The sequence below is a fragment of the Epinephelus lanceolatus genome, chromosome 12 (assembly GCF_041903045.1).
Source record: "Epinephelus lanceolatus isolate andai-2023 chromosome 12, ASM4190304v1, whole genome shotgun sequence".
NCBI lineage: Eukaryota > Metazoa > Chordata > Actinopteri > Perciformes > Serranidae > Epinephelus > Epinephelus lanceolatus.
This window is the reverse complement of record NC_135745.1, coordinates 42,131,318-42,360,776: the sequence shown is the minus strand read 5'-3', so window position 1 is coordinate 42,360,776 and position 229,459 is coordinate 42,131,318. Positions and strand designations below refer to the sequence as shown.

The following is a 229,459-nucleotide window of genomic DNA, read 5'->3' as shown; positions in this document are numbered from 1 at the left end:
GAGAAGTCGCTCTCTGCAGCGGGAAGTAAAAGGACAATAAACAGGCTCATGTCCAAATATGGAAATCCAGGTCCCGTCCTACTGTCAGGCTGATGAGTCAAATGAATGAGGAGTGCAATGACGTCTGCTAATGGCATAATTTCTTCATTAGCTCAGAAGACCAGGTGATCCAAACCTGTTGCAACATTTATCACAACTCTCTGTTTATTTGGTGTCTTTCTGTGAGATTCATTTCACTTCATGGAAAAGTTAAAGCTGCTTGAACTAAATGTTTTGATACGTGGAATTCGAATAAATAAATGTGTAACAGAATAAAAACACTGAATATTAAATGATGTGTCAGGGTCAGTGTTATGTGTCTGATGGTTTCAGGCTGAAGCAAGTATAGAACAAAAGCAGACCATTAGTTAGCCGGTTGCTGTGTGTTTTATAGCTTGCTTTATGGCCGGGGACAGTTAATGTTTGATCATCATGAGAGTCCAAAGTCTTCACACTCTGTCTGTCCTCTCTTTCTCGAGTGAAGCAGTCAGGCGGAGACACAGAAACATTATCAGAATCAGAGACCAGAAAAGGTTGAATTAAATATAACATCCCTACAGATCCACATCTGCTTTTTCATAACAACCTATGACAGCGCACGCTTTGGCAATTAAAGGAAAAATCCACCTTTAAAAGTTCTGTAACTGTCCAGTATGAAAGCTTTGACTCAGCTCTCACACTGCTGGAGAAAAGTTTAGATAATCGAAAGGGGAAATTAAGATTTTTTAAAGTGGGGTTGTGTAAGGGGATTATCAGTCAGAGTATTACCTACAGCAGATGGTGGTCGACTCGCCCCTACTTAGCAGGAGAACTAACACAGTAGCTGAGCAATCGACCTGTTCTCACACCGGAGTTGTTGAAAACTGCTTCTTGGTCAGTGACTTGTGGCGTCAGGCATGATACACAGCTGGTAGCTGTTATGTTTAACAGCACCCAGCGACGTCAGGAGGAAATGTGGTGGGACAACAACAAAAGTACAGGTGTTAGAAGACAGACTAGGGTGGGTACGAGGGGTGGTGGATGCATCCAACATCCACCAGAAGGCCAGTGTTTGCTTCTTGTCAGATTGTAAAGCCAAACTCTGTCCTTTGTTTCCCAAACCCAACCATGTGTGTGTTGTTGAAGGAAAAAAAACATCAATCATGGTGCTGTACCAACATAGTGCTTTTATTTTGAAAGAAACTGTATGCAAACTACATTTCCTGTGAAAACAGAAGTGTATTTTGAAAACAGACAATGCATGTAACAGGCTGAAGTTGACACGGCGTCCCAGAACGTCAACAACCAACACACCCAGGGTACCTTGGACGTCACATGTGGACGTGGAAAGTCCATGACCAAACGTGGACATGTGACAAGGTCGGAGAATATTGTTGACATTCTGGGATGCCGTGTCAAGTTCTGTCTGTTAAATGCAATATTTGGCTTACGTTCATACAGGAAGTGGACACTGGGTGAAAGTCGGTGGTTGCTGGACCCATCCGTCACCCCTCCCACACGCCCTACTTGAACTTTTGCCCCCTTAACTTCCATTGTTGTCTGGCTGCGTTTCCTCCTCACCTATTACAGAATAACAGCGACCAGCCAGGTATCATATTGACACGAATGGACGGCTTTTTCGTTGGCGTCTGATGCCGGAAGTCACCGACCAAGTGCTGATATTTGACAACTTCAGAATTAGACAGTGGTTTGCTTGTACACAAACCAACTCTTCGCAGATTATAGGGCTGGTGTAGAGATGCATGGCCAAAAGAAAAGCTCACATTTCTGGTCGTAAAGTCAAACACACTGACTTTTAAAGATTATGAAAAACTTGGATATCAACAGGTTTTTGGATAAGCACCAACACTGCAACGCCGAGCTTTACAAGGAGGTGGTTGAAGCCACCGGTGGAAAAGCAGAGTTTATCAGAGTGTGTAAACAGGAATATTAGTGGAATATTATTTTTTGCTAGCCATGTAAACAGCTTAGCAGGAATATTGTCTGTTGTCATTCAGCAGTGCAATCAATGAGGTGTCATCTGCAAATTTAACAATGCTGCTACTGTGATATTTGGCAACATACCAGTGAATGTCACTTTGGGGTGTGACTGCTTCATAATTCTGCCTTTTTGATAATATTCTTCAAAGAGTTGGCCCCCAGAAGAGACCAGGATTATGACTGGAATCAAAAGGAGTCAAACAGAAACCATTTCCTGGCTTGTGCACAACAAAAAAGGGTGTCTGTGCTATTGAGTCAACAAGAGGTTAAACAAAGACATCACTGCAGAGCTCTAATTGAAGATTCAGCTGCACATACCAGCAGCTCTATCGGCCCTAAAGAGCTCATCAGGTGTTATGAGTTAAACCCATAAATTGCAGCTGACAGCTGATGCCCCGAGGCCGCTGACAACAAGTCGAACCGGCTCTGCGGCTCAGAATCCAGCCTCAGCATCCCGACACACCAGTTTTTCTGTACAGATCCGGGGCAGATCACAGGGACGCTCACACAGCTTCTGCTTTTTGGACATCTTGAACACTGCGAGGTGAAGTAAACACTGACAGAAACCAGACTCTGAATCATGTGGATCTAAAACGGAAAGACAAACTGGAATATTATCGTCCTCTGCACAGTGGATTTAAGGCTTTATTCACCTCTCAGATGAGCTGAAGGACGGATCCAGAAACATACACTGCATGAAAGACAAAAGGAGTACTCAGTTTTTTTTGAGGGATATTTCTGGACAGTAATCTGGATTATATGTTGTACTCTGCATTAGTTTATATGCAGGTCACTGGTTGGATTTGGACATGTTGGACTTGACGTGACCAGAGTCTTTCCCTCCTTTTGGTTCTGGAGACAAACTCTCCGGTCATGAGATGCACCGTGAGCCTGCTGATGATGACGATGGTCCTGCTGGACTTTACAAACTGTGAGTTCACTTTCACACTCAGCTGATAGAGATTTTCAGAAAAGATTCAGATCAGGTGAAGACATGAGTTAACCCCACAAAATAATAAAAAATAAAATGTATACTTGTATGGATTTTTGGTTGGGTGTGTTGCATCAGTCAGCTAACACCTTGGCCTGAGTTCACCTGCAGAGACATTCACATGTGTCTTTCCTAAAGTTCAGAGTTGTAAAGAAAAAGTTTGACATTTTATTTTTCTCTGAGAGTTGCAGTGATACCACCCTCATGTCTCCACACAGGATAAATGCCGGGATAAATGTTGGCATGTGTTTCCCTGTAAACTACGGATACAATTGTACATTTCATTTGAGGTGGATCTGTTTAAATGTTGTTAAATGTTTCTTTACGTTTCAATTTTCATTTTAATATTGTGACAACACTGTGGCCAATGTGTAGTTTGGTTTTGGTACAGTTTGGAAAATAATACTGGGTTACTGTCACCACGACCTCAGCTGGAATCTGTCACGACATGTCTCGACTCTCACCTAGGTCTCACACCATCCACCGTCCCCTCCACCTCCTGATGGGAAGTTAAAGCTCATATACTCCAGTCAGCCAAATTATTAGAACCTCTAGCAGGTGGAGTGAACAATGATCATCTTGTTACAGTGCAGTGTTCTGCTGGAAAACATTTGGTCCTGGGACTTGTTGGTACCCCAGAGGAACTCTGATAAACAGCGGGGCCTGCTTGGATCAGACTTGGCTCTGACCTGTTGAACAGGGGTGTAAATATAGACAGTGAAGGCAGTGCGGTTGCACCAAGGCCAGTGGGGGTGGGTCATTTGGCGAATGATTCAGTTTGCCACCTTGGAACTGGAACTGTCTCTCTATAAAAAAAAAACGATAACATTAAATTAAAAATGGTGGCAATATACCCTCAAAAATTCATCTCCGTCATGATTTTCTTTTTTTCTTTTCTGGGGTAAAATAGTCAGCAGCAATCTATCACCACATTAAATGCTCATTCTATATAATAAGATATAATGTTTTTCATATACAGATATGCAGTGATGATTGTTGGATAACATGTACTTGGATGACGTTGCTGTTCCCTAATGTCAGGTCTCTATTTTATCGTGTGACGAGATGATACAATACAGCAGCTAGTGTAGATGCAAAATCTGAGCACATGTACAAGTCCAGCGAGCAGTCGTGCCTTTTAAACAGAAAAGTGGCGGTAAGAAAGAACAAGAGAGAAACAAACAGGAGGAGAAAGTAGCAAAGCTCGCTAAGTCAGATTGCTTTGACTTTTTTACAAACAGTTGCCAGCAGTGTGTGTGTGTGTGTGTGTGTGTGTGTGTGCGCCACTGCTGTTGAGACATGGAAACGGGGGGGTGTCCTGTGACAGCACGTCCCACGGATGCTCGATCAGATTAGGATCTTGGGAATTTGGAGGCCAGGTTTACGTCATGTTCCTCCAGCCGTTCCTGAGCAGTGGTTGCAATGTGGCATGGCGCGTTGCTCTGCTGGGGGGTGGCGCTGCCATCAGGGAGTGATGTTGGGTGGGTGGAGAACACATGAACGCCAGGACCCAAGGTTTACACGGCAGCATAACAAGATGATCAAAGTTATTCACTTCACCCACCAGTGGTTTGAACGTTTTGGCTGATCAAGTTACATTTAATCTGAACACATCACTTCAGTAACGTTGATTTACCAGTAATATTATAAAACGTACAATGCCAACATTTTCTCCTGGCGGCTGGGCTGCTGCACGCTAAACACAAACAGCTACAGCCAGTTAGCTTAGCATCAAGACTGGAAATAGAGGAAAACAGCACTGCACAAACGTTAAAAACAACCCACCTACCAGCACCTCTAAGCCTCACTGATTAGCATCTTATTTGTGTCATTAAATGCATCCCACAGCTACGTCATGCTGCCCTCTGACAATAATACCCAGCTCCTCAGAGCAGGACCTCCCCTCTCTGTATCTCAGATAAGACTTAAACCATGAACTCATTCTGTCAGCAGATGTCTGGATGCTGCCGGCTCCCAGCAGAGTTTCCATGGAGTCTGTTGACATGAAACACGTACTGAGGTGGGGCCCTCTGGAGGCTCCCTGTGACACCGCAGTCCTCTACTCTGTTCAGTTCCAGGGGTGAGTCTCACACACGCGCACACACACATCACACATTGTCCTCCTCCTGTCACATACTCACCAGAACACACTATGTGGATTAATCCGCCACTGAAAATAGTTCCAAACAAAGTCAAATTCCTCCTGTCTGATAAAAACCACAGTGAGCAGCTGTTTGAAGAAATTACTGACGAAACTATTTATATTTGTGGTGTGAAAGATTTACAGACAGGAAGTCAGACAGCGTTTAGAGACGAACTAACATGTTCGTTGTTGTTTTGTTTTGTTTTTTTTAATGGAACTTACTGATAAACAACTTACATCAGCTTTATAACTGTCAGCGGAGCGCACCACTGAGAGGATTTTAGAAGTATATCATCACCTGACAAGTAGTAATTTTAAAAAGAAAAAGAAAAATTAGTCTACAGCATATTTTATTCTTAAAAATCATGTGTCTTGCAGAAAATATTGTTGTGTGGTTTCCACTTTGGGGGACACACCCCAGTTGAAAAAATAAATACATTTTGCTTTATGAAATTTAGGAAAACGCTCAGATCACACTTTCCTAAGTTTAAGATGAAAAAGACAAAATGAGATATCTAGTTTTATTTTATTCATTAATAGTCCAAAACCCAAAGATATTCAGTTTAATATCACAGAAGACTTAGAAAACAAATTAACTGTCACATTTCAGGAGCAGGAATCTGATTTTTGACATTTGTGCTAAAAAAAAATAGTTGCAGTACGGTGAGTGAATTAAGATGACGAGGCCCAGTGAAACATGAAAGCTGCAGCTCATACCTGCAGCCTAATGTAAGACACAACATCCAGCAGGTAATCATTACATTCATTAAGTAATTTAAATAATGACGCACCTGTCCTAATAAACAGAATCAACAGGTGTGTCTTTTCTCTGATGAGCCAGCTGTGACACATTAACACACAAAGCTGTGTTAGTTTCTACATTCAGACTGCATCACGTCAGCTGTAAATCACATTATAATTATCTGTCCGGAACATTCCTGCGGTTGGTTTGAAGTCTTCAGTGCGCTCCTCTGTTTAAGGAGAAGAGGATATACTTGATTAATCCCTGAAGGGAAATTAAATTTTCTCACTCTGTTGTCAAATACACACACAGGCCTGAAATACACACACATGCACAAACATGAGTGAGGGGGCTGGTTGGGTGCCTTACTCAAGGGCATCTCAGCAGTGCCCAGGAGGTAAACTGGCACCTCTCCAGCTACCAGTCCACACTCCGTCTTTGGTCTGGACAGGCTGACCCTCCCGTTCCCAAGCAAAGTCCCTGTGAGAGTTCATGCCTTCAACCGTAGCCTGAGGACCAATTTTAAATGGCTCGTCTTCACAGATATACTATATGTGGTACTCCACATATGACGTCCAAGGTACCCTGGGTGTGTTGGTTGTTGACGCCGTGTCAACTTCAGCCTGTTACATGCATTGTCTGTTTTCAAAATACACTTCTGTTTTCACAGGAAATGTACAGTTTGCATGCAGTCTCTTTCAAAATAAAAGCACTATGTCGGTAACACCAGGAATTGATGTTTTTCAACAGCAAATCATTCAGCCAACACACGTGTGGTTGGGTTTAGGACAAAGGGACAGGATTGGCTTCATAATCTCCCGGGTGAAAGTCACAGGCTGCTTGACCAGTCTACCACCCCTCCTACCTTTACTTACCTTGTTGTCCCAGCATTTCCTGCTGACACAACCGGTCACCACTACACAATAACAGCAACTGGCTGCGTATCATGCTGTGTTGAAAGGACATCTTTATTCGTCTGTGTCTGACGCCAGAAGTCACTGACAAAGCGTTGTATTCAACGTCTTCAGAGTGAGACCGGGTTGTCTGTGGTATGCAGCCCACTGAATATGCGTGTTTCTCCCGCTGGCTCCACCCACAAGTTCCTGCTCGTCTCATAAACTTTACATTGTGATGCTGTCATAGATTTTTAAATCGCTTTCTCGGCTCTAGCCTAAAATTGAAGCAATATTTAACCCCCTCACTGAGAAGCTAGCATGACTGATGATTGGTACCACTGGGTTCCTCCGGTCTCCTCGTTTCAGAGGGCTGAAAATGAAATATTATTGTGCATTTTTTCAAACACTTTTATGTAAAATTCAGTTTGGCATATTTGGAAAGTTTGGGACAGGAGAACTTAGATTTAAGTTTCATGTGAGTGAAAAAAAACCTGTCGTGTAGGTTTGATAACAGAGACAGTGGACGTGTCTTCATTAGTGCTGTGATAAATGTCACCCAACAGGTCGGCTCCACCTGTCAGCAGGCCGACACACTGACTCATCTTCACTCTTAATTTTATTTTCACTGCGCTGCAACAAACAGAAGCCTGAGTCAAGGAGGAAAAACACTGAGAACAAGCCGTACTCAGCTCCTGTGAATCAGTGGCATGCACAGCAGCAGCAGCACAGCGGTGGAGGTATGCAGGGTGTGGCGCCTGAGTTTAGCTAATTATTACTGAGGTGTCAGTGGGTGAATATGACAAAACCCACATTATCTGCTCAGAGACGCTGACGTGCACGAATGGTTAGAGTTAGTTTCAGCTCACACAACCAGTTCTGTTCTCATGCTGCAACCAGAAGCACAAAAACCCTTCAAAATAAAGAAGCATGAAGCGGTACATTTAAAGCTCTCTGTGTGTCTCTTTCTCCTGCAGTGAGTTTGAGCTGATGTTGCTGAACGGCAGCTGGGTGGACGCTCATGAGTGTCAGCTGATTCCTCACACTCACTGCGACCTGACCTTAGACCTGGGCTCCGACTCCGACTACAACCTCCGTGTCAGAGCGCAGTGCGGCTCCCAGCTGTCGCTTTGGACCAAGCTCAGCCTGCCCTTCAACCGCAGAGACAGTAAGACGTTTCTCACATGTGAAATTAAGTTTATACCTTTATTTACAAATACATTGTGTTAGCCAGGCCTGTAACATATTGTAATTTTCAGAATATGTCAGGCTGCTCAGAAACTCCATCATTTGATTTGTCAGAGTTTGGTTTTAATTAGTTATGTAACATTATAGAAAGGGGGTGTGGCGTCATGAATGACAGCTGTGTGCTTGTAATCAGTGGTGCTGGATGTATGGGCGGGATTTGTTACCAGCGAAAGATAACATCGTCGTTATTACTTTGGCTTCATGTTGTACAGTGGAAGGAGGTGGAGGTGCGTCATTCGTCTTTATATACAGTCTCTGGCGTGGACGTTCATCGTCTACACTGGGCGTAGCTGTGCCTCGTCGTAGTGTTAGGTGGTGCAACAGGTGTAAAAATTAATCACAAGGCTGGATTCTTTTACGTCCAGCTGTTGCAGCCGGATTTTGATGTGTTATTTACATTTGAAATAGTTTTGACGCCAAAGAAGAAGAATGAAATGATGTAAAGTTCCATTTAGTGCAGGCGTCAGTTAACTATCAGAGGAGCCATTTATGACCAAAAATAATTATGTCCAGAGCTGCAAAACATATTAAAGCCTTATGGTAACACTGCATATTAAATTTTTATTTATTTATTTATGATTATTTGATACTTTAACATTGCATCATTGGCAGTGAAAGCAAACAAATCTGTCCATGCACTATTAAATTCTGTATTTTATTCTGACACACTGTTAGCCGAGTGAGGGAGGCTCAAGACGAGCCACCACTTTTGAGGTCTGGCAAAATTTAGAGGAAAAGGCGCCAGGCCGTAGATGTATGATGCACATTTTAGTTGACGAAATGTTAAAACTTTTTTTTTTTTTATCAGTGCAGAGGCTACACATTTTTACAGTTAGGGGTGTAAGAATTTTGTTAAACCTACAACAGTGATAAATAGAAATGAAAATGTTAGAAACAAATAAGTTATTCACTTTCATGATATATTTGGTCAAAGCTACAGATGAGGCACTGATTTAGTTGATGTCCAAACAGTGCATGAAACTTGGATTTTGAATTTGTTTTTGGTCCAAACTGACATACTGTTGTGCATTTCCTGGATTTTTTTTTTTTACTGTGTGACATGTTCTTTTTTCATTTTCCTGAGGTTCTTGTATCAAAGTCTGCTCCTTCATCTTTCAATGCCTTCCTGGGTTTCACATTATCGCACTTCAGAATATGGTTAGGCATATGACCGTTTCACATGTGTGACAGGGCCGCAACAAAGTCCCCTCATTACGCCGCCTTTGCTTTTATATACAGAACAATGGCAGCATCATGTCGCTCCAGTGTGCGATTCACAGCATGCCAGCGTTCCAGGAGCAAAAAAGTCATGACGGTGTGACGTGTACCACAGCAGCATCGACCTCTAGTGTGACATATAACATACTTGTCGGCAGCACTTTATACACAATAACAATGGTATTAAGGTGTCAATAACAATTATTTATTGTGAGGAGCTCCTGGACCTCATTTTTTCCCAATTGGCTGACATTTTCAGTTGCTGTTCATCTTACATGAGTTAGCTGCTAACTGCTGCTAGCTACTTTTTGCATCAGTGGTTCCCAACTGGTCCAGGTATCTCATTGTTCATTAGTTCAAGGTCCACACAGTGTAATATATTCAGTGTCATACTTGTATTTGAACATTTCGTCGAGCTAGTTTTCTGTCTCTGTTAAGTAGCTGTCTGTTAGTCACTCACTCTACAGCAAGAAAGAACACTTGAAAATAAAAGCTCTGTGTTAGAAATTAACTGCATTTCAAAATAAAGTGTGATTTTTATAAACTTGACATGTTTGCGGGTCTATTTAGGGAGGACCCGCCACCCACTTTTTGACCGCGACCCACCAGTTAGGAACCACTGCATTACATCTCCTGGGGGTTGAACACATACTAGATCGTCAGAATATCACACCCGTCTCGTCCTGCCAGCTCACGCTTTTCACACATACATTACTACCTCCACTGCCGGCTTAAAGGTGAGACAACTCTGTCCCCCTATTTCGTTACTGTCCCTGTTATACAAAGCGGCGAGGTGGGATAACGGCGCAACATTCCCGCCTTCAAGATGCAGTCTATAAAGAGGGTCTATGAAGAGATAATGGGTTGGTTATAAGGTCAGGTCCAGGTTAAGGTAAGTAGAAACAGACTTTGACACAACACAGCTTAAGTCCCACGATTTCATGAACGCTGCAATAATGGAGACGTGTCAAATTATCCAGAGGATGCACAGCACAATCTTTTCACCAGAACATTTTGACTTATAAAAAATTCTGATTCTAATGTGTTTGAACTCAGGATTTTATGTATTGTGTCAACACCAGGAGGAGGTTACACACTTAGAGTGAAGGGGCCCCTCTTTGGCCCTTTAAAATGTCTGTCCACGTCGCTGTCTAGCACAGCACTCATAGTTTTTTAAAAAAAATGCATAAATCAGTGAATGTTAATCTCTTGTTGACAGCGGTCTTGACGGCGCCGGAGATGGCGGTGACGGTGGCAGGTGATGCCCTTCAGGTGTCGTTCAACAAGCTTCCTCTCATTGCTGTTGTCAGTGTGACGGTGTGGAAGAGAGGCGACGAGCTGCAGGTCAGAGTTTACTTCTCGTCTTTATTCCCTTCTTTTCCTTCCTCCCATCGTTATGTGTCCTGTCTTTTATTTTTCCCTCTTTCCCGCCTTCTCCTCTTCTTTGTTTCCTTTCTCCTTGATGTCTTTTCTTCTTTTTCCTCCTTTTGTCTCATACCTTTGTCTCCTCCCCACTCAGTTTGTTTTTCCAGCTCACCTCTCTTTTATTCCTTCCCCCTTTCCTCTTCCTTATTTATTGCCCTTTTTTTTAATTTCCTTTATTTCCCTCCTTTTCTTTCTTACATCCTTTGATGAACCTTTCCTTCTTCCATTGATTGATATTCCTTGTCATCTCCTCTGCTTTCATTGAAGCAAGTGAATTTGTAGCTCAGAGTAGTTGCTGAGGTGCAGATATTTTGCACTATTCAGTTAATTTCTTGTCTATTTTTTTTTTTTTAAAAACAACAACAAAAAACACTTGTATTATACATCTTCCCCTCCATTTCTCTCTGTCTGACTCTGATTCAGGCCACTGTGCACACAATGCCAGCTGAGCAGACGGTGCTGCTTGTCCCCGCCCTGCAGGAGGGAGCGGTGTACTGCGTCACAGCTCACACCATCCTGGACAATCGGCTCCGCAGCAACAGCACCGACCCCCAGTGTGTCTCCATCACTGGTGGGTTACAGTTACAGGGTGTTATGGCACGCACACACACACACACACACACACACACACACACACACACATTTTGTTTTATTGACATAATACCTAGGCTATATGTTCTCACTTTCCTAAATAGATTAACTTTCAAAAAATTTCTTGCTCGATACTCTTTCCAAAATATTACCAATTTACAGAAAAGTCCTCATTTTCCAAAAAGTTACTTACCTAAAGGATGTCACGTCATTTTTTTCCATTTCTCAAAATTCATTTTTACTTTCCAAAAATGTCCTCTTTCCAAAATGTTCCAAATTTCAAAAACCCCACTGTGGAAAATGTCCTAACATCGTGCTCTCACTTTCCTAAAACGTTCCCCTTGTTTCATGTTCTCTACAAAATATTTCAGATTTCAAAATATTTCCTTACTTTCCCAAAAAGTTACTTACCTTATTGATTTCATGTTTCAGTTTTTTTTCCACTTCACAAAAATATTTCCACAATCCATGTTTTTACTTTCCAACAATGTCCTCTCTTTCCTTCCAGTTTTTAAAAACTGTTCCCAGTTGGCTAAAAAATGTCATTCCAAATGTCCCATTGCTCATTAGTCTTTTCAAAATATTTCCATTTTAATTTTCCAAAAATATTGACAATTTTTAAAATGTTGTAAGAACCTCACATTTATATATTTTTTAATATTCTCGTGATCCATGTTTTTACTTTCCAAAGTGTTTCCACTTTGCAAAAAGTCCTCACATTCCATGTTCTTAATTAATTGTAATTTCCTAAAACAAAGTCCCCACTTTCTGATATTTCTTTACAAAAATGTCACAATTTTTAATAAATGTCACTTGAAAAAAAAAAGAATAAGAAAAAATATTTTTAAAAAAAATAGCAAGATTTTATCACCCTGACCGAATGTTTCAGGGTTCTTTTTTTTATACTTAACAAAAAATATTTTTCAAAATCCATTTTTACTTTACAAAAATGTCCTCTTTCCACAAATGTTCCTATTTTCAAAAATCTGTCCTCACTTTGCAAAATTGTCCTCATGCGCCATGTTCTCGCTGTTCTTAAAATGCACAAGCCTAAAAAAATGTCCTCTTACTCCATATTCTTTGCAAATTATTCCCAGTGTCAAGAGATGTCTTCATATTCCATAAAATCTTGTTACTTTCTGAAAGAACCTTGCATTTCTTTCCCACCAAAATATTCTAACAATGTTTTTACTTTCAAAAATGTTCCACTTTGCAAAAATGTGTTCAGGTTCCATGTTCTCTATTTCCTAAAACAAAGTCCCCACTTTGTGAATTTTCTTTACTTTACTAAAACCAACCAAACAAAAAAAACAAAAAACAAAAAAAAACCAAAACTATATACCAAGAATTTTCTTCCTTAGCCAGTCAAAAATAAAAATAAATGCTGATAAATCAGAAACTTTTCTTCATGATCCACCCGCAGGTCCAGACACTGCCTGGAAGAAGCCGACCACTGTGACTGTGACCATCATCATCATGGCCGGTCTGCTGTTCGCTGTCTTCTGGTCCGTCGTTCACTGTCGTCCAGACGTCTGTCAAACGTACATCCGTAAAGAGCCACTGCCCCGCTCGCTGGTCAGTCTCACCCCGTATAAACACAGAAATGCATATAAAACTAGTGCATTAAAGTCACGTTAGAATAGACCTGGTTTTAAAAATAACTTAATATTTAACTGAGCTCCAGAAAATTGATTTTAGATTTTATAAATATGCAAAACATATAACAAATATACCATAAATATGTTACTTACTTAAACCTGGTCGCTGTAATGTGTCTATATTTATTTTTAAAAATATTTTTTTCATTTTTTAACCCAGCTGTTTTGGGTGTCCTGTACTACTGGATGTTATTTCTATCTTTAAATATTGTGATTTACTGTTTTTATAATTGTAATGTGACACAATTCTTATGAGGAAATAAGGCTTTTCACATTTTTTTATTACATGAAAGATTCTTAAAATTTGATCTATACTCCATCAAGATCTGAGATCTTAAATCATACATACTGTATATGCTCCAGTAAGTATATTTTAAATACATGTGCATATATATTTCACTCAAAGGGATGAAAATCAATTTAAGTCTCAACTATGTGATTTTGAATTGTTGAAATATCGCAGTATATCAGTGTGTGTTTTAATGTGCTAATCTTTAATAGAGGAAATCCGCCCTCTGTTGCAGGAACCTGACTGGGACATTAAAATCGCGATGAGCCCTGAGGAGGCGGAGCTTCATGAGGAGGTCCATTTGTGCGTCGACCCACCGAAGTTAACAATCTGAAACCCTGAAGAGTCACGACCAAGCGTCAGCGTCCGGGCCTGAAAAAAGAAGCCAATGCGCAAGTGCCAAAAACTGCAGTTCTTTGAACGGCCACTTGAGGCTGACTCCAAGAGCGAGTCGATCCCCACAGACCGCCATCTTAAAACTTTACAGCAGAAGCAAACATGTTTACAGACAGGTACAAGGTTTAGTCTCCATGACAACCATATGAAGGGGTGACAGGCTGTCTGTGAGGCGTCACTACAGTCTGAGTCAGAGCCACCCCTCGCTCCTCCACAGCTCCACCCTCTCATCCAAATATGGTCACTTATGGCTCCAAAAAAACAAGATGGTGACAGCTGAAATCCCGAACTCGGGGCTTTAAAACAGGAGTCCACAAACATATGGATGACGTCATGGAGTCACACTCTGTGGTCACAACACATCTGGAAGACCAAGTGCTGAACATGGTGGACTGATGTTGTATGTTAATGTTTTGAGAAGATGCTGTTGAGCTGTTCAGGTCTCCTGGAAGTTTTGGGGGGTTTGTGATGTGTTCAAATCTTGTGGGAAAACTGAAACAAGCAAAGGAAACAAAGGGAAACAAAGGAGATGCTTTGTAATCCAAGCCATGAGACGTTTCACCACTCCAAAACCAAACAGCTCGTTACATCGTCACTTTTGTTATCACATCAATACTGACTTGAAATACAACAGTCAAGTCAGTGGACTCATTTTAGTAATCGTCGTGCTGCTGTCTAGTGTTAGGTACACTTAACGGCAATGACCCTGACATTTACACAGACACACATCTGAATTTTGGGGAGATATGCAATTACCAATTTTACAGGGTGTAACAGAAAAGCAATATAACAAGTAGCGTAAAGAATTCACCCTTTGTCAAGACCCGCCCATGGTCCCGCCCCCCTTAGTTACTGTTGCTGGATTCGACAAAACAAGCCTCGCGGGGGTTCATTCCCATAGGAAACAATGGAAAATACCAGGAGATTTAACTTTCTCGTAATTCGAATTGAATCCATCATTCTGTCCAAAACGTGGCGTCAGTGATAGAGAACAAACGTGACTACAGTTGAGTGAACGGGCAATACGTGACCCGATGTCCCGATGTCTGACGGTAGCCATGGCTGCTAACCTGAGTTGTTACCCCTGACGTCTGACGTTAGCTATGGGGAGAAGCACTCTGGTTGGTGGGTCAGCAGACCAATCAGAAGGCCAACAAAGGGTCAATTACTGTCGGCAGGGAGTAATTAGTAAAGTGATATTATTACTTTTGAGAAGAGTGATGAGTATTTACAACATTCTGTTTTTGTTTGTAAAGAGAGTATAAATGAGGAGTGGACGGTGTGTCAGAGTCTCTGGTTTGTCACAAGGCAATCCATTGCAGCTGGGGAGAATATCTGTACATCTGGAATAATAATACAGATAATTTGTTTATTATAGTATTTATTTTCTGTGACATCATCAGTAACTGTAATGAGTTGTAGATGTTTACTTTATGGCATCTTTTTTTGTTGCCGTCACGTTTAAGTGTTACATGTTGTCACTGTGTTATTGGTGTTTTATTAGATTCATACTGTATTTTTTTTACTTTTTTTACATGAATCCTGATCTTGTGTGTGTGTGTGTGTGTGTGTGTGTGTGTGTGTGTGTGTTAAGGTTCAGTTCAGGTGATATTTTGTGTTAATATTTTTTGTCAATAAATTCAACATGTTTAAAAGTTCTGTTTTCACTGAGCTCAGTCACTCTTAATAATCTCAAGATGAACAAGTTCAGTATTGAATCTTAAATACAGTATAAACCTTCATCAACATTTGAACTGCAGTAAAAACAACTGTTTTTGCACTTTTTATTCTCAATTTGCAAGAAAAAAACAGCAGCTTCTCAAGTTCAGAGTGTTCTAACACATTTTCTGTATGTTCGTCTCCCAAAAGCAATGCGCTCAAATTCGTACATATTTCCCACGTGTTTTGAAAGCTGCGATCCCGTGGCCAGTCTGCTGATGGCAGTAAACAAGAAGGCAATCTCGAACACTTGTAAGGAGGCAAGTTGGGATTCGTGGATGGGCCTTTGTATTCCTTTCTGAACATAGGCCGTTGATGAATTGTTTCCACCCTTGTCTGTCTTTGGCCTTCCTCTCCAGATGTTTCCACGTCAATCCCTTCTTGATTTCTTGCTCTGTGCTCCTTCTCCAGGTGTTTTTGGGTCTTCCTCTGCCTCATTTGCGTCATGTAGATGGGACACACACACACACACACACACACACACACACACACACGCACACACACACACACACACACACACACACACACACAACAAAAAGGACTTTCCCTTGGAGTAACGTGTTCACATCTGTGTGACCTTTGAGTCATTCTAAGGAACATCCTCACCATGTTTCTTTCCCTAAACCTAACCTCCGTAACTTCTGTTCCATGGGGTGCAAAGATATCATAGGAACCATTCTATGAAAATATGTGGTCAAGTTACATGGGACACAGTTTTTATTTTGTTTTGTCACAATCATGATGCAGAAGTTTTAGATAAGAGAACATGGGTCCTTCATTCAATAATGACTTTGTGACAGAAAGAAAACCAGCAACATTTTTACAGCAGCTACATTTGTTGTTTTCAGCCTTCTTCCCCATCTATGAGAAGTTTTGGTTTTGTTCCAAAATAAACATCTACTTCGTACCTCCTTAACCCCATGCCCACTTTTCTGAGTCAATCATGTTTGCATGTAGCCTGGAAATCCAGACTCAAATCTAGAAATAGTTTGAGTCTGCCCCTCACCGATACACCCTTCCTACCCAAGGGGCGGCACTAACTGAGGCATATTAAATGCCACCACACGCAATTGGATAGCACGATGGCCAATCAGAGCAAAAATCAAGGTGAAATATTCATCGCACTGAGCCCCATTTGTTTGTCGACCAGTGGGGCTAACTGATATATTATGCTTCTGTCGTATCCCGTCGGCAAAACAGCAAAAATGTCCTTCCTGGAAACGAAGGCTTCTAGGGCAGTCTAAAGATAAGTGTAGTTGGCTTAACGTTTCTTACAAAGCTAAATTGAATGGATGCGGTCCTTTGGCAGCTGCCATCTTGGCTGTTTACGCTGTCGTCATCACGTTACGCCCACCCAGAGCCCACCTCTATCAGATAGACTGATCTGATTGGTCCGATTGGTCAGCGGGCTCTGCTCGTCGGGGCCAGGTCCCTGTGCAGAGCAAATTTGAATTTGCTAGGGGCGGGGCATCTGGATTTCCAGGTTAGTTTGCATGTGCTCTGCTGACACATTTCTTTAATACGTCTCTCCTGTCTGACTCTGTGACCTACAGTTTAACGTGGCAGCTGTTACCCTGGTAATATAAAAACCTGGATCTAACCTGGAGACCTATAGGAACTACAAATCAGTCTCCAGTCTCACAGTCCTTGCCAAACTCCTTGAATAAACAGTTGCCAGCCGGGCTTTAGGGCTGCAACAGTTCACAAAATTCACGGTTTGGTTTGATACGATACAGTGATACATTTCCGATGCAGGAAAAAAGGAAGAAAAATGTCCTTGATTTTTTAAATCTAGTCCATAGCCATTGGTAGCTTTGTCACCTTCTACTTATGCCAGTCCTCAATGCCTATGTGCAGTTTCACATAGATTGACCACGTCAGTGAGTAGAAAAACGTGGGACAGACAGAATGACTGACTGACAGAATGACACACTGACAGTTTCCGTGATTATGTACAGCATACCATACCATGACTTAGTCATACCAAAAAGTAGAAAAAAACCCCCAACACTGGTCCACAGGGGGAGCCACAGCGATCGGTCGCATTTTAGCCATTTTGAAGCATTTTTCTGTTGTTATAGCGCCACCCAGTTGCCAATTAGAGTTAAATTTCTCCAGTCACCTTGAGGCGTCGTGTTCTACATATCTACCAAGTTTAGTAAAAATCCATATGGCGGTTCGGCCTAGATAAGAAATGAGCTCTCTAGCGCCCCCATTTTCTTTGATGGGGTCAATAATGGAGGGGTCCCCTCAGATTATGTGTGGTCATATGCCTACAAAGTTGCGTGGTGATGGGTGAAACCCTTGAGATGTTATACACCTTTATGTGATGAGCCACGCCCTCCGCAATATTCATTGCCTTATAGAAGCTCAGTTTTAGTAAGTTTTCCAACTTTTGCCAAGAGGGAACTTTAGATATTGGTCCCTAGATTATGTTCACCCAGTTTCATGCAGATCGCTCAAACTTCCTAGGAAGAGATCCATTTGAAGTGTTTTTCAAAAAATTCAAAATGGCGGAAAATCTATATAAGCGGAAGTTAAGGGTTCTTGAGGCAAATGTGTTCCTCATGAGGAGAGGCATCTCTGTGCAAAGTTTCATGTCTCTACGACATACGGGGCATGAGATATGCCCATTCAAAGTTTGACATTTCAATGGGTTGCTATAGCGCCCCCCTTTGGCCAATTGATGTAATATTGCTTCATTGGCATCCTCCCATGACCCTCTACCACTGTGCCAAATTTCACATGGATTGACCAAGTCAGTGAGGAGAAAAACGTGGAACACACACACAGAGTTTTCATCATTATATAGTAAGATAAGATGTTTAGATGTCCATCTACATCCCAACCCTCACCTGGGGCCTCATTTATAAAACTGCACAGGTAAGGTGACTAAAGGTGACATACGAACAAAGCGCAGACGGTGCGCACACATGTCCCGTGCTTGTTTCCGGTATTAGAGGCCTTTGTAACGTGTTGTTAGCCAGGTCACTGTAATCGACTGAAGGCCCAAACTCACTGAAAGCATCTGAATTGTCCGTTTTGGAGTGCTGTTCTATGCTCGCTGAATATTACTCACATAGAAAATTAATGGAGGTGTCTGTGATATAATAATTTTGCCAACAATAGCAACCTTTCCTAAAATACTGCTGTGCTGTGAGATAACTTTCATAACGCATCTCTCTCTTGTCTTTGATCTGCTGTCTCTGTGACAGATCAAATAAGTGATTTTTTTTATACATTATACTATCGCCTAATTTCTATACAAGTGATATACATACTGTTTTACATAAACAATTTGATAGTGTTTTCCATATTTGCTGATAAATGGTTTTCTGTAAAAGGAATTGAGAGCAAGTACCACAGAGACGCCTGTCCCAAATGTACATGGCTGAGTTCAGTGAGTGAAGCAAATAAAAGCACAGGCTACTGTGTATATAAGATAAACTTCACCACTCTGGGCTGTGATTTTTGTTTTGTCTTGCCCTGCCACTGTTTTGTATTTTTTTGTATTTACTCCTTTGTTATACAGTATAGGCTATATTATATTCGCTGTCAATTTTAATGTGTGTTTCAAATTATTTTTGATGTTTTTGGGTGGATTGTGACCCCTCTTGAATTACAAAAAAAAAGACCTACTTAATACTGTAATCTGTAGTGACGTGATCTTTTGACTGTGCAACAAATCCTTTAAAAAAAGAAAAAAAAAACATTTATTTTGGCCTTTTTCACACTTCACTTCCTGTCATTCCACCATGTCTGTTCCACATGAGAAATGGCAAAAAGGAATTAGTTAATACCAAAATTATTTTTTTGTTTTTTATTTGGCAACAAAAAAAACAAATTAACCACAGGATTTTTTTTTTCATCTTAAAATGAACTTCCAATCATATGTTCAACTTATCATTTGGTTTATAATGCATACCAAACTGAAAGCCTTGTACCAAATGGTTCAGTACAAAGAGGTGGACACTATATTCCAGTGGGAGCCTCAGGAGCCAGAGGATAATAAAATATAGTTCAATGTAACATCAATAGCTTTTGTGTCGGGGTCATTTACATCAATTTAAGGATGTATAAAGAGATATAATTAGATATGAATGTGACTAGTAAAAGCAGTGGGTCAAAGAGAATGATTACATTAAAGGATTTTATTTCAGATAAACAACAACATATTTGTGTACAGTCTATAAGAGTGGAAACAATAGCAAAAAAATTCACACGTAACAGGTAAAACAAAGGTATTTCTTCAAAAATGATGCTCAAGTGTCTCTTTAGCATAAAGCAACATTTACTTTAGCTAACCAAAGTCAACATGTCATTTTAGGTAGACACATTTTCTACGTGAACACATCTGAAGAAATTATATAATACACATAACAGAGGTTTCAGACAATTACAAGACACAGGAGATTACATATACACACAGCTGTCTACACTATTTAACTGATTAATGACAACAAATCTAAAATGATCATGCAGTTTCAATTTGTTCAAAAATAATAGACATGAATTTTTAGCTTTTAGTATAAACCCTAGATTGTAAAGCTTGTTCAGTCCCCAGAACCGAGGCGGGTCCTCATCATGTCGGTGGACTGAGGTTTGGCTCTCAGCGTGATATCAACAGACATGTTTAGCCTTGTTTAGCACAAAGACAGGAAGCAGGGGAAACTCCTCGCTGAGGCCCATCAAAAGAAAAATCCCAGCTGTGTGTCGTCAGCTAAAAAGGTCGTCACCAGTCCATCCTGTTGTCTGTTGAGTTCAGTTGACAGTAGAGTTTGGGCAGACCTCAAACCAACAAACCCACTATGAGTTCAGGATTTAAGAGATGCAGCGAACACCACAGTTTACATTTCTTTTTCTACACATGTTCAATAAACAAGATACAACATGTGAATCAAACTTTGAGTTTTTGAAAGGCTAAAAGAAAAATTGTGGATTGTAACAGCGATCATTGATGTTGACCTACATATTATGTTTATGCACTTCTGATTTCCAACAGCAAATACAGCAAAGTGGGTCTCATTCATGAAACATGAGCAGAACGAATTTGTGTGTAAACTGTTCGCAGAGGAAAATTTAAGTGTGTTTCGGCATTCATCAATATGTCAGTAGCTCTGATCTTTTTGCAGGTACTAATAAAATGATAGCACATAAATATTGCTTGTTATTATTAGGTATCGTGCTCTGTTATGTTCACAACACAAAGACGCCTTTGAAACGCGTCAGTTAAACATGACAGGAGATTGGAAATATAACACATTTAGCTAAATGAGTTGGCATTTAGCAGATTTAACCTTCAGATTCAACACATTCTCACAATGACCTCGTCACCTATTGACATTTTGGTCATGAAATTTCCGCATCCACAAACAACGTGCAAGGTACCCTGGGTACGCTGGTTGCTGATGTCCTGGGCCTGTTACATGCATTGTCTTCTTTCAGGATCCATCCATTCATTTTCATCCACTTATCTGAGGCCGGGTCACGGGGGCAGCAGGCTGAGCAAAGCACCCCAGACGTCCCTCTCCCCAGCAACACGTTCAAGCTCCCCTGGAGGACTCCGACATGTTCCCAGGCCAGATGAGATCTATAATCCCTCCAGTGTGTTCTGGGTCTGCCCCGGGGCCTCCTACCAGTGGGACTTACCTGAAACACCTCCAGTGGGAGGCACCCAGGAGGATCCTGATCAGATGCCCGAGCCACCTCAACTGACCCCTTTAGATGCGAAGGAGCAGCGGCTCTACTCCGAGCTCCCTCCAGATGTCTGACTCCTCCCCCTATCTCTAAGGCTGAGCCCAGATTTTGGTTTGCCCTACAGCATCTACTCCTAACAGCTAAGGTAAATATGTTAATGGTTTAACTCTATTTGTTTCATGACATATTTGTCAAATAATGATCAGGATGTATAGAATTGTTGTGTATTTCAGTAAAACTCATGAAAAGTGTGTTCTTGCCAAGATGTTGTATCCAGTTGTCTTTACATTAAAAACCCTTACTCAGGCGAGACTGGTGGTCTTTATGCTGACTTCATTGGCTGGTCCAACACCTGCTGAGGTCACTGCTCTGCACCTGAACATGTACTCTGTGTTAGGACTCAGATCACTCACTGTGACTTCTTCAGCTTCTGATGCCGTCTTCTGTTTCCATCCATCACCTCCACTGACACAGTACTCAACAGAGTAGGAGGTGATGTTCTCTGCTCCAAACTTTGGTGGAGAAATCTTCAGTGTCACACTCTTGTGGTTTGTTTCAGTGACTGTCACTGTTTCAGACTTTGAAGGCGGCTCAAAGTTATCATTGACACAATGGCCGTCTTCATAAAGGTAGATGCTTGAACCTTTCTGTGTCTCATTTGTTGAACCAAATGTCAAGAACTTAATGTTCTTGTTCTCCTTGTTGGCCTCTGCAAAGTCACTGAAGAGCTTTGCTTTCTGCCTCATTTCATCTGATAGTTCTTTTGAGGCATACCATTGTTCCTCGTCTTTATCATCAGTATGTGGATCTTTAGTATCTTCTGGTTTGGGTGTTTGTCTCAAGTGCTTTGATAAAGCTGAGAGGAAGGGTTCGGCATAGTCCAGTGAGGTGAAAACAAAACACACTGCATGCTCTGCACTGAGACTTTCTTTGTAGAGGTGATTTTGAGATGGGACGATCTTGGTGTTTTTCATCATGTTGGTGAAAGACATTAATGTGTAGATTTCTCTCTCTTTACAGTCCATCCACTTGTTCAGGTCTTTGTTGTTGAAAGGAGAAGAATGTCTCTCCTTCAGGATCTCTGTGAGCTCAGCCTCTTCTTCTCCTCCTCCTCGGATTGCTGGAAGTATCTTGGCCAGCTTTCGCTGAAATTCAACCTTGTACCCAGAGCACACTTCTTTAAAGGTTTTAATCTTTTTGCCAATCTGTGAGAACTGCTGTGCTGTGGTTGTCAGTATATCATTGCACCTCATTTCCAGCTCACTGAACTCCTCCAGGACAGCCTGGACTTCTTCTACAGACATAGCACTTATCTCACGCACGAGTTTAGCAGCAGAAGAATCTAAACTGGTCAGTGGCAACAGCCAGACCTTCATTGGTACAGCATTTTCTCCATTGGGTCCCAGTAATTTTGGCAGACTTTGGTAGACTTGTATGGCATCCTGAAAGGTTGAAGGAGTTTTTTCAAGTAAAAAGTCTCCATGGAATTTGCAGGAGAATTCCTCAACTTTTTTGAAATCTTTGTCTTCCATTTTCACGCAACCTTCGGCATCTATCTGAACACTGGGAATCTTCTTGACCATCACCTTCAGGTGGCCTTGAATGTCTCCCAGATTTTCATCACTGGACACCTCTCGGTCAAAGACAAAAAAGGCTTGTGCCCCATAAAGAATAGCTGTGACCACATGTGTTGCTTCTCCTTGATCAAAAACATCTGGATACTTCAAATTGCCTTTTCCAAGATGATCCATTGATAGTTGCTGGAACCTTGTGGTTACTTCATATTTGAGTGTCACTCTGGCTTGATTTTTGGATGTCTTATTATCACGCAGGTATTTGGCCGATCCTGCAACCTCTACCAGTCCACTATAGACACCTACCTTCAGGGATGCTTCAACATTTAGAGCTAAAGATTTGCCCTCAATTGATTCTGATGCCACAATGTCAAAAGTATTGTAATGTTGAGGTCTTTCTCGTATGTCTTTTACCAGATTGTCATGGTCCCACAATGTCAGGCCTGCAAAGAAAGGAAGGAAATAATTGTGAATTAAGGAATGGAAATTGTTTTTTAAAAACCACAGAATAGAAAAATCTCTGCCCAGACTACATTTAAATTGAAAGCATCACACTGTTCTTGAATATCCAGTCCTCTTTCAGTTACCTGTTATGTGTTCCAGGGTTGCTGAGCCTGTCCCCACTAAACTATATTGATAAAACATAAATATGCATGACTTCATGCATATTTGGAAAACTGTGAACTGGACCGATCTCTTTGATCTGAAGTATTTCCAGTGAAAACTTTTCAAAGGTTTATAGATTATCCAGAAAAACAAGTACATGGATACAAACAGCAGGCTCCTGAGTGAAAGTCCACGTTCGACCCATTCACCACCTTTCCCACCCACGCACCATGGAGTTTATCGCTCTTTATTCCATCAGATGGGTTTCATAGACTGTTAAAATAATGGATGTAGATACTGTGACGTCATTCATTGGTTTGTGGACTCCAATTTTGAAGTCTCAAGTTCGGCACTTTGACTATCACTGTGTTGGTTTTTGGAGCCAGAAGTGACCAGATTTGGTCACAGTTATGTTACCTACATTATTTTTACTTTATTGAAATGATATCGGCACAGTATCTAATATGTTGAAATTTGTTAGTTGCAGATAATACAAGTTTATTGATTTCAGGAAGGGACATGAAAGAGTTATTAGAAACAGTAGAGAGTTGTGAAAATTGTTCGCTGTTTAGTTATCACTAAATGAAAACAAAACAAGTTCTCAGATGAGATTTAAAGAGGTGAACAGAGTCAGCTGATCTGATGCTCAGTGTGAGGCTGTTCCAAAGCCGAGGAGCAAGAACTGAAAAGGCTCGATCACCCTTTGTCTTTAACCCGCACTCTGGAACAGTGGACTGCCAGATTATTGAGAGCCTTGTATGTGATAAAAAGAGCTTTAAAATGGATTCTGGAAGAGACAGGAAACCAATGCAGGCAGGCCAAAATAAGTGTGATGTGTATGGATCATTTTGTTTTGGTCTGCTGAATTTTGAATGATTTGAAGCTGATGTATACACCGATCAGCCAAAACATTAAAACCACTGGCAGGTGAAGTGAATAACATTGATCATCTTGTTACAATGCAATGTTCTGCTGGGAAACCTTGGGTCCTGGCATTCAAGTGGATGCTACCTAATGCGCTCCACCCACCCAAACACTGTTGCAGACCAAGTAAACCCCCTCATGGCAATGGCACTGCTCGATGGCAGTGTCCCCAATGCACCATGCCACACCACAAAAACTGCTCAGGAATGACCCCAGGAATAGGACAAAGAGCTCAAGGCATTAACTTGGCCTTCAAATACCCCAGATCTCAATCTGATCAAACATCTGAGGAATGTGCTGGTACCCCAGAGGTACCCCCAATCCATGGTGGGTCCTCCTTGGCTCTGACCGGTCAAGGCATGGACACAGGACCTCTGGAGGGTGTCCTTTGGTGTCTGGCATCAGGGCATTACTTTCAGATCTACTGAGTCCTGTGGGTTGTGAGGTGGGGTACCAACACATCTTACAGATGTTTGATCAGATCAGGATCCAAGGAATTTGCAGGCCAGGTCGATGCCTTGAGCTCTTTGTCAAGTTCTTCGGACCATGCGGGGAGGTACCTGGACTGCACTGGTGTTTAGTTGTGTGGAGCGTGCAAGTGTATGTCAGAGCCCAAGGTTTCCCAACAGAACATTGCATTGTAACAAGATGATCAACATCACCTGTCAGTGGTTTTAATGTCTTGGCTGATCGGTGTAGATCGATTGTTTAAGCGGGTGGACAAGGCGTTACAGTAATCAAGGCGGGATGATATAAGAGCATGAATGATTTTCTCTGTGTTACTGAAGGACAGAAATGACTTACATTTGGAGATGTTCCTCAGCTGGTAAAAACAAGACTGGACTATGTTTTTTACTTGTTGCTCCAGGGACCAAATTACTGTCCAGAATAACCTCAAGATTTTAAGATGTTGGGAGTATGGGGGCTGACAGGTGGCTGAATTTGTTTTGAGATATGTTCAGGGCCAATGTTGAGAACTTCTGTCTCAGAGATGAAATTTAAAAAGTTTGGGACATCCAGGTTTTTGAATCATATAGGCAATTATGACGAGATGCTAATTTACGGGTGTCAGAGGGTTTAAAAGAGCTGTGTAGCTATGGAAAGAGATGTTGTGATGACGTATTATCTTGCCCAGGGGTTGCAAGTACAGTAAAGGGTAAACAGACCAGGTCCCAAGACTGATCCTTGTGGTATACCATGTTTTAACTGAGTAGTTCTTGAGGAATATTCCCCAAACTAAAAGAGCATATGAAGCAAAATGTTGGGGAGTGATTATAGATCAAAAACTCTGTTGGAAACCACAAGTAGAGCATATTAAACATACTTTTTGCTACATTTATTGCTGTTCCTTATAAAAACAAGGGAGCTGTTGAATAAAAAATGTCTTTCTAAACTGTACTGTTCACATGTATTGCCATATATGTCTTACTGTGCTAAAATTTGAGGTGATACATATAAAAGACATCTCTGCCCTGTATTTTAACTTGAGATAAGAGCTCTTAGAGTAATATAAAGCCAGTTATCAACTGTTTATAGGCTCCTACACCTTAAAGGTCCTTGATATTGTGTATTTAAAAACATTAAAAATACTTTTTTTGAGTTGTAAATAAAAGCCCTCCTGTCTGTATTCATTGTTTTATGAAGAGAAGGAAATTGTCATCAAAGAGGTCTGTTTATTCATGAAATATAAAATGAGAATTAATGTAAAATACAGATGTGTTTCAGGTTTGAGAGTCAAAGTGTGGAATAGACTCAGAGCTAAGTTGAAACTGTGTCGCTCTCTGTTGAGTTTCAAAAAAGCATTAAAATGTAAAATGATTAAAGTGTACAGTAATGAAGGATTATAATTCAGATTATGTATTTATTAATGTATTTCCTTTCTTTAGTGTTGCTGATATTCAGGGTTATCCTTTGGTTGATATGCAAAAATAAGCCATGGGCTTCAGCCTTTTCCTTATTCGGTTATTGACTGTGAGAAAATCTGTGTGAAATATTCTTTGTTCCTAAAGATGTAACGAAAATAAAATTGATTCATTCATTCAACTGGTGTTTTAGTAAATACGGAGCTAAACAAATTCAGACTGCAGCTGCAAAGTCAGTGATAATCACTTTGTCAGTATATTAAGCCCTGAAGTTTTGGTTAATCTCCAGTTGTGACACATTCATTTCAACAGGTGCGTCCTTACCAGGGATGAATTTTTCATGGCGGCAGTCATACAGCATCCCAAGGCTGAAAGGACGGCCGAGGGCCGCCATCTCCATCGTCTTGTCCATCACTCAGCACAAACTAATAAAACAGATGACAGCATCACTGTTTACCTCTGTCCAACCTGTTACAACCCTTTCTTACCTCAACACGTCAAATACCGCTGATGCGTTGGCTGACATAAACGTCAGAACATGACGCAGTAGGAACCCTCTTGCATCAGTTTTTGATGTTCAGGGACAGCATCTCAATTGGTGCTTGTTATGTGCATTGTTTCTTTTCAGAACACACTTGTGTTTTCACAGGAAATGTACAGTTTCTGCTCGTTACATGCATACAGTCTGTTTCAAAATAAACTCACAACATGGGTAAAACAATTCGTGTTTAGATTTCCTTGAGCTGAGGTTACAAAAGTCTGTAATAAGGTTTGGAGAAAAATATCATGGTTTGGATTAGAAGGAGAACAGTTTTTACTGGTGTAACATCACATCACGTGACATATGTCATGTGACATACATTACTAGTGTAGCATGCTACACATACTAGCACACCACATTATAATTAAAATAACTCCACTCACCTTTTGTTTCACACAGTAAACAAACAGCAGGTGAAACAGAACAGAGTGAAAGTCTGGTGTTTGTTTGACTCATCCACCTCCACTCCTGCCCGCCAAATAGGAACTTTCTTGCTCTTTATACTACAGTAGTTGCCCACAGTCTTAGAAAAAGTCACTGTCTGGTGTGTTTCATACCGCTGCAAAATGTGTTTCTGTGTGTCGGCATCCAAAGCAGGGATCACTAACGAAGCAGCGGTATTTGACGAGTTTGGAGAAAGAATGGACTGGTTAATTTCATCTTGTAAAGTTGTGCAAGCATTTACAATTATTAAATATTAAAAGGGTTTCTAAATCTAAACACCTGGGCATTAGTCTCAAAGTTAAAAGTCAAAATCCAAAGTATGGTTGAGGTGTTTTTCACACTTAATTACATTTTTTTCTTACTAAACAACATGGAACCATTGGAAGTAGTGCCTCTGATGTACTAAAAATATTAATTGGATTGTAAATAAAATCAAAAGAAATAAACACAACTATTATCACTGTTTTGTTCTTTTCATGTTTAGTAGTCCTAATGTATGATTTTATGCTAGGATGTACTGCGCTCATCATTGTACCGCCCATTCTCATTCTGAATTCATCAAATACTGTAGCTTTGTCACTGATTTGGCATCAGACAGTGAAGTCAGAAGCCACCTTTCGTGGTGGTATGGTACACCGAGATGGAACCTTCTGCAGTGTTATGATATGCTCCGCCAACAGTACCTGTCGGTGCAGAATAATACACAGACAGGTGGTGTCAGTTCATGACATGGAAAGATGAAACCTCTCATAGCAATATTGTACGCCGCCAGATTGTGTCACTTTGAAAGGTTGCCAGTGATGTTGTTATATAAGGAGTTGGAAAGTCCCTATAGGGAGGGTGGGAGAGGTGTTGGATGAGTCCAACAAACCTGGACTTTCACCCAGGAGCCCGCTGTTTATTTCCCGTGTGAATGAAGTGCCAAACCATGATGTTATTTTCAGTGGTTGCCATATGCTTGCCTAAACCTAACCATGTACTTTGTTCACATCTGCCGTTGGTTGCCACATACTTTTGTTGCCTAACCATAACTACGACATTTTTTTTTTTATATTGCTGCATTGGTTATCACATACGTTTGTTGCATAAACCTAACCATGTACTTTTGTTGACATTGCTGCATTGGTTGCCACGTATTTTTGTTGCCTTACCTTAACTACAAACCTTTTTTTGTCGTTGTTGCGTTGGTTACAACATACTTTTGTTGCCTAAACCTAACCATGTAGTTTTGTTGACATTGCTGCATTGGTTGCCACATAGGCTACTTTTGTTGCCTAAATTGAACCATGCACTTTTGTTGACACTGCTGCGTCGGTAACCACATATTTTTGTTGCCTTACCCTAACTATGAACTTTTTTTTTTTTTTTGTCTTTGCTGCGTTGGTTACAACATAATTTCGTTGCCTAAACCTAACCATGTACTTTTGTTGACATTACTGCATTGGTTGCCACGTATTTTTTGTTGCCCTACCTTAACTACAAACTTTTTTTTGTCGTTGCTGTGTTGGTTACAACATACTTTCGTTGCCTAAACCTAACCATGTACTTTTGTTGACATTGCTGCATTGGTTGGCACATATTTTTGTTGCCTTACTCGAACTACAAATGTTTTTTTGCCATAGCTGCATTGGTTGCCACATACTTTTGTTTCCTAAACCTAACCAAGTACTTTTGTTGACATTGCTGCGTTGTTACCACATATTTTTGTTGCCTTACCCTAACTACAAACTTTTTTTTTTGCCGTTGCTGCGTTGGTTGCAGCATCCTGGAGCATCAACAGCAGACACAGGAGGATACCTTGTCTGTGATAGGTAGACGTGAAAGTCCACTGACGAAGCGGTGCCATGTGAGGACCTGAGATATGAACATGTTGCATAATCATGCTCCTCCATCCTTGAACTAGCCTGTATCATTTCACACTAATGTGAATATTGCACACTTTTCCCACCTAAATCAAGTAAAACAATATTATCAGTTGAATTGCTTCACGCCCTTTCAGAGTTATAGATTTTCTTTATGTGCAGCTCATTTGCCTCATCGATACATAGAAGTGCATGTGCTCAGCCAGAAACATCAGAAGTGGTGAGGAGAGCAAAATTGTGGTCTGTTTCTTTTTTACCTGTGTTTAACCACTTCATGTAAAACAAGAAAACCCAAGATTTTATCCTGCTTTGTTAACATCAAAAATGTGATACGAGCCGAACGATTCATCCACACCTGAACTTCTTTGCCTTTGTTGCTTTCTTGAAAAATCCTTAAGCTTGTCTGAGATAGTCTACAAAAATATGAATCATTGTAAAACTAAAATAAAATCATGCAGTCATGTTCAGGCACCGATACCCTTCAGCATCACATAAACAGAGTAACAGCTCAGTGTGTTCAGCAACTTACCGTTTAGTTTGTCTCTGATCAGGAGGGGAGGAGGAGTGCTGCTTCAACTGACTCTGTAGCTCCTTTTATATGCACTGTGCACACACACACACAGACACACACCCACACACACACATGCACTGTGGTGTGGCTTCATTTTGTGCTGAGTCATACCTCAATAAATGAATAAATCATATTAATCAATTCGGAGGTGGATGGATGGATGAAGTGAATCTTGTTCTCCATACACAGGGACTGAAAGTATTAATGGCTTCACACAAGTCAGCCCATTTCCCCGAAATGCCAACCTGCAAAACTGAAAGTAAAAGCAAATTGCTGCATTTTACACACTCATGTTTATACTGATGATGTTTCTACACCCTCTGAGTATCTCATTAGGGCGTGGGGTCTGTGAGTGTTTGGCACTGATCCATGCAGATGTAGCTTTTGTCTGATTGGATTTATGTTTTGTGTCTTGTACTTTACTTTGTGTTGTGGGATATCTCCTGATGCATTGTTTGTGGGAAGTTTATGGGCTTTTTTTGCCTGATAATGTTTGTGTTTATGTCTGGATGATATTTATGTATTATGCTGTTAGATGATGGTTGATGACATACCGGAGCAACACATCCTAACGGCAACCTCGTCACATATCAGCGTTTGGTCATGGACTTTGCGCGTCCAGATACGACGTGAAAAGTAGCTCGGGTGCGTTGTTTGCGTTGCCTGGTTCTTTCAAGATAAACATACGTCATAACAACAATGTGACTTGACATGTTGACATGTTTTTTTCCTCCAAAAACTAACAAACATCGTTGGGTTTAGGAAAAAAAGAACAGGGTTTGGCTAACAGGACGTGGACACTGCTCTCCAGGGTGAAAGTTGGTGTTTGTTGGACCCATCCACCTGAATGATCCAGGGCCGGCTCTTGGCATAGGCCATATAGGCGGTCCCCTAGGGCGCCACACGCTGGCGGGGGCACAGCTGCAAGCCCTCAAAAAAATAAAATAAAATAGAATAAATAAAATAAAATTTGCAGCCCCGACTGGCGCCCTTTCCTCAAGAATACCAACAGTATCTATTATTAAAATCTGTTTTACATACTTCTATTATTATGGTAAAAGTAGCACAATAAAATATATTTGATGACAAATACAGTTTACAGAGGAAATATGGCCTAACTCAAAATATAATCAAAGTATAATGCAACTATCAATATTTATTCAACTTGTCTACACGACATATTTAAGCTAGAATAGATAATCTCCTTTCAAATAAAAAAAAGTTAAACTAGAGGTGGGGGGGACCCTAATCCCGCCTAGGGCACCAAAGTGGCTAACACATGAAAACGAATTATTAATTGATTCATTTATTTATTTATTCATTCATTGTTTTCTTGCTGTAAAGCTCAAGGTTCTTTCACATAATGTCATATACACTCACCAGCCACATTATTAGGTACACCTGTTCAACTGCTTGTTAATGCAAATAGCTAATCAGCCAATCACGTGGCAGCAGCTCATTGACATTTAGTCATGTAGATGTGACGGGGTCAGTTCTCTAATAGACTGTCAATACTTAGTTGTAGGGTCACACTGTGAGTCACTGACCCACCTGGCCACCATGTGAGTCGTTAGGGTCAGGTGGGACCAGGGGTGAATGGGTGTGAAGTCGTCTGGGGAGGGATCCCAAGACTGAAAAAGCCAGGGAGGAAAGATGGTTTGAAAGAGGAGTGAAAGAAGCCATCTACGTCAAGCTAGAACGACCATCGTTAAACAGAGGGGGTGGCTTACGACACTACTTATCACCCACCTGCAATGCAGTCTTGGGATCCCTCCCCAGACGACTTCACACCCATTCACCCCTGGTCCACCTGACCCTAATGACTCACATTGTTTGCAAGGGTTCCCACCCACACAGGGTTTATAGCCTGCAACTACGTACCAGTCACTTAGAACTGAAGAAGCTTCTTGGATGAGAGGCGAAACGTCTTCAAGAGACGCAAGCAAGTCCAGTTGCCTACGATATTAGCACTTACGATTACCATGACCTGGATGACTGAGAATCTTCACCAACCACTGTATTATAGATTGCAGCAAAGTAGTAACTGAGTAAGATTTCTGCAAGATTTTGTAGACTTTACATGTTAACTTCTTATCAGTTTCTGTGTCAAATATTAATGATTCTAAATTGCTCTCCTGTTCAGATGAATGAAAATCAATGGTTTGGAATAAATGTCTGAGTTGCAAATACTTCAAAAGAATCTTGATTAGACAGACAGTACTTTTTTTGCAGATCTGTCCAAAAGATAAATTTGTTTCCATTCATTATATCATCAACAATCACTATATCTCCGTCGCTCCATGTAGACCAGCTTAATGGTGAATTTTAAAGAGCTATCCAAGGATTTTTTCATAAATAAGTGCTTTTCGGACTGGCCACCCAGTCAGGCACGCCGGATTCATTTCAGAAGTGGGGGGGCGTAAAAGTGCTGTGTGTCTGGGGCTTGTCACCGTGTGGGCGTGGCTACCTGTGTAATGTCCAGTTAATAATAGGGACTAGTTAAAGGTGCGTAGTGATCAGGGATTGAAGTACAGCCTGAGTTGAGTGTGAGCTCCGTCTTAACGTCCTATTCACAAAGGATATTGCGCTAATGATATACCAGCGCAAACATGCCCACAAAGTTTGGCAGCTGAGTGAAGTTTGCCCCTGATTGCAATTAGCCACATGGCAAAGCATAAATGCTGGCTTTGCGCCAAGAACACCGTGGCAGAACAATGGCAGATTCTGAATACTGTATCCCCTCATGTAGTGATGTCTGCTGGTGAGTCAGTCTAACAGTGTCGGATGGGTTGAGGCTGTGGATTTGACCCAGTTTGACCACTTTATCACTATTCCCTCTCACCTGTAGCTGTTTTTTCATTATCTTTTGAATTTAATATGAATTATGGAACCGTTTTTGTTCACGTTTGTTTCCCCTGTTTCGTAAAATAAATTATTGAAAGTTGCTTTTGAAGTGCGTGACAGAAGTGCGTTTTGAGAACGACCGATGACTGTCACCTGTTCAACGCATCAGTATCTTCGGATGCCATTAAAGTAATAATGATTATAATAATAATGTTAAAGTAAAGTAAGTAAAAATATTATTTACAGACTGATTTAACAGACGATCACTGCTGCCACGATCACTGGAAAGTCTGGGCGAGAGGCTTCCACAGAGGAGCGCCCAGTTTGCACCAGCTTTCCAAAGACGTTATTTACTTCACTCAAACTGCGTGTGGCTATTAGCGCTGGTGTTAGTGAATTAGACGTAGTTTATCAATGAGGCTCATTTGCATAGAAAGGGCCAATTTTTCCGCCAAATATATGCACATTACCTCATTTAAATACGTGCAAATAACACCAGAGCACCAAGACGCAATCTGCTTGGCAGCGCAGTTAGTGGAGCATTTCACCCTCTGCACGTGCTTTGTGAATTAGACGGTATCTGTTTGCTCCGTTTTAAAAAAGCCACGCAATCCTTTTGTGAATTCGGCCCAGTGTGTTTTAGTGAAAGCAGCAGTATCTTGCAGCAAGTTACAGCTCGTACTCTCTCTTTAAAAAGACGGTGAAGAAAGACAAACAGTCAGATAATGTATTTAATCATGAACTTTATCTTGGGAGGAAAAAAGCAAACAGTTTATTTCTTAACAGTGTTTGCATGAAACCTGAACACTTTGAACCCTTTATGGATAGGGCTGTACCCAAATATTTGAATATTCGAATATTCGTTTCTATGGGTAGGTATTCATTATGAAAATTTGGTATTCGATATTCTTTTTTCTTTTTTCTTTTTACATATTTTTATATAGGCCTAGCTGTTTTTTCGTTATCTTGTGAATTTTAATATGAATTATGGAACCGTTTTTGTCAATGTTTGTTTCCCCCGTTTTGTACAATAAATTATTGTTTAAAGTTTCAACAAGTTTCTGGAGTGCGTGACACAAGTGTGACCGCGGACTGTCACCTGCTCAACGCATCAGTACCTTCGGATGCCGTGACAGTAATAGCCTAATGATTGTAATAATAATAATAATAATATCAAAATATCATTTACAGACCGATTTAACAGACGATCACTGCTGCCCGACCCGCAGCTCCATTTGTGGGTCCCGCGGGTTACGGGTCGCCCCGCGCATCACTACTCAGCTCAGTCTATAAAGGCTGTACACAACAGTAAGGCTATAGACATTATATTCTATTCAGGCCGGCAGAACCAGCAGCGCATCGGCTCTACAGTGCCAATTACTTGCAGAGGCTTCCTACAACTTGTTTCAACAGTTCCGATTTAATCAGAAGACAAATTAAACAGGATGACTAGCCAATGTGAAAATCAAAAGAAAGCATAGAATAATGTACTGAAGGAGACTGTTGTGCCATCACATCTTTTTGTGGTTTGAGAGCAAAGATCCGGTCGCCGCTGTGCAAAACTCCTCAGTACAATTCTCAAACTTGATTGAAAATCAATTTTGGAGTGGGGCTGGTTTGGAACGGCGGTGTTTCGGAATGGAGGGCTGTCTCCTGTTGGAACATTGTGCGCACACAGCCCTTCACCACCTGGATCCTAAAATAAACACCTGTTTTATTACATAATCATGCTTCCGTGTTGCGCTATTCATTAAGATCCTATTTCTGTCATTCAAATAACAAGAATTGTGGTTTAATACTCTTAATTATAACAGCCAACTTATTGAAAAATGACGGGTTTAAATCATAATTAAAATCCCGTTATAATTAAAATCCTGTCCCAGACATAAGGTGCACGGGCTCGGGCCGGGTCGGGCTGGATTTTCTGGGCCCGATCTAAGCTCTATTAGCCGCTCTCGTTTCCCCTGAGCTGCCTCAAGAAGTGCCTGCTCTCGCCCTGCAGCTACGCGGAGTCCCTCCTGATCAAAACGCCGCTCCACCTCTGAGTGCAGCAGGTCTAGGGCCTCTGTAGCCTATGTAGTCAGGCAGGCTGCATATCACATCAAAAGCATCGATCTATGCATTCATGATATGAAAGAGATAAATGTAAGTCAGACAAACTGAGTTTAAATTCAGATTCTTTATTTTTTGTTTTATGTTTGTGTACTATGGAGCCGCGGAGGGGCCATTGAGAAAAAAATATTTGATTGCAAACCAGATAGGCCTACTATTTGGCTCGCTTTTTGATTTATTTCTATTTTTTATAACTGGGGAGTTCTTACAATACGGTGCCAGGGTTAGTGGAGATTACCGCTCGGTGCTGTTGGATAGAGCCAGATGGCTGAGAGTCTACCCGGAGCCTACCGAGGATGCTCCAGGCTTTACTGGGCTGGTGAGGCAGTAACAGGTGCGCACAATTGAGTGCCTGCTGGAGGCTGTATCTTTCTCTCTATGGCCCCTCTCTGTATTTTACCTACGGTATGAGTGGAAGTGAAGAGTGAAAGTCTTTTTTACCATAAGTAATGTAATATAGGGACCCTTGATTCGGCTGAAAAATAATGTGGCAGGAGGGTAAAAGTGGGGGGGGGGCAATGGTTATTGATTGTAAAATTAACAGAGCTTATTGTTCTTCCTTTTGAAAGTGAATATGAAAAAAGGTTTGGAGGATAAATATCTGGCAGACTAAATCTTCCTTCCAGTATTGAAATATGTAAAACTTTTCTTTCTCCATATAAAGTCTGTAGTGTAAAGTCTTCATATGAAGTACTGAGTGCTTATAATGCTCTTATTGAAAAGGACTTTGGGCTGCGTTTCTTTTATGAAAGGTGCTAAATAAATAAAGTTTATATTATTATTATTATTACTATTATTATTATATTATTAGTAGTATTGGTATTATTAGTATCATTATTTTATTAGAATAATAATTTTCAGACCTGACAGGCTAACACTTAAATAACAATGCAAGAACCGGAGAACAGTTTTGGTTACCTGATGTTAACATAGGTATCTATTGGTCATTTTAAAGATTTATTTATTTAAATAATTTTTTGGGAATTATTTTGTATGAAGTTTCTATTTTCTCTTGGTAATCCTCAGACTTTGTCATGGCAGGATTATAAAATCTAAATAAGATGAGCCAGTCAGTGATTCTATTGTTTTTTGTCATTTTTCATTTAAATGACAAATTTTGTGATAACATGAAACACAAATGTGTTCTTGAAAATTATGATTTAACACTTTGACAACAGTTAGCTGCAGAGGGCCAACGTGCACAATGACACATGAGAGGACAACAGACAGCACTTGAGGCAGTATCTACACACATCCGATTTGATTTATTGTTTACAAATCATAATATTTCTCCATCATTTAGCAGGAGCCACCAGCAGGACAATAACATGTAATTTGATGCACATCAGTATAAGAAGTCATTATGAACATTAACTTCAGATCTCAAAGGAAAAAAAATAGAATTGAAATGATTGGAATAGAAAACAAAAAAACATAATTACATTTTTAAAGTTAAAAGTTTGCAGCTAAACCTTTAGTGTGGTGGTATTGATGTCATGAAGTTAATGGTTCCAGCACAAAATTTAATCACACAGCTTTGTCAAAGTCCACCCTGTTCCAACAACAGAAAATCAAAGTGACATTACTCAACAAAATAATACATGGACACATGATTACTACAACCACCAAACTGTTTTGGTGATATGACAACAAAGCAGACGTTTAGTCTGTTACAACACTAATTTAAAAAAAAATTATGAGGAAACTGTTTGTGTTCCCTGAAAGCCCTTGCTTCTTTTCATGTTTGGCAAAATTTAACCTCACAACTCTGAGCAGAGTTCTCAGGATTAACAGGTTCTGTCTAAGTTTGACCCCATTTCCAAATGCGATAGGATTTTGATACTGTACATTTTGGAATACATTTAGGTTGTCTGTTATTTTCATGTATCAAATACACTTGTTCCACTTTATCTATTTGGTATGCAAAAACTTTGAAGTTCAACGTCTCAACACTGCTCGCAGATGGAACCTTAAAATTCCAATGAGAGGCGTTGTCAACCTTTTAGTTTTCATGATGTTCAAAGCAACAAAGAATGTCTTCATGCTTTTAGCCCCCATGTCCCAAAACATCTTTTCAAAGTGTCCGTCTTCCTCTGATTCATCTCCACTCATGCTGCTTGCTGCGGATAATTTGTCTGTAAACAACGCTGAATTGTTGAACTTGAAGTGAACTGGCAGCCCGTCCTCTGTTTTAGGACATGGAACACCTGAAGCATTGATTGCCTCTAGGACTGCTGGGTGCATGCCGTCTGCAAAGGTCACGAGAACCCGGATGTTTTCTGCCACATCTTTACCAAAGATTGAGAGCAGGGATTCAAACACATATTCCTGTGATGGTGTGAGTTGTGTTAAAGCAGCCTGAGCTACAAAACAAATAGCATCAACTTCACTGACACCGAGCTCATCAGAGTAGACTTTACTTAGCTGATGAAGGATCTCTCTGTCTCTTTCTATGCCTCTTGTATCTCCAAACCCTGGAGTGTCAACAATGGTCAGTGAGTGCTCTATTTTAAACCCCTCCTGGTGGTTGAGTTTGTACACAGTGACGTCAGATGTCTGACTGTGAGCTTGTGATTTTGACTGACTCTCATCAACTAACTTAAACCGATATGAATCCTCCCATTCGACACCCAGAATGTAATTGATCATCCCATTGATGAGAGTTGACTTCCCAGCTCCGGCTGCTCCAAAAACCATAATGGTGCGATTGGGTTTACTGGACCATTTCCCGAAACTGAAACGCTTGCACCCAGTGACATTGATTTGTTCTTCTTTCAGGGGAACTTTATAAACAGGCAGAGACCCTGTCTGGGGTTTTAGCAGTTTGCTTTTTTCTTTAACAGCATCAGCAAGACGTTTAATCTCCCTTAACTTTGGTTCAACTTGAGGTTTCCCAGGAGGGCAACAGGGTAAGGTTTTAATGGAACCACTGACTTCATTGGCTGGTCCAACACCTGCTGAGGTCACTGCTCTGCACCTGAACATGTACTCTGTGTTAGGACTCAGATCACTCACTGTGACTTCTTCAGCTTCTGATGCCGTCTTCTGTTTCCATCCATCGTCTCCACTGACACAGTACTCAACAGAGTAGGAGGTGATGTTCTCTGCTCCAAACTTTGGTGGAGAAATCTTCAGTGTTACACTGTTGTGGTTTGTTTCAGTGACTGTCACTGTTTCAGGCTTTGAAGGTGGCTCAAAGTAACCTTTATAAAGGTAGATGCTTGAACCTTTCTGTGTCTCATTTGTCGAACCAAATGTCAAGAACTTAATGTTCTTGTTCTCCTTGTTGGCCTCTGCAAAGTCACTGAAGAGCTTTGCTTGATGCCTTAATGTATCTTTTACTTCATCTGAAAGGTACCATTGTTCCCTCTCTACATCATCAGTATGTGGATCTCGAGGTTCGTCTGGTTTGGGTGTCTCTGTTAAGTAGTTTGATAAAGTTGAGAGGTACGGGTCAGTACTCCCGAGTGAGGTAAAAACAAAACACACTGCATGCTCTGCACTGACAATTTCCCTTTGAAAGGCATCTTCTGAGGGGACAATATTTGTGTTTTGCATGATGTCAGTGAAAGCTCTTAGGATGTGGATTTCCCTCTCTTTACAGTCCATCCACTTGCACAGATCTGTTTCATTGAAAGGAGAGGAATTTCTCATTTTCATCATGTCCATGACCACAGCCTTCGATTCTCCTCTCAGAATTGTCAACCTCTGTGGGAAAGTCAGCTTGTATTCAGTGCACAGCTTTTTAAAAGTTTCAATTTTTTGGGCAATCTGTGGAAACTGCTTCACAGTGGTGCTGTTAATTGCATCTTTGCACCTGATTTCCAGATCAGTTAAGTCCTTCAGAACGTCCTGTAATACCTGCACATCTTGTGTTGTGCAGACAGTAACAGTGATGCTTTTTTTGCTCCTGCCAGCTTCACCACAATCACATCTGACCTTGACAACATATTCTGTCTCTTGCTGAAGACCTGAAATGATCACCCTCTCAGCTCCTGCCATCTTTTGGCTCCATTGGAGATCTTCCTCTTTCAGACTGTTGTCTTTTTTGGCGTACTCCACGATGTAGCTCAAAATGTGGACATTCTGTCCAACCTCAGCAGGTTTCTCCCAGCTGACTGATATCTCACTTGAATTTGGTTCAACTTGAGGTTTCCCAGGAGGGCTGCAGGGTAAGGTTTTAATGGAACCACTGACTTCATTGGCTGGTCCAACACCTGCTGAGGTCACTGCTCTGCACCTGAACATGTACTCTGTGTTAGGACTCAGATCACTCACTGTGACTTCTTCAGCTTCTGATGCCGTCTTCTGTTTCCATCCATTGTCTCCACTGACACAGTACTCAACAGAGTAGGAGGTGATGTTCTCTGCTCCAAACTTTGGTGGAGAAATCTTCAGTGTCACACTCTTGTGGTTTGTTTCAGTGACTGTCACTGTTTCAGGCTTTGAAGGCAGCTCAAAGTTCTCACTGACTGAAAAGCCGTCTTTATAAAGGTAGATGCTTGAACCTTTCTGTGTCTCATTTGTTGAACCAACTGTTAAGAACTTAATGTTCTTGTTCTCCTTGTTGGCCTCTGCAAAGTCACTGAAGAGCTTTGCTTTGTGACTTACTGCATCTAAAACTTCTTTTGAGGTGTACCATTGTTCCCTCTCTACATCACGAGTATGTGGATCTTTAGTGTCGTTTGTTTTTGGTGTTTGTTTCAGGTAGTTTGATAAAGCTGAGAGGAAGGGTTCGGCATAGTCCAGTGAGGTGAAAACAAAACACACTGCATGCTCTGCACTGTGAATTTCTTTATACAGATGATTTTGAGATGGGATGATCTTGGTGTTTGTCATCATGTCGGTGAAAGACTTTAAGTTAAAGATTTCTCTCTCTTTACAGTCCATCCACTTGCACAGATCTGTCTCAATGAAAGGAGAGGAATTTCTCATTTTCATCATGTCCATGACCACAGCCTTCGATTCTCCTCTCAGAATTGTCAACCTCTGTGGGAAGGTCAGCTTGTATTCAGTGCACAGCTTTTTAAAAGTTTCAATTTTTTGGGCAATCTGTGGAAACTGCTTCACAGTGGTGCTGTTAACTGCATCTTTGCACCTGATTTCCAGATCAGTTAAGTCCTTCAGAACGTCCTGTAATACCTGCACATCTTGTGTTGTGCAGACAGTAATAGTGATGCTTTCTTTGCTTCCTCCAGTTTCACCACAATCACATCTGACCCTGACAACATATTCTGTCTCTGGCTGAAGACCTGAAATGATCACCCTCTCAGCTCCTGCCATCTTTTGGCTCCATTGGAGATCTTCCTCTTTCAGACTGTTGTCTTTTTTGGCGTACTCCACGATGTAGCTCAAAATGTGGACATTCTGTCCAACCTCAGCAGGTTTCTCCCAGCTGACTGATATCTCACTTGAGTATTGTTCAACTTGAGGTTTTCCAGGAGGGCTGCAGGGTAAGGTTTTAATGGAACCACTGACTTCATTGGCTGGTCCAACACCTGCTGAGGTCACTGCTCTGCACCTGAACATGTACTCTGTGTTAGGACTCAGATCACTCACTGTGACTTCTTCAGCTTCTGATGCCGTCTTCTGTTTCCATCCATCATCTCCACTGACACAGTACTCAACAGAGTAGGAGGTGATGTTCTCTGCTCCAAACTTTGGTGGAGAAATCTTCAGTGTCACACTGTTGTGGTTTGTTTCAGTGACTGTCACTGTTTCAGACTTTGAAGGCGGCTCAAAGTTCTCACTGACACAGCGGCCGTCTTTATAAAGGTAGATGCTTGAATCTTTCTGTGTCTCATTTGTTGAACCAACTGTCAAGAACTTAATGTTCTTGTTCTCCTTGTTGGCCTCTGCGAAGTCACTGAAGAGCTTTGCTTTATGCCTCATTCCATCTAAAACTTCATTTGAGGTGTACCATTGTTCCCTCTCTACATCATCAGTATGCAGATCTTTAGTGTCGTTTGTTTTTGGTGTTTGTTTCAAGTAGTTTGATAAAGCTGAGAGGAAGGGTTCGGCATAGTCCAGTGAGGTGAAAACAAAACACACTGCATGCTCTGCACTGTGAGTTTCTTTGTAGAGGTGATTTTGAGATGGAACGATCTTGGTGTTTTTCATCATGTTGGTGAAAGACTTTAAGTTAGAGATTTCTCTCTCTTTACAGTCCATCCACTCGTTCAGGTCTTTGCTGTTGAAAGGAGAATCTCTCTTCTTCAGGATCTCTGTGAGCTCAGCCTCTTTCTCTTCTCCTCCTCCTCGAAGTTTCTTTGCCAGGTTACTTTGGAATTCAAGCTTGAACTCTGAGCACACTTCTTTAAAGGTTTCAATCTTTTTGCCAATCTGTGGGAACTGCTGTGCAGTGGCTCTCAGTATATCATTGCACCTTATTTCCAGCTCACTGAAGTCCTCCAGGACAGCCTGGACTTCTTTTACAAACCCATCACTTATCTCATATACGAACTTAGTGGCAGAAGGATCTAAACTCGTCAGTGGCAACAGCCAGACCTTCACTGGTACAGCATTTTCTCCGTTGGGTCCCAGTAATTTTGGCAGACTTTGGTAGACTTGTATAGCATCCTGAAAGGTTGAAGGAGTTTTCTCAAGTAAAAAGTCTCCATGGAATTTGCAGGAGAATTCCTCAACTTTTTTGAAGTCTTTCTCCTCCAATTTCAGGGAAAGGTCACCTTCAGTCTTTAGGAAGGGAATCTTCTTTATCATGCCTCTCAAGAAGCCCTCAGCTTCCTCACGATTTATCATGTCGGACACTTCACGGTCAAAGACAAAAAAGGCTTGTGCCCCATAAAGAATAGCTGTGACCACATGTGTTGCTATTCCTTTCGTAAAAACATCTGGATACTTGACATTTTTAATTCCAAGGTGATTCATTGACAGTTCCTGGAACTTTGTGGTGGCTTCGTATTTCAGTGTCACTCTGGCTTGATTTTTGAAAGTCCTGTTATCACGCAGGTATTTGGCCGATCCTTCAAGCTCAATGAGTCCAAAAACTAAACTTGCCTTCAGTGATCCCTCAACATTTAGAGCTGAAGATTTGTCCTCAATGGATTCAGATGCAACTATCTCAAAATCATTGTGCTGTTGTGGACTCTCTCCAATATGATTTACAAGGTCATCATAGTTCCACAATGTCATACCTGCAAAAGAAGGAAACAATTATGAATAACAGCATAGAAACTGTATTCAAAGTACCATGGAACAGAAAAATAAAAGTGCACATTGTATGATATAAGTGTACATTCATCTTGAAAGCATCAGCATTCCCTACACCATACTAGAATATCCATCCAGTCTTATCTTTTATGTATTCCAGGGTCATTATCTGACAGAGTTGATTAGCAACACTGTTCACCAATATATGAAAAGGAAAATAAGTAAAAAATAGTTTCACAATACATTTTTATACACTAACCTAACTGAATGCATACAAACAAATGGTGGTTAAAATTGTAAGCAATGAAAAGTCACGATAACAAGGGCATATAAATCGATCTTGTGATGAGTTTTACATTCTACAGTAGGAGAAGGGGTGTGAAGACTGGTTGAGACAGTTTAAGGACCAGTAGGCATCTGGATGCTGTTTCTAATATAAACCAGAAAAGGGTTCCATAGTTTTTAAAATCTGTTTGTGGAACCCCTCAAAGAACCTCTCCTAATTTAATGAAGAACAAAAGTCATGGATCCATTGCGTAATGCTGGGTGAAAAGGTTTTTTTTAAATTATTTTAAAAGAATCAGGCATTGGGCAAGAAACGTAGCAAAGGCAATACAACAGAGATGCAGGTCCAAATTAGTGAAAAGACTTTAAGCCAGAATTCCTTGATTTTGCTGCGTAACCACATCATGTGAACATGGGTGGCTGGGGTTGATTTGCAGCAGTTGCATTTTTTAATTTGTCCAGCAGTGAAGTATTTTACTTTGCATAGAATAGTGTTGGATGCTGTTAACCCCACCCGCATTCTCTGTTTGAGGAAGAACGTTGAAAAACAGACAGTAACACAGGCTGGAGTGGAGCTTTTATATGACCTCATTGAACCTGAACATTGAGCCCTGCCAACTTTCTGAAGGCCGAAACACACCGGCAGCAAACAGCACGTGTCATGTACAGTCCCACACAGCCAGTGGCTAAACACATGTTGGCGCTCCTGGACGTGCCACCCTGCAGTACTTCATGCCACTGTCCTATTTCAAGCCTCGCCACCCCCAGAATTGAATGCATTATTCCCCCACTTGCTCTCCACTCATGCACACCTGCTCCTGTAGCAGCTCTTTTCCTTTGCTCCTATGGCAGCTCGACTCCTCTCCTCACCATGGAGGTATTAAGAGAACTCTGTAGCTGTTGCTGTGTCTCATGTGTGATGAAGAATGGATGAGGAGAGACTTGTTGAGGTAGAGAAATATCCTGAAATGACCCACAGTCCTGTCATTATAGAGACCATGGCCTAAAAGATATTACCTGGTGAGTCATAGCTCTGGAGATTTCTCACTTAGGTGAGAAATCAACTTTTATTATTAAGGGTGTCCACACATGATTTTAAGCTAATGCAGAGATGGGAGAGGTACACATTTTTCAGAAACAATAACTTTGCGTCATTGTCTGCGCAAAACGTCCAGTGTGTGCTAGGGGTGGGACTTGACAAGTGTCGGAGGATGCACTGCACCACGGCAGTGTGTTTTCAGCTTTAGGACTGTATGTAAAAAAATTGAAACTCAGAATTCTGACTTTAATCTCCAGTTGTGATGCATTCAGTATTCTACAGGTCCGTTCTTACCAGGAATGAATTTTTCATGGCGGCAGTCGTACAGCATCCCAAGGCTGAAAGGCCGACTGAGTGCTGCCATCTCAATCGTACCAACTGCTTTGTGGCCCATCACTCTGCACAAACTAAGACAACAGATGACAGCATCACTCTTCTCCCTCAGTCCAACCTGTTATTTATCTTTCACCTTGTAAAGTTGTGCAAGCATTTACAATGACAGAATATTGAGAAGATTACTAAATGTAAACATTTAGGTGTTACAGTGTGTTCACACCGGGCGCGAGGCGAATTTTTTGCGCGATAAGATTACACACAAAGTCAATGTAAAGACGCGAATAGACGCAAATTTGTGCCAACGGTGCGAATGACACAAATGGTGCGACGCGAATGGAGCAAACGCGGAATTCGCGTCATTCGCCTCTTCGCGCAAGTTCAAAATATTGACCTCGAGCAAAATATTCACTTGATGCTGTGTCGGGGCAGCCTATCAGCATTGAGATTTGGATGGACCTCAGTGGTCAACAATTGCCCCGCGTTGTTCCGAAAATGGAGGACAAGCTAATAATAGCTGTTTGTGGCCACCCTGAGCTTTATGACGTTACGTCCCCAAATTATAAGCTTCAGACCAAGAAAGACCTGGCATGGAGGAAAGTGAGTGAGGAGGTCGATCTGCCTGGTAAGTTTTGAAAACTGATTCCAACTGTCGGCTGTACGTTTCTATCAACAAAGTTAGCACTAGCATTAGCCCCAGTTAGCACAACCGATGTAGCTTGCTTTCCAGCCGGCATACTTGTCTGATTTACTAGCGGTGTGAACACACTGTTACTTGCGTGAATGTTGCGAGTAAAAACAAATATTCCAGCGGTTAAACTCGCATCATTAGCCTATTTTGTTCTAGTTTTGTACTTTGGTGATCGTACATCATTGTTAGCTGTTGTCCAAAGGGCTCTAGTTAAGCTAACGTTAACTTCTGGAGCTTAGCTTCATTAACTTATCTGTAATGGCAGAGATAACAAAGGTTGGCAAACGTTATGCTGAATGATTCAGTGTAAATACTGTAGCACCAAACTAACGGAGAGACACTCTTGGTAAAGATGGTAAAAAGGCCGTTATCCTTTTCTCATATTCTGAGCCAAAAACCTTAACTTCAGTGGCACTTTAACTTGTTGTCTTTGATGGTGACGGCAACGAGATGCGGTTCACAAGCATACACTGTGACCTGTAAATTTTGGCTTGTAATTTAAGCTTTTCATCGACCTTCTTAACAATAAAATGATGAATATATCCCTCCAATGCGTAGTTTAGGCCCTTTTGGTTACTCAATGACATCTTATCGTTATGTCCCCAAAAATCATCACCTGCCTCCTGCGAAATGCCGTGTACTGTGACACTATGGGGTGCCGTTTGTAAAGTGTCTCACGCTGAAAATAACATCAACATTTTGCCACATTTAGCTTCAAACAATGTTTAAAAAAGTATTGTGAATTTTTTAACGTCACCTTTTACCACATTTACAGCAATATTTGTTAACTTAGAAATATATTAAATAGTTAAATCTAAATATTAAATGTGGCACCTAAATGTTAAATGTTAAATCTAAATATTAAATCTAAATGCTAAATCTAAATCTACATATTAAATATAAATATAAATATAAATGTTAAATCTAAATGTTAAATCTAAATGCTAAATATAAATCTAAATATAAATGTTAAATCTAAATGCTAAATATAAATATAAATGTTAAATCTAAATATTAAATCTAAATCTAAATGTTAAATATAAATGCTAAATATAAATCTAAATGTTAAATGTTAAATCTAAATGTTCTGGGTGAAACTAAATATTTAGCTAATATGCAAATTCACACTGCCGGTCACCGGAAGTACCAAAATAAAAGCTCAAGATGGTCAGACTGTGTTTATAGAATCAAATAACAAATTAAAACCAACTTATCGGGGGAAATGAACACTTGAACATACATTAGTGTGATAATAACTACCTAAAATAACAAGAAACATGTTTGGAGAAATTTTATTTGACGTGTACTTTAGATTTAACATTTAGATTTAATATTTAGATTTAACATTTAACATTTAGGTGCCACATTTAATATTTAGATTTAACTATGTAATATATTTCTAAGTTAACAAATATTGCTGTAAATGTGGTAAAAGGTGACGTTAAAAAATTCACAACACTTTTTTAAACATTGTTTGAAGCTAAATGTGGCAAAATGTTGATGTTATTTTCAGCGTGAGCCACTTTACAAACGACACCCCATATGACACCTGCCATAGAGTGTGCCAGTAAACCCGGAACTCCGTTAGCGCTTTTAGCACTTCCGGTTCTCTCGTCTAAAAGTCAATACGTTTTTTGAATGGGATTTTGGTGAAATGCCTCAAATAAGGTCTGTGGTTAACAAAAGCTTAAGGAAGTTTCAGGTTTTGTTCTACGACATAAAATACGTCAGTAAATACCCTACTTGTGAATTTTGAAGCTTTTAGGTGTCGTAAAAAAGGGGGTTGCTAACAAGCTGCTCAATACGACTACAAATCCTGTTGCGGACATTAAACGCCATCACTCCCGAACAGGCGAGAGTGCTGGCAGTCCGCCATTACAGCTTCTTATTTAGCTTAAACAGTCCGATTTCCCCATTATACAATGTTTTTAAAATAAAGCAGCCGACATCAGTTGAAAGCTTAGTGGCGGTGACGTCAAGAGTCATGCAACCGTGGAGTAGTCATGTAGTCCGTTAAAGCCTAACGTTAGCTTTTTACTTCTGGCGATCGCATTTAAGCTTCAAATGTGGTATGAAAGGTGTTCATATGTGAAGATTATCTCGCTGAACAAAACCTGTAAGTATCATAAACTTGTGTTAGCCACAGAGCTTATTTTCTGAAATAATCCAAAACGCAATGCAAAAATCACATTCACTTTCTCTTCCGGGAACCAGTGCAATACTAAACTTCCAGGTTTTGACGTCAGCCCTGGCACACTCTATAGCGCCGGTCACTGAATGTTGATAGTTTGTCCGAGTGAGTGGAGGGGGGCGTGGCTTAGCCATAGGTCAAGGTAGAGGTGTCATGGTACGATAACCGTCTCAGAAAATATTGCAGTTTCGTGGTATCACAGTATTAAAAAAATTATCTTATTAACAGTCAGAATGACCTCTACAGGAATGAAAACTGAAGGGTTATTGTTGGCTTAACAAACATTCTATCACTATAATTGTAATTTGAGACCATTTTGTTAATGGAGGCTGTGTAAAAAGTCTCCCCTTACAAAATAACTAAAATAAAGGGGAGATTTAACGTCCAATTGCATTTTTTTTTCAATATCGTAGATAAGCAAATGTACACAGTTTGATGATCGTCATCGTTTATATCACGTAAACATTGAAACCAGTATATTGCTGCAACCCTAATTACATTTTTACTTAACATAAAACTGTTGAAATCAAGTAATACAAGTAAGTCATCAAGTAAAACTGATTTATTGAAAACCTCTGCTGGCTGTTCACAGTCAAGTCTTCTGGTTTAGGATCCAAGAGCTGTTGTGACTTCTGTTGCTCAGGATTTAAATCTTCATCCCCAAAACTCCTGAAATAGAAAAAGAACAATGTCCCTGTGAAACACAGCTCTGTTTATGGTGCAGTAATTGTGTTTAAAGACCTCTTCTATCTTTATGATCATTGTTAGGATAATTGATATATTTTAAAACATTACCCCATATATCATTGACCCTACATGTCATCTGATAGTTGGCACTGCAAAGGAACACATGACTGTGAGAGTTTAAGTGTCCAAAGGCTGACGTTCCTTGATGTCTTCTCAAGTAACAAACAGCAACAGGCTGCATGGAGTTATATTTATTCAGCCTAGAGATCTCATTGTCTTGTAATTGTTGCGTTTTTGTTAAGTGTAACCTGTGATGAGGTAGCGTGACTTTGACATCAGAGCTGTTGTTAAAATCTGCCAGTGACAGTTTAAATTTCAGCTGGCAAAAACTGAGACGACAGCTTTTATGTGCCTCTGTCTGCAGTCGAAGACCAATTGTTTGACTCCAGAAACTGTGCTTGGAATTTCTGGAGTCACTTTTATGATTTCACTTGAAGGATTTTGTGGGCTCCTGAGAAGCTGATAGTTTGAAGGGTTGTACACAGTATCATTTACACACAATGGACAGAACTCCAATATATTTATCTGTGTTAAAAATATGCAACCTTTTTATAAGTACAGCTATAGTGTTAGACAGTCAAGCTGTTGATGGTGTTAGTGTGCAGGAAGAGTCTGCACTACCAACCTGTCTCTATCCCAACTTGTCACATATCACCTTTTGGTCAGTGTTGTTCACATCTACAAATTACATGCTGGGCATTCTCCTGCGTTTATTGTTGACACTGAGGGACAGCAGGTCAGTTTACTCTTGTTAAATGCATTGTGTCTTTTCGAAACACGTCTTGTTCAGATGTACAGTTTGTGTTTGTTAGATGCATACAGTCTTTTTCAAAATTATTTTCAACATTGGTAAAACAACTCGTGTTTATGTGTATTTCAGTGAGTAATAGGTTAGTTATGTGGTTGAGTTTGGGGGAAAAAAAAACCCATAATGGTTCAGCTCAGCATTCATATGTTCATATACTTCACGGACTGCATTTTTTCCATCTGCATAATATTGCGAAAATTAGGCCTATCCTGACCCGAAAAGATGCAGAAAAATTGGTCCACGCTTTTGTTACCTCAAGGCTGGATTACTGTAACTCTCTATTATCAGGTAGCTCTAGTAAGTCCTTAAAAACTCTCCAGCTAATTCAGAATGCAGCAGCACGTGTACTAACAGGAACTAAGAAACGAGATCATATTTCTCCTGTTTTAGCTTCTCTGCACTGGCTCCCTGTAAAATCCAGAATTGAATTTAAAATCCTACTGTTAACTTATAAAGCTCTAAATGGTCAAGCTCCGTCATATCTTAGAGAGCTCATAGTGCCATATTATCCCACCAGAACACTGCGCTCTGAGAACGCAGGGTTACTCGTGGTCCCTAAAGTCTCCAAAAGTAGATCAGGAGCCAGAGCCTTCAGCTATCAGGCTCCTCTCCTGTGGAATCATCTTCCTGTTACGGTCCGGGAGGCAGACACCGTCTCCACATTTAAGACTAGACTTAAGACTTTCCTCTTTGATAAAGCTTATAGTTAGGGCTGGCTCAGGCTTGCCCTGTACCAGCCCCTAGTTAGGCTGACTTAGGCCTAGTCTGCCAAAGAAATACAATAAATAGAATCAAATAATGCTCCTTTTCACACCGGCATCAACTGTGTAAGACAGGAAACATGCTTCAACAAAACTCAAACTGGGTGCCAAATACTACGTATTTCCTCAAACTTGTCTAAGCTAGACTCGTTGTAGTTCCAGTCTCCATCCATGTCAGTGAAAACATGAATGCTTCACGCACAGAAGATCTATACAATCAGCACAGTTTCAAGATTAGAGTCACCAATTCAGTATCTGACCAAATGTCTCCCCTTCTGTTTCTGAGATATGACACTGAGTAATGGACAGAAAAATTTTATGCAGAACATTATGATGTCACAGTGAAGCTGACCTTTGACCTTTGGGATATAAAATGTCATCCCTTTACAGTTTTATCCTGTCAGACATTTGTGTGAATTTTTTATTGTGGTTTGGCCAAAAACATGTTTGTGAGGTCACTGTGACCTCGACCTCACCTTCACCAAATTCTGAGCAGTTCATTGTTGAGTCCAAGTGGACGTTGGTGCCTAATTTGAAAGAAATCCTTAAAGGTGTTCTTGAGATATAATTTTCACAAGAATGAGACAGATAAGGTCAAAGTAACCTTGATTTTGAGTTTGCGCCAAATTTGAAAAAATGATCGAGGTGTCCTAGAGATATTGCGTTCATGAGAGTGGGATGGACCCGTCCGGGGCATCCAGGGTTTTTTTATAAACTGATGATAATGTCCGGTTTTCCGTGTGTGTGTGTGTGTGTGTGTGTGTTAGAGTGCGGCACGGGCCATATATTTCTGTCTGAACCCAAACCGAGCCCGACATTATTTAATGACCAAAGCACTGAGTTTGTGTCACACAGTTGTTACGGTTACAGGCTATTTAACAGGCTGGGCGTGCTCAGCGGAGAGGGAGACCTCCGTGTTTGAGACGGGAGCGGGAGGCGGGAGATCCAACGCTTCCAGCGAGGGAAGAGGGAGAAACAAACAGCCAATGTGTGTCTGTGTGTGTTATGTTCAGGTGTTGTCATGTAAATAACAGTGCCCACGCAATAAACAGGACAGACAATAGGATTTTATTTTTTTAACACTACATTTTCACTGAAAGCTGACCGAATCCGACCCGAGCCCCAATACAATTTATAGCTACATTTCTGACCAAACCCGGCCCGACCCGTCAGGTACCGTCGGGCTCGGATCGCCACACTCTAGTGTGTGTATGTGTCCCCTATTGGGGCCTATCTGAATTTCTGTCTTTGAGAGATATTATTTTGTAATATAACTGAATTTTCTATCCGTACATATAAATTTTAAATATATTTAAATGATAAGGCATCTTTGAGTAAACTGCGAGTATCATTTAAGTAGGCTATGTCGTGGCCGGCCGAGTGTCCTCTTTTTTGGAAATCAAAATATGGTCGCCCTAGTGTAACTTTAAATAAAATCATGCAGTCACGTTCAGGCACCGACAACCTTCAGCATCACATAAACAGAGTAACAGCTCAGTGTGTTCAGCAACTTACCGTTTAGTTTGTCTCTGATCAGGAGGGGAGGAGGAGTGCTGCTTCAGCTGACTCTGTAGCTCCTTTTATATGCACTGTGCACACACACACACACACACACACACACACATGCACTGTGGTGTGGCTTCATTCTGTGCTGAGTCATGCCTCAATAAATGAATAAATCATATTAATCAATTAGGAGGTGGATGGATGGATGAAGTGAATCTTGTTCTCCTCTCCCTCTTACTCTCTGAGAGATAACAGTAGGATCAGTGACCAGAGGGCTGAGATACACAGGGACTGAAAGTGTTAATGACTTCACACAAGTCAGACCATTTCCCAGAAATGCCAACCTGCAAAACTGAAAGTGAAAGCAAAGTGCTGCATTTTACACACTCATGATTATAAAAGCTACAGAAAATATTGTGAGCAGTATTTATTGGAACGACTTTGCAAAGCGTCCTGTATTATTGTCTGTTTTAAATGTATGCCCTGACATCACAGAGGCACACAGACACTGGTGGAGGTGTACCACTGAGTTACTCCCCCACCCTGCACTCTGCAACTCTTTCTGCAGTTTCTGGGAAATCAGATGGCTGCTCCTCTCTCTCTCTCTCCCAATGAAGAACACAGCTCTGTGTTTCTCTCAGAGACGATAGCACTGCCTTGGAGAGTCACACACATTTCTACTGTAAGTACACAGCTCTTTTTTTTTAATAGGATTTTGTGTGTACCAGTTCTGCTGCTGTGTCTTTGCTGTGTACTCAGTCTTATAGATTCTGATTGTTTAACCAGAGACTTTAGGTATGATTTACTTGATGTAAACAATGCAATAATGAATGCAGGGTGTAACTGAACATCACATAAATCATCCTTTGGGCAGCTATACCAAAAGGTACAGAAAATAAAAGGAGTTAAAGAAGTTCAGAAGTGCACATTTTACCTTTGAAATGATCTTTATAAAGCACTTGACTTTACTTAGAGACGTTTGCAGAAGGTAATCTCTAATTAACAGTGTCTTAGCTTGTTACTGTTGCTGAAATTTGTTAAATTGTTGCCATATCAAACTAGAAACGTTATTAATCATTAATAAGAAGAAGAACAAGTTTCAACCATTAAATCTGATCAGGTTTTGGACCTTGTCGACTTTTGTGTCAGGGTCAGCTGCAGACTGACTTGGCAGAGATGGCTGCCATCTTGTTTTACATGGATTAGTGCATCTTACTAGTGCCCACCAACGAGGACAACAGGTCTAAGTTAAGAAGAGTGACGTATAAGGTCCAGTAAACCCCAAATGTGATGTCCTCATGTGAGGACACTGGGTCTCAGGAAGATATAACCATTCTCCCACTGATTCACACATTCATTGTCTCCTCAGGAGGGAGGGTAATAACTTTGCTGATCCTCTGACTTTTCATCTAGCGCCATTATCAGGTCAACACTGGTCCAGAAGTCACAAGGTTAATGATCAAATGCCTGCAAATGTAATGATATTCAGGGATGTTCTGATCTGAGACAATCAAGGCATCTTCTCACTGATTGGGACCGACTATTTTGAGCTTCATAGAGCCTGATCTGATCCTGTGTTTTACATCAGCTGTCACACGGGTGCCTTTACTTGGGAAGCTTTTATGATCAGCAACACAACAAGAGCTGCCATCATCAGCTCTGCAACTCTACGCTGTCTGCCTCTCCTCCACTCTGCTGAGCTCCATGTCTGTGTAAGAGCGAGGACTGAGCCTCTCCTGTGGCGAAACACTATATATATTATACACATATATATATAAATATATATATATATATATATATATATATATATATATATATATATATTTATTTATTTATTATTCATGTAATTTAGCTCATTTATGTGCATTCGTTTCATTTCAGCTCAGTGTGAGAGAGTATCTTATCTTTTGCCTTTTGTCATCGGCTATATGGTGCTTCACCATCGACACTGTTTTATTTTACTATCAACAATAATGGAGCTTGTGTTTGTGACAGAACTATAAAAGGTGAGAGATGATGAACAGTTTGGATAGCAGGAGAGTCACAGGAGTGAACTGACACACTTTCTGCTTTCTCTAGTCTCCATAAGAATTGGATCCTGAAGTCAGCAGAATGATAGAGGTGGCAGCGCTCGGCCGGCCATTCAGCCTCGGGATGCTGTACGACCGTCGCAGAGATTCACTGGTCCCTGGTGAGGATGCACATGTGACGTTATTAAATGCGTGTGTGTGTGTGTGTGTGTATGTGTGTGTGTGTGTGTGTTTGCTAGCTGCTAGGTTGCTCAGCTGGCAGCTGTCACTCTGCTGTAACAAGGTTTTCCTCTTTGCTGGAATCCCACACATTTCTTTTAGCGTGTTTTCCTCCATGGCGAACTGCTATTTGTCTGTTTGTTTGGGTTTAACGCTGATCAGTGGGTCGTTTCTAGGGTTGGGAATCTCTCTGTGATAGACGATTCGATACGTATCTAGATACACGGGTTACGATACAATTCAAAAACGATATATTTTTAATACAGAACAATTCGATGCGATTCGATACGATTCGATACGATTCTATGGTTAACATTTGTTGATGTAGACATTAATCATACATTATAAAATAAAGAAGCCAATTCTATAAAAGTGACATTCTTACAGTATTTTCAAATTTGTAAAAGACCACATCCCCAAGCATTGTTGCTGTATGGCACTGGCAAAAATAAAATAAAAAGACAAACAACAACAAAATCACATGTCAAATGTATTTATTTTTAGACATGGACCAAAAAAAGACTTGCTGAATGAAAATCATTTTGTTGGATGGGATCAATATAAAAATGAGAAGAAGTTTTAAACTTTAAGTGAAGTGAACTTTAAGTAAAATTTAAGTGTTTTAAATCTACTTGTTGTGTTGTTTTTATTGTATTGTCTGTGTTTTTGTATGTATCTTATATGGACTTGAGTCTGGAATTAAGTTTATCATAACGCTGTACAATATGAACATAAAGCAGAATAAAATAATAACATGCAATGTAGGGGCAGAATCTGACATCTCCTGTTATTAATTGATATCATGGACTGTGATGACAGCTTATCACTGACAACATGTCAGACTATTTCTCTGTGTTTGCTACACTCTGTGTTTGTCATTTATAAAAAAATAAATCACTTTTCTATAATACATCAATGATATTTCAATGGAATAAATTACTTATTGACTTATTCATACTTCAAAAACAGCATCAATAAGTGATTAACATAGGGGGGGATCAAAATAAAATAAATAAATAAAATAAAAATCAACCAGCCACCCTCCTCCCCTGACAAGTAAAGAACAGTCCCTAAAATGCGGTGAGGTTTGTGGAAATGTGAACGGCTCATTTCTCCTCTGACACGCCACATACCTGTGTGCTGCTACGGCTCGGCTGTTCAGATATTTCTGGGCAGTCATGACACCGACAAAGACTTCTTGGACCGGGCTTCTCGGTCGCCGGTAAGCCATTATCTTGCGCCGCGGAGCACTTTGGCCGCCGTATTTGACAGGAATACGTATTTCTGTCTGTGTCTGTGACCCCCCGTTCAACCCACAACCGACAGGATTCGCCTGTAGTTTCTGCTGCGGCTTGGCTGCTCCCTGGTTTATCCAACCAGCATTAGCTTCTGTTCCTCATCTCCACCGGTCAAGCTGGCGCTGATGTTTACATCCATTATCGTTGTCAGTAATGCCTGCTACGGAGCATGCCGCCGGCTCTCGCGTTGTTTTAGAGATGCAAACTGTTAAAGCCAGTCAACCGATTGCTAGTCTCGCAATACCCGAATCCATGACTCCACAATCGATTCATCTAAGGATTCTTGGCTGATTCGTATCGATTGAGGAGGCTGCTACTGATGCAGCCGTATCTCTCGCTTGTCAAACCGGATATCCGGTCGTATCGGTGAATCGTTCCCAACCCTAGTCGTTTCATGCTGCATTTCTATTGGTTGGTTAGTAGATGTAGGTTGTAACAGCAGTCACACAGTGAGATGGTCATCCCAAATGTCTGTCAGAATTTTATCCCGGGCCATCTTTGATCGTAAGACCGTGACAATGGCCATCCTTGAACCTCTCACTGTGCGACGTAGGACCACCATTTTAGAGCCACGACCAAAGATATCACCACCTTTCCTTCACGTTAGTCATCTTTCGTCTGGAACAGTTTACACCGGGCTTTAGGCACTTTTTGTCACAAGTATTGTACTTTGCTACATTTGTAGTCACATTCTTTACTGAGAAAAAACAAAAGTCACATGAATCAGTCCTGATGAACTGTGTGAGAATTGAACAAAAGAAAGGAGATAAAGCAACATTGCTGACGTGACTGCCTTCATTGAGTGCGTTTACATGGACAGTTTAATTCCCTTTTCATTTGGAATGAAAGTTCATTCCTGTTAAAAGTGATCTTGTAAACACCTAATTCGGAATGAAAATGGCCAATGCGATTGAAAATTCAATCCGATGTAAGGGGCTGGAATATTCCGTTTGTAATTCCGAATGAAAGAATTTCTCGCACTCATTCCTCTTTAAGTTCATTCCAGTATTTCTGCGCATGCTCGTTTCCTTGCCCTTCTGGCGCGACGATGTATATAGCGCGCACAATGACATATATAGCGCGCATAGCAAAGGGCTGAGATAGAGCACTCGGACTCGTTGCACTCATCAGTTTCCATTCTCCACAGCACGGTCTTCTATCTCCCTTCTTCGACCTTCTACCTCCCTCCTCCTCCTCAACAGATGAAGCATTAGCAGAACAAGGTTGTTGTCGTACTGCTGCCTCAAGAATATAAGCAAAACAAGCCTGAAAAAGGCACTAAGAACGGCGTCGTGAAGCATATTGTTATCCGGAGCGAGGACTACAGTGTTTTCTTCCAGTAAACATAAACATGTAACATCTGCCCCGCCCACTATCCAATCAGAAACCTTCCCTGCCCCAACCCTTGCGCGGACCGAATACAGGCGATTAAAAGGCGAATAAACTGATCTCCGTGTAAACCCTCATTCAGAATGAATATTTCCCATATAAACTACCTGGAAAGACATTAATTCCAAATTATTTCATTCAGATGTATCTCATTCTGAATGAGAAGCCATCATGTAACCGCACCCATTGTACTCCAAGCACACTGGTAAAACTTTTAGGAGCAAAGTGGGACAGAGATGCCGAGTAGACTGGTTATAGATGGACATAGTGTAGATTATCTGCGCTGACAGAGTTTGCTGACTAATAGTTGGAGCACTTTTTATATGGACATGTCTTTGATAAAAAGTTATTCACAAGTTACAACTCTGTTGCACTGGCCACTAAGAGCAAGCACAAGTTTATGCTATGTGAAGACCTAAAAATATATTTAGCAGTGACATTTATTTCACATTTTCATTTGGATCTAGTTTTGGATTTTGGATTTCATATGTATCTTAAATAGATTTGTTCATTATTGAAGACTTTTTTTTGAAGTTTTACTGACACCATAGCTAATAGATTAGTGTTTTTCCTCTTTTAGTCTTAGCGTTTCACTGATTTTGTGTCTGACATCCAGTCACTCTATCTAGCAGTTTTACTTCTCTTCTTTTAGACAGGCATAATGCTGTGAGACTAGGGTGACCTATTAGAAGTTATAAGAGAAAAATGTGTTAAAGTGAAATGTTGAAGCCTATCTATCAGCAAGTTTCTTAAAAAAACAAAAAAACAATTTCCATTCCTTGATTCACAATTATTTCCTTCCTTTCTTTGCAGGCATGGCTTTGTGGGACCGTGACGATCTGGTAATACACACACAAGAAAGACTTCAACAGTTGAATACTTTTGAGATAGTCGTATCTGAATCAATTGAGGGCAAATCATCAGCACTAAATGTTGAAGCATCCCTGAAGGCAAGTTTCTTAAGTGGACTGGTGGAGGTTGGAGGATCGGCCAAATACCTGAACGATAGTAAGACTTCCAAATATCAGGCCAGAGTAACACTGAAGTACAAAGCTACCACAAGGTTCCAGGAACTGTCCATGAATCATCTTGGAAGAGGCAATGTGAAGCATCCATATGTCTTCGATAAAGGATTAGCAACACATGTAGTCACAGCTATTCTTTATGGGGCACAAGCCTTCTTTGTCTTTGACCGTGAAGTGTCTGAAAAGGAAGAACAACACGACATTCAGGCTAACTTGAGGGTGATGATCAAGAAGATTCCTTGCCTTGCATTGGATTGCGAAGGTTCACTGAAAATGGAAGACAAGGACAGAGAAAATGTTGAGAAATTCTCCTGCAGATTCTTTGGAGACTTTTCCCTTCAGAAGCCTCCTACATCCTTTCAGGATGCGGTAGAGGTCTACCAAAGTCTGCCAAAATTGTTGGGAGCCAACGGAGAAAATGCCGTACCAGTGAAGGTCTGGCTGTTGCCACTGACGAGTTTAGATTCTTCTGCTGCAAAACTCGTGCGTCAGATAAGTATAAGATTAGTTCATGAATCACAGAGTGTCCTGGAGGACTTCAGTGAGCTGGAAATGAGGTGCAATGATGCACTGAGAACCACCACTGCACAGCAGTTCTCACAGATCAGCAAGAAGATTAAAACTTTTAAAGAAATGTGCTCAGAGTTCAAGCTGGAATTCCAACGAACCTTGGCAAAGAAACTTCCAGCAATCCGAGGAGGAGGAGAAGAGGAAGCTGAGCTCGCAGAGATCCTGAAGAAGAGACATTCTTCTCCTTTCAACAGCAAAGACCTGAACGAGTGGATGGACTGTAAAGAGAGAGAAATCTACACATTAAAGTCTTTCACCAACATGATGAAAAACACCAAGATCGTTCCATCTCAAAATCACCTCTACAACGAAATTCACAGTGCAGAGCATGCAGTGTGTTTTGTTTTCACCTCACTGGGAAGTGCCGAACCCTTCCTCTCAGCGTTATCAAACTACTTAACAGAAACACCCAAACCAGACGAACCTCGAGATGCACATACTGCTGATGTAGAGAGGGAACAATGGTACACCTCAAAAGAAGTTTTAGATGCAATGAGTCACAAAGCAAAGCTCTTCAGTGACTTTGCAGAGGCCAACAAGGAGAACAAGAACATTAAGTTCTTAACAGTTGGTTCAACAAATGAGACACAGAAAGGTTCAAGCATCTACCTTTATAAAGACGGCTTTTCAGTCAGTGAGAACTTTGAGCCACCTTCAAAGCCTGAAACAGTGACAGTCACTGAAACAAACCACAAGAGTGTGACACTGAAGATTTCTCCACCAAAGTTTGGAGCAGAGAACATCACCTCCTACTCTGTTGAGTACTGTGTCAGTGGAGACGATGGATGGAAACAGAAGACGGCATCAGAAGCTGAAGAAGTCACAGTGAGTGATCTGAGTCCTAACACAGAGTACATGTTCAGGTGCAGAGCAGTGACCTCAGCAGGTGTTGGACCAGCCAATGAAGTCAGTGGTTCCATTAAAACCTTACCCTGCAGCCCTCCTGGAAAAATGCAATCATACTCAAGTGAGATATCAGTCAGCTGGGAGAAACCTGCTGAGGTTGGACAGAATGTCCACATTTTGAGCTACATCGTGGAGTACGCCAAAAAAGACAACAGTCTGAAAGAGGAAGATCTCCAATGGAGCCAAAAGATGGCAGGAGCTGAGAGGGTGATCATTTCAGGTCTTCAGCCAGAGACAGAATATGTTGTCAGGGTCAGATGTGATTGTGGTGAAGCTGGAGGAAGCAAAGAAAGCCTCACTGTTACTGTCTGCACAACAAAATCTACACCCCTCACAGACTTCCTCAAAAGTATAAGTGTAAAGATAAGTTCTGAATCTCCCTCAGTTTACAAACTGCCTCTGGATGAAGAAGAAATGGACATAGATGGATGCCGAAGATTCAGCTGTGGCAAAGAAAGCACGAGGAAAAATTGCACAATAATGCTTCTTGGAGAGACTGGATCAGGAAAGTCCACTCTGATCAATGCAATGATCAACTACATTGTTGGTGTAGACTGGGAGGACAATTTCAGATTCAAACTGATTGATGAGGATCAGTCACGATCACAAGCTGACAGCCAGACCTCTGAAGTCACTGTGTACAAAATCAACCACCAGGAGGGGTTTGAAATCCCCTTTTCTCTGACCATTGTGGACACACCTGGGTTTGGGGATGCGAGAGGAACAGGAAGAGACAAAGAGATCACAGAGCGAATCCGAAGACTTTTCACGTCTGTTAATGGAGTCAGTGAGATTGTTGCAGTGTGTTTTGTTACACAGGCCTCTCTTGCACGACTAAATCCAACACATCGATATGTGTTTGACTCAGTGCTCTCCATATTTGGTAACGATGTGGCAGAGAACATTCAGACACTGGTGACTTTTGCAGATGGCAAGCAGCCACCGGTTCTTGAGGCGATAAATGTCTCTGGGCTTTCATGTCCAAAGAATGACACTGAACTTCCAGTTCACTTCAAGTTCAACAACTCTGCATTGTTTGCAGACAACAGAAGCAGCAGTGACAGGGCCTGCGATGAAGACTCTGACGATGATGATGACAACTTTGATGAAATGTTTTGGAATATGGGTGCCAGAAGCATGGAGAAGTTCTTCACTGCTTTGGGTAAAATGAGGACCAAAAGCTTGTTAATGACCCAAGATGTTCTACAAGAACGAAAGCAGCTTGAAACAGCCATTGAAGGTTTTCAGCAGCAAATTAGAGCTGCATTAGCACAACTTGAAGAAAGTGAGACAACAGAGGATCAGACTGAAGAGCCCGAAACAGCCACGACTTTCAATGAAAGCTTTGAGATTGAGGTGGAGGTTCTTAAGCCAGTCAAAAAACAGCTCACAAAGGAAGGAGAGTACATTACCAACTGCCAGAAGTGTTCAATGACATGCCATTACCCGTGTATGATAGCAGATGATAATGAAAAACGTGACTGTGAATCAATAGATAGAACAGGGATGTGCACTGTCTGCCCTGGAAAATGCATTTGGAGTGTGCATGTCAACCAGACATACAGATGGGACTATGTTCAAGTAAAAGAGAAGCAGACACTGCAAGAGCTCAAAGACGAATGCAAACAAGCTACAAAAGAACAGAGGCAAAAGACAGAGATCACTTACACAGCTCACTCTTACGACATGATCGTGTCCCTCATGGATCAGTCAGCTCACTCTGTAACTCGTCTGCAAGAGGTCGCCCTGAGGCCTAAACCTGTGATCACTCCAGAGGACATCGACATGCTGATTGAAGGGGAAAAGTCAGAAGCCAAAGAAGGTTACCAGGCTCGAATTCAGTCTTTGGAGGAAGTGCAGACCTATGTAAAAATCATGTCCATGGTAAATGGATTTCCACTCTTTGACTCTGATTCGGATTCTGAGCCTATTATGGTGTCTGTTTGTGAGTCTGACTCTGAGGAAAACCAGGAGAAGTGCAAATTCATGTAGATTTTAGGAAGACAGATCGTTTGGAGGTCTGCAGTCATGTTAGCAGCACTGTGAGCTTGTCATTACAGCTAAAACCACAATAAATGGATGAATGAAAAAGCCAAAGAAATAGCTGAGCCATGGTATGGACATTGGTATGTACACATGCTTCAATTAAAGTTAGTCTGACGTGATTTTGGAAAACATGTTCATTATAATTATGTCTTAACTTGTTATTACAAACTGCTAAATTAAATAAATTCGTTCTTTGGGATCTGTGAATGCTTTAAATGTCACAGCAGTTCATTCAACTGTTTCTTATTGGTGAAGAACCACACTGACCTGGATGTCATCTCGACATAACCTGAATATTGTTTAAATATGGAAAATTGCAGATGTGACAAAATAATGAAGCACCGGTGCCACTAGTTGTTGTCACACCGATGTTCTTTCCTCTTATTTTTGTTAATAAAACTATTAAGTACTTAAAATATATATTTATTATTTTGAATCACTCTATAATCTGCTAAGGGGATATGCTTAAAAACTATTGTAATTTTTACTTCTCCACGTCAGTCGGAGGTTTTATGTTTTCATGTCGTCTGTATGTCCACACATGAAAGCGGTAGAACGCCTCAAGGGAATGTCTCCAAATTTGGCACAAACATCCACCTGGCCTAAACAATGAACTGATTCGAATTTGGCAATCAAAGGTCACCGTGACCTTGCGTCCATCTCATTCTCGTGAATGCAATATCTCAAAAACAACTTCAAATTTGGCACAAACATCCACCTGGACTTAATGTGATACTTTGCTGATTTCCAATCAGCAAAGTATCACAACAATGTGGGTAGTGTGTGTGTAAATGAACTGTGGCAAATCAATAAAAGAGGTAGTTGAACTTCGTGGCACTACATAAATGATTTGATGTCCTCCACTCAGGTTTTCACCACACCACAGCACTGAGACTGCTCTTATTGATGACTTCAGTGACTTCCACTTAAACACAGATGGTGGCAGAATCTCAGTCATAGTATTACTGTATCTCAGTGTTCTGCTTTGTGACCCCAGAGTCAAGACTAAACATTAAATCAAATATTTATTCATTTCTTAAGCTGCACTGTAGCTTTTAGTTGTTGTTGTTTTTTTAAAGACAAATAACATACACAACATATAGCAATACCCCGCACACCACATAACCCTAACCCTCCCCTTAAGGTTTAATTTAAAATTTAAATTAAAGGTTTGTAGTTTTCATTTAGATATTAATCTTTCTATCATCCAGTATGTTTTAATTTTAAAATTCTGAAATATTAAGCTGGGTGTTTATTTGCCATTTTTGTGTAAATGCTTTGCCAAATAATATTGCAATGTTACTGATCTCTGATTTGCTGTCCCCTAAAATTTTTGTTTGTAAGTTGATTGTTTATTTTCGTAAATCATTATCCACCTTTGGGCTTTATCCCAAAATGAGGCAACAACGGGACAATATCATACGGGACAATATTCCTCTTCGTCACTGCAAAACCTACACAAACAAGTTAGTTCAAGGCCACAAATAGATAGCATCTTGTTAGTGGGTAAAAAGTTATATATTATTTGTAGTTATATTATGCATATAGATGCATCTTGGGTGGTGTTGTAGATAATATTAAATACATCTCCCATGGAATTATTATATTAATTGAGTCTTCCCACTTATTTACAGTATTACTTGGATTTATAATGATGTTAACTAAGTTATATTTCTATATTATCAATTGTATTATCATTCATCCATGGTATAGCATTTTTCCAAACATTGGACATTGATACAAAAATGTTATTTTATTCTAGTGGTGTGCATACTGGGCTGTATACTCATTATCTTACTGTTGCTATCTGTTAAGTCATTTACAAATATAATATTTGTATTTAATAACTGTTTATTTACATAGGGGCGACCTTCTGTCAACAGATTACTACTGAACCATAATATTTGTTGCAACTTGCTGTCTAGTTTATCTGGTGGATGATATTGGTACTGCAGCCATTTTGCAATAGCATCGTCAATGAAAGCTGACATCAAGGAAAATAAATCATTTTTTGGCTGAATGTAAGTGGTGACTTTTAACTGTATGTATGGAAAGAGTTATCCTGATTACTGTCATGATGCCAGCTCCCCAGCTATAGCCTCCTCAAGACATGTCCAAGGCCTGGCCCGGCGCTGACCAATTTTTAACGGCCCTCTGCTTAACCTTCAAAATACACCACATGTGGCCCACCACACAACATCGATTCATCAAGCAAGATCAATCCACATTTTCTTCCTATATTCCTTTTTTTTTTTTTTTTACTGCACTGTAACTTTGATTCTTGTAATTCAGACCTGTCTTAGTATATTTTAACTTTTCATTTTCTGTTCTCTAGTTCTTTAATGAATTGTTTTTATATGTCCTTTTATAATGTGTTTCTTTTTGCACCTTGTCTTGGTGCTGTTGGTGTTTTATGTAGAGCAACTTGAATTGCCTTGTTGCTGAAATGTGCTGTATAAATAAAGTTGCCTTGCCTTATTGTGGCTGTTCTATTATCATTAGCTATGAAAGCATCACCACTAAGCATTTGAACCCACGGTGGCTCTACCAAATATGACAAATGTGTTACACCACAGGAGCTCAAGAACAGCTTTAATACAACACGCAGCCAGCACAACCCTATCACTTAACTGCACACACATAATCTCTGGATGCAGTTAGTGTTACACCCATTTTAATCTAATGTATCATAACCTTCAGTCATGACAACTAAAGTACAGCCATGGCTACAGCCACAGTTAGTGACAGTAGCACCCGACGCTATATTATCCCTTGGGTATAGCCAGGTGCAGCTATAGTCTGTCTCAGTAAGCCTCAGCAGCTGCAATGATGACTTGTACCTGAGCAGCCATAGCTGAGGATGCACCCACATATGCTGTGGCCAATAGGCAGGGTAAGCTACATACTTTGTTGCACATCTTAAAGTTGTTATAACTTACTTACTGTTCGGTCCAAAAGGTTGTCCAGATTTTGGGCTATTTAAGAAATGAAGGTCATGTTTAATGGTTTGAGGTTGATGCCAGCAGTGTGAAGGCTGAAGAGACGTTAGCTGCAGAGCCAAAGTACATAATAACACATCAGAGGGCAATAGACAACACTTGAGGCAGTATTACTTCATATTACATATTATTTATTGTCATTTAATACTTTCTCAATCATTCAGCAGAAGCCAACTTTTTACTACAGAACAATAAAATGCAACTCTATACACATCAATGGTGTTACTGGTGTTACTGGTGTCAGGAAGTTAATGGTTTCAGCACAAAATGTGGTCATGCTTAAACATTCATCACCACACATGGTAAATCTTTATTCATTTATTTTTTGCAAACAGCACATGTAAATAATTCCTGCAGGAATACAGTTGTACAAAAGAAAATGGTGAGCAGTTTCATTCTTTGTCTCAGACACATTCATGCTTAAGCTTTTCTTGGCCAAAGTATTTTAAGTCAGAGTCTCTCACTATGGAGATGCACTGTGTTTCTCTCATGACTCTCAGGGACTGAACTCATTGCTTCCAGCTTGGCATTGCCTCACATTTTTCATTCAGTCAGCATGTCATCGTACTCTGGAGTGCAGGGAGCATTTCCCTTGATTTCTGCAGTGAGCAGAAGGACAGTGATAGTGGATTACAAGTATTTAACAGAATAATAATAATAATAACAGAGTTTATAAAATGCCTGCATCGTTTCTTGTTGGTGGCAACTAAATACATTGTGTTAATATTGTGGCCTGTTAGTAGCTGCGACAGCTGGATGGCTTGTTCGTAATTAAATTCCCCAGGTAAAAAAACAAATACAGCAAGAACTATGAGTAAAGTGACAATATGTTTGTAACTTCTGCTTATTCATTCATTTAGCATTAAAAACAACCACAACAACAAAACAGAAACACAAAGAAATCACACACGCCTTTCCTCCAGTAGCTGTCTGAGCTGAATAGAGAGCCATATTCCTGACTTCACTCCCTGTCTAGTTACTGTTCCACTGCTTTCTGTAACTCAGTACATGCTCAGCATTTCTGTTAAGCTTTACTTTTTATGTTCTAAGACAAATCAGCTCCAATGCATTAGTTGCGAAAACAAATTGAAACCTTTGTGATTAAACAACAATTACTCTGTGAGTACAAAAAAACTACAGGTCCCATGAGCACAGGCACTCATCGTAACTTGGTTGTCTCAGCTATACGTCTTGATTCCCCCCTGGGCCTTGATCAAAATCACTCACAATCCCGTCTTGTTCTTTATTTATACATGTCAGAATGGTCAGAGGAGTTTCTCTCCTCTTTCTACTTTAGCCATGAGCTGTGCTTTTTCTCTCATGGCCATCAGGGACTGAACTCGTTGCTTCCAGCCTGGCTTGGCCTCAGATTTCTCTCCCTCAATAAGCATGTCAATGTACTCTGAAGTGGAGAGAGGATCTGGCTTCAGTGCTATCTCTTTAAGTCTGTTTAGACACTGAGCAGACATCTCCATAAATTTCACCACCTGTGTGTGCACATTATCATATGCAGCCCTCAGCTTTCCAATCAGTACCTCAACAGGTGCCTTTGCCTCGTTGGCCTTTAGGTACTTTTCTTTCAGCTCTGTCACTGTTTGTTTTTCTTTAACCTCCTTATACTCCCATGAGTACTTCTGATTATGGTGTACATTCCAGTAACATTTGCCTCGACACTGAGTACATTTTCCATCTGGTCCCATTGCAGCACAGCGAGCTTTATCTCTATCATTGGGTATTTTACAGGGATAGTGACAGGTGACGTGACACTGCTGACAGTTGGTGATGTAATTTCCAGTACCAGAAATGTCTTTTTGAAAAGGCTTTGTGACAGTGACTTCAAACTCAAACTTCTCATTTCTGCTGATCTCTGCCTCGTGCTCTTTCAGTTTGTCAGTTGTCTCTTTTAACTCTTCGAGCTTAGCTAACCCAACTCTAACCTGTGTCTGCAAATTTTCAACTGAAGTCTCGAGCTGCAGTCTTTCTCTGAGGACCTCTTTTGTCATGGTCAAGCTTTTGGTGTCCATGACATTTAAAGCAGCAAAGAACCTCTTCATGCTTTTTGTCCCCATGTCCCAAAACATCTTACTGAAGCTTTCATCTTCGTCATCGTCACTCATGCCACCTTCTGCAGATGATTTGTTGTCTGTAAACAACGCCGAATTATTGAATTTGAAGTGAAGTGGCTGCCCCTCTTTTGTTTGAGGACACGGGACACCTGAGGCTTTGATTGCCTCAAGAACTAGTGGTTTCTTGCCGTCTGCAAACGTCACCAGAACTCTGATGTTTTCTGCAATATCTTTGCCAAAGATTGAGAGCACAGAATCAAACACATATTTCTGTGTTGGTGTGAGTCGGGCCGAAGCAGCCTGAGCTACGAAACACACAGCATCAATGTGACTGACACCAAGCTCAGCAGTGAAGAGATTACGGAGCTGTTCTGTGATCTGTTTGTCTCTTTCTATGCCTCTTGTATCTCCAAACCCTGGAGTGTCAACAATGGTCAGTGAGTACTCTATTTTAAACCCCTCCTGGTGGTTGAGTTTGTACACAGTGACTTCAGATGTCTGACTGTGAGCTTGTGATTTTGACTGATCCTCATCAACTAACTTAAAGCGAAATGAATCCTCCCATTTAACACCCAGAATGTAATTGATCATCCCATTGATGAGAGTTGACTTTCCAGTACCAGTGGCTCCGAGAACCATAATGGTGCGATTGGGTTTAGTTATTTCTTTCCCGAAACTGAAACGCTTGCACCCTGTGACATTGATTTGTTCTTTTTTTAGGGTAATTTTATAAACAGGCAGAGACCCTGTCTGGGGTTTTAGCTGTGTGCTTTTTTCTTTAACAGCATCAGCAAGACGTTTGGGGCTTTTTGAAAAAAGTCCAGCCATAACAGCCTGCACTTCTGCACACAGTTTTGAAATACTGAATTTACAATCAGATGATACCAGGACCAACCCTCTGGGAGGTAGTAGCTAGTTCTAATCAGAAAACAATAGTTGGACTTAACGTCTGCAGTAAAAGTGTACGTTTTCTGCTCTTGAAGAAAATGAAGTATTCTCAGGTCAACATCTGCAAAAGATAAAATATACAGAAATTAAAGTTCAAGCTTCATTTCCTTCATTGTGTATTTCCTATTGCTTGTGCATGATTAAAACTAATACAGGCTCAGACCACCATAACTAATGTTAAAATGAAGTCAGGCAAAAATACAGTGTATGTCAAGAAGCAATATTAATTAATGTGGAAAAAAATATTTTCCCTTATAGCACAATATGGGACAGTGGGCCCCTTGCAGCAACATCTTCTTAAATTTCTCTTATGTTTTCTCTTAATCTTTTGGTAAAGGAAATATAAGAGAAGTCACCTCCAAATGCACCAAAAGTTCTTTACCATCAAAATCTGCTCTTACCCAGGTGTGTTCAATGATGAATCCCACTTGATCATCAGTCACCCAAAGACTCTGACATATGCTCAAGATTGGAGAGGTGCCACCAAAAAAGGCTGTAAGAAAGAAGAAATTCAGCAGTGGTGAAACTGACATACTGTTATATAAACTTCAAGTAAATGTGATTTTTACTGTCAGTAGTGGTGTTACAGGAAAATCAGAAACTGAGCAATTACAAAACATTTGCTCGTCCGCAGGAGTGAACTAAGTATTTAGATCCTTCACTTGAGTAGAAGCACTGATAACACACTGTAAAAAATACTCTGTTACTCGTAAAAACTCTGCATTCAAAATTTTACTTATGTAAGTACAATCAGGGAAATGCTTTGAAGTGTTGAAGTAAGTAAAAGTACTCATGCAGCATTTTAAATAAGTTTAATAGATTAAAGTAATTAAACTAATTAAAATGGAAAACAACAAGTCCTTACATAATTTATATACAACAAGCTGGACCATAACGTTACATTCCAACACTGGTCATCAGAGGGATGCACAATTACTGAAATAACAGTAATTGGGATCATTGGACCAAGTATCGTAGTATTTCTCTGGCCCTGAATTACTTTAAACCAGTATCTAAAAGTATATAGTATTTATGCAATTTTTTTTAAACATAAAATGTATTTTTACCTTGTGTTGGACCACAATCACAATGTTTTCCTCTTATCTTAGTCAGAGCACTCTCAACCACTTGTAAAATTTTCACTTACCTAAGAGAAAAGGGAAAATAAGGAAATATTGGTGAATCCCAGAATTGGGGAAAATTTGTGAAAACAAGAGAAAATCTGTTTGTACATCGTTTCTTGTATGAGACCTAATGTTTCTTGGTCCAACTGAGAGATTCCAATCAGCAGCTGGCAACAGAGCAACAAACAGCAGTAAAAGACCAAAGTTGACATACACTTAAGTGGTGCCCAGAAACATCATAGAATAGCAGAATGTATTGCCAGGCTTCCTGAAATAATACTGATATTTTAACTGGCAAGTCCTGTAAACTTCAAAGATTACACCCCCCTTAGAAATGGGGTCCTGACTGTCAGCATGAAGGACGATTGCACCTACACTGGATCAGGATCAGTGTTACAAAGTAGTTCCAATAAATACTGTTCACAATATTTTCTGTAGCTTTTATAAATATGAGTGTGTAAAATGCAGGAAGCAACACCACATTGCACATTGTGTGTGTGTGTGTGTGTGTGTGTGTGCAGTGCATGTAAAAGGAGCTACAGACTCAGCTGAAGCAGCACTCGTCCTCCCCTCCTGATCCCTCTTGCAGCAACATCTTCTTAAATTTCTCTTATGTTTTCTCTTAATTTTTTGGTAAAGGAAATATAAGAGAAGTCACCTCCAAATGCACCAAAAGTTCTTTACCATCAAAATCTGCTCTTACCCAGGTGTGTTCAATGATGAATCCCACTTGATCATCAGTCACCCAAAAACTCTGGCATATGCTCAAGATTGGAGAGGTGCCACCAAAAAAGGCTGTAAGAAAGAAGAAATTCAGCAGTGGTGAAACTATGGGGTCAGATCAGTCTCATAATGAATGAACTCACGCAGAATTTTTCACAAATGCACATGCTCTGGTTCGCAGTTGTATTTCGGACTCACTAATGCACACACTCTGCTTCACAAATATTATTTTGAGGCACACTTGTAATATAAATTCACAGATCATGCAAATCGCTGAATGTGCATTTACAAACTGCTTCCCATTTGTGAACCTCTCTACATTTGTGAAAGAAATCTGTGTGGTGAATTTTGAGACTCCTCTGACGTTGCAGGTCAACGAACGTCACCATTGGCTGATAAATCTGTCAGTCAAATTTATGATTCTGATTGACAGATTCATCAGTTAATCAGGTGTGTTCGCTTCCAGCCAATCGTATGGCTCCTTACATTTTCTCCACACTTTTAAACCAATCGCAGAGCTACTGTTTGCAGTGTTCAAACAAGACGTGCTAGACTGAAACGGTGGAAGAGACATGGATCAATCTCAATCTGTAAGTAACACATTTATCTTATTATCCCCTCGTTGTAAATCATGCAATGTTATTGAATTATAATGAGTTGAAGCGTTCTGCTTAGCCAAGTAACATGTTTGAATGAACATAAACTATGAATACAGCCATATGATTGGCTGAAAGCGAACACACCTGATTAACTGATTAATCTGTCAATCAGAATCATGAATTTGATTGACAGATTTATCAGCCAATGGTGACGTTCGTTGACTTGCGACGTCAGAGGAGTCTCAAAATTCACCACACAGATTTTCACAAATGTAGAGAGGTTCACAAATGAGAAGCAGTTTGTAAATGCACATTCAGCGATTCGCATGATCTGTGAATTGATATTACAAGTGTGCCTCAAAATAATATTTGTGAAGCACAGCGTGTGCATTCGTGAAAAACCCTGCGTGAGTTCATTCATTATGAGACCTGGGGATAAAAGGAACAGTGAAACACTTTTGGTCTCACAGAATTTCTATTGTATTTTTTACAGAATGAATTACTGTTCAAAAAAGGTTTTAAATTACTGCTTAACAGCGTACTGTATATAATAAATTGTGAGTAATTTTCTAGACTATAACGCATTCCAAAATGATGTGATGTGTAAAACGTGGGCAGCTATTATTCAAGCTAAGTGTCATGACTTAAAGATCCCAGCCACCTGGATAACTGCCTTTTCTCTCTGTTGAGGTCAGGAAGAAGGTAAATGTTACACCAGGCCGGCACTGACAGGCTCAGGAGCAGCTTCTACTCTCAGGACACAAGGATACTGAATGATGACCCTGCCTTCTCTTACACATGAAGCCCAGCATAAGTTCAATCAGGAAGACCTTCCTGTGCTCATTCACTCACAATTCTCCCTCTCCCTCTCCCCACTGCTTCCTCCAATCAGCTGCCTCTGGGCGTTCACTCTTCTAGCTGTCCTATCGTAATTAGCCACAACCTCCATCAGCCAATCAGGTTGTCACTACGAGATTTTAAATCTGTTCTCTCCTCTGCCGCTTTCAGCTGTCATTCTAGGCAGATTCGCCGCCCCTCCTCCACCCGTTCACCTCCAGCCGTTGTATCCAAGGTCAAAGAGTGCCTGAACAGGTGCCTCAGCCTTTGTGACTTTCAGGTACTTATCTTTCAGCTCTTGCACTGATCTTTTTTCTTTTGTTTTGCCTCTACAGCTGGTGGTTGCTGGTTGTCTGCGAATGTCACCAGAGCCTGATGATGTTTTTGGCTACATCTTTGGCAATGATCGAGAGCACAGAATCAAACACATCTGGTAAGATGGGGGGAGATGCCCCCGTTAAGAGTGAAGTCAGTTAACTGTAAAATTAAATAAAATGTTTGGATATAATTTTAGCATGTGCAGGAATGAGGATGCCAACCAACCAACCCACGAATTGGTAGAGTAGTCAATTTTGTTGTCATAGCACAAAAATTGAAATCTTCTAAAGGTGCGTCTTGTCCCACTATTGGGGCAAAATGCCAAAAACATGTTTGTGAGGTCACTGTGACCTAAAATAAAATCATGCAGTCATGTTCAGGCACCGATGACCTTCAGCATCACATAAACACAACACATAAACAGAGTAACAGCTCAGTGTGTTCAGCAACTTACCGTTTAGTTTGTCTCTGATCAGGAGGGGAGGACGAGTGCTGCTTCAGCTGACTCTGTAGCTCCTTTTATATGCACTGTACACACACACACACACACACACTGTGCAATGTGGTGTTGCTTCCTTTCACACAAGTCAGACCATTTCCCTGAAGGAGCACCTAGCCCAGGTGCTCCAGATCAGGCATTCAGGCCACACCTCGTCTCTGTGGGGGAGGCGGGGCTATGGGCTACACACACACACACACAGTGCGATCTTCGTGAGGGGAGATGAGGCGGAGAAGAAAACAGAGAGTTGAGCGTCAGAGAAAGACAGGGAACTTGTTCCTAAACCAAACACCACGGCCCTGTGTAGGAGTGTTTTGGATTAAAACCAAATGACAGAGGGCAGCCCAGTAATGTGGACGAGCCGGTGTGCCAGGTTTGTTCTAAAACCATATCAACAAAAAGAGCGAATACTACCAACTTAACTGCACACCTGAGAGTGAGAGACTGACAGTCTATTTCTTTGTATTTATTTCGATATTTTTACGTGTTATTTCGGATATTTAAATTTTCTTTTTTGCATTCCTAAATATTCTAGTTAAATAAATGTTTATTTCTCTTTAAAATGGTGTACTTAAATCATTTCGCCTTTATTATCATTTTATAAGTTTAAAAATGGTCTAAAAACAGCAACATTACAACAATAATGAAAATAATCTTAAAAGCACAATATTACTCAATATTATCGCAATAATTTCTGACGCAATTAATCGTCCAGCAAAATTTGTTATCATGACAGGCCTAATCATAATAACAATAGTCAAGTTTTTATAAAGTAGTTGAAACTAGCTCCACCTCCAGCAGCTACAACAGTAACATGCTGCTCTAACACTGATGCTTCATTATTAATAATCTAATGATGTCATATATAATCATATCAGTCAGAGGAACCAAACACTACTTTTACTGCAATACTTTAACGACATTTTTCTCTCTCAGAACTGGTTCTTATGACAGATTGTCTGACCACATCAGAAATCAAATGTGTTTATCATTCTGAACAGCTTCAAGGTGGAGTGAATGTAAAAATAATTAGGCAATAAACATCAAAACACAAACACTGTGACTGAAACACAACATCGGAGCGGGATGGGACGGGAGTCATTCTTGTGGGATTGGGACGGGACAGGATTTTTTTTTTTTCTTTTTCATGGGATTGGGATGGGATGGGATTATTTTTGTGGGAGTGGGATGGGACAGGACTGAAAATCCACTCCCGTGTCACCGTCTAATTGGTACTAATTTAGCTGTCTTCATTTTCCTAGGAAAAGTGCCCAGTCTGAATGATAAGTTGCATATGTAAGTTAGTGGATCAACAATTTCATTAATGATTTTCTTTATTAGTCATGTCAATACCCATGTCATCACATGAAGTTTTATTCTTGAAGTTTACTATCTCTATGATTTCATTTCTAGCTACATCTCACAAAAATATCTACTTCTAGAAACGTGTAATGTACCCTATGACCTTCCATAAAAAAAGTGTCTTGACTTGCATGACTACATTTGTATTTAATTTTTATTTTGGTACCATGCAGCACCTTTGGTCTCTGGCTGCAGAGCTACTGTGGCCTGGTGTCAAAACCTGTAATAAGTCTTTATGACCTTTGACCTTTCAGAAGAGAAAAGTTGCAGATTTCTTTTTTCTAACAAAGATGAAGAAATAGGTTTATACTCATGTAGAACAGTCATGTTGACCACAGTTCTGCTGCTGAACAATAAGTACGTGCTCTGACAGCGATGACTGATAAAATAATGTGTTAAAGAACCTTGAGCTTTATGGGTGTTATAAATGTGAGTGTAAAATGCAATGGCTTTCTTTCACTTTCAGGTTTACACAGTGTGTTATCAAGTCATAAACACATTTGATGTCCCTGGTTATCACCTCTAGTCCTCTGGTCATTGGATTACATATCAGATTTTATAGCTAATCAAAGTTCGTGTTAAGACAGTGTGTGTGTGTGTGTGTGTGTGTGTGTGTGTTCTACACTGCATATAGACTGAGGCAGCACTCGTCCTCCCCTCCTGATCAGAGACAAACTGAACGGTAAGTTGCTGAACACACTGAGCTGTTACTCTGTTTTTAATGCTGTTTCAGAGTTCATGTGATGCTGAAGATGACTGTGGTGAAACCTTAACTGCATTATTTTTGTTCAGTTTATGTAAGAAAATCATTATTTATATTTTTGTCGTCTATCTCAGACAAGTTTAACAATATTCTACTTGGCTGAAGTTTGTTTTTTTTACATCCTCTCCTACACAGTTGATCCTAATGTCAAAAGAAGTATTATTCAAGTGTATTCCTTTTGGCTTTGGCAAAATGTCATGTCCATTATTCCAAACTCAGCATCAATATTATTAAAGTATTATTTTCTAATATGATTTGTTTCTTTAGAGGCAGTTGACAACTGGCAGTGTGTCCATACGCTGTTGGACTTAACAGTGAAGTTAATTCATACTTCCTCCTTCTACACTTCAAGACCATCAACTGCTCGACCATCCAACACAACTAGCTGTAAGTGAAAACAAATTATTACACATTATAATCAGAGATTAACATTTGGAAGCCTGTCAACCTTGTGTAAATAATACTGTGTAAAGTCAGGTTCTCAAGATCTGAAAGACAGAGTTAAATTCTTAAAGTGAAAGCATAAAAGTGACGTTCCCTAAACCTATAGCTTATCCCACCTATAGCTGCTGTTGCTACACCTGTCAAGTTTTAATGCTAGCTCAGCACATATGCAGCTTGCAATGACAACGGTGGTGAATTTAACTATATATTGTTTTCACAATTTCAAGTGTAAAACAATTGCTTTTTGTTTTCAGACAGAAGCAGACAAAAACATTTGTCTCATTTTTGTCAATTATAACAGCAGCTCTGATGTCTAAGTCATGCTAACTTAGCACTGTTTTTTAACGAAGAATTAACTTACAAAAAAGAAACAAATAAACTGAAGAAAATCTGATGTCCTGCCCTGTTTTCTAGATGTAACTCCATGCAGCTTGAAATAATCAAGGAACATCAGACTTTGGACATTTAAACCCCACAATGATATCATTTGCACTATCAGATGACTCATAAGGTAAAGGTTAGATGTGGGTTTATCTGATCGTTTTCAGTTTGTTGACGTTCATAATGAATCATCCTTACGTACCAAAGTTTGTTTTGGAGTTCCGCAAGGTTCTGTGCTCGGACCAATCCTATTTACTCTATATATGCTTCCTTTATGTAACATTATTAGAAATCACTCTATAAATTTCCATTGTTATGCGGATGATACTCAGTTGTATTTATCGATGAAGCCAGAAGAAAGTAATCAATTAACTAAACTCCATAACTGCCTTAAAGACATAAAAACTTGGATGAGCACCAATTTCCTGATGTTAAATTCAGACAAAACTGAAGTTATTGTTCTTGGCCCCAAACAACTCAGAGACTCTTCATCTGATGACATAGTTTCTCTAGATGGCATTGCTCTGGCCTCTAGCACTACCGTAAGAAACCTCGGAGTAATATTCGATCAAGATTTGTCTTTTAATTCTCATTTAAAACAAACCTCATGGACTGCATTTTTTCATCTGCATAATATTGCGAAAATTAGGCCTATCCTGACCCGAAAAGATGCAGAAAAATTGGTCCACGCTTTTGTTACCTCTAGGCTGGATTACTGTAACTCTCTATTATCAGGTAGCTCTAGTAAGTCCTTAAAAACAGCTAATTCAGAATGCAGCAGCACGTGTACTAACAGGAACTAAGAAACGAGATCATATTTCTCCTGTTTTAGCTTCTCTGCACTGGCTCCCTGTAAAATCCAGAATTGAATTTAAAATCCTACTGTTAACTTATAAAGCTCTAAATGGTCAAGCTCCATCATATCTTAGAGAGCTCATAGTGCCATATTATCCCACCAGAACACTGCGCTCTGAGAACGCAGGGTTACTCGTGGTCCTTAAAGTCTCCAAAAGTAGATCAGGAGCTAGAGCCTTCAGCTATCAGGCTCCTCTCCTGTGGAATCATCTTCCTGTTACGGTCCGGGAGGCAAGCACCGTCTCCACATTTAAGACTAGACTTCAGACTTTCCTCTGAAATGACTGAATGGCTGATTAACAGACTAGAGTTAAAAATGGCTGCAACTCCCCCTCCTCAGCCGCTGCCTTGAGGAATGTGGGTATTATTATGACTTGGAGAAGTGGATTCATTTAGACTAACATATTCATCTTGACACAGCCAGGTTTCAGTGAGACTGAGTAAATCAATATGATTATCTGATATTAATTTGTTTACTAACACTGCTTTAGACGATAGAGACCTGATATTTAACAGTCCGCATTTAATTCTCCTGGTTTGTCTTTCTGTCACAGAAGAGGTTTTAATTTTTATGAGGTTGTTATGCACAACTCCTCTTTGTTTAATTTTAGATTTAAATAATTTAGGTGGTCGGGGGACAGACACCGTTTGTATAGAACTATGAAAATCGAAAATCGGTGCCTGGAAGTGGGCCAGATGGCACCCGACCTCGTCTCCTACTTCTCCTGCAGATCGTCCTCTGATGTTGATTTAGTACCTTAGGTTCAGTTGGCAAACACTTAGAGAAACACTGGAGTCGAGTAGAACCAGGTGCCATCGAGTTTAATGTGTTCACAAGCAACAACACATACAACTCATTGAGTCAGGCTCCGGAGCACGACTGAAGACTGGCTCTCAGTGTGCTCTCTTATATGCCGGTGGAGGTTTGACAGAATCTCCACCTCTTTTCGTTAATCCTTCCCACTTAGACCCAAATCTATTGGTGGCGAGCTTTTTCCTTTTGTCCAATCCCGAACGGGCCTGTTTCTAATGGTGTAATCACTTTCACTTTAGGCCTGGAATTTCCCAAATTCTCCACCCTTAGATTTGGGCCTGCTTTCACTTTATTTTTAAAAACATATAAAATCTGGGGACTTTGTCTATACAGTCCCCTGTACTTTCAAACAATGTGAGCTTAGAATGTGTGTCATGCAATACAAACATTAAAGAGTGTGTGTGTGCTATTATTAAACAATACATGGTGTGGTGTATGTGTGCTCTTCAATATAAATGCATAACCTTGTGTTGTGAATACATAAACTTGTGTAGCATTGTTTTTATCACACATGGATGCATAACAAGCAGTTTTATAAGAACTTGTAACATAAAATATGGTTATATGAACTTCACTCTTAATCAACTTATGCAGTTTAATACTTTTATCTGATTTAAGATTAAATCTTACACTACATTCCCCCCTTTGGGGCTACACAGTCCCATCTAATGCTTGAATCAAAGAGAGAAAAATATATATATATTCCCCCCTTTGGGACTTCATAGTCCCATACCATTAAACTAAGTTCAGTAGATATCACCATAAATCAACTTTAGTGATTTTTCCCTGCATCATTGCACCGAGTAAGCATTATGGTATAGTATTTAGAATATAAAACCCTTGTTATTTTCTGCTGCATGCATAATCATTCATAATGGCATTCTTATACATAGGTCACAATCGGCAAAATGCATCTCAGTCTTAGCCAGTATTGCTGTCCGGTTGTTGTCCATCAGGCACATATGATGTGCCCATCATCCGCAGGCGCCGGTAGGATGCCATCTGGTCCCTCAGCATTCCGACCTCCTGCTGCAGGGCATCCCTAGCCTGGGTCAGCTCCAGGACTTGGTTGCGCAGATTGCGTGTCTCTTGTTCGATGAGCTTCATATGTTCTGTCTGCAGCTTCTTGTTTTCAGCCTTCCTGATTACATAGGAGCCATAGCGAATTCTGCAGAGTCTCTTACGCAGTATCAGGGGGTAACTCAATCAATCAATCAATCAATTTTATTTATAAAGCCCAATATCACAAATCACAATTTGCCTCACAGTGCTTTACAGCGTACAACATCCCTCTGTCCTTATGACCCTCGCAGCGGATAAGGAAAAACTCCCCCAAAAAAAACCCTTTAACGGGGAAAAAAAACGGTAGAAACCTCAGGAAGAGCAACTGAGGAGGGATCCCTCTTCCAGGACGGACAGACATGCAGTAGATGTCGTACCGAACAGATCAGCATAATAAATGAACAGTAATCCGCATGACACAATGAGACAGAGAGAGAGACAGAGAGAGAGATGCAGGTAATGACAGTAGGTTACAACAACATTATTGAAAGTAATAATATAGTTATAGTTCTGGCTACTGTGGTACAATATGTTGAAAGTATGTATTAATATCTGGCAGTATACATGTGTGACAATAGTCATATGTGTATAATAACAGTAGAAGTATGACTAATGACTAATGATGGCAGCAGCAGCAGGAGGCATCTGGCAGGACCACGGCAGCAGCACAACCACACACGTCACACTGTCCAGGCACCGCTGCGATATGAGTTAATCTGAGAGACAGTGGAGCACAAAGGCTCCGGAGAAGAAGCCGAGTTAGTGACATCCAGAATGGCCGAGTTAGCAAAATGCAGTAATAGAATACGAGAGAGAAGGAGAGAAGGTGCCCGGTGTATTATAGGGGGGTCCTCCGGCAGACTAGGCCTAAGTCAGCCTAACTAGGGGCTGGTACAGGGCAAGCCTGAGCCAGCCCTAACTATAAGCTTTATCAAAGAGGAAAGTCTTAAGTCTAGTCTTAAATGTGGAGACGGTGTCTGCCTCCCGGACCGTAACAGGAAGATGATTCCACAGGAGAGGAGCCTGATAGCTGAAGGCTCCAGCTCCTGATCTACTTTTGGAGACTTTAGGGACCACGAGTAACCCTGCGTTCTCAGAGCGCAGTGTTCTGGTGGGATAATATGGCACTATGAGCTCTCTAAGATATGACGGAGCTTGACCATTTAGAGCTTTATAAGTTAACAGTAGAATTTTAAATTCAATTCTGGATTTTACAGGGAGCCAGTGCAGAGAAGCTAAAACAGGAGAAATATGATCTTGTTTCTTAGTTCCTGTTAGTACACGTGCTGCTGCATTCTGAATTAGCTGGAGAGTTTTTAAGGACTTACTAGAGCTACCTGATAATAGAGAGTTACAGTAATCCAGCCTAGAGGTAACAAAAGCGTGGACCAATTTTTCTGCATCTTTTCGGGTCAGGATAGGCCTAATTTTCGCAATATTACGCAGATGAAAAAATGCAGTCCGTGAGGTTTGTTTTAAATGAGAATTAAAAGACAAATCTTGATCAAATATTACTCCGAGGTTTCTTACGGTAGTGCTAGAGGCCAGAGCAATGCCATCTAGAGAAACTATGTCATCAGATAAAAAGTCTCTGAGTTGTTTGGGGCCAAGAACAATAACTTCAGTTTTGTCTGAATTTAACATCAGGAAATTGGTGCTCATCCAAGTTTTTATGTCTTTAAGGCAGTTATGGAGTTTAGTTAATTTGTTACTTTCTTCTGGCTTCATCGATAAATACAACTGAGTATCATCCGCATAACAATGGAAATTTATAGAGTGATTTCTAATGATGTTACCTAAAGGAAGCACATATAGAGTAAATAGGATTGGTCCGAGTACAGAACCTTGCGGAACTCCAAAACAAACTTTGGTACGTAAGGATGATTCATTATGAACGTCAACAAACTGAAAACGATCAGATAAATAAGATTTAAACCAGCTTAGTGCAGAACCTTTTAGGCCAATTAAGTGATCCAGTCTCTGCAGTAGAATTTGATGGTCAATTGTGTCAAACGCCGCACTAAGATCTAATAAAACAAGAACAGAGACAAGTCCTTTGTCTGAAGCAATCAGAAGGTCATTTGTAATTTTAACTAGTGCTGTCTCAGTGCTATGATGCACTCTAAATCCTGACTGAAATTCCTCAAATAAATTATTATCATGGAGAAAATCACACAGCTGGTCTGCGACTACTTTCTCAAGGATCTTTGACATAAAGGGAAGATTAGATATTGGTCTATAGTTGGCTAACACCTCTGGATCCAGGGTGGGCTTTTTTAGTAGAGGTTTAATTACAGCTACCTTAAAAGACTGTGGTATATAGCCTGTTAATAAGGATATATTGATCATATCTAATATATGAGTGTTAACTAAAGGAAAGACCTCCTTAAGTAGCCTAGTTGGGATGGGGTCTAAGAGACACGTTGATGATTTAGATGAAGACTGCTGTCAATTCTTGAAGAGAAATTGGGGAGAAGCAATCTAAATATATATTAGGTCTTACAGCTGTGTTTGAGGTTAGATAGGTACTATCTGAGGACAAGAGGTCATGAATTTTGCCTCTAATAGTTAGAATTTTGTCATTAAAAAAGCTCATAAAATCATTACTGCTAAGGGCTAAAGGAATACAAGGCTCAATAGAGCTTTGACTCTCAGTCAGCCTGGCTACAGTGCTGAAAAGAAACCTGGGGTTGTTCTTGTTTTCTTCTATTAATGCTGAGTAATAGTTTGCTCTGGCATTGCGGAGGCCCCTCTTATAAGTTTTGAGACTGTCTGTCCAGATTAAACGAGATTCTTCCAGTTTGGTCAATCGCCAATTCCTTTCAAATTTTCGCGATATTTGTTTTAACTTACGGGTTTGAGAGTTATACCAAGGAGCGAACTTTCTTTGCTTTTTTAACTTCTTTTTAAGAGGAGCTACAGAGCCAAGTGTTGTTCGCAGCGAGCCTATGGCGCTATCGACAAAATGATCAAAGTCGGTACAGGAAATCTCTGTTACTGAGGGACTTGGTATTGAATTTAACGACGGAGTAATCTTTTCCTTGAATTTTGCGACAGCACTATCTGATAAACATCTAGTATAGTAACTGTTGCTGAGTGGTGTGTAATCAGGTAAAAAGAAATCAAAACTAATCGGATAATGATCCGATAGCGAGGAATTCTGTGGAAAGACTTTTAGGTTATCAATTTCAATTCCATACGTAACTGCGCACAATTCGGCGGAAAGGTCCATGGGGGACAGGATGGAGCAGTGTGCGTAGGTTTTTCACCACGTCAAGATGCCTTTTCAGGGTTGGCTCCCCATCGGGCAGGCTCCAGAGGTGGCCTTCTACTATCTAAGGGCACACTCCATACTCCTGCTCCAAGATGTCCCGGGTCTCTTCTGATAGGGCCTGCACCGACAGGTGGCCCTCATAGTGGACTTCCAAGTTCGCCTCTGAGAATGGGACTGCAGGCAGTGGGCTGGTGGGCGAGTAACTGGGCGATCAGGGGAGCATAATGGCAGCATGTCAGCACGGGCATTGTGCTGAAAGTTTCCCCCTTGAGGTGGTGCCTGCACAGTGGTAGGTGTCTGGACTTTTAATGCGGCCTGCATCAGGTACTGGGAAGACTGCAGGCCTGGATTCACATTCCCCCAATTTACTTCCCGACTAGGACCCGCCTGGACCTGACCTCCCGAGTTGGAGGTACTGGCGGGTGGTTCCTGTTGGGCCCCACTGTGGCTGGGGACCTCGGGCCCTTGCAATAAGAAGCGAAGCAGGTCTTTGGAGGGAGGTTGGGCCAGGGCCGGAGCGTAGAGTTGCGCCAACGTCATCTGGTTGGAGCGTCCACGTCCTTCCATCGGGGTGCCTCCTCCGGGGGTGCAGATTGGTGCAGGACGGCTGGCCATTGGACCGGGTAGCCCTGCGTGATATGTGAAGGTGGAGGTAGAGGATACAGCTGGGGAGGCTGGCTCGGCCCTCCCGGCCCCTGCTGTTGGTACTGGAACCCAGGCTGGCCCCCCTGGCTCTGCTGGTATGGATACGGGGTTCTCCAATTCTCAGCCATTTTCTGTTCCTATCTTAAGATTGTAAAGGACATTTTTTAGTGCACTTTCCCTATTAATGTTAATGTTATGCCTCTCCCTCCAATACTTAATTTTGTACATAAGCCATGCAAGCAGGATCTACGTGTTAGTGGTTAAGCATTAGTAGGGGTCTGGTGACAGCAAGTGTGTCAGGGGCTTTACATGATCTCCTCATAATCTCCCTCAACTGGCCTGGGTTTCTGATCATATTGGACAGTTTCCAATGCCATGCCTCGTGGCATTATCTCATATTGATTTCCCTTATTTCGCCCTGTGAGCTGGCCTTGATCCTTAGGAACCTTTCCTTGGGAGCCACTCATGTCTTCATACGACTCTGTGTATGCCATAGGCCGTGGACTTTGGTCTATTATTACAAACTGTCCTGTGACACTTGCCATAGTTTTTTTCATTACAAGTCGCACCAGGGGAAGAACACAGTAGGATATCACAAGAAGGGCCAACACAACAAGTCCCAACAGCACTCCTGTCATTCGCAAAATCTTCTCTGGGGATAGTGCTGCTAACCAATCCCAAATTGAGGAAACCTTAGTGTTCCAATTGGAATGCTGCACATGTTGGTCTCTTAACCGACGATGTTCTCTAAAGCCCAAGTTAAGTTGTCCTCTTCCCCTGTATGCATGGGGATGACAGTACAACAGTCTTCTCCTATCACATCACAGACCCCTTGGTCTTGGGCAAGCATTGTCTTGATAATAAACCTGTTTTGTACCGTCATTACAGATGTGGCATGCAGTTGCTCACTTACTCCTTGTAAAGCTTCTATGGTCCAATTTACAAATCTTTGCTGATTATACCACAAATAATTCGCCCAGCGACTGTTACGTTCCACGTACAGTGCATTTGTAAAGTACCCACCAAGGGGCACGGAACCCCATCCTCTGGCCCATGATATTTCGCTCTCTGATATAGCCTGGTTTTCCCGTACAGTACCTGATTGTATGTAATGTATATGTTGGCATCTCCCTTCCAGGGGTGCGTTGAAGTGCTAGCTGATCTACGCTGTCTGTTTGTAGTATCGTTAGTGCGACTGCTGTTTAGACTTATTATTGTAACTTGTCCTGTTAACATTACTGGAGCACAGATTCCAGTCCAGTTAGCTGGCAATACAGTTTTCACTTGAAGATCGTTTTCACACACCCAAAATATATCTGCCAACAGGGCTGTACCATTTGTTAAGTTAAATATATAAATCCAAGCGGTGGTGTTATAGTTGCGCCCCAGAACTATGGAATCGTTTCCACCATTGGCCACCTGGTGGCATTGGATTTTGGCTTCTTGAGTTGTATTACATACCTTCTGCACCCCTGAGAGCCGCATCGTACCCGCTGTTGAGGACACATTCCCTATGACAGCTTCATATCTGCATTAGATCAGCCTCTCTGCCTCCTGGGAAGTGTTAGTAGTAGTAGCATTGTTTAACCAGTGTTCTATATTATTTCCGCGTGCCACACAAAATGTGAATACAAGGTCTTGTGCCAGATGCACTACCAGAGGTACGTGGAACTCCTGTTGAATTTGATCAGAGGCATTTTGAAAACTTTCTGGGCAAATCGTAGACGTATTAGTCCATTTTTTAAATCCTGCTGCCATCTACATAGTGCATGCAGCAAAATATTTATCATGCTCCCAGCACTTATCTATGTCTGGGAGAGGCCTGACCCTGGGTAGGCCCATCCTCCTATGACATGCTATACATGTATTATTGGTTACTTGTTTAGCAGAGTATTCTAGCCATTGATAGAACGTGTTAGACTTCCAAGTGGCTGTTCTTATTAACTCCACTCTCTGCATCAGCACGTCTCTTGGTTTTCTTTGGGGCACTGGATCTAACTGGAGCCATTGGCGGGCTACTTTTATTGGTATGGTGTGTTCTGTGTTTATGTCGGCACAACCTCTCTTGTCACACCAAACTCTTGCTGTCACCCTTCCCTCTGCGCTACAGCGTGGTCCTATGGACCGGCCATGCAACCTAATGCCTCCTGAACCCTCCACCAATATGTCATCGTAAGCATGCGATTTATAGTAGGTTAGTGAAACTCTCTCTCTGTATGGTATCTTGCCCTGCTTGGCGGCTATGGTCCCTAGCGCCACTGCACACTCGCCTACTTGCTCCTGGCCTTGTCCACCCTGCTCTGCTCCTTCACTTTGTTTCACTCCTGCCAGGATGAGCAATAGGGTTAGTAATACTGCGGCTATTACTCCCACTTTAATTCCTCCCCCCGTTCTGCCTAGGCCTTCTGGCCTTCCCTGGCCTGGTCTACTAAGGGGCTGGTCCTTCTTCTGCGTCTGTGTCTCCTCTGTCTGCGTTGCCTGTGTCTGTGTCTGACTCCTCTGGGTCTCTAGCCTCGCCTGTTCCTGAGCTGCTGCTTTCTGGGGTACTGCTTTCTGAGCTGCTGCCTTCTTCTCTTTCTCCTCCTTCTGCCTCTGCTCCCTCTGCTCTCTCTGCTCTTTCTGTGCTTGGGCCCTCATCACCGTCCCCGCGGCCATCAGATGACGACTCATGAGGTTCATCGCCAGCCACTGTGGACGGAGAGCCTCCCTCCGAGGTACTCTCTGATGACAACCTCTCTGGCAGCGACCCACTGCTGTCACTCCGAACTCTGCCCCGGTCCCGCCTGCGCACCAAGCGTGCTGACCTCCTGGTCCCCTGTTCCTGCGGGGAGGCATCGCCTTCCTCTTCTGGACGACCCTCTGCTTCCCTTGGGGCGGCCTCGCCGTCCCCTTGTGGATCTGGGGGAGCTGCTCTCTGTCTGGCTCTAGGCCGAGGTACAGTTGGCCCCACTGGGACTGGGACTTGTGGGTTAGCTCTGCAGCAGTGGTTAAGATGGAACCAAACGTCCTTACCTTCAACTTTCAAGGCTGTTGGTGTGGCTAATATGACCTTGTATGGACCTTCCCTTCGTGGCTGGTCCCACTTTCTTTTGAACACCATGACATATACCCGCTCTCCAGGACGTATTTTTTGGAGGTCTGCTGGGATGTCGACCCCTCTGTCCTCGGTGGCACCTTTCACCTGCTGGAACACAGCCCTGTGGATACGAGTCAGACTTTGTAAATAGTCAAACATTTCACCTTGCAACTGTTCCAGCGAGGGCCCTTCATAGGGACCTCTCAAATGTGGTATTGGCATGGGCCGGCCCATAAGCATTTCATGCAATGTTAGATGCGTGACTCTGTTGGCTTGTGAGCGCATAGACATTAGTGCAAGCGGTAAAGCATCCACCCAATTAAGCTTGTTTCCACTATCTGCCACTATCTTAGCTATTTTGGTTTTCAAAATACCATTCGCCCTCTCTACTGCTCCCTGTGATTGGGGATGGTAAACGCAGCCAAACTTTTGTTTAATTCCCAATTGTTTCAGTGTCTCTTGTATGACATTGGACACAAAATGGCTACCATTGTCTGATGATATGGTATCCGGCATCCCAAATCTTGGGAAGGCTTCTTGACACAAAAATTCTGCAACTGTTCTGTGGTCTGATTTTGCAGTGGCTTTTGCCTCCACCCACCTGCTATATCTACATATGACCACCAAGATATATCTCATTCCCCTTACTCTCGACTGTGGTCCCATGTCTATGTAGTCCAACATGAGATGTCTGAACGGACCATCTGGGGGTGGTATATGTGCCAATGGGGCTGTGAAAACTTTCCTAATGTTGTATTGGGCGCAAGTGTCGCATTCGCTTAGTACTCTATCTACTGTAGCTGCCATGAATGGTGACCACCATACTGCTTGCAATTTTCGTAGTATCTCCCCACTTGCGCAATGGTCACTACCATGCGCCCAAATTATTGCATGTCTTAACAGTAAGGTTGGTAGTACAAAATGACCATGAGCGTCTAGCCAGACTCCATGCAGTGGACCGGGTCGCATGTTTCTTATAGCTCCTCGTTTTACCCATAGGCGTTTCTCCGCCTCATCTACTCTATTTTGAGCGGCCTTAAGCGAGGGCAGGGAGGTGAGAGATTCACAGTCTTGTATGGTCAATATGGATGCCATTACTGCACCTATTGCTGCCTGTTTAGCTGCTTCATCAGCAAGATTACTCCCTTTGGTTACCAAGGAATCTGTTTTTTGATGGGCTGGACATTTGATGACTGCTAGAGCCGTGGGAAGAAGCATGGCTTCCAGTAGTTCAAGGATGGCTTCTCCATGAGTGACAGGAGTGCCGTCGGCTCTGCGAAACCCTCGTTGTTTCCATATGTTAGCATGAACATGGCACACGCCATAGGCATATGCTGAGTCTGTGTACACATTTAGTGACTTTCCTTCTGCTATTTTACATGCTGCTGTTAGGGCTTTTATTTCTGCGAGTTGGGCTGAGCAAGGCTGAGAGAGCTTACATGATTGCAATGCGACAAAATTCTGATCGTCGTTGTCAAGTTGAACAATGCCATAGCCAGCATGGGTACCGGTGGCATCACGGAAGCATGACCCATCAATAAACAATGTGAGATCAGCTGGGATTGGTTGGTTGTGTAAATCTTCTCTAGCACGCATAAATTTGTCTGTATCATGAATACAGTCATGTGGCGTACCTTCAGTTGGTAACACCAGCTTGGTGGCGGGGTTAATGGTAGTACAGCGCTGAATGTTAAGTTCAGGGGCTGATAGGATTACCTCATAGCCCGTGCGTCTGGCTTGTGTTAAAACAAATCGTGGACTTGTTAATAGCGCATGAAGTTGATGGGAAGTATACAACGTCACAGGATGTCCCATGGTAAGCGATGATGCCTTCTGAAATGCAAATACAGCTGCAGCTAGCCCCTGATAGCAGGGCGGCAGCCCAGCTTCAATGTTGTCTAGCTTGGTGCTGTAATAAGCTAAAGGTTGCTTTCCTGTGGGTGTGTCTTGCATAAGCACAGCACAAGCAAAGCCTGATCTTTCAGCTACATAAAAATGAAAAGGTTTAGCATAATTAGGAGTCCCCAATGCTGGAGCGGATTGCATGTCTATTTTTAGAGCTTGGAACGCTCCTTCTGCATCCTCTGTCCACACCAACTGTGCTGTGTTATTGGTTTGACCTGCTGCCCTTATCAGAGCCCTGAGTGGAGCAGTTTTGATGGCATAGTCACAAATCCACGGCCTGCTGTAGCCTGTCATGCCCAAAAAAGATAACATCTGGCCCACCGTTTGCGGTTGAGGGGCCTTGATCACTGCCTCTAACTGAGATGGTGCAATACATCTTTTATCCCCACTCAACTGTCTGCCCAAGTACTCTACAGACTGTTGACAGAACTGCAGCTTATCTTTGTTGACCTTGTGCCCTCCCTGTGCTAGAGCTGTGAACACGGCAATGGAGTCTTTTTCACATTGTTCTTTTGTGGGGCTACAGATCAACAGATCGTCCACGTACTGCAAGACTGTGCTTGGTACGTTCAAACTTGCTAAGTCTTGTGTCAGCACGCGGTTAAAGATCGACGGGGACTCCGAGAGCCCCTGTGGGAGCCTCGAGTACGTATATTGCTGATTTTCGTATGTAAAGGCAAACAGATATTGTGAATCTGGATGCAGTGGTACACTGAAGAAGACTGAACACAAATCAATCACTGTGTACCACTGGGTGTCTGGTGGGATGTTTGATAACAGTGTGTGTGGGTCTGGAACGAGTGGTACTTCGCCGTCTATAACGGCATTAACTGCTCTCAAATCATGAACTAAACAGTAGTCTGTTGAATTTGGTTTCCTGATGGGAAAAATGGGTGTGTTGCAGGGGCTCTTAATTTTAACAAAGACTCCTGCTTCCACCAGACCCTTAATTGTTGGTCTGATACCATCAATGGCATGCTGCTTAAGAGGATACTGTTTCTGATATGGTAGGTTAACGTGTGGCTTTAGTTTAATGTGAACAGGTTGAGCTGATTTTATTAATCCCACATCGGTCTTATGGGCTGTCCACAGCTGGGGCGGGACCTGGTTTAGCATTTCCCTATGTTCTGCAGCAACTACCGTGTGTGGGTGTGTTTCCATCTACCATTACCTTATCTGCTATTGCTTCATCACCTACTTTGACTGAGATTCTGATAAACTGTTTATCTTTTGAAATATGAATGTACTTATTCTTTGTAGGTACCCACTCTTGCACCTGCAGGGCACGCTTGACCATAGGACCAAGATGATAAGACTCATAGCCTTCTGCCACTAACAGTGTGATATATGGTGTGGAATTTGGTACCTGGAACCACCCAGACAATTCCTCTGGAAGGCGGACAGCCGCTGCCATGCCTTCTGGTCCCAAAAACATGTCTTCACTTGTGACTAGACATGGTTTTTTGTTTAATACTGCATCCCAACATTCCTGGTAATCTACATGAGTCAGATCTTTGTCATACATGAGCGTGCAGTGCAGTGGCAAAGTGGGGGTATGTGCTGTGTCATAGTGAAGTTGAATCCACACCTCCCAATCAGTCCATGCCTGTTTGAGGTGTGACTCTTCTGGTGTCAGCTGGAGCCAGTAGGCGAGTGCTTGCTGTTTTTCTGTCGTGTCCTGGGGAAGCTGTGGCATCATGTGTTGTGGGGGTTCGTCAGGGAAATCCAAGTACAGTCCATCTTGGGTGCACATGATTTTTGCTTTTAGTGGGCATAAAATGTCTCTCCCTAATAGGTTTACTGGGGTATGGGCTGAATATAGCAAGGGCACGCATATAACTTTGCCTGCAATGAGCACTGGAACGGGTTCCGTCAGTGGTATGACTTGTGATTTCCCAGAGAAGCCTGTTGTTTTTATAGATGACATGGAGAGGGGGAACCTGGAACCTTCTTTTCCAATGCACGAGTATGTGGCACCTGTGTCCACCATGAAAGGGTATTCATGATCGTGAATGACAACAGGTATGATTGGTTCATCTTGTGACCGCAGTGATATTGCTGGTGACATTAGTTCCCCCTCAGGCTTCTCTGGGCACCCCTACCAAGGGCGTGTCCGCTCCGTGTTGGGCCAGTTTTGTGCTGGACCGTCCCATGGATTACTAGGGCAGTGGGCCCGTATATGGCCTGGTTGACCACACCCCCAGCACAGGTTATCATGTGGAGCTGGATTGGCTCCTGGATAACCTGTACCCATGTCTGGCGGGCCTGGTTGCTGGTTGGGCGCGGTTTGCTGGAACACATGCTGGTTTCCTGGTATGTAGTTTCGGCCCCCCTTCCAGCCTCCCCTAAACGTTGTATCTCCTCTGGTTCCACCTCTGCCCCGCCCTCTTGGGGGCCGCTGATTGCCTCCTCCTCTTGGTGCCTGCTGCTGGTAATAATAATGATGATGCGTGGTATTAGCAGAATTGTCATTTCCTGCTGTGTTTGGGTCTGTGGGGGTTGGCTGTGGAGGCGCTTGGGGCTGGACGGCCTGGGGAGTTGCTTGGTTTGCCATTACCATGGGGGCCTGAACTTTAGTTTTTTCTTTCTCTTTTTCTTTTTTAACCAGCTTACTCAGCTCTCCCAACTGTAGCTGTGTCAGCTTGTTGGCTAGCTGTTTGCTATCCTCTTCCATTTTCTTTTTGTCTTTTCTGTAGAGCTTCACATGATGGACAATATGCTCTGAAAACAGTGGCCAGTCCATCTTCATCAATCCTACCACCCCCTCTAGACGTTGCTGCACATCTTCTGGCATGGCTTTTTTAACCATCATTTTGAACAAACTCTGAGTTGTTTTATTAGCATTCCATGCTTCCCCTGTCTCTTCCTTCCACCTTTTCTGGAAGCTGTGTAGGAACTTGGAGGGACATTCATCTTCCCCCATGGTTTCTCCCTCCAGTTTGGACGGATCTCTCTTTGCTGGGTAGTGTGCTCTCAGTTGCTGCCACACCCGGGAATGGTAGCCTCTGAAATTCACCCCGTCATTTGCATTGGTGCCAATGGCTGTACTTAAGCCAGCATCTGTAAATATCTCCTTGGTGGTTTGTTTTCCTGCCACATAGGTGAGTATAGCTTTGATATCTCCTACTGCCAACTGTATACCAGCTGTGGTTTCTTCTAAAGCCATGATCCATTTGTCGGCTCCATCTGTGAGCACTGGTAGACGCTCTGCCAGGCCTATCATGTCCATGAAGGGCCAGGGCTCGTACTGTGTTCTTCCACCAGTTTTGGTTATAATGGGGCACATGGAACTTTCTGTCTCTTCATCTGACAGGTCCAGCAGTAGGTCACCTCCTACTGATTTCCCATTTCTTAGTGTCATGCCAGCTCGGTTTTGGCTTCTTCTATTTTCTGCCCTTTGTCAGTAGCCTGTGCTTCCTCTGACCATGCTCTGTCGGTCTCCATAGTGCCTTGGAGTGTTAGAGTGATGTGCTCTGTTGTGGGGCTAACCTGGGGTTCCCTCTGTCTCTGCTGAGAAGCCTTATGCTCCTCCAGCCGCTCCTCCAATTTGTCCAACTCCTGTGTCATACGCCGTACCTTATCCTCAGCCCTCTGGGCAGCTCCCTCCAGTTCTTGAAGTAACTGTAAGTCTTGAGTGCTCTTTGGTGAAGCTCCCCCTGAGGCACCTTCCCCAGGACCCCCGCATCCATTGGATGATTCATTTCTCATTTTCTGACTTGGGTGAGGTGTGGGGTCGATGATGGCCGTTCCCTGACGCTCTTTCTCCTGGCACCTTCGGTGGCGCTCCGCCTCCCATTCAAACCATTCTCGCCACTGTCATTCCCCTATAGCACTCAGGGGTCTGGATTGTGACACTGGCCCCTCCTCCTCATTCCTTCGTGATGTTGCAGTGGGGGACTTGGATTCTCCAAAGAGGAGGCTCGAGCAGCTTGAATGGTGAGCAGACTTTTCATAGGGAGGCTCGCGTAGCTGGAATGGAAGGACTCGTATCCGTCCTCCTTCAGTCGCCTCAGCTTCTCTTTCCTTTCGTGTGCTTGCCTCTCTCTAGGGGGCGTGCCTTCCGCACTGGCGAGGCCTGCCATCTCCTGGTCGATTGATTGCTCAGCATGTCTTCCCTTCTTGCCATTACGCGTCTTGGTGTATAATTCAAAGTCAGTGGCTTCCGTATCCCCGTCGTCATCCGACGATCCGTCAGTACTGTCTGTCTCTGAGGGAGGCGCTGATTCCAGTGGTAGCTTTTTCCGTGGTTCCTGCTGTTTCTTTTTCTTGATCTCTTGCTTAGTGTTTTTAGTTAAGGACACTGTGAATTTCCCTTGTAATTGACCCTCCATCTCCATGGCTTTTGCGTTCCTTAGTGGATATTGTCCTATTATTGGCTGTGTTGGCTCTTGTGGATATGGGGGTGGTGGTGGTATAGGTAGGGGTGGTGCTGTAGGCACCACAGGAGCTGTAGGCGTCACCTTTTCCTGATCCTGATGTTCTTTTTCCTTCTCCTCCAGCTGCACCATTATTCTTGCCCCCACTTGTTTAAACCATCCCAACACTTCCCTTTCTTTGGCTCTTTTGTTTTTAACTTGTAGCTAGCTTTTGTGTCTTTGGCTTCAATGTGCCTCAGTTCTGACTCTACCTCATCACAGCATGCTTGATTGAAAGTACCCTCCATAGGCCAACGATTCTTTCCTGATATTCTTTTGTGCCAATTTGCCACACAACGTTGGATGCGTTTCACCCGACTCGGGTGTTGTCTCATTACTATCTCCACAGGGGTCAAAACCCTTTTTTCCATTTTTTCCTGATTGGCTCCCATGAAGCCCTGTTTCACTTCACTGGTTCTTGGGATCTCTGGCAGTTCGTCTGTCTCTTTCGTGCATATTAGTACTATGATTTTCCCTACTGTTATGGCAATTTTATATTTCTTTTCTCTGTATGGGTTGTACTCCAATTTGTGTGACCTGTCCCCTTGGGGCACCTGGGTTAAACACCCAAATTTACCTGTTTCCCACTCAACTTTCCTGGGCACAACAACAGTTTGCAGCCGTGGAGGGTATCTCACTCCGTCTTGGCCTCGTATACTTATCTGGTGTAGAGGAAGTGAAGCTACTGGTCCGTTTTTATAATTATCACACAAGCTCTGTAATAGAGGATTTAGTGAATAAGGGACCCACAATCTACACAAAATCTCTTCCCATTCTTTTACTTTTTTCCAAGTTGATGAATTTAGTAATTTGCCAGAGTTTCTGTTTAATGTTTTGCTCGTCCTGCCAACGCTCAGTCCCCTCCTTATCTATGTAGGTTCTTTCCAGCCAAAAGTGTGTGCGTATCCCTCTGTATTCTACTGGACCCTCTGTACTACAGTGTTCTTCTATGATCTCATCCCCACTGTCATCTCCCACTTCCATCTATTTTAGATACTCCTTTATCCCTTCTTCTTTTCTCTCTGATCTCGCCTCATTAAAGTTTATTACAGCAGTGGAGCTTATGTATTTGATTTATTGGTTAGGTCTTTTTCTTCTTTCTCTATGCCTCACCCCCTCCTTATGTCTGTTAGGTCAGTCGTCTGGTAATTTACCAGTCTTTGTACATTTACTCTTTATCCGACACTTTGCTATATTTACAACTACTATTCACATCTTTATATTACACTTTACTGTATTTACAACAATTTCATATGTTACACTTAGAATTCACAACAGTTTTATATATCACACTTAGATATGTTACAGCTTTATACACTGATCGATCTGCTTACTGTTCTCTTTTAATATTTAACTCTTTGGCATTCTGCCCGTTCAGTCCTGTCCTCCCTACCTTTCACTCCTGCTCTTTCAAACTTAAAGGAATTTTGGCAAGGTTGACAGCGGTATCCACAGAAATGCTCTCATGTATTTAACTCTTTATTTTCTCTTTTAGTTGCTTGGCATTCCGCCCATGCAGACCTGCCGTCTGACACAACGCCCCCGCCTCTACAGGCTTAAAGGGGCGCCAGTAAGATAGGCAGCGGTAACCACGGATATGCTTCGCTGATCTCTTTTCTCTTTATTTACTCTGTTTCTTTTCTCTTTTACCATTTTTTTCTCTTCCCTGTATAACTCTTACAGGTTTCTTTTACACTTGTCCACTTCTTATTTTTGCTTGTCTTCTTAATACTTTAAATACTCTAACTATCTCTTGTTACCTTGGTTACCATACATTCCACACTCACACATACACTCTTTCTGCTCCAAGATCACACTTATTGCACCAGACTCGACCGTCTCCAATGATGTTGGTTGTATCTAAATAGGCCCATTTCCACTGCAGGAACTTTGGGGTAATTTTACGGGGCCGGGGCCGTTGGTGCGTGTCTCCACCGCAGGAACCACCCCCGAAGGGCAGAGTTCCGGAACTTTTACAGGGGCTAAACAAGTCCCTGCCTCAGGGTAGGTACTCAGAACGGCCCCGAGAAACTCCTGGCTGGGGCTTGGGGATTACTTGGTGCTGATTGGATATACTCAAGGAGGGATGTGACGACAACAGAAAGCAACAAAATAGCCGGCATTTTTAAAACTCAGCAGACGAGGGTTAGCTCGTTCATATAGCTTTCGCCGCCATGTAAAAAAAACTCACTAAATGGCCCATGAAAAAAATATTCTTTCCAGCGGATATCTTAGTTACAACATGATTGAGCTAGCAAAGCAGTTTTGTGTTGCTATGTGTGGTATGTATTCAGTTTTGGGAAATCACGATGTCTAGAAAGCATCTGCTGACAGGGACAGCTAACAGCAGCAGCAAAGCTAACATCAGGATGTCATCTGTTAAAAACCTCCCGTTGTCAGATACGACATGAAACTACTCCAGTTAGCTCAATCACGTTGTAACTAAGACATCCACTGGAAAAAATATATTTTTCACGGGCCATTTAGTGAGTTATTACAGACACCGCTATTGGCTAATGGAGTCCCTACGTCACCCTGGTCAAAATGGTCACGCAACGATTACGTCACATCCAGAGCCTGTAACTTTACAGGAACCTTCCTCCTACTCCGCTCTCTCAGTGGAGACATGGCGGTTGAGAGGGCCAAACGCGAGGACGTTCCTGTAGTAGTTCCTGCCCCCCAAATAGTACCAGGAACTTCTTCAGTGGAAACGGGCCTAATTATGCCCTTAATTAGTTCCTTAATCAATCAGCACACCACAATTAGGTTCTTTAGAAAAGGGAAATTTGCCAAATACCTTTGACCTGGGCAGCCCCAGCACTGCACCCCAGACACACCCGATTTAGGCAGAAAAAAGCTCTGCTTACCTTATTTTGGTGGCCACCTGTATGTCTGGCGTGCAGCCCAGTGCTCCGGTCTCCGGCTCTGACCTTTCCTCTCTCTCCTGGCTGGCTCGCCAGTTGTAGAAGCGAAAATCGGTGCCTGGAAGTGGGCCAGATGGCACCCGACCTCGTCTCCTACTTCTCCTGCAGATCGTCCTCTGATGTTGATTTAGTACCTTAGGTTCAGTTGGCAAACACTTAGAGAAACACTGGAGTCGAGTAGAATCAGGTGCCATCGAGTTTAATGTGTTCACAAGCAACAACACATACAACTCATTGAGTCAGGCTCCGGAGCACGACTGAAGACTGGCTCTCAGTGCGCTCTCTTATATGCTGGTGGAGGTTTGACAGAATCTCCACCTCTTTTTGTTAATCCTTCCCACTTAGACCCAAATCTATTGGTGGCGAGCTTTTTCCTTTTGTCCAATCCCGAACGGGCCTGTTTCTAATGGTGTAATCACTTTCACTTTAGGCCTGGAATTTCCCAAATTCTCCACCCTTAGATTTGGGCCTGCATTCACTTTATTTTTAAAAACATATGAAATCTGGGGACTTTGTCTATACAGTCCCCTGTACTTTCAAACAATGTGAGCTTAGAATGTGTGTCATGCAATACAAACATTAAAGAGTGTGTGTGTGTGTTATTATTAAACAATACATGGTGTGGTGTATGTGTGCTCTTCAATATAAATGCATAACCTTGTGTTGTGAATACATAAACTTGTGTAGCATTGTTTTTATCACACATGGATGCATAACAAGCAGTTTTATAAGAACTTGTAACATGAAATATGGTTATATGAACTTCACTCTTAATCAACTTATGCAGTTTAATACTTTCATCTGATTTAAGATTAAATCTTACACTACAGTAACTGAACTAGAGGCTCAGAGAGGCGTGGAGGACTGCGTCTCTGAGTCCTGATCTCAACTCTGGGTTGTCAGGGATTTGAATTACTAATAAAATTTGCCAGGTTCCTAGAAATGAGAGCAGCTCCATCCAAAGTGGGATGAATGCCGTCTCTCCTAATAAGACCAGGTTTTCCCCAGAAAGTTTGCCAATGATTAACGAAACCCACATTGTTTGTTGGACACCACCTGGACAGCCAGCGGTTAAATGATGACATGCGGCTAAACATGTCATCACTGGTCAGATTTGGGAGGGGTCCAGAGAAAACTACGGAGTCCGACATCGTTTTTGCATATTCACACACCGAGGCAATATTAATTTTAGTGACCTCCGATTGGCGTAAGCAGGTGTCATTGCCGCCGACGTGAATAACAATCTTACTGAATCTACGTTTAGCTTTAGCCAGCAGTTTTAAATTTGATTCAGTGTCGCCCGCTCTGGCCCTAGGGATACCAGAGTTTTATCCTCAGCGGGTGTGTCGCTGAGTGGGGAAAAGCGGTTGGAAACGTGAACAGACTGGTGGTGAGCCATGGGCTTCGGCTTGGAGCTGTGCCTCTGGCGAACCGTAACCCAACCTCCCAGCTGAACGGGAGTTACCGGAGGACAGCTAGCAGAGGCTAAGGCTATGCTATGTGGCTCCGCACTGGCTACAGGGGGCTGGCTAACTACCGCAGCTACTGAATGGTTTTCCATGGTGCGGAGCCACGCTTCTAATTCACTAAGCCTCGCCTCCAACGCAGCAAATAAGCTACACTTATTACAATTACCACTGTCGCTAAAGGAGGCAGAGGCATAACTGAACATTTGGCACACCGAGCAAGAAAGAGCAGAGGGAGAAGCCATCGCTAACTGTATAGCTAATGTAGCTACCAAGGCTAGTAACGTGCAAACAACAGCTAAGAGATTAGCGAGAAAGTCGTAGAAAGGAGGAGAGCTATAAGTGCTTAAACAGAACCAGTGTGTGTTAAGACTTGGAGTAGACGTTAAAGCAACGTTAAAGCAACTCAAGTGAGAAAGCAGAAAGCAGGCTAGTGGAATTCACCAGAGCAGTACAGAGACACTGTCACAGAAACACCGGAAATGACACAACTCGCTTACCGCAATATGTCAGCACAAAATTTTATCTCCAGCAGTTTTTTTTTTTTAACTCTGCACCACAGCTGCTAAACAGATTCACACTCTTGCAAAATTCTACTTCTACAAAACTCAATTGTTAACTTCACTCTGCTGTTAGCTGAACATCAACAGAATCTGAGGTATGATGTTTATTAATGCAGTGTTCTCTGAGACACATAGTTGACCACTCAGGGTGCAGCAGCCCTGGTGACAAAATTTGCTACCATTCATTTAGGTGCTACTCAAAGTCAAGGAAGGATCCTTAAATGGCTGAATTTTACAGAGGCTACGTCACTGAATCTTGCTGAAGGACTATTCCAATGTCAAGGATCCTTCAAATTCTGTCCTTACTTCAGAGAACTTTTAAAGATACATGTGTGCATCCTTAGTGGGCATGAAGTACCCACAATTCTTTGCACAAAATTTGCCAATGGAGCTCGGCGGAATTTTGCTTAATATGTCAATTATACAGATTAATATCTCCTGGCATTTTTATTACACAAGAATAAAAAAAAACATATTGACAGAAACCTTATAATTTACACTTTCCACTGCGTCCACTGCCAAATCTTTATTATTTTTTTAAATGAAGTGATCTTGATAAAACGGCTTGGAAGGATCCTTCCTACCAAGGAAGGATCCTTGACTTTGTGAAGCACCAGTTGTTTATGGGAGGTGACTGATTTGCTGTCCAAAGCATACTGGGATACCTATGATATGGACCAGGCGGGCAATGAGGCCAGAAGGCGTAACAGTTTCAAAATTTCAAAGGGAATTGCTAAAGCCAACTAATGACAATTGTGCTTGATAATCTATCCATGTAAAAGATGAGATAATAACAACTTGCTATCGCAAGACAAAAATGAATTACTGCCTTGTGGTTGTGTGCCTCTGTGAAACAAGAACAAATGGCCAAGATTACATTTCATGAGGTCACAGTGACCTTGAAGACCAAAATCTAATCAGTTCATCGATGAGTCCAAGTGGACGAATTTTAAGAATTCCCTTCGAGTGTTCCTAAAATATTGTGTTCACGAGAATGAGACGGACAGCCTGAAAACATAATGCCTTCAGCCACAGCTTTCACTGGAGCAGAGGCATAAAAAGTTACTTGGCATTGCAAGAAGTAGTTAATTTTACCCTCCATCACTAGAAAAGCTGTTGTATAATCATGATACAAGCAGTAACAGCACAGAGTGGTACACTGTCACTGTAGCTGCAAGTGTGAGTTATGTGTATTTTTAATTTATTGTATTTCAATACAGGTTCAGACCAGAGAGCACTTCACAATAACAGACGCCTTCACCCTTCAGCAAGATGGAAGATCTTCTTTGACTACAAAGAGTCATTCGAGGCACTTCTTCTTAGGAGCGGTACCAAGTGATTATTACAGTAGACATAATTACTTCCCTTCACAATCATGCAGTCCAGAGTAAGGTCAGGTTTTAAGTCAGTCTGTTCCAGATCAAAATCAAATGGTGCTGAAGAAACACAGCGAACCAAGACTTACATTAGGTCACCACCTGTTATTTCACCACCAAATTATTGGAATTCAAAGACGCGAGTGTGCATTAAATGGCTTGCTGATACTGTTAAAGAAAAAAGCACACTGCTAAAACTCCAGACAGGGTCTCTGCCTGTTTATAAAGTTCCCTTGAAAGAAGAGCAAATCAGTGTTAGTGGGTGCAAGAAATTCAGTTTTGGGGAAGAGTCCACTAAACTAAATCGCACCATTATGGTTCTTGGAACAACTGGTGCTGGGACATCAACTCTCATCAATGGGATGATCAATTACATTCTGGGTGTTGAATGGGAGGATTCATTTCGTGTTAAGTTAGTTGATGAGGGTCAGTCAAAATCACAAGCTCACAGCCAGACTTCTGACGTCACTGTGCACAAACTCAACCACCAGGAGGGGTTTAAAATAGAGCACTCACTGACCGTTGTTGACATTCCAGGGTTTGGAGATACAAGAGGCATAGAAAGAGACAGAGAGATCACAGAACAGCTCCATAATCTCTTCTCTGCTGAGCTTGGGATCAGTGAAATTGATGCTGTTTGTATTGTAGCTCAGGCTGCTTTAACACAACTAACACCATCACAGAAATTTGCGTTTGAATCTGTGCTCTCAATCTTTGGCAAAGATATTGCAGAAAACATCCAGGTTCTGGTGACGTTTGCAGACGGCCAGAAACCACCAGTTCTTGAGGCAATCAGTGCTTCAGGCATCCCATGTCCTGAAAGAAAAGATGGGCTACCAATTCACTTCAAATTCAATAATTCAGCGTTGTTTACAGACAGCAAATCATCTGCAGAAGGTGGCATGAGTGAGGATGATGAAAACGGAGATGAAAGCTTTGATCAGATGTTTTGGAACATGGGGACAAATAGCATGAGGACATTCTTTGTCGTTCTGGATGTCATGGACACCAAAAGCTTGACCATGACAAAAGAGGTCCTCAGAGAAAGACAGAGGCTTGAGAAGGCAGTTGACAATTTGCAGAAACAGGTTAAGGTTGGGTTAGCCAAGCTAGATGAGATAACAGAGAAGGCTGAAACACTTAAAAAGCATGAGGAAGAGATGTGCAAATATAAGAATTTTGAGTCTGAATCCAGCTCCCTAGAGGCTATTCAAGTAGACATTACTGGTAGTGGAATTTACCTCAACACCTGTAAGCAGTGTCATTTCACCTGTCACTCTCCCTGTAGAAGATCCAATAATGCAGGAGACAAAAGACACTGCAAAGCAATAGGATCAGATGGACGCTGCACAAAGTGCCCAGGGAAATGTTGCTGGGATGAACATATTAATCAGAGGTACAAATGGGAGAGTGAGGAAGTTAAGAAAGTAACAACAGTGAAAGAACGTAAAAAGAAGTACAGAAACGCAAAAGATATTAAGAAATGTTATCAAACATTGACTGAAAAACTGATGCATGAATATCAACCCGTGCAGGCTGAGGTGGAGGCACTGATAGCGCGCTATAACAAGAGTCTGAACAGACTTAAAGAGATAGTACTGAAGCCGAATCCTCTCTACGCTCGTGAGTTCATTGACATGCTTATTGAGGCAGAGAAATCTGAGGCCAAGCCAGGCTGGAGGCAACGAGTTCAGCCCCTGATAACCATGAGGGAAAAAGCAGACATCATGGCTACAGTCGACAGAGGAGAGATACTCCTCCCAAGTCCACCTATTGACCTCCAGTGTTCCAGTCCCAGCCATGACATCACTGAGACTGATAATAAGAGACCAAGACTAAAATGATACCGACACTGACACCAGCAAAAATAAAAAGGACAACACTGACTGATACCAACCGAGACCAACATAAGATCAACACAAATACAGACCACGACAAAGTCGACACAGATACCAACCATGACTGATTCTGATAAAGGCCAGGATGAAACTGAACCAAATAACAACTGAGGCCAAGAAGAGACCAAGACCAACCCTAACATGAACAAAGACCAAGACAGTGAGCTTGACACTAACCCAAACCAAGACCAGACTGATTCTTATGAAGGCCAGGACAGGACGTTGTCAAGGGGGAACAAGGTCTTCCTGCATATCGTATCCATTTAATTATCTACTTTTGTTTTATTTGATATTGATTTGCTTTGTCCTTTAAAGCTGCAGTTTTTCTGTCAGCAACTACATGTGGGACAATGCAATTTATATGTACATGAAGTCATATAACCATGCAATCTGAATAAGCATCTAAAGCTTCTGCATTGATTCCCCTAAAAGCTATGTATGTTGCTTGCATCATTTTAGAAAATATAAAAAGTTCTGTTTTATATGGATGTTTTATTTGATTTATAATTACAAATACCCACATTTTACTCATTTGCTGGTCATTTCGGACTGTGTGATCATGTACAAAATGCTCACAAAATGTATATAGACTGGCAGACGGTTGACTTTATCTTTCTTTGACAACAATTCACTCTTTAAAACAACAAAGCAGAAATTGTGTTTGCTTTGTATACTCCCTCCTCCTTCACAAAATCTTAAATTAGTACAATACAGAATATCAAGTATTCATGATCTGAAGTCAAAAACGTTTGTCACATCACTTTCATTTGAAGGAATTGTAAATGACAAAGTTAATTTCTTGTTTCTCAGTCCTGTTTGCTATTAGATTTTAATCAAACTCCATTGAATGTAAGCTTTTAAAGTTTAACAGTGAGATACCTACCATGCAGACATATTTGGAAACATCACTTGCATCATGGTCCTGTGCTCATGTCTGGTCTCATCTTCATGACGAACTTCTGAATCTGCTGGTACCGATGAATAAATGGAAAAGCCACATTAAAGCCAGATTCCTCTACCAATATGCAGACTTCCACTGCTGTAAATATATATATATATATATATATATATATATACATATATATGTTTGTTGTTTGTTTATTTAACAAAAAAAGACAGTGGTATGATCATCTAAAAAGTCCCTAAGCTATAGAGTGAGCTGTACAATGTTTTTTAACTAGCTGGCTAACTATCCATTCAGTGAAAAGACACGCAGGCCAAAAACAGGCTACAATAAACTGTAAACTTGTGTTTTTTTTTCTTGATATTAAAGTTGTAACTAAACCATTCTCTTTCATTTGGCTCAAACCATTTCAGTGACTACAATTGACAGTGTTCTCTTTAGTTAACTTCATGTATAAATATTGTTGTTAAAATTGACAGCTACCACATACACCTACAGTAACCACCTGTTTGCTAGCTAAGGCAAGGCAAGGCGAGGCAAGTTTATTTGTATAGCACAATTCAACACAACGTAATTCAAAGTGCTTTACAGAGACATTAAAAGCAACAAGACACAATTTAAAACAATAAAAAGTCAATTAAAAAGGGAAATAGAAATTGAGAATGATAGTGATAATAATAAAATACAGTAACATAAAATAAAAACAGGCTCAATACATTGCATCTAAGAGCACTGCATACACAGAGAACATTTGTATAGCTGCCTAAGCTATACGGCCAAGGGTCCAGGCTGTGATGGCCTATATCACTCCTGCGACTCCTTGCCACCAAAAAGTGCTCTTAGACAACATTTCAGTTTCATTTCAAAAACCGGCTCTGTCAGAGATTTCAGCTAGGATCTCTTGTCCCTGGCTCTGAACCATCTTGAATTTGGTTGGTCGGGTCTGTTTTTTAATGAGTGTATAGGACGTCTCCCTTAATAATACACCCAATGCGCGCCCACTATTTGCTCTTGAGTCCTTCACTCAGAGTCTTACCGTCCCGCCGGACAAAGGTTCCACACACTGGTCTTATTCAGATCGTAATGAACTCTAAAGATCCATCACAGGACGTCTCCCTTCTAGATCTGAATTCACAGCATGCTCCCCAGTGTCGAGTCACAGCAGCTGACTCAGACTTCCCGATCACCCCCCGCAGGGATGCCGACAGCCCAACCTATGGTTGGGTCTGTTTTTAATGAGTGATTATCACAATAATACACCCAAAGCACGCCCACTATGTGCTCTTGAGTCCTTCACTCAGAGTCTTACCATCCCGCCGGACACAGGTTCCACACACTGGTCTTATTCAGATTGTAATGAACTCTAAAGATCCATCACGGGACGTCTCCCTTCTAGATCTGAATTTACAGCGTGCTCCCCAGTGTCGAGTCACAGCAGCTGACTCAGACTTCCCGGTCACCCCCCGCAGGGATGACGACAGCCCAACCTCTTAATTCATTAGACTCTGAAACCTCTCCTATTGGGGATTTCAGCCCGGACTCAGTCCTCAGCCCTGAAATCTCTGACATTTGCAGCTGATTTAACAATAAACCCAAATAGAACAGTCAGGATAAGAAAAGAAGTAGAATAATAAAAGGCATAAATCAGCAGTGTGTAGTTAAAAAGTACAGGCAGTAGAGTACAGCAGCTAAGTATTTAATCTAAGAGTACGCTTCAGTAAACAATAGTGTTTTTAGCCCTGATTTAAAGGAGCTGACAGTTTGAGCAGACCTCAGATCTACAGGAAGTTTGTTCCACAGGTGAGGAGCATAATAACTGAATGCTGCCTCACCTTGCTTGGTTCTTGTTCTTGGAACACACAACAAACCAGTTCCAGATGACCTAAGGGGTCTGGATGCTTCGTAGGGAACCAGTAGATCAAGCATGTATTTTGGTCCGAGACCATTCAGGGCTTTGTAGACCAGCAGTAAGATTTTAAAATCTATTCTTTGACTCACAGGAGGCCGGTGTAGCGATTTAATGACCGGTGTAATATGGTCTAGTTTCCTGGTGTTTGTAAGGACTCTGGTGGCAGCGTTCTGAATCAGCTGCAGCTGTCTGATTGATTTTTTATTAAGGCCTGTAAATAAGCCATTGCAATAATCCAACCTACTAAAAATGAATGCATGAATAAGTTTTTCCATGTCTTGTTTAGACAGAAACCCCTTAATTCTAGCTATGTTTTTCAGGTGGTAATAGGCAGATTTAGTAATAAACTTTAAATGGCTGTTGAAGTTCAGGTCTGAGTCAATAATAACACCAAGATTTCTGGCTTGATTTGTAGCTGTCAATGACATAGAGCCAAGGTGGGCGCTGATCTTTGCCCTTTCATTTCTAGGGCCAAAAATTAATACCTCTGTCTTTTCTGGATTTAGCTGGAGAAAATTCTGGCACATCCAGTCATTGATTTGATGAATACAGTTACTCAATGAGAGTAAGGGACTGTAGTCATGTGATGACACTGAGATATAGAGTTGTGTGTCGTCGGCATACGTATGATAGGAGATGTTGTGATGTTCCATAATCTGGGCTAGGGGTAGCATATAGATGTTGAATAGAAGTGGTCCGAGAATGGACCCTTGAGGAACCCCACATGTGATCGTAGTTCGCTCAGATTCATGGTTACCAATTGACACAAAAAAGTCCCTATCTTGTAAGTAAGATTTGAACCATTGTAGGACAGTGCCGGTGAGTCCCACCCACTTTTCCAATCTGCTAAGTAGTATATTATGATCAACTGTATCAAATGCAGCACTGAGATCTAGTAATACCAGGACAGAAGATCTGCATGCATCATTATTCTGATGAATATCATTTAAGACTTTGATAAGTACAGTCTCAGTGCTGTGATGTGGCCAAAATCCAGATTGAAAAGTGTTAAAAAGATTGTTTTGCATCATAAAAGTATGGATTTGCTGAAAGACAACCCTTTCAATGATTTTCCCCAAAAATGGCAGATTTGATATTGGCCTATAGTTACTAATTGTTGTGGCGTCCAGATTTGATTTTTTTAGGAGAGGTTTTATTACTGCAGTTTTCAAGGCCTGGGGAAACTGGCCTGCTTTAAGAGAAGTATTTATTATCTGCAGTACATCTGGAGCTATGCAGTTCAATTCAATTCAATTCAATTTTATTTATAAAGCCCAATATCACAAATCACAATTTGCCTCACAGGGCTTTACAGCATACGACATCCCTCTGTCCTTAAGACCCTCACAGCGGATAAGGAAAAACTCCCCAAAAAAACCCCAGTTAAAAATGGTTTTAAAAAAGTTTGAAGGCAGAATATCAAGGCAGCATGTTGTGGGCTTTAATTTTGAAACCGTTTCTGTTCGAGTTGTGTAATCTAGGAGGCTAAAATGTCCTAGATTAACCGGAGGACAGGAAGGCACAAGTGTTATCATTCCTGAGCTGGAGCTGCACACTGCCTGTCTTATCTGTAATATTTTGTTTGTGAAGAAGGCTGCAAAGTCATTACATGACTTGTTAGACAGTAGTTCAGGAGGGAGTGATGCTGTGGGGTTGGTCAGTCTGTCCACTACAGAAAGAAGTGTGCGGGCATTATTACTGTTTCTATTGATAATCTCTGAAAAATATGATTGCCTTGCATTCTTCAGTTCCTGGTTATAGTTGTGAAGACTCTCTTTATAAATGTCGTAATATACCTGGAGTTTGTTTTTTCGCCACCTGCGTTCAGCGTTACATACTCTTTTGTATTCTTTAACCAGTGTGGCATTTCTCCAGGGTGCCTTTTTCCTACCTGACAGAACTTTGGTCTTAATTGGGGTGATAGAATCAATAACAGTCATAACATTGGAACTAAAACTGCTTACAAGGTCATCAACTAGAGCTGAGGGCAGGGTTTATGATGGTGTAAAACCCAGGGTGAATAATGCACAGGTGTTATCATTTATATAACGCTTTCTGATCACCTCTGCTTCACTTTTCATAGGATTAGCATGGGTGGTCATTTTGAACGAAACACAGTAATGGTCAGATAAAGCGACATCGTTCACCACAACCTCAGAGATATTAAGACCTTTGGAAATAATTAGATCTAATATGTGTCCTCTGTTATGTGTTGGTTCTGTGACATGCTGAGAAAGCCCAAAGTTATCCAGAATATTTAACAGTTCCTTAGCACACCCATCTGTAAGATTATCAACATGAATGTTAAAATCTCCCACTAAAACAACACAGTCAAATTCCATGCACACAATAGACAGCAATTTGGCAAACTCATCAAAAAACCTTGCATCATATTTGGGGGGTCTGTAGATGGTCACTAAAATTGCTCGACAGGGGGATTTTAACTGAGTGGCAACATATTCAAAGGAGTCAAATTGACCATAAAACATTTGCTTACACTGGAAGCTGTCCTTGAACAGAGTGGCAACTCCGCCTCCTCTCTTATGTATTCTTGCTTCACTAAAGAAACTAAAATTTGGAGGGGCTGCCTCAATTAAAACTGCTGTACTATTTTCCTGACCTAGCCAAGTTTCAGTTAAAAACATAAAATCAAGTTTGTGCTTGTTAATAAATTCATTGATTAAGAAGGATTTGCCAGCCAGAGACCTGATATTTAGAAGTGCTAGTTGTGAAACGTTATCTGGCATAAGTTTAGAGACAGACTGTGTTTGACATGAGATACATATCAGACTTGATGGGTTGACCGTCCTTGATTTTCTGCAGTTGTTTTTATTTTCGCCATGCCGCCGGCTGAGTGAAATTGCCAGCATAAGGGGGAAAGCGGCATGGTGACTGTCCTATCTCTTCTTTTCTTGACATTCTTGCTGGGACAGAGACAATCTCTGCAGGTTTCTTGTAATGTGGAGGACAGAGTCACAGACCGTGACGTCATCATCATGGGAGGCGGTTGTTGTTTTGGGAGCAGTAACTGTCTGTCTGTCTGCTCCCTGTGTGCTGACCTTCCTGCTTATCAGTGCATATATGTTCTGATAAGATGACTCGATGGTGTGACGTATGTTGCAGCCAAGGTTGTTTGGGTGAATCCCGTCTGACATGAAGCGGCTTTTTATGTTCCAAAAAATATTAAAATTGTCAATAAATCCAACCTGTTGCTTGAGGCAGGCTGATGACAGCCAGGTGCTTAAGCCAAGGAGTCTGCTGAAGGACTCACAACCTCTGCCGAGTGTTGGGATAGGTCCAGAGATGAAAGACACTCCTGAGTGAAGTTTTTTAGCTTTTCCAATAAAAACAAAAAGTCTTTCTTTAGGGTCTCAGACCCAGATTTATTCGTGAGGATGTCAAATGAGCCAGCATGAATAACAATCTTCTTAATATGTGGCCGTGTAGACATGATGTCTGGTAGCATAGCTGCCACCTCTCTGACTGATGTGTTATTCACAGTTAGATTTTCAGTCCTGGCCATTTCCACCTGCCTCATTATAAAATCCCCAATCACAATAGTGTCTATCCTCTTAGCTTTGTTTTTGGCAGAATGCTCTCTGGCTCTCGGCCTGGCACTGGTTTTAGCTAATGCTAAAAGTAGGCTACATTTAAAAATGATGGTGTTAAAGGAATACTCAAGACGATTTGGGAGTTATGCTCTTTCTCTGTCATTTTCATATTGAGACAACATGATCGATATCTTTTTTTGTGTCTGTACGTTGAGTGGCTGGATCTCAGCGGATAGCATTGCGGCTTAGCTTAGCTTACTTGTAAAAGTGATCAAATAAACATTACAGAAACCCTGAAGCTGGCATTTCTGCACGTGCATTTAAAATAAACACGTTTAAACATTAATTCAAAAAACGAGAGTCCTTTTTAGTCGTTTTAGAAGAAGTTTGATACACGGAACTATAGTGTGTTTACGTCCTGCGCGGAGGGATACACCGGTGAGCAACAGCTGCAGCTGGCTCTGGGACAGGTACGCTAGGTCACTCTGTAAAAGCAAACAAAAAGACGACACGGACGATATTACTCACTCGACTGAAAGCTGTCCATCAGCTCCTGCAGGCCTGTTGTTTCCAGTTTATCTTAGGAACATGAAAAAATGTTTCAATCACGCCAGGATTAGTGATTGCTGCAAAGTTTTCACTCCTTGTGATGCACTCTCTGCGGTGGTTTTCCTCCTGATGATATATCTCTAGCCTCCCCAACGATGGCAGCACCGAATCCCATTCTGTGCAGCAAAATGATTCCACCTCCGTAGGCATAGGTTGGCAAGCCCTGCAGCTACACCACCAATCCTCCCCTGACCTCCGTCTCCCCTCGGCCCCTTGCTGTTCCGCTGCCTCGGAGGATTCAGCCTCTCTTTTCGCCCGCTCAGCATCCAACACCTGGAGTTCCTCATCTGTGTACTCCGGCTCAAACAGGTATGGCTCTGGATCTGTGTCCACTACAAGAAACTCTTCAAAATCGCATTCAAAGTTGTCCATTGCAGCTCTATAGTCCAGAGATATCGTTAGGCTAAATAAACAACTGAGTTTTGTTGACAGGCTACGTCCATGCCTGTGCCTGCTCACCGGTGTATCCCTCCGCGGATCACAGTGCAGAATGTAAACACACTATAGTTCCGTGTATCAAACTTCTTCTAAAACGACTAAAAAGGACTCTCGTTTTGTGAATTAATGTTTAAACATGTTTAATTTAAATGCACGTGCAGAAATGCCAGATTCAGGGTTTCTGTAACGTTTATTTGATCACTTTTACAGAGTAGGCTACTGACCCCCTATAGACTTCAATTGTATTCGCTAAGCTAAGCCGCAATGCTAACCGCTGAGACCCAGCCACTGGACGTACAGACACAAAAAAGATATCGATCATGTTGTCTCAATATGAAAATGATAGGAAAGGGCATAACTCCCAAATCGTCGGAGTATTCAAACTTGATGTAACTCGACCACCTTTAAAATATAAATGTGTCAACTGCTTGTGACTGATCTTGCTAATATTAATATCTAATGTTGAGACACTGCAAAGAACCATAGCTGATCAAAATGCAATACAGTCTTAATACAGTCGTCATATTACAGTGTAATTTTGTTGTATATAAGGTTGTGACAAAATACTTACTGACAGAGCACTTACTGCTAAAAATATGTAGATTCAAGGGACGAATAGGAGAATATCACAAATAGAGGACAACAATGTGCATTTAAAGAGCAAGAAATCAGATGTCTCAATTCCAAGACAGCATCGACAATGAAAATGTCATGTAATCAGTACAACAGCTTTGCTCCTGACATGTCAAGTACACCAAAGGTCACAGGTGGAATCACATGTAATGACTGAAGCGATCTATGCTCAACGCATTCATGAGGGTTGCGAGTGTCAACACAGCCAAAGTGACATCACACAGGCCCCTTCATAAGGGTCCCTGCTTTTGGCCTGCAGACAGTTGAGTTCATCCTTTTTTGACAGCAATCAATTTGTCAAAAAACATCAGAAATCATGATGACAAGAAGAACATTGTTAAGTCTTTCTACACAACAATTATACTTAGTGCACTGCTCTGACGACTAGTGGGCCCATAACCTTGAAACGATCTTTACAAAAAGTTACTGAACTCTTATTTTAATAAATGTCCTGTATCCTTCTTCTTCTTGTCACAGCATTATTTTGTAAACAAATTTGTGATATTCACTAAAGTGTTTCAACTCACCAGTTAAAAAGATATCCACCACATTGATTAAAATGGTTGTATTGTATCAGAAGACCAAACTGTGGTGGTGAGATCTCCTGATCAGTGTCTGGTTGTGAAACTGTGCACTGCTGGAAGACTCTTCAGAGTTCAAACTTTGTCAACAAGGTGGCTGTATTACACCGGCCATAGTTATACGATCAGCCTCCAACAAGAATGATGACTTGAGAAACCTGCTGTTTGTAGTTAGGAAACAATTGTCTTACAACATTAAGAAATTCTCCCACAACAACACTGACATTCAAACTGCAAACCTACTGATGAGGCGAAATACAATGTAAAGTGATAAGTCTCAACTTTGGTGATATCAAGTTTATTGAGTTATTACTGGTGCTGGTTGAAGTCACATGCTGCCAATTAGCAACTTCAAACTTCATATGTTAGCATATCAGCGAGTATAAAACCCTCAATTACATATCAGTTATTGCACTTAACTTCAAATTATTACAGCATTTTTTTATTAGCTACAATACCAGCTTGCCATCAAGTCTGGCTCCTCACATGCTTGTACACTGTTGTCCAATTAACTAAAAGTCATTGTTCGGGGTGGCACTTAGCACTTACTTGTGGGTTTCTGTATGTAATCTACAGCATGGTTGCTTTGTATCCTCCCTCTTTCTTCTTCACAAAATCTTAAATGAAGCAGCACAATACAGAAGATCAAGTATTCATCCATTTAGTCTTGAAAACTGGCAACTGGTGAATGCTGCTGTTGCAAAGATAATTTCTGTCACATCACAGTCATTTAGAGGAACTGTCAATGATAAAAGTTGAATCATCAACCAGTCCTGCTTGCTATTAGATTTTAATCAACACGTTACCAACATTCATCCCCACTGATCCACACTGCTCCACTTCCACCAGTATGCCACCAGGAAAATATCCCCCAAAGGCCAGTGTGTGTTGTCATGTCATTCAGTATACCTTATAGAAGGGTGCTGGTGGTTGTGTGCATTATCATGTCCAGGGTGTCTCCATTCATACACCTACACCGTATCCTGTTCTGCTTTTGCGTCCTGGCTGCCTGAAAGCAGCGGGGATAAGAAGCTGGCCTTCAGTTTGCATTTTCCTCGTCCTGGTGATCGGCACATCTGGGTGATGTTAGTATATATTGGATGTGTTTCCATTCACCCCCTCTACAGCTGCAGAGCGACGCTGGCACACAGTCCTGTTCTTATGCATAACTCTCTCTGTGGTGCTGCTGTAGCTGACCGGCACGTCTGACATGCTCGACCCACTTAAACACCAGTGCAAACCAAGCACCCCCCCCTATTATGGCACTCCCCAGTAGCTGTGGCCCCCCAGCAGGACACGGAGCCATGCCACACCACAAAAACTGCTCAGGAATGGTCCGAGGAACATGACAAAGAGCTCAAGGCATCAACCTGGCCTCCAAATTCCCCAGATCCCCATCTGATCAAACATCTGTGGGACGTGCTGGTACCCCACCTCACAACCCACAGGACCCAAAAGATCTGAAGCTAACACCCTGGTGCCAGACACCAAAGGACACCCTCCACAGGTCCTGTGTCCATGCCTTATCAGAGCCAAGTCCGGTCCAAGGAACACCCACCGTGGATCAGGGGTACCCTCTGAGGTACCAGAATGTCCCTCAGATGTTTGGGATCTGGGGTATTTGGAGGTCAGGTCAACGCCTTGAGCTCTTTGTCCCGTAACCTCAGGTCATGCCTGAGCAGCTTTTGTGATGTGGCATGGTACATTGTCCTGGTGGGGGGTCACTGCCATTGATAAGTGCCGTTGCCATGAGGGGGTTTATCAATGTTGTTCACTTAACCCGCCAGTGGTTTTAATGTTTTGGCTGATCAGTGTATAAGAGATGCATGATAATATCGGCACATCATCAGTATCGGCCAATATTAAAATTTCAATATCAGAATGGCCAACATGCCATTATCTGACGAAGCTGAAGTTAGCTTCCGATTCGCCAGCTTCTGATTCGGCACTTAAGGAGAAAGTTAAGGGGAAATTGACTTAATGTTTAGTGTGACTGTTTGTCTGTTTTTTGTGACACTTCCTGATGTGAAAACATTTTAGACATTTTAGGTAAGACATTAACTTTGCCTGACACCCACTATTGTATTTGTGAAATATTTATTTTATTTGTGAAAATGCTAAAGGGGAGATTTCACCGTTTTTGTTTTATACCTAGACCTCATTAGACCAGGTCCAGATCAAAAACCACTGTAACTAGACTTCTCAAATCTGGCCTAGATTATCCTACAGAGGCTAAACATTAATTCAGACACAGTTTCTGATTTGTGAAACCTTTATTTTATTTGTGAAAATGCAATAAAGACACATTTCACCGTTTTTTCTCCGTAAGTGCCGAATCGGAAGCTAACTTCATCGTCATCAGTATCTGCTGATATGACAAACCAAACATGTCAGGTAAATGATGCAGCACAGGTAAAAAAAAAAAGTGCCAATGATTTGGTTTCAACATTGTTGGTGCAAAAGGACTTCAAATATGATTCAAAATGCTGACACTGCTGTGTGGAGATAATATTCAGTCAGCATAAAGTAACCAGACACCCAAATAAGTTTGTCATTTCAGTGTTTCAATCACAAACTGTTGTGTATGAAACCCACTCAACTATAACACAGTCTGTGTTGTGTCTGTTGGAGCTCACAGGAGTGAATCCGTTACTTACGTCACCGCACCGTGACCACGGTAAATCCAGAGGCCGCTGCACAACAGGTCCTTCACGGGCCAAAAAACAGTTTAAATACAGAATCCAATACCAAAAAACTACAATGTCCATGTAAGAGTCCCGTATTGCTGTGTTGTCTTCCACTAATGTAGCGTTATCCTCTCTTTGCCCGCAGACCGACGTAAACTCAACTGCTAAGCTAGCTAACAGCTAGCAAGCTAAAGTCCACACCAGTTAAAAGCTGCTAAAGTAGCTAGCTAGAGGCTAGCGGGCTAAAGCGTCCACACAGTTCTTCTTCCGGCACGGCACTTTGTCAAAACGTTTTTTAACAGCTATTCAAAGTCACCGAACAAAAGCTCCACGCTCTGAATGCTCCCGTGTTTACAGTCAGTTCTTGCCGGCTCACTGTTGAGTCCTTTTTCCTGCTAGCTGTTAGCTGCTCTGCTACATGCTAACGTCTCTCCAGGGTTGCCAGGTCCGATCCTTTACTTCTTCTTCGCCCCCATAATAGGCTGACAGCTGAACAAGCTAATTACCACCCGTTCAACTTGACCTCTACTAAATAAACTCTGTTTTACAAATTTCTTAAAACATCACAAAGTAGAGCAACAAAAGAAAACAAAAGGCTGTTAATTATTATTTTCTTCAGGGCTTTTCCAAAATTTAAAGTTATTTTAAATGCAAATAAATCAGACAATGAAATAATAGTTCTACACAAGGCAAACATAAATACATGGTCTCAAACCAGGGTAGGCCAAGGGTGAATTCGCCTAATGTGGGACATTTTTTGCATTTCAGACTTCTGGCCTATATTGCGATATGAAGCAAACACTTACATACATCCAGTACCATTCTGAAATCCCCAGGTTGTGATCTAATAAAATCAAAAGAAAAAATACTGATATTACATTCCTAAAAGAAATGCTATACATATCAAAATTCTGACTGCCAAGTTGTCTCAGGCAATCAGCATTTCCTAATGTGGGACACTGAAAGGTCTGTTTAAAAGTCAACTTAATTCACATAATAAATGCTAATTTTCAAATGTGTCTGTTTACTAATACAACCTATTATTGCTGTTAAAGGCAAATCAAACAACAGCAAAGAAAATAGACAGGGTTGTAATAGTGCTGTAACCCTGGGTTGTAGCGTGGATTTTGGGACATTCCAGGCCCTGGCCAGAAACCTCAGCTGTGGGACTCCACCAGCCTCAGCAATCTCTCTGAACTCTGCTATGGCTCCCCTCATTCTGTCTTCCCTCCACTGGTTGAGCTTTCTTTCCCTTCTTTCTTTCTTTCCCTCGTTTCGTCTCCCTGCCTTACTCGCCTTTGCCATTGTGATCTGAAATACATTCCATTTAATTACTCAATAATGTGATATCCTGTGTTATTGATACAATGATACAGCAACTCCCAGTTATTGAAAAAAGTTTGCTCTTTATTTAAAATATCCAAAATAATGCATTATAACAACAAAATCATGTAAACAACAATTGCTATTGCTCAGTATATTCAGTTTTGCCTAACAGAAGCACATTTGGAGCTGTCCCACATTAAGCAAACCATACTGTCCCACTTTAGGGAGACATGTTTCCTAAAGTGGGACAGTAGGATTTTTGATTGAAATTCTAAATATTGAGAATATTTACACCACATTAGGATATTTTGTGATGCATAAACATGTTATAAACACATTCTGATAAACAATTAGAAATATTGTTGTTGTTTTTTTTAAGAAATGTATGCCCTTAATATCACCTTTGTCTGAACACTATGTCACTAACCTCTTGGTGGTCCTCACACAGAGTGCTTCCTGTTTGAGGGCTGCCCCGCCCCAATCTATGATTGGACATTTCAGATGTCATGTAATTTTGATCATGTGATATCACAGCCTGTGTGAGCCCACAGTTACATTAACTTTCTTTTGCTAGGGGAAGACCTATCCCTGCTTAAGCTTAAGTGTCCCACATTAGGTGAATTCACCCTACATAAATGAAAACACATATAAAATAAATATAAGCCAGGGAACACACATACAGATAAAGAGGTAAGAAAGCCTCCAAACAGCTGTCATGTCACCATGTCACCTACAGTCCACAGCAGCATGGTCTGAAAAATCACATCTGACACTTAAAGGGGAACTTCCATTTTTTACAACCTGGACCTTATTTCTGGCATTAAATACGGTTGTTTACTCACCCAGATAAGTTTGGTGTCATTTGGAGTCCTTCGGAAGATATTTAGATCCGCGAGAGCCGCGTACATCCATATAGTGGGAGTGATCGGGGCACGACAATGAGGCTCTAAATAACACATTATCTGCCGCGAAACTCGTTCATTTCACCAATATGTTTTTATGAATCGCTAGAGTTGCTTGTCATCATCATCCGGGTCATTTATACTGACCTACTAACCTCTGACCTGGATGATGTCATCGCGCCGCCGCACGCAGGATGGCTATGTTTACGGCTGAAATTGCTACTGTTAGTTTTTTGAAACATGGCTGAATATGTGTCAGATTTTGAGGTTGTGGACGACGACTTTGAATATGATGGACGTCCTTACCGTTTTGAGCCAGAGTATATGGATGAGGAGCTCTTTGAAAGGAGGATGCGGAGGCAGAGAGAGGAACAGCTGGCCAGAGAACAACAAACCGCTGCACAAGCTAACCGATGCTAACTGGTGGTGTTCTTGGGACAATGTTCCACTATGCCAACAGAGGAGGAATGCCTTTGTTGCTCCGAGTGGGATTTGAGGCCAGGAGATACACGTCTGGATGTCTCCAGAAATGACTGTCTCACAACTACAGAGGATTTCACTTCTATGATCAACCGGGCTGTTGTAGAGACTTTTTTTCGTGTCCCGAAAGTAAACTGAAGACCCAGCCAAAGCCTGCAGGACCGAACGGGCAACTTTCGATTGAGTAAGTAATGTTAGCCTACACACATGCATAAATTGTTTATTTTCCTTGAATTTGTTTGCTTGATAAGTAAATAACTATGAGAATTTACATTTCTTTAGTTTCTTCTCATCGGTTGTGTAGAATGGCCCGCACACTGCACAAAAAGCAGAGGCACTTCTTATGCAAAACCTGAATTTATTATTACATAGTGCTCAGTGACAAAAAGTGAGAAACAGAAAGGTGAACGCTTCGGTGGTACGAATTGCCTCTGACATCATCCATGTCAGAGGTTAGTAGGTCAGTATAAATGACCCGGATGATGATGACAAGCAACTCTAGCGATTCATAAAAACATATTGGTGAAGTGAACGAGTTTCGCGGCAGATAATGTGTTATTTAGAGCCTCATTGTCGGTGCCCCGATCATTCCCACTATATGGATGTACGCGGCTTTCGCGGATCTAAATATCTTCCGAAGGACTCCAAATGACACCAAACTTATCTGGGTGAGTAAACAACCGTATTTAATGCCAGAAATAAGGTCCAGGTTGTAAAAAACGGAACTTCCCCTTTAATGTTAATAAAACAGTGTCAGTTTGCTTTTCAGCCAGGGCTCTGTCATCAACAGAAGCTAATGTGTCCAATGGGAACTGTCAGGTTCCCCTGTGTAGATCCTCATTTGGACCAACAGCTTTTTCTGTCCATGGAATTAACATGTGGAGTTCTTCACCTACAGAACTCAAACTGGATCCAGATTGAAATCACTTTAAACTCAAACTGAAACAGGTTTTGAAGAGGAATCAGTTCTGCAGTCATAAATAATTTGGTGCTTCCTATTCTATGGTGCTGATTATGTATTGCAGTTTGTGTCTTGTATTGTTCTGTCTGTATTTTTTGGTGTTGTTTGTACTTTGCACTCTTACTTGTGTTTTTGTTGTTGAGTCTTCTGTATCTTAAGGCCCAGCTAGGGACGGACATTGCAAATTGGCTGAGGCTATAAATGCTGTGATGTGTGGCTTATGTATACTACATACGTGTCGCTATACAAATAAACATTTTTTGAAAAAAGGATATATTGGTATCAAATTATCAGTCAAACAAGTTGTTATAACTCAGCGTATCAGCACAAACTCCAAAATATTTACAGGATTGTTGTCCAACATCATCTCTGTTCTGTATGAATTTTATTTAACAAAGCATGAGAAAGATGCAGTGGTTAGCACGTCGCCTCACAGCAAGGTTTCCCGGTTTGAACCCCAGATGGGGGAGCCCTTCTGTGCAGAGTCTGCATGTTCTCCCCGTGTCAGTGTGGGTTTCCTCCAGGTGCTCCAGCTTCCTCCCACAGTCCAAAGACATGCAGGTTAACTGGTGACTCTAAATTGTCCGTAGGTGTGAATGTGAGTGTGAATGGTTGTCTGTCTCTATGTGTCAGCCCTGTGATAGTCTGGTGACCTGTCCAGGGTGAACCCTGCCTCTCACCCAGTGTCAGCTGGGATAGCCCCCCCTGTAACTGTACTTAGTTACATTGCACCATCACAAACAACGACCCCCCCACCCCTCTTAATATACATTATCTCTGTCCTCTTTGTTTCCTTAGTGACCTGCAGCAGAAATATTCTCAGCTTCACGTAATTAAAGTATGAGTGGTAAAAGTATAACAGTACTATCAGCTTTATGTAGTTGAAGTATTCATAGTGAAGTACAGCAGTAGTTTCAGCTTCATGCAGTAAAAGTATGTGTTGACTGATGTGTGGATCTTAAGTGTCAGAGCAGCATGTCACTGTTGTAGCTGCTCCAGGTGGAGTCAGTTGAACTACTTTATAAACAGTTAGTTTAATCCAGTGGTTCCCAAACGAGGGGTCGGGCCCCTCTGACGGGTCGCCAGATAGATCTGAGGGGTCATCATCACACAACAAAGCTGACACAAGACAACAACAAATCCAATAAAATCGATTTATTTTTACACCTTAGTTAGGCTACTGGCATCTTAAAACCCACATTTTAAAGAGATTAACATGTTTTTAAGGTACAGTTGAGAAAAAAGCAATAAAAGAAGACAAACACCCAAAATGCGTCATGGGTTAAAACGTAGGAGCTGAAATCTAATATTTTTACTCATGTGTTATTGTATTATTCACCTGTAACTCGAGTGCTTTATAAAGATCCATTCAAAGGTAAAATGTGGACTTCTGAACTTCTATAACTCCTTTTATTTTCTGTACCTTTTGGTACAGCTGCCCAAAGGATGATTTATGTGATGTTCAGTTACACCCTGCATTCATTATTGCATTGTTTACATCAAGTAAATCATACCTAAAGTCTCTGGTTACACAATCAGAATCTACAGGACTCTGATTACACTCAGTACACTCAGTGGTACACCTCCACCAGTGTCTGTGTGCCTCTGTGATGTCAGGGCGTACATTTAAAACAGACAATAACACAGGACGCTTTGCAAAGTAGTTCCAATAAATACTGCTCACAATATTTTCTGTAGCTTTTATAATCATGAGTGTGTAAAATGCAGCACTTTGCTTTCACTTTTAATTTTGCAAGTCAGACCATTTCGGGGAAATGGGCTGACTTGTGTGAAAGGAAGCAACACCACATTGCACACTGTGTGTGTGTGTCTCTGTGTGTGTCTCTGTGTGTGTCAATGTGTGTGTGTGTGTGTGTGTGTGTATGTGTGTGTGTGTGTGATAGATATATATATATATACAGTACATGGATCACACAATGCCTACCTTAGTTGAATATAAACCCAAATATGACATCTAATGTTGTGTTTTGATGTTTATTGCCTAATTATTTTGACATTCACTCCACCTTGAAGCTGTTCAGAATGATAAACACATTTGATTTCTGATGTGGTCAGACAATCTGTCATAAGAACCAGTTCTGAGAGAGAAAAATGTCGTTAAAGTATTGCAGTAAAAGTAGTGTTTGGTTCCTCTGACTGATATTATTATATATGACATCATTAGATTATTAATAATGAAGCATCAGTGTTAGAGCAGCATGTTACTGTTGTAGCTGCTGGAGGTGGAGCTAGTTTCAACTACTTTATTAAACACTTGACTATTGTTATTATGATTAGGCCTGTCAAGATAACAAATTTTGCTGGACGATTAATTGCGTCAGAAATTATTGCGATGAGCGATAATATTGTGTAATACTGTGCTTGTAAGACCATTTTATTATTGTTGTAATTTTGCTGTTTTTAGACCATTTTTTAAACTTGTATAATGATAATAAAGGCATATTGATGCAAGTACACCCTTTAAAACAGAAATAAACATTTATTTAACAAGAATATTTAGGAATGCAAAAAAGAAAATTTAAATATCCGAAATAACACGTAAAAATATCGAAATAAATACAAAGAAATAGACTGTCAGTCTCTCACTCTCAGGTGTGCAGTTAAGTTGGTAGTATTCGCTCTTTTTGTTGATATGGTTTTAGAACAAACCTGGCACACCGGCTCGTCCACATTACTGGGCTGCCCTCTGTCATTTGGTTTTAATCCAAAACACTCCTACACAGGGCCGTGGTGTTTGGTTTAGGAACAAGTTCCCTGTCTTTCTCTGACGCTCAACTCTCTGTTTTCTTCTCCGCCTCATCTCCCCTCACGAAGATCGCACTGTGTGTGTGTGTGTGTAGCCCATAGCCCCGCCTCCCCCACAGAGACGAGGTGTGGCCTGAATGCCTGATCTGGAGCACCTGGGCTAGGTGCTCCTTCGGGGAAATGGTCTGACTTGTGTGAAAGGAAGCAACACCACATTGCACACTGTGTGTGTGTGTGTGTGTGTGTGTGTGAGAGAGAGAGAGAGAGAGAGAAAAATGTCGTTAAAGTATTGCAGTAAAAGTAGTGTTTGGTTCCTCTGACTGATATTATTATATACAGTACAGGCCAAAAGTTTGGACACACCTTCTCATTCAATGCGTTTTCTTTATTTTCATGACTATTTACATTGTAGATTCTCACTGAAGGCATCAAAACTATGAATGAACACATGTGGAGTTATGTACTTAACAAAAAAAGCTGAAATAACTGAAAACATGTTTTATATTCTAGTTTCTTCAAAATAGCCACCCTTTGCTCTGATTACTGCTTTGCACACTTTTGGCATTCTCTCCATGAGCTTCAAGAGGTAGTCACCTGAAATGGTTTCCACTTCACAGGTGTGCCTTATCAGGGTTAATTAGTGGAATTTCTTGCTTTATCAATGGGGTTGGGACCATCAGTTGTGTTGTGCAGAAGTCAGGTTAATACACAGCCGACAGCCCTATTGGACAACTGTTAAAATTCATATTATGGCAAGAACCAATCAGCTAACTAAAGAAAAACCAGTGGCCATCATTACTTTAAGAAATGAAGGTCAGTCAGTCCGGAAAATTGCAAAAACTTTAAATGTGTCCCCAAGTGGAGTCGCAAAAACCATCAAGCGCTACAACGAAACTGGCACACATGAGGACCGACCCAGGAAAGGAAGACCAAGAGTCACCTCTGCTTCTGAGGATAAGTTCATCCGAGTCACCAGCCTCAGAAATGGCAAGTTAACAGCAGCTCAGATCAGAGACCAGATGAATGCCACACAGAGTTCTAGCAGCAGACCCATCTCTAGAACAACTGTTAAGAGGAGACTGCGCCAATCAGGCCTTCATGGTCAAATAGCTGCTAGGAAACCACTGCTAAGGAGAGGCAACAAGCAGAAGAGATTTGTTTGGGCCAAGAAACACAAGGAATGGACATTAGACCAGTGGAAATCTGTGCTTTGGTCTGATGAGTCCAAATTTGAGATCTTTGGTTCCAACCGCCGTGTCTTTGTGAGACGCAGAAAAGGTGAACGGATGGATTCCACATGCCTGGTTCCCACTGTGAAGCATGGAGGAGGAGGTGTGATGGTGTGGGGGTGTTTTGCTGGTGACACTGTTGGGGATTTATTCAAAATTGAAGGCACACTGAACCAGCATGGCTACCACAGCATCCTGCAGCGACATGCCATCCCATCCGGTTTGCGTTTAGTTGGACGATCATTTATTTTTCAACAGGACAATGACCCCAAACACACCTCCAGGCTGTGTAAGGGCTATTTGACCAAGAAGGAGAGTGATGGAGTGCTGCGGCAGATGACCTGGCCTCCACAGTCACCGGACCTGAACCCAATCCAGATGGTTTGGGGTGAGCTGGACCGCAGAATGAAGGCAAAGGGGCCAACAAGTGCTAAACACCTCTGGGAACTCCTTCAAGACTGTTGGAAAACCATTTCAGGTGACTACCTCTTGAAGCTCATGGAGAGAATGCCAAGAGTGTGCAAAGCAGTAATCAGAGCAAAGGGTGGCTATTTTGAAGAAACTAGAATATAAAACATGTTTTCAGTTATTTCACCTTTTTTTGTTAAGTACATAACTCCACATGTGTTCATTCATAGTTTTGATGCCTTCAGTGAGAATCTACAATGTAAATAGTCATGAAAATAAAGAAAACGCATTGAATGAGAAGGTGTGTCCAAACTTTTGGCCTGTACTGTATGACATCATTAGATTATTAATAATGAAGCATCAGTGTTAGAGCAGCATGTTACTGTTGTAGCTGCTGGAGGTGGAGCTAGTTTCAACTACTTTATAAAAACTTGACTATTGTTATTATGATTAGGCCTGTCATGATAACAAATTTTGCTGGACGATTAATTGCGTCAGAAATTATTGCGATAATATTGAGTAATATTGTGCTTTTAATATCATTTTCATTATTGTTGTAATGTTGCTGTTTTTAGACCATTTTTAAACTTATAAAATGATAATAAAGGCATAATGATTTAAGTACACCCTTTTAAAGAGAAATAAACACTTATTTAACAAGAATATTTAGGAATGCAAAAAAGAAAATTTAAATATCCGAAATAACACGTAAAAATATCGAAATAAATACAAAGAAATAGACTGTCAGTCTCTCACTCTCAGGTGTGCAGTTAAGTTGGTAGTATTCGCTCTTTTTGTTGATATGGTTTTAGAACAAACCTGGCACACCGGCTCGTCCACATTACTGGGCTGCCCTCTGTCATTTGGTTTTAATCCAAAACACTCCTACACAGGGCCGTGGTGTTTGGTTTAGGAACAAGTTCCCTGTCTTTCTCTGACGCTCAACTCTCTGTTTTCTTCTCCGCCTCATCTCCCCTCACGAAGATCGCACTGTGTGTGTGTGTGTGTGTGTGTGTGTAGCCCATAGCCCCGCCTCCCCCACAGAGACGAGGTGTGGCCTGAATGCCTGATCTGGAGCACCTGGGCTAGGTGCTCCTTCGGGGAAATGGTCTGACTTGTGTGAAAGGAAGCAACACCACATTGCACACTGTGTGTGTGTGTGTGTGTTTGTGTGTTTGTGTGTTTGCGTGCGTGTATATATATATATATATATATATATATATATATATATATATATATGTATATATATATATTATAGGGATGTAACGATATGGAAGATTTGATATCTCGATTATAGTGACCAAATTATCACGGTAAACGATAATATCGCGATATTTTTTTAAGCGCTGTAAAATGTCCAAAAAATAGATATATTGAAATAACTTCACTAAATCTTGTAACTTCCTTATCATACCAAAATGTTAACAGCCAAAATCTTATATTAAAATTAAACTTTCACATTAAAAGGGGCAAGGGATTGGCACAGCAACAGAAAATTTTATTTTAAATGAACAAAATATGTAAACACATTACGGGAACAAAGCTTATTTGTCTGGTGCATTTTAACAGTCAGCAAAATATGTAAATATTTTGTATATTATTTATTTATTAGCACGAGAGGAAAAATATATATAAAACAAAACAATGCAAGAGTAGAATAAAAGACATACAATATATAGAATAGATATCACAAATGTGCAGGAGAAACCAAAAAAACCCTAAGGGCAATGGTCATCATTACACAGAATAATTCACACATTAGGAGTGTGCATGTGAGTCAGAGGAGTCAGTGCCTGTATGAGAAAAGGAGTGCATGTTCTCGTGTGTGTGTGTTAGGTCAAGACTGTGAGCAGTGAATTTAATTAACCTTAAAAAATCGAGAGCCCCCATTAAGGCTCTCAGTCAAAGGTTAACACGGCAGCGTTTTATGTTGTTTCCTTGAGCTTATGTCAAGAAAGCTTAACTGGCCGTCTATATCGATTCTAGCTTGCCATACAATAACCATAATCACAGTGATTCAATCATAGTTGATCTCAATTAGCGTTACGTTACGTTACGTCAGTTTATATTCTGTCGGCTCCACTCAGTGTTTTCAGCTCTGTTTCGTTTTGAAACACTTTGCAACATAGCTGCTAATACGGCTATTAGCTACTCAGCTAGTATTAGCTCCTAAGTGTCTTAAACGAAAACAGAAAACCTAGTCGCCGTTTAGGAGGACAGATACGGCTCGAATGTCCCGTATATACATCGAGAGTTACACATTATGACAATCTTAGTAAAACCGAAGTCCCTCACACAATAACTGACATTTGCATAGCATAACTTGCATTGGCTGTAAAGCTGTGGATGATGGTCACGGAGATGAGCCAGCAGATTTGTAGTGTTGCTACCCTTCGCAGCAACTTTCTTTCTGCATGTTCTGCCCACAGGATAGTTGTCCTCCACCAGCTGTCCCTAGGCATTCTTCAGAAACCCAAAGTATGCCCAGACCTCAGATTTTGTGCGTTTAGTTGGGGGGAAAATGTCCTGAGTGTCGCTATTAAACATAAACGGTAATTCTTACCGTGTAAAAATTAACCGAAATTTACCGTAATATCGGTAATCGTTACATCCCTAATATGTGTGTATATATGTATATATATATATATATATATATATATATATATATATATATTTATTTATTTATTTATTTATTTATTTATTCATATATAAATCACCCTCTCAGGGTGGTATCTGTATCATCCTAAAGCTCTGGTCCTTAAGCAGTATCTAAAGAATGCCACAATGGAATTTCTTCAAATTTGGCACAAACGTCCATTTGGCCTCAACAATGAACTGATTCGAATTTGGCGGTTAAAGGTCACTGTGACCTTGCGTCCATTTCATTCTTGTGAATGCAATATCTCAGAAACAACTTTTTGTGAGGCCGACACTGCAAGAGCTGAAAGACGAGTGCAAACAAGCTACAAAAGAACAGAGGCAAAAGACAGAGATCACTTACACAGCTCACTCTTACGACATGATCGTGTCCCTCATGGATCAGTCAGCTCACTCTGTAACTCGTCTGCAAGAGGTTGCCCTGAGGCCTAAACCTGTGATTACTCCAGAGGACATCGACATGCTGATTGAAGGGGAAAAGTCAGAAGCCAAAGAAGGTTACCAGGCTCGAATTCAGTCTTTGGAGGAAGTGCAGACCTACGTAAACATCATGGGTAACACTTTATATTAAGGTACCCGAGGGGCAATTGATTCTGCCGCAGTAGCAATAAAAACAACAACAACAAACAACAATGACATCAACAAGGTTGACACACACAAGGCAACAGTCACATAAAATCAGTCATAACTAAATAAATAAAAACACATACATGAATAAAATGTGAACTAATGATGATGCTACCTGTACTGTACAGAAGTTAAACCGTGAGATGGCAGAGGGTATGAAGGAGAAATTGTACCTGTTAGTTTTGGCTAATCATTGTCTGAGGCGGGAACCAGAGGGCAGGAACTTAAGTACTGAATGCAGGGGGTGAGTGCTGTCGGACATGATGGATTTTGCCTTCTTTGATAGCTGGTTATTGTACAGTTCTGAAAGGGTTTTTTGCTGAGTGCCAATGATTTTACTGCTGACTTTTGTTATCTTGGTTAATGAGTTTTTCTGTGTCAGATTGAGAGATGCAAACCAGCAAATAAAAGAAAAGGTGACAACAGACTCAATAAAAGATCTATAAAACATTGTCATCAGAGATCTGTCGACCTGGAACTTTGCCAACTTCCTTAGACAAGACAGACGCTGCTGGCTTTTCTTGATCAGCATGTCGGTGTTTTTCTCAAAAGTCAGTTTATTGTCGATTATGATGTCCAGGTACTTGTATGAATCGACAATCTCCACAATTTCTCCATTTACAGTGGCGTTTACAGGGGCAGGGTGGTTGCATCTAAAATCAATGCACATGTCCTTTGTTTTTGTGACATTCAGTTCCAAAAAGGCTTCATTGCACCATTGCACAAAAACTCATTTAAAACGGGACCATGGGACATTTCAGTGTCATTTAACAGGCTCACAATAACTGTGTCATCTGCAAATTTAACAATGTGATGGTTGTCAAATTTACTACGGCAGTTGTTTGTGTACATGATATAAAGGAGAGGAGAGAGAACACAGCCTTGTGGGGATCCAGTTGATGTTTTTGATAGTGTGGATATGTGCTCATTTACTCTAAGGGTCAGATCTACTAAGATCCCAATTTGCGTGTACTAATTTGCCTGCGCAATCTAGAATTTTGCATGTGGGGCTGAACCACGGTTTGCGGGTGATTTACTAAGAGTGATTGCGCAAATGACAAGAGGTGCAAACGTGTTGGAGACACCCTATTTAAATGAGGGTTTTGCGTGTTTTGTGGTTTGCAGCATGGCCAGTTTGGAGAGAAAGCGCAAAGTGAAATTCGACCCTATGGAATTAGAGGTGTTGGTAGATGAGGACAATAAACACTTGAATGAGCTGCAGCAAAGAAACCTGACTGTCTCACAAAGGAACGCTATATGTGAAGAAATCTGTGACCAACAGCCAGGGACCAGAGAGGGAGGAGAGGTGCGCACGGCGGGCAAGTTCCACCTGCATAAAAGGAAACACAAATAATACACTCAACTGTCACGTTTAAATTTTCTTACATTGGCTGTGAATATTAATTTTATGTAAAATAGGCTATACGATAAAGAACTGTTTAGTTTAGTTTTTTGCCACGATAAATGTTAAAGCTATAGCCTAATATATTTTGTGACTGAAACAACGTGTCTTTGATATGATGTTGTGTGGCTTAACATAATTAGAAGTTAATGAGACTGTGTATTTTGTGTGATCATAATTTTTGCAATCTAAAAAGTGATTTCAATCATCTTTTTTTCAATAAATGTTGATTTGCTTAACTTTGCAATGCTCTGCAGTTTATTGGGTCACACTCGCACTCGTATTCTAATCTACAGCATTATGTTTAACACAGAGGTTGCGCTAGACTTTTTCGTCGCCGGTCATTTTGACCGACAGGGTCATAAAAATCCAGTCATAATCTGTTTTTACCGGTCATTTTAATTTTCGTTTTTAAATGATAATAAAGATATTCAAATAAATATTCATTTAGTTTTCATTCGTTCGTTTTTAATAAATCCAACAAGCAAGTTATAAAGTTTGCATTAATAAGGACATGAACGAAAAGATGAACAGACATCCACACACCCGTGCCATTAGGCTTCGCCCTGGACACACTGGACGTCACTAACACGTCCGGTGTGTCCAGGGCGTTATGTAGTTATGTCTGTAGGCTCGGTGACACAAAATTAAAATTGTAATGAAGTGATTATGGTATTGAAAAATGTGTTCGGTTATGCACTGTTGTGTTATTTTAAATTATAAACATGGTATTTTCTCCTCACGTTCCTCAGTGCGTGCTGCTGTTATTTTATTTTGAAAATTGGCCGGATTCTCTCGTCTTTTCTGTGTCCGACTTCCTGTTTAGTACGATACGCTGGATCCAGCTTGACAGAAGCGCTCGCGGCTCGCATGAAAAATAGACCAGACACCAAACTGAAGCGCTGCCTCCACGGGCGCTCCGCTCTGCTCAGCGGCCTGTGTGGACAGTCAGGTAGGTTAACATGGGCGCCGACTGAAAACTGCCTCCGCTGCTGGGCGCTGCGCTTCGGTTCCGCGTCCGGTGTTTCCATGGCGTTATGTTAACAACGCAACATGAAGCAGATGAATGACTTTTTCTCTGCAGTGTGAAAACGGCAGCCACTTAAACCACTGACTGTGCACTCTGCCGCCAAGTGGGCAGGGGTGGTAATTGCAACCGGTCAAAATGACCGACGGCCTTCAGATTTTCCGGTCATTGTTGTAAAAAAACGGTCAATGACTGAGAGTATCTGGTTAACGCGACCGCTGGTTTAACACTATCGCCACAACGGTCTGTTTGGGTCTTTATAATGCAAATAACTCTGTTTAGATAAAACCTACAAGCTTCTCTTCCTATGACTTTTCCTAAAAATTGATCTTGTATGTTTTCTGAAGCCTTTAAGTTACAAAAATTAAACACACTAGACTTCTGAGCATTTATACCTCCGACCGCTGCTGAAAATTATACATTTTGATACATACAGTTGCCTATGCATATTGCACAACTCTGTAAGCATACATTTTCGTTTCCAAATATTTATTTGAAAACAAAACTATTCATACGGTCAATAAAAAAACATTTTGTTAATAATAAAAAACGAATGTAATCTCAACAGTGACCGCGCCAGCCGGCTCATTCATTCATTCGTTCTCCTCTGGCATGGCATTCTGCTCCAGCCCATGTTGCTTGCTTCACACGAGGGTGAAACATAGGTTCTCTGCGTCTTCTTTCATCGTTTCGATGTCTCCTTCTTGCAACAATAATCGCAGCCATGTGTGCGCAATTACGCATACCAACCGTTTGCACCTCCCTTTGACACGTGTTAAATATACACGCAGTTTCTATGAGCAAAATTGCTTTCAGGTTTGATAAATCACGTTGCGTGTGCTAAATTAATATATTTACATTTTCTCCTCCTAGCACACGAACAATTGCGTGTAAACGCCCCATATTGCATATTCATTGCAGCAGACGTACTAACTGGATGCAGACGCGCTATTTTGCACCTTTGAAAGACGCAGCCCTTAGTGCGCACTGTTAGTAAATCCGTTTGTACATTTTTTTACGTGTGCAATGAGTTTGCACACGTTTTTATACACGCAGACCTTTAGTAGATCTGGCCCTAAGCCTCTGAGACCTGTCAGTGAGAAAGTCCAAGATCCAACCCGCAGTGTAACATTCCAGCTTGAAATGTCTGGTGAGTTTTTCCACCAGCAGGTGGGGCTGAATTGTATTGAATGCTGAGGAAAAGTCCACAAATAACAATCTGGCATGGTTCTTGCTGCCCTCTAAATGCTTGTGTATGAGGTTAAGAAGAGTGATGGTGGCATCCTGCACCCCCCTGTGGGTGCGATATGCAAATTGCAGAGGGTCCAGAAGATGTTCAATTTTGCCCAATAGTTCCTTTTTTGTGAGGTTTTTCCAGTGATTTCATTATTAGTGAGGTCAGGGCAACTAGTCTGTAATCATTCAGGGATTTAGGGCGGCTGTTTTGGCGATGGGAACAATTGTGGATTGTTTCCACAAGGTCGGAACTCTCTGTTGACTGAGTGACAGATTAAAAATATGGTTAAAGATAGAGCCCAGTTGGTTATGGGGTGCCGTTTGTAAAGTGTCTCACGCTGAAAATAACATCAACATTTTGCCACATTTAGCTTCAAACAATGTTTAAAAAAGTGTTGTGAATTTTTTACCACATTTACAGCAATATTTGTTAACTTAGAAATATATTAAATAGTTAAATCTAAATATTAAATGTGGCACCTAAATGTTAAATGTTAAATCTAAATATTAAATCTAAATCTAAATCTAAATGTTAAATCTAAATCTAAATATTAAATCTAAATCTAAATGTTAAATCTAAATGTTAAATCTAAATCTAAATGTTAAATGTTAAATCTAGATGTTCTGGGTGAAACTAAATATTTAGCTAATATGCAAATTCACACTGCCGGTCACCGGGGAGTACCAAAATAAAAGCTTGAGATGGTCAGACTGTGTTTATAGAATCAAATAACGAATTAAAACCAACTTATCGAGGGAAATGAACACTGGAACATACATTAGTGTGATAATAACTACCTAAAATAACAAGAAACATGTTTGGAGAAATTTTATTTGACGTGTACTTTGAGTTGTTAGTGTCCCTTCGGAGGGAATCACCTTGTTTTTTACAAATACTTCCGGGTAGAAAACCAGCAGACTTTAGCTACATATATATATGAATATCTCACATTTTTCACGTCACTATATCACCGTTTAGACTAATCTGGTGTTTGTAAAGTCTATAAACACAATAATTGAACAAACATTACTATCATGTTCTGAAATTAATAACATGGTTATTGTAGATTAGCGTGGCTAACCGTTAGCTGTTAGCCCCGTTAGCGGTGTCTGTAATGACTCATTAACTCTAAATGGTCCGTGAAATTTTTTTTTTTTTCCAGCGGATGTCTGAGTTACAACATGATTGAGCTAACTGGAGTAGTTTCATGTCGTATCCGACAACGGGAGGCTTTTAACAGATGACGTCCTGATGTTAGCTTTGCTGCTGCTGCAGCCACTGATGCTTTCTAGACATCGTGATTTCCCAAAACTGAATAAATACCACACATCGCAACACAAAACTGCTTTGCTAGCTCAATCATGTTGTAACTAAGATATCCACTGGAAAAAAATATTTTTTCACGGACCGTTTAAGAGTTAATGAGTCATTACAGACACCGCTAACGGGGCTAACAGCTAACGGTTGTTAGCTTAGCTTAGGTTGTTAGTCCCTCCGAAGGGACACTAACAACTCAAAGTACACGTCAAATAAAATTTCTCCAAACATGTTTCTTGTTATTTTAGGTAGTTATTATCACACTAATGTATGTTCAAGTGTTCATTTCCCCCGATAAGTTGGTTATAATTCGTTATTTGATTCTATAAACACAGTCTGACCATCTCGAGCTTTTATTTTGGTACTTCCGGTGACCGGCAGTGTGAATTTGCATATTAGCTAAATATTTAGTTTCACCCAGAACATTTAGATTTAACATTTAACATTTAGATTTAGATTTAGCATTTAGATTTAACATTTAGATTTAACATTTATATTTATATTTAGCATTTAGATTTAACATTTAGAATTAGATTTAATATTTAGATTTAGATTTAGCATTTAGATTTAATATTTAGATTTAACATTTAACATTTAGGTGCCACATTTAATATTTAGATTTAACTATGTAATATATTTCTAAGTTAACAAATATTGCTGTAAATGTGGTAAAAGGTGACGTTAAAAAATTCACAACACTTTTTTAAACATTGTTTGAAGCTAAATGTGGCAAAATGTTGATGTTATTTTCAGCGTGAGCCACTTTACAAACGGCACCCCATAGTTGGTCGGCACAGTGGATCAGCAAACGGCTGCCAATATTGTCAGGGCCAGGGCTTGTGTTCATTTTGCAGTGCTTAAAAGTATTCACAACATCTTGAACAGAAAAGGAGGGAGTAAAATCACTGGAGCTCAGAAAAGTTCTTTTTAAAACAGCGGTTTCACTACTAAAATCATGGACATCAAATCTAGAGTAAAATTTATTAAGTTCCTGTGCTAGTGCCATGTCTGAGGTGAAGCCTTCTAGCGCCACCCTTTTCTTTCCTTCGTCGTTTAGTCCCGTCATGGTTCTAATACTGTCCCAAGCTGAGCCCAAGTTGTTGCTCCTCAACTTGTTTTCAACTGTTTATAGCACAGCTTGATTCTTTGCAGCTACCGGATCTAAAGTGGGAACAGTGTCGTATAAACGTTAATAAAGTATTAATATGCTCTCAGGGCTCAAAACTAACGGTGTCCCGACGTCCCGGGGACTATAAAAATTGCTACTGGGACACAAAGATGATGTGTCTGGGACAATTCCGGGACAGAAAAAAAAAAAAAAAAGTCAAAGCAATATCGAAATGGGTGTTATTTACAACGTCATTACGTATGGGTATCTGAACGTCGCTTTTGTCGCTTGAATAACTTCAATAAAAACTTATGAACAGCAAAAATACAGTGGCTTTTGCTGCACCTGATCTGGCTCCACACGTGCGCGCATGGACACACACGGAACTCAACTCGCTGCATGACGTCACGCTGGGTGCCACTCACCAGCTATGCTCGCCACTCCACATCAGAACACAGACCATAGCAATGCTGAGATGGTTGAAACAACTGTTGCAAGCTCCTCCAGTGCCGCTCCAGTTGGAGTAGGATGTGACACTTTGCTTCGGGACTCTGAAGACGATGTTTCATCTGTTTCTGCCCCTGTGGTAAGTTAGTTTGTTAAAGTAGGCTATAGGCTAACATTAGCTTGTTGTTTTAGCTAGTTCTAGTTCTTTGTGATAGCTAACACTAGCAACTCAGCAAATCATGTACATGATGGCCTTACAAAGTTATAAAATGTGACTGTGTTCTAAATTTTAATGTTCATGATAATGACGATAACGGTACAGTTAATCAGAAGAGGTGTACTCGGTTCATTCAGTCAGTAATAATTAGGGTAGCAACTTTAGCTACAGAGATGAAGGTCATACTTGAACTAACAGCCGGTCATGTTTCTAAATTTCCCACAGGTAAGCTGAGTATAATGAACACCCAGATAACAGTAGTACTATGTGTTAGCAGAACCTTAGTGTGTAACTGTGACACTCAGAGACATTGACTTTGACCGCGATTAAGAGAGTGCGTGTGTGTCGCGGCTTGTGGAGGGTGCCGCTAGAAATAGCTCCGGTAGCTAAGCGCATCCTAATGACGTTCTGTGTGAGTTAAGCTGTGTTCCCACCAAACGCGATGAATGCGATTTACTCGCACGTAGTGTGCCGCGCGTAACGCGCAAGTTTGGACGCTGGACCATTTTGTTAATTCGCATTATCGCGTCATTCGCGCCAAGAGCGGGGAAGCCGGCTGTGCTAACTGGAGCTAAGCTAGTGCTAACGTTCATAGTACAACCATTTTGTAAACTAATAAAAGACACATATTTACAGAACTTACCAAGTAGACCAGTCTCCTCGGTGACTTTCACCCAAACCTGCTCTTTTTTGTTGCGGTCTCTGTAGAGTAGACACGTAGTATCATATAGCTCCGGGTAGCCGCACACCGCAATGATAATGTAGCAGCATAGAGGTGTTTATCCTTTGTGATTTGCCACTGTTAATAGGTTCGTTCGAGATGAGCCAGTCCTGCGCAGATTCGATCACCGGCGATCGGTGCACAATGCATGCCAGTTAGTTTTGTGTCCGACTTCATCCCAACTTGCTCTGACGTATTACAAAAGTGGACGGCGATAAAGCCGCGAGAGCGAGGCGGCCGCAGTTTTTAGAGCCAGGCGCTGCAGTTGCTCTCCACTGACTGCACCGCCCGGCTCTCACCTGATCTAACAGCTGATTGGTTCAGATGTCGACTCAACAAGATGACGTTTTAGATAAACTACTCATTTTTGTTGTATTTTAGAGATTAAGATTGTATTTGTCTGACCTGATGGTTTATTCTGTGAACAGAAAACATGTTGTGTGACTGATGGTGAAAACAAACTGATATATGGGCCTGATCACTTTTTTAATGAATTGACATCATTCCAGACAGGATGTGAGTGTGTCTGTGACTTCCTGTACGGACTGAAGGCTGCTGGAAACTGTCGGGAAACTGTCCGACTTCACCGCAGCTTTTTGTCACCGCCCCCCGCTGCGGCCGCCTGCTCTCGTCTACTTTTCAGGCGAGGCGCAGTTCATCTCGAACGAGCCTAATAATGAACGGTGCTGGTGGCCGCTGATGAGGTGGGCCAGTATAAAAGCGGCAGTCCACCCACCAGTTCTTCCTTTGCGCCTCCGTCACCTCTGTGTCACTTCCGGGTTAGCGGTCATTTGATCCGACAGGTATGACTGCATGCTGCTTCACCTCGCTGGTTGTTTGTGTCTCTCAATGTGCTTAAGGCATTGGTGTTGTGTTGTAGGGCGACTGCCTGTGTGCTGCTCCGGCCCCCCTGTATGCGCTGCTGCGTGTGTCTGTGGTAGGTGTCCTCGCCGACGTCGGCCCGATGTATCAAGTTTAGATCGTTAAGACATAGCAGGGAGAGCGTTTGCTCATTGCCAAGATGTCGCTGAGACGTTGGCCTTTAATCGAAAATGACCACCACGCAACGTTCAAACGATCAATAAAATAAGTTGCGCTCAGTGGCCGCTCCTTCATTAATATTCATATGCTTCGTTAACTACGACCTTTATTCATTTAGGTCGGACCTTTCAAACTACAAATATTTCACCATCCAATGTGAGAAATCAGTGCTAACATTCAAAAATAGCTGACTGTTACCCTATTTCGTGTGTAAGTGTGCACAATGAAGAGACAAAAGTCAGTTTGACAAACTTTATTTTCAAATTTCCACAAACAATATCTGATGGCCAGTCCGCTTCTCCTGGCAGCCTGCAAGAGACAGAAAAGACGATGAGCACATAACTTCAAGAAACAAATCCCAACTTCACCACTGTATTTTTTGTTAGCATTTCAGCTGTCTTTTAGCCAGATTGAAGGCTTTGGGTCCGTCACTCTGCTTAATTTAGTGTTGAAACGGTTAAATAACGGGATCCGTTAACTCCGTTAACTGTTAACAGCAGCTCAACAATCAGTCCTTCATCTCGGAAAAACTGTGGTTTCAAAAATGCTCTATTACCTGTAGCCACCGGGTCAGTTTGCTTTGCAGAGGAGGAGACCTCGCCTGATAAATTGCCCATAAAATCACATTAACAACATACTGAAGGCATCCTTAAACTTCACTATTTCACCTCTGCGCTCCTCTCTGCTGGTCTCACCGACACTTCAGCACCCGTTCTGGGATACACAGTGTCGGCCCGCCCCGCCTGACCTCCGTGCTCCTCTCCGCTCCTCTCCCAGACACTTGAGCACACGTCCAGGGCCCCGGAGGTCAGGCCGGGGGGCCGCGGGACCACGGGTGGCAGCTCCGGGCACTTCCACTTTAACCCAAAACGAGTGCTCACGATAACCAGATGAGCAGATAACGTCAACTAGGGAAAATAAAATGAAAACACCACAGTTGTAGCCTGTTAGCATAACATGAGCTAAACCGCTAAACTAGCTAACAGCTAACGAAAGATAACGTTAGTTGGTGGGGACATGTGCTAAGCTATATACACCCAGTCGTGCTTCGCCACTCACCAGGAACCTCTTTTAACGGTCACAGAAGAAACAACAAAGCTATTTTCTGCCAGTTTATTCCAGTTAGCTTACCTGAAACCAACTGCGATGAGATGCTGTGTGCTGCGAGCTCAGTTCCGAACAAACATCGCGGAGATGAAATCCCGCCTCTGCGGCGACTTCCGTATGTGGGCAGACATTCTACGGCACTGGGCCGACCCAAAGCCGACGTAACAGAGACGCTTGATGAGCTGGGACAAAAGAGTATTATATCCACCCATGTGGCCGACGCTCGTCAGACGTTATAAATTCAGGGCCGATGTGTCGTCCTCAGACTGACGTCGGCCAGATGTATGTGTGCTATCTGGGTATGGTTGATGCTGTCCGGTGGCTAATGCTAGTGTGGTCACAGGTAAATGCTGGTAGCTGCCAGGGGTCCTCTCTCCCTCCTCCTCTCATGAGTGTGTGTGTCCATCGCTGCTAAAAAGGTATGTATGTGTAGCATAACGTGCACCGCGTCATCATCAGTGTACTTAATATTGCTAATAGTATTTTTCTTGATTAGGAATTACTGTAACCAGCTTATTGGGGCGCTGCTGTTTTGCCTCCACCGCGTCTGCGGCGTGTCTCTGCTGCGGCTTCGCTTTTATGACACGGCGCCACGTGGCGGTTTTATAAACCGCTTTGTAGCTCTACTTCAACAAAATAGACCCTTGGTGACTGTTTCAATGTCCGGTGCGGGCAGTTGCTCGGCCGCATGCCGGGGCACGGTTCTCTATTTATATGGAATGCATGTGTGAAAGCGTGGGTTTACACCATTATTTTTGCTTATTTGTATAGGTTTATTTGTATGTTTTGTTTGGGTTGAACTTGATTCGGTCTATTTGTGTAACTCATTTGCTAATTACTTGAATTAATTTGAAAGGTCCTTGATGCAATTAGGAAATTGTTTTGTTTTTCTGTTCGTTAGCCTTATTTTCTTTTTTGTTTGGGCTATATTTGTTGAATCCGAATTGGGTAGTTACTGGTTGATATATTTTGTTAAGTTTAAGTTTGTGCCCTGCCCCTTTAATTATAATTTTGTTAGATTTTGCTTTGTGTTTTTGTTGCAACCCCACTAATTTGTTTTATCTTCCCCTCTTTTCAGTGGCTGGAGGCCGGTGGTGGCGGTGTTGGTGATCTGGTGTTGGCACCCTTGTGTCTTGTCTGCTGTGTTCCTGGGAGTGGGTTACTTCACTGAGTGTGTGTCTGCCACGTGTGTCCGGTGATATAAGTTGATTTGTTTTTTTTTGGTGGATCCTTCCCCTGCACTAGGCCCCGTCCATCAACTAGGCCTCAGCCCTGATCAGTTTCCTTTTCCCCTCCCTGCGTGACATTTTTAATTACTCACGCCTCTTGAGTAAACGTACCTGTGTGCCTTGTATTGCAAAAATAATTCGCTGGGTGAAATTCCCAGGGTGGCGTTGTTGACAACCTTAGCTTTACTATCCTTCCTCCTCCTCCTCGCCACAATACGTTTCTCCTCCATCTCAGCATCAACAACTAGACGTCAGGGCGTTTCACCACCTCCAGGAACTCCGTCTGGATGATAGCCGCTTTCAGCGGTACTTCAGGCTGACTGGGGCCCAGTTTGAGGACCTGTTGGCGAGGGTTTGCGCCAGGATCTCCCGGCAGGATGCCAACTACAGGCGCTCCATTTCAGCTGCGGAGCGTCTGTCCATCTGTCTCCGGTGAGTAGCAGTTTATTGTTGTGTCAACAACTGGATGTTGTTGACACACACCAGTGACGTCGGGAGAATCTCAACGCTGATTGGCTTTCGCGGCACAGCGTCACGCGAATTCACCTCAAAAGTTCAATATTTTCAACTCGAGCGATGAGGCGATGGACACGAATTTCGCATCTATCGCGCTGCGCTAGACGCCTCTATCGCGTCCATCACGCCGCCTGGCGCAAATTCGCGTCTAATCGCGTCTTTGCATTGGCTTTGTATGTAATCTTGACGCGCGAATTTGCGAATTCGCGTTTGGTGGGAACACAGCATTAAAGTGAGTGAAATGTGTGTGAAGATGGTTGAGATACAAGAGTGACAGTAAATTGTGTGAAGCAGGATGAGCAGAGTGAATGTGTTAGGAGCATCGATGAGCTGTGTGTTATGTTGAGCAGGCTAATGGATAAAGGCTCACCACACGGTTTGGCAATCTTGATATGGGTGTCTTGATGGCCGCTGCTACCATGTTTGACCTAAGCAACAGGCCTGAAGACATCACTGACCTGGCCACCTTTGGCCTGGCAGATGTTGAGACTTTTGTCACTCACTTTCAGAAAACTGATGGATTACAGGGAGCTTTGTGAAACACTGTATTCACGAACAGTCAATCTAAGTAACAAAACCTTTTGAAAAAGCCAAATGAACTCAGATCTGTCATTTTTTTAGAACTCAACTATTAGGGTTTCCAATCCTTTTTTCCTGTTTTTGACAATAGTGGTTGCATTAACAATCAATATGAAAAGGAAATATGTCCTGATGTTGTGTTTTCACCACCATTGGTAGGCTGAATTCTCATCACGAGTGAATAATGCAGCTAACTCTGAATCAATCTGCTCAAATGTTTAAGTTCAAATAACTCATGTTTGTCTTAGTATGCCATTTTGAGGAAATGAGATTCCCATGATCCTTTGCTAAAGAAAATAATAACATACTAGAGTGAAAATAACACATCAGAATTCTTTAATGTTGAAATAATGATTGATATCTGTTGCAATAGGTGCATAACTAATAGAAGTATTAACTTCAGTGAGTGCATTATGATCTGTTAATAAGCGCATATTAACAGTTTATTAACCTTTATACGACACTGTTCCCACTTTAGATCCAGTAGCCGCAAAGACGCATTATGAGCTGTTAATAAGCTCATATTAACAGTTTATTAACCTTTATACGACACTGTTCCCACTTTAGATCCAGTAGCCGCAAAGACGCATTATGAGCTGTTAATAATCTCATATTAACAGTTTATTAACCTTTATACAACACTGTTCCCACTTCAGATCCAGTAGCCGCAAAGACGCATTATGAGCTGTTAATAAGCGCATATTCTGCTATGACTCACTCGGCTATCATGTTCAATTTTACATTAAATTAAATCATTTGTATAATCACAGAAATATTTTTTCTATCCGTTAGCAGCAGTTTTCAGTATTTCATGACTTAATATCATATGATATATATCATGACAAAAAAACAAAAAAGGGAGCTTACATACCTGTGTAAAACACATTAAATTCAATACAGCACTTTCTCACAACCAGTCTCCACATTGCACACCTTTAAAAGAAAGGTACATCACAACAAACTGCATCAGAAATGGTCTCCACGCTGTGATAGCCTAGCTTAAAACAGCGACCTAACCAGCAACATAACAGTGCTATACACGGTAAAAAAAGGAACATACACGCTAGAGAGAGCGGTACGCTAATAAAATACAACATGTGTGACCCATACAAAGTACAGATTGCAAGTATGTTTAACATTTTTACCACATTTTACCACTCTATTTACAGAAGCGCTAGTAGCATCTTACCTCTCATCTCCAGGGCTAGAGCTGAGTGAGGAGAATTACCGCTAAACAACAGGAATTGACTTCGCCGTAATGTCAAAGGTCACGCAATGAAAAAGTGAAATTAACAAAATAAAAGCTCCCCAAGAGAAATACAGAAACAGGAATTTTACATGAAAACTAACAGCAACATGTGAATAGAAATAAAAACGGACTTTTGGTGAAATATAAACAATCTTATTTAAACATCAGTTACATCCTCCCCTCCTAGATTTCACCAAAATCAAAACCACACCTTAGAATGAGTCTGTTTACAATGATACACATGGACATCTAACCATACTCTGAAATTTCGTCTGGGATTAACTGCAGCTTTACCATCAACATTATGAGCTACAGTACAGGCCAAAAGTTTGGACACACCTTCTCATTTAATGCATTTTCTTTATTTTCATGACTATTTACATTGTAGATTCTCACTGAAGGCATCAAAACTATGAATGAACACATGTGGAGTTATGTACTTAACAAAAAAGCTGAAATAACTGAAAACATGTTTTATATTCTAGTTTCTTCAAAATAGCCACCCTTTGCTCTGATTACTGCTTTGCACACTCTTGGCATTCTCTCCATGAGCTTCAAGAGGTAGTCACCTGAAATGGTTTCCACTTCACAGGTGTGCCTTATCAGGGTTAATTAGTGGAATTTCTTGCTTTATCAATGGGGTTGGGACCATCAGTTGTGTTGTGCAGAAGTCAGGTTAATACACAGCCGACAGCCCTATTGGACAATTGTTAAAATTCATATTATGGCAAGAACCAATCAGCTAACTAAAGAAAAACGAGTGGCCATCATTACTTTAAGAAATGAAGGTCAGTCAGTCCGGAAAATTGCAAAAACTTTAAATGTGTCCCCAAGTGGAGTCGCAAAAACCATCAAGCGCTACAACCAAACTGGCACACATGAGGACCGACCCAGGAAAGGAAGACCAAGAGTCACCTCTGCTTCTGAGGATAAGTTCATCCGAGTCACCAGCCTCAGAAATCGCAAGTTAACAGCAGCTCAGATCAGAGACCAGATGAATGCCACACAGAGTTCTAGCAGCAGACCCATCTCTGGAACAACTGTTAAGAGGAGACTGCACCAATTAGGCCTTCATGGTCAAATAGCTGCTAGGAAACCACTGCTAAGGAGAGGCAACAAGCAGAAGAGATTTGTTTGGGCCAAGAAACACAAGGAATGGACATTAGACCAGTGGAAATCTGTGCTTTGGTCTGATGAGTCCAAATTTGAGATCTTTGGTTCCAACCGCCGTGTCTTTGTGAGACGCAGAAAAGGTGAACGGATGGATTCCACATGCCTGGTTCCCACTGTGAAGCATGGAGGAGGAGGTGTGATGGTGTGGGGGTGTTTTGCTGGTGACACTGTTGGGGATTTATTCAAAATTGAAGGCACACTGAACCAGCATGGCTACCACAGCATCCTGCAGCGACATGCCATCCCATCCGGTTTGCGTTTAGTTGGACGATCATTTATTTTTCAACAGGACAATGACCCCAAACACACCTCCAGGCTGTGTAAGGGCTATTTGACCAAGAAGGAGAGTGATGGAGTGCTGCGGCAGATGACCTGGCCTCCACAGTCACCGGACCTGAACCCAATCGAGATGGTTTGGGGTGAGCTGGACCGCAGAGTGAAGGCAAAGGGGCCAACAAGTGCTAAACACCTCTGGGAACTCCTTCAAGACTGTTGGAAAACCATTTCAGGTGACTACCTCTTGAAGCTCATGGAGAGAATGCCAAGAGTGTGCAAAGCAGTAATCAGAGCAAAGGGTGGCTATTTTGAAGAAACTAGAATATAAAACATGTTTTCAGTTATTTCAGCTTTTTTTGTTAAGTACATAACTCCACATGTGTTCATTCATAGTTTTGATGCCTTCAGTGAGAATCTACAATGTAAATAGTCATGAAAATAAAGAAAACGCATTGAATGAGAAGGTGTGTCCAAACTTTTGGCCTGTACTGTACCTACTACTGCATAGGTTCAGAGAAAACATAAGGGTGATCAAGCCTTAGCCCCTCTTAGATAATACGATGCCTTTTACACCATACAGACGTCCCACTACTTTCAAACACATGAAGCATACTGCATATCAAACACTGCATAGTCACGATGTCCCACAGATACATGTTCACAAGATTACAGGCACAAGAAATAAACCAAACATGTTCATTCTCTTAAAACAGTGTGAGGAGTGACTGAGACCTCTTACTAACTGAACTTGCAAAATCTCTGAAGCCTAAAGGCTTTTGAACCATGGACTCAATGAGTCGATTTACCTTTTTACTGACTCTGCCTACTCGTGTTCTGACCACCTGCTCTGTGTCTGCTGACGAATGCATTTTTGTGTCTGTGCCACAGCCTGTGTCTTTGGGGGGCACCTGAGTATCTGTGTCATGAATTGGGCCTGCTGGTTGTGACTGTGACTCAGTGCAGCTTTCTGTATCTGCTGGAGGTAACTGGGCGTTAGGGGGCACTGAAAGTACAAGTACGAGTGGTGAATCTGAGTCAGGCTCTGCTGCTAAACTGTCCAAGTCACTGTCATTGTGAGAGGAGGCCTGATCATTTGAAGGGCACTGGATTGGATCATCTGGAGACAACTCCTCTTCACTCAGCTCTGGAGCACCCTGACTCTGAGTGTCCTCTGATCCACTCATTATCCATGCACTGGTCCTATCCTCCGTATCCGCCTCCTCTAAAAAGTCTAGGGGGTCGGTCACACTCGGACCTTCCTCTGATTCAGCATCACATGACTTCACTTCAGTTGTCACCACCGGCAGGAAGCTGATGTCCAGTACCAGATTGCGGTGCACTATCTTTGTGTCACCTGCGCCATTCTCCAACTTGTATGTGTGAGTCTGCAGGTTTCTGTCTTTGACCGTGTACACTGTTGCATTCCATTTGTCGGCCAGCTTTTTCTTTCCTCTCTCACCTTTGTTGGCAATGAGTACTCTGTCTCCTATGTGCAGGTGAGTGCCTTTCAGTTTTCTGTTGTAGCCTTTTGCTTGTTTGTCTTGTTCTTTGACAGCATGTTTTTGGGCAATTCTGGCCACTTCATGAAGATATGACATTAGTGTTTTAACATAGCTTGCATGATCAACAACCACTGGGTCCTGCAGCACCTGTTTAAACATCACATCCACAGGAAGCCGTGGGATTCAGCCGAACATGAGCTGGAATGGTGCATATCCTGTGGTTTTGTGCACAGTTGCATTATATGCAAATGTCAATGTCTGTATTTGTTGTGGCCACTTTTGCTTCTCTTTGAGGGAAAGGGACCGCAGCATGTTTCCAAGTGTTCGGTTAAATCTCTCAGTCCCCCCATTCCCCATGGGATGATATGCTGTAGTATGTGACTTGGAGACTCCGGAGAGTTTGAGCAGTTCTGCTATGAGCTCACTTTCGAAGTTGGCGCCCTGATCGGAATGGACACGTTCAGGGAACCCATAGGCGCAGAAGACGTGATCCCACAGCTTCTTAGCTACTTGTTTAGCCGTCTGATTTGTGCAAGGGAAAGCATGGGCCAACTTAGTAAAGTGGTCCGTCATAACAAGAACATCCACTGAATGCTGCTTACTGTCCTCCACACTCCAAAAGTCCAAACACACCAGCTCCATAGGGGCAGATGTCCTGATGCTTTCAAGTGGGGCTCGAGCAGAGGGGTCTGGTGTTTTGGCCAGGATGCACCTTTGGCAGCACTTGACATGATCTTTTACATCAGACTCCATCTTCGGCCAAAAGAACCGCTGCCTCGCTAGATGCAGGGTCCTTGCCTGCCCCTGATGTCCAGCAGAATCATGTATGCCATGTAATGCTTTTTCCTTGAGGCTGTCCAGCAAGACATACTGGTGTCACTTTTGTTTACTGATGGGGTCTTTAGTAACTCGGTACAAGACACCGTTTTGGCTTTGAGCCTCTCCCACTGCTTGATGAGCACCATTGCCTTTGTGTCAAATCCTGCTCTCTCACGCCGGAAAGGGCGCCTGCCGCGGACGAAAAATGGCATGACTGTGGAAATAGTGGGGTCAAGCTCTTGGCTGTGCTGAAGCTCCTCCAGCGTGAATACAGGGAGTGAATCTTGTCCTGGTGGTAACAGGCCTTGAACAGACTGAATTAACTCTACAGCTCTTGTCTCAGTGGCAGCCTCCCAATGATCATGAGCATCCAAAAGAGCCTTAACAGCCACAGCGTCACAGTGATACCTGAAGGGGGCAGATTGGGGTTTTGAGCTGCTGCAGGCTGATTTCTTCGCCTGTTGACACTGGACCTTTAGCTGGAAGGTATCTTGAATGCCGTTGTGACAAACACCCTCAGCTTCAGCAAGAAGATGGCTGTACTGCTCTGTGATGAGCCTGTCACTGACTGTTTTTGCAAAGGGATCTCTGCTGAGAGCGTCAGCTACTATGTTCTTGGTGCCAGGTATGTGTTTCAGGTCGAGTGTGTAAGGGGGCGAGTTTAGATATCCAGCGCTGCTCGCATGCATCAAGCTTGGGTTTTGTCATGATATAAGTGAGAGGATTGTTATCAGTCCATACTGTGAAAGAATGGCCCCTTAACCAATGGCTAAACTTCTCGCACACACTCCATTTTAAAGCTAAAAACTCGAGCCTGTGCGCTGGGTATTTCTTTTGGGAACTGCTCAGAGTTTTACTGGCAAAAGCAATGGGGCGCGCCTTTCCTTGACCAGCTGGTATTTGGGACAAGACAGCTCCAAGTCCGTCTAGTGAGGTGTCAATGGACAGTATCGGGCTGAGAGAAGTCTGGGTGGGAGAGGACAACACAGTTTAACAGAGCATCTTTCAGATTACACAGGGCCGCATCACATTCGTCTGTCCAGTCAGAGGGTTTGAGTTTCCTGAAAGAGCCAGCATTGGAGTTTATCCTGACTTTCCCACGTCTCTTTTGTCCAGCAGTGAGAGCGAACAATGGTTTGGCTACGGAAGAGCAGTTAGGGATAAAGTGTTGGTAATAAAATACCATTCCCAAGAAGGATTTTATCCTCTTTACTGCCGGCGTACAGCCATCATCCTCCATCAGGTCTGCCTTTGACATCTTAGATATGACCTCAGCTTTTGCCGGGTCCACAGCCACTCCTTCACCATCTATAATGTGACCCAGAAACTTGACTGAGGATCTCATCAAATGGCATTTCTTGGGGCTGAGTTTCAGGTTATGGAGTCGGAGCCGCTGGAAAACAACCTCTAACCTCCTCAAAGCCTCCTCTTCAGTTGCAGCAAACACAAGCAGGTCGTCAAGATAGCACAACAGACTGCTGAAATTCAGATCTCCAAATATGCTGAGCATCATACGCATGTAAGAAACTGTTCACACTCTGGGAGAAGATTTCCGCTGGAGACAAGACGCCAGTAATCACTGGTTATTTTCAGCTGGTGCATGAGGAATCTGATGACATTTGTGCCTATGATCAAATCATCACGTTGGCCAGGTACCACGAGAACAGGCACAATGCAGCTCTCTCCGTACAGTTTCATCTCCATTTCATACATGCACTTTGGTTAACTCAGTGTCCCTCCACAGCCCACTAGCACAATCTCCTGAGTCAAAAGAATGGGCTCTGAGAGTATATTCTCACTCAACATATTCAGCTTTGCTTGCTCGCTGAGTGTACAGGCCATGGAACCAGAGTCAAGCATCCCCTGCACCTGGAATGTGTTGATTATGCTGACGGGTGTATAAAACAGTTCGTCAAAGGGACCCACTCTCTGAATGTTCTGCACTATTACTTTAGCACCAGCTGGTGCTGCTGCACACGCTTTTATGTACTGCTGCTCAATATCACCACTGTTGAGGGATTCTTCTGTGCCCACACATCCCCCCTTCAAATGTGGGCCAGTTAGTTTAAATGCTCATTGTCTTGTGGCGGGGAGGCCCGCTGAAATCGGCCAGGCTGGCGATTTGGGCAGTCTTTCTTGATATGATTGGACTGAAAGCATGCTAGGCATAGGCGCTCCCGCCTACAGTGGGCATGGGTGGAGTGCTCCAGCGACTGACGGACCCTGCAGGATCTATACTGAAACTGATCAGGTGGGATTGGTTTGCGTGCAGCCTGGTTGTTTTGTGACAGTGCCCGGTCAAAAAGGCTGACCAGTGTTTTCAGGCAGTTATCATTACAAGGGACTCTGGGTGTTGCACTCTTCTCACCCTGCACAGCTGACTCCACTGAGTGGCATGCTGTTACTGAATTGTCTGGTGTGGGCGCCTGAGCATGAACTGTCAGTGGTTTAGGGCACTTTGACTTGGAGAGCATCTGTTCTTTCATTTCAGTCTGATGGCGATCAATAAGCTCTTGGACCTCACTAGCTGTCCACTTATCTGGTGCTTTAAACTTGAAAACGGCAGCAAGGGTGGGATCGGGGCAATGTTTCACAAACATCATGGTTACCTCCTGACACGGATCTTCCATGTGTCGTCCTAGCCTCTTCAAGCCCTCCTCTGCAGCATCAACAGCCTTGTTCAGCTGAAGCCAGTACTCTACAGGGGTCTCTCTTGCCAGTGGGACAGTGCTGTAAAAATCAGCCATGGGCATACATGAGTACGTCACTGCACTAAAATGTTGCCTGAGGATGTCATAAATGATTTTAGGATTTTCTTGAGGCTTCAGGGATGGGCTGCTTCTCAGAGTTATTCTCACAATGTCTTTAGCTTTGCCCATTAACTTACACATTATTTCAGCATGCTGTTCGTTCAGGGGCGTGGCTCGTTTCCTGAAGTAGACTTCCATCAACTCTTCCCACTCACAGACTGTGTTCTTATCAGACCCATCTCCCCTGAAGACTGGAGGCTCTCTCACATCTGACTGTAGGACTAGCTTTGCACCAGTCAAGTTGAGGTAAGTGGGGTCACTGGGTAGCTGGCCTACACTGCTCTGAGCTTGTGTGCCACTAACACCTCTTCCTTCACTTTCACTCCTCAACTGATCTTTTATAGTCTGTCCTACCTGCTGTGCGATATGGGTTATCAGGTTATTTAAGGCTGGGTCGGTTGTATCTGGAAGGCTTGAGAGTGTAACTCCTCGACTGGAGCTAGAGGCCACATTACCAGGCATGCGAGTGGATCAAAAAGCTGGTGAATCTACATTATATGCACCTTGGACTGGGGTGTGAGGTAATTCACTAATAGTTCTCCCTCTACTGAAAACAAAACTGAAATTGTCAGTTGGAACCTTGTCCTCATCCATCTCTCTGATAACATATGTCATTTTTAACCTCTTATATCACATTTAATTGTACACAACAAAATATACAAAAATGGCAAATTGACTCTCAAATCAGAACAAAACAACCCAAAGTAGAAAGCAGTTTCCAGAGATTATTTCTCTCTCTCTCTCTCTCTCTCTCTTTTTTTTTTTTTACATAACTCTCTATACTTTATAACTTTGTCTTTGTGACACTTTTTCCAAATACCAAAAAGTTCATTAAAGTAACCGTGTGATGTGTAGCAACCTCCGGTGACCAAGCTGGTGTTGATCCACAGCTCCACGAACGACAATGAACCAGTCTGAAGCGGTGTGGATCTGGGTCACGGCACCACTGTAGCCAGTCTGACTTGACACTGCGGTCTGCTACAATCTCTGCATTGTGTTAGGTATGATGAGGAACGAGGCATGGACAATGGCTGGTCTGCTTGGCTGGGCGGATTTATTCTGTGTAAAACACATTAAATTCAATACAGCACTTTCTCACGACCAGTCTCCACAATGCACACCTCTCATCTCCAGGGCTAGAGCCGAGTGAGTCACAGCATTTATCATGTTCAATTTTACATTAAACTAAATCAATTGTATAATCACAGAAATATTTTTCTATCCGTTAGCAGCAGTTTTCAGTATTTCATGACTTAACAACATATCATATGACAAAAAAACAAAAAAGGGAGCTTACATACCTGTGTAAAACACATTAAATTCAATACAGCACTTTCTCACGACCAGTCTCCACAATGCACACCTTTAAAAGAAGCACTGGTGCCACTAGTTATTTTTTTCCTCTTATTTTTATTAATAAAACTTATGTACTAATTAAGTATTTAAAATGTATATTTATTATTTTTGCATCACTCAATAATATGCTAAAGGTTTATGCTTAAAAACTATTCTTATTTTTACTTCTCCGCATCGGTCGGAGGCATTATGTTTTCAGGTTGTCCATCCCTCTCCATGTCCATCCATCTCATTCTCATCCATCTCAAGGGTGCTGCCAGGATGGAGAGAGAGGGAGAAGCACTGAAGCTTCTGCCTTTTATCGTCTACAGGAGCACCTAGCCCAGGTGCTCCAGATCAGGCAAGCAGGCCACACCTCAGAGAGGAAACAGAGAGAGAGGGACTGAGAGGCAACATCAAGAACATACAGGCCAGGGCCGTCACACATGAAAGCAGTAATTGAAGAGTGCCTCAAGGGAATTTCAACTGAAAGTGTTAATGGCTTCACACAAGTCAGCCCATTTCCCCGAAATGGTCTGACTTGCAAAATTGAAAGTGAAAGCAAATTGCTGCATTTTACACACTCATTTATAAAAGCTACAGAAAATATTGTGAGCAGTATTTATTGGAACTACTTTGCAAAGCGTCCTGTGTTATTGTCTGTTTTAAATGTACGCCCTGACATCACAGAGGCACACAGGCATAGAGGTGCTCCACTGAGTGTATTGAGTGTAATCAGAGTCCTGTAGATTCTGATTGTGTAACCAGAGACTTTAGGTATGATTTACTTGATGTAAACAATGCAATAATGAATGCAGGGTGTAACTGAACATCACATAAATCATCCTTTAGGCAGCTGTACCAAAAGGTACAGAAAATAAGTTTTTAGTGCATTATTTGCCAATTGCCATTTCCTGTATTTTATCCAAACTTTTTTGAACTCTTGTGAAAGGGTTTGTCAGATTCATTTGAAACTGGGTTGGTGTAACCCTCAGACTAATGTCATGTTAATTGTGAGAACTAGACAATTAGTTGAACTAAGATGTCATAAGACTGTGGCCATTTTAGGCACTGTTGTGATTATAGACTGCAAAGCTTTTTGTGTTGACAATTTGCCTGTTTTGCCACCAAACAGGTAGCTGTTGTAACTTTATTTTAAAATGTCCATGACATCAAAATCGACTCACAGCATGAGTGAGCCTTAGCCTGAGTGCAACAACTGAGTCATTGGCATGGCTGTTGACTTGCATTGTTGCTTTCTTTTTATTTAAAGGCATTTTCCATGTACATTAATTATGTTTGCCCCCCAAAAAGTAGGGCTTATAGGTGAGAAACATTTTTTGTTGGCAGTTGTAATAAAAGTAGAAAAACTAGAACAAATTTCCAAAGTATTAAAGTATTAGGCTAACTACAAAAATATTTTCTCTCTCTCTCTCTCTCTCTCTCTCTCTCTCTCACTCACACTCACACTCACTCACTCACACACACACACACACACACACACACAGACTATTTTCCGCTGTACACACAGACAGGAAAGGTAAAGAAAGGAAAGGAGTAATGCTCCTTTAATAAGAGGTTAGGGCCTGGGCCTACCTTATTTGCGGGCGCTGTAACTTGGGTGCTGTAACCGGCCTGCTGTGGGCAAAGAGATAATTCCCTGATCCTCCACGCCGACCCACAGGTGCCACAGTTACGGTACCAGTAAGAGATTCGCATCGGGTGGCGCTTTCTCTATTTCTCTGCGTTGAAAATAAAAAAGGGGAAACAAACTTAAAGTCGGTGTGAAAGGAACTGATATAAACTTGTCTCATTTCTTCCAATTCATTTTGTTTTTAATGACATGAAATAACTGCAAGGAGAAGTCAAAGGACTGTTGTGTTCTTATTTGTTCAAACCTGTTTGAAATGTGTGATAATGAGTGAGGTAAAGGTTTGAGTCTTAATCTTGATTGTGATTGAGTGAAACATTGTGTCATGAAAGCATAACTCTTGAACCTGAGCAAGTATTCCTAAAAGAGTAAAACTGTCTGACTAAATTTAAACGCTACTTTGTTCAGGGAAATATCCTTTTCATTTTGTTAACCTTAGCCTATGTCTACAAATTGTAAATGTCTGATGTGCGTGGTATTAAAAACTAAAAAATAAATAAATAAATCCAAAGGGTTTAAATTAAAGCTACCATTCATTTATATCTGAACATAGACATAAATCACCTTTTAAAATTGTTAATGAGACAAATTTCATACAAACAAAATGTCAACACCTGCTGAAGAATCAGACAAACCCCAAGAGGCACAACCTAGCAGATCTAGCTCCCGTGAGAGAGCTTTAACAGAGAAGGGACTCAAACTGCGTGAACAGCAAGCAAAGAAAAATGAAAAGGAATTCAGTAACGCCAGGGCCACACCACCCGCAGAAGCGCCGCGAATAGCCTCGAAGCGCCGAGAAGTGAAGCCAGTTTCCTTTCCGCGCCCATGTTAATCGATTGTGTCATCCACACCAGCTGCGCCGCGCTGGGAAGCTCCGCGGCCGACTCGCGCTTTGCAGCGATCAGTTCGGCGTCTGGTCTATTTTCTGCGTGACGCCAGGGCCACACTGCCTGCGAAGTGCAGCGCACCAAAATTATTGCGCGCGCCGGAGCACCTCCGTTCACATCACGCTAGGGCCACACTGCCTGCGAAGCGCAGCGCACCGAAATTCTCGTGCGTGAACTTATCGACAAACGACAGGAAAATGTTGAACAACCCTTCAGTGATCAACTGGAGAAGGAAAGAATGAGAATGGTGTTAAATAAGGAGGAACATGGATCAGTTTTTGGATACAAATACTGAAACTATTATCTCTGACAAGTCACAAGAATCTAGTAGTCAACTGAGCATTGCCTCCATGTCCTCAAGTAAACGTGCAGAGGCAGAACTAGCAGTCAAATTAGAACAAGCAAAGGCTATACAGATAATTAATACTCAACAAGCAAAACTTGACAAATTAGAAAATGAATGGAAATTAGGGGAGACACAGATGCTAGTAGAGATCAAGCAGAAGGAGGCTGAAATGAAATTAAAGCTAGAAGAAGAAAGGACTAAATTAAGGCAGCTACAAGCAGACAACGAAGTGAAGGCTGCTGCCTTTGGAAATGGGTCTCAAGAGACTGACCAGAAATTTAAAGTTGACTGTCAAAATCCTGAAAACAGATCTTTTCTTAATCCTGAAGCAGTCCCATTCCAGCCCCACTTAGCAGCCTGTCAAGCATCAACAACTCCATAGTATCTCAGCTTAACCCAGGCACTTGTAAGCTCACTCATTTTAAACCGTCTACCTGTGCCTGAACCAATAATATTCACGGGTGATCCTTTAAAGTTCATAGATTGGAAAATATCCTTTATGGCCCTCATTGACCAGAAGCCTCTCCCAGTCAGTGAAAAAATGTTTTATTTAAAGAGTTATCTCGCTGGAGAAGCATGCAAGGCTGTTGAGGGATTTTTCTACCGTAACTCAGAAGAAGCATATCGAGGTGCCTGGGCAGTGTTGGAAAAGAGGTATGGAAATCCATTTATTGTTCAGAGAGCATTCAGAGATAAACTCGCAAGGTGGCCAAATATAACTGCAAACAATCCAACTGCGCTCAGAGAGTTTGCTGATTTCCTTCAGGGTTGTGTGGAAGCTATTTCTCATGTCAAAGGCCTAGCCATTATAAATGAAGAAAATCAAAAGCTCTTAAAAAAACTGCCTGAACGTATGGTATACAGATGGAGTCGAATTGTTGTGGAAGAATTGAATAAATCTGGAGACTATCCAAGTTTTGCATGTTTTGCAGATTTTGTGAGAACAGAAGCCCGAATAGCATGCAACCCCATCGCTGCCTCTCACCTTATGAATACAACGGCTGAGGTGAGGGCTTCTACAAGAGCCAAGACTTTCAATACAAGTGCAAAGTTTAACAATCCTAATTCAGGAACATTTGAAACTTAAAACTCAATGCCAAAGCTGCCTTGTGTTGTGTGTAAGGACGAAGCTCATGGTGTCATTCGGTGTCCAACCTTTGCAGCCAAAACAGCTGATGAGAAAAAGGCCATCATTCATGAAAACCATCTCTGCTTTGGTTGCTTAAGAAAGGGACATGTTACAAAGGACTGTAAGAGGCGCTACACCTGTAACATATGTGGCCGACGTCATCCAACCTTCTTGCACATAGAAAGAGACCAAAATCCTAAAAGATCAAGTAGTGATTCTGAAGCCACGGAAAATCCATCAGACAGAGCTATTCACAAGGTTATGGTTCATGCCTTGACACACAATGCTTCTGCCACTTCTAGTATTGTTCCTGTTTTTGTGTCATCAGTAACTGACCCTCAGAGGGAAATTCTCACCTATGCACTACTGTAGAGGCAGATAATGTATCATTTTATACCAAAGGTGGAAAATAAGGTCAGTTACACTAGGTTTAGGACGCAGCTGGTCAAATATCAGATTTGGCAGCAAAAAGGACCCATAAGAGGTGTTTTGATAATTCGAGTATTTGTGCGTAAGTTAAGCCTTGAGAGGCCAAATGAAGTAGAACGTTCTGGGTTAGGGTGACCTGGCCGGTGTAACAGATGTGCCAATTTTGGCAATAGGAATGATTGTTGTTGCCAGTTTTGAGAGAGACAAAGGAGACAGGAAATATTGGTGCACGAAGTCCAGCTTTAGGAACAAACAAAGGAAATCAGGAGAACTTTAGAGTCCCAGGGAATAGGACCCAAGCGTGTTCACACACACACACACACACACACACACACACACACACACACACGCACATGAACGAACAGACGCCCATTATAAACGCATGACAAAAGGGTGACTGTTCAGGGCTGTTTCACTAGTTTCACTGTGTTGCTGTTTCGGCTGGTGTACTGTTGTACCTACAACCTGCAATAAAGTGATCCCGTTGGCTGTAACCTTTCTCCGTGGTTCTCCGAGTCTCTTCATTTCAGTGTTTGCTGAAGTTGAGCATTTTCCTTACACTACTTGATACTCAAAACGACTCAACTTTTATTTTTATTTTGGAGGATTTAGTAACTGAAATCACTGTGGATGTTCAACCCGTGCAACTTAAGCTCAGTACTATGACAGCCGCTAATACAGTTATAGCAAGTAAAACCGCATGTGGTCTACAAGTTCGTGGATTCAACCAAAGCTACAGCGCAGCAGTGGCCTCATTTAAAACACCTTGCAGCTGAGTTACCACCACTACAGGACTGTGAAGTTGGATTGTTGATTGGTTACAACTGTCCATCAGCACTGGCGCCTTTGGAGGTCATCACAGGTGGCGAAAACGAACCATTTGCACAAAGGACCACACTTGGATGGAGCATTATAGGACCAACAAATCCTCATTTGGATAGACAAGGAAACCAAAGTTTTGTGCATCGTATTACAGTAAAGGAAACGCCACCAGCCACCGACGTGTTGAAAGTTCTTGAATCTGACTTCATTGAAAGGAGCTGTGATGTGTCTCAGGATGATGTCCAATTTATTCAGTTCCTCAGCAATAACATCCAACAGAAAACAGATGGACATTATGAGATACCCCTTCCTTTTAAGGGTAATGGTCCACCATTATTGCCATACAACAGGAAGCTGGCTGTTGTTCGACCTCACCATCTTAAGAAAAAGTTAAAGAACAATAAGCAGTATTACGACCACTACACAGCCTTTATGAAAGAAATTATAAGCAAAGGTGATGCAGAGCTTGCCCCCCCTGCTTCTCATGGAGAGACTGTGTGGTACATCCCTCATCATGGGGTGTACCACCCCAGAAAGCCGGGCAAATTGAGGGTCGTTTTTGACTGCTCAGCGAAGTATCGTGGTATTGCTCTTAACGACACTCTTCTGACTGGCCCAGACCTAATAAACTCATTAGTTGGAGTTTTGTGTCGGTTTAGAAAGGATGCAGTTGCTGTGGTCTGTGACATTGAAAAGATGTTCCACCAATTCAGTGTGTCACCTGAAGGGTGTAACTATTTGAGGTTTCTATGGTGGGAGGACGGGCAGTTGGAGAGGGAGCCTCAAGAATACAGAATGACTGTCCATCTCTTTGGTGCTGCCTCTTCCCCAGGATGTGCCAATTTCGGTCTGAAGTACCTGGCACAGCAACACAAAGCGGACTACCTTGCAGCATCAGCCTTCCTGGAAAAGAGCTTTTATGTGGACGATAGGCTTATCAGTGTATCTTCAGCCAAGGAAGCCAAGGAACTGATTGTCGAAGCACAGGAGCTGTGTAAACGTGCAGGGCTACGCCTTCATAAATTTGATTCAAATCAAAGGGAAGTGCTCTCCTGTTTAGCCATCTCAGAAAGAGCACCAACCACTGACTCAGTCAACTTCAATCCAAATGCGATCCCAGAAGGAGAAGTACTCGGCATTCAGCGGTCAGTGAGTAATGACACTTTGAGCTTTAATATCAATGCCAAGGACTTTCCCCCAACTCGTCGTGGTGTCCTGTCAGCTGTTGCCTCTTTGTACGACCCACTTGGTTTTGTTGCCCCATTCACTTTAACTGGGAAGTGTATTCTACAAGAGCTGTGTCACAGAGGCATTGGATGGGATGATTCACTTCCTGAAAACTTGTGTCCACGGTGGGAGGAGTGGAAGAATGGTCTTCAGAGATTGAAGGAAGTTATCATACCTAGATGCTACTGCCCTCAAGATTTTGGTAACATCAGCAAGGTTGAATTGCACCACTTTTCAGATGCCAGTAATACAGGATATGGAGCCTGCTCCTTCCTAAGATATAAGAATGACAACAACAAAGTTCACTGCAGTCTTGTCATGGCTAAGGCAAGGGTCGCACCCACTAAGGTTACAAGTGTTCCAAGACTGGAACTCTCTGCAGCGGTCACATTGGTCAGGATGAGTGTGATGCTGAAGAATGAGCTTGAGATGAAAATTGATGAAGAATTTTTCTGGACTGACTCTCAGGTGCTGCTGGCGTACATCAACAATGAGGCTCGAAGGTTTCATGTGTTTGTCGCGAATCGGGTTCAACTAATTAGGGAAAACACAAACCCCAGTCAGTGGCACTATGTTGACACAGCGCAGAATCCAGCCGACCACACTTCCAGGGGCCTTCGGGTGGTAGACATCTCCTTAACCAACTGGCTGTCAGGGCCCAAGTTTTTGTGGCAACCTGAAGTGCTCTCTATATCCGACCCTCCTACGGAGCTGCTAGTTGGTGACCCTGAAGTCAAGGCAGCGCAAGTGTTTACCACCAAGGTCAATGTGGGTAAGGATATTCTAAGCCGACTGAAGCGGTTTTCCAACTGGATAACGCTTGTCAAGGTGGTTGCAAGAATTAAAAGACTGGGGTCCCAGAGGAAACATCCTGGAGACCTTTTGACAGTCAAGGAACGTAATGAAGCAGCTGAGGTGATCATTAAACTGGTTCAAGAGTAGGCTTTCCCTCGAGAGCTTAAGTTACTTCAAGGAGGTTCTCAAGGCGACAGTCTCCCGAGCTCAAGTCCCCTTTTTTGTCTCAACCCCATTTTGGGAGGAGGACTGCTCAGTGTTGGTGAAAGACTGAGACGGTCAAGCCTGAGTTATGATGTTAAGCATCCAGTTATTCTTCCTAAAAACAACCACATTACTCAGTTGATTCTGTCTCATCATCATGTTCAGATCTGTCACCAAGGCCGAGTCAAACTTTAATGGAAGTTAGAGCAAATGGTTTTTGGGCCATTGGTGGGAGCAAAGCTGTCGCCAAGTTAATACATAAATGTGTGCCATGTTGCAAGGTCAGACGACCTGCTGAGGAGCAACAAATGTCCCAGCTGCCCAGAGAACATGTTGAAGTCTCAGCTCCTTTCTTGTTCTGTGGAATGGATTGCTTTGGCCCATTTGTTGTTAAACAAGGCCGCAAGGAGTGCAAGAGGTATGGCCTCATCTTCACCTGCCTGGCCTCTCGGGCTGTGCATCTCGAAATGTTGGAAGACTTATCCACAGATGCCTTCATTAATGCTTTGAAGTGCTTTATCAGCCTCAGAGGGGCCATCCTGCAGCTCCGTTGTGACCAAGGCACAAATTTTGTAGGAGCCAAAAATGAATTCCAGGAAGTGCTCAAGCAATGTGAAGTCAAGACTCTGGAAGCTTTTCTGACAGAATAGCCGGCCATTGAATGTCAATGGTATTAATGATCCCATGTCACCTGAACCTTTGACCCCAAACCACCTCATCTTGATGAAGTCTAAGGTCTCGTCACCACCACCACCGGAGCTAGCTGGGAGCGGCTAGAGGAGCGTTAGCCACAGCATGACCAGAGGGAAGCACAGCCAGTTAGCCTCCGCTAGCTGGCTGTGCCCCGGCTCTCTCTCCAACCGGAGAACAGGGGCTAGCTGGGAGCGGCTAGCTCTGAGCTAGCTCCGGCTCTCGGATCCAACCGGAGCACCGAGCCCTGGTTTGTTATTCAGGTTAAAGTGGGAAGAAGCAGCGGGTCTGTCGGGCAGCTGAGTGAAGTGGAGCCTGAGGAGGAAACACCGGGACCGTCTGAATGTAATAGTCCGTGGAGGTGCTGCGGTGCTCGGCTGCAGAGATAGGAAACCCCTCGGCTGACAGGATGTACCACTCTCTCACTCCACTCTCTCTCACACAGGTGCAGAACGTACGTGCTACTTGGCCGTCGGATGTAGTCTGTGTAGTGTGTTCAAATGCACTGACACAGGGCGACGTGAGGCGACTTAGACGACGCAACAGTCAGCTTCGTTGCCGCTAGTTCTTTGACGTTGGTTTGGTGTGTCAGGGCCTTAAGTCGCTATCACGTGACAAGGGGCAGGACAAAGCATCAGTATTTGACAACCTGGGAATGAGAACAGGTTGAACATTCAGGTTTGGGACCTATGAGAATACAATTTAAGACTTTCTGCCCCTGGCAACTCCCACTAGTGACAAAAAAGCTGAATTTATCTGAACTTTCTGAAGCTACCAGCCCATAAACCTAATTCTGCAAGCCCCAACAAGTTAGTGGCAGCTACCCTGCTACAGGCCCGGCCAAATTATTTCATTCTACAAGTTGATCAGAGTTGTGAAATGAAGGTGTTGCTACAGGTATCCAGCGGTTTTTAAGTAAACCCTGTACATTTTCTGCATTGACAGTGTTAGTGACGGACAGTTGGAGCACTTCATGGATGAAACTCTGTTGTATATCTGGTTCTATGATAAAATGTCAAAAATACAAGATTCTGTACATAAAAACACATGAGTTAGCTACAGCTTCTGCAATTCTGTTGCATTGGCCAATGAAAGTAAGCAGAAATAAATGCTCAGTAGAAAGTACTTTATACAAGTAATTTAGTTTCACTTTTGGATATGATTTTGATTTCAAATTTCATACATGACTGAAGACATATTTTGGTCATTACTGAAAACTATGAGATGAGATGAGTTTTGTTGCTTCGAGTTTTAGCACAGTTCCTATTTCCAAAAGGAATTTTCTTTGCCGTACTGCCATGCAAAAAAAGACAGTTTAACTTCTTATCTATGTTTTTGCAGGCATGACACTGTGGGATTACAAAGACCTGGAAAAAGATATAAGAAAAAGAAAAAAAACTAAAAGTGCCTTTGAGATAGTTGCATCTGAATCAATTCAGGATAAATCTTCAGCACTAAATGTTGAAGCCTCTCTGAAAGCAAGTTTCTTGGGCGGACTGGTGAAGGTTGATGGATCAGCCAAATACCTGAACGATCAGAAGGCCTCCAAAAATCAGACCAGAGTAACAGTGAAATATGAAACTACCACAAAGTTTCAGGAACTGTCCATGAATCATCTTGGAAGAGGCAATGTGAAGCATCCATATGTCTTTGATAAAGGATTAGCAACACATGTAGTCACAGCTATTCTTTATGGGGCACAAGCCTTCTTTGTCTTTGACCGTGAAGTGTCCGAAAAGAAAGACCAACAAGACATTGAGGGCAACTTGAAGGTGATGATCAAGAAGATTCCCAAAATTGTGATAGAGGGTGAAGGTTCACTGAAAATGGAAGACAAGGACAGAGAAAATGTTGAGAAATTCTCCTGCAGATTCTTTGGAGACTTTTCCCTTCAGAAGCCTCCTACATCCTTTCAGGATGCGGTAGAGGTCTACCAAAGTCTGCCAAAATTGTTGGGAGCCAACGGAGAAAATGCCGTACCAGTGAAGGTCTGGCTGTTGCCACTGACGAGTTTTGATTCTTCTGCTGCAAAACTCGTGTGTCAGATAAGTATAAGATTAGTTCATGAATCACAGAGTGTCCTGGAGGACTTCAGTGAGCTGGAAATGAGGTGCAATGATGCACTGAGAATCACCACTGCACAGCAGTTCCCACAGATCAGCAAGAAGATTAAAACTTTTAAAGAAATGTGCTCAGAGTTCAAGCTGGAATTCCAACGAACCTTGGCAAAGAAACTTCCAGCAATCCGAGGAGGAGGAGAAGAGGAAGCTGAGCTCGCAGAGATCCTGAAGAAGAGACATTCTTCTCCTTTCAACAGCAAAGACCTGAACGAGTGGATGAACTGTAAAGAGAGAGAAATCTACACATTAAAGTCTTTCACCAACATGATGAAAAACACCAAGATCGTTCCATCTCAAAATCACCTCTACAAAGAAATTCACAGTGCAGAGCATGCAGTGTGTTTTGTTTTCACCTCACTGGGAAGTGCCGAACCCTTCCTCTCAGCGTTATCAAACTACTTAACAGAAACACCCAAACCAGACGAACCTCGAGATGCACATACTGATGATGTAGAGAGGGAACAATGGTACACCTCAAAAGAAGTTTTAGATGCAATGAGTCACAAAGCAAAGCTCTTCAGTGACTTTGCAGAGGCCAACAAGGAGAACAAGAACATTAAGTTCTTAACAGTTGGTTCAACAAATGAGACACAGAAAGGTTCAAGCATCTACCTTTATAAAGACGGCTTTTCAGTCAGTGAGAACTTTGAGCCACCTTCAAAGCCTGAAACAGTGACAGTCACTGAAACAAACCACAAGAGTGTGACACTGAAGATTTCTCCACCAAAGTTTGGAGCAGAGAACATCACCTCCTACTCTGTTGAGTACTGTGTCAGTGGAGACGATGGATGGAAACAGAAGACGGCATCAGAAGCTGAAGAAGTCACAGTGAGTGATCTGAGTCCTAACACAGAGTACATGTTCAGGTGCAGAGCAGTGACCTCAGCAGGTGTTGGACCAGCCAATGAAGTCAGTGGTTCCATTAAAACCTTACCCTGCAGCCCTCCTGGGAAACCTCAAGTTGAACAATACTCAAGTGAGATATCAGTCAGCTGGGAGAAACCTGCTGAGGTTGGACAGAATGTCCACATTTTGAGCTACATCGTGGAGTACGCCAAAAAAGACAACAGTCTGAAAGAGGAAGATCTCCAATGGAGCCAAAAGATGGCAGGAGCTGAGAGGGTGATCATTTCAGGTCTTCAGCCAGAGACAGAATATGTTGTCAGGGTCAGATGTGATTGTGGTGAAGCTGGAGGAAGCAAAGAAAGCATCACTGTTACTGTCTGCACAACAAAATCTACACCCCTCACAGACTTCCTCAAAAGTATAAGTGTAAAGATAAGTTCTGAATCTCCCTCAGTTTACAAACTGCCTCTGGATGAAGAAGAAATGGACATAGATGGATGCCGAAGATTCAGCTGTGGCAAAGAAAGCACGAGGAAAAATTGCACAATAATGCTTCTTGGAGAGACTGGATCAGGAAAGTCCACTCTGATCAATGCAATGATCAACTACATTGTTGGTGTAGACTGGGAGGACAATTTCAGATTCAAACTGATTGATGAGGATCAGTCACGATCACAAGCTGACAGCCAGACCTCTGAAGTCACTGTGTACAAAATCAACCACCAGGAGGGGTTTGAAATCCCCTTTTCTCTGACCATTGTGGACACACCTGGGTTTGGGGATGCGAGAGGAACAGGAAGAGACAAAGAGATCACAGAGCGAATCCGAAGACTTTTCACGTCTGTTAATGGAGTCAGTGAGATTGTTGCAGTGTGTTTTGTTACACAGGCCTCTCTTGCACGACTAAATCCAACACATCGATATGTGTTTGACTCAGTGCTCTCCATATTTGGTAACGATGTGGCAGAGAACATTCAGACACTGGTGACTTTTGCAGATGGCAAGCAGCCACCGGTTCTTGAGGCGATAAATGTCTCTGGGCTTTCATGTCCAAAGAATGACACTGAACTTCCAGTTCACTTCAAGTTCAACAACTCTGCATTGTTTGCAGACAACAGAAGCAGCAGTGACAGGGCCTGCGATGAAGACTCTGACGATGATGATGACAACTTTGATGAAATGTTTTGGAATATGGGTGCCAGAAGCATGGAGAAGTTCTTCACTGCTTTGGGTAAAATGAGGACCAAAAGCTTGTTGATGACCCAAGATGTTCTACAAGAACGAAAGCAGCTTGAAACAGCCATTGAAGGTTTTCAGCAGCAAATTAGAGCTGCATTAGCACAACTTGAAGAAAGTGAGACAACAGAGGATCAGACTGAAGAGCCCGAAACAGCCACGACTTTCAATGAAAGCTTTGAGATTGAGGTGGAGGTTCTTAAGCCAGTCAAAAAACAGCTCACAAAGGAAGGAGAGTACATTACCAACTGCCAGAAGTGTTCAATGACATGCCATTACCCGTGTATGATAGCAGATGATAATGAAAAACGTGACTGTGAATCAATAGATAGAACAGGGATGTGCACTGTCTGCCCTGGAAAATGCATTTGGAGTGTGCATGTCAACCAGACATACAGATGGGACTATGTTCAAGTAAAAGAGAAGCAGACACTGCAAGAGCTCAAAGACGAATGCAAACAAGCTACAAAAGAACAGAGGCAAAAGACAGAGATCACTTACACAGCTCACTCTTACGACATGATCGTGTCCCTCATGGATCAGTCAGCTCACTCTGTAACTCGTCTGCAAGAGGTCGCCCTGAGGCCTAAACCTGTGATCACTCCAGAGGACATCGACATGCTGATTGAAGGGGAAAAGTCAGAAGCCAAAGAAGGTTACCAGGCTCGAATTCAGTCTTTGGAGGAAGTGCAGACCTATGTAAAAATCATGTCCATGGTAAATGGATTTCCACTCTTTGACTCTGATTCGGATTCTGAGCCTATTATGGTGTCTGTTTGTGAGTCTGACTCTGAGGAAAACCAGGAGAAGTGCAAATTCATGTAGATTTTAGGAAGACAGATCGTTTGGAGGTCTGCAGTCATGTTAGCAGCACTGTGAGCTTGTCATTACAGCTAAAACCACAATAAATGGATGAATGAAAAAGCCAAAGAAATAGCTGAGCCATGGTATGGACATTGGTATGTACACATGCTTCAATTAAAGTTAGTCTGACGTGATTTTGTAAAACATGTTCATTATAATTATGTCTTAACTTGTTATTACAAACTGCTAAATTAAATAAATTCGTTCTTTGGGATCTGTGAATGCTTTAAATGTCACAGCAGTTCATTCAACTGTTTCTTATTGGTGAAGAACCACACTGACCTGGATGTCATCTCGACATAACCTGAATATTGTTTAAATATGGAAAATTGCAGATGTGACAAAATAATGAAGCACCGGTGCCACTAGTTGTTGTCACACCGATGTTCTTTCCTCTTATTTTTGTTAATAAAACTATTAAGTACTTAAAATATATATTTATTATTTTGAATCACTCTATAATCTGCTAAGGGGATATGCTTAAAAACTATTGTAATTTTTACTTCTCCACGTCAGTCGGAGGTTTTATGTTTTCATGTCGTCTGTATGTCCACACATGAAAGCGGTAGAACGCCTCAAGGGAATGTCTCCAAATTTGGCACAAACATCCACCTGGCCTAAACAATGAACTGATTCGAATTTGGCAATCAAAGGTCACCGTGACCTTGCGTCCATCTCATTCTCGTGAATGCAATATCTCAAAAACAACTTCAAATTTGGCACAAACATCCACCTGGACTTAATGTGATACTTTGCTGATTTCCAATCAGCAAAGTATCACAACAATGTGGGTAGTGTGTGTGTAAATGAACTGTGGCAAATCAATAAAAGAGGTAGTTGAACTTCGTGGCACTACATAAATGATTTGATGTCCTCCACTCAGGTTTTCACCACACCACAGCACTGAGACTGCTCTTATTGATGACTTCAGTGACTTCCACTTAAACACAGATGGTGGCAGAATCTCAGTCATAGTATTACTGTATCTCAGTGTTCTGCTTTGTGACCCCAGAGTCAAGACTAAACATTAAATCAAATATTTATTCATTTCTTAAGCTGCACTGTAGCTTTTAGTTGTTGTTGTTTTTTTAAAGACAAATAACATACACAACATATAGCAATACCCCGCACACCACATAACCCTAACCCTCCCCTTAAGGTTTAATTTAAAATTTAAATTAAAGGTTTGTAGTTTTCATTTAGATATTAATCTTTCTATCATCCAGTATGTTTTAATTTTAAAATTCTGAAATATTAAGCTGGGTGTTTATTTGCCATTTTTGTGTAAATGCTTTGCCAAATAATATTGCAATGTTACTGATCTCTGATTTGCTGTCCCCTAAAATTTTTGTTTGTAAGTTGATTGTTTATTTTCGTAAATCATTATCCACCTTTGGGCTTTATCCCAAAATGAGGCAACAACGGGACAATATCACAGATGCAAAACTGATTCCTCTTCGTCACTGCAAAACCTACACAAACAAGTTAGTTCAAGGCCACAAATAGATAGCATCTTGTTAGTGGGTAAAAAGTTATATATTATTTGTAGTTATATTATGCATATAGATGCATCTTGGGTGGTGTTGTAGATAATATTAAATACATCTCCCATGGAATTATTATATTAATTGAGTCTTCCCACTTATTTACAGTATTACTTGGATTTATAATGATGTTAACTAAGTTATATTTCTATATTATCAATTGTATTATCATTCATCCATGGTATAGCATTTTTCCAAACATTGGACATTGATACAAAAATGTTATTTTATTCTAGTGGTGTGCATACTGGGCTGTATACTCATTATCTTACTGTTGCTATCTGTTAAGTCATTTACAAATATAATATTTGTATTTAATAACTGTTTATTTACATAGGGGCGACCTTCTGTCAACAGATTACTACTGAACCATAATATTTGTTGCAACTTGCTGTCTAGTTTATCTGGTGGATGATATTGGTACTGCAGCCATTTTGCAATAGCATCGTCAATGAAAGCTGACATCAAGGAAAATAAATCATTTTTTGGCTGAATGTAAGTGGTGACTTTTAACTGTATGGATGGAAAGAGTTATCCTGATTACTGTCATGATGCCAGCTCCCCAGCTATAGCCTCCTCAAGACATGTCCAAGGCCTGGCCCGGCGCTGACCAATTTTTAACGGCCCTCTGCTTAACCTTCAAAATACACCACATGTGGCCCACCACACAACATCGATTCATCAAGCAAGATCAATCCACATTTTCTTCCTATATTCCTTTTTTTTTTTTTTACTGCACTGTAACTTTGATTCTTGTAATTCAGACCTGTCTTAGTATATTTTAACTTTTCATTTTCTGTTCTCTAGTTCTTTAATGAATTGTTTTTATATGTCCTTTTATAATGTGTTTCTTTTTGCACCTTGTCTTGGTGCTGTTGGTGTTTTATGTAGAGCAACTTGAATTGCCTTGTTGCTGAAATGTGCTGTATAAATAAAGTTGCCTTGCCTTATTGTGGCTGTTCTATTATCATTAGCTATGAAAGCATCACCACTAAGCATTTGAACCCACGGTGGCTCTACCAAATATGACAAATGTGTTACACCACAGGAGCTCAAGAACAGCTTTAATACAACACGCAGCCAGCACAACCCTATCACTTAACTGCACACACATAATCTCTGGATGCAGTTAGTGTTACACCCATTTTAATCTAATGTATCATAACCTTCAGTCATGACAACTAAAGTACAGCCATGGCTACAGCCACAGTTAGTGACAGTAGCACCCGACGCTATATTATCCCTTGGGTATAGCCAGGTGCAGCTATAGTCTGTCTCAGTAAGCCTCAGCAGCTGCAATGATGACTTGTACCTGAGCAGCCATAGCTGAGGATGCACCCACATATGCTGTGGCCAATAGGCAGGGTAAGCTACATACTTTGTTGCACATCTTAAAGTTGTTATAACTTACTTACTGTTCGGTCCAAAAGGTTGTCCAGATTTTGGGCTATTTAAGAAATGAAGGTCATGTTTAATGGTTTGAGGTTGATGCCAGCAGTGTGAAGGCTGAAGAGACGTTAGCTGCAGAGCCAAAGTACATAATAACACATCAGAGGGCAATAGACAACACTTGAGGCAGTATTACTTCATATTACATATTATTTATTGTCATTTAATACTTTCTCAATCATTCAGCAGAAGCCAACTTTTTACTACAGAACAATAAAATGCAACTCTATACACATCAATGGTGTTACTGGTGTTACTGGTGTCAGGAAGTTAATGGTTTCAGCACAAAATGTGGTCATGCTTAAACATTCATCACCACACATGGTAAATCTTTATTCATTTATTTTTTGCAAACAGCACATGTAAATAATTCCTGCAGGAATACAGTTGTACAAAAGAAAATGGTGAGCAGTTTCATTCTTTGTCTCAGACACATTCATGCTTAAGCTTTTCTTGGCCAAAGTATTTTAAGTCAGAGTCTCTCACTATGGAGATGCACTGTGTTTCTCTCATGACTCTCAGGGACTGAACTCATTGCTTCCAGCTTGGCATTGCCTCACATTTTTCATTCAGTCAGCATGTCATCGTACTCTGGAGTGCAGGGAGCATTTCCCTTGATTTCTGCAGTGAGCAGAAGGACAGTGATAGTGGATTACAAGTATTTAACAGAATAATAATAATAATAACAGAGTTTATAAAATGCCTGCATCGTTTCTTGTTGGTGGCAACTAAATACATTGTGTTAATATTGTGGCCTGTTAGTAGCTGCGACAGCTGGATGGCTTGTTCGTAATTAAATTCCCCAGGTAAAAAAACAAATACAGCAAGAACTACGAGTAAAGTGACAATATGTTTGTAACTTCTGCTTATTCATTCATTTAGCATTAAAAACAACCACAACAACAAAACAGAAACACAAAGAAATCACACACGCCTTTCCTCCAGTAGCTGTCTGAGCTGAATAGAGAGCCATATTCCTGACTTCACTCCCTGTCTAGTTACTGTTCCACTGCTTTCTGTAACTCAGTACATGCTCAGCATTTCTGTTAAGCTTTACTTTTTATGTTCTAAGACAAATCAGCTCCAATGCATTAGTTGCGAAAACAAATTGAAACCTTTGTGATTTAAACAACAATTACTCTGTGAGTACAAAAAAACTACAGGTCCCATGAGCACAGGCACTCATCGTAACTTGGTTGTCTCAGCTATACGTCTTGATTCCCCCCTGGGCCTTGATCAAAATCACTCACAGTCCTGTCTTGTTCTTTATTTATACATGTCAGAATGGTCAGAGGAGTTTCTCTCCTCTTCCTACTTTAGCCATGAGCTGTGCGTTTTCTCTCATGGCCATCAGGGACTGAACTCGTTGCTTCCAGCCTGGCTTGGCCTCAGATTTCTCTCCCTCAATAAGCATGTCAATGTACTCTGAAGTGGAGAGAGGATCTGGCTTCAGTGCTATCTCTTTAAGTCTGTTTAGACACTGAGCAGACATCTCCATAAATTTCACCACCTGTGTGTGCACATTATCATATGCAGCCCTCAGCTTTCCAATCAGTGCCTCAACAGGTGCCTTTTCCTTGTTGGCCTTTAGGTACTTTTCTTTCAGCTCTGTCACTGTTCGTTTTTCTTTAACCTCCTTATACTCCCATGAGTACTTCTGATTATGATGTACATTCCAGTAACATTTGCCTCGACACTGAGTACATTTTCCATCTGGTCCTATTGCAGCACAGCCAGCCTTATCTGCATCATTGGGTATTTTACAGGGATAGTGACAGGTGACGTGACACTGCTGACAGTTGGTGATGTAATTTCCAGTACCAGAAATGTCTTTTTGAAAAGGCTTTGTGACAGTGACTTCAAACTCAAACTTCTCATTTCTGCTGATCTCTGCCTCGTGCTCTTTCAGTTTTTCAGTTGTCTCTTTTAACTCTTCGAGCTTAGCTAACCCAACTCTAACCTGTGTCTGCAAATTTTCAACTGAAGTCTCGAGCTGCAGTCTTTCTCTGAGGACCTCTTTTGTCATGGTCAAGCTTTTGGTGTCCATGACATTTAAAGCAGCAAAGAACCTCTTCATGCTTTTTGTCCCCATGTCCCAAAACATCTTACTGAAGCTTTCATCTTCGTCATCGTCACTCATGCCACCTTCTGCAGATGATTTGTTGTCTGTAAACAACGCCGAATTATTGAATTTGAAGTGAAGTGGCTGCCCCTCTTTTGTTTGAGGACACGGGACACCTGAGGCTTTGATTGCCTCAAGAACTGGTGGTTTCTTGCCGTCTGCAAACGTCACCAGAACTCTGATGTTTTCTGCAATATCTTTGCCAAAGATTGAGAGCACAGAATCAAACACATATTTCTGTGTTGGTGTGAGTCGGGCCGAAGCAGCCTGAGCTACGAAACACACAGCATCAATGTGACTGACACCAAGCTCAGCAGAGAAGAGATTACGGAGCTGTTCTGTGATCTGTTTGTCTCTTTCTATGCCTCTTGTATCTCCAAACCCTGGAGTGTCAACAATGGTCAGTGAGTGCTCTATTTTAAACCCCTCCTGGTGGTTGAGTTTGTACACAGTGACTTCAGATGTCTGACTGTGAGCTTGTGATTTTGACTGATCCTCATCAACTAACTTAAAGCGAAATGAATCCTCCCATTTAACACCCAGAATGTAATTGATCATCCCATTGATGAGAGTTGACTTTCCAGTACCAGTGGCTCCGAGAACCATAATGGTGCGATTGGGTTTAGTTACTTCTTTCCCGAAACTGAAACGCTTGCACCCTGTGACATTGATTTGTTCTTTTTTTAGGGTAATTTTATAAACAGGCAGAGACCCTGTCTGGGGTTTTAGCTGTGTGCTTTTTTCTTTAACAGCATCAGCAAGACGTTTGGGGCTTTTTGAAAAAAGTCCAGCCATAACAGCCTGCACTTCTGCACACAGTTTTGAAATACTGAATTTACAATCAGATGATACCAGGACCAACCCTCTGGGAGGTAGTAGCTAGTTCTAATCAGAAAACAATAGTTGGACTTAACGTCTGCAGTAAAAGTGTACGTTTTCTGCTCTTGAAGAAAATGAAGTATTCTCAGGTCAACATCTGCAAAAGATAAAATATACAGAAATTAAAGTTCAAGCTTCATTTCCTTCATTGTGTATTTCCTATTGCTTGTGCATGATTAAAACTAATACAGGCTCAGACCACCATAACTAATGTTAAAATGAAGTCAGGCAAAAATACAGTGTATGTCAAGAAGCAATATTAATTAATGTGGAAAAAAATATTTTCCCTTATAGCACAATATGGGACAGTGGGCCCCTTGCAGCAACATCTTCTTAAATTTCTCTTATGTTTTCTCTTAATCTTTTGGTAAAGAAAATATAAGAGAAGTCACCTCCAAATGCACCAAAAGTTCTTTACCATCAAAATCTGCTCTTACCCAGGTGTGTTCAATGATGAATCCCACTTGATCATCAGTCACCCAAAGACTCTGACATATGCTCAAGATTGGAGAGGTGCCACCAAAAAAGGCTGTAAGAAAGAAGAAATTCAGCAGTGGTGAAACTGACATACTGTTATATAAACTTCAAGTAAATGTGATTTTTACTGTCAGTAGTGGTGTTACAGGAAAATCAGAAACTGAGCAATTACAAAACATTTGCCACGTCCGCAGGAGTGAACTAAGTATTTAGATCCTTCACTTGAGTAGAAGCACTGATAACACACTGTAAAAAATACTCTGTTACTCGTAAAAACTCTGCATTCAAAATTTTACTTATGTAAGTACAATCAGGGAAATGCTTTGAAGTGTTGAAGTAAGTAAAAGTACTCATGCAGCATTTTAAATAAGTTTAATAGATTAAAGTAATTAAACTAATTAAAATGGAAAACAACAAGTCCTTACATAATTTATATACAACAAGCTGGACCATAACGTTACATTCCAACACTGGTCATCAGAGGGATGCACAATTACTGAAATAACAGTAATTGGGATCATTGGACCAAGTATCGTAGTATTTCTCTGGCCCTGAATTACTTTAAACCAGTATCTAAAAGTATATAGTATTTATGCATTTTTTTAAACATAAAATGTATTTTTACCTTGTGTTGGACCACAATCACAATGTTTTCCTCTTATCTTAGTCAGAGCGCTCTCAGCCACTTGTAAAATTTTCACTCACCTAAGAGAAAAGGGAAAATAAAGAAATATTGGTGAATCCCAGAATTGGGGAAAATTTGTGAAAACAAGAGAAAATCTGTTCGTACATCGTTTCTTGTATGAGACCTAATGTTTCTTGGTCCAACTGAGAGATTCCAATCAGCAGCTGGCAACAGAGCAACAAACAGCAGTAAAAGACCAAAGTTGACATACACTTAAGTGGTGCCCAGAAACATCATAGAATAGCAGAATGTATTGCCAGGCTTTTATAAATATTGTGTGAAAGGAAGCAACACCACATTGCACACTGTGTATGTGTGTGTATGTGTGTGTGTGTGTGTGTGTGTGTGTGTGCAGTGCATAAAAAAGGAGCTACAGACTCAGCTGAAGCAGCACTCGTCCTCCCCTCCTGATCCCTCTTGGAGCAACATCTTCTTAAATTTCTCTTATGTTTTCTCTTAATTTTTTGGTAAAGAAAATATAAGAGAAGTCACCTCCAAATGCACCAAAAGTTCTTTACCATCAAAATCTGCTCTTACCCAGGTGTGTTCAATGATGAATCCCACTTGATCATCAGTCACCCAAAAACTCTGGCATATGCTCAAGATTGGAGAGGTGCCACCAAAAAAGGCTGTAAGAAAGAAGAAATTCAGCAGTGGTGAAACTATGGGGTCAGATCAGTCTCATAATGAATGAACTCACGCAGGGTTTTTCACGAATGCACACGCTCTGCTTCACAAATATTATTTTGAGGCACACTTGTAATATCAATTCACAGATCATGCGAATCGCTGAATGTGCATTTACAAACTGCTTCTCATTTGTGAACCTCTCTACATTTGTGAGAGAAATCTGTGTGGTGAATTTTGAGACTCCTCTGATGTCGGAAGTCAACGAATGTCACCATTGGCTGATACATCTGTCAATCAAATTTATGATTCTGATTGACAGATTCATCAGTTAATCAGATATGTTCGCTTTCAGCCAATAATAATAAAATAAAAATAATATTTGTGAAGCACAGCGTGTGCATCCGTGAAAAACCCTGCGTGAGTTCATTCATTATGAGACCTGGGGATAAAAGGAACAGTGAAACACTTTTGGTCTCACAGAATTTCTATTGTATTTTTTACAGAGTGAATTACTGTTCAAAAAAGGTCTTAAATTACTGCTTAACAGCGTACTGTATATAATAAATTGTGAGTAATTTTCTAGACTATAACGCATTCCAAAATGATGTGATGTGTAAAACGTGGGCAGCTATTATTCAAGCTAAGTGTCATGACTTAAAGCCAATCAGCCAATCAGGTTGTCACTACGAGATTTTAAATCTGTTCTCTCCTCTGCCGCTTTCAGCTGTCATTCTAGGCAGATTCGCCGCCCCTCCTCCACCCGTTCACCTCCAGCCGTTGTATCCAAGGTCAAAGAGTGCCTGAACAGGTGCCTCAGCCTTTGTGACTTTCAGGTACTTATCTTTCAGCTCTTGCACTGATCTTTTTTCTTTTGTTTTGCCTCTACAGCTGGTGGTTGCTGGTTGTCTGCAAATGTCACCAGAGCCTGATGATGTTTTCGGCTACATCTTTGGCAATGATCGAGAGCACAGAATCAAACACATCTGGTAAGACGGGGGAGATGCCCCCGTTAAGAGTGAAGTCAGTTAACTGTAAAATTAAATAAAATGTTTGGATATGATTTTAGCATGTGCAGGAATGATGATGCATAAACCAACACACTGTTGGAAGGAATTGGTAGAGTAGTCAATTTTGCTGTCATAGCACAAAAATTGAAATCTTCTAAAGGTGCGTCTTGTCCCACTATTGGGGCAAGTATGGAGATATATTTGTGTCTTTATTACATGCGAGAAAATAAATGATATGAGAGGGAAAAAAAATGTTTGAGAGAAAAAATGATTTCCAAGAAAAAAGACTCTCTCAAAAACATTATTTGGTCTTCCCCTCTTGGAAATCATTTTTTCAATCTCAAATTATTATTTTTTATATTCTATGACAAAATACTTTCTCTCAAAACTTTTTTTAGTCTCAAATATTATTATTTTTTGCTATCAGTGTGAAAACTTTTTCTCTCAAATATTTTTTTTTCTCTCAAACATTTTTTTCCCTCTCATATCATTTATTTTCTCGCATGTAATAAAGACACAAATATATCTCCATAGGCAAGATGCCAAAAACATGTTTGTGAGGTCACTGTGACCTAAAATAAAATCATGCAGTCATGTTCAGGCACCGACAACCTTCAGCATCACATAAACAGAGTAACAGCTCAGTGTGTTCAGCAACTTACCATTCAGTTTGTCTCTGATCAGGAGGGGAGGACGAGTGCTGCTTCAGCTGACTCTGTAGCTCCTTTTATGCACTGCACACACACACACACACACACACACACACACACACACAGTGTGCAATGTGGTGTTGCTTCCTTTCACACAAGTCAGCCCATTTCCCCGAAATACCAACCTGCAAAATTAAAAGTGAAAGCAAATTGCTGCATTTTACACACTCATGATTATAAAAGCTACAGAAAATATTGTGAGCAGTATTTATTGGAACGACTTTGCAAAGCGTCCTGTATTATTGTCTGTTTTAAATGTATGCCCTGACATCACAGAGGCACACAGACACTGGTGGAGGTGTACCACTGAGTGTACTGAGTGTAATCAGAGTCCTGTAGATTCTGATTGTTTAACCAGAGACTTTAGGTATGATTTACTTGATGTAAACAATGCAATAATGAATGCAGGGTGTAACTGAACATCACATAAATCATCCTTTGGGCAGCTATACCAAAAGGTACAGAAAATAAAAGGAGTTATAGAAGTTCAGAAGTCCACATTTTACCTTTGAATGGATTTTTATAAAGCACTTGACTTTACTGAGAGAAGTTTGCAGAAGGTATGGGAGTAACATTTACACATTTTTGCTACATTAACAGCATTGTGAAGAAAAAACGGTTTTGTTTCTTTTGACCAGGCAAATATCCATCAGGGATCTAACCGTCAGTGTTGATAAATTTGGGCTTTGAAGTCGATGTGCATCATCGATGCTGATTCTACATCAGCCTTGCACCTAAATGTGATGAGCATATAACTATTCTCCCACTGATTCACACATTCATTGTCTCCTCAGGAGGGAGGGTAATAACTTTGCTGATCCTCTGACTTTTCATCTAGCGCCATTATCAGGTCAACACTGGTCCAGAAGTCACAAGGTTAATGATCAAATGCCTGCAAAAGTAATGATATTCAGGGATGTTCTGATCTGAGACAATCAAGGCATCTTCTCACTGATTGGGACCGACTATTTTGAGCTTCATAGAGCCTGATCTGATCCTGTGTTTTACATCAGCGGTCACACAGGTGCCTTTACTTGGGAAGCTTTTATGCACAGTGACACAAAATGTGCTGCCATCATCGTCTGAGCCCCTCCCATAGCGAAACAATATATATATATATATATATATATATATATATATATATATATGTATGTATACATATATGTATATACATATATTTATTTATTTATTCATATATAAATCTCCCTCTCGCCCTCTCAGGGTGGTATCTGTATCATCCTCAAGGTCAGGGGCCTCATTTATAAAAGAGTGCTTAAGATTCATACTAAAAGTTGACGTGCGCCCAAAAGCTGAAAATGGCGTGTGCCAAAAAATAATCTGATTTATAAAACCGCAATGTTCTCTTTATAAATGACAGACCTCCTGGAGTTGTGCGCACCCAGATCCGCCTCATATTCCGCCCTCTACACGCCCCAGTTCAACCATAAATGGTCATGCAAATCACCTCATGAATGCGATCTGCATATAAATAAGCCGGCATGCGAGTGTTCTCTCGTTGCGAGTCACGGCGACAGGTGTGAGAAACGAACCAAAAAACGGAATTTCTCTGAGACTGAGGTAGAGACCCTTTAACGGGAGGTGGAGGACTGAAGAAAGATTTTATTTGGTGGCCACAGCAGCGGGATCACTAATAAAAGAAAGCGAGAAAAGTGGCAACACATCAACGCTGCTGATGCTGTCAGCTGTGTCTGTGGGACTGCAAGTGGTCTGATCTAAAGGTAGACCAAATATTTCTACTCCTTTACCAACATGTAGTTAATGTGTTGCTTTTAAATTTGAGGAAGTTTGACATTGATGTGCGACATAAAGAATCACATTTATTAAAGGTGGAGGCAAAAAGGAGGATGTGCCAGTGCCATCTTGCGCAATTACGCACGAGGGTCACCGCAGTATTTATATGTTTATGGCAATCAGTCTGATCAGACTCCCGGCCTGAATTACAGCATGAACCAGTGGTATCCCTGTCCCAAAATACAATGTGTAATTTGAAATACAATTCAAAGATGAAAGTGTAATAGGCGAACATGTTTCTTCATGCCGGTTTTGTAATGAACAGCACATGTCTAAGTAGGGCTGATGAAATGAGTGTAACGGTTGTGCTTAATGGCTGTATTTCGAGATTTGAGAAATGCACTGGAAATATTTAGCTAAATAAATAAATATATTCCATGCAGTCGCGCCGTCCTCCCCCCCTCCTGCGCTCACAGAGTGGACAATGAGACGTTAGAGGCAGTGCAGATTAAATACGTATTTAGAAAGAATTTCAATTCAGGATTTGAGTTTGTTTTACAACGTTTTAATGAAACAATTATCACTCACTCCAAGCGCAGTATAAGGCTGCTGCTTTCAATGATAACGTGGATCTAAGGTGGATATAGCGTGACATTAAATTTGTGTGAGACATCAATAAAAATCTGACTCCACTTCTCCACCTCGCCGTCTGCGTCGCCACTTCCCAGTGTCTCCAAAATGTGTGCACGCATGACTCAGAGTTTGCTTACAGGTGCGCACATTCTCCCACCAAGTTTATTTTTATAAATCACAACCTTTGCGTGGGAAGTGGCGTACGCCACTTTCAAGCCCTGTTTTGGTCCTTAAGCAGTATCTAAAGAATGCCTCAATGGAATTTCTTCAAATTTGGCACAAACGTCCATTTGGCCTCAACAATGAACTGATTCGAATTTGGTGGTTAAAGGTCACTGTGACCTTGTGTCCATTTCATTCTTGTGAATGCAATATCTCAAAAACAACTTCTTTTCAAATTTGGCACAAACGTCCACCTGGACTTAATGTGATACTTTGCCATTTTTTGACCAGCTTTGTATCAAAACAATGTGGGGAGTATGTGTAAAGGAACTGTGGTAAACTTGCCTCCATCTAACCAGTGCCCAGATATCCCTCCTTGTCCCCTAATGAAACTCTGCCGTAGGGCTGGGCGGTATACTGGTTTGTACCGAAAACTGGTCTTTATTTTTGTTATGATACGGCAATACTGGTGAATAGCCCAATCCAGGGTTCGAACTATGTGGGAGCCAGTGGGAGCTGAGTTCCCATAAAGAGGGCATTAGCTCCCATGAAAGCTGTAAAACCATACATCTGTGGGGGTCTCTAACAAAACTTTAACAACCACTATTTTATCACAAATTATGTATTTTTCAGTGTAATGAGTATTATTTACGTTAGCAAGATAAATAACTAGTCCAAAATAAGGACATGTTTTCCAAAAGAACGACGATATTCTCCCGTGAATGACAGGCCTTTGGCTGCAATTACGGCGCCAAGACACCATGGGGTGCCGTAGGCCTGTAGCCTATATGTGTTGTTATATGTGCTGTAGATGTGATGAAATAGAGCTCCGGTAGCTGACATCACGCAATCCTGGCATGCAACAGTCAAAATCAAAACAATGCCATATTGGCAGGAAAGTGCGCTGTTCAACTGACTGCCAATAGGACAGCTAACAGCTAACTCGTCTCTTCTTCGGGCTGTATTAATATAAAAGTGAACATGGTGGACAGCTGTTGTGCCCTTGGGTGTCAGAAAAGTCGATACGTGAAGGGGAGAGCATTTTATTGAATCCCGAAACATCCCGAAAGATGGCGGAGGTGGATTACTGCCATAAAACGTGCACGAAGCGAGCAGAAGAAAACAGAGCAGTGGGAGCCCACAGGCAATGGATTCCACTTGTGTAGTGATCACTTCGTATCAGGTACAGAATCTGACGCTCACTAACTTTAATGTTTATTTTACACGCTTTTATTGCGATTTCTAACCGTTTAATTTTTATAAAAGGCTAGTTTGACCTTTGAATTATGGTGTGGATTTTGTGGAGCTAGTAAAAGGATGTTGCTCACTCAATGAGCAGCGCAAAACAAAAGTGGGATAAGAAAATTACTTACATTATTGTATTACCGTTATATGTAAGGCTGCCAGATTGTATCCATTTGTACTCCTCCAGGCCCTTGTAGGCTTTCAGGGACTCTCTGGAGTAGGACGAAGGAGAGTTGATCAAGTAATTGTAGATGTCGGGATACTGCAATATTGGGAAATTGTCTGCTCTGGCTGTCTCAATACTCCTGAAAAGCACCCCGCGGTCATTGTAAGGGTCAGCTATGATTAATCAGTCAAGTTTTGCGATATATCGCTCAATTTCCGGGGCTTTAACGTGCAAAGTGAACTCTGACGACCTGAAATCAGCACTGGCGTCATTCATTTTCACTCAAGGACTGCCAACATGGTGGTGTAAACAAACCGAGTCACATGACGTCCGGAGCTCTATACGGCTGATTAAAATTTTTAAGTCCCATAGCTGTGCGGGCATGAATTGAGTTAACAGTGCAAGCACTGTTATTTTGGAGACCCCCACAAAGCTCAGTTTATAGTTCGAACCCTGACCCAAACAACATCCGGAACGTGTGTGGCTGGAAAGTAGGGGACCCATTTCAGCGCTGCACATCCCAGGCGTGCTAGAGCCGGCTAGAGTGAGAGTATAGAGAAAAGTTTAGAGGCGAGAATGGCTGCCAGAGAGAGTCCTGAAAGTGAAGCAACTGTACACGTTGCTGAAGAAGAACATGATGACCCAGAAGAACTCATACCAAAAAGAGCAGTGTTTCTCCTACATGCAACCACACACACACACACACACACACACACACACACAGGTGAGCACACTAGAGCATGGCTCAGGCCGCATTTTCCTGACTGAAGCCGACCCGAGTCAGAGACAATTATAACCGAGCCCGGCCCGAAGCACGCCACTAATGGAGCGGAGCTTGTGTTGCGTTAAGGCGTTGTCACCTAAATAACAAATTCCAGCACTTGAATAGGCTGTAGCACAGCACAGCAGCATGTCAAGTGGGCAGAACCCGAGGAAAATACTGTCAAATACCGTGAAACTGATATGATTTTTTTTTAAAAACCTGTGATATGAACATTTTGTCATACCGTCCAGCCCTCTGCCGTCATCTGGCTAAGTTTGGCTGGCTCAAACTACAGGCTGTACTCCCACATTTTTGTATTGCCTGCCACCTCTGCCCCCATTGCCGCCACAAAGTACAGAAGTGGATCAAGAGCGGACCCGTCCCCCTCTCTCACTCTCAAACCGAAACACAGTGCTGATTGCATATCAAGATTATGTTACTGCACTGCCTGTTTCTTCCCCACACTGCTTGTAGAAACATATTTTAGTGCCGTTTATAGCTGTAATAGCGGGTTTGTAAACAGGAAGTGGGCGTCATCCTGTTTCCTGCACAGTGAAAACGGAGGCAAAAAAGACTGAGATCAGTCAGATTTCTCACCTCAAATGTTTTCAGAGATGTGTTTTAGCTTCCTGTTTAACTGTCATATGAGATTGTTTCTCGCTAGCTGGCTGCCATTGGTCTGGTGCAGCACACTGCATCGTGGTAGTTGTAGGTTTTCTCCCTCTTGTGCAAAAGCCTTATCTCTGTTTTCTCTTTCCATTTTCAAGTATTTGCATCTTTTATAGACATCCTAGTTTTATTGAACGGCCATCTTTCCAGCAGTGAAGTACCTCTTTAAGAATTCACTTATCCATAATTTTACAGGATAAAATGATGAAGTGGTGACATTTTATATCCAAAAGGTCAAAGGTCAACTTCACTGTGACATCATAATGTTCTGCATAAAACACCTTTGTGGCCATTATTCGACATCATATTTCAGGAACAGAAGGGGAGACATTTGGTCAGATACTGAGGTGGTGACTCTAATCTTGAAACTGTGCGGATTGTATAGATCTTCTGTGTGTGAAGCATCCATGTTTTCACTGACATGGATGTGAACTTATGCAGAGGCATAAAACCACGAGGCAGTGGTTCTAGGTCTGTATTTCAAAAGATGTAGGAAAGACAGACAGTGACACAAATGCTGTTTATTTCACAGTGAAATTGTAGGTTTGATGTTTTGTTAGCAGATTAAAGCTGCAATCTGCGATGTTTGTCCTGTTCTAACTGCAGCGCAGATGACAGTGCTGATGATGACAGTATCAATAATGTAGAATAGCATAAAGAAAGCATCTGCAATTAAGGTTCAGTCAGAGACAGGAACTGACTATTTGTCTCCAGTGATGAATACAACTAGAGGGACAGAGCTCTAAAGAGACAGTGACAAGAATTCTGCTGAGAAAACCACACACATTCAGTTGTGTGTTAACTGCACTTCACCATACAGGTGAATAATACAATAACACATGAGTAAAAATATTACAGATTTCAGCTTTAACATTTGTCCTACATTTTAACCCATGATGCATTTTGGGTGTTTGTCTAATTTTATTGCTTTTTTTTCTCAACTGTAACTTAAAAACACACAACAGTTAATCTCTTTAAAATGTGGGTTTTAAGATGTCAGTAACACGTGTACTTCACCAGTAAGCTGAAACTACTGCTGTACTTCACTATGAATACTTCAACTACATAAAGCTGATAGTACTGTTATACTTTTACCACTCATACTTTAATTACGTGAAGCTGAGAATATTTCTGCTGCAGGTCACTAAGGAAACAAAGAGGACAGAGATAATGTATATTAAGAGGGGTGGGGGGGTCGTTGTTTGTGATGGTGCAATGTAACTAAGTACAGTTACTTCAGTACTGTAGTCCAGGACAACTTTGAGGTATTTATTATGTTTTTCACTCTGTTTTGCTCTTCCAGCATCAGTCCAAACTTAAAAATAGCCATGGTAACTTTGGGTTAACCTCAGTTATGGACCTTGAAATTTAGGAGAAGAGTGGACATTGAGCTCATCTTCCTCATTTATTCTTTCATTTATCATTTTGTGTAACTGCTTATCCTGTTAGGGGTCATGGGGGGTGGAGCCTATCCCAGCTGACACTGGGTGAGAGGCAGGGTTCACCCTGGACAGGTCACCAGACTATCACAGGGCTGACACATAGAGACAGACAACCATTCACACTCACATTCACACCTACGGACAATTTAGAGTCACCAGTTAACCTGCATGTCTTTAGACTGTGGGAGGAAGCTGGAGCACCTGGAGGAAACCCACGCTGACACAGGGAGAACATGCAGACTCTGCACAGAAGGGCACCCCCATCCGGGGTTCAAACCGGGAAACCTCTTGCTGTGAGGCGACGTGCTAACCACTGCATCTTTCTCATGCTTTGTTAAATAAAATTCATACAGAACAGAGATGATGTTGGACAACAATCCTGTAAATATTTTGGAGTTTGTGCTGATACGCTGAGTTATAACAACTTGTTTGACTGATAATTTGATACCAATATATCCTTTTTTCAAAAAATGTTTATTTGTATAGCGACACGTATGTAGTATACATAAGCCACACATCACAGCATTTATAGCCTCAGCCAATTTGCAATGTCCGTCCCTAGCTGGGCCTTAAGATACAGAAGACTCAGCAACAAAAACACAAGTAAGAGTGCAAAGTACAAACAACACTAAAAAATACAGACAGAACAATACAAGACACAAACTGCAATACATAATCAGCACCATAGAATAGGAAGCACCAAATTATTTATGACTGCAGAACTGATTCCTCTTCAAAACCTGTTTCAGTTTGAGTTTAAAGTGATTTCAATCTGGATCCAGTTTGAGTTCTGTAGGTGAAGAACTCCACATGTTAATTCCATGGACAGAAAAAGCTGTTGGTCCAAATGAGGATCTACACAGGGGAACCTGACAGTTCCCATTGGACACATTAGCTTCTGTTGATGACAGAGCCCTGGCAGAAAAGCAAACTGACACTGTTTTATTAACATCAAGTGTCAGATGTGATTTTTCAGACCATGCTGCTGTGGACTGTAGGTGACATGGTGACATGACAGCTGTTTGGAGGCTTGCATTTAAAATAACTTTAAATTTTGGAAAAGCCCTTAAGAAAATAATAATAAACAGCCTTTTGTTTTCTTTTGTTGCTCTACTTTGTGATGGTTTAAGAAATTTGTAAAACAGAGTTTATTTAGTAGAGGTCAAGTTGAACGGGTGGTAATTAGCTTGTTAAGCTGTCAGCCTATTATGGGGGCGAAGAAGAAGTAAAGGATCGGACCTGGCAACCCTGGAGAGACGTTAGCATGTAGCAGAGCAGCTAACAGTTAGCAGGAAAAAGGACTCAACAGTGAGCCGGCAAGAACTGACTGTAAACACGGGAGCATTCAGAGTGTGGAGCTTTTGTTCGGCGACTTTGAATAGCTGTTAAAAAACGTTTTGACAAAGTGCCGTGCCGGAAGAAGAACTGTGTGGACGCTTTAGCCCGCTAGCCTCTAGCTAGCTACTTTAGCAGCTTTTAACTGGTGTGGACTTTAGCTTGCTAGCTGTTAGCTAGCTTAGCAGTTGAGTTTACGTCGGTCTGCGGGCAAAGAGAGGATAACGCTACATTAGTGGAAGACAACACAGCAATACGGGACTCTTACATGGACATTGTAGTTTTTTGGTATTGGATTCTGTATTTAAACTGTTTTTTGGCCCGTGAAGGACCTGTTGTGCAGCGGCCTCTGGATTTACCGTGGTCACGGTGCGGTGACGTAAGTAACGGATTCACTCCTGTGAGCTCCAACAGACACAACACAGACTGTGTTATAGTTGAGTGGGTTTCATACACAACAGTTTGTGATTGAAACACTGAAATGACAAACTTATTTGGGTGTCTGGTTACTTTATGCTGACTGAATATTATCTCCACACAGCAGTGTCAGCATTTTGAATCATATTTGAAGTCCTTTTGCACCAACAATGTTGAAACCAAATCATTGGCAACTGAGACACGTTATCTTTTGTTAATGGTCTTTACATCTTTCTTTTAAGTTGCTCTGGTGGCAATTAACACAGTACGAACCAACTGTGAATCAGTTAAACACCTGTCAGTTTTAATTTTTGTCATTTATAATCTTCATACATACTTACATCTAGCAGATATGTTGTTTTTTTTACCTGTGCTGCATCGTTTACCTGATATTTTGTACATGTTTGGTTTGTCTTATCAGCAGATACTGTTGGCCGTTCTCATATTTAATTTTTAATACTGGCCGATACTGTCTTTCGGACCTGTGTGTAATTGACAGCAAGAGTGAAAAAACTGAATTTCCCCTCAGGAGGATTAATAAAGTATATAAATAAATAAATAAATAAATAATAAAAAAATAAAATACTGATGATGTGCTGATATTATCATGCATCTCTTATACACTGATCAGCCAAAACATTAAAACCACTGGCAGGTTAAGTGAACAACATTGATAAACCCCCTCATGGCAACGGCACTTATCAATGGCAGTGACCCCCCACCAGGACAATGTACCATGCCACATCACAAAAGCTGCTCAGGCATGACCTGAGGTTACGGGACAAAGAGCTCAAGGCGTTGACCTGACCTCCAAATACCCCAGATCCCAAACATCTGAGGGACATTCTGGTACCTCAGAGGGTACCCCTGATCCACGGTGGGTGTTCCTTGGACCGGACTTGGCTCTGATAAGGCATGGACACAGGACCTGTGGAGGGTGTCCTTTGGTGTCTGGCACCAGGGTGTTAGCTTCAGATCTTTTGGGTCCTGTGGGTTGTGAGGTGGGGTACCAGCACGTCCCACAGATGTTTGATCAGATGGGGATCTGGGGAATTTGGAGGCCAGGTTGATGCCTTGAGCTCTTTGTCATGTTCCTCGGACCATTCCTGAGCAGTTTTTGTGGTGTGGCATGGCTCCGTGTCCTGCTGGGGGGCCACAGCTACTGGGGAGTGCCATAATAGGGGGGGGTGCTTGGTTTGCACTGGTGTTTAAGTGGGTCGAGCATGTCAGACGTGCCGGTCAGCTACAGCAGCACCACAGAGAGAGTTATGCATAAGAACAGGACTGTGTGCCAGCGTCGCTCTGCAGCTGTAGAGGGGGTGAATGGAAACACATCCAATATATACTAACATCACCCAGATGTGCCGATCACCAGGACGAGGAAAATGCAAACTGAAGGCCAGCTTCTTATCCCCGCTGCTTTCAGGCAGCCAGGATGCAAAAGCAGAACAGGATACGGTGTAGGTGTATGAATGGAGACACCCTGGACATGATAATGCACACAACCACCAGCACCCTTCTATAAGGTATACTGAATGACATGACAACACACACTGGCCTTTGGGGGATATTTTTCTGGTGGCATACTGGTGGAAGTGGAGCAGTGTGGATCAGTGGGGATGAATGAAGAATATATTGGGTGGTAACGCGTTACGTGACATTGTAAATGAAATAATATGACCTGTAATCCTGTTGGTAACGTGTTGATTAAAATCTAATAGCAAGCAGGACTGGTTGATGATTCAACTTTTATCATTGACAGTTCCTCTAAATGACTGTGATGTGACAGAAATTATCTTTGCAACAGCAGCATTCACCAGTTGCCAGTTTTCAAGACTAAATGGATGAATACTTGATCTTCTGTATTGTGTTGCTTCATTTAAGATTTTGTGAAGAAGAAAGAGGGAGGATACAAAGCAACCATGCTGTAGATTACATACAGAAACCCATAAGTAAGTGCTAAGTGCCACCCCGAACAATGACTTTTAGTTAATTGGACAACAGTGTACAAGCATGTGAGGAGCCAGACTTGATGGCAAGCTGGTATTATAGCTAATAAAAAAATGCTGTAATAATTTGAAGTTAAGTGCAATAACTGATATGTAATTGAGGGTTTTATACTCGCTGATATGCTAACATATGAAGTTTGAAGTTGCTAATTGGCAGCATGTGACTTCAACCAGCACCAGTAATAACTCAATAAACTTGATATCACCAAAGTTGAGACTTATCACTTTACATTGTATTTCGCCTCATCAGTAGGTTTGCAGTTTGAATGTCAATGTTGTTGTGGGAGAATTTCTTAATGTTGTAAGACAATTGTTTCCTAACTACAAACAGCAGGTTTCTCAAGTCATCATTCTTGTTGGAGGCTGATCGTATAACTATGGCCGGTGTAATACAGCCACCTTGTGGACAAAGTTTGAACTTTGAAGAGTCTTCCAGCAGTGCACAGTTTCACAACCAGACACTGATCAGGAGATCTCACCACCACAGTTTGGTCTTCTGATACAATACAACCATTTTAATCAATGTGGTGGATATCTTTTTAACTGGTGAGTTGAAACACTTCAGTGAATATCAAAAATTTGTTTACAAAATAATGCTGTGACAAGAAGAAGAAGGATACAGGACATTTATTAAAATAAGAGTTCAGTAACTTTTTGTAAAGATTGTTTCAAGGTTATGGGCCCACTAGTCGTCAGAGCAGTGCACTAAGTATAATTGTTGTGTAGAAAGACTTAACAATGTTCTTCTTGTCATCATGATTTCTGATGTTTTTTGACAAATTGATTGCTGTCAAAAAAGGATGAACTCAACTGTCTGCAGGCCAAAAGCAGGGACCCTTATGAAGGGGCCTGTGTGATGTCACTTTGGCTGTGTTAACACTCGCAACCCTCATGAATGCGTTGAGCATAGATCGCTTCAGTCATTACATGTGATTCCACCTGTGACCTTTGGTGTACTTGACATGTCAGGAGCAAAGCTGTTGTACTGATTACATGACATTTTCATTGTCGACGCTGTCTTGGAATTGAGACATCTGATTTCTTGCTCTTTAAATGCACATTGTTGTCCTCTATTTGTGATATTCTCCTATTTGTCCATTGAATCTACATATTTTTAGCGGTAAGTGCTCTGTCAGTAAGTATTTTGTCACAACCTTATATACAACAAAATTACACTGTAATATGACGACTGTATTAAGACTGTATTGCATTTTGATCAGCTATGGTTCTTTGCGGTGTCTCAACATTAGATATTAATATTAGCAAGATCAGTCACAAGCAGTTGACACATTTATGTTTTAAAGGTGGTCGAGTTACATCAAGTTTGAATACTCCGACGATTTGGGAGTTATGCCCTTTCCTATCATTTTCATATTGAGACAACATGATCGATATCTTTTTTGTGTCTGTACGTCCAGTGGCTGGGTCTCAGCGGTTAGCATTGCAGCTTAGCTTAGCGAATACAATTGAAGTCTCTAGGGAGTCACTAGCCTACTCTGTAAAAGTGATCAAATAAACGTTACAGAAACCCTGAAGTTGGCATTTCTGCACGTGCATTTAAAATAAACATGTTTAAACATTAATTCGCAAAACGAGAGTCCGTTTTAGTCGTTTTAGAAGAAGTTTGATACACTGAACTATAGTGTGTTTACGCCCTGTGCTGTGATCCGCGGAGGGATACACCGGTGAGCAGGCACAGGCACAGACATAGCCTATAAACAAAACTCAGTTTATTTAGCCTAATGATATCTCCGGACTATAGTAGCTGCAATGGACGACTTTGAACGCGATTTTGAAGAGTTTCTTGTAGCGGACACAGATCCAGAGCCATACCTGTTTGAGCCGGAGTACACAGATAAGGAACTCCAGGTGTTGGATGCTGAGCGGGCGAAAAGAGAGGCTGAATCCTCCAAAGCGGCGGAACAGCAAGGGGCCGAGGGGAGACGCAGGTCAGGGGAAGACTGGTGGTGTAGCTGCAGGGCTTGCCAACCTATGCCTACGGAGGTGGAATCATTTTGCTGTACAGAATGGGATTCGGTGCTACCATCGTTGGGGAGGCTAGAGATATATCATCGGGAGGAAAACCACCGCAGAGAGTGCATCACAAGGAGTGAAAACTTTGCAGCAATCACTAATCCTGGCGTGATTGAAACATTTTTTCATGTTCCTAAGATAAACTGGAAACAACAGGCCTGCAGGAGCTGATGGACAGCTTTCAGTCGAGTGAGTAATATCGTCCGTGTCGTCTTTTTGTTTGCTTTTGCCGAGTGACCTAGCGTACCTGTCCCAGAGCCAGCTGCAGCTGTTGCTCACCGGTGTATCCCTCCGTGGATCACAGCACAGGGCGTAAACACACTATAGTTCCGTGTATCAAACTTCTTCTAAAACGACTAAAAAGGACTCTCATTTTTCGAATTAATGTTTAAACATGTTTATTTTAAATGCACGTGCAGAAATGCCAGCTTCAGGGTTTCTGTAACGTTTATTTGATCACTTTTACCGAGTAGGCTACTGACCCCCTATAGACTTCAATTGTATTCGCTAAGCTAAGCCGCAATGCTAACCTCTGAGACCCAGCCACTGGACGTACAGACACAAAAAAAATATCGATCATGTTGTCTCAATATGAAAATGATAGAGAAAGGGCATAACTCACAAATCGTCTGAGTATTCCTTTAACACCATCATTTTGAAATGTAGCCTACTTTTAGCATTAGCTAGCAAACGTGTGGTTACTGTAGGTGTATGTGGTAGCTGTCAATTTTAACAACAATTTTTCTACATGAAGTTAACTAAAGAGAACACTGTCAATTGTAGTGGTGAAAGAGATGAGTAATGAAAGAGAGTGGTTTAGTTACAACTTTAATATCAAGAAAAAACACAAGTTTACAATTTATTGTAGCCTGTTTTTGGCCTGCGTGTCTTTTCACTGAATGGATAGTTAGCCAGCTAGTTAAATAACATTGTACAGCTCACTCTATAGCTTAGGGACTTTTTTGATGATCATACCACTGTCTTTTTTTGTTAAATAAAATCCATACAAAACAAAGAAAATGTTAGACAACAAACATAGGTATATATATATACAGCAGTGGAAGTCTGCATATTGGTAGAGGAATCTGGCTTTAATGTGGCTTTTCCATTTATTCATCGGTACCAGCAGATTCAGAAGTTCGTCATGAAGATGAGACCAGACATGAGCACAGGACCATGATGCAAGTGATGTTTCCAAATATGTCTGCATGGTAGGTATCTCACTGTCAAACTTTAAAAGCTTACATTCAATGGAGTTAATGATTAAAATCTAATAGCATACAGGACTGGTTAAGAAATTAACTTCACGTAGGAAAGAAGCAAGCACTCTCAAAATAAATCCACTCAACAGGTGCACGGCGAAAAGCAGCAGAAAAAAAGAAAAGAAGTCAGCACTCACAAATGTCCTTTTGGTAAATTTAATAAACCAACTTGGGTGGCGTTACCAGAAACACAGACGTTGAAGAAGACTTTCTGTCGAAACGTCTGTGTTCTTCAGTGAAGAAGACTTTCTGTCGAAACGTCTGTGTTTCTGGTAACGTCACCCAAGTTGGTTTATTAAATTTACCAAAAGGACATTTGTGAGTGCTGGCTTTTTTTCTTTTTTTAAGAAATTAACTTCATCATTTACAGTTCCTTCAAATGAAAGTGATGTGACAAATTTTTTTGACTTCAGATCATGAATACTTGATATTCTGTATTGTACTAATTTAAGATTTTGTGAAGGAGGAGGGAGTATACAAAGCAAACACAATTTTTGCTGTATTGTTTTACAGAGTGAATTGTTGTCACAGAAAGATAAAGTCAAACGTCTGCCAGTCTATATACATTTTGTGAGCATTTTGTACATGATCACACAGTCCGAAATGACAATTTATTAAAATGTGGGTATTTGAAATTCTAAATCAAATAAAGCATCCATATAAAACAGAACTTTTTATATTTTCTAAAATGATGCAAGCAACATACATAGCTTTTAGGGGAATCAATGCAGAAGCTTTAGATGCTTATTCAGATTGCATGGTTATATGACTTCATGTACATATAAATTGCATTGTCCCACATGTAGTTGCTGACATAGAAAAACTGCAGCTTTAAAGTACAAAGCAAATTAATATCAAATAAAACAAAAGTAGATAATTAAATGGATACGGTAAGCAGGAAGACCTTGTTCCCCCTTGACAACGTCCTGTCCTGGGCTTCATAGGAATCAGTCTGGTCTTGGTTTGGGTTAGTGTCAAGCTCACTGTCTTGGTCTTTGTTCATGTTAGAATTGGTCTTGGTCTCTTCTTGGCCTCAGTTGTTATTTGGTTCAGTTTCATCCTGGCCTTTATCAGAGTCAGTCAAGGTTGGTATCTGTGTTGACTTTGTCGTGGTCTGCATTTGTGTTGATCTTATGTTGGTCTCGGTTGGTATCAGTCAGTGTTGTCCTTTTTATTTTTGCTGGTGTCAGTGTCGGTATCATTTTAGTCTTGGTCTCTTATTATCAGTCTCAGTGATGTCATGGCTGGGACTGGAACACTGGAGGTCAATAGGTGGACTTGGGAGGAGTATCTCTCCTCTGTCGACTGTAGCCATGATGTCTGCTTTTTCCCTCATGGTTATCAGGGGCTGAACTCGTTGTCTCCAGCCTGGCTTGGCCTTAGATTTCTCTGCCTCAATAAGCATGTCAGTGAATTCACGAGCGTAGAGAGGATTCGGCTTCAGTGCTATCTTTTTAAGTCTGTTCAGACTCTTGTTATAGTGCGCTCTCAGTGCCTCCACCTCAGCCTGCACGGGTTGATATTCATGCATCAGTTTTTCAATCAATGTCTGATAACATTTCTTAATATCTTTTGCGTTTCTGTACTTCTTTCTACGTTCTTTCACTGTTGTTACTTCCTTCAATTCCTCACTCTCCCATTTGTACGTCTGATCATTATGTTCATCCCAGTAACATTTCCCTGGGCACTTTGTGCAGCGTCCATCTGATCCTATTGCTTTGCAGTGTCTTTTGTCTCCTGTATTAATGGATCTTCTACAGGGAGAGTGACAGGTGAAATGACACTGCTTACAGTTGTTGAGGTAAATTCCAGTACCAGTAATTTGTACTTGAACAGCGTCTAGGAAGCTGGATTCAAACTCAAAATTCTTATATCTGCACATCTCTGCCTCGTGCTCTGTAAGTGTTTCAGCCTTCTCTGTTATCTCATCTAGCTTGGCTAACCCAACCTTAACCTCTTTCTGCAAATTTTCAACTGCCTTCTCAAGCCTCTGTCTTTCTCTGAGGACCTCTTTTGTCATGGTCAAGCTTTTGGTGTCCATGACATCCAGAGCGACAAAGAATGTCCTCATGCTATTTGTCCCCATGTTCCAAAACATCTGATCAAAGCTTTCTTCTCCATTTTCATCATCCTCACTCATGCTGTCTGCTGCAGATGATTTGCTGTCTGTAAACAACGCCGAATTATTGAATTTGAAGTGAATTGGTAGCCCATCTTTTCTTTCAGGACATGGGATGCCTGAAGCACTGATTGCCTCAAGAACTGGTGGTTTCTGGCCGTCTGCAAACGTCACCAGAACCTGGATGTTTTCTGCAATATCTTTGCCAAAGATTGAGAGCACAGATTCAAACGCAAATTTCTGTGATGGTGTTAGTTGTGTTAAAGCAGCCTGAGCTACAATACAAACAGCATCAATTTCACTGATCCCAAGCTCAGCAGAGAAGAGATTACGGAGCTGTTCTGTGATCTTTCTGTCTCTTTCTATGCCTCTTGTACCTCCAAACCCTGGAGTGTCAACAATGGTCAGTGAGTGCTCTATTTTAAACCCCTCCTGGTGGTTGAGTTTGTACACAGTGACGTCAGAAGTCTGGCTGTGAGCTTGTGATTTTGACTGACCCTCATCAACTAACTTAAAGCGAAATGAATCCTCCCATTTAACACCCAGAATGTAATTGATCATCCCATTAAGGAGAGTTGATGTCCCAGCACCAGTTGTTCCAAGAACCATAATGGTGCGATTTAGTTTAGTGGACTCTTCCCCAAAACTGAATTTCTTGCACCCACTAACACTGATTTGCTCTTTTTTCAAGGGAACTTTATAAACAGGCAGAGACCCTGTCTGGGGTTTTAGCAGTGTGCTTTTTTCTCTAACAGTATCAGCAAGCCATTTAATGCACACTCGCGTCTTTGAATTCCAATAATTTGGTGGTGAAATAACAGGTGGTGACCTAATGTAAGTCTTGGTTTGCTGTGTTTCTTCAGCACCATTTGATTTTGATCTGGAACAGACTGACTTAAAACCTGACCTTAGTCTGGACTGCATGATTGTGAAGGGAAGTAATTATGTCTACTGTAATAATCACTTGGTACCGCCCCTAAGAAGAAGTGCCTCGAATGACTCTTTGTAGTCAAAGAAGATCTTCCATCTTGCTGAAGGGTGAAGGCGTCTGTTATTGTGAAGTGCTCTCTGGTCTGAACCTGTATTGAAATACAATAAATTAAAAATACACATAACTCACACTTGCAGCTACAGTGACAGTGTACCACTCTGTGCTGTTACTGCTTGTATCATGATTGTACAACAGCTTTTCTAGTGATGGAGGGTAAAATTAACTACTTCTTGCAATGCCAAGTAACTTTTTATGCCTCTGCTCCAGTGAAAGCTGTGGCTGAAGGCATTATGTTTTCAGGCTGTCTGTCTCATTCTCGTGAACACAATATATTAGGAACACTCGAAGGGAATTTCTTAAAATTCGTCCACTTGGACTCACCGATGAACTGATTAGATTTTGGTCGTCAAGGTCACTGTGACCTCATGAAATGTATTCTTGGCCATTTGTTCTTGTTTTTGTTTCACAGAGGCACATAACCACAAGGCAGTAATTCATTCTTGTCTTGCGATAGCAAGTTGTTATTATCTCATCTTTTACATGGATAGATTATCAAGCACAATTGTCATTAGTTGGCTTTAGCAATTCCCTTTGAAATTTTGAAACTGTAACACCTTCTCGCCCTATTGCCCACCTGGTCCATATCATAGGTATCCCAGTATGCTTTGGACAGCAAATCAGTCACCTCCCATAAACAACTGGTGCTTCACAAAGTCAAGGATTCTTCCGTGGTAGGAAGGATCCTTCCAAATCGCGTCCTTCAGAGGCAAGGCAAGAGTCATTCCTTGCTTTTGGTGAGCACTCATTGGAACAGGCTAGTGCTCCATCTCTGCTGTGTCTGATTAATTTAAAAATGTTTCTGTTTTATCAAGATCACTTCATTTAAAAAAAATAATAAAGATTTGTCAGTGGACGCAGTGGAAAGTGTAAATTATAAGGTTTCTGTCAATATTTTTTTTATTCTTATATAATAAAAATGCTAGGAGATATTAATCTGTATAATTGACATATTAATCAAAATCCCGCCGAGCTCCACTGGCAAATTGTGTGCAAAGAATTGTGGGTACAGCCATTTAAGGATCCTTCCTTGACTTTGAGTAGCACCTAATGAATGGTAGCAAATTTTGTCACCAGGGCTGCATCACCCTGAGTGGTCAACTATGTGTCTCAGAGAGCATTGCATTAATAAACATCATACTTCAGATTCTGTTGATGTTCAGCTAACAGCAGAGTGAAGTTAAAAATTGAGTTTTGTAGAAGTAGAATTTTGCAAGTTCACTTTTAGAGTGTGAATCTGTTAAGCAGCTGTGGTGCAGAGTTTTGTTTTGCAAAAGCTGACTAATGTAGTAAAAATACTCAAGTATTAAATATAACAAAAAAACTGCTGGAGATAAAATACAGCAAACCTCAGTGTGCTGTCCAGTCGTCTGGTTTAGGATCCAAGAGCTGTAGTGATTTCTGCTGCTTGTGATTTAAATCAGTTTCCCCATAAATCCTGTAATACAAAAAGAACAAAGTCCATTTAAATAGCTGTGTTGATGATACTTTTTTTCCTTCATGAGCATTGTTAGAATCATTAAAATACTGACGACACTACCACATCTAACCTTTACCTTATGAGTCATCTGATAGTGCAGATGATATCATTGTGGGGTTTAAATGTCCAAAGTCTGATGTTCCTTGATTATTTCAAGCTGCATGGAGTTACATCTAGAAAACAGGGCAGGACATCAGATTTTCTTGAGTTTATTTGTTTCTTTTTTTGTAAGTTAATTCTTCGTTAAAAAACAGTGCTAAGTTAGCATGACTTAGACATCAGAGCTGCTGTTATAATTGACAAAAATGAGACAAATGTTTTTGTCTGCTTCTGTCTGAAAACAAAAAATATTTGTTTTACACTTGAAATTGTGAAAACAATATATAGTTAAATTCACCACTGTTGTCATTGCAAACTGCGTATATGCTGAGCTAGCATTAAAAACTTGACAGGTGAAGCAACAGCAGCTATAGGTGGGATAGGCTATAGGCTTAGGGAACGTCACTTTTATGCTTTCACTTTAAGGATTTAACTCGGATCCTGAGAACCTGACTTTACACAGTATTATTTACACAAGGTTGACAGGCTTCCAAATGTTAATCTCTGATTATAATGTGTAATAATTTGTTTTCACTTACAGCTAGTTGTGTTGGATGGTCGAGCAGTTGATGGTCTTGAAGTGTAGAAGGAGGAAGTATGAATTAACTTCACTGTTAAGTCCAACAGCGTATGGACACACTGCCAGTTGTCAACTGCCTCTAAAGAAACAAATCATATTAGAAAATAATACTTTAATAATATTGATGCTGAGTTTGGAATAATGGACTTGACATTTTGCCAAAGCCAAAAGGAATACACTTGAATAATACTTCTTTTGACATTAGGATCAACTGTGTAGGAGAGGATGTAAAAAAAACAAACTTCAGCCAAGTAGAATATTGTTAAACTTGTCTGAGATAGACGACAAAAATATAAATAATGATTTTCTTACATAAACTGAACAAAAATAATGCAGTTAAGGTTTCACCACAGTCATCTTCAGCATCACATGAACTCTGAAACAGCATTAAAAACAGAGTAACAGCTCAGTGTGTTCAGCAACTTACCGTTCAGTTTGTATCTGATCAGGAGGGGAGGACGAGTGCTGCCTCAGTCTACATACACTGTAGAATATACACACACACTGTCTTAACACAAACTTTGATCAGCTATAAAAAAAAAAATAATAATCTAATGACCAGAGGACTAGAGGTGATAACCAGGGGCATGAAATGTGTTTATGACTTGATAACACACTGCGTAAACCTGAAAGTGAAAGAAAGCCATTGCATTTTACACTCACATTTATAACACCCATAAAGCTCAAGGTTCTTTAACACATTATTTTACCAGTCATCGCTGTCAGAGCACATACTTATTGTTCGGCAGCAGAACTGTGGTCAACATGACTGTTCTTCATCTTTGTTAGAAAAAAAGAAATCTGCAACTTTTCTCATCTGAAAGGTCAAAGGTCATAAAGACTTATTACAGGTTTTGAAACCAGGCCACAGTAGCTCTGCAGCCAGAGACCAAAAGTGCTGCATGGTATGAAAATGAAAATTAAATACAAATGTAGTCATGCAGACACTTTTTTATGGAAGGTCATAGGGTACATTACACGTTTCTAGAAGTAGATATTTTTGCGAGATGTAACTAGAAATGAAATCATAGAGATAGTAAACAACTTCAAGAATAAAACTTCATGTGATGACATGGGTATTGACATGACTAATAAAGAAAATCATTAATGAAATTGTTGATCCACTAACTTACATATGCAACTTATCATTCAGACTGGGCACTTTTCCTAGGAAAATGAAGACAGCTAAAGTAGTACCAATTTACACATTCTCGGAACCCATTGGCTGTATTCGGCGTCTGACTTCCGGCAGACGGCGATACAGCCTCTGGGGGCAGACCCCCTATTTTTTGCCATTCCGGTTTGAGGAGGCGAATTTCCGTTTCCGACTTCCGTTTATATATAAGTAAATATGCTGAACCATTACGATGGATTCAGAGTTTGCAGTGACGCCAATTATGTTCCGCGTCGTTAGTTCACCGCACAGAGCGTTTAACCCTCTACATTCACTGAATGTAGAGTCTGTATATAGAGACTACAGTTTACAAAGCAGGAGACAAACAACTATTCACAAATTACAGACCAGTATCACTGCTACCACAGTTTTCAAAAATCCTAGAAAAATTATTTGTTGCAAGGTTGGACAATTTTATAGATAAACACAATTTATTAATAGATAGCCAATATGGCTTTAGAAGCAACAGATCCACTTCACTGGCACTGATGGAAGTGGTAGAAGAATTAGATATCACTTGTGGCGTGCCACAGGGATCAATACTTGGACCAAAATTATTTATATTATACATAAACGATATAGTTAATGTCTCTAATGTTCTTAAATTTGTAATTTTTGCTGATGACACTAATATGTTGTGTTCTGGCGAGCACTTACAACAGCTATTGGGGGATGTCACAACTGAACTAGGGAAACTGAAACTGTGGTTTGATAACAACAAACTTTCTCTGAATGTTAGTAAATCAAAGTTTATTTTATTTGGAAACAGACGAGTTCACCCAAACATACAGGTAGAAGTAAGTATAGATGGCTTTAGCCTTGAAAGAGTTTATGATTATACTTTTCTGGGGGTAAAAATAGATCACAAACTTAACTGGAAAACCCATATAGACCATGTCAGGTTGAAGATGGCAAGGAGTACTGGCATTTTAGGTAAGATCAGACACATGTTAAACCACAAAACATTGCACACACTGTACTGTACCCTCATTTTACCATACTTGACATATTGTGCTGCGATCTGGGGAAACACATACAAAAGCAACCTACAACCTATTATTACTATGCAGAAAAAGGCAAGAAGAATTGTAAATAACGTAGGGTTCAACCATCACACAAATATACTGTTTTCTAGATTAAGGGTATTAAAGTTCCCTGACATAGTGGATCTTAAAACAGCACAGGTAGTATATAAGGCAAGAAAATATCAGTAAACTACAAAAAATGTTTGTTGACAGAGACAGGCGATATAATTTAAGAGGTGAATTTAATTTCCGACAACCTAAAGTTCGCACAATTAATACAAGTATGTGTATTTCTGTCATTGGGGTGAAGTTATGGAAGAGTTTGCCAGACGAACTGAAAAAAAGTTAAAATATCTTTCAGTTCAAAAAGAAGTTTAAATATATTCTACTTGAAAAGTATAGTAGAATTGATGCACGATCGGATAAATAACGTGTATTGAGACTCTTACATATGTTTCATTTGTTAATTATTGACTATTCGTTTTCTTGATCGATACATTTCCGTTTTTTTTCCGTCCTTGTTGGTGTTACCATTCTTGCAATCATTTATTGATGGGACTGATTAAGGGAAGGCACAAATAAGCTGTACAGCTTCAACCATTTCCTTTTCAATCTACAATATAAAAAGAGTACATGTATGATACATGTACTGATGATATGTGTACTATAATGCAAAGATTATAATGTGAAATGACTGAAATGATTGAAATAAAACATCAGTATCAGATTTATATACCTCAACAGAGCATCTGCATGTAGTGATGATCATAATGAAATGTTTTAAGGAGCATCAAGAGTTTTGCTTCCTGTCAGTTAAAATAAAAGCATTCAGATGCTTGCAAACTGCTTGGACCCTGATAAATGCTGCTTGTGGCTTTTTGAATTTATTTTTCTGCTACACGACCAGAGAAAACCAGAGATGTAAAATAATAACAAGATACCGGACACCAAGAATGCGTCCATTCAGTCCAGTGGAGTTGTTCGCCTCTTGCATATGCCAAGAAAAAGCTAGCTTCTAGCTTCTGGGTTTACGTCTGTGGTATGAAGCCCACTGAATATCTGCAGCAGTGTTTCGCTTGCTTGCTCTGCACATGAGTGATAATGTCACAGATTTCAAATAGCTTTTCTCTGCTTGAGGAAAGTTTTACAAATATAAAACCTCCATGCAAACCTCCAAAAATTCTGGGCGCTTGGAAAAGAAAAGAGAAAACGTGCTGTGGCATTTACTTGTGCGAAAAAGGTAGAAAATGTACATCTGCGAGAATACACTGCACTGCACCAGACTAATGAACGCTTCTGCTGGTGGTTACCATCTCAGTGCTGCATTCGGCCGTAACATAGTACTAGATCTACTAGAAAACTGGGTGGGACCTTTGTGCACAGTTAACTGGTTTAATTCCTGCTTTAAGGACAGGGACTACTTTGTGTCTGTAGGTAATTATACATCTGATGTTATCATAATTATGCAGACAACACAAAAACTTACATAACCATATCACCAGGGTGTTAATGGTGTTTTTAAAATTATATTTCAGTGTCCTTTAATAACGTGGTTTTTTGCAGTTTGTCTCTAATGTACACTGAATTAGCTTATTGCCAAAATGTGACAAAATGTGCCTAATATTGTCACAGACAATCAGATATCTTCAGATGTCTTTTACTCCATGAAGCTAACAATACATGTGTAATTTTACTGCTCATACTTTAATTACATGAAGCTGAAAAGGCTTCAGCTGCTCTTCACTAAGAAAACACAGAGGACACAGACTGGGTATATCAAAAGTTTTGGTTTTACATTGTTCAGGACGAGTTATAAAATCATCACCTTTCACTGTCCAGGTGAAACACAAAGAGGGTCAGACAGAATGTTGTGTGAAGGTGACGGAGTTTATTTGTGTTCAGGAATGTCACAGTGAGTCAACATCACAGCTGCCTGAAGGTCACTGCAGTCAGTGATTCAATACAGAGGTGGACAAAATAACAGGAACACTGTTAAAACGGCAAAACATCAGATTGATAAACCTCTCATTTATTGAGACTTCCAGGTGTTGACTGGACTCAGTGGTCATTTTTGAGGCCACATAAAGTTACAGTAATTGTGTCAAATAATGATTTTGAGTAGAGAGAGTTTTAGTAGTGACAGATTTACTCTGTTGGCAAAGTATAAACACATTTTGTATCGTAAGAAAATGTAACAGTCGTGCAAGAAATGTGACATTACAAAATTAAAATTGTGACTGGAGCTCTGGTTGAATTTTCAAAAAAGAGGAGTTATGTACAAAATATGTTCTTGACATTCAAACAATTAGACTCATGAAACAAACAACTGTTGCCACACTGTGACAATAACAAAAAAACTCTTTTTAAACATGGAGAGTTTTTTCCTGCAATTTTAACATAACAGACGACAAAGGTGTTCAACTGCTATTAACTTCAATGTTTTTATGAACATCAACCAATGTCACCTCATGAACTCATACAAGAGGCAGTTGTTTAGATGTTCTTGTGATAAATACACAACAGGCTCTCATCCCAACAAGTCAAATACCGCCGCTTTGTCAGTGGACTGGAAATATGACGCGCTAGGTACCCTCCTGCGTCTGCTTTGGACGTTCTGGGACAGCATGTCCATTTACACTCGTTAGTTGAATTCTTTTCAAAACAGACTTCCATTTTTACAGGAAACGTACACTTCCTGCTCGTGACGTTGAATAATGGCCAGTAAAGTGTTTTTGCAAAATATGATGATATAACAATGAGGTTGACCTCTGACCTCTTGGATGTAAAATCTAATCACGTCATTTTTTCCTGTTTTGTCATCATGAGCATATCAATTCTTGAGTTATGGCCTAAGACACGTTTTGTGAGATCACAGTGACCTTGACCTTTGACAACCAAATTCTAATCAGTTTATTGTTGATTCCAAGTGAACGTTTGTGCCAAATTTGAAGAATTTCCTCAAGGCCTTCTTGAGATATCACGTTCACAAGAATGAGATGGATACAAAGTCACGGTGACCTTTGACCAACAAATCCAATCAGTTTTTTGTTAAGTCCAAGTGAACATTTGTGCCAAATTTGAAAAAAGAAAAAAAAAAGGAGAGACCCATTTTCAATAGCTACACACTATCACTGACACAGCTTGATATTCACACAAACTACCGCTGTCTGGCGTGTCTCATACCGCCGCCAAAGGTGCCTCTGTGTCTGACACCAACATCACTGACAAAGCGGGGATATTTAACGAGTTGGGAGCGCAAACGGGCCGAAGTACGACCCCCTGTGAAGCATGATTAAATAAGGAAACGCGATGAAAAAGAAAACGTAAAAATCTTTGAGCATTTGTACAGACTTCTTTTTTTTTTTGCTTTCATCGTTTTTATCGTAAAATTGCTCATCTATTGAGTAGAATTAATATATGCTGTGAGAACTATTGGGGGAAAATAGGAGAAAAAGAAACCCTACTGGTTGCAACATGGCAGTAAACATCTTATTTATCACGCCTCATTTTCAACGTTTGTGTGATGTGTTTTATTTTGATTAAATTTTACTGAAATTCAATCTGATCTGAAACAGTTTGTTCTCAAAGTTAGAAACTCACAGCTCTTTTTCTCGTAACATCAGTTTTGAATGGATTTAACTTTGACACAACCACAAATATTAACCTCAAAAATGACCTGAGTCAAATCAGAAACTCAATAAAACGTTTTCAATAAAAAAGATCATGAATTCAGATCATGAAACATTTTGTGTGTATTTACTGTGTGATTGTATCGTGAGCCGTCTGTATGATTTAATCCACCTGCTGTAGTTCCTCCAAAAACAGATTCATTTCAAACACTTGACATTTTGTTTCCGACAAAAACATGAAATGACATCCTCTACTTTCAGACTCCTATGTGTTCTCCACACTGTAACTTTTCCTCTGAATGAGATTCTTTTGGTTTGTGTTGAATACAACGTAACAGAGACTCACATTGTTCACAACAAACAGCACAGCGAGTGAAACTACAAAGTCCACAACTGAAACAAATCAGACACATACTTGTACCGTATTGTACATAAATATCTACATATAGTATAATATTGTACATGTGATGTACACATTGAGGTTCGTGTCTGGACTCAACTTACTTTTTCTATTATTATTTTTTAAACACAATTTTTTAGGCCAGAAAATCATGACCTGTGAGGGAACATTGTCATTTAACATAAACAGCAAAAATGTTCTATTAAACAAACTGTAAACAAATAAAAAATAATAATACAGGAAACCATTCAAGCTGAGCTCACGTTAGATGATCTGTAGTTTGACTAAAGTGTAGTTCTCCTGTGGTAATTACAAAGTCCACATTCAAACTGAAAAAGAGAAATACTGTAACAAAGACTGACAGTGACTTTAAAGTCTTAGTTTCTCTGAACACGGTCAGTGTTGAGCTGCCACGTTAACTCTTCTACTGTAACGATAAAATTAAACATAAATTAAAAACTAAACAAAAACTAACACTACAGCCTGTAGTCTACAGTACCTGCTGAGTTTCACCTTTTTGTTGCCAGAGTTTGCTTTCAGTTTCTCAGCTCTTCACTGGACAGATGAAAACACTATATTTGGCCTTTCTCTGACAGACTTGTACACATTTCACAGAGAAGTCAAAGGTCATGGTCAGTTATGATGTTGTCATGCACACTAATATTTCCCTTACATTACAAATATACCAATATTCTGAATTTGATTTGGGTCATGTAAATGGTGCTGCAGCTCAAGATTATTCTCCCTGTAGATTAATCTATTTTCTCCATTAATGGATTTTTTGTGTGGTCCGTAAAATGTCAGAAAATGGTGGAAAATCAGCTGATGTCAGATGTCTCATTTTGTCCCCAACCCAGAGAGATTCAGTTTAGTGTCACAGAGGAGGAAAGGAACCAGAAAATATTCATATTTACGAAACTGGAATCTGAGAATTTTGGCTTTCATTTTCTTGAAAAATTGCTCAAACGGATTCATTGATCATCAAATTAATTGGCAACTCAGTTAATAGTTGGCAACCAACTGATTATTCGTTGGCAGCTCTTTGTGTAAACAGCATATAAAGTTAAGTTATTCCAAATTAGGCCTTTCTCCGAATGTACCATTTTCTAAGACGTTAAATATGCCGGCATTATTCAGATTTTAGGAGCATTCCTTGGACATCTATACAGCACATTCGGAATATGTTTCTCATTTGGGGTTTTTACAGCAGTTTGTGACACACTGCCTTTTGTCTGTTTACAGTCAGCTCTGTGCGTTGTCATGGATACATTGTACAGAGACCAACTTGCCAACAGTTCGCAGGGCTTGGGTAGCGATCCCTGCCCCAAGGATAAGCCCACGTTTCTGGTTGGAATTATGAAGGACTTGTACACAAATATCACAATGCTAACCTTTTCCAGAAGATGGTTAAATGAATAAAAGAGGGAGGCTGAGTTCACACGGTCCAACACGTATACCACCGGCAGGAGACTCCTATTTGGATGAAAGAAGCCGCTCCACTTTTCCATATTTTGCCATTATAAACATCATGTTAGGGCACGTTAATCAGAGTATACACAGCTGCGTGTAAACTATAAGATAATTTATTTTCATCATGTAAACAGCTTAGAAATATTGTCTTTTTCAGAATAAGGGCAAAAATGTTGCTCTCGAGGGCCAGGTTAGGGCCACATTTGCTTGTCGGAGGGTGGAGTGATAACGGCACACGTTTTCAGACAGTCTCTCCTGACACAGAGTTGGACTAATTTGGAGAGATAAACTGATCATCACCACTTCAACAGAATAAAACATCTGCATATGTTCTATCTGCTGCTTGGAGCTGAACGAGCCACTGACGAAGAGGGGCCAAAAAATGTGAACGTTAAAATAAGTGCAGTTGCAATATTTTTATAAAAAGAAAGAAAAAAAAAACTAACAAAAAAAACAAATCTAGGGTAACAGGATAGCCAACAGGAATGTAGATCTTGTTCAGCTCCACGTGTGCAGATCAGAAGTGCCAGGATTCAGTTCAGTTCAAACATCCCTCATAAAAAGGAAATTTTAACTCATTTAGGTTCAGTTTGTTTTTTTTTTTCCCAATCGTCTAAATCCAAACATTGGCGAACACTGCGATACGATCCCAAATAGAAAAGCTTCACAGGAGACTTTCATGTTTAGGGGGAAAATTCAAGGCTCCAGATTAATACGACTTTGCACCATCACTCTCCAAACTGATTTTTTCATCTTCTCACAAGAAAACACCACTCTGAGAACGTACGCAAGATTTGCTTCCATCTTGTTCTCGTCCTGCTCATCACATTAGTGAAAACAAATCTTGGTCTAAGTGTGTTTCCTAAACGAACAGCAGACTTACAAATGTTTGTTCAAAGCAGATAACGTGTTGTAACAGGCAAAGTTTGACAGCGAAAACAAGTTCAGCACAATTTTGGATTTTCTTGATCATTAATATCCATTTCCAGTCTAAGGCCTCATTTCAGCTTAACTCAGGTGTGGTCCTTTTTCTGTTTCATTTTAGTAGGGCTGTACCCAACTCGAGAGTTACGTAAGTTGAATCAGATTCGGCTGTTTAGTACAAATATTCGAGGTTTTTAAAATTTGAACGGGGCTCAGCGGGACGTTCAGTGTGACAGAGGCATTCATGTATTATAGTAAACAGGTTAACTGTGCCACCGACAGATCGGAAATATGCAACAACATTTTTTGACACTAGCTATCAAACAAAAGCCAGAGACTGTGTCGTATTAAGTATCTGTGAGCTGTAAATTCACTGCTTGTAATCAGAAGAGAAAAGATCTGTGCCGTTGTATCACGTCCGTAGCGGTCTGTACCCAAGAGAAGCGTGAAAGTCAAGAGCATTAATCTGCAGCAATATCTTGGATCAAAACATCCCCAGATTTACACTGCACAGCACTCTAACAACTGTTCCACTTGAAGCAAACTCAGTCGACCGAGGGGTCGGCCCCACAATTTAGTCATGTTTATACTTTCATCCAGAACTTAATCTTTCAAGGAGCTGTTTGACAATCAGAAAATGAACCGTGACCGAACTTTCAAAGTGAAACAGCAACAGTGAGTGTTAACTTCCAACTAACGAGGTCTACGACACCGTTTCCTTCATCAGGCTGAACTCAGGTTCATTTAATGGACGGATTTCCTGCTGATTTATCCAAACTTCCCACTGAAAATGCTCTGATTACTCACAGTGAGTTCATTCTGCAAGATTTGATCAGATTGTCTGATGAGGGAAAAATTTCCCAAAGGAGTAATCTCTGCTGCAGTGTCGGGACTTCCAAACTACCAAGTTCACCTGCTGATCAGCTGACCGCCAGCGCTCTCTGATGGGGTCAGCAGTCCTGCAGGTTTATATGGCAACACCAGAGTGTTGAGAGCAAACAACAGCAGCTGCACATCAAAACACATCATGGTCGTCAAAACTCCACATCGAGTTACGCCATCATCAAATTTCTAATGCTCCAAAAAAGCAACATTTTTATTACATGTGCTGCCACAGTCCACGCTGGTGATATTGTTTACTTTATCTGTCTGTTGTCTTATTTGGGCGTCAGGTGACAGGGTCGGTGTGTGTTGCCTTTTATGGTAACTTGGACATGGATTCACTCAGCCCCTCTCTCTCTGTTTATCATGAGACTGCTGCTGATGGGCCGGAGCTCTGTGCCTGGAGTCACACACACAGTGACAGGGCTAACTGTTAGCATCACAAAGCTAACGTTAACGAACAGAATTTAACAGGTTGTTTTGGTCATGGTGTTGGTGTAAGATGAATGGCTCGGTGTCGGATGTTAACTGTTGCTGTGGGGCTTCAGCCCAAGCAGCAAAATATGACGAGTAGGGACGAGATCATGTTGTGTTGTGTTAATGTGCTAACTGGGCAGAGAGCAGAAGGAGAGTCTCTCACAGGGACAGTCATTCACCGCTGCGTTGCACGGCATTAACAGCTGATGGCTGATGGTGATCACAAATAAATTCTAATTCAATGTCAAACACTTAATGCTCATAACAATAAGCTCTGAATCTGTGACAAAAAAAAACTCCTTTAAACATTGCAACATAACTTGCAGTTTTTTAGAAAAGCTGCCGTGAAATCAGACATTTCAGGTCGCAACAATCCCAAAAACAGCCCACTAAATCCTGGAGGGGCTTAATTGACCCTGAAAACTGGTCACAATTAGAGCTGAAACCATTAACCCATCAACAGAATATTGATATTAATTTCTCTTAGCAAAAATGCAGAAAGTGTGCTGCCTCCAGATTCTCAAATTTGAATATTTTGTGGTTTTCTTTCTGAATATCTTCAAACATGTTCAGCTTGAGTTTTGGTCCGAAAAATGTTGAAAAGCAACAAATAATGTCCGTTGTTCCTACCAATCAATTAATGGATCAATTTATACTGTAAAATGATTTTGAATGGAAAGAACATCTTAAGACCCAGTACAGTGTTGTACCGACAGTGGGGCTGTTACGGCACTTTGAGTATGTTCTGGAATACTGATCTGGTTTGACTCAGCAGCAGAAACACTTCCAACACATCAGATAGAAAAAAAAAATAAGGCGTATAAAAAACAACATTAAATATGACGGCAGAGGAGTTCGGGGGGAGGTCATGCTGCTTTCATGTCTTTTTGTAGTGGTAAGAGCAGTTAGGACAGGGGACTTTAACTTTGATCTATTTTTGTTTTTGTGCACTCTTGTTTTCTTCCACTTGGGGGTCACGAGTTTGTCGCCATCTGAAAAAATTGCTGCATGTTTTTAACAGCGTTAACAGAAAGTGAAAAATTAAAAAAACACTAGTTTGAGCAGCAGATATTTGAATCTCAGCAGCTCATGAACGTTTAGCTTCTGTTTCCGTCAGCTACAACATCAGAGAGCGCTGTCAGCATGGCAACTTCCTGGATTACATTCGGTGTCTGTGTTTCAACTGATGCGTCTTCCTACACCATGTAAAAATACTAACTAAATCAATGTGACTGGACCATCTGGAGCAACAAATAAAAAACACACTACATTTCTGACAGACACTGAAACGCACATGGAGCTCTGGATGAAACACCTCTCCTTCAGTACCCCAGGTCCAGCTGGATTTTGTGCTCGAAAATGGCGATCAGCAGCATTATGCAGAAGCCCAGCAGGATGCCGGCGTTCTGGAGCAGGAAGAAGCCGCAGTGGCTGAAGCCGTGGTCCCCGGCGTCATTGTGTAACATCTCAGGCACCTGGAGAGGAAACGACACACATGACATCACACTGATCTGTGATTGGTTTCCCAGTGCTCAGGCTGCAGACTGGTGCAGGAAACGCAACTAAAAAATACAATTCATCAAAAACAGATGAATAATAATAATTTTATAACTATGTAGTCTGAACATTCTGCAGTCGCTTAACGAGACTTGCTTGTTAACACTAAGAAATGTTTAGTTATTGCGTATTCATATGGTGTCGGAATAATCAGAAAAATAAGAATCCACACTAAATGTTTGTACAAATGAGGAAATGTATATATGCCAAGTTGGAATTGTCTGCTCATGGATCAGCCTCATATCCCGCCTTCTGCACGCCCACAACCAACCATTAAAGGGGAACTGTTTTTTCAACCTGGGCCCTATTTTCCGATCTACTTTTGTCTAAATGAGTGATAGGATGTTCAATATGTGACATTTCTCCAGTACGAAGCTAGGGCTGACCTGCCTGCAGCCTGTGAGCGCGCTATATTAAATAATAGGGCACTCAGACAGCGTCAAACAACGTCAAAATACGTCCACTAAAAGTGCATTTTTTTCACACAGATAGGCTCGGATTGTTAGTATAATTATCTGACAACATAACGGAAACACGGAAATGAACGTCTGTGTTTACCTTTAGCTGGATTCAGACATGTTCCTCTGCCTGTTGCTGCTCCCTCTCTCTCCTCGTCCGCTCTTCAGTTTCAATGAGCTCTGCGTCCGTGTACGTCCATGTACTCCGTGTTCAAATAAACACGGGCGCTCATCAAATTCAAATGGCTCATCCAGATCCAGTTGGTCAAAATCGGGTAAAAATTCAGACATGTTTGTTGTGGCAAGTCAAAACACTCACTCAGAGAGTGAAAGTCTGGCTCTGAAATCTCACGTCTCGTGAGATTTGAGTTGTTGCAGGAAGTTACCGCTGGAGTGACCTTACAAACACGAGGAGTTACTCTGTTTGGAGTAGTCATGGCTGAATTTTTACCTGATTTTGACCAACTGGATCTGGATGAGCCGTTTGAATTTGATGAGCGCCCGTATTTATTTGAACACGGACGCACACGGACGTACAGGGACGCAGAGCTCATTGAAACTGAAGAGCAGACGAGGAGAGAGAGGGAGCAGCAACAGGCAGAGGAACATGTCTGAATCCAGCTAAAGGTAAACACAGACGTTCATTTCCGTGTTTCCGTTATGTTGTCAGATAATTATACTAACAATCCGAGCCTATCTGTGTGAAAAAAATGCACTTTTAGTGGACGTATTTTGACGTTGTTTGACGCTGTCTGAGTGCCCTATTATTTAATATAGCGCGCTCACGGGCTGCAGGCAGGTCAGCCCTAGCTTCATACTGGAGAAATGTCACATATTGAACTGGCACAAACACGAGTAACACTGCTGCATCTGAATGTTTATGAAGTGGACCTGTGAGAAACGTCTGATATGAGGTGAATTTAAATGTGTGAGAGATCGTTACACGTACAATGATTCCTCTCACATCTAATTTCCACAATCTGTCTTCAATTCACACATTTAAAGTCTTTTTTATGAGCATGTGATGGTTGTAAATGAGGCCCCAAGTCTGTCTCATGTACATGTTGTATTTTGTGTGAAAACATAAGTAAAAAGAAGATGTTGTGGATTCAGCAGCAGTTGGAGTTGTAGCTGTGTGTTGAGCAATGTCTGACATAACACAGCGTCTCAGAAGTCCTGAACTCATCGTGGGGCTGTTGGTTTGGACTCTGTCCTAGCTCTAAACCAGCTGACTACAGGATGAACTGGTGACAGCAGACATTATCATTTTATTACACCCATGTGGCTGTGATAACGCGTAATAGACTGCAGTGTGGGGCAGCAGCCACAAGAGGGCAGGCTGAGGCAACAGAAGCTCTGCTGTGTTTAACAGACAGCAGCAGTTTGTGACAGCTCACTTCTCTTCTGTTTGGTTTTATACACTTGTCATGTGTTCAAGTGTGTGTGTGTGTGGGGGAAGAGGCCATCTGCTCCTGAAGGCTGCTGCTCTCTGACCGGCTGAGAGTCGGTCCAGATGAGTCGACAGAGCAGATGCTGCTGACTGGAGGAGAGCAGAGGAGTTTCAGTTCTCCTGACTCAGTGAGAAACAGCTGAGCAGTTTGTTTTCAAACCACGTAAAGTGAATAACATATCATTTGTTTATTTAACCACTTCCTAAATATTGAATTTATTCTGTCAGCCTGCACAAACAGCTTTGACATCTCTTTAAATGTTTGTATTTGTTTCTTTTGTGTTGATTTTACACAGACGCACCTTTATTCAGGCCTCTACTGAATGCATCATTGTTCTGCATGTATATCCACACACATGTAGAGGTTCTGTCTTAGATTTTTGTCAAGTGTTCCAGATGAAGGAGAATCATTTGAAAATGGTTCATTCATGTACAGTCGAACAGTCTGGCAGTTTTCTTTATGTGAATGTTCCCACCATGGTGTCAGTCCGTTTCTACCTGTCCAATACACAGCCAAACTTGTTGTTAGTGCCTGTGTTGCCTGCTCTCCCTCTCCTCTTGAAACTCTGTTTGTGGTGCAGGTCGTATGCTATTATCAGTTAGCACATTACAAATTGAACACTGCAGGCGGTGGTGATATGGAGTCCCCTGAGCCTGTCCCAGTAAACCCAGCTGGCAGTACTGGTCATTTTCACATGTTTTGGTTTTGCTCTTGTAGTTTTTTCTTTTGGAACTTAAATGTCAATGTTAGTAATGAAGTCAAAATTTCTGTTTCATTCATATGTCTGGTAAAAGTTGCATTGTTCTGAAACTTCTAAATTAAAAAATGTGGATAGAGGTTGAAAAGGTTTTGGGCCGGGCGGCAGCGAGCTCATGTCCAGCAGGTGATGTTATGTGTCTGCAGCTGCAGTTACTGTACTGGAACAACACTGCTGGCTCTCAGTAGTTTGTTTTGTTTTCTTTAAAGGAATGCTCTTCAGATCAGGAAGGTTAAGAACCTCAGACTGGCCGTTTTCTGAGGGTTTAACTATCTATCGATCTTGATCAATGTATTGAGATGCCATTGAGTGAAACATTGATCCATATCATCAGCTTTAGGATACGCTTTTATTTTAAAATTGTGTGTCACGAGAAAGACAATAATTAAACGGCTGGGTGGAAAAATTTTGGATTTCAGAGAAAATACTCGGACAGAGCAGTCACACGTCATATGTAAACAAGGCCGTTTGAGATAAATTACTCAGGAAACACAACATGCCCGTCTGTACTGGCATCTCATTTCCCTAACTTTTTGCTAGGGCAACATTAGCTCCTCTTTTTCAACGATATTGGGCTGAAATTCACCTGCACTGTTTGGTCGGTAGATGCAATGACTTCAACAAACGGTGCTTCAAAAAAAGTATAAATAATACATGTAATTTGTTTAAGTATGGTTAAAGTCTGCTAGGCTAATGTATGCAACATGAAAGTGCCTAAGCTAATAATGGCTGACGAGCAAAAAACAATTGTTTTGTCTTTGACTTTTATTATTCAGCCAAATTTTAAACTTTTGTTCAATGATGATGAAAAAGATGATGGTTTAGGTTAAAATTAGGGCTGTCAAGTGATAAAAAAATAAATCCAATAATTACACACTGTGTGATTAATTAATCTAAATTAATCGCATACATCAATTTTTGTAGTGAAAGTATTTTAAAAAATAAATTCAAATTATTTTTGGCACGTGTCGTAAAGTTGTTGGATTTTTGACACAATTGTCGGGTGGGGGAAAAAAATCGATTTTTAGATGCATCAAGATTCTGTCTTCAAAGATGCGAGCATCGATGTGGAAAACGCAATCGATTTTAATTTTATTTTTATATTTATTTTTCAAATTACCGTAACTCCTCAACCATTCACGCTATCAACGTAATTCTGTAGATATACTGTACATTACGGTAGTGATGTCATTACCTGTGAAGGAGGGGAGGGAAGTGAGCATAGCAGGAGGAGAATGACAGCTGACGAGGAGAGTGCAAGTTGGAGTGATTTAGTGGAGTTTGGGTGACGTTTTCTTTGTGAATAATATGAAGTGTTGTAAATAATAGTATTTGTGATTTTTTGAGATCTTTTGAGTGTTTTTGCCGTGTTTTCATTGTGTTTTCACCATAGTTCGTAGTTTTGCCATCGTTCGTCTTTTTTGCAATAGTTTGTATTTTTATAGTTCATAGATAGTTATAGTCAGTTATAGTCTTGTAAATACTGGAGGAGAAATGTCGAGGTTGACGAGGGACAGGAGAGTCCTGTTGAGATTTGTGGATGAGGAGGATGGACCAGAGGAGACTGGTGGAGCGTAGTCATCTCAACCACAGTAAGTAACACAGTTTGTATGCGCTGGATATGTGTTCCCAGTTTCATTACAATAATGTTTTTCAATATCTAGTGTAAATTTTCTTATTGGCTCGTTTTGGAATTGAGAATCGTTTTATAATCAAAATCGTTGCCCTCAGAATCGGAATTGAATCGAATCATGATGTGCCTGGAGATTCCCGTCCCTATCTACCACCCAAATTGGTCTGCAGTGAATTGGTTGCACTTCATTTTGCAGTGGAGTTAGTCGCTCACAGACAGACTTACTCAGTTTGCCTCTGAGCGCCTGGTCGAGTTTGGCTTGACAAGGCTGGCTGCTGGTGCAAGCATCAGACGCTGCGCTAGCTCGGCCACCCGGGTTCTCTGCTAAATGCTTTGTGTTGAGGTGATATTTCAGACTAGAGGTTCTTCGATGGTACGAAAGTTCCTTACTGCAGGAACTGCAGAGAACGGTGCTCCTATCAACCGTTCCATCTGGGCGTTTTTTAAATGTAAACCATTCACAGGGCCGAGCAGCGTCATCTTGTCTGCCTCCATCATGTGATAAAGCCACTGTGGCCTTCAGTAATGCACCGGGTCAAAGGGCACCAGAGCAAAGTTACTCACCATTAATTTAATTTATTTTGTCTGTGATTTATTAATTGAAGTGAACACATTATTTTGACAGCCCTAGTTAAAATGAAAACATTTCTTCGAGAACTTATCCTAACTTATCCCACGCGCATTCGAGGAGTCAGTTTCATGTAGACGTAACTGTAACTAACTGTGTACAGTTAGTTACAGTTATTTATGTGTTTTTATCATTTATGGCCAAAAGCAAAAAATTAATCGGTGCCAGTTCTGGGCACATAATATCGTTGTATATAAATTGAATTGAATTAAACAGTGTATCGTGGCTTACTTGATATCTGCAAATATTGCATCGTTGTCCAAAGAATCAAAAATCGTATCATGATGAAACTAGTGATTGTTATTGTTTATCATGCAGCTGCAGAAGATACATGTTCATGATCAGCTTGTGACTGTTTGCCGTGTGTTCAGGTTTAAGAGAGGTAATGCTGACTCACCATGTCCACCAGAGCCACATACATGAAGAGCCCAGCTGTAAGGGCGAATATCCACATGGAGATGTTCTCTGCGTAGTGTCCGATCAGGATACCGGTCACCATACCCAAGTAGGCCATCATGGCTGACAAGACGTTGTAGAGAATGGCCTGACGCACCGTCATACCGGCCTTCAAGAGCACCGCAAAGTCACCTGGGAAAAAGAGTCCACATTCAAACCAAGACAAGGAGCCTTTACAAACTTTACAAGTAACTGTCACCACATGAGATCTACGCTCTCCTGAAATGCTTTAAATCTACTGAGATGAACCGTAGTTCAGCAGTGTCACACACTAATAGGATTTTAATGTGTAAACTACTCATGCTTTACGTGCAGCAAACACTTGTAGATTAAACCATCACTGAGAGACGAAGATGAGATCGAAGGTCTTACCTAACTCGTGAGGCAGCTCGTGACAGAAAACAGCCACAGATGTACTCAGACCGCTGGACAGACCCTCAGTGAAGGCAGCTCCTGCAGAGTGACAGGAAAATATTCAAACCTACCATCGTCACTGGTACTGTACTATATAATCTTCTGTCAGTTTCAATCCCGCAGACTAACGTTAGCAGCCAGGCAGCTCATATCTTGGGTTGGTAACATTCATCAGTTGATTATTAATAATGTGTATCAGTCATTGTCTGAGAGCGTCACTGTTCATTCCACAAGACCAGTCGAAGTGCTGGTGATACTTCCCGTCTTTGTTTGAGCAGGTATTTGGTAGATGTAACTATAAATATCACAAATATATTTTATGTTCAACTTTAGAACTGGACTTTAAGTAGCCAACGTGTCATCACTGACTTTGTGTTTCCTTGTCGATCCAAAACAGCTCTCAAAGAAACAGTTAACCACATAATCAGTCTAACCTGTAGTGCTATTTATCAATCTAGATAGTTCTGAAGCAGAGTGTTTGAAATATCATGCGTAGAGATGTCTGTCTTCTCTCCAATATAATACACCCGCCAACCATATCACCGTGTAGAAGGAGGTGTCTATCTACGGTTAGTTTACCAAGCACCACCGAGCTAGCTAACGTTACAGTTCAGCCAAGGAGGACACCATTAGTGTTCACATCTCATGCTGTCATAAGCCTCTCGTCTCGAGCCCTTTTTAAATAGGAATTGTGCAAATTAGCAGGAAAGCCCAATCAGTCTTTTTTCAGCATTGGCAGTATAAAAACAAAATCAGGGAGTGCAGCAAAATGCCGCCTACCTACTTTTGTTTATACAGAATGCGCCTTTTTCGGGGCAATGGGGGGCGTGAGCAAGTAACAAAACGTGTAGCTCAGCGTGTGACGTAAACAGTGACGTGGGAGGGAAGCCGCGGCTGGTCAGTCCTTGAGCGATTCTCTCGTAAGTCGGCCCGTTCTTCACCGTCCCCGTCATCTGACGGTTAATGACCTCTTCGTTTATGAGGACAAGGAGGGCGCGCAATTCCTTGTCTCCCCAGTTGCTCATCTTTACAGTGTCTGTCAGGTGTTTCCCTCTTGCTACTAGCTGCTCGCTAATTCCTGCTATCAGCTGTTTCCCGTTTATCCACCGCCAGTGGCTCGCACGTGTGGCGTCATCAACAGCCCCTCCCACAAGTCTTCAACAGCCCCTCCTGTTGCGGAAGGCCACCTCAGTCTGTTTAAACTAAAAAGGGTTCCACCAATATGTCTACCCTACAAGGCGGAAAATTGGGCGCCTCGGATCAATCGCCAATCCGGTTGCATGTGTCTAAACGCTCGCGGCTTGCCGGCAAAACGACCCAACATTCACAGAAAATCTGGCAGTGTAAAAGGGAGTTATGAGTAGATGCTTCCTTCAGCGCAGTAATTCGGTTGGCGGCTGTGGTTGGGTAGAAAGAAAATAGTTCCTACATGAAACTGCTCACAACAAGGTCTGTGGATTATCCTGAGTTACCAGGTCATGATTTCTGGAAAGAGACATTGCGGTTGAGTTTCTTAAATGTATTACTTGGTGCTTTGAGCACCACAAGCTGAGTGACATCTGGCTCCATTATACTGGAGAGAAGGCAGACATCTCTACAGCTGATATCTCCAACTCTCTGTATCTCACATCAGAACTATCTCGACTGATAAATTGCAACAGGAAAGAAGAAAAATATGTTTTTGATTTAGGGGTGAACTGTCCCTTTAAGGTTGTTGTGACTGTCAAGCTAAAGTATGTTTTGAGCTCCAGCCATGACAGCAACACCTACTAACCGATGGCCAGGCCGTCGCTGAAGTTGTGCAGTCCGTCTCCCATGATGACCATCCAGGCGAGCGTGGCCACGCCGGCCTGCTGGAAGTGCTGCTCTGAGTAGGAGTGGGAGTGGCTGTGAGGGTGGTGGTTCTGGGAGTGGTGGTGGTGCAGGATGTGGTGGTAGTCGTGGTGATGGTGGTGCATGCTGTCGGCCTGGCCCACAGTGTCGTGGAAGTGGGAGTGGCATTTGTTCTCGCAGTCCTCGGCAGTGTAGGCGGCAGCCCCCGACGCCCCGCCGTAACCCTGCGGCGAGACGATGGACACCTGCGGTGCCAGCATCACCTGCTCCTCTTCTGCCACACTGCCACCATGCAGGCTGCTCGAGTGGTCACCAAACATACCGGCACCGTTCGTCTCTACATCTGAAGGAAGAGAATAATTCTTTTTATTTCTTCTAACTGCTGAAATATGAAATGAGATTTTTGATTCAAATTTGTCCACAAAAATGGTCTTGTTACCAAAACGGGTCAAGTCAGATTTATTTCTATAGCACCAAATCGCAACAAAAGTTAATTTCATGGCAATTTACCTCCTGTATACCTGCAGTCTCCATCCATGTCAGTGAAAACATGGATGCTTCACACACAGAAGATCTATACAATCAGCACAGTTTCAAGATTAGAGTCACCAATTCAGTATCTGACCAAACGTCTCCCCTTCTGTCCCTGAGACATGATATTTTTTTCCCCTTCAGAGAGATGGTTAAAAAACCACCAGGGTGTTTGTTTGATGTGGCGTCTTACCTTCAGTTGGCTTCAGGTCTTCCAGAGCAGGCTGCTTCTCTGGATCTGCTTTGTCGTTCTGATCCCACTTCTTCTGGATCTGCTCAGACGGCACAAACACCCTGTTATAACCTCATGATACAGTATGAATAACCCCAGCAACAACACAATACTGAAGCTCATGTTGTCACGGTGATTACAGTCTCCAGGGGAATGGTTTTGAACCTTCGTTAAAAATCATATAAATATTTAATATCACTTATATATTTATATTAATCATATAAATATTTAATATCATTTATTTTTTATCTTGGATTTACAATGTATTGTCTTCAATGTGTTTAAAATGTCACAAATAGCAGCAGAAATGCCAAATTCTTGAGTCAAATCAAATGTTTCCTCCAGAAATTATTTGATAACCACCATGTTTGTTACGCTGAGTAAAATGGTAATTATGAGGACAAATCGTTCCAGTTTAACTAGTGATCAGGATCTTTATGTTATCAAGTGTTGCTGGGTTTTTAACTTAATTAGTTGGGAACAAAAATAATTAAACTACTCCTTCAAATATTAGAAGTTGTTAGCGACTGTCTGGTCATATTCATAATCTTGTTGACAGCTGCTTTAATTGCATACTTCTTGTTTTAATCAGTCATAGGCTGCTTTTTATTTATTTAGACAGTTGTCAGAATTGTCTAAATTAACTGTTGTCTTCTAATACATAAAAGACAGTTTGGTAGAAAAACGTTTTCGATATTTCGATGTTGGTACTGAAACTCAAAAACTGGTAGCCAATACCGAGCCATCTAGTAGCAGCACTACATATTATCATATTACTAATCATTCAGAGTATTTATACATCTTTAAATATGGATCTATTCATACGGAAGAGAATAAGGACTGGAATCATGTGTGATGAAATGTCATTTTGGGCACTTCATCTGTGTGTTTGTGATCTGACCTTCTGTTTCTTGTCCTTGTACATTTTCCCCAGCGTCAGGAAGTGTTCGATTAGAAACATTAGGTAGACTCCACTCAAAGCCGTCAGACCCTTCCACACTGCGTCCAGGTTTTCCTCCGGCTCACCATGGACGTGATGTTCCATACCCATCCCAGAATCCTCGTGGTGGTGATGGTGGCCTCCCTGAGACTGAAGCATCCACAGATATGAACACAAAGAGACTGATGAGACAAAAACTTAAAATCAGTGAAAACACAAACTGCGACCAACACTGAAAGCATCACCACGGCCTCTCAAGTTTAACCTGAGTCTAAACCAGTTACTTGATAGGGTGGGGGAACGCCAGTTTCATCACTATAGAGAGTTGTCTCGCCTTTACGGCAGCATCGGCGGTAGTAACAGCCCCAAAACAGTGTCTGTATGAACAGGACGGCCAGTAGGACAGGACCATGAGCAGGACGGGTATAACATTTTGACGGTGTGTTATGTGTGCGAACTCACCGCAGGAAAGTAGCTGGTAGCAGTTAGCAACTAACTTAAAGAAGAACACCAGGAGAAAATGTCAGCAAACTGGGAAAACACTTAGGTCCATGAGCTCCTTAGCCTCTGATGATTGTTATTGCAATGTTATGTCATTGTTGCAGTTTAGAAAGCGCTGCAGACGTATACATTATATGTCACACTAGAATTAATTAGAATTAAAATTAAGTTCCTTTGATGGAAGAGAACTCTGGTTTGGACTCAAACAAATGTTAAAGCGTTGTGATGATCCCTCCTTTCCTCTAGGGGTCCCTGCGTCCTTGTACTGCTGTTTCTATTTGTGTGTTGCAGGTGCTGAATGGAGGGTCATCAGCTGGATGAGCTACACCTGGGCCCGGTGTGCTCTGCTCATGAACGCCTCCTTCCTTCTGGAGTCAATCCTTTTCTTCCCTGACGGGTACAGCTGCTACGATTTCCACAAACCCCAACATGCCTACATGACTGGTAACTGACTTTGATGTTCATTCTGTTATTTATTGTCACTTTTTGTAAATACAAAAGCTTTTGCTATTTTGTACACTCAACTGATCCCCCATCTTTGTTGCAGCCTTTGAACCAGTGTGAAAATGGCCCTAAAATGCTTTGTGTCTCAGGTCAGGACAAAATTTAAATTTGACCCTACAGGACTGATAACGTGAGGACTACATGCTTGCAAGACGTCAAAAGTCCTGTGGTGTAAAAGATATTGATGCCCGGCAATATCGCTGACTCACGTGGGGGATGAGATGAAGAAAGGCGTCACCGCTCAGCGTGCCGACAGCCAGCGCCACCAGAAAGCTGAGGAGGAACTTGAAGAAAACTCTGTTCATGAGCGGGATGAGGACGACGCCGAGCAGGGAGAGCAGGCTGATGATGGTGATGGAGACGAACCCTCCGACCCACGCTGCAGCACACGAATCAAACAGGCACATTTTTAAAGCTATCGGTTAACCAACGATCACGGTTAACAGAAGTCTAATCACAGATTTATTCATTCATGATCTTACCTATTGTGATGTTTTTGCCACTTTCACCTCCAGAGTGCTCCCTGCTGTCTGAGTTGTTGTGGTCACCATGGTGACCATGACCATGTTTATGGTCTGGTAAAAAAAGAGGGGGAGATATTAAATAAATCCATTATCATCACATCGAATTCCAGAGCTGCTATAAAAATGAATCAGCATTAGATACAATAAAAACATCAGTCACACCCATCTTAGAACTTCTATGAGGGCGTTTCAGGTGTAAACAGGTAAATCTGGATCGTCAAAGAGCACCGAAACACAACAGGTGTGTCAGTCAGTGAGTCAGCAGACAGATATGTAATATTTGGGATGATAAGAATAACTTCATTATCTGGTTGGATGATGCAGGTGAAGGTGAAACCAGGAAGTCCAGTTTGAGTAACAGATCAATGACAGCTCCACACAGATGTTGCTACGGTCTGTCTGAACACTTCTCTGACATTCTCCTACTTTACTGACACAGCAACATATATTTTAATTTTAAAAACTGAATAAAGATTTGCCCCATTAATGGGTCCCACCTCTCTCCCCGTGTGTTGCAGCGCCGCCGTGCAGAATACACGCTCCGCCATCAATCTGGTTGAGGAGGGCGGGGCAAAGGAAGCTGAAGTCAGTGAGAGTCACACCCACCTCCTGAGACATCCCGTGTGAGGAGAGGATGGTGGAGGCGTTCAGACACTGGAGGTAAAACACAACAACTCACTAACTGCACTCACATTTAGGAAACATGAAGACAGTAACACAGACATGAAAAGTCATGATAGGTTTTACACAGGGTGACTCAGCAAACCTGAAGAGACTTATTTTTTTTAAACTTATTTGGACTTTGTGTTCACTGTCCTCTCATTTGCAACACCATCGTACAGAAAACTAGACTACTATTATCGTCACACATTAGGTGGAACCTAATGCGTCGTGTTGAAAACAAGAGTTACCGCCACACGGTTGTATGCCTCAGCAAACCAGTCAAGCTGCAGGTACAGTTTACATCCAAGTTCGTCCAGACTCATTCTTAGTCTGAGAATTCTTGAGTTATGACCAAAAACATGTTTGTTCAGGTCACTTTAACCTTTGACCACCAAAATCTAATCAGTTCAATGTTGAGTGTAAGTGGACGTTTGTGCAAAATTTTTAGAAACCAACTCAGGGTGTTCTTGAGATATCGCATGCAGGAGACGGACACAGATGCAAGGTCATCAGTTCATCCTTAACGACCAAGCGTGCCAAATTTTAATTTCTCTCAAAGCGTCCTTGAGGTATTAGAATGTCTAATACGTTTATGAGAATGGGACAGACGGATGAACAGGCAACTTAAAAACAAAGCGTCAATCCACAGCTATCGCCGGCACAGATACATAATAAGATCCTGGCACCCTGGTCACTGACACCCATATACAAAGGCAACGACCTTGCCGCAGTGGTCGCAGGTTCGATTCCAGCCTGCAGTCCTTTCTCTCTTCCACTTTCATGCTTAGACTGTCCTATTTAAGAAAGCCAGAAAAATAATCTTTAAAAACAATCTTGGCACCAAACCATCCGAGAAGTAACTCGCCCTACAGTTATTAACCAGTAACCACAACAAACCAAAAGTAACTGGTTAACGTGACACTTAATGAAGCAGTTGGGACACCTCAAATGAACCAAATGTAAATGCTGAATCATATTTTGTAGTTAGTAGTAGTTATGTAACATGTTAAAAAATAAATCCCAAGGAGCAGAGTGGGGGTGGCACAACTTCACTCACTCTTTAGAGAAGTCTAAAGAGGACAAAACTCTGGACTCATCAAAGCTGATGACTGGTCTTATAAGGTTCTTTCATACGCTACAAGTGCTGCTGGAGTTCTGACCCCTTAAAAAATGAATCACATAACAAACGTTTGTTTTATTTCCTTTGTTACTTTAGACTAGTCCATACCCATTGGTGGCTTTGTCATCTTCTACCTATGCCAGTCCTCAATGCCTATGTGCAGTTTCACATAGATTGACCACGTCAGTGAGTAGAAAAACATGGGACAGACAGAATGACTGACTGACAAAATGACACACTGACAGTTTCCGTGATTATGTACAGCATACCATACCATGACTTAGTCATACCAAACATTAGAAAACACCAACATTGGTCCACAGGGGGAGCCACAGCGATCGGTCGCATTTTAGCCATTTTGAAGCATTTTTCTGTTGTTATAGCGCCACCCAGTTGCCAATTAGAGTTAAATTTCTCCAGTCACCTTGAGGCGTCCTGTTCTACATATCTACCAAGTTTAGTAAAAATCCATATGGCGGTTAGGCCTAGATAAGAAATGAGCTCTCTAGCGCCCCCATTTTGTTTGATGGGGTCAATAATGGAGGGGTCCCCTCAGATTATGTGTGGTCATATGCCTACAAAGTTGTGTGGTGATGGGTGAAACCCTTGAGATGTTATACACCTTTATGTGATGAGCCACGCCCTCCACAATATTCATTGCCTTATAGAAGCTCAGTTTTAGTAAGTTTTCCAACTTTTGCCAAGAGGGAACTTTAGATATTGGTCCCTAGATTATGTTCACCCAGTTTCATGCAGATCGCTCAAACTTCCTAGGAAGAGATCCATTTGAAGTGTTTTTCAAAAAATTCAAAATGGCGGAAAATCTATATAAGCGGAAGTTATGGGTTCTTGAGGCAAATGTGTTCCTCATGAGGAGAGGCATCTCTGTGCAAAGTTTCATGTCTCTACGACATACGGGGCATGAGATATGCCCATTCAAAGTTTGACATTTCAATGGGTTGCTATAGCGCCCCCCTTTGGCCAATTGATGTAATATTGCTTCATTGGCATCCTCCCATGACCCTCTACCACTGTGCCAAATTTCACATGGATTGACCAAGTCAGTGAGGAGAAAAACATGGAACAGACACACACACAGAGTTTTTGTCATTATATAAAGATACCTACCTACGCTGAAAGATGAACAAGTGTCAAGTACTAAAAGTTGGTACTGACCCATTAGGTCAGATTCTTCAGGCTTAATTACTTATTGTCTCATTCTGCAAATGTTTCTAATTTTACACTATTTCACTGAGGCAAAATTCTTCTTTTAAACACAGATGAACTAAACAGTTTGGCATACTTTGTTAAATGAATAAAGAAAAGGTTAAAAGATGATTATATTCCACAAAATAAGGTTTTGTGTTTTTTGTACATTTGGCTCCAAAACTCAGGTACTGCTTTGGCTCAGATAGCCAACAGTTAAACACTGCCCAGTTGTAAATGAGAGGCTAATGTCTTACCTCAACATTATCTATGCTTCGGTTGTGGGGAAGATCCTGGTTTATGTGATCGTGGTCATGGTCGTGGTCGTGAACGTGGTCATGGTCATGGTCATGGACATGGTCGTGATCCCCACGGCTGACTGCAGCTGCCTGAGTCTGGCTTTCAGTGACCAGTCTAGCAATAGACGCTCTGGTGGTTTCCTCCCCGGCAGGACTGGGTTGCTCCGGGCTGCTGTCTTCTCTCTTATGAGCATCATCTGGTTTCACCACCACCTGGGCACTGTACACCGCCGTGGTGCCGACCTCCTGAGCCGCCGCCACTGCCGCTGCCACCGTTGTCTTCTTGTCGAGCAGGTTGTGGTGGCTGTCCTGATCTTTGGAGACTTCAGGGGTCTTTGGTAACTTTCTGGGCTGTGAGGTTTCAGAGCGTTTCTGAAAATGCGAGTTGTTGTCATCATGGAGATGGTGGTGATGGTGCTGGTGGCCCTCGTGGTGGCGGTGGTGGTGATGATGATGGTGGTGGTGATTGTGGTGGCCTGGTTGCTCATGATGTTGCACCATAACAGTCCTGATGCGATCCAGCCCCACGCTCTGTAACAGACGCTTTAAACCGGCCAGAGAGATGGTGCCGTTTTCTCCATATCTATAAATTTTATAAAACATCAATTAGAAAATAACCACTCATCAGTCTTTGTACAAAATAACTGCTGACAGAACAAAATAACTGCTGACAGAACAACTGCTATTTTCACACCAAGCTCTCCTTCAATATTTATGATCTGCCAGCAACCAGCAGCTAACAGTCCAGAGGAGAGTTCACTGCTATTTATGTACAAATTATTAATATTTCACTGGGTACAGTTGTTTAATTTTTAACTACTGAACAACAAACATGTTTACTTATTCATGACATGAAGTGCACATGCACTACACCATCTTTTAAAGGTCCAGTGTGCAGGATTTAGGGGGATCTATCTGCAGAAATGGAATGTCATATAGTAAGTGTTTTCTTTGGTGTATAATCACCTGAAGATAAGAATCGTTGTGTTTTCGTTCCCTTATAATGAGACTTAAATCTACACAGGGAGCAGGTCCTCATCCATGGAGCTCGCCATCATGCACCGCCATGTTTCTACAGTAGCCCAGAATGGACAAACCAAACACTGGCTCTAGAGGGGGACATTTGCGTTTTTGCTTCGGCCACTGTAGTTAGCAGCCAGTCAAACTGCTTTATTCAGATTTTTTTCCAGTTTAAAATCACCTGATCTGTTTGTTTTGGAGAGGAAGAGACCTCTGCGGATAATTCAGCACCCGGCAAAAATCTCCTTAAGACTTAACACTGAAGGAATTCAGACCAGGAGAAGTTTTAGCTGGCTGCACTCTGTAATCCTCACCACTAGATGCCACTAAATCCCCCTAAATGTGACACACTGGACCTTTAAAGAAGACTTTAATGCTAAAAAATGATCTTGAAGGAAGTTGTTTTATGTCAGGTGTGAAAACTAAAACCAACTAGTTCTAACAATTTTTCTGTTTTTATTCTGTGCAAATTAGTGACATAAAGTAGGGAAAGAAAAAAAACTTTCTTTTAATCGTATCTGCAGAATTCAACAATATTGAGTAACGTTTTTGGATATAAAGCAACAACTCACAGTTGTTTTCATTCTTTTTTTTCCAGTGAACTCTTAAATTGTCAGAAATGGGAAAAACCTACCACAAGTTAGTAAAGCTCTAAGTCATACTAAAGGCAAATCTTTGTTGAGCTGCAACAGGGAAATGTTACTTTAAAAAAACAAAACAGTGACCCAGCAACTCACAGGGTTCGCTCGCAATATTCTCAATATTTTTACCCAATTTCCATGACTTGAGTTTAAAACGGGTAGGCCTATAAAGCAGTACATTATTACACACCTACTTCCCAGACAATTTTCGATAAGCAAACTGCTGCTGCTTTACTTGCTTGTCATACATTCCTGCAGCCGACTTGCTGCATACACTAATTTGTAGGCATCTATTTGTTGTTTAAGCAGCTGTGCGGAACTTTTTAGCATTTATAAAACTGTCCCCAGTTCGTATCACCCCCCCTTGAAGATCTGCATATTTATTTGAACCCAACAGCGACAAAAAAGTCTTTCTCTATATGGCTATTTAGCGTAGCCTCGGTCAGGTTGGACACAGCGGAAGTCAGCAAACCAGAATACGGCACCCGGAGGCGGAAGTAAGTCTGCACGCCCGCAGCGGCCCGCAGCCATTAAACCACTAAGGATAGACCGATACATCGGCCGGCCGATATATCAGGCCGATATTTGAGTTTTTTACTTGTATCGGCATCGGCCGATACGTGCGTGGGTTCGCGGATTTATTTTTCCCTGGCACTTTTTTTCATTTGAAGGTATGTGGTTAAGTTGAACAAAGCTGTTGAATCCTACTGTGTACAGTAGTTGTTGTTTTATTTATGCTTCAGCTTAAATATTTGTTTATTTTATAAAGACATTACTGGAAGATTTAAGAGCACTGAACTCTTTTTTTATTTGAATGTGTAATAATAATATTCTACCTGTTCTACCTCAACTTTCCATCTTTTTTTAGTATTTTTTACTGTTCAATAAATGTTTCTTATTGTAAACTTGAGACCTGTAATATTTGTTATCATTGTGTCATTTTTTTGATGTAAATTGAGGGAGCAAAAGCAGTATTGGCCCCAGATATCGGCTCAAGAAAATCGGCAGTCCATAATTGGTCATCGGCTAAGGGTGATGGAAAAAAATCGGCATCAGCCCTAAAAAATCCATATCGGTCTATCCCTATAAACCACAGAAGAAGAAGGAGCCGTGTTTACAGAGTGTGTTCTTCGAGTGAGCGGTACACAATGGGCATTGCTGAACACATAACAGTTTTACCAGATGTATCTATAAGGACTTGGTTGTACTTTTGATGTCATGGCGGATAAAGAAGGAGCACCATCTAAAAGAAAACAGAACAGAAGAACAGAAGAAGGCTAAACGGGACAGTGATAGGGCTCGAGCCCAAACGTGTGTAAACCTCGGTCAGACATTCACCAAGTGGAGAGAGCTGCGAGATTTGAAAGGTTTTAAAACTGATCCCGAGTTGGTCCTTTTCCTAATCGACAGGTATGTAATTTTTGTTTTTATTTAGAGAATATACCGCAACTTGTTAGACGTTGTTTCACTTCAATATATGACGACATGGAAGTTATAAGCAAGCTAAATGTAACGTTAGCTGATGTGAACCGTTTTTGTCTGGTAACGTTACAACAAACGCCACAAGATTATCTGTAACTGTGACCATGAACACAAATATACAGCAGGCAGTTGTCCTCAGTTTATAAGAAATTCAGAGCTACACCAGAACATTTATGATTTTGCTCTCGCTCTCCAAAACAAATGCATGCGGTAATTGACGGTTGCAGTCTAGATTTTACGACACCAGGCTGTGGGTGTCATACCGCTTCGACCAAAGGGGGCACTATAATCAGCAAAAACGTAAAGTTCCGCACAGCTGCTTAAAACAAACATTAATTTTATAGACACGCCTGCTAATTGTTCTGTGACCTAATAAATTAAGGTTGATTACGGTCATGTTCCCCAGCCAAAACAAATTACAATCAAAACTTTTTCCATACATTTCTGTTAATCCAAACCACTTCCAGGTCTGGAAAACAGACAAAAACTCAGTTCAGTGTTGTCGAGGTAGCAGACAGGCTCACCTGTTGAACAGAGCCTCCAGGTGTTGCCTCTGGCTCTGCTCAGCTCTCTGCGAGTCGACCACAGCCGACAGTAATCTGTTGGTCTCTGTGGTGGACGGGCTGCAGTCTAAACCGGTCGACCCATCCCCGCTGGACAAACTCTCGGCGAGGAGAAATATCAACATCAACGTCAACATCATCTCTGCCAAGGAAAAGAAGTTAGAGCATCTGTTAAACTATATTTGAAACCCAATGACAGATTATTTTAAAAATAAGTGAAACTGTTCTCATTTACTTCTTAATAAGCAGAATTTTCAGTATTTTTTTTTTATTTTAAGTAAAAATACCAAACTCTGTTTCACATCTTAATGAACTGAATAACTTTGGGGTTTGAACTGTTGCTCAGACAAAACAAGAAAGCGGAAGCTGTGGCGACAGTGCGACATTAACTACAGCCCTCTGAAGGATGTGAAGGACACAAAGCAGAGTTTCTGGATAATTTAAATCATGAACTGACAGAATATGGCAGCCACAAAACAATAAATCAAAGAGATTACAGAAGTGACGGTCACTACACATAACTATAACTCACTAAAATTAGAACATTCGTCTGTAGTGTTTGTGGCCGCCTTCTGACCGGATCAATTTCTGATCCCAATAAAGCTTGTTCAGAGAAAAAGCAGTGGAAATTTAAAATAACACTATGAAAAGCTGCCGACCAACAAAATAAACCACAGGATATGTTAATGAATCATGTACCTGTCATACTTAATGTGAGTAATGCTAAAAAGTTTCCCAAAGCCATAAAGAGGTCACCACAGTGTTTGTTTCCAAAGTCCAGAGAATATAAGCAACAAATCCTCAAATGTAAGAAGCCAGAAGGAGGTAATGTTTTCTGTCGATGGAATAAGAGATTAAACAACTCATCATTTCAGCTCCAGTTTAAATAGAAAATGCTGCGCATGGATGGAGACGCTGTTTTTCTCTGGAGGAGGAGGGAAGTGAAACTGACACTTAACTAATGTCAGAGGGAATATTGTTTTATCCTCCACAGGCCTTTGTCCCTAAAAATAAATCATACGTAACATAGAATTTATATTTACAACACAAAGGCACACGATCGTATAACACTCGAACATTACCTCCTCGGTATAACTGGAACACACTGGCCCTACTTTAGTTCTCCATGTTTAAGTTTAAATGGAAAAGTTTAAATTACTACAGAATAAAAATTCTCTTTAAAGACTGAAAGTCTGGCATGTGCAATTTACTTTTGAATTCATGATTGTTTTGCTGATATATAACAACTTATTTAGCCGATAACCAATACTGATAGATATATCCACTTTTTCCCTCCTTATTTTAGTGATCAAAACTCTTCTGCAGTGAAATTATCATAGTATGGATGCACACTTTCATCCTGACGGCCCACCAGCAGATGGACACATGAAAAAGCATGATTTTCAAAGTATGTAATATTCATTCATTGTGCAAAACAAGAAAGAGCATGTTGGCCGATTCTGATATAATTCATTTTAAAGTCGATGACATGTCAATATTATCTCTGGTATAAAAGGAAAATATGCTGGCAAAACCACCTGTCAGTAATTTTTCTTACAGTGTATCTACATTATATTTATTCAAATGTAATGTAAGTATTTCTACACTGTGATATTTCTACTTTTACTTGACTATTGTAAAGTACAGGAAACAGTACACAAAGCGTGCAGAACTGGCTCCAGTGCATTCTGGTTAATTACAATAGGAAACATGATTACAGCACATGTGTCAGTTGGGCCAAATGAGGGAAGACAATGGTTAATTCCGGATAAAGATTACTGGGAAACCCCGCTTATTCACAGAAATCCCCGTGGATCCCACACTGGCCATCACACCGCCCCTCACCTAATTTAAGTCACAGCCCACAGTGGTGACCAGATAAAGAGTTGGCTGGATGAGAAAACTATGTCGTGTAGTGTGTTTAATGTTGAGCCGAATTAAAGAGCATCCTCTAAATGATTGGTTTACACAGAGACAGCCGTGTTGAGAAGTGACTCGTCCTCTGATGGTCAGAGATATTTAACTTGTAGGATTTCTGAATGAGGTTCATCCGAATGAAACCAGGTTTCCGGGTGGCATTCTCAGAGCGTCCGATGCCATCTTAATAAAACAAACAGCTCATCGTTATTAATAGAAATGAATGCGAGTGTATCGTGTTTAATATTCAGGAATAATGATGAAGATAATGACACTGGAAGCTTCCTCACCTCTTCTGTTAGTAATTAGCCTGGTTAGCCACCCTGCTAGCAGCAGTTATTTCGTTAAATTTCTCGGAGGACGCTGATAGATGGCATCTGCCAGGGGGATGCGGCCCAGGCTCGGGCCTCGTGCTGCTGCGAGCTTCCGCTTTACTTTAAAAATAACATCGAGCCATAAAAATATAAAATCCTTCTCACAGCCAACTACGCGTGTCTGTGTTTGACACACTCTCTCACACACACTGGAGGTAAACAGTAACACGTTGGGTTTATGCGCTCTGCACCAGCCCGGTGCCGTGTGCACAAAGACGGCAAACCCGGAAACTGAAGCCTGCCGCTGCCGCTGCCGCCGCCGTGCGGAGCGGACGTGCTTCACCTCCACACGGCCTCACAGTGAGACCAAAACAAGCCTTTAAATGTGTGGAAATAACTCACGGTGTGTAGTGAACGTTAGTGCAGTGCTTTGTCCTCTCCGCTTGATGTGTGGACGCGTCCCGGTACAGCTCGGTCCTCTCCGGTCCGGTAAATGAGCACGAATGGATGCTGTCTGTGCCTCCTTCAGGGGCTGCCGGAAATCTGAGTGACAAACCAGAGAGTGGAGGGAGGGAAATACAGAGCCAGAATTTTCAAGAAGTCAGCTCACCACGTTGTGTTCTTAGTAGCTTATTACACAGCGCATACAGAAACACAGGAACTTACAGGGACAGAGAATATAAGTGTAAAACAAATAAAAAACACAGGAGTGAAATGATAGTCTCGTCCCAGGACTCCTACAGAGAGCTGTAGATATGCTTCTGATGGTGGTGCAAATTAAGGTGGTTGACAGTGCAGGTATTGCAATGTAAGGTTATTAAATTTAAGTGTAGCAGTGCAGGAGTGATGAATACTCTGCTAAGGAAGATACAGATGCCAATGCAAATACAGACTTTTTTATTTTTGTAGAAGGTGCTTACAAGTAAAAACTGTTAACTAAGGAATAAGAAATATCCCATGTGGTATTTGAAACAAAGAAATCACAAGAGATAAATGTCATGGCCAATATATATGATAAAATAGTATACAAAAATGTGATTGAAAACACAAAACATTAAGAGACATCAAGAGATGATTAATAATGGTGATGCGTGATATGCCGATATTTAACTACTCATTTGGCCGATAACTGATACTGATACCGATATCCACTTTTTTTTCCCACCTAATTTTGATGATCATCAAGTCTCTTCTGTAGTGGAATCATCATCATAATATGCATGCATACTGCTGACGGCCCACCAGCAGATGGAAAACAAAGGTGAAAACGACACGCACATCCTCATACCCATATTAGGGATGGGTGCTGGACAAACAAGGCCACATGTAGAGCAAGAAACAATGTCCGCACACCAGAAAGCTCCAATAGAGTGAGTTTTTACTACGGCATGATGCTTCGAGCCAAACGGCGCTTCCTCAGATGCTTACACCAGCAGATGGAAACATGAATGCTTTTCAGTGTATGTAAAATTAGTTCATTGTGCATTGTTAAGATAAAGCATGTTGGACTATTGTAATAGTTCATTTGAAAGCCGATATCGGTCAACATCGATGACGTACCGATATTATCGTGCATCCCTTATTTGTGTAGTACTTATCTGAATAATGTTACAACGTCCTCCACAAAGTTCCTGGATATAAAACAATAAAGAAAATACAGTTACAATAATCAAAAGCAATGTTAAGAGCTGAGAAAAATAATGTTGCTAAGTGGATACCACTACTGGAGGTAGAAGGAAGCCAAACGATGTTTTTATATTCTCTAAGGTACTTTTCATATGGCATGGATTCATGTATAAAAATATTTACATAATAATATAATAATAATACTTTATGATAATTATTTATAACTCCTGTTATACATGGAATGCAGCTCAAAAGTGTGTAAATAGTCCCGAGTCTGATGATCGTAGTCGTGCCTGATTTGCAGTGTAACATGACAGTCTGTTATGTGTGAGGGCGCTTTCATGTGTTTTTTTAATATATATTTGTAGAGTCAGTATTGCTAGATTTGACTACTAGAGACTTAAAAAATAAATTGAATTAAATGGATTTCGACCATAATGAAGTTCCTTGTGTTGTGAAGAAGGCTTTGAAACAGCATTAAGACCATCACAGAGGCAGATAACATTTGCAGAATACCGCTGATGGCTTGATGGCCGTATTTTACGAGGAGGACATGAATGCAACACGGGAGGACTTGGAGCAGATGCTGTGAAGGAGGATAGGGGTGCACAGCATGTGACTGGGCTTTGGTAGCATGTGACAGCACTGCCAGTGTCCAGGTCTGTGAGAAAGAAGAGGGGAAGAGGATTAGTTTGGAAAGCTGTGGGAACTATCAGCATTAGTTTTGTTGCAGAGAAAGAGACTCACTGTAGGCCTAATTTAGTCTCCTCCATATATGTGTTCTCCATCTCAGAGGGAAATACTGTACTTTTCACTACACTAGTTTATGAAATATGATATTAAATTATAAATGAAATTCCCCAGCAGTTTATTTATGTCCAGCTGAAACAATCAGTACATTCATCATTTATCAGTTGATCGACAGAAAGTGAATGTGAAACTGTTTTGATGGCTGAGTCTTCTTCATGTCAAACATTTCATGGTTCCAGTTTCACAAATGTGAAGTTTTGCTGCTTTTCCTTTTAATAATGTTAATAATTGCAGTGTATTAGTAGTAATGTTGAGGTTTGGACTGTTGGCTGGACAGAACGCACATTTTGAAGTGTTACGGGTCCCAGAACATGGTACCAAAGTACAAATCTGTAAAATTCAGATAAAATGCAGCGGCAGTGAAGACGGAGTGCTCGGTTCGTCATCCACGTTGCATCTGAGGTGTGGGCAGAACGTCAGTATTTATAAAGTATATTGATTACTCAATTACTTTGTATTTTCACTGTCACAAACCAAACAGTCATTTGGTCAACGGAGAAAATAATCAGCAGGTTAGGGAGTAACTCTGGTATTTTTCAGCGTGGACCCTGTTTGCTGATGATTTTGTGTCCAAGTGACTAAAAGGATTCGACAGTGTGGTTACACTGGGGCCCATGTGGTGGGGACAGAGTGGTTGGAGGGCCCGCTCTCTAGAGCAGAGAACTGGTCCTTGCGACTGATTCAACTTGCCTCTGCCTGCGTTCAAAGAAGAACACACATCAAAATACAAATGTTGTCCTCTGCTTTCTGCCCTCGAGAAGGCAAACCCATCTCTGTTTCTTTTTTTCTATTTGTAAAACAGTCAGTAGCAAAATTATAACAAAATTACGTTCATTTTACATAAAGTTGTTAAAAAAATAATTTTTATTTATTTATTTATTTATTTAGCCTTTATTTAACCAGGTTGGTCCCACTGAGATCAAAGATCTCTTTTACAAGAGAGACTTGGCCAAGAATGGCAGCACATATAGTTTCAACACATTGTCACATTAAACATAGACACAAGAGATACAAATAACAAACAATTGAATTTACACAATCAGGTCGAGATCAAATAAAACATTTACACTCATAAAGCCTTGCTACAATGGGATTTATCATGGACTTAAATACATCCAGAGATACCAGGCTTTGGAGTTTGAGCTCTGACTGCAGATTGTTCCATGAAGTTGGAGCAGAAAACCTAAAAGCCTTCTTCCCCAATTCTGTTCTGACCTTAGGAACAGTAAAATGTAAAAAGTCCTGAGAACGGAGACTGTGGGCTCTATTATTCAGGATTAAAAGAGATGATAAATAAGATGGAATCATCTCAAGAATGGCCTTGTAAATCAAGACATACCAATGGCCGAGCCGGCGCACATATAAAGATGGCCAATTTACTTTAGTGTATAAGACACAATGATGTGTTAGAGCACCACGGTTTGTGATAAACCTCAGAGCGCCATGATACACACTATCCAGCATGTGGAGGCAGTGAGCAGAGGCATTCATATATTACACATCACCATAATCAATAATCGGAAGAAAGGTCGACTCCACCAGTTTCAGTTTTACCCCAAAAGAAAAGCAAGACTTATTTCGGAAATAAAATCCAAGTAAAAGCTTCAGCTTCTTAGCAGTATACAGAATATGTGCCTTAAAAGACAAGTGGTCATCAATCAAGAACCCCAGATGTTTAAAAGTAGATACAAGTTCAATTTGTTGACCATTACTGGTGAAAATGACAGAGCGATTTGACCTTGCTGATTTTGAATTTGTGAAAAACATAAGTTTTGTTTTATCAGCATTTAGAACAAGTTGCAGCTGGCAGAGCTGTTCTTGCACTCTATTAAACGCAACTCCAATTTAATGAATAATATCTCAATGTAGTTGATAATTTTCTCATATACAGATTTGCAGTGATGATTGATAATATGTCACGTCAAGTTTGTATTTGATCATGTGATGATATCACAAAATATTCAGTAGCTATTTCAATGCTCGTCAGGAAGTAGTGGAATGGGAGAGGAAGTAGTGGAAATGGGAGAGGAAGAAGTGGAAATGGGAGAGGAAGTAGTGGAATGGGAGAGGAAGAAGTGGAAATGGGAGAGGAAGTAGTGGAATGTGAGAGGAAGAAGTGGAAATGGGAGAGGAAGTAGTGGAATGTGAGAGGAAGAAGTGGAAATGGGAGATGAAGCAGGGGAATGGGAGAGGAAGTAGTGGAATAGGAGAGGAAGCAGTGGAATGGGAGAGGATGTAGTGGAATAGGAGAGTAAGGAGTGGAATGGGAGAGGATGTAGTGGAATAGGAGAGGAAGCAGTGGAATGGGAGAGGGAGTAGGGGAATAGGAGAGGAAGCAGTGGAATGGGAGAGGATGTAGTGGAATAGGAGAGGAAGCAGTGGAATGGGAGAGGAAGTAGTGGGATGGGAGAGGATGTAGTGGAATAGGAGAGGAAGCAGTGGAATGGGAGAGGGAGTAGGGGAATAGGAGAGGAAGCAGTGGAATGGGAGAGGATGTAGTGGAATAGGAGAGGAAGCAGTGGAATGGGAGAGGAAGTAGTGGGATGGGAGAGGATGTAGTGGAATAGGAGAGGAAGCAGTGGAATGGGAGAGGAAGTAGTGGAATAGGAGAGTAAGGAGTGGAATGGGAGAGGATGTAGTGGAATAGGAGAGGAAGCAGTGGAATGGGAGAGGAAGTAGTGGAATAGGAGAGTAAGGAGTGGAATGGGAGAGGATGTAGTGGAATAGGAGAGGAAGCAGTGGAATGGGAGAGGGAGTAGGGGAATAGGAGAGGAAGCAGTGGAATGGGAGAGGATGTAGTGGAATAGGAGAGGAAGCAGTGGAATGGGAGAGGAAGTAGTGGGATGGGAGAGGATGTAGTGGAATAGGAGAGGAAGCAGTGGAATGGGAGAGGAAGTAGTGGAATAGGAGAGTAAGGAGTGGAATGGGAGAGGATGTAGTGGAATAGGAGAGGAAGCAGTGGAATGGGAGAGGAAGTAGTGGAATAGGAGAGTAAGGAGTGGAATGGGAGAGGATGTAGTGGAATAGGAGAGGAAGCAGTGGAATGGGAGAGGAAGTAGTGGAATAGGAGAGTAAGGAGTGGAATGGGAGAGGGAGTAGGGGAATAGGAGAGGAAGCAGTGGGATGGGAGAGGATGTAGTGGAATAGGAGAGGAAGCAGTGGAATGGGAGAGGAAGTAGTGGAATAGGAGAGTAAGGAGTGGAATGGGAGAGGATGTAGTGGAATAGGAGAGGAAGCAGTGGAATGGGAGAGGGAGTAGGGGAATAGGAGAGGAAGCAGTGGAATGGGAGAGGATGTAGTGGAATAGGAGAGGAAGCAGTGGAATGGGAGAGGAAGCAGTGGAATAGGAGAGTAAGGAGTGGAATGGGAGAGGATGTAGTGGAATGGGAGAGGAAGCAGTGGAATAGGAGAGGGAGTAGGGGAATAGGAGAGGAAGTAGGGGAATAGGAGAGGAAGCAGTGGAATGGGAGAGGAAGCAGTGGAATGGGAGAGGGAGTAGGGGAATAGGAGAGGAAGTAGTGGAATAGGAGAGGAAGTACTGGAATAGGAGAGGAAGTAGGGGAATAGGAGAGGAAGTAGTGGAAATGGGAGAGGGAGTAGGGGAATAGGAGAGGAAGCAGTGGAATAGGAGAGGAAGTAGTGGAATGGGAGAGGAAGTAGTGGAATGGGAGAGGAAGCAGTGGAATGGGAGAGGAAGTAGGGGAATGGGAGAGGAAGTAGTGGAATGGGAGAGGGAGTAGGGGAATAGGAGAGGAAGCAGTGGAATGGGAGAGGGAGTACTGGAATAGGAGAGGAAGTAGGGGAAGAGGAGAGGAAGTAGTGGGATGGGAGAGGAAGTAGGGGAATAGGAGAGGAAGCAGTGGAATGGGAGAGGGAGTAGGGGAATAGGAGAGGAAGCAGTGGAATGGGAGAGGGAGTACTGGAATAGGAGAGGAAGCAGTGGAATGGGAGAGGGAGTAGGGGAATAGGAGAGGAAGTACTGGAATAGGAGAGGAAGTAGGGGAATAGGAGAGGAAGTAGTGGAATGGGAGAGGGAGTAGGGGAATAGGAGAGGAAGTACTGGAATAGGAGAGGAAGTAGGGGAATAGGAGAGGAAGTAGTGGAATGGGAGAGGGAGTAGGGGAATAGGAGAGGAAGCAGTGGAATAGGAGAGGAAGTAGTGGAATGGGAGAGGAAGTAGTGGAATGGGAGAGGAAGCAGTGGAATGTGAGAGGAAGTAGGGGAATGTGAGAGGAAGTAGGGGAATAGGAGAGGAAGCAGTGGAATGGGAGAGGGAGTAGGGGAATGGGAGAGGAAGTAGGGGAAGAGGAGAGGAAGTAGTGGGATGGGAGAGGAAGTAGGGGAATAGGAGAGGAAGTAGTGGAATGGGAGAGGGAGTAGGGGAATAGGAGAGGAAGTAGTGGAATGGGAGAGGGAGTAGGGGAATGGGAGAGGAAGTAGGGGAAGAGGAGAGGAAGTAGTGGGATGGGAGAGGAAGTAGGGGAATAGGAGAGGAAGTAGTGGAATGGGAGAGGGAGTAGGGGAATAGGAGAGGAAGCAGTGGAATGGGAGAGGAAACAGCGGAATGGGAGAGGAAGCAGTGGAATGGGAGAGGAAGTAGTGGAAATGGGAGAGGAAGCAGTGGAATGTGAGAGGAAGTAGTGGAATGGACCCATCCTAACTACAGTACGCCACTGGTAGGCTGCAACATAACCACCTGGAGCATTTGTGCACCGTCTGCGTACATCCACTGACAGTGCTTGTTTTGAGCAGATTACAATTCTAAGAGTCTGACAACATTATAGAAAGAATCACTACAGAGCTAAACCTTTGTGTTAAAAAGTAAGATCCTCTTTGTTTAACCAGAAACAGCCCAGAAATTCCCAAACACACCAGACTCTATTTAAATAAACAGTCATGTTAGTGTGTATAGAGGCAGCAGGTTTTCACATCTAACTGAGTGAATTAAAGGTTAATTTCAACCAAACCAGAGTTGGTGGTTGTTGGAACAGTGGGAAGACGAACCAAGATGGTTTTGTGAGTTTTATTTAGTGTATTTAAGATTATAAAATTACTCTTTATTTAAATGGAGTCTGGTGGGTTTGGTGATGGAGACATCAGGTGTATTCCTTGTTAAACTAAAAGGATCTTACTCTTTAAAAAAAAAAAAGGTCAGTCTATGCAGGGATACTTTTCATAATGTTCTCAAAAAAGCGCCTTTAATGTACGTACACTGATGGTGTGAACAAGCCTTGAGAGGTTAATTACAGCCTGTTTTGCCACCTCTGTCTGCAGGACCAATTCTCGTTCCCATGACTCACTTCGGGTACTTTCTCACCTGTAGTTTGGTTTATTTGGTCGCACCAGAGGGTGCTGCATTTTAGTTTTGGTTCAGTTCCTGTTCACACCAAGAGGAGTAAACCTGAAGTTACTGACTGTCAGGTAACTAACTGATTGGACAGTTTTTGTCATACTGCATCACCAGGACCCATGTGGAGAAATCAAATCCTGGTGACTGACAGAAGTTTCTGCAGCAGCACTTTAATGTTTGTAAAGTCTTTTTATTTCTGCTCTTTGGTTTCACAAATAGCCCACAGAGAAATAACTGATAGTAAGAATTGTTAGGAGGCTGTTATTAGACTGCAGGTCAGTGGTATGTTGTGAATGCGTGAAAGGCAAAATTCAGAGGCCCCACGATACGTTACTGTCACAATGCTTAAGTCACAGTACAATATTATTGCAAAATGTTTTGGGATGTGCTGAGTATTGTGATAACACACATTGTGATTTATAAATTATTTTATTTTCAACTGCAGTTTGTCACCAGAGGAAAACTTTTTCAACATCTGTGCTGTCTTATAGATAAAGTTTGCAGTCTGTTCTCACTTTTATAGTTTTTATTGTAGGCCTATGTAAAAATAAACTGACTTCATTATTCTGGTTGGCTTCCAACATATTCATTTGTTTTAAATTAATTAATTTAACTTGTCTGCTCTGTGCTGTTTGTCACCGCTGTTTTATTTTTGTTGTGTATCTTTAATTGTGAAAGGTGCTTCTTTAAAACTTTACTCCCTCACTTTTACTCCCACTTTTCTGTTGAACTTTTCTGTCAGTGTGAGATGTTCAGTTCCAGTGTAACGTATACTGCACTGAGATAACAGTAAATGTGCCGCAGTGACTGTATCAGCTGGCTGAAGCCGCAGGCACAGTTGAGATAAACATTTAAAAAACCTCATGGAGCTGAAAACTGAGCCCACGTTGATCCCAACAATCCCCCGACACCCAAATCTGTAATCAAACCCACCTAAAAAACAAATAGTGGTTTAGTTTTTCTGGCAACATGTTTGTCTTGTGAAAACCAGCATTCAGTTCAGCCACCTCTCAGCTTGTCTCTAAATCCATTTTAAAAGTAAAGAGATAAACTGATGTGAGGGGTTAGAGGTCATAGAGTGTTTGCAGGAGGAAGACAAGACGTATACTGTAGTTATTCGTTGTTGTTTGTAGGTGTCTCCCACTGCTTTTGGTTTATCACTGGACTCAGCTAATATTTACCAGGATTTGTGTTAATGTCCAGCCTGGGCTGGGTGACATGTTTACACCAACAAGGCTTCAGGGCCAAAAACAAACCGGATTGAACCAAGCTGACTTCTGAGCGGAGAGTTAAAGGACCTGTCTGACAGACCTCATGTTCAGACTGAGCCTTTCCCAAACCTCTCTCCTACACCCTCTCCCTTCCCACGTCTACTCTGTTACTGTGTTCACTGCCACATTAAGTGTCATCTCAAACCAACTATCTGGGAGGGAATGGGTTATAAAACCCTCAGTGAGTGAGTCTGCATCAGTGCCAACTTCACAACCACGTACAGTGCTGTATCGTGTTTGTCAAGGGAGATGCTCCGCAAATAGAAAGCTCTGTGCAACTACCCTTATTAACGTAACTGCTCAAACTAAAGTGGGATTTATGCGTGTGTGTCAGCTCTACGCAGAGTCTACGCTGTTGTGAGCATTTATACTCGTGGTGTGTCTGTGTCACTCTGCAGTTACACCTCCAAAACACTAGTCGGCGGTGGGGTTTCTGTGAAGTGCTGTAAAGTTTAGTTGATTTAAAATACACCCCACACACACATTAAACACACATTAAACACACATTAAAGATGGCTTTATAGAGACAGTTTCAAACACAAATCAGCTTCACTATAACTCGCAGCATTCACAGACAAACACTTGTCTTTATCTGGACACATTTTCCCCACAAATACAACATGCTAACGTTATTAGCACAAGCCTATGGCATTTTACATTGTACAAATTAGCCTAGCAGCTAGCAGACTTCTCCTCTACTCATATGAAGCCAGGGACAACAGCAACATTTAACAAAGGTAACGTTACATAATTCAGCTCCATTACAGCTCACAAGGTTCACTGACAAAACAACTGTCTTATACTAAACACGTTTTCCAAACAAATACAACATGCTAACGTTATTAGCACAAGCCTATGGCATTTTACATTGTATAAATTAGCCTAGCAGCTAGCAGAGATTTCCTCCGCTCATATTTCAGCCAGGATAAATCACACACAGTGTGTGGAGGCTTTATTGTCTTCACAATTTATTGTTTCTTATTTGTGAAATTAAAGTAAATCAAAGCTTTGTTTCCACTGAGGGAAATGGTTTCAGCTCACAGAGACAGACAGGAGGTCTGCGTCGCTGCGAGTTACACTTCTGGGGAGGTGCACGTCAGGCAACAGTGTAGGCTCTATGTCGACGCAGAGCCTCAGCCGTACAGTAGGTTCAGTGTTAAATCGATGCAGAAGTATAAATCCTGTATAAGAGACATTTACTTGTGTCATAGACATTAAAACATTGAACATGCATTGTATTTTGTATCAAATAAACCCTTTTCTAGTGTCTAAAAAACACTAGTCATGTTCATCACGCCTCCACGCTGGCGATAGCTGTGACAGAGGCGTTGTTTTCGAGCTGTCCATCCCCATTCTTGCGAACGCAATATCTCAAGAACACCTTGATGGAAACTCTTCAAATTTGGCACAAATGTTCATTTGGACTTAAAAATTAACTTTGGTGCTCCAAAGGATCAAGGTCACTGTGACCTTGTCTCCATCTCATTCTTATGAATACGATATCTTGAAGCAGCCTTAAGGAAGTTTCCTCAAATTTGGCACAATCATCCACTTGGACTCAATGGTGACCTGATTAGGATTTGTTGGTTGAAGGTCAAGGTCAGTGTGACCTCACAAAACATGTTTTTGATCATAATTCAGGAATTCATAGCTAATCCTGACAAAATGTTTCACAAATGTCTACTAGGATAAAATGACAACGTGATGACATTTTATATCCCAAAGGTCAAAGGTCAACTTCACTGTGACATCACAATGTTCTGCATAAAACACTTTTCCAGTCATTATTTAACGCCATATCTCAGGAACAGAAGTGGGGACATTTGGTCAGATACTGAATCTGTGACACTACTCATGAAACTGTGCTGATTGTGTAGATTTTCTGTGCTGCCGAGTTGAGGATGTGTGTGAAGCATTCATGTTTTCATAGACATGGATGTAAACTGCAACTGCATGAAGTCATACAACTGAGAGGCTGTAACTCTAGTTTCATTGTGAAGTGTGAAAGCAACTGTTGCAAAAACAGAGCAGCTTTTTAACATTTTAAATTTAATTTAAATTCGAATTTAAATTCGAATTTGAAAAAAAAACAAAATGGACCTTCGAATGTGAAAATTGATATTTGATTGTGAAGGGAAAAAAAACACCACCGCAGCTCTCTGAAGACATTTCCTCTCAGGGAAACTTTTGCAGAGCTGAAACTCTGAAGTGTTAAAGCTCAAAGTGCCAAAGGATCAGAACGTACAGGGGTTAACATCTGGGGCAAAGCCTCCCTGGAAAGCTTTTATCTGCCCTTCACATGTTGAGAAGAAGCTGAGAGCTCCTCTCACCCAGCCCACAGGGACAATATTGGTTTTGGACTCAGTGGTGGCTGCTGGGCGGGTGTGTCTCTGTTTCTGTACTGAGTGAAAAGCAGCTTCACTTTCCACTGTATTATCCTCACACACCCAGTGCATCAGGCGCAATGCTGGATTTGAGTTCAGAGTCGATCCTCAACTGATCAAATTATTAGCGTCTTTAGGAACTTGAAATTGAACAGTTTAACATTTTGAAGTGACTGTTTGACTTGAGTACTGAGTATTCCCATTTTATAGTTTTTTACACATTGACAGTGTATTTTCAAGAGAAACCTTGTACTCTTTACTCCTCTCAGTTTCTCTTTCTGCTGCAGAGGGAAGTTTGTCCCAAAGCGTGTCGCTGTCTTTATACCCTACACCTGAAGGGTGAGGTGACTACAAACAGAGTTACACTCTGTGACAGACAGCAGACACATTCTGTTTGTAGTGTACATGACACGACCGTATAAATGGCGCCCATCACAAGTGCACGACAAACCCACCAATGCGATGGTAATCTGTACTCTGTAGGGCTGTCAACGAATATTCTAAATTTGAATTTAAATTCGAATTTGAAAAAAAAAATGGACCTTCGAATGTGAAAATTGATATTCGATTGTGGAGAAAAATAAAAACACCACCGCAGCTCTCTGAAGACATTTCCTCTCAGGGAAACTTTTGCAGAGCTGAAACTCTGAAGTGTTAAAGCTCAAAGTGCCAAAGGATCAGAACGTACAGGGGTTAACATTTGGGGCAAAGCCTCCCTGGAAAGCTTTTATCTGCCCTTCACATGTTGAGAAGAAGCTGAGAGCTCCTCTCACCCAGCCCACAGGGACAATATTGGTTTTGGACTCAGTGGTGGCTGCTGGGCGGGTGTGTCTCTGTTTCTGTACTGAGTGAAAAGCAGCTTCACTTTCCACTGTATTATCCTCACACACCCAGTGCATCAGGCGCAATGCTGGATTTGAGTTCAGAGTCGATCCTCAACTGATCAAATTATTAGCGTCTTTAGGAACTCGAAATTGAACAGTTTAACATTTTGAAGTGACTGTTTGACTTGAGTACTGTACTTAAGAACAGTTTTGAGGTACTTGTACTTTACTTGAGTATTCCCATTTTATAGTTTTTTACACATCAACAGTGTATTTTCAAGAGAAACCTTGTACTCTATATTAATCTGCAGCTGTAGACAGACACCATGTACGTTACACATCTGCAGCTTTCAGACAAAACCTAAGATCACTTTATTAAATATGACACACTGACTACAATATGTATATTATATATTATCACATATTATTATATAACATATCTATACATATATAACATGTATGTTACTGTAATTGCTAAATATTGTAATTCTTTTAATAACAATTTTAAATTTTGTACACAATTAGTTTGATATAGAAAGGACAATCAGTATTTAATTTTCTGATTAATGTATTTAGTAGTAATGTATTTAACTTCAAATGCAAGTGTGATATTAATGACTGCAGTATATATAAATTATTATATATTTACAACAGTACAGCTGCTCTATAAAGTGTGAAAATGGTAATATACACTATATTATTATTATTATTATTATTATTATTATTATAATAACTTTAAACTTTATTTATAAAGTGCTTTTCAGTATAAAGTCACAAGTTTAACAGTGTGGGTTAAACCCAGATTTTAAAAAAAAAAAAAAAAAAAATGCAGGATGTTGGTAAATAAAATTGATAAAACATGTTGGTAGCAAACTGTCCTGAAAATTGCACTATTGTTATTATAATTATTAATATACTAATAATAACAATAGTACTACTAATAATAATAATAGTAGCAGCAGCAGCAACAGTTAGTTGTAATAAACAATGATTAAATTAATAAACATTAATAAAAATGTAATTATTATCATTTCATGTAGACTTATTTAACTCTACAGGCCTGTGAGTCACCTCAGTGTGTTATCTGGTAAATCAGCTGAGTCACAGTTTGCTTTTTCATGCCTCACTAAAATAAACCCTGCATGAATGAGACCGGTCTCCTCGGGTCATAAAAGCATGACATGTATTCACGTTAAAATGAATAATAATTTACGGCATTTAGTTAACCCTTTAAAAGCTGCAGCTCCTGTTAAATAACTAACTAACTGGGATCTGTGGTTGAACATTTGTCTGTGTGGGGTCTCCACAGGTGTAAAATATACTGAAGTACATTTACTCCAGTAAAAATCTGAGGTTCTTGAGTATTTCCATTTTATACTTTACTTACTGCACTACATTTATTTGACAGATCGCGTTACTTTCCAGATCAACACCTCAGTGTGAGTTAACTGGAGTGTTACTTTAACTTCCCACAAGGGGGCGACACCTTACAACAGAACTCCTGTGTGGAGGAACTCAAGTGATGACTGGAGGAGGTGTTGAGGCACTCATGCTGTTGTCATCTGCTTGTGACTGGTAGTATTATATTATTTAGTTACTGATAGTGAAGCATCAGTGTTGGAGCATCATGTTACTGATGCAGCTGTTTCAGCTGGAGATATAGTTTGAACGACTTTTTTGTCTTTACAGTGATTCATCTTTAATTTGTTCTGAATTTAGCTCACAGTGTCTGTTAATATGAGATTAGCTGTGTGTAGAGGTGCATGAGCTTTAATGGATATTTGACTTTACAGTTGGATTACTGTTGTGAAGTCTAAAGAGAAGTAAAGCACAAAGTCAGTGGACTTGCTCTTTTGATATTCAACCCAATCACCAGAGAAAATACTGGCATGGTACGTTTCTGCAGACCATAGGTACATTACATTTGTGTTATTATATAGATACATTCAAACTTTAGGCCCAAAAAACACCTGGTTATGGTTAATAAAGATCATCTCTTAGCTTAAAATACCCGTTTTTCATACCACTGTTCCAGCTGGAAAACCAGTGATGTCTCTGTAAATAAAACAAATGCTTTCATGGCACTATTCCAGCTGGAAGAACGTATGTCTTGGTAAAACCAACCGCATTTCATGGGCTTTCTTGCAGCAATGAAATGCAGCGATATCTCTGTAAAAATCAAACTATGCTGGCAGGAAATGCTACAATAGTTAAAAAAAGACTGCTTTCATGGCACTATCTTAGCGGGAATTACAGTGATGTCTCGGTAAAAGCTAACTGCCTCTTATGGCACTGTCTTGGCTGGAAACGCAGCAGTGTCTTGATGCTTTCTGTGGCACTATGCTGGCAGGAAAAACTATAACGTCCAGCTATCTTAACTGGAAGTACAACTGGAAGAAAAACCGACCACCTTTCATGGCATCGTCTCGCAGTAGTGAAATGCAGCGATGTCTCTGTGAAGCACAAACAACTTTATGCCACTGTGCTGTCAGGAAACGCAACAATAACTCAAAAGGGCTGCTTTTTGTGGCACCATCCCAGCAGGAAACGGTGATGTCTGTGTAACATACAAATGGTTTTTGTGGCACTATCTTAGCTGGAAGTAGAGATGTCTCTGTGAAAACCAACCACCTTCTAAGACACTTGAGACGCAGGGATGTCTCGATAAAATACAAATGTTTTTCGTGGCACTATGCTGGCAGGAAAAACAGCAACGACTCACTTAATTACAATCACTTGTTCCTGGCAGGAAACGCAGTGATGTGTTAAAACATGTGGTCAAAAAACAAGCCCTGTTTGGTCACTAGAATGCATCCACACTGGTGCCTAAAAATCCACTTAACACAACAGTGACTCGCTGAAATCAACCGGTTGAGTTGTTTGTCTGCAACAGTGGTGTGCAGGTTGGCAGGTGTCTTGCCTCGGTGTCACCGTCCACCTTCACATGACACTTTGATATGATACGTTTAAGACATACCAATGTAAAGTATTTGTGGTTCACACAAACGTAGTGTGCTGACATTTTCTTCTGGCCACTGATCTGTGACATTTCCCTGTCTTCATTAAAGATAAAGCAAAGTAACATTTTGGTGGAATGTACTGATA

At 41.4% G+C, this 229,459-nt stretch overlaps 10 protein-coding genes across 19 annotated transcripts; 4 read left to right on the top strand and 6 right to left on the bottom strand.

The window, feature by feature from the left end:
• The first annotated feature begins 2,441 nt into the window (after positions 1–2,441).
• crfb16 (cytokine receptor family member B16) lies at positions 2,442–15,351 on the top strand. The gene is made up of 7 exons (XM_033650038.2): positions 2,442–2,950; positions 4,964–5,090; positions 7,766–7,956; positions 10,474–10,598; positions 11,103–11,250; positions 12,694–12,845; positions 13,453–15,351. Exons 1-7 carry the CDS (start codon positions 2,893–2,895, stop codon positions 13,549–13,551), a joined length of 900 nt encoding a protein of 299 aa, XP_033505929.1. The 5' UTR covers positions 2,442–2,892; the 3' UTR covers positions 13,552–15,351.
• A 4,112-nt stretch (positions 15,352–19,463) lies between these two features.
• On the bottom strand, positions 19,464–29,605 carry LOC117271713 (stonustoxin subunit alpha-like). Its single transcript, XM_033650063.2, has 3 exons — positions 29,372–29,605; positions 26,320–26,420; positions 19,464–23,046 (listed from the first exon to the last, which is right to left on the bottom strand). Exons 2-3 carry the CDS (start codon positions 26,405–26,407, stop codon positions 21,332–21,334), a joined length of 1,803 nt encoding a protein of 600 aa, XP_033505954.2. The 5' UTR covers positions 26,408–26,420; positions 29,372–29,605; the 3' UTR covers positions 19,464–21,331.
• A 6,010-nt stretch (positions 29,606–35,615) lies between these two features.
• Positions 35,616–50,126, bottom strand: LOC117272097 (uncharacterized). The gene is made up of 4 exons (XM_078172764.1): positions 49,910–50,126; positions 46,652–46,747; positions 43,158–43,270; positions 35,616–41,523 (listed from the first exon to the last, which is right to left on the bottom strand). Exons 3-4 carry the CDS (start codon positions 43,255–43,257, stop codon positions 36,308–36,310), a joined length of 5,316 nt encoding a protein of 1,771 aa, XP_078028890.1. The 5' UTR covers positions 43,258–43,270; positions 46,652–46,747; positions 49,910–50,126; the 3' UTR covers positions 35,616–36,307.
• A 230-nt stretch (positions 50,127–50,356) lies between these two features.
• Positions 50,357–61,862, top strand: LOC117271490 (uncharacterized). 2 transcript variants are annotated; one of them, XM_078173452.1, is made up of 3 exons: positions 50,357–50,582; positions 51,980–52,091; positions 55,650–61,862. In XM_078173452.1, the coding sequence occupies exons 2-3, from the start codon at positions 52,013–52,015 to the stop codon at positions 59,327–59,329; spliced, it is 3,759 nt and encodes a 1,252-aa protein (XP_078029578.1). In that variant the 5' UTR covers positions 50,357–50,582; positions 51,980–52,012; the 3' UTR covers positions 59,330–61,862. The 2 variants fall into 2 exon arrangements, with proteins under 2 accessions (XP_078029578.1, XP_078029579.1); XM_078173453.1 differs by lacking the exon at positions 50,357–50,582 and adding an exon at positions 50,957–51,612.
• A 634-nt stretch (positions 61,863–62,496) lies between these two features.
• Positions 62,497–69,584, bottom strand: LOC144465132 (uncharacterized). 2 transcript variants are annotated; one of them, XM_078173460.1, is made up of 5 exons: positions 69,452–69,584; positions 67,224–67,315; positions 66,464–66,543; positions 65,798–65,889; positions 62,497–65,457 (listed from the first exon to the last, which is right to left on the bottom strand). In XM_078173460.1, exon 5 carries the CDS (start codon positions 65,274–65,276, stop codon positions 63,648–63,650), a length of 1,629 nt encoding a protein of 542 aa, XP_078029586.1. In that variant the 5' UTR covers positions 65,277–65,457; positions 65,798–65,889; positions 66,464–66,543; positions 67,224–67,315; positions 69,452–69,584; the 3' UTR covers positions 62,497–63,647. The 2 variants fall into 2 exon arrangements, with proteins under 2 accessions (XP_078029586.1, XP_078029587.1); XM_078173461.1 differs by lacking the exon at positions 66,464–66,543.
• Positions 69,585–71,472: 1,888 nt separating this feature from the next.
• Positions 71,473–149,703, top strand: LOC117245762 (uncharacterized). 3 transcript variants are annotated; one of them, XM_078173456.1, is made up of 5 exons: positions 71,473–71,540; positions 71,889–72,008; positions 94,666–94,773; positions 129,356–130,673; positions 140,721–149,703. In XM_078173456.1, the coding sequence occupies exon 5, from the start codon at positions 146,197–146,199 to the stop codon at positions 147,931–147,933; it is 1,737 nt and encodes a 578-aa protein (XP_078029582.1). In that variant the 5' UTR covers positions 71,473–71,540; positions 71,889–72,008; positions 94,666–94,773; positions 129,356–130,673; positions 140,721–146,196; the 3' UTR covers positions 147,934–149,703. The 3 variants fall into 3 exon arrangements, 2 of the variants coding, with proteins under 2 accessions (XP_078029582.1, XP_078029581.1); XR_013492472.1 differs by lacking the exons at positions 94,666–94,773; positions 129,356–130,673; positions 140,721–149,703 and adding an exon at positions 72,480–72,577; XM_078173455.1 differs by lacking the exons at positions 129,356–130,673; positions 140,721–149,703 and having other exon boundaries at positions 94,666–98,614.
• A 167-nt stretch (positions 149,704–149,870) lies between these two features.
• Positions 149,871–155,265, top strand: LOC144458297 (uncharacterized). Its single transcript, XM_078173454.1, has one exon. The coding sequence runs from the start codon at positions 150,024–150,026 to the stop codon at positions 153,705–153,707; it is 3,684 nt and encodes a 1,227-aa protein (XP_078029580.1). The 5' UTR covers positions 149,871–150,023; the 3' UTR covers positions 153,708–155,265.
• Positions 155,266–156,871: 1,606 nt separating this feature from the next.
• LOC144465131 (uncharacterized) lies at positions 156,872–163,331 on the bottom strand. Of its 3 annotated transcripts, XM_078173458.1 has the most exons (6): positions 163,202–163,331; positions 161,440–161,531; positions 161,008–161,066; positions 160,843–160,922; positions 160,178–160,269; positions 156,872–159,837 (listed from the first exon to the last, which is right to left on the bottom strand). In XM_078173458.1, exon 6 carries the CDS (start codon positions 159,654–159,656, stop codon positions 158,028–158,030), a length of 1,629 nt encoding a protein of 542 aa, XP_078029584.1. In that variant the 5' UTR covers positions 159,657–159,837; positions 160,178–160,269; positions 160,843–160,922; positions 161,008–161,066; positions 161,440–161,531; positions 163,202–163,331; the 3' UTR covers positions 156,872–158,027. The 3 variants fall into 3 exon arrangements, with proteins under 3 accessions (XP_078029584.1, XP_078029583.1, XP_078029585.1); XM_078173457.1 differs by lacking the exon at positions 161,008–161,066; XM_078173459.1 differs by lacking the exons at positions 160,843–160,922; positions 161,008–161,066.
• Positions 163,332–176,688: 13,357 nt separating this feature from the next.
• On the bottom strand, positions 176,689–182,985 carry LOC117271632 (uncharacterized). Its single transcript, XM_033649930.2, has 5 exons — positions 182,892–182,985; positions 182,424–182,543; positions 181,862–181,958; positions 181,655–181,743; positions 176,689–180,336 (listed from the first exon to the last, which is right to left on the bottom strand). Exon 5 carries the CDS (start codon positions 180,179–180,181, stop codon positions 178,337–178,339), a length of 1,845 nt encoding a protein of 614 aa, XP_033505821.2. The 5' UTR covers positions 180,182–180,336; positions 181,655–181,743; positions 181,862–181,958; positions 182,424–182,543; positions 182,892–182,985; the 3' UTR covers positions 176,689–178,336.
• A 3,546-nt stretch (positions 182,986–186,531) lies between these two features.
• On the bottom strand, positions 186,532–214,620 carry slc39a6 (solute carrier family 39 member 6). 4 transcript variants are annotated; one of them, XM_078173451.1, is made up of 13 exons: positions 214,066–214,352; positions 213,704–213,958; positions 211,820–212,000; positions 208,111–208,735; positions 205,362–205,518; positions 204,823–204,915; positions 204,550–204,719; positions 203,297–203,485; positions 202,357–202,435; positions 201,574–201,975; positions 199,758–199,838; positions 199,327–199,517; positions 186,532–193,920 (listed from the first exon to the last, which is right to left on the bottom strand). In XM_078173451.1, exons 3-13 carry the CDS (start codon positions 211,996–211,998, stop codon positions 193,768–193,770), a joined length of 2,319 nt encoding a protein of 772 aa, XP_078029577.1. In that variant the 5' UTR covers positions 211,999–212,000; positions 213,704–213,958; positions 214,066–214,352; the 3' UTR covers positions 186,532–193,767. The 4 variants fall into 4 exon arrangements, with proteins under 4 accessions (XP_078029577.1, XP_033506613.1, XP_033506612.1 ...); XM_033650722.2 differs by lacking the exons at positions 213,704–213,958; positions 214,066–214,352 and adding an exon at positions 214,492–214,620; XM_033650721.2 differs by lacking the exon at positions 213,704–213,958.
• Positions 214,621–229,459: the final 14,839 nt, after the last annotated feature.

Bases quoted from the DNA above. Each gene is read 5' to 3' on its own strand.
- crfb16 (XM_033650038.2), top strand. From the start codon at position 2,893: ATGAGATGCACCGTGAGCCTGCTGATGATGACGATGGTCCTGCTGGAC. The intron at 10,599-11,102 runs GTCAGAGTTTAC...ACTCTGATTCAG, and splicing joins AGAGAGGCGACGAGCTGCAG to GCCACTGTGCACACAATGCC. The intron at 12,846-13,452 runs GTCAGTCTCACC...CCTCTGTTGCAG, and splicing joins AGCCACTGCCCCGCTCGCTG to GAACCTGACTGGGACATTAA.
- LOC117271713 (XM_033650063.2), bottom strand. From the start codon at position 26,407: ATGGACAAGACGATGGAGATGGCGGCCCTCGGCCGTCCTTTCAGCCTT. The intron at 23,047-26,319 runs GTAAGGACGCAC...CTTTCTTTGCAG, and splicing joins CCATGAAAAATTCATCCCTG to GCCTGACATTGTGGGACCAT.
- LOC117272097 (XM_078172764.1), bottom strand. From the start codon at position 43,257: ATGGGCCACAAAGCAGTTGGTACGATTGAGATGGCAGCACTCAGTCGG. The intron at 41,524-43,157 runs GTAAGAACGGAC...CTTCTTTTGCAG, and splicing joins CCATGAAAAATTCATTCCTG to GTATGACATTGTGGAACTAT.
- LOC117271490 (XM_078173452.1), top strand. From the start codon at position 52,013: ATGATAGAGGTGGCAGCGCTCGGCCGGCCATTCAGCCTCGGGATGCTG. The intron at 52,092-55,649 runs GTGAGGATGCAC...CTTTCTTTGCAG, and splicing joins CAGAGATTCACTGGTCCCTG to GCATGGCTTTGTGGGACCGT.
- LOC144465132 (XM_078173460.1), bottom strand. From the start codon at position 65,276: ATGGCTGGACTTTTTTCAAAAAGCCCCAAACGTCTTGCTGATGCTGTT.
- LOC117245762 (XM_078173455.1), top strand. From the start codon at position 94,821: ATGCAGTCCAGAGTAAGGTCAGGTTTTAAGTCAGTCTGTTCCAGATCA.
- LOC144458297 (XM_078173454.1), top strand. From the start codon at position 150,024: ATGACACTGTGGGATTACAAAGACCTGGAAAAAGATATAAGAAAAAGA.
- LOC144465131 (XM_078173458.1), bottom strand. From the start codon at position 159,656: ATGGCTGGACTTTTTTCAAAAAGCCCCAAACGTCTTGCTGATGCTGTT.
- LOC117271632 (XM_033649930.2), bottom strand. From the start codon at position 180,181: ATGCAGTCCAGACTAAGGTCAGGTTTTAAGTCAGTCTGTTCCAGATCA.
- slc39a6 (XM_078173450.1), bottom strand. From the start codon at position 212,603: ATGGCTTTGGGAAACTTTTTAGCATTACTCACATTAAGTATGACAG. The intron at 202,436-203,296 runs GTCAGATCACAA...CCGTCTGAGCAG, and splicing joins ACAAGGACAAGAAACAGAAG to ATCCAGAAGAAGTGGGATCA. The intron at 193,921-199,326 runs GTGAGTCAGCAT...TTTCCTCTCCAG, and splicing joins ATGTGGCTCTGGTGGACATG to GTGCCTGAGATGTTACACAA.